Genomic DNA, 288,358 nt, shown 5'->3' on the forward strand with positions numbered 1-288,358 from the left:
AAAGCTATAGTAATCAAGACAATATGGTACTGGCACAAAAACAGAAACATATATCAATGGAACAAGATAGAAAGCCCAGAGATAAACCCACGCACCTATGGTCAACTAATCTATGACAAAGGAGGCAAGGATATACAATGGAGAAAAGACAGTCTCTTCAATAAGTGGTGCTGGGAAAACTGGACAGCTACATGTAAAAGAATGAAATTAGAACACTCCTTAACACCATACACAAAAATAAACTCAAACTGGATTAGAGACCTAAATGTAAGACCGGACACTATAAAACTGTTAGAGGAAAACATAGGAAGAGCACTCTTTGACATAAATCACAGCAAGATCTTTTTTGATCCACCTTCTAGAGTAATGGAAATAAAAACGAAAATAAACAAATGGGACCTAATGAAACTGCAAAGCTTTTGCACAGCAAAGGAAACCATGAACAAGATGAAAAGACAACCCTCAGAATGGGAGAAAATATTTGCAAACGAATCAACAGACAAAAGATTAATCTCCAAAATATATAAACAGCTCATGCAGCTCACTATTAAAAAAACAAACAACCCAATCCAAAAATGGGCAGAAGACCTAAATAGACATTTCTCCAAAGAACACATACAGATGGCCAAGAAGCACATGAAAAGCTGCTCAACATCACTAATTATTAGAGAAATTCAAATGAAAACTACAATGAGGGGCTTCCCTGGTGGCACAGTGGTTGAGAATCCGCCTGCCGATGCAGGGCACACGGGTTCGTGCCCCGGTCTGGGAAGATCCCACGTGCTGTGGAGAGGCTAGGCCCATGAGCCATGGCCGCTGAGCCTGCTTGTCTGGAGCCTGTGCTCCACAACGGCAGAGGCCACAACAGTGAGAGGCCCGCGTACCGCAAAAAAAAAAAAAAAAAAAAAAAAGTGAGACTTTACTTCTTCATTAAATTGCTATGGCTGTCCAACTTCCTTATGGTTCCAAAAATAAAAATGAAAACTCTCAAAGCCTACTTTCCCCCCACCTCCATTTCTTTAAGAAACAGAGGGTACAATTAAATCTCAGGGGGCTTTTGAATGAGGAACACTCAAGGACTTGTTCCAGTGCTTACCTATGTCATGAGAACATTACAGAGACATCTGCACAACTAGAAATCTTTTCGATCAATGAAGATCCCAAGGCTTCCCCAAGTGACACCCTGGTTTACACTGTGACATTCCTTGCTGTATTTAGAAGGACTCTCTCATCCCAGGCATCCAGAATCTTTTTACCCTCAGTCTCCACCTGCAGAGATGCCTTTTTCTAACTGTGAAACAGTGCATGTCATTTTAACACTCCTCCAGTCCACATAAACATGGAGAAGCAATATAGGCAGGGATGGACGCTCACTGATAGAATGGACAAAAAGCAACAAGTAGTATTCTACTTGTGAAGGTAGCTACATATTTCATCTTTGAAGGGCTCCTCAGGTATAATGTATCCCAGGGTTTATAACAGTTTATACATATAAAGAGATCAATGGCTTATTAAACGCTGCCTATCAGAGAACCACACTTGCAATATCCATCAATAAAGGTTATGGAGAAAGAAAAATAAAGAAATGAATATTATATGGGCTTCCCTGGTGGTGCAGTGGTTGAGAATCCGCCTGCCAATGCAAGGGACACGGGTTCGTGCCCCGGTCCAGGAAGATCCCACATGCCGCGGAGCGGCTGGGCCCGTGAGCCATGGCCGCTGAGCCTGTGCATCCGGAGCCTGTGCTCCACAACGGGAGAGGCCACAACAGTGAGAGGCCCGCGTACTGCAAAAAAAAAAAAAAAAAAAAAAGAAATGAATATTATAAAAAACAAGTAGAAAATTCAACAGTTATTATATGCTGTCCTTTAAAACATTTTTACTCGTTGTCTCTAACAACAGAAATGTCTGGGGGCTGGTGAGTAGGAGGGAGGAAAATTGTGTCTGACAGATTAAGAATTCAGTAGCTCAATAACCCACAGGAGAGCTTAAAGCAAAAGAGTAGGTCAACTGTTAAGACAGTCACCAATTAATCTGTTGACAAAACATGGAATTAGGAGAACTATAGCTGGATTTTCCAGCGCTGGAAGTTTCTTCTTGATGTTAAGTCCCCAAAGCCATACTAATTCCTATTGAGCAAACAGAAGGAAAAAGTATCAATCTCAAATTAAACCTCCCATAATGCAAGGGGAAATAACACATGGCACTTTATCCTTACCAAACGTGAGGAGGAATACAGTAGGTTGTCTGACCCTAGCTTCAGAGAACTTGAGAGTGCTAAGAAAGGCTGAGCTTTTCAAAGGAAAACGCTTTGCTCAGCTCTTTTCTGTCACTCTGACATCAGTCTCTTGTGCCCACATAGCCCTTAGCTCTCTTATTCCTAAATGGTTTCCTTCTATCTAATGTCTACAGTCCCAGAGGCTGATGGTTCAGATAAACTATGTGCCAAATCTTGGCAGCTGTGTCTCTTCTTTGTGGGAAGGTCAAAGTAGTACTTTACAAAATCCAAAGGACACAAAATACTACTAATGCACACATGTTTAGAGAGGACTACAAGATAAAACTCCTAGGCATACACACAGAAGCCTTCCATAATTTGTACCATACTTATTTTTTTAAGGTCAGTACCCATCTCCCCTCTCCTCCCACTAGCGTGTATTCAGTCTTCATTGCCTCTATGCCTTTGCACATGCTGTTCCTTCTTGTCCTTTCTCACCTTCTCTGATGGAAAACTCATTCATCCTGAAAATACTTAAGCTTCTCAGGAAAACAGCTTGCAACAACTACAGGGAAATTAGTCACTTCTTCCTCTGTGCTTTTTATAAGCCTCTGTTAATATGGCTATTATAATGCCTATTATATTATATTCCAATTTATATGTCAAATTTCAGGGCAAGGATCATGTCTCAATCATTTAGTGATTAACACAGCCTCTGGCAGATATCTAGTATATACTCAGTGCACTTCCTGAATGAATAAGCTTTGTCTGTTTTCTTTATTTTTCTGTAAAACTAGTTTAGTAATATGGTTATCTTCAATATGGCAGTTTATTCTTAAATAATTGTAATAAGAGGAAGACAATGAAAACAGTGTGCATTACTCCTGGAAGGCTGTCAATTATATCGAACTTACCCAAAGAAGTGGGAAAAATCTCCAAATTAAAATGTTAAACACGGCTTTATAATGACAATCAAAAAATGTGTTTATAAAACCATTTGTTTTTCCAGTTCTTCTACTTCTTAACAGAGCGTAACAAAAAATGGTACACAAACATCAAGTTTAGATTTTGCATCAGAAGAGGTCTTTTAAAGGATCAAAACAATAGATTATTTTTTAGTCGAAAGGGACCTCTTGGTTATCTAGTTCAACTCTCTGCTCTGTATGACTCTCTATGATATCTCTGATAGATGCTCACCCAGCTTCTACTTGAACACTTCCAGTGATCGAGAACTCACTACTTAGGAAGGTAATTGATTCTTTATTTTGCCAATTATGATATCCAAGTTGAGCCCAAATCTGCCTCCCTGTAATCTTTAGCCATTGGACTCAGTCCTTCCTTCTTAAACCACAGAAGATATTCCTTCTTCCTTATAGAAGCCCTATAAAGAATTAAAAACAGCTACATCATCATCCTAAGTCTTTTCTTTTCCAGACTTTTCCAGTTTGATTCAACTCCTTCTGATATGTCATGTTTATCAACATTTTCACCAACTTGGTTCATATCCTCCAGACATGTTGCAGTTTGTCTCTAAGACTTCTGAAATGGAGCCTGGAATGCTACTCCAAATGAGATTTACTCAGTGTAGAGGATTTCTCAGAGCAGCACTAACATATATCTTTCATTCTAGCCTCTGTACAGGTATTTGAAATTTGGACTGGCTCTTACTTGATGTAGAGTCAAAGCTTGGCAAGAGTTAGCAGGAAAGACAATAACATGAAGCCTGGGTAGGAGCAGAGCTAAGAGAACCGATCCAATACTGGGGCTTTAGCTGGGAGGCAAGCTGCCTAAACGAACCCTAGATATACCAAGGGGATTCAAGGGGTTTTGATTGATAGATGGGGACAAGGCTGTAGCAATATTTGAAATTAGACAGGTGGTGGCATCTTGCCTCTATTAGGTTTTGGAGCAGGCATTCCATCACCAGGTGGGGAACATGAGAAATGTTGGGGACTTGGGAACCCCAAGTCCCGGCAAAGAGTCTGCAAAGGGTTAGGCAAATTAGAGTCATGAAGACTGGGGTTCAAAGAAGGGCTACATTTCTAAGGGGAAACTGAGGTAGTAAGAATTAAAATAGCTCTGGAATCATAAAGACCTTTGTTGAACTCCATCTTCTTTATTTTCCAAACCGTAGTTTCCTCATGTGAAGATAATAGTATTTACTTTAAAGGATTGCTGTGAAGACTTAGTGGGATGATATATGTAAAGTCTGGCATACAGTTACTGCTTTTCAAATGTTTTTATTGCAAATTAAAATAAAAAGAGATAAAATGTAAGTTAAATGAATTTTAAAATAATTTCACTTTTGAAGCCTTTCAAATTAATTATGTACTAAGAGCATATTCTCAAAACATTTTTAACACTTCCTTTAAGAAAAGCACTATACCTATTTTTTTGAAAGATGATCAGGAATGATATGGATTGGTTGAATATGGCTTGTAAGGTAAGCATAATATAATATGATTCATTATAATCCTCATAATAATTGTGCCAATATTATGGTTATAAGAAATGTACTTATTTTCAGATTTTACTTTCAAATAAGTGATGACTTTACCATAAATCTCTGAAGTCAGTCTTTTTTGTAATATAAATTCACTAATCCAGTCAGAATTACAATTCACTATTTGTTAGAAATCTTTGCATAAATCCTTTTCCCAGCCCCACACTGTTTTCCTTTTAATATCCAATTATCTAAAATTTAAGAGGAATGAGCACCGCCCCATGGGAGTGTGTGTGCTGCTCTGATCCTATAGTTAAAATTCAGAGAATTGGGAGTGACGTCATCCGTAACAATAAAAAAGCTTCTCTTGGTGTGTGGAAGACCTATATATAAAAGTCACATTTAAGGGTCTACAACTCAATCCATCAGCTTTCTCAGGTTTACTCAACTTTGAGAAAGCATCAGCTGCTAATACACCTGAAAGAAGATCGTGTCCTAAGACATTGTGTGGTGAGTAATCTTTCTTTTCTCTTTTAAATTTCATATGAGTTCCTTTTTATGATCAGGCAATTATTTAATGTGTACCTATGTCTACAATGTCATGCTGCTCGTTGAAGGTAAAATGTTAAGGGAGGGTTTGAATGATATTTAATATAAAAATGTTGCAATAAAAAATAAATTTATGCTACTAAAATATTGTTAAATCGTTTATTTTTGTGATTAAAGTCTTTTGAGAGGCCTTGCTTTTTATAAACTCATCTGAAATTACATGAAAAATAAAATTTGGCATGATGTGCTTTAATGGTATCTTATTAAAATTTTGAAGTAAAACAGCCTAATGAGAAATGAATAATTCTGATTTAAATAATCAATGTAAATTTATTTCTCTGAGTTAAAATTCCATTTTTCCTCCAGAATATCCTCATAGAGAGCTCAATCTGTGTACTATAGTTGGAGAAACTCAGTTTTACTGCTGAATATTTATTCCCTTTACATAAAGCCTTTTCTAATTTTCTATTCTGAAAACTGTACATGAATTTTAAGGATGTTTTACAACCATTTTTCAGCTTTTTAAATGACATTCTTGTAAGAACTTCATCCCTCTATTAAGAACAAGGAAGCAAGGCAGAGGCATTAGGTGAATGTGACAAAGCTAGAATAGGACACCAAAGCTTCTGTCCTCTGGCTACAATGATTGTTTCGAACACAAACCAAAAATGAAGAATATTCATTTGTTTCTCCTTCAATAGCTTTATATTGCACAGTGAAAATAAATATAGAAGATTATAATGCTCCTTATGCTACTTCTAAATGATGCAGTTTCCCTTTAAAATATGAGTAATAGCCACCCTATGTGTATGTTAAAACGGAGAAGATTAAGTATTAAGAAAAGGCACGTCTATGATAAAAGGCTTTGCAATTGTTGAAATGCAGATTACAGTAAGACTTTTCTATTTTGAGATGAAAAGCTTAAAAGTGAAAGAGGAAAGTACTAAAACTTATACTCAAACAAAATTGTTAATAAAATAAGCTGAAAAGATAAGATACAGACAAGCATTTTATATGGAGTCAAAGCTCTAAATTCATATAACCAAGTAATTAATTAGATGCTGTTTAAATGCTTTGACACACTCTTTTTAATGGTAGGAGAAGTGTGTATTAATTTAGTAAAAATCTCTAAATCAGAGCCTATTCATTTGGCATTTATGTTTGTCATTGCGTTGAAAGGAAGTTTGCTTATGAAAAACAGATTTGCTAAGTCAACAAACACTGTTGACAATTTACCTAATTAAAAGAAGTAGGGACTTCCCTGTTGGTCCAGTTGGTAAGACTCCATGCTCCCAATGCAGGGGGCCCAGGTTGGATCCCTGGTCGGGGAACTAGATCCTGCACGCATGCCGCAACTAAAGATCCCACATGCTGCAACAAGGATCCTGCATGCTGCAACTAAGACCCGGCACAGCCAAAATAATAAATAAATAAATAAATAAATAAATAAATAAATAAATAAATAAATAAGAAGTAGCCATTTTCAAGCTTCTTGTGTGTTTAGTCATAACACAAAATGTGGGAGGAAATTCTAAACAGTAAAGTTTTTCATTCTTCATGTAGCTTAAATTCATATATTAAAACTTGCACAAGAACTCTCAAAAAGATACCTAAGAAGGTAAAGCTAATCTGTCTAATTTCTAAGTCAAATTGTGTGTATACATAATATATACTAGTTATCTGTATATATAATATATACTTATAAATACTGTAAAATAAAGAGGCTGATTCCAAAAGTCTCTCATGAAAAACAATCCAATTCGTTACTGTCACACTCTGTACAAAGTTGTATGATTATAAATATAAATTACTATAAATTTAATTGTATAGTTTGGAATATTTAAAATATTTTAAATGCCTCCATTCTGCTTTTTCTTTTAGTGAAGATGATGTTTGCAAAAGACATGGTTAAAGTAATGGTTGTCGTGTTCGCGGTTTGTTTTCTTGCAAGATTGGAAGGGAAGTCTGTTAAGTAAGTACCATAGCCTGTTCTGCACGGTGAGGGCATGGGAATTGGATTTTTAAGCTTGGCTTTATGATTTGGAAGAGGGGAGCTAATGGAGTGATCCTCTTTGATTCTGTTCCCTCTAGGAAGAGATCTGTGAGTGAAATACAGTTTATGCATAACCTGGGCAAGCATCTGAGCTCCATGGAAAGAGTGGAATGGCTGCGTAAGAAGTTGCAGGACGTGCACAACTTTGTTGCTCTCGGAACTTCTATAGCTTACAGAGATGGTAGTTCCCAGAGACCCCGAAAAAAGGAAGACAATGTCCTGGTTGAGAGCCATCAAAAAAGTCTTGGAGAAGCAGACAAAGCTGATGTGGATGTATTAATTAAAGCTAAACCCCAGTAAAAACAGATATGATCAGAGCACTGTTCTAGACAGCATAGGGCAACAACATTACATGCTGCTAATGTTTTCAAGCTCTATTAAGATTAAGTGCCAATATTTCTAATATTACCAAACTTTATGTGTAATCTATTGCTGGCTGTGATAGCAGCAATTTTAATTGATTATTTTGATTTTACTTTTATTCATCTGAGAGCTCTTTTAATGATTCTATTTCTATTGATTCTAAATGAATGAAGTTAAGTATTTCTTCCTTGTTATAAAAATATCTTTTGGTTATGAGTAACACCAGTATGTTTAAATTGATTGTGACTAAGAAGAACAACACAAAAATTTTTTTAACCCTATGTCTAACATTCTGATATTTTGAAATTATCCTTTAAATATTATCAAAGTACCAGGTCCCCGAATTATCACTAGCTAGTTACTCTTGTCCTCTTCACTGCAGGAAAGGAAATGAAATGCCACTGGTCATATTCCTAGTCTGGACCCCAAATTGCAAGGAATAGAATTTTTGTGTTTAATAGAATATAACTTTGTTCATTTGTCCTTCCTCACATGTATTTTAAAAAAATGGACTGGACTTCCCTGGTGGCGCAGTGGTTGAGAGTCTGCCTGCCAATGCAGGGGACACAGGTTCGTGCCCCGGTCCGGGAGGGTCCCACATGCCGCGGAACGGCTGGGCCCGTAAGCCATGGCCGCTGAGCCTGCACGTCTGGAGCCTGTGCTCCGAGGCCACAACAGTGAGAGGCCCATGTACCGCAAAAAATGAAAAAATAAAAAAATGGACTGACTTAACCAAAGACAATTTAGAATATCAACAGGCTTTATGGGGGAACTTTTGAAATCTCCAGACTCAATTTTCTTAATACCAAATTGGACTACCATAGCTCTAAGATTTCCAAAACTGAATGAAATGCCTATTTTGATTGGTATTTTGAGGCCTCCAACTATCACCAGGACCCTAGAATTGCCTCTCTGCAAAATAGGATTTTAAGATTAACTGAGGCAAACAAGCAAAGAAAGATGAAACGGCTTCGCAAGCCTCATTCTCCTCTTCCTTGGCTCCTTATGCTCAGGCTTCACCTCGGGCGCCATCTTCCTCCTTCCCTTCTATACTTCTATACCCACACCTCCTCCACACCCTCAGCTCCCCCTTACTAATTCTCTCGCTGAACTCTCATATTTCTTTGAAACCCTCCCCACTCCTTTTTCCTCTGAACTTATCAGAACCTGTCCCCTTAAAATTAAGCCTTTTGAGGATCCAGAGGCTAAACCCTGAATTTCTTATATTCCCTGGACTAAAGCTAAACTGCGAGCCACAGTCAAATATTTTCCCAAAGTAACCAAAGATCTTCACAGATTTGCTGAGGAATTTAATATAGTCTTTCAAACTTGTCAACCTTGTTTCTCTGATTTAAATCAGTTAGTTCACATGCTTGTTGGTAAAGGACCGGCCCAGCACTGCATGAAAACTGCTAATTGGGAAAATCCTGAAAGTCTCTAGAATCACAACTGGGAGACCAGCTTGCTAACTTATTATACGATCAACCTTGGACAGTTGCTAGGCAACTTCATGGAGCAACTCCTAGGCCTTTTCCAAAGCCTGTCGATTGCAGCAAAATTTAGGTTTGCACAAAAAAATCAGATGAATCTGTTCATGACTATTACAATTGACTTCAGATTACTTTTAAAGAAAATTCTGGTCTTCCTTCAGATGTTCATTCCACCTGGGTAGCTGTTAACTCTATGTTTATTAATGGGCTGAACCAGGACCTTTCCCTTCTAGTAAAAAGGATCAAGATGGAATGGGAAAATATGTCCACTCCAGACTTAGTTAATCTGACAAACTTGCTCTCTTGCACTCTAGATGATTCACCCAAAAGAAAGACCACTAGGGAATTCCCTGGCTGTCCAGTGGTTAGGACTCCACACTTCCACTGCCACGGCCCAGGTTCGATCCTGGTCAGGGAACTAAGATCCCACAAGCTGTGTGGAGTGGCCAAAAAAACCCCCAAAAAACAAAACCAAAAAAACCACACTAAAAGTCTTCAACTCCAGCAAAGAAAAACCGCTAAACAAAAACAAAACCCTCCTAGTTTCTGCTATTATTGCAAAAAGCTAGGACACTGGAAAAGAGATTGTCATACCTTTAAGTGCTTTAGGCACCTTCAGCCCTCTTACAAGCCTTTGCAACGTCCTCCCAATTCTCAATGATGGGGCTCTGAGAAACTATAGGGGCTCTTCCCAATCATCCCTCTTAATCTGCTTGGAGAAACGTCTCTCCAGATTGAGTATGAATCTCTTCCAGTCCTAACTGACACGAGAGCCACACTCTCGGTGCTTGACTCCACTACTATGAAATAGCCCCTGCCTCGAAGTACTAAAACAGTTCAAATACTGGGGATCTCTAATCAACCTCAAGAGATACCTGTCCCTGAACCTATTTCCTTTTGTTTGGCTCTTTGAGAGATACATACCTTTTCTTCTTAGTTCCTCAACCCCATCCATCTATCAGGCTGAAACTTCTTAGAGAAGTATTATGCTGGAATTGCTTACTTCCAAAGGGAGAAAAAAAAATCATAAAGGGAATTCCCGGGCAGTCCAGTGGTTAGGACTCCATGCTTTCACTGCCAAGGGCCTTGGTCAGGAAACAAAGATCCCAAAAGCCACACAGTATGGCAAAAAAAATAAAGAAAGAAAGAATTGTAAAGATGGAAATAATTCTAGAACTTGAGAGTAGTCATTGAAGTAACAAACCAGGTGAATTAAATAACCCCTTGACATCTTTTATTTGCTCCATCTCTAATGATTCTAGAGCTGATTCTGGAAACACTGATAATTTGTCCCTATCGATTCAGCTACCATCTTTGTTATGGGCAAAATCTCCAACTGATATTGGCAAAATTCACAGCACAACTCCCATCAAGATTCAAATAGATCTCTCAAAACCTCTGCTCAGAATTAATCAATATTCTATAGGAAAGAATCTCTTCAAAGCATAAAGCCCATAATAGAAGATTACAAGGGCCAAGGCATCATTATCCCTTGCAGTAGCCCCTGCAATACTCCCATTTTGCTAGTGAGAAAACCTAAGGGCCAAGGGTGGATGCTTGTTCAAGACCTTTGAGCAATAAACAACCTTGTTATCCCTCAACACCCTGTTGTTCCTAATATCCATTACAAATATCCACTCCCACTGGAAGCAATTTCTTTACTGTAATTGATTTATGCAGTACATTCTTTAGTATTCCAGTTGATGAAACTAGCCAATACCTTTTTTTTTTTTTTAATTTTTGGCTGCGTTGGGTCTTTGTTGCTGTGCGCGGGCTTTCTCTAGTTGCGGTGAGAGGGAGCTACTCTTCATTGCAATGCGTGGGCTTCTCATTGCGGTGGCATCTCTTGTCGTGAAGCACAGGCTCCAGGCGTGTGGACTTCAGTAGTTGCAGCATACAGGCTCAGTAGTTGCAGCACACAGGCACTAGAGTGCATGAGCTTCAGTAGTTGCAACATGTGAGCTCAGTAGTTGTGGCTTGTAGGCTCTAGAGTGCAGGCTCAGTAGTTGTGGTGCACGGGCTTAGTTGATCCGCGGCATATGGGTTCTTCCCAGACCAGGGATTGAACCCAGGTCCCCTGCGTTGGCAGGCAGATTCTTAACCACTGCACCACCAGGGAAGTCCCCTAGCCAATACCTTTTTTACTTCACTTGGGAAGAAAAACAATCCATATGGGCAGTAATGCCTCAGCCCTTACTTATTTCTCGCAAACCCTGAAGGCTTATCCAGGTGATAAAAAGTTGCCTAGAAGTTCTATTTTGTTGTAACATGTGAAAGAAATCTCTGTGCTCTCCTTCTCAAGGCCTCTTCACCGGAAGACAGCATCCATATGTCAAAGCTTTTAGCCTTAAAGAGACATAACATTGTCAAGGAAAAAATTCAGTTTGCCCAAACCCATATTTAGGGCATCTGATATCAGAACAAGGGCCACACTCAGATCCAGATAGACTTTGTGGTGTCCTAAGTTTCCAAAAACCCAAAACTAAGTGCCAACTGCTAGTTGTTTGTTGCCAAAATTGAATTCTAAATTTCTCTTTTATGGCCAAAACTCTGTATGTTTTACTAAGCAATAACAACTCCAATCCAATTTGATGGGAAGAACCAGACAACATAGCTTTTAAGACCTTAAAGGAGAGTTTGATGAACCTGCCTGTGTTTGGACATCCCAGTTATCAAATTCTCTTTTTCCTTTTGTATATGAAAAGGAAGGGAATGCCTTGGGGGTACTCACCCAAAAACACTGGGACCACCATTGACCCATAGGGTATTATAGCCAATAACTGGACCCTGTGGCACGGAGATACCCTTCTTGCCTTAGAACAATTACTGTCTCTGTCCTTTTGGTTAAGGCCACCAAGAAAGTTATTGTGGGATTCCCATTACCCATGTTTTTTTTGTTTTTGCTGTACGCAGTTCTCTCACTGTTGTGGCCTCTCCCATTGCAGAGCACAGGCTCCGGACGCACAGGCTCAGTGGCCATGACTCATGGGCCCAGCCGCTCCGTGGCATGTGGGATCCTCCCAGACCAGGACACAAACCCGTGTCCCCTGCATCGGCAGGCGGACTCTCAACCACTGCGCCACCAGGGAAGCCCCCCATTACCCATTTTTATACCTCATGCAGTAGAAGGCCTCCCCAATTCTCATCGCACTCAACTTTCTCAGTGAGCCCCCTCAACTCCTATGAAGCCCTTTTGTTAACCACTCCTCACGTAACTCTTTTACAGTGTAATAACTTTAATCCTGGTACTCTCCTTCCCACCATCTCCAATGACATCTCTCATGACTGCCTAACACTGATGGATCACCTCCTGATTCCTGGTGATAATCTACAGTCAATTCCTCTGGGTAACACTGGCTTTTCATGGTTCACTAATGGTTCTTATTTAAAAGGTGACAATGGCAAATACTGTGCTGTTTAGTCGATTGCAACTCCTTTTGATACTGATGAGGCAGCATCTATACCTATGACTACTTTGGCCCAACAGCCTGAATGATACACTGTTACACAGGCTTGTACTTTAGTCAAGGGCAAAACTTCAATATATATACTGATAACAGATTTGCTTTCAGAGTAGTTCATGATTTTGGAATGTTTTACATGCAATGTGGCTTCCTCTCTTCCAGCAGATATAAAATTTTAAATAGTCCCTTTGTTCAGGAATTGTTGGATGTCACGCTTTTACCCACCACTTTAGCTGTTATTAAGATTCCAGAGCATTCTATTTATTTTTAAATTTACTTTGACTGCGCCAGGTCTTAGCTGTGGCACGCGGGATCTTTTAGTTGCAGCATGCGGGCTTCTTAGTTGCGGCATGCGGACTCTTAGTAGTGGCATGCATGCGGGATCTAGTTCCCCGACCAGGGATCAAACCCAGGCCCCCTGCATTGGGAGCTCGGAGTCTTACCCACTGGACTACAAGGGAAGTCCCAAGATTCCAGGGCATCCTAAACTTGACTCCTGGAATTTCCACAAGGAATGCTGCCCTTAAAGGAACCAAGAGCAATCAGACCTCTGTCATGGTCCAAAGAGATATTTCCCCAAATGATGAGTTAGAAAAACTGGCTAGAGAAGCCCAACAGTTGGCCTCAGAAAAGATAAAACAAGGTTGAAAATTCACAATTGTTGGTTTGAAAAAAAGAGAAAGCTCTGATTCAAACCAAATAACATTCTAGTCCTACCAAAAACTCTAAAAATCCCATTGCTAACCACTGTACATGCATTAAACCACTGGTCTATTCATAAAATGATAGCATTCATGAGTCAATATTGGTGGAGAAACATGAACAAAGTCACAAAATAGTGCCTACCTCACTTGTCCCACTTATTCTAAATATAACCCAGGAAGCCTGTTTGTACTGCTCTCAGACATTTTAAACTGCCTCATGGACCATTTGAGTTCTGGCCAATGGGTTTCATACAACCTCCTCCATCTCATGGATATACATATGTTTTAGTCATGGTCTATATGCTTTCACACTGGACTGATGGACTACTGCCTGTTCTGTGGCTAAAGTCCTTTTGGATATGATTATCCTTACCTGGGGAACTCCTCTTAAACTTCATAATGATCAAGGAACCCATTTTTACTGTTCATGTACTTCAACCAGTCTGCTCTGTTTGGCTGGTTTTACAACAATTTCAATGTGTTTATCACCTTCAGTCCTCTGGTTTAGTTGAAGGTACACAGCATTATTGAGTCAATAGACAAAATTTGTAGAGGCCTTCCAAATACCTTGGCCAAAAGTATTGCTGGTGGCCCTTCTAAATCTCAGATCTACCTCTTTTGGAACTCATAAACTCTCACCCTTTGGGACAGTCAGAGGATACCCAGTGTACTTGGTTCCTGCCTCTTTTGACCCACAAGAGATGAAAGGAAAGATACTCCAATATTGCAAAGGTCTAATTGTTTCTACTACAAATAACTATGTTTGATAGAGCAATCTTTTCACAGTGCATTCTCAGGAGAGGAAGACCTTAAGCATCCTACCCTGCAAACTGGGGATTTTGTCTATTGGAAAATGCACCTCCAGAAAGACTCTCTTCAACCTTGCTGGAAAGGCCCCTATCAGGTACTGCAAACTAATCCTGTGCTGCCAAACTCCAGGGAATAGACTCTGAGAACATGTGACACACCTAAAGAAAACACCAAACACTGACTGGACCTGCACATTATCTAGTGACCTGAAAGTAAAGATTTCCTGGAATTGAAGCAGACAATATCTGATGAGATAGCTTTCCAAAGATATCTAGACCAGGCCTGTTGGAAGTTTGTCTGCCAAACCGTTGATGATGACATAATGCTTCAGGTGATCTACAATGCCTAATATCTTGATAATATATAAACTTTAAATTAAAAGTCCCTGGGAGTTCTCTCTCTTACCCTCCTTGTTACTCAAATGTGACTTCAGTAGGTTTCCACTCTGTGTTCTTTCCCTCTGATGTGAGACGTTATACCCAGGAAGAGTCCTTCCTGGCATTGAGGGACAGGGAGCTGCTGAAATGAGAAAACCTGACTCGATCAGTGATACTTTCATAGAAAGATCTTGATTAAAAGAGGGAAATGTAAAAAATTAATAAACAGAAACTCAAGTAGTCAGGAAACCAGAAGAGGGAGCGCTCATGCCCTGCTACCAAAGTAGGACCCAACTGGAAGAAGAAAGACCTCCTCTTCTTTCCTGGCAACAACTCAGCCAATGAAAAGCCCTGGACTGTTTGTTTATTATAGCCCTCCCAGCATCCTTTTGCCTTCTGTGAAAGAGTTCTCCTTCCCTTGCTATGTGAGGACTTACATATTGCTCTCCATGGTTGCAGACCCTGAATTGTAATTCTTTGTTTATCCTAAATAAACTTTCTTTTTCTTTTGTTGGGGAAATAACTAAGTTTATTTTAGGTCAACACCTTAAACTGTGAGCCTCCTGGGTCTAGTTCAACATCATCCTGAGCAAAGCCCAGTATGTAGAATTAAGTTAGGTTTTAAAATCAATTATTTGTTTTTGTAATTCTTAGGTAGTTTTCTCAATCATATACATTCCTGGTAATATCAGGAAAGCTTGGGGGCACCCTATATGCTCTTCTTTGGGGACAAGACATCACATATCTCTTTGAAAGGACTGTGGCCAAATTACAACATCTGTAGCATTCTTGGCACAGATCTTCATGGGTTGTACATTTTCACCTTCTCTTGAGATCCCAGGGAAAAAGGGTGGGCACAGGAGACTGCAAGGTAAGACACATTTTTCATTCTCACCAAGAACTTTTTGAACAGTATATTCACTAACTGAACGAACTTTTTGGCCAACTCAATATTCGTGAAGATGTATAAATGAAAACCATCAAAGGCATTGAAAAATAAAATGGCTGGGCTTCCCTGGTGGTGCGGTGGTTGAGAATCTGCCTGCCAATGCAGGGGACACGGGTTCGAGCCCTGGTTTGGGAAGATCCCACATGCCGCAGAGCAACTGGGCCCGTGAGCCACAACTGCTGAGCCTGTGCGTCTGGAGCCTGTGCTCCGCAACAACAGAGGCTGCAATAGTGAGAGGCCTGCACACCGCGATGAAGAGTGGCTCCCACTTGCCACAACTAGAGAAACCCCTCGCACAGAAATGAAGACCCAACACAGACATAAATAATAAATAAATAAATTTTTAAAAATAAATAAATAAATAAATAAAATATCTTTCAGGTTCCAGTCCAGAAAAATCCTCACCTCTGTAAGTTTGAGTTCACGTGGAGAATAGTCCTGGTTTTCTGTACTGGCAGTGACTTAATGTCTCCTCCTGAGGCTCACAACCCAGAACCCCAGACCTGAAGATACCAGGAAAGGGCAATCATGATATGCAGAATCCCTGCAAACAACCACAGCCAGTTCCAGTGTTTCTCCAACTTCCACCTCCTTATAATGTCAGCCAGAGGTGAAGCAGGATGACCCCAGCACGCAAGAAGCAGAGATAAATGTTTTGGCATTCTCTGGTTGTCTTGTCTGAACCTACCCATATTCAATGCTCTGCAGGTCATTAAGAGAATAAGAGGAAGTCACTGGCTATAACCAGAGCTAGAGTCATTTTCACATAGAATCTCAGCACAGACATCATCACTTAGATCTCAGTCACCAGTTTCTCCAGGGTCATGCTGGTCTGGATCCTCTGGATCTAGGAGATGTCAAGAAACTGGGGACGGGCTTCCCTGGTGGCCAGTGGTTGAGAGTCCGCCTGCCGATGCAGGGGACACGGGTTCGTGCCCCGGTCCGGGAAGATCCCACATGCCGCAGAGCAGCTGGGCCCGTGAGCCATGGCTGCTGAGCCTGCGCGTCGGGTGCCTGTGCTCCGCAACGGGAGAGGCCACAACAGTGAGAGGCCCGTGTACTGAAAAAAAAAAAAAAAAAAAACCAAGAAACTGGGGACAAGAGAAGAGACTGTCCTGATGCTTAAGACAGGAGAAACAAGTTATGTTTGCAGAATGTCAAAGAGGGATCTTGGAAATAGTTCAGGCAAGTGAAATGTGTTGATTCTTTTCTGAGTTTTTCTGCCGTGGCCATCATTTCAATATGGCTGTTGTTAGTTTTGTGCTTTTCTGGGGTGCTGCAACTTCTTAACTGGATCCTAGACTTCTCATAAAGGTATTTTGCTCTGTATATTATTGCTAAATCAGTGTTTCTGTGAGGAACCAAAGCCTAGGACTTCCTCTTCCACCATCTTGCTGATGTTACTAACATAGGTTTATTTTTGAGCTCTGTGTGTTTATTCTGTTATATTGATGTATTTGTTCTTGCAGTATAAAGTACACACACACACACACACACACACACACACACACACACACACATATCCTTTTTTATAGACCTTTATTCTACCATTCAATATTTACTCTGAGTTTGTTGTGTTCTCTTCTAAAAAAATCCAGCTGCAATTTTGATTGGGATTGTATTAAAATTATGTTAATTTTAGGAAGAATTGTCATCTTTATCATATCGTCATATTCATCAACATAGTAAACCTTTTCACTTATTCTGACCTACTTTAATACCTTTTAAATAGAGTTTAAACATTTTCTCTAGAAAAATCTTATGTATCCTTTGTTAATTGCTAAATTCTGCATGGTTTATTGTGAAAGGTATCTAAATGTTTATATTTTTTAATTGGTTATTTTTGGTATAGAGGAACATTGTTCATTTTCCTAATTTTCTCTTATAACCAACAAACTTGCTGAACTGTCTTATTAATTCTAATAGCTTATATTTTGTTTACATTTGCTTTTCTATGTAGATGATCATATAATCTCAAATAATGACACTTTTATCTCTTTTCTCCCTGTGATTACACTTTTTTTTTTTCATTTCTTATAGTAGTATCTGGCACCTCAGTACTATGCTAATGAATGATGTTACTGGGTTTCCTTTTCGTATTCTGGACCTTAATGGGGACGTGTATGTAATTTCTCAACAAGAGAATGGTTTTTAACATATTGATGACATTCCCTTCTATAACTAGTTTTCTAAGGGTTCTTTTGAAATTATAAAAGAACTTTATAAAATGCTGTTTCTCCAAAACTATGTAACTTTTCACTTTTAGTCCATTAATGTAATAAATTAAATATTTTTGCATGCCTGGAATAAAATCTACTTGATATTGACGTGTTTTTACTTTTTAAAATAGTAAAATTTATTGTACATACAAAATTTATTGTACAGGACTTCCCAGGTGGTGCAGTGGTTGGGAATCTGCCTTCCAACGCAGGGGACACAGGTTTCAACCCTGGTCCGGGAGGATCCCACATGCCGCGGAGCAACTAAGCCTGTATGCCACAACGACTAAGCCTGCGCTCTAGAACCTGCGAGCCACAACTACTGAGCCTGTGCACCACAACTACTGAAGTCCGAGCTGTGCCTAGAGCCCATGCTCCACAAGAGAAGCCACCACTATAAGAAGCCCATGCACCACAACGAAGAGTAGCCTCCGCTTGCCACAACTAGAGAAAGCCCACGCGCAGCAACGAAGACCCAACACAGCCAAAAATAAATATGTAAATAAATAAATTTATTTTTAAAAATTTGTTGTACATATATGTAGATTTTTTAAGGAAAAAACACCCATGACTAATTATTCAGATTGTGAAATAGAATATTGCTAGTACCTCAGAAATTCCTGTAAGCTCTTCCCTGTTCATATCCCCTTCATCCTCACTTCCTTATTTTTATGTTATCATTATTCTTTTGCTTTTCTTTATAGAAAGTCAATATTCCTTGGTTAGATTGGATAGTCTAATATATATATTTCAAATATATGCATATATATATGCATATATATATTTCAAATATATTGCATAGCATAGGCTCTGTCTTTCCAGCCTGTGGCACCTATTTTCTCACCATCCACTATGGTTAAGCCCCTGCTCCATATTTTTAGATTTTTACCAGTCATTTAAAGGTACTCATTTCTGAATTAGTTAGGGTGAGCAAATTGCTGTAAAAAATAGATCCCAAATATATAACCACCTAAATTAAATAGAAGTTTCTTTCTTATTCACATAATATTACTGGAATGTTATATTACTGGGCAGGTGAACAATTCAATAGGGTAGCCAGAGACACAACTTCTACCATGGTAGCCCTAAGGTTGTCTCCTCTCTAGATAACTGTATGTGGAAAAGGTAGGAATGCCATGTGGGAAGTTTTTACTGGCCAGGCCTGGAAAGGTGACATCATCTCTTCCTATTTCATTAATTATAGTCATGCAACCATACCTAATATTTTAAAGTGGGGTGGGGTGGGGCAGTTGAAAAATGTAGTCTCTGGCTGGCTAGATACTTCCCAGTGACAACTGTATACTAGGAAAGCACAGGTTTTGGTGACATCTCTATCACAGTTTTTATATATATATATAAAATATTCTGTGTGTGTATATCTTAAAAATTTTTTGTCTGGTTGTGGACAAAATGTCCAAATTTACCATATTTAGTATTTTGCATTCTGTTCTTTTCACTTGTGAGATTCATCTCTATTGATGCATGTAGCTGTAGTTATTTTAATTGTGTAGTATTTCATTGTAAAGTATACTTCAGTTTATTTATGCATTTATTCTTAATGGATATCTGGGTTGTTTTCAGTTTTGAGCTATTACTGACAATGAGCGTTCTTTTAGATGTCTTTTACAACTGTAAGAGTTTCCTTAGGATACGTACCTAGAAATGGAATTGCATGTTCAACTTTTCTAGGAGATGCTAACCTATTTTCCACAGTGGTTGTAACAGTTAATATCTCATGCCTCCAGGAACATACGAAAGTTCCTCTTGCTCTACATTCTTGCCAATGCCAAGAATTGCAAGACTTTCAAAATTTTGCCAATATAATGGGCATCTCATTGTTCTTTTAATTTGATTTCCCAGGTTACTTGTGTGGTTTAGTGTCTTTTCATATATTTATTTGCCATTTGGGTTTCTTTGCCTGTGAAGTACCTATTCAATTCTCCTTTCCATTTTCTTTTTTGGGTGTTTGTCTTTGATATTGATTTATGAACATTTATTTTTAAAAATTTTTATTTGTTTATTTATTTATTTTTGGCTGCATTGGGTCTTTGTTGCTGCACACGGGCTTTCTCTAGTTGTGGTGAGCAGGGGCTACTCTGTTGCAGTGCACGGGCTTCTCATTGCAGTGGATTCTCTTGTTGCAGAGCGCGGGCTCTAGGCACACAGGCTTCAGTAGTTGGGGCATGCAGGCTTCAGTAATTGTGGCTTGCAGACTCTAGAGCTCAGGCTCAGTAGTTGTGGCACGTGGGTTTAGGTGCTCAGCGGCATGTGGGATCTTCCCAGGCCAGGGAACGAACCTGTGTCCCTTGCATTGGCAGGCAGATTCTTATCCACTGTGCCACTAGGGAAGGCCGAACATTATTTATTTTTGAATACCATGTTTTTGTCAGTTTTCTATATTGCAAATATGTTGTACATGTTGTGGTTTGCCTTTTCAGTTTCTTAATAGTGTCTTTTGATGAATAAGAATTCTTAATTTCAGTGTAGTCAAAGTAGTCAATCTTTTATAGTTTACTGCTTTGTGTCTTTCTTAAGAACTCATTAGTTAGCCAGAGCAATCAGACAATAAAAGGAAATAAAATGAATACAAATTGGAAAGGAAGAAGTAAAACTGTCACTGTTTGCAGGTGACATGATATCGTACATGGAAAATCCTAAAGACATTGCCAAAAAAACTACTAGAATGCATCAATGAGTTCAGTAAAGTTGCAGTTTACAAAATTAGTATACAGAAAATCTGTTGCATTTCTATACACTAACAATGAACTATCAAAAAGAGAAATTAGGGAAACAATCCCATTCACAACCACATCAAAAACAACAAAATAAACAATAAAATATCTGAGAATAAGTCTAAACAAGGAGGTAAGAGTCCTGTACTCAGAAAACTGCAAGACAATGTTGAAAGAAACTGATGACACAATCAAATGGAAAGAATACTGTGCTCATAGATTTGAAGAATAATTATTGTTGAAATGAACTCACTATCCAAGGCAATCTATAGATTCTGTACAACCCCTATCAAAATAGCAATGGCATTTTTCATAGAACTAGAACTAACAATTCTAAAATTTGTATGGAAACACAAAAGATCCCAAATAGCCAAAACATTCTGAGAAAGAACAAAGCTGGAGGTATCACTCCCTACAAAGCTACAGCAATCAAAACAGTATGATACTGGCACAAAAAACAGACACATAGATCAATGAAACAGAACAGAGAACCCAGGAATGTTCTCAAATTTGTATGTCTATTCAAGTCCTTTGCCCATTTTAAAATTCAGTTATTATTATTATTATATTTTTTGCTATTTGCTGTATAGTATCGTAGCTTTATATTTTACTTAAAAAAATCTAACAATCTGTTTTCCAAATTGGCTGTAATATTTTATGTGCATGCCAGCACTGTATGAGGGCTCTAACTTCTCCCTATCTTCATCTACACTTATTATTGTCTGATGTTTTATTATATCCATTCTAGTGGGTGTGAAGTGGTATTTCATTGTGGTTTTAATTTACATTTACTTAATCACTAATGACATTGAGCACCTTTTCCTGTGCTAATTAGCTATTTGTATGTCTTCCTATAAATGTCTTTGCAAATCTTTTGCCATTTTTTGATTGGGTTGTTTGTCTTATTTATTATTGAGTTGTAAGAGTTCTTCATGTATTATGGGTACAAGTCCTCTGTATGATTTGCAAACATTTTTCTTCGTCTATGGTTTGTCTTTTCATTCTCTTAATACTGTCTTTTGAAGCATAAACTCAACACATTTCCATTTTAATGAAGCACAATTTATCAATTTTTTCATTTATGCCTTGTGCTTTTGGTGTCATATCTAGGAACTCTTTGCCTAACCCAAAGTCATGAAGATTTTCTCCTCTAATTTTTTTTTAGCAAATTTATAGTTTTAGTTCTTATATTTAGGTCTATGTTCCATTTAAAGTTAATTTCTTTGTGAGGAGAGGATCTAAGTTTTTGTTTGTTTTATATATATATTTTTTCTTTCCATACAGACATTCAATTGTCCTGGCACCACACACCCTGTTTTTAAAAAGACTATCTTTTCCTCACTGAAGTGAATTGTCTTGGCATATTTGCTGAAAATCAACCATAAATGTAAGGGTTCATTTCTGGACTCTCAATTCTATTCCATTGATCTATATGCTTAGCTCATTGCCAATACCACACCATCTTTTAAAAAAAATTTTTATTGGAGTATAGTTGATTTACAGTGTTGAATACCACACCATATTGATTCCTATAGCATTGTATTAAGTTTTGAAATCTTGAAGTGTTAAGTTCTTCAACTTTGTACTTCTTTTTCATAATTCTTTTTGGCTATTCTATAGAACTTTTACATTTATACATACATTTTTAGATCACCTTGTCAATTTCCACAAAAAAAGCCTAAAAGCATTTGTCAAAAGCTGTAAAAAGTCTGAGGTTTCACTCTATTGCAAGCTAACAAGTTACAGAAAAAGTGTACAGACTCCTACTTTAATCTAATATCCAAGATCTTTTTGTCCCAATTTCAATCTTCTTATTCATTTTTTAAAATATTTATTTATTCATTTGGCTGTGCTGGGTCTTAGTTGGGGCATACAGGATCTTCGCTGATGCATGTGGGATCTTTAGTTGCAGCATGTGGGATCTTTTAGTTGTGCATGTGGGATCTAGTTCCCTGACCAGGGATGGAACCCCGGCCCCCTGCATTGAGAGCATGGAGTCTTAACCACTGGACCACGAGGGAAGTCCCATAGTCATTCTTTTTAATCGCTTATTGTTGCCCTTACAAAATACTGAGTTTAGCTATTTAAATACATACCTTTGTTGATCTTTCCATAGGAATGCCCTTTCCTATTATAGCTTCAAGCCAGACTCCTACCTATTCTTTAAGACCTCCAGATCAAACATCCTTCCTTTCCTCTCCTGTTTCTGCACCTTCTTCATATCTTCAGTTGGTAGTAATCTTTCCTATCTCTGAACTCCCATAGCATATTATCTCTATCTCTGTATGACCTGACTTGTTTTCGTTTTGTTATTTAATTACATATCTTTTTTCAGTAGAACGTGTATATTAATAATGTCTGTATCTCCCCTAGTATTCTTACACAGGGACTTGATCAATACATATATTTGCTGAATAGGGATACACTTTTTTGTGTGTATATGATTTTCCTGTTCCTGACATTAGGTGAATGTGCTCAAACCATAGTACAAAGAAATCCCAGGCTTTAAAGTTAAATAGGATTCTGGGTATGTGGCTTATCATTTAATTCTTTGAACAAGTATTCAACCAGAGGTCTATCTTATCCTCTGTTTTGATCAATCTTGTGTTAGCATGCTATGAAGTACAATAATATAGACAATCAAAAGAACGTGTTCATTCATTGTTTCTCTATGAAACTTCTCTTTATTTCTGTTTTGACCTCTTTGATACATGGATTGATATTGTGGAAGGAAGACTTGCATTAAGGATCTGTACCTTAGCTCATTCAGTGAGCTAGCATTTATAAATTATTGTGCAAAGCAGTCTGTGATCAATGGCATTACCTACTAGATGTATAGCTGCTACCATGCTCCCAAATTAATATTTGAAAGGTTAATTTTTTTTTTTTTTTTTTGCGGTATGCGGGCCTCTCACTGCTGTGGCCTCTCCCGTTGCGGAGCACAGGCTCCGGACGCGCAGGCCCAGCAGCCATGGCTCACGGGCTTAGTTGCTCCGCGGCATGTGGGATCTTCCCGGACCAGGGCACGAACCCGTGTCCCCTGCATCGGCAGGCGGATTCTCAACCACTGCGCCACCAGGGAAGCCCTGAAAGGTTAATTTTTTAAGTGAATGACAGTGATAGCTTTACTATTCTTTCTTTCTTCCTTTCTTTTCTTTCTCTCTTTCCCTTCCTTCCTTCCTTTCTTTCTTTCTTCACTTCCTTCTTCCTTTCTTTCTTTCAAGAATAACAGAATAGGGCTTCCCTGGTGGCACAGTGGTTAAGAACCTGCTGCCAATGCAGGGGATACGGGTTTGAGCCCTGGTCTGGGAAGATCCCACATGCCACGGAGCAACTAAGCCCAAATGCACCACAACTACTGAGCCTGCACTCTAGAGCCTGTGAACCACAACTAGTGAGCCCACGTGCCACAACTACTGAAGCCCAGGTGTCTAGAGCCCATGCTCTGCAACAAGAGAAACCACTGCAATGAGAAGCCCGCGCACTGCAACCAAGAGCAGCCCCCGTTAGCTGCAACTAGAGAAAGCTTGTGCAGCAATGAAGACCCAATGCAGCCAAAAAAAAATTAAAAAAAAAAAAGAATAACAGAATAAAATGAATTATAGGCCCCTCGAAGCAAGTTTAAATGATTTGACCAGATTCCAGCATGGAATAAAGTTTCCATACTTCATCTGAAATCTTGCACTAATTCTTCCAATGTTTCCTGGAAAATTCCTAGAACTTGGAATAGAATGTGTGAATTATGCTAAGCAGAGCACCTGACTAGCTCACAACAGAGTTTGAAATACTTTTTCTAAAATTTTTAATTTAAAAAAAATTGAGGTATAATTGACATACATTATATTATTTTCAGGTGTACAACATAATGATTCAGTATTTGTTTACGACCTATTGTTTTTTCTATTAGTACGGTGAGCCAGATGTCACTATAGTATACATATTCATAATAATATGAAAATAATATGTCTAAAGAGAGATTGGCAGAAATCCTATAGTAGAATATCAGGGTCTCTCTTTAGGAAATGATAGCTTCTATTTTGATATAGGGACATAATTCCTCTTTGACAGATCTCACTGAAACTTGGACTACAGAAATACTTCTCTTGATCTTATCTTATAGAAGAAAGCTATGATAATACATAAGGCCAATGGAGTTTTTGTTATTTTGTTGCCTAAGGGTTTTCTTGAAGTTTCTCCATGAGATACACCTGTATTACAAAACTATTAGATTCTTCTTCTGTCTTAGAAATCTTCACAAAGATTTCCACTTTAGCAGACTGTAGCAATGATAATAACTTGGGATACTACGACAAAAATCTGTTTCCCTTAGGTCTCTCACATGTAGTGTCCTTAGATGAGGTCGAGGATGTTCACTATCCTCTATTGTGCAGCTCAACTGCTCATCTCCTTAGCATAAACACTGGTTTGAAAAACATTTTGGTTAGCACATGTAGAAGCCAGGGAGTTTTCTCTTCCCAACTCAACAGTGATTAAAAGCTTTTCAGCAAAGTTCTTTCTGGAAAAATCTGTTTTCATAGCAAATTACTTAAACCAGGTCCTCTTCCTTTTGGCTTCCTCTGCTTGCAGCGCTCCTCCCACTCTTCTCAAAACTGGGGAACTCTTACTCATCCTTCAAGATTCAGCTCAAATGTCACTCCCTGGTGGAGGCTTCCTCAACATGGCGGGCCGAGCTGGTTCCTCCCTCTCAGCTCACAGCTCGGCCTTTATCACAGTGTAACAGGATTATCTGTTTTCGGGTGGGTCTCGCCCCCAGGGTGTGAGCTTCGAGGTTGGGGACTGTGTCTTTCATTTTTCTGTTTGTGTAGTCCAGCATGTGACACACAGTAGGCTCAGTAAAGATGAGTGACAGAAACTCTATGACTGGCGACCTTCTGCCACAAGGAGCAATAATACCCCATCCAGTTATTGTCGACGTTCCACAGGGGCCCAACTGCAAGAGCTCCAGATGGCACACCGGTTCCCGCCAACCCAGCGTTTAAAAACAAACAGCTGCGGACGCTAGGAAATAGAAGGTGGCCCTCAAGAGGACCGCCTTTCCTGAACCCAGGCGGGTTAATAACCGCCAGCTGAGCCGCCAAAGGCGAGTTTGGAGTTCGCTCAGTTGAGGGAAACGCTTTCCTTGAGTACACTCAGCGTCTTTGAGGTATTCTCCAACTCTGGGCTGGAGACGCTGTCCGCTTTTTTCTAACGGTGACAGTAAATCAAGGAAAAACGTGGGATTCAAAGATTTGGGGGGTAACTCTGCTCGCAGCCACTCAGGTTCGAGGTTGATCCCGACCTGACGTCTGTGAGGACCCGCGCCTTACACTCTGCGGCACCTGCTCCCAGGCTCAACGCCCACCCCATGCAGCCACTCCCTCAAACTGCCCGCCCTCTCCGCGCCCCGCCCAACTCCTGCGCGGTGAGCCACCATTCTCGCGAGAACTCAGCTAATCTCGCCTTTTCGAACCGCGGGATCTCGCGAGAAGCAGCCTGGGAGCCGGCCTGTAACCTGCTGGGGCGGCTCTTGTAGCCGCAGCTGCCTGAGCGCCCGCTGCCTCAGACACCTCGGGAGGGATCCAGTTGCGGGGGAGCGGAGGTGTCGCTGGCCCCGGCCTGTGCCTGGACATTCAAGGGGGACTACAGGTTCGAGGGTGACTGGACCCAGCTGGAGAACTCGGTGGGGGCGGCGCTGGAGGCTGGCCTTTGGTGGGGGCGGAGGGCGAGTTTGGGCTTGAGAGTCGGACTGCTCTGGTGGTGGTCTGGGCGTCCCTGACCCTGCTAGGGGACCGTGGGTGAGGTTCTGGGCTCTGGCCGCTGGCGCCCAGTTCGGAGAGGCAGGGAAGGGAGTTGGGTTTCGGAGGTGCTGTTTTGGGGTTGGGAGTCCTGAGGCCTTTCCCCAGAGATGAAGGCGATACCCTCAATCCTCCTTCCCAGGGCAGAGGAACAGTGTGCGCCGCCCCTTTTCTGTCATCCTGGGTTAACGCCGCGAGGTCCTGAGGAGGGTGCATCACAATAGGAGCTAAGGTGGCCCGAGTCTTGCTTTGGGTGAAGAGGAGTGAGACCCCAATAAGGTGTTGCGTGGTTTTATGCTTTAACGGTATCACGTGCGGTAACGCTTTGTTTTCCCCAAACTTGCACAGAAAACCTGCTCATTTTTTTCTTTTTCAGATTCAAGTCTCTTAACACCCTTTATCCTCGGGAATGGGGTGCAGGGAGGTGGGACATCACTTAGTAATTTGTTAGTGTGGGCGTAATGTGACCATCACTGGGCTTCACAGATTTCCTACTAATCTTTCTCTTAAGTGTTTTGAGTTCATGATGAGAAGTCACTAGTCCAGACATGCTAAAGATAGAGCATCACTCGTTTGTCGCTTTATGCACTTAGCATATAAAATTTACTTAAATGTTTTTTAATCTTGAAGAGTCTTCATGCTTTTTATTTAAATTAATATCAGAGAAAAATCACAATATATTGATTTTCTTTGGACAACTGTGTACACCCCCCGCTACAATTTGATCAAGACTTTAGAGGGGGAGTTACAGATAAATTTTGGATGAAATAGATTGTAAAAATTGGTATAAGAGATATAATAAAGAGTACAACTATACTGGCCAGAAAAGTTTCTGTACTGGAGAGCCCGTCCAGGACTGAAGCCCAAGCCTTGAAAATGAGGACTGTAGTTGTCATTAGAATACAAAGCGGGAAGCAGTAGAAAATACTTGGGAGAGGATTTGATGGTGGATAAAGACTGTTAAAAAAGTGTGTGAGGAGAATTATTTTTGAAGGTGTAAATGTGTTTCATAAATTTCCTAACATTTCTCAGAGTTTATGACCTAACTGCTATTGTTACACATAAAGACAAAGTGGGAAGGGAGGTTCTGAAGCATGGAGTATGGCAAGGAACCATGGAGTCAGGAAAGCTTTCAGTGTCTTGGCAATGTTTTTGAGATTTCACCTTTTTTTTTCCTCCCCAAAAAGCTTTCAGATGGGCTTTTTACATTCTGTATGTCACCCACCAGTCTGAATTTTTTTCTTTCTCAACCTTTCTTCTAAGCCTTGTGAAAATTTTTTATTATTAACCATGAAGTTACAAACCAGTATGTCCTGCTTTGTGGCTTTTCACATTAGGTGACTTAGCGAAGTGTTGAAGTGATCTGGAAAATATTATGCACCTTTCATAGGAATAAGTTATGAATAGCAAACTCACATGCCTCCATATACTAGGCATATGAAAATAAAAATGAGTGAAATACACTAAAGAGTTTATGCCTCATCTAAGAGGGATATCCAGTTCTCACGTTCACCTGATCAGTGCCACAATGAATATGGGCCCAGTCTTCAGCCTTCTCAAGAGAACACAGGAAATCTAAATTTTTGCTTGTAGTTCTCCTGACTTTTAAAAATATTGACAACTACTTGAAACAGTTAAAAATAATTTGATGTGGCCCAAGCAAACCCAAACCTGTCAGTAGTTGTATCCTGCTCTCCAAGTTTGGACCTGTGTTATGAGTAAGAATTAATAAATTTTACAACTGGAAAAAAAAGATTTAAAGTAAGTATGCCAATTAGTTTGGAATTTCAAACGTAGGAGTACTTGGGGGAAAATGTCAACTCTAATTGAAAACAGGTGAGTTTAATAGCCAAGTTTAATAGCCTTTAAATATGGTAGGGCAGGTTTACCTGATACTTAGTAGTATTTTAACTGTGGAAATAACTGAAGAAAAACCCTCTCAGTATATATGGTCTAATAACTGAGGGTTCTGAGCAAAGCAAAGGTATCTTGTAAGGGAATTGATTTATTGAGAAGCCCTTTATTGTATTTGTGATTAATATGTAAAATAAATCTAGGAGACCCTCTACTGACTCATCTATGGTTTTGAATGTTTATTGTTTGCTGTACCATCCCACTTTGTCTTCCCAGTCATTGACTTTTATTGGAAGCAATACTGATTCCTTGGATTTTATTCCGTGGCCGATGGGGTAGGGGGTAGGGGCATCGAGATGGGAAGAAATGGGAAGGCGAAAGTGTGAGGTGAAGCAAGCAAGCACTCATGTGTTTCTCTTTTACTTCGTCCATTACAAGACTGATTTGAGTTAGCTAGTTTTTCTTGTGAGAAGAATAGGTACTTTGATTAAACACAGTGCCTTATACATAGGAGAGCTTAATGATATTTGTGGAATTGAACCCCGTGGATTAAACCACATTTACCCATTAGTGGGAAGCACTTTAATCACATAATCTGATTCATACTTAGTTGGGCTGTGGGGAATGGGAGTTTAGAGGTCAGTCTTAGGAAAGAAGTGACTCTTCGGCTTATAGAAGGCAGGGTGAAGGTCTTCAATGGGAGTAAGGGTGAGAAAGGAGGCTAGGTGAGGGAGAGAGTTTGAAAAAGGAAGATAGAAATGGTCAAGTACCACTTAGTCTAGTGTGCAGTTTTACAAAGAGCTCTGCCTTTTACAACTAAATTTATCATAACTTATGCAAAGACTACATAGAATATTGGTTTTTTAAATCTTTATTGGAGTATAATTGCTTCACAATACTGTGTTAGTTTCTGTTGTACAACAAAGCGAATCAGCCACATGTATACACATGTTCCCATATCCCCTCCCTCTTGAGCCTTCCTCCTATCCTCCCTACCCCACCCCTAGGTCATGGCAAAGCACGGAGCCGATCTCCCTGTGCTATGCCGCTGCTTCCCACCAGCCAACTATTTTACATTCGGTAGTGTGTATATATGTCGTTGCTACTCTCACTTTGCCTCAGCTTCCCCCTCCCACCCCATGTCCTCAAGTCCATCCTCTATGTCTACCTCTTTATTCCTGCCTTGCAACTAGGTTCATCAGTACCTTTTTTTTTTTTTTTAGATTTCATATATATGCATTAGCGTATGGTATTTGTTTTTCTCTTTCTGACTTCACTCTGTATGGCAGATTCTGGGTCCATCCACCTCACTACAAATAACTCAATTTCATTCCTTTTTATGGCTGAGTAATATTCCATTGTATATATGCACCACATCTTTATCCATTCATCTGTTGACCCACCTCCTAGAGTAATGGAAATAGAATATTGGTTTTTAATCAGGACTACTTTGGCAGTTTGTAGACTTAGTTTTCTTACTTTTAGCCCAGGCTTCTTAGGTCAAGTTAGTCTAATACCTCTTCACCCAATCCCTGCCTCTCTCTGGTGTGGGAAGTGAAACAGGAGAAGATGTGTATTCTGTGAGGTGTTCCTCTTTGAGAGTTTAAAAAACATCCTGAAGAATCTGTTATATATTTTTGGAGATTATGTTTGTTGAAGGAAGAACTGTCATTTTCCTCTCCCCATGTTTCTACATGACTTGTAAAGTAAGGAAGTTCTCTTGGAATTAGCTTTCCCCCTTCTTTCAACTCCTTGAGTGAGATGCCCTCTCAAGGAAGGATTAGGTTAGGACTGGAGAAGGAATTGAGTATGCTTTTGATCAGTGACATCTGGTTCTGTTTTTAGAGCTCTCAATTCTTAGGACATAACATTCTCTACTCCCCTGTAGGGTGGATTTATCTGAGCAGGCTGGACCCTATGAGGGAGAAGGAAATGAAACGTATGCAGTTCTAAGTTTAATTTACAATTGAAGTTAATAGGTAGCTTTTTTGGCCACTGATTTCAGCTATACTTTTATCTTTGTCTGACTCGTTTGTTTGTTTCTTTGTTGGTTATAAACCCACAATAAGGGAGAAGGATGCTCATTAATGGAAGAAGAACTATTTTGAAATCTTGTCTCCTCTTGGATAGAATGTTTATTAGGGTTTAATCTAATGTTGCATTTCCCTACTATGTCTTGCTCTGGTTTACTTTGGCATCTTGAAACTGAGACCTGTCTTGTTTAGCAGGTAGCAATCTAGAGCTCAGAGATGGAAGGTAAGCAATCAAAATTCAAAGAGATGCTCCTTGAGAGAGGATTAAGAGGTTGGTAAATGTTCGATGTAGGCAGTGAGAATACAATGAGCTAAAATACTTGAAATAGTAGAAACTTGACATTAAAGAGGAAAGATTTTATGTGGAATATGTGACCTTATGTCACAGAAGATTTCTGAAGATTTGTAAGATGCTAAAAGGTATCTGCCAGTAAAAGCATCTTTTAAAATCCTAATTAATTGTTTAATTATATTTTTCTGTTTAAAAATGTAAGATATCTGATTTCATGGTAATTTTTATCTTTGTAGTTGAAATGAATGGTCTATTAGTACTTTTCATCATGAACTGAAATTAACATTTGTTATTTGGTTGAGGGTGAGAGTCTGTCATAGTGAAGTACTACTTGAAGTACTTGATTAGAAGCTATGAATAACACTTTTCTAAGGTCATTTAACATTGTACTCATACTCGGAATACCTTATTTGGGATCACTTAGATCTGTGTTTAAAGCCAACTGTTAGCTCTATGACATAAGTTACTTAACTACTCTGAGCTGTTGTTGGCTCACATGAAAAATGGAGATAGAACACAATTGTCAGGAGTTTAAGAATGAAATGAAATAAAGTATACACAAGTGCTACGTAAATAGTAAAGTGAATATAACTTATTAGCACTTTGTACTGTGTTTATGCTCAGAAAATAGCATACTGTCTGGTGATCTTAAGACACATCAGGGGAATTTACATTTACATCTAGCTGTGTCATTTGTAGGGAACAAGTTCACGTGGCTATTTACAGCCTTGACAATATGACTCTTCCACTGGAAATTACAAAAGTTTTTTTCTTTATCCTAGTTCACAACGAACAGTAGGAATCTCTTTTTTGCTTTTCATGTTGGCATTGACTATCCATTGACTGATATCTGGTATTCTAAGTAATCTTTTAAAAATTGAAATGCAGTTGATGTACAATATTATGTTAATTTTAGGTATACTACATAGTGATTTGACATTTGCATACATTGTGAAATGACAATGATAAGTCCATTAACTATCTGTCCTGATAAAACTTACTGTATAATAGTACTGACCACATCCTTATGCTGTATATTACATCCCTGTGGCTTGTTTCATAACCGGAGGATTGTACCTCCTAATCCCCTTCACCTATTTCAACCCCCCCACCTGTCTCCCCTCTGGATACCACCTTTTGTTCCCTGTATCTGTGAGTCTGTTTTCATTTTGTTTTCTTTGTTTTTTAGATTCCACATGTAAGTGAGATTGTATGGTATTTGACTTATTTCATATAGTATAATACCCTCTAGATCCATCCATGTTGTTGCAAATGGCAAGGTTTCTTTTTTTTTTTTTAATGGCTGAAAAATATTCTGCTGTATTTATATACCACATCTTCTTTATCCATTCGTCTATTGATGGGCACTTAGGGTGCTTCCATACCTTGGCTATTGTAAATAATGCTTCAGTGAACATAGGGTGCACATATTTTTTCAAATTGGTGTTTTTGTCTTCTTCAGGTAAATACCCAGAAGTTAAATTGCTGGATCATATCGCAGTTTATTTTTAATTTTTTGAGAAACCTCTATACTGTTTTCCCTTCTGGCTGTACCAGTTTACATTTCCACCAACAGTGCACAAGGGTTCCCTTTTCTCCATCCTTGCCAATACTTGTTATTTATTGTTTTGTTGATGATAGCCATTCTGACAGGTGTGAGGTGGTATCTCATTGTGGTTTTAATATGATTAGTGATCTTTTCATGTGTCTGTTGGCCAGCTGTATGTCTTCCTTTTGAAGATGTCTAGGTCCTCTGCCTAATTTTTAATTGGGTGGTTTGTTTTTTTTAATGTTGAATTGTATGAATTCTTTGTATATTTTGAATATTAACCCATTGTTGGATATGTTGTTTGCAAATATCTTCTCCCATTCAGTAGGCAGCCTTTTCAGTTTGTTGATAGTTTCCTTTGCTGTACAAAAGCTTTTTAGTTTGATGTAGTCGTATTTGTTTATTTTTCTTTAGTTTCTCTTGCCTGGGGACAGATCCAAGAAAATATTGCTAAGACTTATGTCAGAGAGCTTACTGCCTATGTTTTCTTCTAGGAGTTTTATAGTTTCAGGTCTTACATTTAAGTCTTTATTCCATTTTGAGTTTATTTTTGTATATGCTGAGAAATTAGTACACTTTGATTGTCTGTATGTAGCTGTCCAGTTCTCCCAACACCATTTATTGAAGAGGCTGTCTTTTACTCATTGTATATTCTTGCCTCATTTGTTGTAGATTAATTGACCATATAAGTGTGAGTCCATTTCTGGGTTCTGTATTCTGTTTATTGATCTGTGTGTCTGTTTTGATTTGTAGTGTAGTTTGAAATCAGGGTGCATGATATTCCAGCTTTGTTCTTCTTTCTCAGGATTGTTGGCTATTTGGGATATTTTGTTTCCATGCAAATTTTAGAATTATTAATTCTAGTTCTGTGAAAAATGCCATTGGTATTTTGATTTAGACTGCCTTGGGTAATATGGTCATTTTAACAATATTAATTCTTCTTTGAGCATTGTAAATCTTTCCGTTCGTTTGCATTGTCTTCAGTTTTCTTCATAAATGTCTTATAGTTTTCTTGGTCCAGGTCTCTTATCTCCTTAGATGTATTCTTAGTTATTTTATTCTGTTTGATCCAGTTGTTAATGAGATTGTTTTCTTAATATCTTTTTCTGATAGTTTATTGTTAGTGTATAGAAATGCACCAGATATCTGTATACTGATTTTGTATCTTGCAACTTTACTGAATTTATTAGTTTAGTGGTTTTTAGTAATGTATTTAGGATTTTCTATACTTAGTAACATGTCACCTGTAAACTGGGACAGTTTTATTTCTTCCTTTCTAATTTGGATTCCTTTTAATTCTTTTTCTTGTCTGGTTGCTATGGCTAGGATTGCCAACACTATGTTGAATAAAAGTGCAGGAGTGGGCATCCTTGTCTTGTTTCTGATTTTAGACGAAGTGCTTTCAGCTTTTCACTGTTGAATATGTTGTTCGCTGTGGTTTTGTTATATATGGCCTTTAATATGTTGAGGTATGTTCCCTCTATATCCACTTTGTTGAGAGTTGTTATCATAAATGGATTTGAAATTTGTCACAGGCTTTTTCTGCATCTATTGAGATTGTAATATGATTTTTATTTTTCAGCTTGTTACTGTGGTGTATCACTTTGATTTGCATTTATTGAAAAATCCTTGCATCCCTGGGATAAATCCCACTTGATCATGGTATATGATCCTTTTTATGTATTGTTGAATTCAGTTTGCTCATGTTTTGTTGAGGATTTTTGCATCTGTGTTCATCAGAGATACTGGCATGTAATTTACTTTGTGGTATCTTTGCATGGTTTTGGTATCAGGGTGATACTGGCCTTGTACAATGAGTTAAGAAGCATTCCTCCCTCTTCAATTTTTTTGTAATAGTTTAGGAAGGATGAGTGTTAACTCTTCTTTAAATGTTTTGTAGAATCCACCTGTAAAGCTGTCTGGTCCTGGACTTTTGTTTGTTGGGAGTTTTTGGTTTTTTTTAATTGATTCAGTTCCATTACTGGTAATTGGTCTGTGTATATATTTTTTATTTCTTCCTGATTCATTTTTGGGAGATTTTTACGCTTTTAGGAATTTATCCATTTCTCCTAGATTGTCCATTTTATTGACATATATTTGTTCTTAGTAATCTCTTACGATCCTTAGTGTTTCTGTGGTGTCGTTTCTGATTTTATTTCTTTCATTTCTGATTTTATTTATTTAGGCCCTCTCTTTCTTGATGAGTCTGGTTAAAAGTTTATCAGTTTTGTTTATCGTTTCAAAAAACTCATAATTTCATTGGTGTTTACTTTTTAAAAATTTTTAATTTTTTTAGTCTCTACTTCATTTACTTCTGCTCTGATATTTATGATTTCTTTCCTTATACTAATTTCGGGTTTGTTTGTTCTGCTTTTTCTAGTTCCTTTAGGTGTAAGGTTAGGTTGTTTATTTGAGAGTTTTCTTGTTTCCTGAGGTAGGCTTGTATCACTACAGGCTTCTTTCATAGAACTGCTTTCGATGTGTCCCAGAGATGTGGATTGTTGTATTTCCATTTTCATTTGTTTCCAGGTATTTTTTGATTTCCTCTGATTTCCTCAGTAAACCATTGGTTGTTTAGTAGCATTTTTTATAGCCTCCACATGTTTGTGTCTTTTGTAGTCTTTTTCTTGTAGTTTGTTTCTAGTCTCATACTGTTTCCAGAAAAGATACTTAATATAATTTCAGTATTCTTAAATTTGTTGAGGCTTGTTCTGTGCCTAGCTTCTGATATGTCCATTTGCACTAAAAAGAATGTGTATTCTGCTGGTTTTGGATGAAATGTTCTATACATATCTATTAAATCCATCTGGTCTAATGTGTTATTTAAGGCCAATGTTTCCTTATTGATTTTCTGTCTGGATGATCTGTCCATTGATATAAGCGAGGTGTGAAAGTTTGCTACTGTTATTGTATTAGTGTCAGTTTCTCCGTTTATGTTTGTTAATATTTCTTTTATGTATTTAGGTGCTCCTATGTTGGGTGCATATATATTTATAATTGTTATATCCTCTTGTTGGCTTGATCTGTTTATCATTATATAATGTCCTTCTTTTACTCTTGTTACAGTCTTTGTTTTAAAGTCTATTTTGTTTGATATAAGTATTGATACTCCAGCTTTCTTTTCCTTGCCACTTGCATGGAATACCTTTTTCCATCCCCTCAATATCAGTCTGTATATAACTAAATCTGAAGTGAGTCTCTTGTAGGAAGCATATATATGGTTTTTTCTTCTTCTTTTTTTTTTTAATCTGTTCAGCTACTGTCTTTTGATTGGAGCATTTAGTCCATTTACATTAATTACTGATAGGTATATACTTTTTCCATTTAAATTCTTTGCTAGTTGCTTTTGTAGTTCTTCTCTTCTTTTGCTTTCTTCCCTTGTGATTTGATGACTGTCTTTAGTGTTATGTTTTAATTTTATTCTTTTTTATGTATGTATCTATTATAGGTTTTTGGTTTGTGGTTACCATGAGGTTAACAAATGGCTATATGCACATGCGCGCGCGCACACACACACACACACACACACACACGTGATTGTTTTAAGTTGATAGATCTCTTAATTTTGAACAGATTCTAACCACCCTAAATTTTTACTCCCTGCACATTTAATATTTTTCACATCATATTTAAAATCATTTTGTTGTGTCTTATTATGGATATATATTATTACTTTTGTCTTTAGCCTTCGTATTACCTTCATAATGGTTGGTCTATTACCTTTACTGTATGTTTGCCTCTACAAGTGATATTTTTCCTTTCATAATTTTCATATTTCTAGTGGTGGCCTTTTGTGTTTAGAGAAATTCTTTCAACATTTCTTGTAAAACTGGTTTAGTGATGCCGACCTCATTTAGGTTTTGCTGGTCTGTAAAAGTGTTTCTGCTTCATATCTGAATGATAACCTTGCTGGATAGAGTATTCTTGATTCTAGGTTTTTTTCTTTCATCACTTTGAATATATCAGGCCACTCCCTTCTGGCCAGCAGCTTCTTCTGAAAAGCTGATAGTCTTTTGGGAGTTCCTTGTATGTAACTAGTTGGCTTTTCTTTCACTGCCTTTAAGATTCTCTATCTTTAACTTTTGCCATTTTAATTATACTTTGTTTTGGTGTGGACATCTTTGGGTTCATCTTGTTTGGGACTTTCTGTGCTTCCTGAGCCTGAATGTCTTTTCCTTTCCTAGGTTAGGGAAATTTTCAGCTATTATATCTTCAGGTAAGTTCTCTGCCCCCTTTCTCTCCCTCTTCTCCTTCTGGAGTACGCTTTATGTTGTCCCAGAAGTCTCTTAAACTATCCTTATTTTTAAAAATTCTCTTTTGTTTTTTTCTCTTCAGCATGGGTGATTTCCAGTACTCTGTCTTCCAGATTACTGATCTGTTCCGCTGTATGATCTAATGTACTGTTGATTTCTTGTAGTGTATTTCTTATTTCACTTTATTGTATCTGTTTGGTTCTTCTTTATATTTTCCAGCTATCTGTTGGGTGCTTTGTATTTTCCAGCTATTTCCAGCTTCTCACCATGTTCATTCATTCTTCTCCTGAGTTTGTTGAGTATCTTTATGATCACTACCTACCTTGAACTCTTTATCAGGTAGATTGTTTGTCTTCACTTCATTTAGTTCTTTTTCTGAGGCTATGTCTTGTTCATTCATTTGGAATATATTCCTCTATCTCCTCATTTGGCCAAATCGCTGTATTTCTTTCAGTGTATTAGGTAGGTTGCTTATGTTTCCTGATCTTGAAGTGGCCTCATGTAGGAGATGTCCTATGGGGCCCAGCAGCACACTCCACTCTGGTCACCAGAGCTGTATGCTTTAGAGGTGCCTCTTATGTAGGCTGCATGAACCTTTATGTTGTGCTGGGGCTGAGTACTGTGAGTGTGCTGGTAGGCAAGGCTGTCCCCTGTCCAGTTAGCTGTGCCTTATGTGGTGGCTGCAAGCCTCCTGGAGGGCAGGGTAGGCTTCTTGTGTGGCTCTCTACAGGGCTTGGTGGGCACAAGGCTGGTGCTGGCTCATTGGAGGGTTGTGTTGGGTCCCTGGCACTAGTCGGCTAGAGGGAGGATTCCAAAATGGAGCTTATCTGTACTGGTGTTATCATGGTAGAACAAGCTCCCCCAAATGGCTGTTGCCATCATTTCCTCCTGCAAGGTGTGTCCCATTTGCCTCCTACCTCTCTGGGAGGCTCTCCAAGATCAGCAGGTGGGTCTTGCCCAACCTCCTTTCAAACTGTTGCCTCTGGTCTGGGACTTGGAGCATGTTGAGATTATGTGTGCTCCCTTTAAGAGCAGAGTCTCAGTTTCCTAACACCCCTTCCCCACCTCCCATGCTCCCAAATATAAACTCTCCTGTTTTCAAAGCTAGACACTCTGGGGGCTTGTTTCCTGGTGCACAACCCCTTGAACTGGGGAACCTGCTGTGGGGTTTGGACCCATTGCTCCTTGGGGAGGACCAGTTGTGATATTCCTCCCATTTGTGGGTTGCTGACTGAGTGATGTGGGTCCTGACAATACCGTCTCTGCCCCTCCTACCCCTCTTATGTGGTTCCTTTATGTCTTTAGTTTTAGAAAATCTTTTTTGCTAATCTTCAGGTTGTTCTTATAGATAGTTGCTCTGTAAGTAGTTGTAATTTTGGTGTGTCCATGGATGGAGATGAGTTCAGGGTCTTCCTACTATACCATCTTGGCCATCTCCTCTATTCTCTGTAATTTGAATGCCAGGTGGAACAGTAGAGAAAAGCGAAAAGAGAATATATTGTAGAGAGAAATGGCATGACATTTTAAAAATCATCTATTGGGATACTGTTATCACCTCTAAAAATTTTTTTATTTTTATTAATTTGGATTATTTTCCTTTAAGATCTTTGACTATCATTGCTGGTAGCAGATGAATAGAAAATTATCCTGAGTTTTCTATTTGTGGACTACATTAAAAGTAAATTTAAAAGCTCATATACCTGAGGAAGTATCTCAGGGGCATAATTGTACAACAAAATGTTTTTATACTTTTCTCATTCTTAGATGGTCATGCAAATAGTGCTGAATTATTTTAAAGGTAATTATTTCATTCAGGGCAGCTTGCTTTATATAATGCAGGATTGAATTTTATTTTTCTCACATCTTGAGAGCAAGCGATGCAGTCTGCTCTGTCCTTTTGGCTCCTAATTTGTTAATTTAGAATTTTCCTTAAGAAGTTCCTGTAAGATGGGTAACTGTGGGACACTATTATTTTCTTCTTGTTGAATATTCCAAATTGCCTGAGTTCCTCTTTTCAAAGAGAGAATATTTAGTTATTAGAGACTAGTGAAGTTATAAAACTGTAATACTGAAAGTATTTTAAAATCATTAATACTCTAGTGTTTGGAAGAGATAACTAAACTGCAGATTAGGCCTTATTACCTGAGTTTGATAAAACTTATTTATTGTACCATATGAAGAAAACAGCAGAACTTCCATTTATACTTTTTTTTTTTTACTCAGTCTCTTTTTCATTTTCATTTTTTGTGTATATGTAATATATACATAGCACTATTTATATACATGTACATGCATTGTTTATATATATGTATGTGCAACTACTCAAGTTAGTTGAATTGATAACATTAAGAATGGGAAAAATTGTCATATTTTAGAATAAGAGTGGTATGACATCTTTGATCATCTTTGCTTCCCTAGTGAATGATACTTTTTAACAGTAACCTTGAATGCTTGTTGGTTTTGAAATTGTTTTATGAGTACTTTGAAAAATTACTTTTTTATAAAAGTAGATTTTTTGGGGTAATATCTTTCTGAATATAAACATGCAATGCATTGCATGCAATTTGGGACAGTCACCAAAAAGCAAAGAAGAAAATGGCATCTTAATCCCATGACCCAATGATAATTGCTTCCAATCATAAACACATGTATACACATAGACGTGCATACACACACACAATTGGGATCATTCTGTATGTAATGACTTAAATTTATTTTGAGAAATTAAAATAATATAACAAATACATAACTAGATTTAAAAATGAACATTCCCTTCCTCCTCCCCTTCCGCCTTTCCCTCTCCTTCCCCTTCCACTATAAATTCTTTGATAAACATATTTCTCAGGATAAAAATTTAAAAGTGGGATTCTTGTGTTAAAATGTGTGACACCCTCCAGGTTTTACAGTTTATATTCCCACAAGCCTGAGTAGCCTTTTCCCCTGTTCTTTAGCCATCACTGGTTATCATGAAAACAAACCAAGAAATCTTTGACAATTTGATCAGTTAAACATCTCAGATTTAACTTGGGTTTCTTATATTACTAGTGAGGTTGAATATTTCCTCTTTTCCCCTTTTTGGCAGCCAGTATTCTTTTTGTAAATTGCTAACTTAATGACCTCTGCATGTTTTTCCATCACAGTGTTCAGATTTTTTTAATATGGATTTATAAATATTCCTTATATTTAAGATTAAAATCTTATCTGTTATATATATTTTTGTAGCTTTTCATTTATCTTTTATAGTTTTTTATAGAATTTTTATGTAGTCTAACCTAATGCTTTTTGAAAGTGGTCTGCAGTCCCAATTCGGATCCCTGATGAAGTTTTCACTAGTCTTTGTTGCAAATGTGAGCATAAAGTGTCTGACTGCACGTTCCTGTTTCTCATATTTTTTTTCCTCTGATTTGAGGCTTAGAAATTCCTTCTTTATTTTGAGAGTCACTTAAATGTTCATTTATATTTTTTTCTTAATTCTTTATGGTTTTGTGTTCTACTTTGATTTTTTTTAATAAGTGGAATTTGGGAGGGATAATATGTGAGGGAGGAAAGGATCTTCTGCTGTAGTTGACCAGTTTTTTGTTTTGTTTTGTTTTTTTTGCGGTACATGGGCCTCTCACTGTTGTGGCCTCTCCCGTTGCGGAGCACAGGCTCTGGACGTGCAGGCCCAACAGCCCTGGCTCATGGGCCCAGCCGCTCCACGGCATGTCGGATCTTCCTGTACCAGGTCACGAACCTGTATCCCTTGCATCAGCAGGCGGACTCTCAACCACTGCGCCACCAGGGAAGCCCTTGACCAGTTTTTTAGAACCTCTCTATCTAACCTTGAATCTATCATCTAGCTATCTGTCTCTTAGTGATTTGAAATGTGACCACTAGCACTTTTTATTTTCTGGGCATAGCGTTTTGATGGGTTGTGTATTAAACTTGAGAGACAGTATATTATGGTGGAAGAAGCACTGAATTTGACTGTACAGATGTGTATTTGAGTCCTAGTTTATTTATTAGCTATGTGACATAGGCAAGTAACATAATCCCTTTAAGCCAGTTTCTCAGTTTTTAAAAAGAGATCATCCTTATATAATAGAGGATACCTCTTGTGTCTTGTAGGCTTGATATATGGATTAGCATAGAAAATGTATATGAAAATCCACCTTATTATCCAAGGCTTCCTGAATTAGATACTAGCATCCAGCTCCTTTACCTCTATCCTGCTTGAAAAATCTCACTGCATATTTTGATATAGTTCATTTAGTGCTGAGGCATATCTCATACCTACCACCAGTCTATAACCTTTCCAAAGGAGGGTGGCTTGACCTTATTGTTCAGGAACCCATTCTGATACGTATTGGTCATTGCTTATTCTACCATTTATGGTAGTCACAGCCACATATGGCTATTCAAATTTAAGTGAATTAAAATGGAAAATGAAAAATTCATTTCATCAATTGTACATTTCAAGTGTTTTATAGCTGCATGTAGCCAGTGACTACTTTTTGGACAGTGCAGATGTAGAACATTTCCATTATCAGACAAAGTTCTGTTGGGCAATACTTCAGTCTAGAACTTGAATCATACTTAGGTCCTTTTCTAGCCTATTGAATTGAGAGCAGGTAAACAAGCAAAAATCTGAAAGGAATGGGAGATAATGGGGATAATGAATGGGTCAAAATGCAACAGCATATTAAAAGTTATATGAAAGATATAATATAACTTATTAAAAAAGCCTCTTAGAGGGAAAAAGAAAACATTGTTTGAGTCTGACTTTGTTTAAAGGGTGCTGGTTCTTAGGAGTTGATGAAATCTCCTTTGATTTAGGCACTTCATCAGCTTATTGGAGATTTGCCTATATTAAATTTCACGTCAAGGTGACTTGCTTCAACTAAGATGTTTCCAGTTTTGAAGGCAATACTAGTTAGTCATAGAAGAGAAGGAAAAATAGGGACATATGCATAGAAAATAAAACTAAGTTTTTTAGAAAATTAAAATAATCATATATGCCTTTTAGTGAGTTTTAAAAGTTTAGCACTATAAACAGCATCTAGTCCATTATAATGCTAATTATGTAATGTAGGTATTTAGAAGATGCCTAAGATAGGGAAAGATTTTCAAACATTGAGCTGTTTAAGGTGGGTGGGGAATAAATGAAATGGTTCTTGAAGTGTTAATGTCTTAAATAAGAAATCAGCAGAATTTCAGTAGAAATTCTATAAAAGTAATAAAATCAAAGAACTCAGATTTTATCTCAAGGTCACCTCTGGAAGATCAAGGGCTGAATATGAGCTGACTTTGGAAGTCTTACATTTTGGTGGATTTGATAAGGACTTCCTTTAAATAGACAAAGTACCCTACTTTTAATGGAAAATTCATGCAGTTTTATTAAATCTGTTTGTTAGTATATCCCTGGCAGTTAGCAAAATGCCTGAAAAGGTACTAAGTACTCAGTGAATAGATTTTGAATGAAAGCATAAGTCAATTGAATTTGATATCCTGGAACTAGTTACATAAAATTCAGTCAGATATAATCTAATTGATATAATCAGGATATAAAAATATCCTGAATAAAGTTCTCAGCTTTATTTACTTGCCTTATTTTAACTGCAGCAAATAAGAAAAATATGTCTTGACATTTGAAAGTGCTTCTATGGGGGGAATATTAGGAGTCATTTGATAATATCTTTAAAAATGTTTCCAGGGATATTTGTTATGTTCCCTCTTTTTTTTTTTTAAGGTATGCAGGCCTCTCACTGTTGTGGCCTCTCCTGTTGTGGAGCACAGGCTCTGGACGCGCAGGCTCAGCGGCCATGGCTCACGGGCCCAGCCGCTCCGCGGCATGTGGGATCTTCCTGGACCAGGGTCCGAACCTGTGACCCCTGCATTGGCAGGCGGACTCTCAACCACTGAGCCACCAGGGAAGCCCTACTGTGCAGATTTTTAACTAATTCATTTCTGGCGAACATTTAGATTGGTTTTAGGTTTTTGCTGTGACAAATAGTGCTGTGAAGTCAAGGAGATAAAAGAGATGTATGTGTTTTGTGTGTGTGTGTTAGTATAGTGGTATGTATAATTAGAACAAGGGCTGAGCAGAATCATAAACTTTCAGTGTCGTACCTAGGCAGAATGTGTTGGACAATAAGATAGACAGACCCTAAAGTAGTTCCCATGATCCCTGCCTCCTGGTGTTCCTGCCTTTGTATAATCCCCTCACCTTGAGTGTGAGCAGAATTTGTGACTTCCTTCTAACCAAAAGAATATGCTAAAGGTAATGGAATGTTACTTTCCTAGTTATGTTACATAAGACTCCATTTGGCTAGCAGACTTACTATCTACATCATCGGCTTTGAATCCTACTGCCATAAGGAAATGAATTGTTCAATCTCGGTAACCTTGGAAGTGGATCATTCCCCAATTGAGCCTCCATATGAGGATGTAATTATGGTTGACACCTTGATGTAGTCTTGTAGAGGACCCAGCTAAACTATGCCAGATTCCTAACCCACAGAAACTAAGATAGTATACGGTATCGTAAACCACTGGTTTGTGGTAATTTGTTATGTAGCAAGGAGGTTGTTATGTCCAAATGAGAGAAAAAAGTTTTTTAAATTTAAGTTTCTCGGATACAGCAAGAATATTCTGATAAAAATAACTGAAGGGGGCTTCCCTGGTGGCCCAGTTTTTGGGAGTTCGCCTGCCAATGCAGGGGATATGGGTTCGTGCCCCAGTCTGGGAAGATCCCACATGCCGCGGAGCGGCTGGGCCCGTGAGCCATGGCCACTGAGCCTGTGCGTCCAGAGCCTGTGCTCCGCAAGGGGAGAGGCCACAGCAGTGAGAGGCCCGCATACCGCCCAAAAAAATAAAATAAAATAACTGAAGGAGTTTTCAGAGAGGTTAGAAACTAGGATGATTTGTCTGTTCTTCCAGAGATTAAAATATACTTTTAAGCTGAGTGAAATATTTGTTTTACATCATGGGTACTAGAGGAACGGCGTAAGGTTTTTTAAAATTAATTAATGTATGTATGTATGTATGTATGGCTGTGTTGGGTCCTTGCCACTGTGTGTGGTCTTTCTGTAGTTGCGGTGAGTGGGGGTTACTCTTCGTTGTGCTGTGGGGGCTTCTCATTGTGGTGGCTTCTCTTGTTGCAGAGCACGGGCTCTAGGCACGTGGGCTTCAGTAGTTGTGGCTCGTGGGCTTAGTTGCTCTGCGGCATGTGGGATCTTCCCGGACTAGGGCTCGAACATGTGTCCCCTGCATTGGCAGGCGGATTCTTAACTACTGTGCCACCAGCGAAGTCCGATGATGTAAGGTTTTGATTTAGCTACTAAAACTGTTACCAGCTATTGTGTCCAAAGTACATGGCTCTTTGATGACCCTGTAAAAGTCTAAGGAAATTTTAATGTTTAGTAGAAAAGGGGAGGATCAGGTGTACCTTGGAGAAATTGGGAAAACTCAAAATGAGTAGAAATCATATCCCTAATCATTCTTCCCCTGTTCCCTGTGTTGTGATTATTTTATAATTATTATTTAAACCAGGACATGGATGATATCATATTCACCTTTTTATTCCAGCCATCTAGCACATTATAGATGCTCAATAAATATTGAGCGACTGTCTAGGAATTCTCATCGTCTCTGGTGATCTCAAAAGGCAAATGGAAAGTTATGAATGAACTAATGAAATATGCAAAATTTGTATTTGGTAGCCTACTAGAGAAAGTCAGCAATGTGCCCAGCACTGTGTTATTATATAAGGTATCCTGTCTTATTTATTCTTTATAATAATTTGATTGGTAGTTATATTAGTAATAGATAATGGTAATGAGAATTGTATTATTTTCTTCATTTCACATTTAAGGAAATTGAGGTCTTAGAGGTTAAGAAGCTTGTACAAAGTCATACAACTTAGTTTTATCTGACTCCGAAACCTTTTCTCTAAGTCACTTAGTATTGTGGCAGAAGTAGAAAAATTCTCACCAGTTTTCATTATCAAAAATTTGTGTCATTTATGGCAGTGGGAGGGTGGCTGTTGATTAAGTATGCTTGGGATGGTAAGGGGGGCAGTGTGATGTGGGGGTTTTGATCCAAAAGTGGTTTAATTATGTCATGCTGATATGTTTGACATTTGTAAATATTTATTAAACATCTCTGCTGTTTTTTTGTTTTTAAATTTCAGTGCAATAAAATTCTCTTTCTGGTGTGCCGTTAGGAGTTTGGACAGAGGCATACAATTGTGTAACTACCATCACCACCACAATCCAGATACAGAATAGTTTCATCACCCCCCAAAATTACCTTGTGCTATTACCCCAGCTCTAACCTCTTGCTGCTCTATCTGTAATCCCTACAGTTTTGTCTTTCTGACAGTGTTATATAAATGAAATCATATGGTATGGAACCTTTAAGTCTTGCTTCTTTCACTTATCATAATGCTTTTGAGATTCCGTTTTGTTGAGTGTATTAGTAGTGACTCCAGTTACTTATATGTTGTATCATTAGATGCTGTCCCATCTGTGTCTGCAGAGCTGTTGTTTTTCTTTAATCTTTCTGTTTATTCTATGGGTTGGGTAATTTCTGATGCTGTTTTCAAGTTCCTTGATTATTATTATTATTTTTTTTGGTCATTCCATCTGCTATTGTGTCCATCTAATGGATTTTTCATTTTAGTTCTTTTCAGCTAGATCTGAGTTTTCATTTTTTGTTTTCACTTCTCTATTGAGATTCCCTTTCTGCCACTCATTAAGACCATTTTCTTGTTTTATGCTTTGAATATACTTTCCTGTAATTGTTTAAGTGTATTTATAATATGTGCTTTGAAGTCCTTATTTGCTAAATCCTACATCTGGACCTACTTGGAGTCAGTTTCCATTGACTGCCTTTTTACCGTTTTGTTTCTTTGGATCTCATAATTTTTTGGTTGAAATTTTTGGTGTTCTTGTGAGGATTGTCAGGGTTGTTTGTTTTTTTAATATATATTTTGAAAATTTATTTTATTTATTTATTTTTGGCTGCATTGTGTCTTCTTGCTGTGCATGGGCTTTCCCTAGTTGGCAGCGAGCGGGGGGTACTCTGTTGCGGCACGTGGGCTTCTCATTGTGGTGGCTTCTCTTGTTGTGGAGCACGGGCTCTAGGTGCGTGGGCTTCAGTAGTTGTGGCACGTGGGCTCAGTAGTTGTGGCTTGTGGGCTCTAGAGTACAGGCTCAGTAGTTGTGGCACGTGGGCTTAGTTGCTCTGCGGCATGTGGAATCTTCCCGGATGAGGGCTTGAACCTGTGTCCCCTACATTGGCCGGAGGATTCTTTTTTTTGTTTTGTTTTGTTTTGTTTTGTTTTGTTTTTTGTGGTACTCGGGCTTCTCACTGTTGTGGCCTCTCCCGTTGCGGAGCACAGGCTCTGGATGCGCAGGCTCAGCGGCCATGGCTCACGGGCCCAGCCGCTCTGCGGCATGTGGGATCTTCCCGGACCAGGGCACGAACCCGTATCCCCTGCATCGGCAGGCGGATTCTCAACCACTGAGCCACCAAGGAAGCCCTGGCCGGAGGATTCTTAACCACTGTGCCACCAGGGAAGCCCAGGGGGTTTTTGTTCTAGTGAATCATTAACTTGCCTGGACTCAATCTGCAAACTTTGTTTCCTACACAGTATGAGACAGCTGATATCTGTGCTCAGTTCTTTTCTTCCAGCTACTTGTTTTTTTAGCTTGGTCTCCTGGGGAGTGGGGTAAGGGTTAGGGTTCTCCTGCACCTATGTAATTTGGTGGTCAGCCAAAAATTTGGGCAGAGATTGTACTCAGATTTTGGAGCTGATCTGCCTTGTGGCTCCTGTACTTCTGGGGATTCCCTCCTAGTATCTATTTTGTCTTTCAGTAGTGGTCTCTGCTCTCTGACATCCCAAGCCAGTAAGGGCTTCAGCTTCCTGCTGCTTGGGCTATATGGTTGGGGAATGCATTCAGTTTAAAAAGCATCAAACTCATAGATCTTACACCATGTAGCTTTCAGTTCTTCTATAATGTACCGTAGGGGCTACCTGGGGTCTCCCCCCATGCGTGTGTAATTTAACTGAGCAGACCTTATGCTCAGATTTTTACGCTTCTGTGGTTCTTTCATTCTTAGTATGTCTGCCTTAAATTTCCAGCTGCACTTCCAGCCCTGAATTATTTTCTCTACCACTTTGAGCTGTGTGGTTGCCTTCACCATATTTGTAGGGGGTGGGGAGGGCTCTCAGCATAAAAACTTCAAGCTGATCTCATGGTTCTGTTCCCTTCCAGTTGGAGTTTTTCAAGAGTAAGCTCTTTTGTTTTTACTACTGTATGCTTTGGGACACTTTCCAAAAGATGCTATAAAACAATTAAAAAAATTTTTAATCCAAATATAAATACTTGTTATCTGCATGAGGCTCACATGATCAGTTCTCTCAGCTGCATTTGCAGGAGGTTCCTTTTCATTCCTCTGGTTCCTTTTTTTTTTTTTTTTTTGTGGTACACAGGCCTCTCACTGTTGTGGCCTCTCCCGTTGTGGAGCACAGGCTCCAGACACACAGGCTCAGCGGCCATGGCTCATGGGCCTAGCTGCTCCAGGGCATGTGGGATCCTCCCAGACCAGGGCACGAACCCGTGTCCCCTGCATCGGCAGGCAGACTCTCAAGCACTGTGCCACCAGGGAAGCCCCCTCTGGTTCCTTTTAAAAGCTGCTTCCTCTTGTTCTTTTTCTTTCACAGTTATATCTATATCATGTATTTTGTGGCTTCAAGGAGGTACAGTCTCTTTTATGCCTATAAGGAGAGAAGCTCATCAAATGATCCCTCAAGTTCCTGGCCCTTCAGAATTTCTTCCTACATCTAGACCCCCAGCATTCAGGTGTTTGCTCTTTTAGTCTGCCAATCTCAAGCGATTCATTTGCCCTGTGGGCCTATCGCTCCTTTTGGTCTTTTCCATATAGGAAAGGTTTCCTTAGGACATTTTGCTAGCTCAGGTGCCTTCTTGACTACCTCTTGGTCAGTCTTTCCCACTCCCACCTCTGGGTATTTGACTTTCTATGCAGCTGAAGGCAGTCCTTGGTGTCTGGCCCTGGTATCACTATGTGATTCTGTTCTATTCACTGTTTTCCCTCTCTATCAGGTCTTTCTCTCCAATAACCACCACACACTTTATTTGCCAAGTTTGAGAGATAAAAATAATTTCACTTAACAGAAAAGCTCTTGTGTAATGACACTATTTAGAGTGAGATCTCAATAGTTTGCACAAAGCCACAAGATGGCTGTGGTTTAAAAGTGACATCTGTTGGCAATAAGGAGCAAATATGTGAATTTCTGTGTACCTCACTTGCTACATTGGAAAGAACATGGGCTTTCAGTTAGACTGGGATTCTCATCTTAGCCCTAAGATTTCCTCATCTATGAAACAGGATAGTAATATTGGGTTGTTTTGAGCTTTAAATAGGAGAAAGTATGTAATCTTCCTAGCACATTGATAACAGGAAGGACAGCATAAATAGTCTCTGGATACTGTCCTGGTTTTTTTTTTTTTTTTTTTTTTAAGCTCTTCTGTGGGTCATTGCCATTAATTAATAGTGCCTGGAAAGAGTGTACCCGGGAGTACTTATGATACTGTAGTCTTGAAGATTCTGTCTTTTCCTGCCCCCACCCCCCTCCTGTTTTAAAGGTAGTAATATCCAAGAGAAGGAGAAGCAATCGACTCACTCTTAACTAATTGACTTTTGGCAGTTTCCTGAATGTATTTCTCTAGCCAATAGGCCCAGTTTGTTCCAGCCTCTGTATGGATTATTTCTAGATTATTTAGAATTTACATTACTTCTGTTATGCCTAAAAATGTTAGTAATGAATTGTTATATATTGTCTAAGAACTTTGTTTCCAGTAATCCAGAAATTGTTTTTTGATGATTACAAGATCCAAACCAGATCTTTAATTTGCCTAATATAAAGTAGACATTGGGGATCCAGGTGTCAGATTTTGAAGAACTTTTTATGGTAAGGAGTTTAGATCAGGAAATGAAAAGCCATTAAAAGTTTTTAGAAAGATAATTCTGATTATAGCAGAGCTAATATGAAATCGAATGGGGTAAAGAGTTCAAGTAAGAGGCTTATTCTTAGCTATTAAGGGTTTAAATGAAGTCAGCAGCCATATGATTGTTAAGGGAGAGAAGGAGTCAAAAGAAAAATTTGAAGTTAGACTTGATGATGGGAAAAGAGAGGTCAAGAATGACTTCAAGATTTTTGATTCATTGTATGTTATGTGTAAAACCTGGTGTTCTCAAGGGCTTGATCCTATTTCTTTGCTGTCTCCCTGGACCCAGCAGATGAAGATGGAATCCCAAAGAACACCCAAGATATGGGGTTGGAGGGTGGGGTAACAATGCAAGACTTCCCAGGTAGGAGAGATACACGAGTATGTGGTATAGAGCTGTTAGTGGAGTCTTCTCTCCCCATGCTAGGGTGAGTTTTTTTGAGCACAAGAATGACATCCAACTTGCTTTAGCATCTGTAAATTTCTTGGCATATTATATTAGGTGTTCAATAAGTACATGAATGAATGAATGGGTGAGTGAAATAAGATTAATGTCACTGAGTATGGCATAGAGATTGGTTAAAATATAAAAGATCATTAGATGTTTCAAAATAGTATATAATGTGTGTCGTTTGCTTTTTATCTGTCTGTAGTTAAATATGTAGCATTTAAAAATGTGCTAGCATCAGGCATATTTTTTTCCAGCTACCTTAACTTGAATTTCACTTCTTTTTAGTTTGTACCCTTGCTATTGGGAGTGAGGAGTGGGGTGAAATCCTTCACGTGGTGATCCCCAAGTTTTATTGACAAGTGAAATGTAAACATGATTTTCCAGTTGACTTTTTCGATAGCCTTCATCTGAACATTCTTTACTTTCTTGTGACTGGCTATAATGTACATGTTGTTAATTTCAGTAGGATTGATTAGGAATTCATACTGATATTTCCCAGCTACTAGATATGTGCCACCCACTGTAAAATAGTGGAAAATATGAATTGGAATTTTCCTTATTCATTCTTGTGGTTGTATTTTTTTAGTCACTGTCTCCCATGGTTTAGGATTATTCTTTACTCAGTGGTCTTCCGTGGGCTTCCAGAAGGGTGTGTCTTATAGTTAAGGGTTAGGAGCTAATGTGCCCTTTAAGGAAATGCTAATGCCTGGAGTAGCTTATTGGAAGACCTATCCAGTAAGGAGAAAATGCTCTAAATGCTCTAAATCTCATTCTACACAACCTGCTAAGCCTCTACATCTTTCATTTCCCTCCTTATTAGTTTTCCCTACTATTCTTTATTACCTTTTGGGTCTCTCTTGGTCTGTGACCGTTTTTTCCTATCTGACTTACTGCTTTTTCTCTCTGATTTGTTCTTTTTCACCCTTCTGCCTCATCTTTTCAAGACAGATAACTAGCTATAATACCAAATTGAAGTTTTAAAGGGTTTCTTCTTTAGTAAATACATTTTTATTTTTCTAAGTAAATGAAAGTGAGATTTTATTTGTTTTCATAACAATTTGTGGTTTTTATGTTCATTTAACATCTGACTGATTTTTTTTTAATGTAGTTTCAAATTACCTCTTTTTTTTTTTTTAGATGTTGGGGGGTAGGAGTTTATTTATTTATTTTTGCTGTGTTGGGTCTTCGTTTCTGTGCAAGTGCTTTCTCTGGTTGTGGCAAGCGGGGGGCCACTCTTCATCGCGGTGCACGGGCCTCTCACTATCGCGGCTTCTTTTGTTGCGGAGCACAGGTTCCAGACGCAGAGGCTCAGTAGTTGTGGCTCACGGGCCTAGTTGCTCTGCGGCATGTGGGATCCTCCCAGACCAGGGCTCAAACCCGTGTCCCCTGCATTAGCAGGCAGATTCTCAACCACTGCGCCACCAGGGAAAAAGCCCCCTGGCTGATTTTTAATCAGTCGTTTAGCGATCCTTCAGGAAAGGTTTCCTTTTCCAGGAGTATTCAGCAAATAAACTGTGCGTCATTTGCTAAGGAATTTGAATTAGCCATTGTACAGTTCTCCTCCTTCCCCCTTTATTATTTTTATTTCACTCTTTGAACTACTTATTTACATATTTATTATATTAAAATGTTAATTTATTATTCGATTTTTCAATTGTTTTTGGAAAGAAAGTACTAAGTTAACTATTAAGAAAAAAATTCTAAAGTAGCAAAATAGCTTCTCTAAAATAAAAGTGTTTCTTTTAATGAGCTCTGAGATAGACTCACAATTTTCATGAGTTTATCTTTGGCATTTTTTGGTGAAATTGTACTGGAATAATTATACAATTCAGTAAGGTACAGTATTTTCTCAATTCTGGATTCCCTTTGACTTTTTTTTTGGGTGGAGAATGTAGGCGTCTATCCCATTACCTCTCATCCCTTTGACTTTAATGCATAAATCCCTCCTCACTTCCCTCTATCAGATCTGGCTTGGAAAAGTATATACAAAGCATACAGAAGTGAGTGTCAGGAAACCTAGGTTCTAATCCAGTTTACATAACTTTGTTCAAATTGTTTCACCTCATTTGTTTTTTCTTTTGGTGTTTGCAATCTCTAAAAGTCAAATCTGACCTAGTATTTCTAAACAGAATAGTCTGAGCATTTTTCAAGATCAATTCTTTATGCTATATAGTAATAAATTCTCATTGTTCTTTATAATCCTGCTGTTGACCAGCATTGTGACCTTTGGCAAAGTTACTAACCTTCTCAGACTGTTTTCTATTCTGTATATGGGGAGTATAATACCTACCTTGTAAATTGATTGTGAAGATTAAATTGGGTAGTGAATATACTTTAAAGTGCTTAGTTCAGGTATTTTGTAAAGCTGTTGTTAAGTGAGTTCTATAATTTTACAGGACTGTAGTAGAACTAACAGTCGTAAGCCTCACATATGAAAAGGCATAAAATACATGAATCATATTGACAAAATGTTTTTTGATAATTGCACTGTAAGAAAACATCAGGATGTTTGCATACTTTTAGTTTTGAACAAATATTAAATTTCTATTCATGGTCTTTAAATTTAACTTGGTTAAAGAAATAACAACATTGTTATCTGGTCTTACTAGATGCTTTGTTAAGTATCTTAAAATTTTAGTAATTAAGAAATGTGTTCCAAATGAAATTTTGTCTGAAAGAATCATTCTGTGGAGTTGTTTTTGTCTTTTTTGGTTCTGTATTGATGTTTGGACACATGAGGTACCCAAATGTCAATAAGTATATTTACTAAATACAAATAGCACATTATTAAAATGTTGTATAGGAGTAACAAATCTAATCGAATAATCAAATGAAAAGTACCTAAAAAGGCTTTTGGTGTTTATTTTAATCTGATTTGTGGCATTTTGTGTGTCTGATGTTCTATAATCCTGTTCATCACTTTAAAAAATGTCACAGTAATGTCAGAAAGGATACAAAATTCTGTGACTTACTCTGCATGGAATAGATTTAAAGGTCAACACTACTCTTTTATGTAGGTTATGGGTGCTTCATGTGTGCTTTCAGAGCAGTAGTGTGAGGAAGCTTGAAGTGGGATGGCAGGACGGCCTCATCCTTATGACAGTAACTCCAGTGATCCAGAGAATTGGGATCGGAAATTGCATAGTAGACCTCGTAAACTTTATAAACATTCAAGGTAGGTAGAAAATATGTATTTCACATGTCAAAGCTCTGATAAAACTGATTTCTATGAAGAACCAAACTGCATTTGGTGTGGCCAAGTCCTGTCAGAGGATGGGAGCTGGTTTACAAAATATATGAATGTTTGCATTTCTCCTTAAATAACTTTGAGGGAAACATTTTTTCCGTTTAATTTTCTTATATTTGTATTTATATGAATTTTTATTTGTTTCTAAATAATGCTAAAATATCCTTAGTTGACCCCATGAGTAAATGCTATAGTTAATTTAACTGGGAAGTCTGGCAAGACAGGTTAACTCTTTGTATTTAAAACTCTCTAATACGAATTTATTTTGTGCTCTAAATACATTGTGTATGATAATTTATAGGCTTTTGTCAGTCTTTGCCTCTGTACATTTTTAACTATGTGAAATTATGTTGTGTTATCATTGTGATCCTAATAGTAAAATCAGTCCATCAGTGACTCGCCTGGTTCATTTAAAGTTTGCTGCATTAAATGAAATTCAGTTTATTTTTAAAGCTTTCATTTTGTGCTATGTGACTTAATGGGGAACACCTTGTTTAGAACACTTTATGATCTGATATTTTAAGGTGTTGACACCTCATAAACCTCACATAATGCAGGTACGTAAGCATGTTTTCATAGAGAGTTGTGCTTTATGAATGTTTACTTAGGGGATATTATTGAACATTTAACTTACTTGAATGTAAAAGTCTCCTGATCACTGATAACTAATGCCAGCTTTATTGAAAAAGAATAAAAACGTGCCATGATATTGAAATCCTTTTTGTAATTTTAAAGAAATGATTCAGCTACTTTTATTAATCTATATACATGGCTAGAAAATACGAGTGACTAGTAACTATATAAGTCTCCTGACAAGATGTGTACCTTTATTGTGGACTTTTAATGTGGTGAGGTCTAAAATGAAGACGCTGAGTTGACTTTATTAATTTATAAGTACACACCAGTGGTGTGAGTGTTTTTTGGTTTATTTGTTTTTTTGGGTGTGTGTGTGTGTGTGTGTGTGTGTGTGTGTGTGTGTCCGTCCTTCAATTGGTGCTCTAGTTCTTTTTCTCCATCCTGTTTTACATGGATATTTATTTTGTCTTTGAGATTAAAGAGATACTGGTTTTATCTCATTAAATATGGGGCTTTATATCTGATATGTTATATACATTTTTTCAGGTGAATTATATCTTATCCTTGCTAGTTCTTAATATTTTTCTACTGATGTACAAGACTGTGTTGTATATGAAGTCGTGACAAGGTGAAAATAAACTATTGTTTGCTTTATAAAAGCTGTGTGTGTACAATGGGAAAATTTTATTAAAAACAGTACTTTTAAAATTGCTGTTATTTTACTTCAGTAAAAACAGTTATCATAGCTCTTCTTGATTTCTATAGAATCAGTACCTTTTTGGTGCTTTTTAAAAATAAGATTGCAGTAGTATTGGTTGTTTACGTGAAAAATATTAGAGAAGTAAATGAATACCACTGTATTGATTTTTTTTTTTTTTTTTTTTAATGGAAAGACCATGAAATCCTTTGACCTTATCTTAATCTCATTCATGGAAAAATTACCCAAGGGAAAACAGTTTACTTTTTGAGACCTCTTGTTCCTATGAACTTAACGAACATGTAACTTCACATGCTTTAAAAATATATTCAATTTGACTTTTTTAAAATGGTAGTTTTTGAATTAATAGTAAATTAATTGAGCAGTATTAAAAACTAACAGCAGCAAGTATTGTTGAGAACCTGTGCTCAGTTCAGGAGAGATTGAGCAGTTCGTCAGGGTACCATCATGGAGTGCTTTAATATCCACGTATGGAACAATTAGAGGACAATAGGACACTAAACTGTGGTAGTGAGTTGCAGTAAAATAAGAGTTCAGAGAAGGAATCAGTGTCAGTCTGAACAGGTGAAAATGAGACTTGAACTAATCCTTGGATGGTTAGGTAGATGGAGGGCATAGGGCATTCCTGCCAGGGACCTTCTGGAGATTACCTTGACTGGATCTAGAGGTAGAGCTCTGTGAATAGTATTACTGCCCTCATTTAACAGATGAAAAAAAATGAGGTTAATAAACTTGCCCAAGGCCATCCAACTTGTAAATGACAAAGCTAGAATTTATAAACAAGTTTCTCATTCTTTTTATTTTTTTAAATTTTGAATAACTTATTGTGATACATTTAAAATACATATACAGTAGAGAGAACAGATATAATGAACCCCTATGTACGCATTCCCCAGCTTCAGGTTATCAACTCACGGCTGATCTTGTTTCATCTATACTTCTGCCTACTCGCATCCTTTTTTTGAATCTTGCGTATTTTATTTAGGGATGTTTGAGTAGAAGAAAGCTGGACTAAACACTGGCTTAACTTAGGGGTTTATTTTTCTTGTACACAAAAATGCTTCAGGATATTAGGGTCAAAAGTCTTTGATTTTTCTTGGTGTTTCCTCACAATCACAGGATGGCTTACCATAGTTCCAACTGTCATGTCCACCTTCCAGACAAGGAGGAGGGGAGAAGGAAGGGAGACGGGGACGATGGGAAAGAGGTTTCATTTATATCAGGAAATTAAATTTCTCAGAAATTTCCAGCGGACATCTGCTTATATCAATAAATCATTGTCTAGAACTGTGTCATGTGGTCATCTCTGGATTATGGAGACTGAGAAATATACGTGCTCCCGTTGCCACCTCAAACAGAATTGGGGATTTAAATTTACAAAAACTAAATGTGTCAGTCTGTTCAGGCTGCTATAACAGAATACCATGGACTGAGTGGCTATATTATAAACAACAGAAATTTATTTCACATGGTTCTGGAGGCTGGGAGGTCCAAAATCAAGGCGCTGGCACATTTGGTATCTGGTAAGGGCTTGCTTCCTGCTTCAGACACCCCTCTTTTTGCTGTGTCCTCACATGGTAGAAGGGACTAGGGATCTTTCTGGGATCTCTTTTATAAAGGTATTAGTCCCATTCAGGAAGGCTCTGCCCTCATGAGCTAATCACCTCCCCTCCATATACCATCACGTTAGGGGAATACATATCAACAGATGAATTTTGAAACTAAAAACATTCAGCCTTTAGCAATAAAGAAATAAGCATACTTTATTGGTTCAGTTTTTGTGGATTTTCAAAAAAGTTGTTTAAATTTGCTTTTTGTTCTGCTTACATATTGGAATAGCCTGCTTTTTAAAATCTTTTTCCTTTGATTTTTTCCCCCTTACCCTTCCTTATTGGCAAGGATAAAAATAAATTTCTTGAATTATAAAGGTAACAATAATAATTACTATATACATGTGCTTACCTTGAAGGTTTGATGGTTTGGTGGGCATTGCGTTATGGTTTCTCTTTTACCTAATACAGCTTTAAGGTACTTTCTTTTCTGAAGTTTCTTTGAATGTAGATTTAATAGGTATAACACTGATATAAAAGACAAGGCAGGGAAACTGATCTGGACGTGGATGAAATTCAGGGTGCCTGTGATTCCTCTGCAAGTGCATACAAATGAATTAGATAGCTGAAAAATTACTGAACTTTATTTCTTTCTGACTAGTAGTTGTATAGTTAATACTTATATTGAGGGGTTTGGTAGCTTGCTGAGAGGTTAATGGTCATTTCAGTTGAGGTTTATTTGGCTTGAGTTATGACAACTTTCTTTAAATTAGAAGAGTTTTTGCTATTTAAAAAGGAAAAAGAAAGCACCTTTTCTGTGTAACTGATGTTAAAATGCCCTAGAGTGGCAATATGCTAAAAGCTCTTGCATATTTGAATTGGGTCGAATACAACTGTTTAAAACTCAGATCTGCAGTCTGCTCAGGTTACTAAAGATAAATGCATCATACATTCAATATCAGACTTTGCCGCAAGGGTTCATTCCCACATAGAAGTATGCATGCTCCTTTCTTCGGAGACTGCACGAAGATTGAGCTTTCCATTTTCCTTTTTAAGTCACTCTTTAGTCCTAGCAGCAGTTTAGAAATGGAAAAGTTTGGTTGCTTTAAAGAGTAGTTCCTTAGTGGGTTCTTAAAGTACAGATAATATTTTCTCTTCAGTTCTAAAGAGAAGTTTTACTGCCCAGAATAGGTACACAATAAAATATTGAAAGGAAAAGAGAAAGTTAGCTGCATCCTAGTTTTCTAAAACCTGGCAAGCTGGCAGAGCTAGAATTAGCTTTACAGATGGCATTTGGCAACATATCTACATATCACTAAGCCCTCATCTCCTGAGTTTTCTTCATCCTGTCTATCAGTTACAATATCCAATCACTGCACAAAGATGGAGAAGTGGGACGATCACAGCTCACACGATGCTGTTTCGTTAGAAACGTCAGTGCTGCACAACCCACGGCTGAGTCAGTGTCTGTGAGAAAATAAACTGAATTAATATATAGCGGGGGTTGTATCTCTGAACATTTAAAGCCTAAATAACCTCAATAGCATTATTACACAGTAGAGGGAGGAAAGCTAAAGGAAATCTGTAGACAGGTGAGGTAGGGGGACTGGGAAATTTTCTCATTGTTCAGAGGAATTCTGAAGATGATGGAAATATCAGATGTGCTAAAGTTTCCTAGTAATGCCCAAGGATGCTGACCTGGCTTTCAGTGCTGCATTGTTTGAAAAAGCAGAGTCCCTTTATACTCTGATTTCAAAATTTTTTTCTTGTTTTTGTGTGTCTGCCTTGGCATATACTAAAGTAAGGTGTGTATTCATTTATTACATGATAATGCTGGGTTATATTCTATACATATATGAGAGAGGTTGAGAGAGATATGTTTAGCCTTTGTTTCATTATGATCATTTATGTTTCTGAATGTTAAAGATCATATGTCTTGATTGTCAGTTTAATGGCAAGTTATTTAAAATAGTATGTGTTTTTATTGTTTCTATGGGTTAGAGGCTTTTTAAATTTTCATTTAAAGTCTTAGTAGAATCTTTATGTAATTGAGAATGCATTATGTTTGATATTGTTTCTTATGAATATCATAAAATTTATTTAAGGAAAAACTAATTTTGAAATAATATTTTTAATATATTAGAAAATAAAATTCAAGATAGAGAAATGAAATAATTTCCTAAAGAAGAAGGTGAATGTATTTTTACTTTTGGATGAATTAAGAATTAGTTGAATCACTTTATATATATTTTACAGAACTGAATGTATTTGAATGATAAAGTTTTAACTGGTTAAGATGACTTTTTTTCCTAGTTTTTTGGAACACAGGCTCTGAATAGATGATCTAGATACTGCCACTGAAATAGAGAGTAAATCAGATACGTTTTTGGATTGCTGCAAATTGATTTTCAACCAGAAAATATTTCTAAATGAAGATAATTGTTCTTGCTATGAGATTTTAAGTCTTGACTGGTGACAGTGCTTACTTTATTAGGAAATTTTGGCACAATTTTAAATAATTTGACTAATGGCTTTTTTCTTTTGTCTTCATTATCCCTATCTTACTGAGCCTTCATTTGGTCGGGATTTGGGGGAATATGCAACATTTTAAATTATTTTAAATGTTAAGTAGTTTATAACATTCTTTTCCTTGAAATGTCAGGAAGTTCTTGTGATTTCCCCCATTTAATTTCTAAAAGTTTGAATGGTCATCTTGATGGTTATCATAACTTATTTGTATAGGTAGGCTAACTGGTGGTATCTTATTTTGGCTTTTTTTTTTTTTTCCCTGGTTTTGTGTCCAGAAATGTTTTTCTAAGCTTGCTTTAGTAAGAGTTATAAAAGCAGAAATCTCACGCTAGACTTATACTTTATAGAATATTATTTTCTCTGGTTCGGCTTATTTAAAAAAAAAATAATGCCTGTCTTATTATAAGAGTAATACATATTCATTACATAAATTTGATACAGAAAAGCACATAGAATAAAATTAAAATGTTCTACCATCAAAAGAAAAACTTTAAATATTTTCACATATAGCCTTTTTTCTCTGTGTATATATAAAAATGTAAATTCACACATATACACTTAAAAATGATTTTGGGATATTACTGTATACACTGTTATATAACCCATCTCTTGTTCTTTTTTTTTTAAATAAAAAGCAAACTTAATCATGAACATTCCCTTTGTCACGAAAGTCTTCTATAGCATAATTCTTGAGAACTGCATAGTGTTTTTTTTTTTTTTCATAGTGTTTTATGTATATATATTTTGTAATTTATTTCACCAATCTGAGTTTTTCTGATTCGTGATCAGAGAAAAGATCAACTTGATTCCACAGCATAAATTTCTCTAAAAAGGAAGAATGTCTTAAGGAGTTAAGTAAAAAAACAATTTTGATACTTTTCAGAAGGAAAAAGATTCTCAGTATGATTATACAATGAACTCTTTAAAGATATGCACACTACTTTTAAAACAAAGCAGATAAGATTGCCATAACAAAGTATAGAAAATCTTCTCAAAAATCAGGGAAACAGAGCTCAGACAAGCTGAGACTTTTAAGAAATGCAAAGGCCAACCAAAAGGGTTTCTTATATTACATTTTAAGAAGGCAATCAGTGAAAGTGTAATAATAATGTATGGCAATGAGGGAAGAAAAAAATTCCTCACGTCTTATTTAGGAGCTTCTTTGAGAGGAAAAGCAAACCACCACCACCATCAATAATAGCAAAGCAAACATTTCTAGTAAGGACAGAAAACCAACATGAATATAGAGATAAGTAATGCATCTAGCTAAATGAATTGTCTTCTGGAACATCATATATTCCAGATGTTCTTCTGGAACATCTTGCTTAAAATATATTAATATAAAATCATTTAAAAGGTTTAGTTAAAAAATCTAAAACATAATATAAACTGTAGTAATAGAAATGGCTTATTTTTCCCCAAAGTAATATTGCTTCTTTCAGGCAGACTAATTAAAAAAATGGATGGGAACATCTAATCTGAAATTTACAAAGATGCTTATCTTGTCCTTAAGGAAAGATGCATTTTGGGGACTTCCCTGGTGGTCTGATGGGTAAGACTCTGAGCTTGCAAGGCAGGGGGCCCTTGTTCAATCCCTGGTCCAAGAACTAGATCCCGCATGCATGCAGCAACTAAGAAGCCTGTGTGCCACAACTAAGACCTGGCGCAGACAAAATAAATAAATAATTATTTTAAAAAGAAAAGAAAAAAAAAGACACACTAAATAGGCCCCATCACCAGGCCGCTAGTCTTAAGGAAAAAAAGGTGTTTTTAAAAGCTTGATTAAGTGTTTAAAACACCTCGTAAACTGTAAAGCTTCATATCTATATCTATGTAGACAGACACACACACGGAAGTATTTGACAAGGAATAAACAGTTGTCACAGGAAATGCTTAGAGGTTATGTATATCCTGAAACTTAAGCTAAATTCAACAAACATTAATAAGATGTACCAGGTTATGATGTAGTTATTGGAAGTGTTTAAAGATAAATCCTCAAAGCAGGAAAGTGATTTAAGATTGTACCCTGTGTATACTGCACAAGGGTGCCATATATAAGTGAGTACCACTTACTTTGTAGATATTTTAGTTTTATGTATTTGTTACAATTTTCTGTTAGCAGCAGTGCTTGTAAATATCATGTATTTCCGGAAATTTTTCATGTATTATTTCTTTGATAACTTACTCCCCTCTGTTTTCTCCATTCTCTCTGGAACATATCAGTATATATTTGAATGGTGACCTCCTTCCTCTAATTTTCTCATCCTTTCAGTCTCATTTTTCATTTCTTTTTCTTTTATTCCCAGTTTTTTCTTTCAACCCTTCTAGTAACCTTTTATAATTTCTGCTCTTGTGTTTGAATTTCTAATTTCTAATTTCTCTTTTTCATTCTCTAATTAAAAAAGAAAAATTCCCGTCCTTGTTTTACGGATACATTTTTAAATAGCACTGAGTTTATTGATTACAGTTTTGCTTTTTTTTCCTGTCTACATTGCTTATTGCCTTTGTTGTTACATTTATTAAACTTATTGTGAAATAGTTTTTGATTTACAAGAAATTTAAAAAAAAATTGTACAGTGAGTTCCTGGGTACTCTTCACCCAGCTTCACTCAATGATAACATCTCACATAAGTGCATCAAACTAGGAAAATGACATTGATACAGTACTATAACTGACTATAGACATCAGTTTTTATATGTGCTTTTTCTGGTATATATTCTGTGATAGTTTATCAGATATAGATTTGTGTAACTACCACCACAATCAGGATACAGAACTTTTGCATCACCACAGAGAAACTCCTGCATGCTACCCCTTCAGAGTCATACCCATTCCGCATCCCTAACCTCTGACAACCCCTGATTTGTTCTCCATCACTGTAATTTTGCCATTTTGAGAATGATGTATAGATGAAGTCAGATAGGATGTAAACTTTTGGGTTTGGGTTTTTCATTCAGCATAATGCCTTTGAGATCTATTGCATTGTTGAACATGTCAGTAGTTTGTTCTTATTTAATTTCTGAGTACTATTCCATTGTATGTATGTACAACAGTTTATCCATTCAGAGAGTGGCATGATTTTTGTTATAAACTTTGCAATAATTGTTGGATTTAAAAAATTCTATGTATATTACTTTAGTTTTATTACTCCCAACCCCCATAGGAGTCCGTAGTTTCACTGAACAAAATGATAGACCCTAAAATTTCTCTTTAATTCTTAGGAACCTGTCTACCTTTGGAAGCTGTTCATGTATTTAGAATTTTTAAACAAATTAGGTGACAAAGTCACATATGGAAATTCATGCAGAATTAATATTCTAAAGTTTGATATAAATAGATGCTTGCTTCTGAGAGTGACTATTTTAGTAAGACTTTAAAACTTTTGGAGAGATTTATTGCCTATTGATTTATCAATACTTTATGCTTCAAAGCATTATTTTTTCCATAGAATTTTTTTTTATACAGCAGTCTCTTATTAGTTATCCATTTTATACATATTACTGTATATATGTCAATCCCAATCTCCCAATTCATCACACCACCACCACCACCCCCTGCCACTTTCTCCCCTTGGTGTCCATATATTTATTCTCTACATCTGTGTCTCTGTTTTTGCTCTGCAAACCAGTTCATCTGTACCATTTCTCTAGATTCCACATATATGCATTAATATATGATATTTGTTTTTCTCTTTCTGACTGCTTCACTCTGTATAACAGTCTCTAGGTGCATCCACATCTCTATAAATGACCCAATTTCGTTCCTGTTTATGGCTGAGTAAATGAATTGAATATATGTACCACATCTTCTTTATCCATTTGTCTGTTGATGGGCATTTAGGTTGCTTCCATGACCTGGCTATTGTAAATAGTGCTGCAGTGAACATTGGGGTGCATGTGTCTTTTTGCATTACGGTTTTCTCTGGGTATATGCCCAGTGCTGGGATTGTTGGGTCATATGGTAATTCTATTTTTAGTTTTTTAAGGAACCTCCATACTGTTGTCCATAGTGGCTGTATCAGTTTACATTCCCACCAACAGTGCAAGAGGGTTCCCTTTTCTGCACACCCTCTCCAGCATTTGTTGTTTGTAGATTTTCTGATGATGTCCATTCTAACTGGTATGAGGTGATACCTCATTGTACTTTTGATTTGCATTTCTCTAATAATTAGTGATGTTGAGCAGCTTTTCATGTGCTTTTTGGCCATCTGTATGTCTTCTTTGGAGAAATGTCTATTTAGGTCTTCTGCCCATTTTTGGATTGGGTTGTTTTTATAATATTGAGCTGCATGAGCTGTTTATATATTTTGGAGATTAATCCATTGTCCGTTGATTCGTTTGCGAATATTTCTCTCATTCTGAGGGTTGTCTTCATCTTGTTTGTAGTTTCCTTTGCTGTGCAAAAGCTTTGAAGTTTCATTAGGTCCCATTTGTTTATTTTTGTTTTTATTTCCATTACTCTAGGAGGTGGATCAAAAAAGATCTTGCTGTGATTTATGTCAGAGTGTTCTTCCGATGTTTTCCTCTAAGAGTTTTATAGTGTCTAGTCTTAAATTTAGGTCTCTAATCCATTTTGAGTTTATTTTTGTATATGGTGTTAAGGAGTGTTCTAATTTCATTCTTTTACATGTAGCTGTCTAGTTTTCCCAGCAGCACTTATTGAAGAGACTGTCTTTTCTCTATTGTGTATCCTTGCCTCCTTTGTCGTACATTAGTTGACCATAGGTGCATGGCTTTATCTCTGGGCTTTCTGTCCTGTTCCATTGATCTATATTTATGTTTTTGTGCCAGTACCATACTGTCTTGATTACTGTAGCTTTGTGGTATAGTCTGAAGTCTGGGAGCCTGATTCCTCCAGCTCCGTTTTTTCCCCTCAAAACTGCTTTGGCTATTCGGGATCTTTTATGTCTCCATACTAATTTTAAGATTTTTTGTTCTAGTTCTGTAAAAAATGCCATTAGTAATTTGATAGGGATTGCATTGAATCTGTAGATTGCTTTGGGTAGTATAGGCCTTTTCCCAGTATTGATTCTTCCAATCCAAGAACATGGTATATCTCTGCATCTGTTGGTATCATCTTTAATTTCTTTCATCAGTGTCTTTTAGTTTTCTGTGTACAGGTCTTTTGTCTCCCTAGGTAGGTTTATTCCTAGGTATTTTATTCTTTTTGTTGCAGTGCTAAATGGGAGTGTTTCCTTAATTTCTCTTTCAGATTTTTCATCATTAGTGTATAGGAATGCAAGAGATTTCTGTGTATTAACTTTGTATCCTGCAACTTTACCAAATTCATAGATTAGCTCCAGTAGTTTTCTGGTGTAATCTTTAGGATTCTCTATGTATAGTATCATGTCATCTGCAAACAGTGACAGTTTTCCAGTTTGTATTCCTTATTTCTTTTTCTTCTGATTGCCATGGCCAGGACTTCCAAAACTATGTTGAATAATAGTGGTGAGAGTGGGCATCCTTGTCTTGTTCCTGATCTTAGAGGAAATGCTTTCAGTTTTTCACCATTGAGAATGATGTTTACTGTGGGTTTGTCATATATGGCCTTCATTATGTTGAGGTAGGTTCCCTCTATGCCCACTTTCTAGAGTTTTTATCATAAATGGGTGTTGAATTTTGTCAAAAGTTTTTTCTGTATCTATTGAGATGATCATATGGTTTTTATTCTTCAATTTGTTAATATCGTGTATCACATTGATTGATTTGCATATATTGAGGAATCCTTGCATCCCTGGGATAAATCCCACTTGATCATGGTGTATGATCCTTTTAATATGTTGTTGGATTCTGTTTGTTAGTATTTTGTTGAGGATTTTTGCATCTATATTCATCAGTGATATTGGTCTGTAATTTTCTTTTTTTGTAGTATCTTTGTCTGGCTTAGGTATCAGGGTGATGGTTGCCTCATGGAATGAGTTTGGCAGTGTTCCTTCCTCTGCAATTTTTTGGAAGACTTTGAGAAGGATGGGTGTTAGCTCTTCTCTTACTGTTTGGTAGAATTCACCTGTGAAGCCGTCTGGTCCTGGACTTTTGTTTGTTGGAAGATTTTTAATCACAGTTTCAATTTCATTACTTGTGATTGGTCTGTTCATATTTTCTATTTCTTCCTGGTTCAGTCTCGGCAGCTTGTGCATTTCTAAGAATTTGTCCATTTCTTCCAAGTTGTCCATTTTATTGGCATAGAGTTGCTTGTAGTAGTCTCTTAGGATGCTTTGTATTTCTGTGGTGTCTGTTGTAACTTCTCCTTTTTCATTTCCAATTTTATTGGTTTGAGTCCTCCCTCTTTTTCTTGATGAGTTTGGCTAATGGTTTATCAATTTTGTTTATCTTCTCAAAGATCCAGCTTTTAGTTTTATTGATCTTTGCTATTGTTTTCTTTGTTTCTATTTCATTTATTTCTGCTCTGATCTTTATGATTTCTTTCCTTCAGCTAACTTTGGGTTTTGTTCGTTCCTCTTTCTTTAGTTCCTTTAGGTGTAAGATTAGATTGTTTATTTGAGATTTTTCTTGTTTCTTGAGGTAGGCTTGTATTGCTATAAACTTCCCTCTTAGAACTGGTTTTGCTGCCTCCCATAGGTTTTGTGTCGTCGTGTTTTCATTGTCATTTGTCTCTCGGTATTTTTTGATTTCCTCTTTGATTTCAGTGATTTCTTGGTTATTTAGTAATGTACTGTTTAGCCTTCGTGTGTGTGTTTTTTACATTTCTTTTTCCCTGTAATTGATTTCTAATCTCATAGTTGGTATTGATTTTGGAATATTCAACCAGTCTTGCATTTTTGGTACAAAATCCTTTAGACCTTGATGTATTGACATTTTTATATATTGCTGTATTGAAACTACTAAAATTTTGTTTAAAATATTTGCATCTATGTTCTGAGGGGTGTAGGTTCTTGTAATGTCTTTCTCTGGTTTGGTATCTGGGTAATGCTGGCCTCATAGAATGTTAGGAAATATTATCTTTTCTTCAATTTTCTAGAAGAGTTTGTGTAGAATTGGTGTTATTTCTATCTTAAATGCTTGGTAGAATTATCAGTGAAGCCATCTTCACCTGGAGTTTTCTTAGAGGGTAAGTTCTTAACTATAAATTCAAATTCTTTAATAGACATTCAGGTGTTCACTGTATGTTTCTTCTGGAATGAGGTTTTTTTTTTTTTTTTTTGCTGTACACGGGCCTCTCACTGTTGTGGCCTCTCCCGTTGCGGAGCACAGGCTCTGGACGCACAGGCTCAGCGGCCATGGCCCACGGGCCCAGCTGCTCGGCTGCATGTGGTATCCCGGACTGGGGCACGAACCCGTGTCCCCTGCATTGGCAGGCGGACTCTCAACGGCTGCGCCACCAGGGAAGCCCCTGGAGTGAGTTTTGGTAGTTTGGAATTTGTCCAGTTCTTCTGAATTGATGAACTTATTTGCATAAAGTTGTTTATAATATTTTATTCCTCTTTTAATACATGCAGACTTTGTAGTGATGTCTACTCTCTAATGTCTGATATTGGTAATTTGTATCTTCTCAATTTTTTCCCCAGTTTGCCTGGAAATTTTATCAATTTTAATGATGTTTCAAAGAACTAGCTTTTGTTTTCATTGATTTTCCCTATTCTTTTTCTGTTTTCTATTATTTTGATTTCCACTCTGATCTTTATTAATTTTTTATAGTTTCTTTAGGTTTAATTTGCTCTTTGTCTAGTTTCTTAAGGCAGAAACGGAGGTGGTTTTTTCTTTGACTTTTCTTCTTTACTATCATAGGCATTTAAAGCTATAATTTGCTTCTTAACTACTGCTCTAATATCATGCCATTCCACAAATTTTGATACACTGGACTTGTTTCACTTCAGAATTTTCTCTTTTCCTTTCTGATTTCTTTTTTGCTTTCTGGGTTATTTTAAAAGATGTTATCTAATTTCCAGTATTTGGGAATTTTCCAGGTATCTTTCTGTTATTGAATTTAATTTAATTTCATTGTAACCAGAGAACATACTTTGCATGATTGAATTCTTTTTTTTTTTTTTTTTTTTTTTGCGGTATGCGGGCCTCTCACTGTTGTGGCCTCTCCCGTTGCGGAGCACAGGCTCCGGACGCACAGGCCCAGCGGCCATGGCTCACGGGCTTAGTTGCTCCGCGGCATGTGGGATCTTCCCGGACCAGGGCACGAACCCGTGTCTCCTGCATCGGCAGGCGGACTCTCAACCACCGCGCCACCAGGGAAGCCCTGAATTCTTTTAAATGTATTGAGACTTGTTTTATTGCACAGAATATGGTCTGTCTTGATAAATGTTCTGTGTGCATACCAAAAGAATGAGTTTTCTGCTCTTGTTGGGTGAAATGTTCCATAAATGTCAGTTAGGTTAAGCCAGTTGATAGTGTTGTTCAGATCTTATTCATCTTTACTGATTTTCTGTCTGCTTGTTCTATTAACTATTATGAGAGGGGTGTTGAAATCTCTGACAATAATTGTGGAATTCTCCTTGTAATTTGATCAGTTTTTGCTTCATGTATTTTGAAGCTCTGTTATGAGGCAGAAGAACTTCGGGGATTGTTAAATGCTTGTAATAAATTTACCCCTTTATTTTTATGAAATGCTTGGTAATATTCTTTGCATTGAGGTCTACTTTGTCTGCTATTAATATAGTCACTCTCGCTTTCTTTTGACTAGTGTTAGCATAGTTTGTCTTTCCTTATCCTTTTATATTGAACCTCTTTGTACCTTTATATTTATTATTTTTTAAAATTTTATTATTTATTTTATTTATTTATTTTTGGCTGTGTTAGGTCTTTGTTGCTGTGCGCGGGCTTTCTCTAGTTGCGGTGAGCGGGGGCTACTCTTTGTTAAGGTGTGCAGGCTTCTCATTGCCGTGGCTTCTCTTGTTGCAGAGCATGGGCTCCAGTTGCCCAGGCTTCAGGAGTTGTGGCTCTTGGGCTCTGGAGTGCAGGCTCAGTAGTTGTGGCTCACGGGCTTAGTTGCTCCGCAGCATGTGGGATCTTCCCAGACCAGGGCTCAAACCCATGTCCCCTGCATTGGCAGATGGATTCTTAACCACTGCGCCACCAGGGAAGCCCTGTACCTTTATATTTAAAGTGTGCTTCTTGTAGGCAGCATATAGTTGGGTCTGGTTTTTATTTCCACTGGGATAATCTCTACCTTTTATGCCTTAGACCATGTACATTTAATGTGATTATAGATACGGTTAAGGTTAAGTCTATCATCTTGCTATTTATTTTCTGTTTGTCCCATTTGTTCTTATTTCCCTGTCCTCTTCCCCTTTCTTTTGGCCCTCTTTTAGATTAATTGTATCTTTTTTATGATTTCATTTTATCCTGTATGTTGGCTTATTAACTATAATTCTTTGTTTCTGTACTTTAGTGGTTGCTTTAGAGCTTATAATATACATCTTTAGTTTATCACAGTTTACCTTCAAGTGATATTAAATCATCTCATGTGTCATATAAGAGCCTTATAATAATGTACTTCCATTTCTCTCCTTCCAAACTTTGTGCTATTTCCAATATTCTTAATTCCTTTGTGTAGATTTGTATTTTCAACTGGTGTTATTGTTTTCTTCCGCCTAAAGGGTGTCCTTTAAATTTTCTTATAGTGCAGGTTTGCTCATGATGAATTCATTCATCTTTTTTGTGTGTGTCTGAGAATGCATTTACCTTTCATTTATTTATTTATTTTTAATAAATTTATTTTATTTATTTATTCTTGGCTGCGTTGGGTCTTGGTTGCTGCGCGCGGGCTTTTTCTAGTTGAGGCGAGCGGGGGCTACTCTTCGTTGCGGTGCACGGGCGTCTCATTGCAGTGGCTTCTCTTGTTGTGGAGCACAGGTTCTAGGCGGGCAGGCTTCAGTAGTTGTGGCGCATGGGCTTCAGTAGTTGTGGCTTGCAGGCTCTAGAGTGGAGGCTCAGTAGTTGTGGTGCACGGGCTTAGTTGCTCCATGGCATGTGGGATCTTCCTGGATCAGGCCTCGAACCTGTGTCCTCTGCATTGGCAGGCAGATTCTTAACCACTATGCCACCAGGGAAGTCCCTCCCTTTTATTTTTGAAAGATGTTTTCACTGGATGTAACAAGTGTAGGTTGGCAGGGGTTATCATTTTGGTTTGGGGTTTTATTTTTCATTAAAATGTGTTTGGGATTTGTTGTGCATGTTGCACCTGTGGGTTTATACTTTTAATTACATTTCAGGACATTTCTTCAAATATTTTTCTCTTCCTCACCCTTCTTCCTTTATGGACTCCATTTATACCTGTATTAGGGCACTTAAAGTTGACCCGTAGCTCACTCATGCTCAATTTATTTTTCTATAATGAATATTATATTCATTTTGGATATATCCTACTGCTGTGTCTTCAGATTCACGAATCTTTTCTCTATAATGTGTAATCTTCCATTAATTCCATTGAGTATATTTTTCATCTCAGATATTTTTGTCTCTGGAAGTCTGATTTGCATCTTTTAAATATTCTATATCTGTATATAACTTTTTGGAGGAATATGATTATAATGGCTGTTTTAATGTCTTTGTTTCTAATTCTAAGATATGTGTCAATTCTGGCTTGGTTTTAGTTGAGTTTTTTCCTTATAGATTATGTTTTGCTCCCTCTTTGCATACCTCATAATTTTTAACTGGATGCCATACATTGTGAATTTACCTTGTTTGCTTGCTGGATATTTTTGTATTCCTGTAAATTTTTTTGAGCTTTGTTTTAGGATTCAGTTTACTTACTTGGAAAAAATTTGATTCTTTCAGGTGTTGCTGTTAACATTTGTTAGATATGACTAGAACTGTGCTCAGTGTAGGTCTGATTATTTCCCATTTCAGAGCCAAGACCCTTTAGATTCTCCCTTCTGTGCCCTTTTATGAGGTTTTCCATCCTGACTGGGGGAACAGGCCCTATTCCTGGCTCTATATGAGTCCTGGGCACTGTTTCCTCTAATTCTTTGAGTCAGTTGTTTCCCCAGCCTTGTCAGGTTTCCTCACGTGTGCGTTGATTGGTACTAGGCTCTGCAGATCTCTGACGTTTTTCTCTCTGTGCTGCTCTCCCCTCTCTGGTACTCTCCTTAGAACTCTAGCCACCTATTGTCCCCAGCTTCTCAGCTCCATATCCATAACTCAGAGTCCATCAGCTTCTGCCTGGGTTTTGCCTCCCTGTGTTTTATTCTGGAAACTCTTCTTAAGGTAGTAATTTGGGGCAGTTGCTGGCCTTATTTATTTTCCATGTTTCAGGGATCACTCTCTTTCTTTTCCAAATGTATTGTGTCTTGTCATTGTTTCATGTATTTTGTTTTTGGGTTGTTTCAGACAGGAAGGTAAATTCAGTCCTTGTTTCCCTGTCTTGGCTAGAAGCAGATGTTGGGGCTGATGCATTCTTCATCTGCTTACCTGTTCTCAATTCACGTATCCCAAACTCTCTTAGATACAACATGAAGCAGAGCTATCCCCTGTGAACTTGCTTGTCCTCATTTTTGTTTGCACATATTATTTTTGCCCTTAGAGTGCTTTCCTGCTCTAAAATTATTTAACTAAATAGAGTGGGACATAATTAGTCTTCCATGACATCTGATTTTGAAGGTCTGATTCAGAGTACATTCCATCTGAGAATGAAAAGAAAGGACAGGAGTGTATTATGCTACCTTTTGCATTGATTTAACATCTAAACAGTTTAGAAATGAAGCCAGTATTTCAGCAGAATGCTTAGCAGCATTTAAGCTTTCAGCTATAGAGATGTCTAGTTGAAATCCTTTTTTAATTAATGAGTCTGCTTGGCCCTTATGGAACATTTATCTTGCATTTGCCTTAGTTGTAGTTGTGTTTGTACCTTGTCTGTTAAATTATCAATTAGATTCATATTTAGAAAATGTGTTTATTGGCACTTTTAACACTTAGCAGCTAGAATAATTTAAGGAGTTATTTTTTCCAATATATAATCCTTATTCTATTATTGTGGATTCCTTTCTTTTTCCTGCTTTAGGACATGAGCCAGAAATTCCATTGTTCCTACTCTGAAGGTTTTTACCTGAAAGTAGGATCTTTTGATTTGTTCTATTTGAAGAAACAAATTATGTTACAAGGATGTGATCCTACTCTGATCTTTTTCACTAGAAGGAAGGTGGGAGTAGAGGGTTTTGTTTGTTTGTTTTTTTCTGTCTGTAGGTTTATGAGAGACAAAGGACTGATACAAGCTGGTAGGTTGCCTTTATTTCCATAGAAGTCACTCTTCGGGTAGTTACAAAGTCAGCCTTTTGTCTTTTTAGTCTGTTATAGTGAGATGACAGCGATTTTCATAATGAAAGAAACCACTAAAATAAAACAAAGTGTTATAGCTAATAAATCAGTAGAGGAGATGATCCTGGAACATTATTGGATTTAAAACTGAATCATCAAGATTATTTTTTTATAACATCTTTATTGGAGTATAATTGCTTTACAATGCTGTTAGTTTCTGCTTTACAACAAAGTGCATCAGTTATACATATACGTATGTTCCCACATCTCTTCCCTCTTGTGTCTCCCTCCCTCCCACCCTCCCTATCCCACCCCTCTAGGTGGTCACAAACCACCTGGCTGATCTCTCTGTGCCGTGTGGCTGCTTCCCACTAGCTAGCCACCCTACATTTGGTAGTGTATATATGTCCATGCCACTCTCTCACTTCGTCATAGCTTACCCTTCCCCCCCCGCATATTCTCAAGTCCATGCTCTAGTAGGTCTGTGTTTTATTCCCATCCTACCCCTAGGCTCTTCATGACATTTTTTTCTTAGATTCCATATATATGTGTTAGCATACGGTATTTGTTTTTCTCCTTCTGACTTACTTCACTCTGTATGACAGACTCCAGGTCCATCCACCTCACTACAAATAACTCAATTTCGTTTCTTTTTATGGCTGAGTAATATTCCATTGTATATATGTGCCACATCTTCTTTATCCATCCATTCCATCTGTTGATGGACACGTAGGTTGCTTCCATGTCCTGGCTATTGTAAATAGAGCTGCAATAAACATTTTGGTACATGACTCTTTTTGAATTATGGTTTTCTCAGGGTATATGCCCAGTAGTGGGATGCTGGGTCGTATGGTAGTTCTATTTGTAGTTTTTTAAGGAAGCGCCATACTGTTCTCCATAGTGACTGTATCAATTTATATTTCCACCAACAGTGCAAGAGTGTTCCCTTTTCTCCACACCCTCTCCAGCATTTATTGTTTCTTGACTTTTTGATGATGGCCAGTCTGACCAGTGTGAGATAATATCTCATTGTAGTTTTTTTTTTTTTTTTTTTTTGCGGTATGCGGGCCTCTCACTGTTGTGCCCTCTCCCATTGTGGAGCACAGGCTCCGGATGCGCAGGCTCAGCAGCCATGGCTCATGGGCCTAGCTGCTCTGCGGCATGTGGGATCTTCCTGGACCGGGGCACAAACCTGTGTCCCCTGCATCGGCAGGTGGACTCTCAACCACTGCGCCACCAGGGAAGCCCTCATTGTATTTTTGATTTGCATTTCTCTAATGATTAATGATGTTGAGCATTCTTTCATGTGTTTGTTGGCAGTCTGTATATCTTTGGAGAAATGTCTATTTAGGTCTTCTGCCCATTTTTGGATTGGGTTGTTGGTATTTTTGTTATTGATCTGCATGAGTTGCTTGTAAATTTTGGAGATTAATCCTTTGTCAGTTGCTTCATTTGCAAATATTTTCTCCCATTCTGAGGGTTGTCTTTTGGTCTTGTTTATGGTTTCCTTTGCTGTGCAAAAGCTTTTAAGTTTCATTAGGTCCCATTTGTTTATTTTAGTTTTTATTTCCATTTCTCTAGGAGGTGGGTCAAAAAGGATCTTGCTGTGATTTATGTCATAGAGTGTTCTGCCTACATTTTCCTCTAAGAGTTTGACAGTGTCTGGCCTTACATTTAGGTCTTTAACCCATTTTGAGTTTATTTTTGTGTATGGTGTTAGGGAGTGTTCTAATTTCATACTTTTACATGTAGCTGTCCAGTTTTCCCAGCACCACTTATTGAAGAGGCTGTCTTTTTTCCACTGTATATTCTTGCCTCCTTTATCAAAGATAAGGTGACCATATGTGTGTGGGTTTATCTCTGGGCTTTCTGTCCTGTTCCATTGATCTATATTTCTGTTTTTGTGCCAGTACCACACTGTCTTTATTACTGTAGCTTTGTAGTATAGTCTGGAGTCAGGGAGCCTGATACCTCCAGCTCCATTTTTCGTTCTCAACATTGCTTTGGCTATTCGGGGTCTTTTGTGTTTTCATACAAATTGTGAAATTTTGTTCTAGTTCTGTAAAAAATGCCAGTGGTAGTTTGATAGGGATTGCATTGAATCTGTAGATTGCTTTAGGTAGTAGAGTCATTTTCACAATGTTGATTCTTCCAATCCAAGAACAAGGTATATCTCTCCATCTGGTTGTATCATCTTTAATTTCTTTCATCAGTGTCTTATAGTTTTCTGCATACAGGTCTTTTGTCTTCTTAGGTCAGTTTATTCCTAGATATTTTATTCTTTTTGTTGCAGTGGTAAATGGGAGTGTTTTCTTAATTTCACTCTCAGATTTTTCATCATTAGTGTGTAAAAATGCCAAAGATTTATTAATTTTGTATCCTGCTACTTTACCAAATTCATTGATTAGCTCTAGTAGTTTTCTGGTAGCATCTTTAGGATTCTCTATGTATAGTATCATGTCATCTGCAAACAGTGACAGCTTTACTTCTTCTTTTCCAATTTGGATTCCTTTTATTTCTTTTTCTTCTCTGATTGCCGTGGCTGGGACTTCCAAAACTATGTTGAATAAGAGTGGTGAGAGTGGGCAACCTTGTCTTGTTCCTGATCTTAGTGGAAATGGTTTCAGTTTTTCACCCTTGAGGACGATGTTGGCTGTGGGTTTGTCATATATGGCCTTTATTATGTTGAGGAAAGTTCCCTCTACGCCTACTTTCTGCAGGGTTTTTATCATAAATGGGTGTTGAATCTTGTCAAAAGCTTTCTCTGCGTCTACTGAGATGATCATATGGTTTTTCTCCTTCAGTTTGTTGATATGGTGTATCACATTGATTGATTTGCATATATTGAAGAATCCTTGCATTCCTGGAATAAACCCCACTTGATCATGGTGTATGATCCTTTTAATGTGCTGTTGGATTCTGTTTGCTAATATTTTGTTGAGGATTTTTGCATCTATGTTCATCAGTGATATTAGCCTGTAGTTTTCTTCTTTGTGACGTCTCTTTGTCTGGTTTTGGTATCAAGGTGATGGTGGCCTCTTAAAATGAGTTTGGGACTGTTCTTCCCTCTGCTATCTTTTGGAAGAGTTTGAGAAGGTTAGGTGTTAACTCTTCTCTAAATGTTTGATAGAATTTGACTGTGAGGCCATCTGGTCCTGGGCTTTTGTTTGTTGGAAGATTTTTAATCACAGTTTCAATTTCAGTGCTTGTGATTGGTCTATTCATATTTTCTATTTCTTCCTGGTTCAGTCTTGGCAGGTTGTGCGTTTCTAAGAATTTGTCCATTTCTTCCAGGTTGTCCATTTTATTGGCATAAAGTTGCTTGTAGTAATCTCTCATAATCTTTTGTATTTCTGCAGTGTCCGTTGTTACTTCTCCTTTTTTATTTCTAATTCTATTGCTTTGAGTCTTCTCCCTTTTTTTCTTGATGAGTCTGGGTAATGGTTTATCAGTTTTGTTTATCTTCTCAAAGAACCAGCTTTTAGTTTTATTGATCGTTGCTATTGTTTCCTTCATTTCTTTTTCATTTATTTCTGATCTGATCTTTATGATTTCTTTCCTTCTGCTAAATTTATGTTTTTTTTCTTCTTTCTCTAATTGCTTTAGGTGCAAGTTTAGGTTGTTTATTTGAGATGTTTCCTGTTTCTTAAGGTAGAATTGTATTGCTATAAACTTCTCTCTTAGAACTGCTTTTGCTGCATCCCGTAGGTTTTGGGTTGTGTCTCCATTGTCATTTGTTTCTCGGTATTTTTTGATTTCCTCTTTAATTTCTTCAGTGATCACTTCGTTATTAAGTAGTGTATTGTTTAGCCTCTGTAAAAAATACAAACAAAATATATGTTTGTATTTTTTACAGATCTTTTCCTGTAATTGATATCTAGTCTCATTGTGTTGTGGTCGGAAAAGATACTTGATACTATTTCAATTTTCTTAAATTTACCAAGACTAGATTTGTGACCCAAGATATGATCTATCCTGGAGAATGTTCCATGAGCACTTGAGAAAAATGTGTATTCTGTTGTTTTTGGATGGAATGTTCTATAAATATCAATTAAGTCCATCTCATTTAATGTATCATTTAAAACTTGTGTTTCCTTATTTATTTTCATTATGGATGATATCTCCATTGGTGAAAGTGGGGTGTTAAGTCCCTACTGTGATTGTGTTACTGTCGATTTCCCCTTTTATGGCTGTTAGTATTTGCCTTATGTATTGAGGTGCTCCATGTTGGGTACATAAATATTTACAATTGTTATATATTCTTCATGGATCGATCCCTTGATGATTATGTAGTGTCCTTCTTTGTCTCTTGTAATAGTTTTTATTTTAAAGTCTAATTTTGTCTGATATGAGAATTGCTGCTCCAGCTTTCTTCTGATTTCCATTTGCATGGAATCTTTTTCCATCCCCTCACTTTCAGTCTGTATGTGTCCCTAGGTCTGAAGTGGGTCTCTTGTAGACAGCATATATACGGGTCTTGTTTTTGTATCCATTCAGCCGGTCTTTGTCTTTTGGTGGGAGCATTTAATCCATTTACATTTAAGGTAATTATTGATATGTGTGTTCCTGTTACCATTTACTTAATTGTTTCGGGTTTGTTCTTGTCAGTCTTCCTTCTATTGTGTTTCTTGCCTAGAGAAGTTCCTTTAGCATTTGTTGTAAAGCTGGTTTGGTCGTACTGAACTCTCTCAGCTTTTGCTTGTCTGTAAAGGTTTTAATTTCTCCATCAAATGTGAATGAGATCCTTGCTGGGTAGAGTAATCTTGGTTGTAGGTTTTTCTCCTTCATCACTTTAAATATGTCCTGCCATTCCCTTCTGGCTTGCAGAGTTTCTGCTAAAAGATCAGCTGTTAACCTTATGGGGATTCCCTTGTGTGTTATTTGTTGTTTTTCCCTTGCTGCTTTTAATATGTTTTCTTTGTATTTAATTTTTGATAGTTTGATTAATATGTGTCTTGGCGTGTTTCTCCTTGGATTTATCCTGTATGGGACTCTCTGTGCTTCCTGGACTTTATTAACTATTTCCTTTCCCATATTAGGGAAGTTTTCAACTATAATCTGTTGAAATATTTTCTCAGTTCCTTTCTTTTTCTCTTCTTTTTCTGGGACCCCTATAATTCGAATGTTGATGTGTTTAATGTTGTCCCAGAGGTCTCTGAGACTGTCGTCAGTTCTTTTCATTCTTTTTTCTTTCTTCTGCTCTGCAGTAGTTATTTCCACTATTTTATCTTCCAGGTCACTTATCTGTTCTTCTGCCTCAGTTATTCTGCTGTTGATCCCATGTAGAGTATTTTTCATCTCATTTATTGTGTTGTTCATCGTTGCTTGCTTCCTCTTTAGTTCTTCTAGGTGTTAAATTTTTCTTGTATTTTCTCTATTCTATTTCCAATATTTTGGATCATCCTTACTATCATTATTCTGAATTCTTCTTCAGGTAGACTGCCTATTTCCTCTTCATTTGTTAGGTCTGGTGGGTTTTTCCCTTGCTCCTTCATCTGCTGTGTGTTTTTCTGTCTTCTCATTTTGCTTATCTTGCTGTGTTTGGGGTCTCCTTATCGCAGGCTGCAGGTTCGTAGTTCCCATTGTTTTTGGTGGCTGTCCCCAGTGGCTAAGGTTGGTTCAGTGGGGTGAGTAGGTTTCCTGGTTGAGGGGACTCATGCCTGTGTTTTGGTGGATGAGGCTGGATCTTGTCTTTCTGGTCGGCAGGTCCACGTCTGGTGGTGTGTTTTTGGTGTCTGTAGCCTTATTATGATTTTAGGCAGCCTCTCTGCTAATGGATGGGGCTGTGGTCCTGTCTTGCTAGTTGTTTGGCATAGGGTGTCCAGCGCTGTAGCTTGCTGGTCGTTGAGTGAGGCTGGGTCTTGGTGTTGAGTTGGAGATCTCTGGAGATTTTTGCTATTTGATATTACGTGGAGATGGGAGGTCTCTTGTGGACCAGTGTCCTGAAGTTGGTTCTCCCACCTCAGAGACACAGCCTTAACGCCTGGCTGGAGCACCAAGAGCCTTTAATCCTCACGGGTCAGAATTAAAGGGAGAAAAAATAGAAAGGAAAGAAAGAGAGGAAGGAAGGAAGAAAGGAAGAAAAGGAAGGAAGGGAAGAAAGAAGATAAAATAAAGTAGGATAAAATAAATTTACTTTAAAAAAATCATGAAGAGATTAGTGGTAGGACAGGAATAAAACACAGACCTACTAGAGCATGGACTTGAGGATATGGAGAGGGGGAAGGGTAAGATGTGACGAATTGAGAGAGTGGCAGGGACATATATACACTACCAAATGTAAATTAGGTAGCTAGTGGGAAGCTGCCGCATAGCACAGGGAGATCACCTCTGTGCTTTGTGACCACCTAGAGGGGTGGGATAGGGAGGGTGGGAGAGAGGGTGACTCAAGAGGGAAGAGATATGGGAACATATGTATATGTATAACTGATTCACCTTGTTGTAAAGGAAAAACTAACACACTATTGTAAAACAGTTATACTCCAATATAGATGTTTAAAAATTATTATTAAGAAGAAAAATTTTAAAAAGTAAAAACAAACAAACAAACAAAAAAAACTGGGATGGTCAGAACCCTAGGACAAATGGTGAAAGCAAAGCTATACAGACAAAATCTCACACAGAAGCATACACATACACACTCACAAAAAGAGAAAAGGGAATAAAATAACATATCTTGCTCCCAAAGTCCACCTCATCAATTTGGGATGATTCGTTGTCTATTCAGGTATTCCACAGATGCAGGGTACAAATCAAGTTGATTGTGGAGCTTTAATTTGCTGCTTCTGAGGTGGCTGGGAGAGATTTTCCTTTCTCTTCTTTGTCCTCACCGCTCCTGGGGTTCAGCTTTGGATTTGGCTTCGCGTCTAGTTTGCCTGAGGGTGTCTGCTCTTCACTCAGACAGGACGGGGTCAAAGGAGCAGCTGATTCGGGGGCTCTGGCTCACTCAGGCCGGGGGGAGGGAGGGGCATGGATGTGGGGCAAGCCTGCGGCTGCAGAGGCCAACATGACAGAAGCTGGCATGACGTTGTACCAGCCTGAGGCGCGCCGTGCGTTCTCCTAGGCAAGTTGTCCCTGGATCACATGACCCTGGCAGTGGAGGGCTGTACAGGCTCCCGTGAGGGGCATTGTGGACAGTGACCTGTGCTCGCACACAGGCTTCTTGGTGGCTGCAGCAGCAGCCTTAGCGTCTCATGCCCGTTTCTGGGGTCCTTGCTCATAGCTGCGGCTTGCGCCCGTTTCTGGAGCTCCTTTACGCGGCACGCTTAATCCCCTCTCCTGGCTCAGGAAGCAGAGGCAAGAAAAAGTCTCTTGTCTCTTCGGCAGCTCTAGACCCTTTCCCAGACTCCCTCCCGGCCAGCCGTGGTGCACTAACCCCTTCAGGCTGTTGTCACACTACCAACCCCAGTCCTCTCCCTGCGATCCAACTGAAGCCCGAGCCTCAGCTCCCAGCCCCCGCCCGTCCCACCGGGTGAGCAGACAAGCCTCTCCGGCTGGTGAGTGCCAGTCAGCACCAGTCCTCCGCTTTGCCCTCCGCATCCCTGTGGCTCTGCTTTCTTCCGTGGCTCCGAAGCTTCCCCCTCTGCCACCCAGAGTCTCTGCCTGCGAAGGGGCTTCTAGTGTGTGGAAACCTTTCCTCCTTCACAGCTCCCTCCCACTGGTGCAGGTCCTGTCCCTATTTTTTTTTTTGTCTCTGTTTATTTTTTTTTCTTTTGCCCTACCCAGGTATGCGGGGAGTTGCTTGCTTTTTGGGAGGTCTGAGGTCTTCTGCCAGCGTTCAGTGGGTGTTCTATAGGAGCAGTTCCACATGTAGATGTATTTCTGATGTATCTGTGAGGAGGAAGGTGATCTCTGCGTCTTACTCTTCCGCCATCTTCTCTTCTTTCAAGATTAAATTTTTAACTAGTGTGGTTTTGGTGAAGGAGAGCCGGGTGACATTGTGGAGGGGGCACTGGAATGAATTGAAAGGATTAGGTTACAGTGTTAGTATTGTATCCACTAAATTCTTTGTGACTCTGAGCAAGTCTTGTGATTTTGAACTTTATTATCTTCACCTGTTTTAACTAAATAAACTGACATTTAATGGGTGATTCTATTGTACCAGGTACATTGCTGGTCAGCTTACTTATTATACTTCATTCCTCATATTAAACTTAGAAAGTAAAAAGAATCTACAGCTTACAGATGAGGAAATGAAGGTTCCACAATGTTAAGTAGCATTCAACATGTTGAGCAATTAAATATTAAAGGACAATTGATTCTAAGTCTTTATTACTCTAAAGCCATGAAGTTCTTTCTATTCCTGTTTCTTCTGTTTCTAAAAAGCACTTTAATATTTTTAAACTATGAAGCATGCGTTTTGTTTGCTAAGGTGGTAAATTTCCACCTGCCTTAGATCAGGCTCTCATTTTTGTTCCTATCAGTTTTCCTACTTGCAGTGTATTCTGATTATTTAAATCTTATCTATTTGTTAGTGCCTGATTCACCAATGATTTACAGTGATGTCTTCTTCATGTGAGAACTTAAAACATTTATTATCTATCACTCATTTATTAGTTATATATTTGAGATACATTTAGTCATTTTATATTTGAAATTTGGGATAGCTCTTGAATTGTTGACATTTCTGCATGTCCATGTATATAACTGCTACACTTAAATCATAAGCTCCCTGAGGGAGCTGCTTCTTTCTTGGCATGTAGCACAGCATTGTGAACATAGCACATATAACTTAATAAATAATTGTGTTAATGAATGCTGTCAACTAGAATATTTTAATCATCATTCCCAGTTATTCACTTCTCATGGGCAAACTTATGTAGGATGTTTTCAAAATATTAAATTCTGTAACTTTACATAGTCAGTGCTGTTAGCTTTTTAGAAAAATGCTTTTTAAAATTTTTGAAGAGGGTTCGATCAAAATCAAAATGAGTTGGAGTTAACATGTAGACTTATTTTGTCAGGGAGACCAGTTACTTTGCCCATATCTCAGAGTTCCAGAAGCTGGTGCTCTTTCCCTCCCTTTTCCCCTTACAATCAAAGAAATCAAAAGAACACTTGAGTAATATTTAAGAGATCTGGGTGGTTTCTGCTGCTGCTGCTGCTGTTATTACTACTACCACTACCTCTTCTATTACTAACTGAAAAGTCAGTTAACCATTCTGGGCTTTGGCTTTCTCATCCTTAAAAAAAAAAAAAAAGACTGAGTTGGAGTATGTGATCTTTAAAGACATAGTGTTCCAGAATTTTTAAAACCTGCAAGTTTAAAGTAAATTAGGTTTCAGAATTGTGAAGTAACATTTGATTCTTGCATTTCAGAGTATAAGTAGCTTTATGTTAATTGAGGTTTTTTTGGGAAAGCATTTGTGATTTCATGTTCTACTTTTATGGTTAATTTTCTTTTCTAATTTATCAGTGCTCCCTCACGTGTTGCTAAAGGAGTTGTTGAGCACACCAAAATGAGTCTACATGGTGCTAGTGGGGGACATGAGAGATCAAGAGATAGACGAAGGTCAAGTGACCGATCTCGAGATTCATCTCACGAAAGAACAGAATCTCAGCTCACTCCTTGTATTAGAAATGTTACTTCTCCAACACGACAGCACCATGTTGGTATGTAAAAATCAACTAAGCTTCCCAGTGGTTTTTAAAAGCATGAATTTACCTTTTTTTTTTTTTTTTTTGGCCACGCCTTGAGGTTTGTGGCATCTTAGCTTCCTGATTGATCCTGGCATTGAAAGTGTTGAGTCCTAATCACTGCACCGCCAGGGCATTCCCAATGCATTTGCCTTTTTAATGCAGTAATAACAATGATTTGTGCCTAATACTTCAGAGTAAAATTAACTTCTTCTGTTCATTGCTTCTGTTTCAGCTTAGCTTGGTTCTTGCTGTGAAAAAACAACTTATTAAATGAAACTTAAAAGTTAATTTCTTTTAAGAGTCTGGGACAGTCTTATAAAAAATAATTTGAACAGCCTTTAAAACTGTAATATGTAGATATAAAATTTTTTTCAGGTGATTTTTATCTTGTGAGATATATAGCAGTGGTTTATTTTAAAATAGTTTGTAGTGAATTATTGATAAGAATCCTTGTTAATCATAGTAAAAAAGGAAGTGAAAGAGTAACCATCATAAGGTAATTTATCTTGATTTTTGACAATATTTTAAATTTAATTTAAAAAATAGAAAAGGAAAAAGAAGGTGTGAAGTGTTTTTTTTTTCTTTTCTTGACAACTAGCTCAGCTCTTTTTCTTCCTTCCTACTTATTACTATAACTGAATGCTATTACCCCAGGTAAATACATTGTGTGACTGTAAAATAGTAGTCTGGAATGGAGGTACATAAATAATGTGAGCTTGCTGATTTTTATTTTCCACTCAGAAATGGCAAATTAAATAATTAGACTTACTATTTGAGGTAGTTTGTGATTACCTCGTATAAACCAAAATCATTTATATTAGGGTCTGATTATGTGGAGACGTTTTCAGTATCTAAGGAGATCTTAAAAGACTAATACTGATAAGCTAAAAACCAACAAAAGTATAAGAGTTGACAGCTTGTTACATGCAAAGTTTAGTATCTGGAAAGAGAATAGGAGATAAATTATTTTATTACTTTAGCAAATTTTACTTTTGGGATGCTACCAGCCTTGTGGAAATAGGCAATAAAAGGGAGGTGTCAGGGTATCTCTGGAGATACAGCAAACCTAATTATATAACCAGTAAAGCTGTACAGAGTGTTCTAAGTAGCTTGAGTCATGGAGGAATTTGGCAAAAACTGATGAAACTGATGAGATGGAGGTACATTTTTAGGTCACCTTTAAAGTTTAGTAATCTAGCCTCTAAAGGAAACTTATCACAAAATCTTAGTTTTAATGTCCCCTTTGTAGATTATTGGAACAGCTAAAGAAAATTTTCTGAATTTTAATAATGTTTCCTATTAAAATTATAGCCAATAATATGATCCTATAAAATTTGTAGTAGTGCTTTATTTAAAAATGAGAATGAGAACAAAGCAGTATATCATAAGCTATTAAAACCACTTAATTTGCTAAGACATTAAAAGTCATTTAAAAACATAAATATACTTCTTAATGTCTGCAGTGAAATTTTTTTCTTCCTTTGGGACCTTCCTTTTGTGAGACAAATAGCTGGTTTGGTGATTTCCTTATTAACATAGTAAGAGTCCAAAGTTTGTACTTTGTGTTTTCAGAATAGTGTTAATACTTTCAGTGTTTAGGAGAGTTAAAATTGTTATTAATCTTTTACTAACTTTCAGTGCGTATTTATGTGACTTGTGAGAATATTCCTCTCCTTGGGTTTCTATGTATTTTTAAGTAGAGCAATAATATAAAATTTACCTTAATTTTGATCTTAGTCTGGGTCAACTTTAGTCAGCTATACATCTTTTTTAAAAAGTCTACAAAATAAATTTTTTTAGGAAACAATTTGTTTTAGGTTTCATTCCTAGAAAATAAATGAACATATATGATCTGTGAAAATGTTATTTGAAATCAAAAAAGCAGAAATGCAGTGATATAAAACAGCATTTCTAAATCACAGTTTTAAAAAATATATATAAATCTCAAACTTTTAAAAAGAAAATTTGCATAACTTTGTTTAACATCTATATTTCAGAACGTGAAAAAGATCACAGCTCCTCTCGTCCAAGCAGTCCTCGTCCTCAAAAAGCATCTCCAAGTGGTTCCAATAGCAGTGCTGGGAACAGCAGCAGAAACAGTAGTCAGTCAAGTTCAGATGGTAGCTGTAAGACATCTGGGGAAATGGTGTTTGTGTATGAAAACGCAAAAGAAGGAGCTCGGAATGTAAGAACGTCAGAACGAGTGACGCTAATAGTGGATAACACTAGATTTGTTGTAGACCCATCCATTTTTACTGCACAGCCAAATACAATGTTGGGCAGGTTTGTATTGCTGTTCTTTGTATTATTAATTATAAAGCACTTTAACATTGCTTTGTTTTTTTTTTGTTTGTTTTTTGTTTTTTTTTTGTTTTTCATTTAAAGTTTTACAGTAATTCTCTGGTGGAATACAGTGTTCCTGCTGAACTTTCTAGGTTAAATAATTTGCTGAAGTTAATCCAGCTAGAAAGTAGTAGAGCCAGATCTTGAACTTGTTTTTATTTCAAATAATCTGCTTTACCAGTAGAAACAGCAAATATATTAGTTAAATGAAGACAGGACACTAAAAGATCTCTATAGGTTGAAAGCATAGGTTGTGTTTAACAAGGTGAATTTAACAGTGATAATGCTTCCTTCACTTGGGGCTCCCAAATTCAACCCCCAAATACAGCAGGTATCAGCATTTCATTACCTGAAAAGTTAGCATGAGTTATCAGTTTGATGTAGATACTTAAAAAGGAAATAATATTAACAAGTAGTTAGTAGAATGAAGGAGAGATAATTGTCTCTTAATCTGTACTAGTCTGGAGTAATAGATTAATATAAAGTTTTTAGTTATGGGAACCACAGTCTAGAACTAATATGGACTAGTTATGGGAACTTCTGTCTAAGGATATAGACTTGATTTTTCAGAGTGTTCAAAACTAGGATCAAACACCTTTTAATTGTAAAATTAGTGCCTTTTTTCTATTCATTCTTATATAAAACGGAGACACATAAATGAAATGGAAGTTTACATGAGGTAAAAAATAACAAACTTGTGTTTTTTGCTAGGTTGCATATGTAACTATTTGGCATACCTCTGTGTGTGTGTGTGTGTGATTTGTAAGTATCTCTGAATACTGAATAAATGCCAGCATGTGACACTGTTTACATTTTGAGTAGACAAATATTTCCTTTTGACATTAGCACTAGACTTTACATCTGTACAAAAAAAAAAATACTTGAACTCTATAGGCTTTTATGTATTATTAGAAGCATAAGGAAGATTGTTGATGGGAGCTCTTAGGAGTATGACTGAACACTGATAATACTTTATATTTTTACCTAAACTGTAAAGGAACACAGTTGAAAGGTAGAAGTAGATATTTGAAATTTTTCTTCAACTGATAGGCTACATTTTTCTTAAAACAAAACAAATGCAAAAGATTTTTTTTGTGTTTGTGATCCATATTGATCTGAAAAGTATAGCTTTCCCCTTTTGTAAAAATTTCAAGTGTTTGAGAAAATTGCATGACATTTGATTCCTGAAAGACTCTCTTCTTTTTCTCCCAAATCAGTGAAGGCTTCTTTTCATGTCAGTTGATGAAAACATATCTTTGGGGATGAAAATTAATATTCATGGGAACTGTAAGAAACAGTTGGCATTCTTTTGGAAACTTTGAAATAAAAAAGCTTTTTTTTGTTTTTTGCGGTAAGTGGGCCTCTCCCGTTGCGGAGCAGAGGCTCCGGACGCGCAGGCTCAGCGGCCATGGCTCACGGGCCTAGACGCTCCGCGGCATATGGGATCTTCCCGGACCGCGACACGAACCCGTGTCCCCTGCATCAGCAGATGGACTCTCAACCACTGCGCCACCAGGGAAGCCAAGAGGGAACTATTTAAATTGGGAGATTGTTGAATAGCAAACTTAGATCAGCCATATTTACTTTAGGAATGGTGGCATCATTGAATTCAGAGGTTCAAATTCCTTTAATCACAATTTTAAAATTTTCTTGGGAGTTATGCATTCAGCTTTTCATTTTGAAGGACCTGTTTTGCAAATTGCCTCTTTTCTAAATAGTTACTGTTAAAGGGCCAGCAACATGACTTGAAAAATAAATTCACTTGTATTTTCTTTTTGTAAAAATAGTAAGAGCTTGTTACTTATTTATTTAGAATTTTCATTCTCTTCTTAACTTGGTCATTCCTCCCTACCCCAGCATTTGATTGCTTGTTTTTCAGTTCTGGAATGCAAGTATAAGAATTTTGTGCAAAATTTGTTACATTAATAGTTAAGATTGTGAAAAGTAACAATCTGCATATGCTTATTTTACTTTTTTCTAGTTTAGATTACTATACGTGCTTCTTTATAGAATAACTGCGTTGAAGACAGTAGTCTTAAGGAAAAGGCACAGATAACATAGTTTTCCCTCCCTCCTTTCCCCTCCCCATCCCCTCTCCTCCCCCTTCACCTCCTCCCCCTCTCTCCCTCCATCCCTTCCTTCCTTTCGTTCTTTCTTTTTCTGGTTAAAATTAGTATAAGAATTTCTCCTAGATTGATGGGGTTTTTTTTCATCCCCTGAGGTGAAGGGACTGGAAAGTTTTTTAGCTTCTGAATTTTATTAATTTATTTTGTTTTCTTATAGCAAATCTTTACTGCTGTTTCCTCACACAAAAACATATTTTAATATTCCTTCATTTATTACATTTGCCTGAATAAACTTCTGATAAACATTCTTGAACTAATTTAATGACATAATTTAATGCTTAAATTATAATTCCTTTTTACTTTTGTACATGAAAACAATTTTCCCTTTTGAAGGAATATCTCAGTGATATATTTCTCAATTATTTGCTACCATAGGATGTTTGGATCTGGCAGAGAACATAACTTTACACGTCCCAATGAGAAGGGAGAGTATGAGGTGGCAGAGGGGATTGGCTCTACTGTGTTTAGAGCTATTCTGGTGAGTGCTCTTTCTTATGTGTATTGAATGAATCAGTTGACCCCTTCTTGTTAGGTACTTGGATTGGAAGCAGAGTTCTATTTGGATATCTCTATGGAAGTATCCAGGGCATTTTTTAAAAAATACAACTTATCTTTTTTTGGTGTGTAAATATAATATGATATAAATAAATGAATTTTATAACCTTCATAAAGATAAGATAGGAGATAATTCATCTCTTAGGTCTGCACAGGAAATTCTTTCAAGGGTTTAGTGGTAACATTTCTATAGTCACATTACTCCACCCTCCTTAATTCTATTAAATACAGTAAGTTGATAAGTCTTTACTACCAGAGAATAAATGTGGCTACTGGAATTCTAATATTTTATTGCATATAACTAACAGTGGACACTTACGAACATTTAAAAGTCATCTCTAAAATGTATTTCTTACCATCTTTGTTTTAGAACTTAAAAAAAAATTTAACTTTTTATTTTGAGGAATATTTGAATTAGTACTGCAAGTCCCTACTTATAATTTTAAACCAGTGATAAAGGTTTGATTTATAGTGTGTGACAGTTTATGCCACAGTCTGAAAATATGGTTTCCTTAAATAGTTTTGTGGGAAGAGGAGAGGGAGGATCCTGAGGTACCGTACAGCCAGGAAAAGTAGTTGATAATGATCAGTACTAACAAGTACTTTGAAAAGTACCAGAAGATGTCTTGCTTCCATTCATGTAGCAACTTCAGAAATAATGTTACTGTGGCTCTGAACCTCAAGAAGCTTGAGGCAGATCTTAATTTGGGGGGAAGTGCCTTTTCAGCTGCCCGTACTTCCATCTGACCCCCCAATGGAGTTGATAAGTTTACTCCATGACTCAGCTATGGAGTAACTTATCTGTAGCTCTGGGCCAGCCCCTAACAGCATTTTAAGTAGGTTTTGGAAATAATTACTATTATTGTTTGTAATAATGTGGGCAACACCAAAGAACAGTATTTGGAAGAAGAATATCTAATTGTGTGTTCTGTTTGCATATATTTGAATACTTGGATATGATTTTGAAATTCTTTACTAAAAACCTTAAATTTTGCTCAATTCTCTAGGTAATATTTAAGGTAACTTAAAATATATCATTTAACTTCCTTAAAAATTTTTTTAAAATGCATGGTAGTTATGTAGACAAATAATTTGTAAGGGGGAGAATACATATGCATTAGCATGATATAGTAGAGAGAAGAGATGCATAAGTAATGAGGAGACCTGGGTGCTAATCTTACCTCTGCTGTTAAATAATTTTATAATAACTGGGTGAGTCAGTGAACCCATTTGGACATAAATTTTTCTTGTTGGTAAAATGAAAAAGTGGTTAGGTGAGTGGAGGTCCCACCTAAAATTAAAATTCCACAGTTGCTCAGAGTACCCCAATTTTTGAAAATTCTGCCAGCCCAACCTTAATAATAGTTTTGCCTACCTCGTGCACCAGATGTTTTACGCATTCTTTACTTTTTTTTTTTTTTTTCAGGATTACTATAAAACAGGAATAATCCGTTGTCCTGATGGCATATCTATTCCTGAACTGAGAGAAGCATGCGACTATCTTTGTATCTCTTTTGAATATAGTACTATTAAATGTAGAGATCTCAGTAAGTATGATGTTTTGTGTGTGAGTGTTTGTAGAGTTAAAATATATTGGAATGAAATGCCTGAAATAATGCTGTTTACCTAGACTTCAAGTATTTGTTTAATTGAATTCTAGAACACTAATACCATGAAGATTATTTGTGAAGGTCCACAGAAATCTTTGTAAGCTCTTGGTGTAATTTTCCAAAACTTTCTTTCAACTTTAATAATTTTTTTGTTTATAGTCTCTCCCAGTTTTCCTCTTCAACTGTCTCCTCTATCATTTGTTGCCAGTCTTCATCTCCTAGCTTGGGAGCCCTGGCTTTGGCCAAGTGTGGTATTTGCCTTCACTCCTCAGATCACATCAACCAAAAATTTATAAATTTTTTGTACTTGCCATGTAATATAACATCCTAAGCCACTATGAAAGAAATAAATAATTCTCAAAAAGAATATTGTCATTAAAGATTTTAGATTGAATACCAAATACCTAGCCCTCATTTATACAAAGGGTTAAATGACTTTATCCAAGAACTTCAAGCATAGTCTCAGAGCAGGGTCTAGACCTTTGGAAATCTTAACTCTGTGATTGATATTTTCCTGTCACTCCCTTCCTTAGCACCCTTCCCTTTCACTGTTACATCATGCCTAAGAAAAAAGGTGATTATACACAGAAAAGTCAAAATGTATATGAGAATTTTCAAATGTTGACTTGCATATTAAGTGGTTGGAAAAGTTCAGAAGAAGGAGATGTCATTGTAGGCTAGTGGGATTGGGGAAGAGTTCAGAGGAGACAGACAGTAAAGAGTGAATAGGAATGATTAAGCAAGAATGGGGTAGGAAGGTTTACTCATTTGGGGATTACAGATGTAAGTGATAGACTTTGGAAATAACCTAGTTGGTGCAGAGACTATACTGGGACTGGAAGGAGATGGGAATAAATAGGGGGGCCAGATTATGGAAGGTCTTTAAACTAATATTCTTACATTTTATCCTATGTAACGTGGGAAGCCATTTTAAAAGTTTGCTACCTGTGGTTATAGATATATGTTAGTCCCAGATATATGGTTATCTTTTACTTCATTACCTAAACTCAACACTAGTTTAGCAGAGTGGGGTCATACCTTCTCAACATTGATGTGTTAGAAATTGTGAATGGGAAATTTTATTTAAATTTGTAAGGCAACTACTATATATTTAAATGTAGCTAACCTTCATGCTTAATTATGAGCTAACTTCTTGAAAATGAGTGGCCTTATTAGGTCTGTTCCTAAGTACCGTTTTCTTTTTGCCAGATATTCTTTAAGGTCTCCATAGGGACAAAGGATTGGATGGTCCACCTTTGAGTCCATTTCTATATAAATGATATTTAAAAGTTTAAAGTCAAGTAGCTGGACAGCTGAAGTGTACAGCTGTAAACTTGAACAAAGTTGTTTTTTCACATCTTAAAAAATGTTTTTTTGAAATCATGAGCATTAGTTATTCTAATTTATAATTCTTTGACTTCAAGTTCTGTGGTTTTTTATTCTTTTTTTTTTTTTTTTTTTTTGCGGTACGCGGGCCTCTCACAGTTGTGGCCTCTCCCGTTGCGGAGCGGCTCCGGACGCACAGGCTCAGCGGCCATGGCTCACGGGCCTAGCCGCTCCGCGGCACGTAGGATCTTCCCGGACTGGGGCACGAACCCGTGTTCCCTGCATCGGCAGGTGGACTCCCAACCACTGCGCCACCAGGGAAGCCCTCATGGGACCATTTTAATTTAACTTTATGTGATTAAATGTTGAATTTTGGTGACTGTCAGATAAAAAAACACAAGAATTCCGTATAGATGAATGGATTTTAGTTCTGTAATCCTTTGGACATAGTTTACCTTGTCATCACTGTTAAGTATCATTTATTTGTTATAGAATTAAAGGTAAGAATATTTATGTGTAATAGAAAGAAAATATGTGTAATATGTTTTTTCTAGACTTTTGGCCTTTAAATACTACTTGTGTTTCTACATTACTTGTAATATGTATTACTGGAAATTTAGAGATTTTCATAGACTTTATTGCAACAAAGCTATATAGAATTTGAAGAGATAGAAATGGTCTTGTAAATATAAAAGGATACTGTAGGTGTAGACTTGAGTCCAAAAATGAATTTTTTCCTGCAAATATGTGCCTTTACTGAATATTGTAATGGCACTTTACACTAAAATGTCTTTTTGTCTCTTACTTAAAATTATAAAAGTACTAAATGTATATTGAATAGAGCATCCTGGATTTCTTGGGCAAGTTACTTAAAACCTTGTTTCTTAGTTGCCTCATCTTTAAAATGGGAGACAGTAATACTACACGTCACAGCATTGTTGTGAAGATTAAATGGATAGTACTTGACACATAGTGTTAAATAAGGGTTTGCTTTAAAAAAAATAAAAGCAAAATTAGGAAATAAAGGTAAAGTAAAATAAAAAAGTATTAAAGGATCATATTGTACATGCTGTATTTCCACATGAAAATATATTGTGAATAACTGTATTACAAGATATGCTTTAATAATAACTTATTTAATGGTTTACATAGTTATCACTCATTTTCTGCATTTTTATTGAATACTCACTTTATACTAAATGTTAGGTATGTAAAAAGCAACAAGACCAGACCCCTGTCCTTATCATGCTTGCAGTATAGTGGGAAAAACAGATAAGTAAATTATATTGTGTTAGAGGAAGAATAGGGTACTAAATGAGCATGTAGGAGCTGTACCTAACTCAGGTGTGCGGGCTTGAAGAAGCTTTCTGGAGGAGAGGGAAGAGGAAGCGTGTTTCAGGCAGAAGGAATGCTATGTTTAGCGGCAAGAAGATTAGTACAGTGAGGAAATGACTTGTTAATCTTCTGTCATAGAGCTTACCACATAATGAAGGAACTTTGTGATAGGTTGGTAGCTCCCCAACTAGGCTATAATTTCTTCACTGTACATATTCTCTTACCAGGTAAGCACTGTAATCCAGAAGAGGTTTTGAGAACCAGGGCTGGACTCACAAATGAAGACCTGGGGCTAAGAGAAATGAAATTATAGTGTCCAGGGTGAAAGTGGTATGGAAAATGAAATTTAAAGTTTGCAAAAGGACCAGTTCAGAAGGCCCAGGAAGAAAGGCACCATCCACGTGGGAGATAGTGGGATTGTAAACAAAGATCAAAAAACTGAATTTAATTTTAGTTTGAGAAGGGAGATAAGAGGCAGAGACTACATTTGGAGTCACAGAAATATAGAGACACTGAAACGACAGAGACACTTGTATGTTTTCTCTCTGTCTCCTCTCTCTTCCCCCCACCTTTCTCTCTCTCTCTCCCTCCCCCCTCCCTCCCTCCCTCTCTCTTTCTCGCCCCAACCCCAGTCTTGCTCTATTTTTCAGTTTATAGCATTAAATCAGTTTGAATTTGAGTACAGGGACTATACCTTTTCAACTTTGTGTCCGTAGTGCCAGGCACATAGTAAGGATTCAGTAAACATTTGTTGAAAGAATAAACTCTTTTAATCCCTTCATGCATTGTTTAGGACACTGTTGCACTTATTGTCATCTTCTCTAGTATCATTAGTCCTTCCCTCTTTGTATAGAGTAATCCTCAGTCTCAGACATACTCAAATCTGACCTGTGTCTATTGTAGACATTCAAAAAAATATATCATTTGAAAACTTTTGAGCTTTTCATTGATTCTTTGAAGTTAATTTTTTGTAAGAATTAACATGTTTATTATACTGACTCCTGCTCCAACTGCTATGTCTTTCCATTTATTCAGTTTTCTTTTATGTCTTCTTCTGCTATGGTCTTAAGTTTATTCTTTGGTATTTTGTATTTTTGTTACTGTTGTGTGTAGAATATGTTCAGATTTTCTAACTGCTAACATATGAGAAAATTATCGAATTTTGTATGTTTGTGTTTAGCCACCTAACCAAACTCTGTTTTATTTCCAATAGTTTTTCAGTTGTACTTTTATATTCTTGGTAGGTAATTGACCCTGTTCTAAGTAAAACTTTTTATATCTTTTTGTCTTACTGATTGACTATAATATTTTCAACAACGTTAAATTTAGTGGTAATTCTGGTACCCTTGTCTTTAAAGGCATTTTCCTTTAGGTTTCACTGTTAAGTCACTCTTTCTTCAAGACTTTGGCTCTTTGACATCCGTCTTTTAGGTCTTCTGCTTATTTTCCTCTCACTTGCTCCCTGATCCTTCATACGTTGAATGTGGTCCTTCCCAACTGTTCTGTCTTCAGCTACCTTCTCTCTTACAGAATCTATACAATTAATCTAAGTGATGCCATTCATCACTGTGGCTTCAGATATTACATATACACTGTAGATTTCCAGCTGTTTTTTAAAAAAAGTATTATTTATTTTTGGCTGCATTGGGTCTTTGTTTTTGCGCGCGGGCTTTCTCTAGTTGTGGCAAGCGGGGGCTACTCTTTGTTGCGGTGCACGGGCTTCTCATTGCGGCTGGCTTTTCTTGTTGCAGAGCTCAGGCTCTAGGCGCCCGGGCTTCAGTAGTTGTAGCTCGCGGGCTCTAGAGCGCAGGCTCAGTAGCTGTGGCGCACTGGCTTTGTTGCTCTGTGGCATGTGGGATCTTCCCAGACCAGGGCTCGAACCTGTGTCCCCTGCATTGGCAGGCAGATTCTTAACCACTGCGCCACCAGGGAAGTCCCTCCAGCTATTTATCTCGAATTCCTACCTACCAGTTACGTATTTCTAGTTTACTATTTAACTTGTATAATTTTTTTTCCTTCTTAATCAGGCTTTTAATGAGTTCCATGAATATAGTACATATAGTGATGAACAAGACAGACATTGTCCCTGCATTTATGGAGTTTACAGTCTAGTGGGGAAGACAGGCATTTAACAAGTAATGAAAAGCTGTGAAAATGCAGTGAAGAAATGAGATGCTGTGACAGGTGTATGGTAAAGGGGCTATGGAGGATCATTATCTGAGTCAGTGACATTAAAGCTGAGACGTAAGGGAATGGAAAAGAGAGTGAGAAGCTCTCCAGGCAGCAGAAATGGTATTTGCAGAGGCTCTCAAGTTGGAAGGAATATGACATGCTTAAGGCACTGAAAGAAGGGAAACATGGCTACAGTGGAGGAGGAAGAGTGTGAGTGGTGAGATACAAGGCCAGAGAAGTAGGGAGAAAACAAAATTTATTAACTAAATAAATGTTTATTAACTGTACATTCTGTACCAAACCCTGTGCTAAGTTCTGGGGATGCAGCAGGAACAAACCAGGCAAAATTTCTGTTCTAATGGAACTTACACTTTTCTGGGGGAGACAGACAATAGACAAGGTAAACAAGTAACATATGAACAAATACCATGGTATGTTAGATAATGATATGTGCTGAGGAGGGAGAAAAAAGTGAGGAAGGGACAAAGAGTAATATGAGAGGCCTTCATTGCAGAGGAAAATTGAAGTAAATTCCAAGCAGAGGTTAACAGTGAGAGCAAATGTTGAAGCAGTTTGCCTGGCATGTTTGAGAGCAGCAGAGGCTAGAATAGTTGGAGTGGAGTGAGTGAGGGTGTCAATAGTAGGAGATGAGGCCCAGCGGAGCGAGGTCGTGTAGGGCCTTTATCTTTTGGCTTTTACTCTGAGTGAGATAAGCCATTGGAGGGTTTTGAACAGAGAAGTGATATAATCTGTAAGGCTGCCATGTTTTACCATTTAATGGGCGCACTGTTCACACAGAATTCAATGTAGACTCATGCAGTGCTGTATTCCTGATCTGACGTAGGCTTTAAAAGAATCACTGTTGGCTGTTGGGTTGGAAATGGACTGGAAGGAGAATTAAGATACACACAAAGAGGTAATTCGGAAGCTATTATCATAATTCAAATAAGAGATGATGGTGACTTAAATCAGGGTGGAAGCAGTGAGAAGTGATCAAATTCTGGATATACTGGATGGTAACGTTGTAAGGATTTGCTTGCTGGTTGAATATGAGGTGGGAAAGAGAAAAGGACTTTACCTGGAAGTGTGGAGTTGCCATTAATTGAGATGGGGAGAGACTTCATGGGAAGCAGAAATTTAAAAGCTTGATTTCGGACATGTTAAATTTGAAATACCTATTAGACCTTCAAGTAGAAATGCTGAGTAGGGCATTGGGTATACATGTCTAAAGAGAGAAGTGTGGGCTGTTTATATGTGGGAGTCATCACTATATGGATAGTATTTAAAGAAAAAAAATTTAAAGGACTGTGCACACTGATGTGTAACCTCCTTTTTCACATAACAGGCTTAAGGACCAAGTTGAGGATTTGGGACTTTTATTCTAAGGATAGTACAAGCCATAAAAGGTTTAAACTAGAGACACCTATTTAGATTTGTTTGGCTGTGGTGGGGGAAATGAATTACACAGGGGCAGAGGTGGCTGATGGGTTCTACAGTAGTTTGGGTTAGAGTTACTGATGACTTGGACTGCGGGGGTTGTACAGTGGGGCTGGAGTGTATTTTGGTTGTAACTGTTGTCCTGTCACAGATCATTCCAAACTTAGTAGCATAAAGTGTGATTATTCTTATTTTGTGGGCCAAGAATTCAGACAGGGTACAACAGAGATAGCTTATGTCTGCTTCACAATGTCTGCGGCCTCATCTTGTGAAGAATTGAAAGGATGAGGTGACTGAAAAGGCTGAAGGCTTCTTCACTCACTTGTCTGCACCTGAAGTGGGACAGCTCAAAGTCTGGGTTCAGTGAAGACTGTCAGACAGAGTAGCTCCACGTGACCTCTTCATGCGGCTTGGGCTTCTCCAGGCCTGGAGACTGGGTTCAGAGAGGAAGCATCTGTAGAGCAAGCATTCCCAAGACCAAGGCAGAACCACAAGTCATTTTCCCCTCACCTCTGCTGTGCTCCCCTGGTTACAAGCAAGTCAGTACAACCAGCCTAAATTGAAGGAGAGAGGAATTGGACTTCTCTTGCTGGGAGGAGATATCAAAGTCACATTGCAGAAAAGCATGTGGCATAAGAGATTTTGCTGCTGTCTTTGGAAAACAGCATCTTCCAGAGAGGAAATGACACAATTCAAGATGTATTTAAGAGGTGGACTTGTTAGGTCTTGGGGAATGATTGAATTAAGAGATGAAAAAGGAATCAAATATTCATTCATTTATTCTACAAATATTTAAGAGCCTGTTATATGACTAGCACTCTTCTGAGTTGATTCCGAGAACTTGAGTGGATGGTGATGCCATTTACTGATTTGGAAAACTGCAGAGAGAGAGAGAGAGAGACAGAAATGATTAAGTTCAATTTGGAGTATATTGAGTTTGAGGTGCCAGTGAGGGGGCATCCGAGTGAAGATTTCCAGGAGGCAGTTGAATATAATGCATCTAGAATATAGAAGGCAGAATTAGTAGAATAAATTTGAGAATTGTCAGCATAAGGTGAGAGAAAAAAAGAACTTAGAACTTCCCTGAGAAATAACAATACTTAATGACAGGCTGGAGGAGAAAAAGTTGACAAAGGTGACAGAAGCAGAACAGCCAGAGAAGAGAAAGAGAACCAGGGATGGTGGTATCAGATCTTAGGGATGAGAGTATTTTAAGGAGGGTGTGTTCCCTGTAAGACATTCCATCAAGAGGTCAAATAAGATCATGATTAAAAGTTGTTGGGCTTCCCTGGTGGCGCAGTGGTTGGGAGTCCGCCTGCTGATGCAGGGGACACGGGTTCGTGCCCCGGTCTGGGAGGATCCCACATGCCACGGAGCGGCTCGGCCCGTGAGCCATGGCTGCTGAGCCTGCGCATCCAGAGCCTGTGCTCTGCAACGGGAGAGGCCACAGCAGTGGGAGGCCCATGTACTGAAAAAAAAAAAAAAAAAAAAAAAAAGTTGTTAATTGTCAGGCAGAAGACCTAGATAGACATTTCTTCAAAGAAGACATACAGATGGCCAGTGGGCACATGAAAAGATGCTCATCATTGCTAATTATTAGAGAAATGCAAATCAAAACTAGAGGTACCACTTCACACCTGTCAGAATGGCCATCATTAAAAAGTCCACAGATAACAAATCCTGGAGAGGGTGTGGAGAAAAGGGAACCCTCTTACACTGTTGGTGGGAATGTAAATTGGTGCAGTCACTATGGAAAACAGTATGGAGGTTCCTCAAAAAAAAAACAATAGAGTTGCCATATGATCTAGCAATCCCACTCCTGGGCACATACCCAGACAAAACTAATTTGAAAAGTTGCACTCACCCCTGTGTTCACAGCAGCACTATTTACAATAGCCAAGATATAGAAACTACCTAAATGTTGTCTATCAACAGATGAATGGACAAAGAAGATGTGGTGTGCGTGTGTGTGTATGTATGTGTGCACGCACATGCGTGCACACACACAGGAATATTACTCAGCCATAAAAAATGAAATAATGCCATTTGCAGCCATATGGATGGACCTAGAGATTATCATAGTAAATGAAGTAAGTCAGAAAGACTAATACTGTATGATATCACTTATTTTTGGAATCTAAAATATGACACAAATGAACATATCTACAAAACAGAAACAGACTCACAGACATAGAGAACAGACTTATGGTTGCCAAGGGAGAAGGGGCATGGAGGAGGGAAGGATTGGGAGTTTGGGACTAGCAAATACAAACTATTGTATATAGGATGGATAAACAAAAAGATCCTACTGTATAACACAGGGAACTATATTCAATAGCCTGTGATAAACTATAATGGAAAAGAATATGAAAAAGAATATATATATGTATAACTGAATCACTTTGCTATATAGCAGAAATTAACACAACATTGTAAATCAACTGTACTTCAGTAAAAGTTTTTTAAAAAGATGTTCATTGTCTTTAACAATCTAGAGGTCATTTGGAGACTGTATGTTGAGGGCTCTTTTGAGTAGTGAGTGTGGAAGTCAGATTGGAATTGGTTCAGAAGTTAGGGGAAAGAGAATGTGTTTATATATATATAGGAGTTTGACTATAAAGGGAATTTTAAAAATCATAATGGAAGTAGACAGCCTAGAGAGAGACATGGCTAAATCATAATATTATAGTTAATTATTTAATCATTTATTATATTAGTGGTTATTATATAATTAGACAACATGTTGTAGGGGGGAAAAAAGCTCTAATTTGGGAGACTACAGATTTGAGTTTTAGTGTCTTCTCTTACCCTCCCAGTAGTTCCTGAGATGGTAGAGCCTTAGATAAGAGATAGGATGTTGCCATTGAAATAGGAATAAAATAAAAATTATTAGGTCAGTGCATATGAGTTTGTGACTATGTATTTGGAAACTTAAAGTTGTTCATTATGTCTGTACTTAAGAAGGATCAAGTGAAGTGCATCTTTCATTCCTCTCAATTCTAGGGTCACGTAAGCAATGTAATGTAAATGTAAATCCTGTACCGTGCTATATTTTGCCAGTTGACCCTTTTCATCTCACTCCTCTTCCTACACAGTAATATCAGTGTTGTTTGTAAATAATTTTCTGAGAAAGAAAATGTGGGAGATGGAATAATCTGAAAAAATATCCTTAGGATATACTTTAAGATATAACTGTATACATTGATGGAAGACAAAATGATGTAGTCAAAAATACCCTGGAGAGTAGATTTATTTCTGATGGTGAAAATTAGTTTTGTAACCTTAGGCAGATTGCTTCATGATGTGTAAAATGAAGGGGCTTGTGTTGGATGACTTTAATTGGCCCTTCTTGCTGTAAGATTCTACAGTTCCATAAGAACTCTTCCTGGGCAAAGTTTTGTTGACTGAAGAGTAACCACTATATTGTCTACAGGATCCCAAAGTAGATGCTGAAACTACTCTGCTGTTTTGTTTGTTTGTTGTTTCTGCTCTTCTTTTACTTATCAGTCACCCCCAAAATGAAGATCTTTTTGTGGCTTTTATTTCAGGTGCCCTAATGCATGAGTTGTCAAATGACGGTGCTCGTAGACAGTTCGAATTTTACCTGGAAGAAATGATTCTTCCTCTCATGGTAGCTAGTGCCCAGAGTGGGGAACGCGAATGCCACATAGTGGTGCTTACAGACGATGATGTGGTTGATTGGGATGAAGAATATCCACCACAGATGGGAGAAGAATATTCACAAAGTAAGTCCTGTGGCATATTTTCTCTCTCTTAAATCATCACAGATTTTCTCTTTATCTTTTACAATATTGATCAAAGGACAGTTTTTATAAAGAAAGTATGTTGAACTCTTACTTACACCAGGAGTTGGCAAACTACAGCCTGTGGGCCAAATCCAGCCTTTTGCCTGTTTTTATAAACAAAGTTATATGTATTGTCTGTGGCTGCTTATGCGCTACAATGGCAGAGTGGAGTAGTTGGAATGAAGAGACCGCATGGCTAGCAAAGCCCAAAGTGTTTACTATCTGGCCCTTTACAGAAAAAGTGTACCTGCCCGTGTCATGCACAGAAATGGTTTTGTGGAGTATCTGGATCTTAATGGTTTTTTTCTTTGCATTTAGAAGCATCCAAGAGAAGTAGATCCTAGAATAGTAGATAATAAAAAATAAGTGTTTTTTTTAGATGAATTTCTATTTGTATATAAAATGAGAAGCTTCAACTCAGTGATTGCAAAGATGACTTTAAGTTCTAAGATATTCCTTTTTTTAATGTCATAAGTGTTCCTGAAGGATACAGTGACCCTTCCGAAAGCTTTGTAGAACTTTAGGTATTTCTGACCAAAACAGCACATCTTGAGCAACAGTGACTAACTACTGTGTTTCCAAACTTTTTCTGATTAGAACCTTTTGATTTTTTTTTTTTTCTGTTAGAAAATTTCTCATATTGGTTTGGTTTTGTTTTTATGGTGAACCCAATCTAGTATTTTTGAACAGCTTCATAGATTGAGAAAAAGAGTTAAAAGAATGATTCGAGGAGCTAGGTAAAATAGCCCAACATCTTGTTCTGTCCTCCAGTCTGTTGACTCGGTAAGGATTAGGGTTTAAGTAAAAAGTACAGGATTATAGAAAGTACTGGAGCCCTTTAAGCTCTGATTTTTCCATTTTATTTACCCTTTTCTAAAAATAAAACAAAGCAGACTAAGTGGTATTCTTTTTTATTTTAATTCTAAAGATTTTCATTAGATTATGTTATCATAGTGCTTTTCAGAATTTACATTGAGACATTTCCTTTGCATGGTACACTTGAATGACTATTCTGACTCTTCTGTGGACAGTTAGAATAATAAAATGTTACTATTTCCTCCTTCCTAGGCTCTTTGCTGACAATGGTTTTCTATGATAATATGTGGAATAAAAAATTGAACAAAGCACAGGAAAAATAAAAGGTTACCAAAGATCAGAAGAAATACACTAAATCATTTTCTGTGTAGAAAAAGGAATGAACAAACTTTTACTTTTCAAAAAGTTTGACTCAAAGAGAGTAGAGCCAACTGTAGAACACAGAAATTATATTATAGTGATACAAGAATAATAATAGACCTGGGCTTTTCCTTTTTAGTTATTGAGCTTTTCATTTCAATGTTTTTTGGTTTGTTTTTTGTTTCTTACCTTAAACATTGAAGCTTAAAAGGACTGAAACATTTTTACTCAATTTGTCTAAATATGTTTCATTTTGTGCCAAGATGTTCCAACGTAAAGAAGTTACATTTGAGGAGACAGAGATGAGATAGTCTCTTCAGCCTGATTTTCCTAAATGTGACATTATAACACCACCCATTCTGAGATGTCAAGAAATCTTTATCTTAAAATAATATCAGTAGTCTTAAGGATGTAGTAATAATCACAAATTTACTCCATGAGTAGCTTCTGTATACGTTTTTTCCTTTTATTGGCTCTTAAACCAGCATGTTTGGTTTGTGAGTGTGTTTTTCTTTTTTTGAAAAAACCTTTGCAGTTCACCTTTTAAGGGAGATAACTCCACCTGAAAGAGAGAAGGCGAGGAAAGTCCATCAGTCTAACTCCCTGAAGTGCCCAGCACATTTGGAAGACTCAACATGTTGTCAGTGGAATGTCTGTCCTTTGCAAAGCCAGTTTGCTCTAAACAGACTAACCTAGGCAGAACATGCTCGAATCTGCCATTTTTAACATCAATATTAAGTGGGACTGTTCGCCTGAATGGAAAACAGTTTGTGGGGTGGGCCTTTGTTTGGGGGGAGTTATTAATAGTTGCTCAATCCATGAAATGCAAGATGTATCCATTTTGTACTTTCTGACAAGGCAGTTTTTTCCCCTCCAGATGAGGCCTTGTAGGCATCAGAGCAAAGTCCTTTACTTTGCCTGCTTGATAATCATGTGATATTGATACCTTTTTTTGGTTCTCTTTATTTGAAGAAATTGGGGCAGATCCCATTCCAATAAGTTTGTATATGATATATCTTTCAGAAGGAGATTCTTCCTATGGATTGGGTTATCTGATTGGTTATTAAAGCTTTTCTTGTTTCAACTTATGTAGACATTTGCTTATGTATTAACTGTACTGAATTGTCCTGTCATGTTGGCTAGTCATCCTTTGGCATCACTGCATCCATTATTTGGGCTTTTAGGGTTGTCAGGCCCCTTTGATGATCAAGATAAACTTGAGTCATCTCCAAGTACTTTGATTTTAATAAGAAAATATTTTTGTCTCTTTGTTTCCAGTTATATATAGCACAAAATTATATAGATTTTTCAAGTACATTGAAAATAGAGATGTGGCCAAATCAGTTTTGAAGGAGAGGGGTCTTAAGAAGATTAGATTGGGAATAGAAGGTAAGACATTTTCACTATTTTCTATTTTCTTTTGAAAAAAAGCAAGGTTAAACAACTGGATCCCATTGAGAATATAGTTTGAATATTTTGAGAAAAATTCAGACAAATGATTACTGAATGCTCATGCAGGAGACATATAAATAACAAAAATCAGCTTCCTTCATCTGAGATGATAAATAGAAGGCCATTAGAAATTATTATTCATTCCATAAGATTCCCTAGCAATATAGAGATATGAATTTGTCTTTTCTGCTGTCGCCCGACTTAATGCATTTTGTTTTGTTTTGTTTTGTTTTTGTTTTTGTTTGCGGTACGCGGGCCTCTCACTGTTGTGGCCTTTCCTGTTGCGGAGCACAGGCTCCGGATGCGCAGGCCCAGCGGCCATGGCTCACGGGCCCAGCCGCTCCGCGGCATGTGGGATCTTCCCAGACCGGGGACGAACCCGTGTCCCCGGCATCGGCAGGCGGACTCTCAACCACTGCGCCACCAGGGAAGCCCCTTAATGCATTTTTGACTAAGCCCATGTAGTGTGTTTGGCATGCATGCGTGTATATTCCCGTAAGACTGACAGGACTCTTTGCCTAGTAGTGATCGTGATCAAAGCTCAACAGAATTAAAATCTAGTACTTTCTGAAAATTCATGTAAAAACAGTGCTAGTAGCTTACTAGTGTCTTAAAGTATAATAGCTTATTTTCAAATTAAATTGAATTGCAAATGTACTTCGTCTTACTTAAATGCATACTTTTTAGATTGCTTTTTACTTTATGATTTAAATGAATTTTTGTCAGATGCTTCTTTTATTTTAAAGTGTCCTTACTAAAAACAAAATATCTTCCTTGGCATACCATAGTAAAGGGTAAAGACTGCTTGTATTCAGAGCCTGTGATTTAATAGCTGTATGACCTTGGCCAAGGCACTTTACTTCTCTTTGCCTTCATTTCCTTATCTAAAATGGGAGCATTAATAAGTACTTTATAGGGTTATTGTGAGGACAGAATGAGTTAAAATAGGGCCTAGCACATAGTAATTTCTGTGTTTGTGATGGTGATAATGAAGATTGTGGTGTTCAGATCAATGACCAGATAAGCTGCTGGAGATCACTGTAATAGGCTGCTGAGACATATAGGGAAGAATGACCAGAAACAGGGTCTTTGCGGGAAGGGGAGGAAACTTTGGGCTTAAAAAAGAGGACACATTAGGTTTACCAGTATGTCCCCTCTTCCGTCATTTTGCAAAGGATGGGATTTAGCGGTTTCCTTTCAGAGCTAAAGAGAAGGTAACTGGAGGGAGCTACTTTAGATTAGCAGGCAGGGAAGCAGTTATTTGATCTGAAGCCTGATGGGTTGGAACTAGATTGTAAAAAAAAAAAAAAAAAAAAAAAAACCTTATATACTGTGCTGAGGAGTATGGACCTTCCTCTTTAAGCGTGAGGGCATCATTGGTAGTTTTAAAGCAAGGATGTAATATGATTACACTTGTGTTAGAGTGGTGATTCTGTGTGGAGGGCAGAGTGTAATACAATGAGATGGGAATTTTAAAGACTTTTAATAGTCCAAAAGCAATCAAGGACAAGGGAATAATAGAGGGTAGAAACCTTTCTGATCTCTACTGCTGCCCTTCAGCTGGTAATTGAGTGGAAGTATGAAATGAAGAAGACATTCTACAGAAGGTCCTTAGAAGGTATTTAGTCCTTGCCCCTGTTCCCCCTCACCTCAACCCACATACACACTCCACACGTGGCTAAATATACTTAGCTACCTATGATGCCTACATAACATCCTTCTATGCAAGAATCCTTAATTGAGTCCCTACTATGTGAGGCCTTCGTATTTTTTTCTGATTCTAACTATGGTCTAACTATGGCCTATGGGCCAAATCCAGCCCATTACCTGTTTTTTATAAATCAAGTTTTATTGGAACATAGACATGCTCATTAATTTATGTATTGTCTGTGGCTGACTTCACTACAACGGCATAGTTGAGTGGGTGTGATAGAGACCATATGGCCTACAGGCCTGAAATATTTACCATCTGGCCCTTTACAGAAAATGTTTGTCAGTACTTGGTCTAAACTAGCAATTCATGCTAGTGGGAAGGAGAGAAGGAACTTTTGATAGCATCTAAGGAAAGTATGTCTTTAGAGAAATTGCCTTACTAGTAAATGACTGAAATTTTTCTGAAACCAGGATGGTTGTTACCAGTTGTTACTCTTCAGTGATTATGATCTAAGAGGAGGAAGATATAATTAATTAGGGAAAGCTGTGTCAGCTGAAAAAAATGCACAACCTAAATGTTCAGAATTATGTTTTATTCGGTGGCCTTACTGAGGACTATAGCCTGGGATACAGTCTCTCAAACAGCTCTGAGAAACTGTTCCAAAGAGGTAAGGGAGGAGCCAGGATATATAGGAGGTTTTTCTGGAAAAAAAAAAAAAATCAAAAGATTACTGCTAATCACAAAAAACAGACATCTCAAGTTAATGATTTTAGCGCCTCTCTATGTTTGGGGAGATGCAGGAGTCTAGGCTTGTTGCAATTATTCCTTCCATACGCATCTTAACTGTCTAGGGCCAGTATCCTGTTTTTCTCCATCCTGAATCCCCCTCAGGAGCATCCTTGGGTGGGGGTGGCTGCAGTGGCTGATGGCTTGATGGCCGCAACATCCTTGTTTACTGACATGGCAGGCAATGGGTTTTTTTGTCCATAGCTGCTTTGGCCATTGGCAGTTTGTCCATTGCCAATCTGAATGAACTGCCTGGTTGTTGAGAGTAGTAACATTTTAAATGATATAGGGGTTAAAATATTGGCTTTGCTGACCTAGGTGCAGAAGTACCTGGAATTAGCAAAGCTGGAGAGTTCTACAGCTCCTTGTCACTTAACAGTAAAAAGGAAAGAAAAAACCCAGAAAAATATAAAGATGAGATTTAGGTTTAAAGAAAGTAGAAGGCTAATACTGCAGTAAATTGCAGGCCTTGAGGCCAGATAATCCTGCCAAGGGAAGGGTTCAGGGATTAAGGATATACAACTAGAGCCCGTGATGCACTAGATCACATACCATTGTATTAGGGACCCAGCCCCTCCATGCTTTCCGAATGTTATTCTGGTAGTTGGTGGACGGTGGGAGGTTTTGTGAATTACATCAGTAGGATTTGTTTCTTGCTGTTGAACTAATGACCAAGGGGATAGAATATTGAATTCCCTTCTTTGTTTTAATTTGTTTGTTCAAGAACTACAGTAACCCTCTTTAGGTTAAATTGGGTGAGGAATGTGGGGACCCGTGTGGGTGTGCATACATGTGTGCGTGCGTATCCTCAGGTTTTAAAACCTCCCTCTCCTTCAGGTTATCCAACCTACAAAGAAAAAGTAAAGAAAAGGCCTGGGGGCCGCCCAGAAGTGATTTACAACTATGTCCAAAGACCCTTTATTCGAATGTCTTGGGAGAAGGAAGAAGGAAAGAGTCGGCATGTAGACTTTCAGTGTGTAAAGAGTAAATCTATCACCAACCTTGCAGCAGCTGCCGCAGACATTCCCCAGGACCAGCTGGTAGTCATGCACCCAACTCCTCAAGTGGATGAGCTGGATATTCTCCCTATCCATCCCCCTTCTAGCAACAATGACCTCGATCCGGACGCACAGAATCCCATGCTGTGATGGTGATGTTGCTTGAAACCATAGCATGCTACTCTTCGCAGTGACGCTGCTCTCTCCTCATCCTGCACTGCAAGGCCACTCTCTGCATTGTGAGATGCACAGATGTTCAGGATATTGCAGTGTAGATTTTTTTAAAGACCAAAGGTAGCTGAATGGTTTTTTAAATGAGTACAACCCTAGCATCTTGAGGTTCCAGTATATAAATGTATTTGTTTACCGGTAGGTTTGTGAAATTGGTTCTTTGTATGGGGGGGACAGTCCTTTTTCACACATCTAGATCTTTTCAGAAGTGGCGGAAATTGGCAGCTGGGGTACTTTCAGTCTAGGTTGATATTCATCACACCCCAGATAAAATGTAGAATATTATATAGTTGCACTTTATATATGGTGGTTAAGTGGAACTGTTCAAGCCATTTTTATAGTTGTGATGCACAATATAATTTAAATAAGTGCTTCTATCAAAGTATTCCTTCAGTGAAATGTGTATAGTTTGCTGCCCACGATGAGCAAAAAAACGAGTATCATTGGGCTATTTGAATGACTAGGATGAGATTCGATGCCCATATCTTATCAGTTATTTCCAGTGCCGTTTTCATCCTTTTCAAGTGAGTCACATGCAGGGAGTGTGAACTTCAGGTGGTTTATTATCCAGTCTGCCTTACCCTTAATCTGTTCAGATATTTATTTACTAATGATTTTTTTCGAGTTATGGGATAGGAAGATGAAGTGTTTGCTCTTCATTTATTAAATGATTGTAAACTCGTTTTTCATCAAAATAAAATTCCACTGTTTTAATGTTTCTGATCTTTATAACCACCTTGACCAGATTTTCCATCTCATAATTAGCAGTATCCTGTCTTGTTAGTGTCAGTATAACTAGAAACCAGGTAGCTCAAGGAACTCGTTTGGTATATGTGTGATGAGGCACTTATATTCCCCACTAATTATAAAGTAAACTATAAATCCAAAACATTGTTAGAGCTGAAAAGGGAATATTTGCATTTTCTAGCCCAACCTGCTATGAAGGATGAAATACCTTTACTAGGTCCTACAGTAACCTTAAGTTTCAGAGCCAAATTCTGACACCGGTTCAGTGTTTTCTCCATTATACTGTGATGTTCTGCCTAGAAAATTGTTCACAAAAATGTTTTTGGTTTATGTTTTGTTTTTTTAATATTCTGTGGCCCAATTCACGAAGAAATCAGAAGTATTTAGGTGCTTTGGGTCCAGGGTCACTTACTGTTTGAAGCCATACAGTTGTGAGTAGTAGAGGAGTTATACATTAGAGAAGCCAGTCTGTTCTATCTAATCTTGATTTTGTGAAATTTCAGAGGATTTGCAGTTTGTGTTTAAGCAGTAACTTTCTTTGCTCTCACAGAAACTAAAATTATAGTATAGCGAAAATACAGTACAGCTAAACTAGTAACGGGGAAATTATGTATGCCCTAAAATTGTTATGAAGGCCAGAAAAGCACTGTAAATGCTTTTGGTGTGGCTCATCCTTAAACACCCACTGTGGAAAATCAATGATCCAGCCCTGTGGCATTTTTTTTCCCTGTAGGATTTTTCTTTCTAATTATTTGAAATGTGAACAATATTTATAGAACAAGGGAAACATTTATTAAAAATATTTAACTAATACATTATACTTTAACCCATATTTATAGTAAAGGATTCTTACAAGGAAGAATAAACGGTTTTATGATACAATTAGTATAAGAAATATCCACATGGGGAACTTCTTTGTAGTGTAAAAACACCATACATCTGAAATGACCATCTGCATATAAAAGCTACCAATGATGCTTCTGTGCACAATGATTAAAAAATTCAACACAAACAGAATCCAAAATATACAATTAATGCAAGCTATCCACAGCTAGCCCAATAATCATCAATGATGAGGAAACACTGGAGCAGGCTTAGTTCCACTTTGTCTGAAGTTACACATAGTAAGATTGACTTGTATCAATGGCTCTGAGATGGCTTTTATGAAGACAGTACATAAAAGCTGTTCTCCATATCCGGTAAGCTTCACAGACTGTATAACTCCATCAGTAATGCACTTTGATACTGTAGCTGTCGCCAAAGCAACATGTAGTGTTTACAGTGGCCATGGCAAGTCGCTAAAGTCAACAGGACCACCGAGCCCAGCATCTGCTTCCAAGAGGCTCATTATGACAGCCATTGCTGCTTCATCATTACTGGGACTGCTTGAGCCTTGATCGTTGTCTATCATATCTATGCCTATGTGAGGGTTCTCACCTGTGCAGAGATAAAGACTGGTCAGTGATCATACCAAAGCATGTTTAACTTTAGTAAGCAGTTCCTAAGCACACTTTTAATATTATACCTAACAGGGTGAGAAGGATGAGAGAGGCTGCTCTTTTGGGGGGTGGGGTTGCCATAATTTTTTTTAATGTTGGTGTTTTTCAGAGGTAAGACCCAACTTTTTAAGAAGTACTTAAAATTCAATGAAGAGTATTAAGTATGAGTTGACCTCATTTTAATATTCTGATATAACCAGTTATAAGGAGGGAATTATTACAGAAGGAAAAAAACAGGAAGATAGAGATTAAGGAAAAAAAGATCTAGAAAGCTAAGTAGAGAAAAAGATGGGTGGGGTGGGAGAAGCAAACTCTTCATTGGCTTAATGACTTTTAATACCCTCTGAAATGCTTACTGATGACCCTTTTAGGCTTTATCTGAACCTGCATCGGCTCTCCCTCCGAAGAGATTACGTTCCACACATTGGGAAAAAGCCCGTGTCCAGGCCGCTGTAGCCTCCTCTTGAGTTCCAGGGACAAATCTGGACCCCAGCGAGAACCCAACCATTAAACTCAACTTTGAAGTGAAGATTTAAACAAATTTTAAACCTTTACTTTGTTCTTATCAAGTTTACCTAGAACTGGTTTGTTTTTCCAGTTCAGTTCTTTTTTTTTTTTTTTTTTTTTTTTTTTTTGGTACGTGGGCCTCTCACTGTTGTGGCCTCTCCCATTGCGGGGCACAGGCTCCGGACGCGCAGGCTTAGCGGCCATGGCTCACGGGCCCAGCCGCTCCGCGGCATGTGGGATCTTCCCGGACCGGGGCACGAACCCGTATCCCCTGCATCGGCAGGCGGATTCTCAACCACTGCGCCACCAGGGAAGCCCTCCAGTTCAGTTCTTAAAACTGACTTTATGCCACATTTTTTTTGCAAGCTCTTTGCATTGGAAATGAATAATAATGCTACTTACCAAGAATAGAAGAGCTATCAGAATATGGATAACCTGGGTTCTCCTGAGCCTGCCCTGGTAGTAGGCCACTGGAAGGAATGTCTGGAGTCCCTCCATTTAAAATCTACAAACAAAAGTGAAGTTTTCACATCATCAGCAGTTTCAATCAGTATTTTATGCAGTGTCACCAAGAAAATGAAGCATGTTGAAAAGAGGAAGGTGGGGAGAAAAAGCTTCAAATGGCTTCAGTTTCTTATGGGATGAAATTCACATCAGAGACTCTTAGGAATGGTCACAGTAAGGAAAAAACCTCTTCCCCAAACAATTCTCTCCTTATTGGATTCAGTCCAATAGGCAATTTAAAGGCTGAATAAAATCCCTAGAGCATTCACATGTTTCTTTAAGGCCAAGGACTAAACCTCAGCCCAGCTGGGCAGGTCCCGTGTAAGGGAGAAAAACTTACAGCAACAGATGTTGCTGAAGAAGAACTAAAAGAAATAAAGGACTGTTACACTGTGAAGAGATAACAGCTCTGAGGAGTCACAAATGAACAAGACACTAGAATAAATCATCACTAGTTATACCACAGATGCCAACATTTGTAACCACTGGTTTAAGTTCTTAAGAGAGGCTACTGAGAAGTATTATTACCACTCCTCAGTAGCAGAACTCTCTCCCCCAACTCCCCCCCACCCCCGCCCCATGACTGAGTCTCATAGAAAAGCACCTTTGAGAAGTTGGATGTAGGTGAGGAATTCGGTAGCAGCTGGGATTTCAGGAGAGGCAGTGACTGCAGGCCTTGCCAGTAGATGGCATTACACCCTTATCTCTGCAATTCAACTTTTTGAAGAGACTCTCAAAAAGACTTTATGCTCTAAAAATTATTGAGGACTCCAAAGAACTTTTGTTTTTACAGGCTATATTTATCAATATTTACTATATGTGAAGTTAAAGCTAATACATTAAAAAATATAAAACTATTACACATTAACATGGATAGCATTTTAATGAAAAAACTATTTTCAAAAATAACGAAAAGTTAGAAGTGTCATTCTACATTTTTTGCAAATCGAATGTCTGGCTTAACAGAATTTAACTGGATTCTCATTTGCTTCTCCATTCAGTCTGTTTAGGTATGTTGTTTGAAATACATATCTGAAGGAACTCCGGCCTCTCATAGATAGGCAGTTGGAAAAGGGAGGTGTATTTTAATAGCCTTTTCATATAATCGTGGTATTCTTTGATATTACATCAAAATTCAGCAAGTGGAAGTTTCTTAAAGATTAGTTGCAATGTGGAGTTTGAAACCATATCAATGAAAATTTGATACTATTATGTTGAAATCCATTGGTATATCTTGGCAATTAGGATGGATCTTTTTTTACCTTTGCATGATTTTGAAATATCTTACATCAGTCATTGGAAAATACTGGTTCACTGAGTTACGCGGATCTTCCATATGTTGACACACTTCATTGTACAACATCAAAACATCACCACTGTTAATATTACCTACATCAGAAATACCTTAAGTTTTGGAAAGCAGTCAAGCTCAAAGTAGCAGGCACAAGTTTTCCCCCAAATTCTAATTTTTGCTTGAAAGCTAAAATTTTATCACTGTCAGTTGTTTTCTTTGAAGTCGCAGGTTCATTCATTTTCAAGAAAATGTACACTGAATAAATACCCAAGTCTGAAAAACCATAGTTTGCGACAGTAAAAATGGTTTCCTATGAAAAAGGTGATTGGGTTCGGTTTATAACTTAAACACTCGCACAAGTGCTTTTCCTTGAGACAACCATCATACTTTGTGTGCAGCGCAAGTGCTTTATGCACACTTCCCATTTTGTAACAGTTTTTAAAAGATTTACTCAAGGATTTTATAAAATTATTTTACTGCTTTATTAAGGACATTCTTGAAGCTGGCTTTTAAATTTATTATTATTTTATTGCGAGTATACGGTGGTGAAATACAGTGACTGTCAGTACAGTTTGGTGCCACAGGCTTGATTTTTGTAAAAGCACCAGCAGTCTTACCCAACATTGCTTTTTCACTATCAGTTCACATATCAACACAAAAAACTGTTTAGCATTATTATGAAAATACTTTTGACCATGCAGACCACTGAAAAGATGCCCCCTCCCTAACCCCACCAAAAGACCACAGATGACATTCAGGGAACTGCTGCTTTATCTCACCCTGCCTTGGTACCTCTGGATGTCCAGACTCTCCTGGAACCTATGAGGCTCACTAAGCCTCCTTTTTATTATATTTAGCTTGACCCTAATTAAAACAACTGGCAGGCTAAATGGCTCATTTTCGGACCTGCCAATTTTGAAAGTGGGAAGGGTTAGAAGCCTGCGGCCACCTTTACTTTTGTGGCTTTGGTACACTATTTAATGCTGTCATTTTAAACTCCATCTTGTTTAGATGCCTTTCTTATAAGGTCCTGCTGCTGATGACTCAGAATACATTCAGAATTTCTTCTCAGACCCACTTTTATAAGCCCAAAGAAAAGGACACGTTTTCCAAAAATGCCTCAAAAATACCTGGGGCTTTGTGATGCAGAGTATACTTTTAGATCTCTGGCATTTGTTGGTGTGAAAAGAATCAGAAGTCAAGAGACCTGAATTTAGTTTGGGGCCATACTTACTAAATTCTGGGCTAGTCATGTAACATTTGGTAGCCTGGATTTTGTCACCTATGAGGTTGTGAGGATAAGATGAGAGATTGTATATGAAAATTCCCTGAGTAATATTTAGGCACTGAACTGGAGTGATGAGCTTCCAAAATACAGTAGTGGGATTCTTGGTAATACCAGGGAATCAAGTGCCTAAAAGTTGAACTGAGACACAAAGAAGAGGATACCGTGCTCAGGAGACGGTGGATCCAGTACGGAGGAAGGACCTAGCGGTGTAACAGAACAGAGCTAAGAGCTCAGCCTGCGAACAGTGGGGAGGGGTGTGCCCAGCCCAGACTTCATCTGTCAGTTCTATCTTCTGAGTCATTACCAAAGGCCAGGCACTTTCACATATATACTTTCGTAATAGGACTTCATGTGCAAAGATGCTGGCTGCCCTAACTTACGTTAGCCGCATTATAGAGAAACCTAAGGCTTAAAAAGTTGTATAGGGCCACATAGCCAGCACATGGCAAGGCTAAGGCTAGGCTTCAAACCCAGGTCTGTCTTCCAACTGTGCTCTTAGCCATTAATTTATTGGCTTTCAAACCTTTTGGGGGGAAGCAAAACCTTTTTTCAGATAAACACTTTTACAGAAAATTCATGTATCAGAAGTAAAGCTGCCCTGGAAGAAACCTGAGTCTTCCTACCTTGTGTTCCTCATCACCTGCCCCTCGCCCCAATCCTACCTGGCAGCACCACAGCTCCTGGTAACCTGAGTCTCTGAGGAGCCCAGTTTTGGAAACCCATGTCCTGCTTTTGATACAGTTTGTGCCCTATGTAAATTACTAATATTCTTTCTCTGTGTACGTGTCTTGGGAGATAGGGGGAAGGAAGACTACATCTCAAGATGCTGGCCTTTGCAGCTTTCTAACCTATGTTAACATCGGACACTATAAATAGATTTATGATTTACAACTAACATTGGCCTAGGCTTGTAAATGCTCTCATCAGCACTAAAGATGAAAACATATTATTGGTTTCTAAGGCTATAATATAGTCTTTTGGCCAGTTCTTCATGAGGGCTGGCCACTGATAAACTACTTGTACTCAGTGCTGTCTCATCACAGGAAACCCAGGCAGATCCCTAAGTATTCTGCAACTGCAAAGGCATGACTTGCCTTCCAAAGGACTGCTGGTGGTATCACTGTTTCCAGGACCTGCACTAGACACTAATGATATTTTCTCCCTTGAAAACTCCCGGCAGAGAACTAGATAGTTTTAGGTACTCACTGACCCTTCCCTCACGGGAGCTCTTGAATTCCTCCCTCCATACAATGGACTGATAGCTCCCCAACCCTTAGAAAGATCTCTTTCTGCCTTCCCCCACTCACATGGGATAAATCCTCTAACAATGTCAGCAAGGCTCCCTAGCTCCGCTGGTATGCTTTGTACCTCACCTAACACAGATGCGTTTACTTCAAGGAGGAAAAAAGGGCCCTACTTGTTTCAGCAAAACCACAATTATATACTCCTATTTCCAGTATTTCAGAACGTGGGCAAGAGCTCTCTGGATGAAGAAGGGCCTTAGTCTAAGAGTCATCAGCCCTACCTTCTTGCCTCCTGGAGAAGAGGCGTCAGGGGGAGGTGTACTTGTGATGTTCAATGGGCTGGAGCCACAGCTGGAAGGCGGTGACCCTCTTATCCTGTCAGAGAAAAGAGGAGTTAGTTACATTGCCTTTCCTTTTTTTCAGTGGAGTGTGTGTGTTTTGTTGAGGGATGGGGGTGAGTAGAAGACCACCTAGAACAGGGATTGGCAAACCTTCTGTAAAGGGCTAGAGAGTGATTGTTTTAGGCTCTGTAGGCCATATGGTCTCCGTCACAACTACTGAACTCTGCCGCCGTAGCCTGAAAGCAGCCATAGATGATATGCAAGTGAATGGATATAGCTGTGTTCCAATAAAACTTAATTTATAGGTGATAAACTGGATTTATCCCAGAGGCACCTGATCTAGAACACAGATCCTGGAGGCAAGCTTCTCACTGACAGAGCCCTTGGATTAGGGTTTGGATTTCAGGTTTGTGAATTTCAAGTAGGTGGCCAGTTTCATTTGCTCACAGAATCCAGATCTCAGAGTTGGTGGCATTCTATCTTTGATACAGTGAACTAGAATCCACAGCAAATGACTTATTCTCTACCCTACAAACACTGCTTAGCTAGCGACTACTCAGGAAATGGAGGGTGCTGCGGCGGTTTCAGCCCTACCTAGAAGGTGGCCTCGCATGAGCAGTTGCCGTCATCATCTTCTAAGGCAACAGGTGATGAAAAATGGGTCCAAGCCCTCCTCAGCTAGCTTATTTCTCAGCATAGTAGGTTTACAGAGGGAAAGACTTAGAGCTGTAAATCCACATAAACTCTTGTCAAGCTGAAGGACCTCAGCAAAGGAAGCCATGACCTGGCACCGCAGCTAGAGTTTAGGGAAACTTGAATGGCAGCCGCGTGACCACCAGGCTCTTAGCACCTACATGGATGACTGCAGCTTCTGGGTCTCCCAGGGACCCCTCCACTGCCCAGCAGTCTTGGCTCTTGGCCTGTACTGCCTAATTCTGTCATTTGTGAGTAAACAAGCTCTCTCTCTCTCTCCTGGATCATAAGCTTCTGAAAGGCGGGATACAACTATATACCAGGTGTTCTTCACCCACACACATGACTACTAATCGCTTACCGAAAAATTGTTCAGTGTCTCCCATTTTTCCCTACCTACATCTATGGAAGCACTGTTTCCCCAGCTTCCCTATCTTAGAATTGCCTTTTCGTAGTTACTTATTTCATTTTCAGTATCCAGTCCTTAAATTACTGATTTCTCTTTTGGACGCTACTATCACTGTAAGGTGGGCCTCATTCCCGGGTTGTTAAGCATGCTTACCTTCATCTCTTCCTATTCCAATCCAACTTCCACGATGCTTATTTTTTGTTTTTTGGGGAGTTTTTTTTTTTGGCTGTGCCCCACGGCATGTGGCATCTTAGTTCCCCAACCAGCGATCGAACCCACACCCCCTGCACTGGAAGCACGGAGTCGTCACCATTGGACCGCCAAGGAAGTTCCCAGCTTCCACGATGCTTATTAACACACACCACTTTGGACACCTGCTCAGCATCCTACAATGCACGGGGTCTTCCAATTTCCGTCCAGTCTCAACTGTTCAACATCATTTCTTAGAATTCTTAGCAATCTCCCATCACAGCTCTGTGGTTCCTTTCTACAAAGAGGCTGCCAAGGTAGATGATGGCCTGCTTTCTGTGTCCTGAATACACCACTCACGTGCCCATTCCAGCGTGTGCCTGTCTTTTCTAGAAGGAACACCCACATTCATCATAAAACCCAGCTAAGGCCAAGTTCAAACCGTCCTCCCTTGCTTGCTTCAGCCCATGCACTCTCCCTTTTTTCTTTTATCATAAGGAAAATAGGCTTCGCAAAGATTGTAAAACCTTTGCGTTCAAGGACTGTTTTATACCATCCTTGGATGGCCTCGAGCAAAGCACAGGGTATGCCGGGACTGATCAGCACCAGATTATCAGTGCACAACTGCACCCACACCTCCTTCCTGAAGTAGATTCAAACAGCATCTGTCATTCCTGAAGGGCTGGAACAGAACTGTGCTGTTCTGTTATCCCACTGGGATAAGAGCCCCACTTGTGGCCAATTAGAAAACAAGGCCAGCCTCCAATTCTCCTGAGAGAATCAATCCAGTGGCAGCAGGGATCCTATGATTATGTTCCATTAAGCTTGTATGCCTAAGGACCTGGTTACCACCCTCTCCACTGCCCAAATTCAAATGGACTTATGATTACTGCTGCCCTCTCAATGACTGTTCTTAAAGACTTAGAGTTAATTAACAATTTTTGAACACTCGCTACATGTCAGTTCTAGGAACTTTCCTGAGTTCTCTCACAATCCTAGGGCAATTTCGGGGAGATAGACATTGCCTCCCTTTTTTGGCTTAAGTCAACAGAGTCCAAGAATTTAAATGAATCTCCTAAGCAGAGGCCTAGGACTCAACCCAGATAAACCGCTTCAGAGCTGCTTCTCTTTCATATGGAAAAGGAGTTCCGCCCAAGGGAGCTTCTATTACTAGCTGATTTGCTTGGTCTCTATTACCAACCCTAGGCAACTTTTTGACTGGAAGAAGCTAATGTTTTGTCAAGGCCCAGATCATGGCAGTTCACGGCTCTGCTCCTGCAGTCCTGTAAAGTTAGTGTTCATGTATCCACTGGGAAGCTCCTTGGGCCATATACAAAGTAATAACAATGTTGAGCCTCCCAGAGTTCCATTTAGCTCTGGCCTGTTTGGGTTTAGCTTCCTTATTTAAAGGCAGGATTTCTCAGTCTCGACACTACTGACACTTTGGACTGAAAAATTCTTCCTTAGGGGTCGGGGCTTGGGAGGGCTGTCCTGTGACTGTAGAATGTTTAGCAAGCAGCATCCCTGGTCTCTATCCACTGGATGTTTAGCAACAACCTCCCACTCAGTTGTGACAACCAAAAATGTCTCCAGACATCAACAAAACATCCCTTGGGGGGCAAAGTGCCCTGGGGTTGAGAACACTTGTTTAAGGGAACAACTAGGTGTTACTTGCCTGTGGATTTCCATGATTTCCTCAGCAATCATTCGACCTATTTTTCCTGCCCCAGCCCTGGTTCCCCCTGGAATCCCTGGAACAGTGGGGTGGGTCCTCTTTGGGCCACCTACAACAGAGGAATCTGAGAGTGGGAAAGGGGAAAGCCGAGGGAGAAATGCTATCACGTGTTAAATTAAATCCACTTCATCCCATGATCCACTTGAAATTCAAGCTTAGGCTTGTACCCTGAGGGACATGAGAGCCACAGCTTGTCAGGAAAAGGCATTCCAGCAGGGAAAAGCTCAAGTTTCCTTCCAGGATCAGAGATGTGGATATTAAAGCTTCTAATTCCTCATGCACTCAACATACGCTGGCCGAAAGCCACTGGGCTGCACACCAGAGTCACAGAGATAAGTCGGCATCCCTGCCCTCAAGGAGCTCACAGTCTAATGGGGAGACACACGAGATAAACAATGGCTGGAACAAAGTGTGATAAGTTTGACAGGTCAGCAAGAGGCACCCAACTCATGCAGGGCCAGGTGCAACCTCCTGGAAGAAATTAACTCTGAGCTCAGTCTTGAGAGAGGAGCATAAAGTAGGTTGGCAGAGAGGTAAGGAGGGGAAAGCATTCCGGGCACAGCAACCAGTGTATGCAAGAGCACTGAGGCAGGACACAACTTGGGAGACTACACCAAGAAACTCATTACAAATGATGATGGAGGAGTGACAGATGAAACTGAGAGGCAGGTACCAGTCAGACCATGAAGGGCCTTGGATGCCACACTAACAGATTTGAACAGTATCCACAAGGGACAAGGAGCACCAGAGTGCTTGACACAGAAGACACAAGTTCACCATGTGGAGAATGAACTGCAGTGGAGGATGCGGGCGCAGAGGAGGGTGGGGAGACGAGAGTTGGGAAGTTATCTGCAGTAAGCCAAGCAACAGGTGGGGAGGGTGAGGTAGCAACAGTGGGGTTGGAGAGGTTTAAAGACAGAAGGGACAGGAGTGTGTGTTTTGATATAACGGGAGAGGTAGGAGTCACGGTTTCTGGCTTAACCGACCAGACTGTGGGTGAGGGTGTGTGCAGAGAACCGATCTGGATGTGCTGAGTTATAGGTGCCTGTGGGACTCCAGGTGGCTTCGCCCAGGAGGCCGCTGGAAAGGCAGATCTGGAAGCTCAGGAGTGAAACCGGATGTAGGATTCATCGATGCAGAGGCAGGGGCTGAAGCCATGCAAGCAGAGGCCTGAGGAAGGAGGAGTCAGGTGCGGAGAGCAGCAGCCAAGGCCGAGCCGGGGGAGGGCCCCGCCGGGTGCAGCACAGCCCGGTGCCGAAGGACCCCCTCCTCCCACCCAGGCGCCCGGCGGCCATCACCGAGAGCACTTCACATCGCAGCCGCTGGCAGCCCAGGGGGAGGAGAGCTCAGGCAGGAGCTGCCGTGTCAAGGCGTCCAGGGTCCGGGCAGCCTCAGCAAAGACACAAAACAAGTTCCCGGCATTCCAGGCTCAACAGAGAGAGCGAGATGACAGCGTCCTTAGTGATCATCCCCGCGAGGCCTCCCTTGTTCCACAGAAGATGGTGGCTGGGGACCCCAAATCCCGGGAGCTCGGGGATGGTGGCCACAAGCAGCTCCTCAGGGGCAAGCCCGGACGCCCCGGCGGCACATAGTTACCTTCTCCAGAGGGCAGCGTGCTGTCCATGCTGCGGGGGGATGCTGTGGGCTGAGGGCAGCTTGGGTCCCCACCTTCCAGGACGTTGGCTCTGTGAACATCCCAGCAACAAGGAAACGTGAGTCAGGCCTGCTCAGAACTGTGCACCTTTCACCTTGGCCAAGGTGTCCGGTGTCCACTCTGGACCTGGACAGGCCACAGAATGAGGTGTCTGAGTGGCACACAGGTCTCCTCGCTGAGGACACGATGGACAGCACCGCGGCCTCTGGCCTCCCTGCCTGCCTGGCCTGCCCGGTGCAGGTGGGGCGCAGTCCAGCGGAGGTAGCGACTGAAGCAGCCCACTGCCGGCCCCAGCCCCTCGATAGGCTCCGCCTACAGGTGAGGGGTTTGGACCTCATGGGGAAGGAGATGTGGGGAGCAGGCCAAAGAGGAGGGCCTTCCCTTCCCTGCTCACCCAGCAGGCGGCAGCCTCTGAGGGGGCATTCCAGCTGCCGGGGCTCAGGCCGCCAGCCTGGTGGGCGCAGATCCTCACCCCTCCTCAGCCAAAGCCAGTATGGGCTGGTGAGCCTCTCAAAGATTACCAAGCCTTCCCTCCATAGTGATACCAGTGGATACCAGGCCTGCGGAACTCAAAGGCTGACTGCTTTACCGGGTAGGAAACGCTGCTGTCTCCGGCAGCAATCCCACCAGCTGGAGCCTCAGAGGTATGAGTACTGAAGCTCATCCCTTGTTAACCACCTTTTGGCTTCCACCAGTCCCGAGGCTTCACAGTATATCAGCAAGACGGCAGTAAAGGATGCAATACTGCCTGTCACCTGTACCCCCTTCCTTTCCCAGGTAAGGGGCCCAAGGCATTTCCCTGTGAAGCAAGGGAGCTTCTGATGTACGAACAACACTTACAAAACAACGGTGTTGGTGGAGACAATGTATTCTACTTCCTTGGTCCAAGGGTTCATGAAACTGAACCACCGACTCCGTAGTGTGATGAAAGAACCATCTTTGATTTTAAACTTATAGCAATTAGTTGTAATCTTTTCTCTTGTCTGTAAAACTGAAAATACAAAGAGACCATGAACATTATTGTTTCCTCAGACAAATGCATTAAACTAACCAAATCCTAAGTGCTCTCAGGCTCCAAGGCCATCCTTCTCTAATAAGCCATGGGAGACGGCTGTTTCTGAGGGTCTGACTCTGAGCCTTCCAGTTCGGTTGTGAACCTGTCACTGTTCTTCAGAGTGTATGAGATGAAGGCTCTGGGAATAACTGACTGCATTCTAGACATCTAACTGGAATCAGCTATGAAGTAAACACCACACAACGAGAAGGTACTGTCCAAAGGGCCCATGTTATTTCCCCATCACAAAGCCTGAAGGCAGTACAGCATTTTTAGGACATTTGGATTCAGAGAGGTCACTCACCTATGGAAACCTCATTCTTTCATGTAACAAACATGTAATGAGCATCTTTCATGTGCCAGGCACTGGAGGTAAAAGAGGAGACAGGATGTGACTCCCACCCTCAGGAGAGGCAGAGAAGATCAGAGTCTTGAGGGATGGATACAAGTTTGCCAAGGGGAGAGAGGGGAGAACCCAGCACTGCCCGAGGAGTGGCAGGGCCTGGTAGGGCAGGGAATGGAGAGGTGGTCAGTGTGGCTGGAGCACGAGGCCTCTGTGGGCGGAGATGGGGGCAGGGGCAAAGCTGGGGAGGTGGGCCAGGGCCAGAAGGTGGAGGGTCTTCTGAACATCTGTCAAGGGTGATTGGGCTCGAGTCTAAAGGCAGGAGGTTTTAAGCATGGATATGACATTATCAGGCTTGATCTATCAGAGCATAAATGGGATAGTGATGGAAGATGGACTGGGGACAGAAGCAAGTGGGGAGGCCTGTTAGGAGTCCATCACAATTATCAGGTGGGTACAAGGGCTGAACCAGGGTCTTGGCAGTGGAGGTGGCAGAAAGGGGCCTCTTTAAAATCCATGTCTGAGGTGAATGAACAGTTCTGATGGAGGAAAAAGTAAAGGAGGGAGTCGATGTTGGTTTCCATCTCAGGAGGCTACATATTTGGCCATGCCATTAATCAAGAGGGAAATGTAGGAGGTGATGCAGGGTTTTGCGGAAAAGAATTAGATCTGTTTGGGCCATACGAAATCTTTATAGGGTCCAGATAAATCCTCTGAACAAGGGATGCCTTCCGGAAATTGCCCTGGCCCAAGTATAGAAATCTGCTAGGCAGTGGGTGGGGTGGGGGTTATCTGTAAGGGGCTAGATGGGGCTGGGCGAAGCAGTAGCCTCCGCTCCTCACAGACGTCTTGGCCTGAAGACTCCCGGGCTGGTTGACTCCCACGTCACAGAGGCAGATTTCTCTGCGAGGTTACATGGACTAGTCTAGAAGCAGGGGGGCACTTTAAACTTAAGACCTGTCGTACAGCCCAGCTTACCTTGCCTATGACATTCTGCGAGATGTCCTATGTCATCTTGGTGAAAATATTCGTAACATGAGGTGCCTAGAAGTTCTTGTGGTAAATACGCCAAAATAGCTGTTGCCCTAAAAGGGAATTTTTTTTTTAAAAAAGAAAAAGCCATTCAGACAATTAACAGCATCTCTGCACTGGCTGAATCCCGCTACAGCCAGTGAAAACAAGGTCAAAGCCTGGTGGGTTCAGAGGGCTTATTACATGGGTTTTGCTTTTTGGTTTTTTTTCTCACGAAACTGACTTCAATCAGGGCTATAAAAACAGAGGGAAAGAAAGCAAAAAATCCTTTCAAAGGGGCTGTTAGCACAAGATATCAAATTTTAGGAGGTTTAAAAGTAGTAACTGTACTAGACAAAAATGTGGTAGAACTCTAAACTCCAGGGCAAAGCTTCTCCAATTCACTGGCTGCTTTTTACCAGGATGACCAAACACCAGAAGCTCCAGCAGCGGGGCCCACAAGGACCTTGAGAGGTGGCCGCCTCATTTTCCAGTATTTAGTGACTATATCTAATAGCCAGAAAAATTACTACCCTGTGAATACTCTTAAGGAGGCAGCAGAGAACAGTGGAAATTTGGGGACATCTGGGTTCTTAGCCCAAGTCTACTGCCGATGGGTTGTGAATTCTGGAAAAGGCCAGGCTTCAGGCTGAGTCTCAGTTCAACCACCATAAAAAATGAGACCGGACTAGAACAGTGTTGTCCAGCAGAACTTTCTGAGAAGACAGAAACGTTCCACCTATGTGGGAATAGAATCTAAAAAAGAGTGGATATATGCATATGTATAACTGATTCACTTTGCTGTATACCTGAAACTAACACAACATTGTAAGTCAACTATACTCCAATAAAAATTAATTAAAAGAAAAAGAAATGTTCTGCATGGATACCATTAGACACATGTGGCTGCTAAATACTTGAAATGTAGCTAGTGAGCCTGAGGAATTGAATTTTTAATTTAATTTAATTTAAATTGATTAAATTAAAATTAAATTGCCATATGGGGTTACTATAGCAGATGACTGACTGTACAGACAGCTCAGGACTAGATAATCTTTTCCGAGTCCCACATGCCAGAATTTCAATCACAGTAATTAATGGTCCTGGAACCTTCCATGGATTCAGATAGCATACTATGCCTACTATTTCTCTTTCAGCCATGGACATCAAACCACCCCACTTCATTGTCTCTACATGCCAAAGAATGACATGGAGAAAAATCTCTGTATTTATGATGATAACCCACTGGGTCTCATTTTTCAGCAGATACACCCATCATTTCCTTCTCTCTATCCCTAAGAAAGACAGCCGATGGCCCAGTCTTCTCTGCTTTACTCAGGGTTGAAAATCCTCTATCATCATTGTTCAAGGGTAATGTGCGGACTCTTACCTCTGGTCTACAAAAACAAACTTCCCATCTATTGCATGCCGAGAGACATATTCCATAGATTTCACCCTGATTTCCCCGTTCGCCGGTTGTGGAACCATGTGAGAGTGCAGTCGTCCGATGGCGACAAGGCAGCTGAGATTACACCCCTCGTTGTCTGGTTCGTTGTCTTCGTCCAGCCCCATTTTTGTGGGCGGCCAACTTTTCAAATAGCCTGTGCTGTGGATTGTGCAGAAGCTTTTTCGATCTGCTAGAAAGCAAAGCCCATGGTCAATGTCAGTGTGGCTTTGGGGCCTGGAGGCACAGGCAGCCTAGTCGGGGGATGTAGGTAGGGAGTCAAAATATAAACACCAAAGCCTTACTGTCCAGAAGTTAGCATCTAGTGAGAGAGAAGACAGAAAAAACAGGTATCATCCAGTGTTATATACACCTTGTAGAGCTGGTTACAGCAAAAGGGCATCACATACACCAAGGAAGCAGTAGCTAAATCTCCCTGGAGAGAAGAAGGCCGCCCTGAAGAACTATGAAGGAGGTGGATCAAGAAGGATGAGCACTGGGTAAGGAACCAGAATCTGTAAAGGTCTGAGAACATACAAAGGCACAAAGAGGTATCCTGTACAGGAAACAGCAAAGCGCTCTGTGTGGTAGAAGGGAAAAGGGAGGTGCTGGGGGCAGAGTTGGAAGGGCAGGTTGGGAGCATATCGTCGGAGCCTTGGATTATGTGCTCACAAATGTGTTAACCTTTTTCAGATAGGAAATGGAGAGCTTCCGAAGGTATTTAAGTGGGGAAACGGCAAAATCACATCGTGATTTGGATGTTCTAGGAGCAGTGTGTTGGGTGAACTGGAAGACATGCACGAGATGCTGAGGACTGTACCACGGCAGTGCCGAGAAGATGAGGCAGGGAAGGACACAGGAGAAATTTCTGAGCTTGAACTGTTGGGATTTGGTATGAGGATCAAAATATTTGGTATTTGGAAAAAAGAAAATAAAGATGACTCCAACTTTTTCAGATTGAGTGGTTAGCTGGTATTATACAATTTATTGACTCAGGGCAGAGAATACAGAGTAAGTTTTAGAGGAGAGGGAGAAAAGATTTCAATCGGGGACACATTAAGTGTGGAGCACCTGTGGATTCCAACAGTAAACACATCCTTATGGAATAGTTTACCAAGCATCAGGTCTGTGCTAGTTACTGGGAAACAGTGCAAAACAAATCAGACCTGCCTTTGTGGAATTCAGTCTAATGGAGGAGAGATATTTTAAACAAATAATCACACAAATAACTACATAACTGCAACTGTAAGCAAGTGTTAGAAAGAAACCCTGCAGGGTGCTACAAGCAGACATAAGGCAGCCTGAGGGAGGGAGGAAGTGACAGACATTGAGGTCCACTCTAAAGGACGAGCTTGAGTGAGTCAGGGAGGGGAGCTGGTGGTGAGAGAGGGGCATTCCCGTCAGAGGTGACAGAGCGTACGGAGACTTTGGGTAGAAAGGGTTTGGAGGCATCGAAAGGAGGTCAGCAAGTCTCAAACGTACGGAGTAGTGTCAGGGGCGGGGGTTTGCAAAGTCACGTGAAGGATTTTAAACTTTTCTTCAAGAGCAACGGGAACCACTGAAGGGTTTGAAACAGGGGACTGATACGAAGATTTGCTCTTTTTTTTTTTTCTTCTATTTTTTGGCCATGCCACGTGGCATGCGGGATCTTAGTTCCCCAACCAGGGATCGAACCTGCACCCCCTGCAATGGAAGCGTGGCGTCTTAACCACTGGACAGCCAGAGAAGTCCCAAGATTTGCTTTTAGAAAGGTCACTCTGGCCATGTGAGGGGCTGGAAAGCGTGAGGAGCCTGTTTCACCAGGCCTGTGAGATCCAGCGTAGCCTCCAGCTAGTGATAGTAACAGTAAACATGGAGGTGGCTAAACATACTTCAGATAACTTCTGCAGGGGCAATTCATGACAGCAAGACTTTATAACTGACTAGATCAGGAGGGAGGGAAAGGGGGTGAGGGCGCCCCCAGGCTTCTAGCATGCACAGCTAGATGGACAGTAGTGCCGTTTACCTTCGAGGGGAAGCTCAGGTGGTTACTTCTACATACATCACGTTTGAGATGTCCAAGCAGGTAGATTAAATAAGCAGTTAATTTACAGATCTGGAGTTCAAAACAGAAGTGCAGGCTAGACATATGAACTTGGAAGTTAGTGGCATATAAATGTCATTGAAAGCTAAGGGGGCGGATGACATTACCTATGGATGAGTATATATCTACTCTTAAGAGAAGAAGGCTGGGGACAGAAGAGGAGGAAGCAACAAAAGGAACCCAGAAAAAAGACTGGAGTGGGGGAGGACAGGAAGAAGAAACACTTCACAATGGAAGAAAAATGAAAAGTGTTCACTGCACTTGGCCATCTGCAGGCACTGGTGAACTGAGAATAATTCTGGTGGGCTCGTGGGTGCTAGGGAAGCAGGGGGCTGTGACTTAGAGTATTCTTTCCCAACCACAGGAAAACAAACAGGACTTAAACAGAGGGAGCCTTCCCACAAACCTGTGTCATCGTGACACCATCAGGGCCTTCCAGCTCCCCCCTGCTCCCGTGAGGTCCTGGCTGCAATCCTGGAACCCGCTGCTCTGAGCCCACCCCCTGCTGAGTGCTCCACCTGTGATAGGATTGAAAGAACTGTAAGTGGTTACCTTTTTTCTTTGAGCAGGTGGAGGGGAAATCCTTGTCTTCAACCTTTACGGAAGGCCTGTTACACTTCATCCTACAGAAGAAAGAACGCCGTGCTCCAGAACATAATCGAGATGGCCCAGGGGTTATATCTGTTTTAACTGGAAGTCCAGCTGCAAATCAATACACAAAATGTGATAAACTGAGGGTAGTGTTGTCTGTCAGGAGGGGGAGTGTGCCCTTGAAGAAAGTCTTTTCTCTCCTGTCTTGCTGTTCTGTAACGATGACGTGACAATAACCCTTCTCCTCGGTCTAGGCCTTAACAGATGCTATATGGACCGGGGCCCTATCAACCCGGAATGCTTACAGATCACGAAGAATGCAGCGACTGGTGAATGGACTACGTGCTCCAGGGAATAAAGAAATACACACAGGGTTCCTGTCCAGCAGGAGTAGACGGCTGAGAAGGGGAAATAGAAGTTCACCAGGAAAAGACTAATGATAACACAACGTGACACGTGAGTGACCAGTGCCAAGTAAATGGCAGAAACAATCGGTGTTTCCCAGAGGTGGAAGCAGGTGGGCTGGGACTTGGAGGATGGGCGAGACCTGGATACTGGAATGGAAAGGAGGCAGCAGGACTGCCGTAAGTGTTCAACCCTGGCTGGATGCCAGAACCCCCGGATGCTTCATCAGCCTGCAGATTCTGGGACCCCATTCTAGATCTGTGCTTCCCAGTGTGGTAGCCACTAGCTACACGCAGCTATTGAGAACTTGAAATTGGAGGTGTGCTGTACGTGTGAATAAAAATAGGATTTCAAAGACTCAGTACTAAAAAAAAATGTAGAAGACCTCATTTTAGATTTAGTGTTAAATAAAATACAGTATTAAAGATAATTCTGCATTTATTTTTACTTTTTTAAACGTAGCTACCAGAAAATTTTAAATCATAAATTTCACATATAAATTGGCTCCTATCTGTGGTCTGAACAATGGTTCTGGACCAACTGAATTAGAGTCTCTGGAGAAAAAGCATGACTGTGATCCTGCTAGAAACATGGGCTACTTGTCGGTGCAGAAGCCGGGGCTGCAGATCACGTCTGGGGGGAACAAGCAGCCACTGCAGGAACAGCCATCACAGGAATGGCTACTGCTGGGGTCTCCCCCTGGGTCTCCCTGCTCTCACCTACCTTCCGCACTGCTGCCTCAGTGATCCTCCCTGAATGCCAATCCGAGCCTGCCCCACCTGGTTCACAGCCCTTCACTGTGTCCCCACAGATGAAAAGGTCTTCGTGGTCCAGCCCTCTCCCTCCCCTGCATGTTCTGTTCCAGCGGCACCGGCAGCCCACAGCACCGCATGTCTGCACCCGTCCACAAATCATTTCCTCTGCTCCTTTCCTCCTTTCATCATCTGGCAAACATTAATTCATCTTTTCAAACCCACCTGGAGCTGTCACCTGCTCCGTGATGCCTGTACCCACGCCCACGTGAGAATTAATCATCGTTCTCTATGCCTGGTACTACATCTATGGCTGCACCTATTATGAATGGTGCTGTCTCCTTGTCTCCCTGACTACATGGTAAGAGCTTTAGGGGCGAGGACCAAACAGCATTCATCTTTCTCTTCTGAGGTCACTAAAAAAGTTGCAGGACCAGACTATAAAGGGCAACAGGTACCAGGGACTGCATTGTACTTACAGGAAGAAGAGGAGTGCCTTAGTGAAAAGGATGATTTAAAGGAGATTCCTCTGGTGGTTATTTCCTTCCAGAGATTACAATGGAGAGCTTGGAAGCAAGAAACTAGTTAGGCTATGATGGCACTGGGCCAAGGTGAATACCACGTTGTGCTTACTCTGTGCCGGAAACTATGTACTCCGTTATTAGCATATTAAATCCTCAAAACAACTCGATGAAATAGGTAACATTTTGCAGATAAGGAAGCTGAGGCACAGAGAGGTTAAGTAACTTGCTCAAGGTCACACAGCTAGTAAATGATGGAGCCAAGATGCTAGCCCTGCATTTGACTCCAGAGTCCGTGCTCTTTTAACTGCTGGAGTGCACAGCACCCCCATGGGGCTGAAGGAGAAGAGAGCTTCTGTGGCCTCACACAGGAGGCAGGGAGCAGGTGCAGAAGCAGGAAGCTGGGGGAGAATGCGAGTGGTGGCTCCACTACTGCAAGAAGGAAGCAGGGAGGTGGGAGGCGGGGCGGGGCAGGGCATCTAATGAGGAACCACTTTGGTCAAAGAAGCATCATATTTACACTTGAAGTTTTCTTACTTTCATCTTATGAGATTGCATGAGTACAACTCAGATAAATGGAGGTGATTTTTTCAGGGGGAACAAACCAAACTGATGTGAACCCTTTTAACTCAGGAACATACAACTTGGAATTTCTAGATTCTGAAAAAAAAATAACTAAAAATCAGAAAGAATCAAATGAAAGTAGCTGTTTTTCCTCTCACGAGTTTGGACATTGAATTTTTTCTTCTTTATGTAAAACAAAAGAGAAACAAATACAAAGTAACATAAACAATCCCACTTAGCCAAAGACAGCACCTGGGACCCAGATAAAGGGCAGAGAGGTAAGAACCCAGAGGCTGAGGTCCGCACACACTGCTCAGCCATCTGGGCAGGCAGCTGAGGAAGCAGCGGCGGATCCCAAACTCACTTTTTGCATCTATGAGCCGCTCCCGGGGTGCAGTGTCAGAGGAGGAGAGCTGCTCCTTGACTTTGGCGATATCTTTAGGATGCAGGTAGTCAAATAAACTCTGACCAATCAGATCATTCTGTGGGAACGTATCATCAAAAAGGACAAGTCAACGGCATGTGGAACGTATATTAACCAACAAGGGCTTGGCCTTTACTCTGCATTTTTAAGCACGAGAATTTCAAATATTTCATGTGTTAACACGTACACACGTCCAGTCACTTTGCCTAGATATAGATACAATGAATGAGGCACCGGGAGTGTGGTTTTGATAAGACATGAAGGGAAAAGGGCTCAACCACATACATAAATAGTTCATGCTCCTCTAAGGCAAAAGTCTTTCAGTATGTATTCCTTTTCATTTATTTCTGAGGCCCAGATTCCCTTCTAAGACCTCAGAGGGAGGAATGTAGGGCGTGGGCTCTGACTCTAGCTCCATTAAACCTCTGTTCTTAAACAAGTTGTGTCATACTATTCGCCTCACTAGCCTAATTGTTAGCAGAGATAAAAATAACTTCTTCCATAGCTTTGCTCTAAGACTAAAAAGAGCAAAACACCTTGGAAACATTAAATTTCCATTAATTCTAATTTATATAAATGTTATTTTGATTCTGCAATTCTTCTGCTTTACTAAGTTTCCATGCAAATACCAGCATGTGAATGAGTGAATGAATGAAAAAAACGAGTAAAAACTCTAGGGACAAAATAGGTGAAAAGCTCTGTTCTAGAAGCATTTATAAATGGTTATCTTATATGATCCTACAAACGGTCATGGACTGTATGGATTATTACAATCATTTTTTAGAGGACGCTGAGGTTCAATAGAGCTAATAAGTGACATATCACTGTAAACACAGTATGGGTGGATTCCCATTTTTCTTATTCCCTGGTATGGTATTGTCTGCCTACCTGTCTTCCTTGTCAGACAGCCTCTTGCCCCCCTACCCCTACACTGTGGGTTATTTATCTTGCAGCAGTGAGAAAGTTACAATGCTGATAAGGTCAAACTTCCCAGTGGGGGGAGCACATTAAAGGAAGTTTTCTAAGTTTATATTCATTTCTGTGTAAAGAATTTTCTGGAAGAAGGATGGGGTGGGGGAATATATAAGCATTTCACGTGTCACTTGTCCACCGTAATTATTCTGAGAAGTGGGGTGACCTTTTTGGCTGCTGTGAGGCTGCCCACCACCAGCAGGCGCGGTACCTGGCTGTAGTTGAGGATCTTGAAGACAGACTCTGACACAAAGAGGATCTTCCCTCGGTCACATCCTACGACAAACAAAAATCCATCTGCTGCCTAATCAGGAGAAATGGATAATCAATGTATCACACTTCAGGAAACATGATTTATAGCACTGATAGCAAATAAGGATTGTTTTCTAAGTATCCAAAGCACAGGACTGCAGTCATTGACAGTTTCACAGGTATCCTGAGAACAGGATGTTCAGAACAAATGCCTTCCGAGAATAGTAAGATTCTCTCCAAGGCAGATATATACACATGTATTAGCCAATGATTACAGGGGAAAGTCCCATTAGAGTAAGTTCTGTTTGGAAGCAGAACTCAGCTTAAGAATTTTCCTTTGATTGCATGAAGGTCCAGAGAAATCCATTTCATTGCTCTAAGTATAACAATGCTGTAATATCATAGAATCTGAGGGCGGAAGGAAACTTCAGGATCAGAACCCCCTGGTCCAATATCGCAGCCTCCACCTGTCCTCAACTCGAACACCTCCATTTCCAGGGAGCTCTCGGGAACAGTGGTTCTCAACATTTGATGTGGGGTTTGCTTTTGGTTTTTTACGCTGATGGTCTGGAATGGGGCTAGATCACTTGTATGACTATTACCCACTCCCCATCACACCCTTACCCAAAGTGATTCTAACGTACACAGGCTCAAGAAGTACTGCTCTCAAGTATTATCGCTTGACCCAGGGCTGGGCTGTTTGTATCCTAAATGATACAAGAAAAGAAAAAATTTCCCCTTTCTTTTCACCTCTTCTTCACTTTAAATACAGGTAAAAATCCAAATGGCCAGTAAAGATAGGTGTGGAAACAGTACAGTGTTTGTTGGATAGACTGAAGCAGGTAAATACCAAAGCTATGGTACCTGAGAGCTTAGGATGTTTTGTGCATGTGTGACTGAATCCTATCCATGACTTTCCAGGCAGGCAACTACTCAACTCCTGTCGGGGCCTTCCCGGTGTCAGGGAGGGTGCTCCGTTCTCTACCATGCACTTGCTCTATATTCTGCTACCACGGTCTAAATCACAGTGCGTCATTATCTTGCATTATCTGCTGGGCCGCAGTCTGTCCTTTGGAAGAATCTAGAGAACCTACTCCCTTTTCCACAAAAGGGCCTTCGGGATGGCAGTTTAATTCAAAGAATTAGGAAATGAATTCATGTGCCAGAAGGTAACAGTATGGTACATGCACTTGTGCTGGGATAAAAGAAGTGAGTAAAAGGGGAACAGATTCACTGTTGCTGTGAGAGGGCTTGGCAGGCTGTCCTGCCAGAAGGAAGCTGGGGACGATCCTTTCCTAAGTTAGGTCTCTGAGCTGGCCCGGGGGCAAGGGATGATGGTGAGGGGGTAGCGACTTCCCAAGCACCATCTGCTGGAAGCCTCATTCTGTCAAAAAAGAGGGTATTAATAACTTCCTCACTTGCCTTGCAGACAATCTTATATCTAACGAGAGAAGTGAGTATTTTGAGGCTTTTCATTAATGAAGCGATGTGGCACAAAAGGTGCCTGGGAAGAAGGTGCCCGTGACATCCTGGAAGAAATGCTGGGCAGAGTCAGGCCCAAACTGGTGACATGAGTGCAGTGGATCTGAACACATGCAGGGGAGGGAGAGGAGGTTCCAGAGGCTGGTGAACACGGTCAGCGCAGGGGAGGCACAAAACACTCCGACACCGCTTTACTCGGGCAGATAAACACCAGCAGGTGAAGGAGCCGGGGCTGAGGGGACAGTCAGAGGGCAGAGGCGTGAGAACACGAGCACCACGGGGCCCAGGAAGACCAGGGCAGGCTCGCCCTCAGGGAGGACGGTGTTAAGTTAATGAATGACACGGAGCCCAAGCAGCCGCCACGTTTTCAAAACTCGGGACATACAGGATTCAGACACTATAAACTGATCAGGTTCATTGCTCCTTGACAGGCCGGCAATCAAAGATATTTTGAAAGCACTTAGTAAAGAATGCTATTAGTCAGATTTGCACTGGTAAGGAAAAGTGGAAGCCTGGTTCCTGCTGCCAAACTGTTCAAACATCATCTGAGTGGACCCTGCCATCTGTTGAAGCAAATTCCCAAGAACTGGGCACCTGGAAGCGGCAAGGAATCAGACAGTACTTCACAGCCACTGAGAGGGGCCAGAGATGTGAGAAAAGCTCCATCAGGGAAGACAAATCACCACTGCCGTCTGAGAGAGAAGAGCAGAAAAGGCAAGCCCAAGATAAAGTATTTAGTTTGGATATAGCATTAAAACCCTTATTCCAGACCCTGATACGTATGGGCATCTAACAGGAAATCATGCAGAAAAGCAGCAACGAGACAATTATTAAGCACCTGTCATCACAAAAAGAGCTGGTTTTATACATATACACACATATATTTCTTTCCTTAAAAACACCAAATTTGGACTTCCCTCGTGGCACAGTGATTGAGAATCTGCCAACGCAGGGGACACGGGTTCGAACCCTGGTCTGGGAAGATCCCACATGCCACAGAGCAACTAGGCCCGTGCGCCACAACTACTGAGCCTGCGCTCTAGAGCCCGTGCGCCACAGCTGCTGAGCCCGTGTGCCACAACTGCTGAAGCCCCCGTGCCTAGAGCCCACGTTCCACAAGAGAAGCCACCACAATGAGAAGCCCGCACACTGCAACAAAGAGTAGCCCCCACTTGCCGCAACTAGAGAAAGCCCACGCCCAGCAATGAAGACCCAACACAGTCAAAAAAAAATTTTTTTTAAATAAAATAAAATTTTAAAAAGTACCAAATTATCAGTATGGCAGTTAGGACCAGCTACATAATCTGTAGGGCCCAGTACAAAATGAAAATGCAGGGACCCTTGTTCTCAAATACAATTTTCAAGATGGCGACAGCGGAGCATTAAACCAAGTGCCAGGCCCTGTGTGACTGCATAGGTTGCATGCTCGTGAAGCCGGCCCTGGTGGTCTCTCTGGAGATGCTGCAGATATAGTTTACATCTTAACTCCAGCAAGTCGTCCCTGAGAACAAGGACATCTTTATGAAAAGGATGGAGAGGTGAGGGCAGAGCTGGGTCTTCCGAGCATGTCTTGAGAGGTAACCAAATGACCATCGCCAACTTCCTGAGAAGCCCTGGTCCCACCCTACAGTGTTTATCAGTGATTGGATGTTTGTAGGACAGGGCCATGCATAACCAGTAAGTACTAAAATGTTTGCTGAATTAGTTAATGAGTGAAAATGGAAGACAGAAGACATACCTATCCAAGCTACGAGTCACATGAAGCTCTGAAGGATAGCTAATGATAAGCTGGAATATAGGACTATCCAATAAATAGATATTTATTGGATCGATAAAGAGAAGTTCAAAAAAACTGCACCTATGCAAGATGGAAAAAACCTGGCCTAACAATAATTCACGTACAAGAGAGCCGGGGAGGGCCACCATTACAGCTACCCCGGATGTGGCACTAATAAGATGGCTTCTACTGCAAGGGAGGCTACCAGGCGACCCAACCCCAGGCCAACCACGCCACAGCTGGAGTTCCATACTGGGTTGTGGCAGCCACTCCTGGAGGGAAATCTAGCAGATGGATGTGGTTCTGGAAAGTATGTGTGGCAACCGCTGCTCCCGACCCCCTCTCTCCTGCCTGCGTCTACGATACTTGTTCTGCAACATGCCTTGCAGCTATGGGGGACCAGATGACATCTTCTGGATAAGCTGAAGTCCACTATTGTGCTTCCAGGAAGGTGCATCCTTTCTTGGTACAAAAGACAGCTGGACTGGAGCCTCCCCTGCCCTTCTTCTGGCTGATCAGCTACTGAGAGCTGGCACAGGCCGTCTCACTCCAATGAGGCAACAAGCTGCATGCTAGCTCAGCAGGGTTGTGTGAGAGGACAGAAAAAGCCTGGTTCCTGCTGACCTCACTGAACCTCTATACGAGCCCCTCACAGCCTACCCCTGGACTGGCTATGCTGGAAAAACAAAACCCTGTTTATTCATCACGTCTTCTGTTCCTTGCAGTTAATACAGCATGTCACGAGCGGATGGACAGAGACTATTGGAATGAGCAGGCAGGCCAGGCTTACAGAGGGCCTGAAGCCAGGGTGAGCTGAAAATGGGTAGCGAAGATGCAAAAATCCAGCTGGACTAGCCTCTGTGCCACAGCTTTGCAAACTTCTGCTCAGAGAAGCGAGGTCAGCCCTGGCTGTGGTGTGATGGGGCAGGTATCTTTGCCTTAAGTTAGGCTTCTGTTTCTCTTTTCAGTTTGCAAGAGGAAACATTTCTGAATTCGGTGTCTCTCCCTTCAATTTCCAAGTGAATCTCGCTCTACCCAGAGCAGACCTGAGTCTACACAGAAGCCAGGTTCCCGCAGTGCCACCTCAGCTGCCTCTCTGCAGAGCCTGGCAGGGGAAAGTAAGCACTGCAGTCAAGCAGGTGAAAGCATCGCCTCCTCCACTTATTTTCCTCCTCGGGCCATGGTGTCTTTGGAAGCTTTTTGTTTTGATGGAATTTTGGTATAAAGATTTAGGTGGCTGTTTTTGTGCTAGTGGTTAAGTGTTGAGAGAAATTCTCAGTTGCTCTCAGTTTCAGTCCCTTTCTAAAACCTTCCTATTCAGGAAGGGGATTCTTCATTACCTCCTATTTTAACAAAATCCTGCTTTTCTGATTTAAAGTCCCAGTAGTGTAGACCTTCAGTTTTTGCTTGAGCAAGGGTAGAAGAGGAGGGTTTCAGGGGAGAGATGTGAAGCCTGTTCAAACAGTAAGAACAAGGTGGAGACCCCAAAAGAGGAAGTGAGCCTAAGCAAGTTCAGTGTTGAGACATCAAATTCCCACACGCTGGTACTTAACTCTGAAATTTGTTAAAATAAATGTTGTGTAAAACAATCCCATAATTGCAACATACCCTGAGAATAAGGTGTTTCAATTCATCATCTGATAGAAAAGTCGGTTTGTAGTTTGCTTCTGTGTATGGATTGGTGGCACCTTACAGGGGAAAAAAGAGAAAGCGTTGGAACACTGTATTTTCAGATGTCTCATTCCACTCGAGTGCCTCAAACCTTCCAGATGCAGCGTAGGGCATCCTTACCCCTTGGGATCTAAATTTTGTCTTCTTTTTCCTTAACGGAGACAGGGCTAGATCTGACTTTGGACAGGAGCCTCTAATGCCAAAGAGAATTCCACCGAAAAGCAAACACTGTTGCCCACAGGAGACTTAGCAAGCTTGCTTTTGTCACTATAGTGAAAATCGGGAGCTGACACAAGTTAAAAAAACTGCTTCTAAGAGAGAAGGCAGCTCTAGAAGCAAACTGGTAGAGACTCCTGGGAGGTTCCCTCCTCCCAAGTTCTATATTAAATGGGTTGTCTAGCGGTTGCTCAAATCTCCACTCTAAATGTTCTTGGGAAATCATCCAGACTGCCAGGCCCTGAGTAAACACCCTGTAGAAGGCATTTACTGAGAGCTCCTCTTCATCAGGGTTGAATTACATGAGCTTGGCAACCCAGAGAAATGCATTTCTTCAGAAAGTGCAACTCGAGCTCCCAGGACTGGAAGGCACAAGGACTTATGTTTAAAAAGCTGTCAATCTGGTATCTTTCAGGAGAATAACTTAGAGAAAAATGCCAGCAGGAAATGACTTGGAATCTGCAGAATGGTTAGTAAAAGAGTGAAGAAGTAAAATGAAACGATCCATAACAATTCCAAGTACCACCAGGAAGGAGGGAAACAGAACGTGTCCTGACTTTCATATCAACCAACAAGGCACATATTACTGACCCACGTCCCTGCTTTTTAGGATAACTTGAGCTCTGCCACTCTTTTCCTTCCAACATAATAGAAGTTAGTTATAATGATTTAATCTCTATCTTCACTAATATGAATTTTAAAATGCCATTCTCCGGGCAAAGGATACAACATTTATATTTTTGAATAATGATCAAAAGTCAGACAAAACCAGCTACTTCTTATTTCCTGTGGCTTTGTAGAAATATAAAAGACGTGATTCTTTTACCACACAGGTCAGAGATCTGAGTGAGTGCCCACTTTCCAATTTCCTCAAATAGTCCAAGACTAGCTGTGGAAAATTCCAGGAACCGCATTCACTAAAACGCCTGATGCAGTTCAGATTTCTCCTGTGGTGTGGATAAGTCACTTCCACGTCTCTGCCTCTGTTTTCTCACCCTCCCCGCACTCAGAAAAGAAGGAAAACACTGCTTCCCTCATAAAGAGTTGATCTGGTTTGGGAAAATTCCAGGAAGATGAAAATATCATCAGTGTTCATTCCTGACAATAAAATGCAGCAAGTCCCACCAAGCAGTGACTCACTCTTCAAAAGGAACCATGATGAATTTTCCTCTTCAAAACTGAAACTGACTTTCCTGTGTCACTAAGGGCACCTACATTTCTGATGTATATCATTGTATGGGTGGGGTCCAGGCACCACATAGGCACAAGCTGGGACTTCAGCAGTGTCCTCTCTGATATGTATGTGCATATACACATGCACAGGACATAGCCTCCACCCTCTGGAGATGCAGGACAGCAAAACTGCATCCTAATAGCCACAGAAGCTCAATAATCGTTTCATTTGGCATCAGGTCTATTGCTGAAAATGACAGGCATTACTCAAGGCTACACATTTGCAAGTAATAAACATTTGTCCCTAAGGGGACTTGGGAACATTCTAGGTAAGGGTGGTAACATTTGTGAGCAAGGGCATAAAGGACAATAAAGCCGGGATCTCACCTCGTAATGTTTTCATGTGCTGAACAGCCATCCTCAGCACAGTAAGTTTATCTAATTTCCTGGACATCGCATTGCACGTTGGAACCAAAGAAGCCAGTTCATCAATAAAACTGTTCATTTTATCCCGACGCCTCTTTTCAATCTGGCTGTGAGCTTCCCTGAACAACAATATGAAAAATGATTTATGTAAAATGTAACAGAGCATCAAGGAAACGATGAAAATAAATTATAGCTGTTTTCAATATTCATCTGTCAAGGCAAATTTAGAATCTGCAGAATGTTTCAAACTAGGCACTCCTACTAAAGTCACCAAAAAAAGTGGGCTCACTGCTAGGTCAGTATTAGGTTTTTTTATGCTCACCTCATCCTTAGAATTGAGAAATATTACAAAAACTGTCTTTTCAGAGTAAACTGAGCTGTTAATTTCTCATTTCTTTTCCTCTCAGCCCCGATAAAGTTGGATTTTAAGACGGGGGTGAAGGAAAGAAGGGAGGTGGAGGATTCAAAGGGCAAAGCATCCAAAACAGACATCTGTGAGGGCGCCACGCTGAGCTGTCTCTGAGGTTTGTGGGGAACCTGCTGTGTGGCCTGTTGGAGACTGACTGATTGAGACACCAGGTAACTAACGCTGCCGTCCTTGGATCGGCCAAGACCCCACCTAGACGCAGCACTTGCTACATCTGTCCCCAAGAGTTTCCACTGAGGAATGTCACATGCCTTCCTCCCTGGAATTGCTGCCTGCCGAGTCAGCGTGACACCTCCATGGGCACACACTCCCTCCCTGACTGTTTTGCACCTGTCATTTGCGACTGTCCCCCTAAAGAGGTGCGTCAACAGTGGAAACGTAGTTTGCTGCCACCGCCATAGCAACAGAACAGTGGGATCTCTCGCCAAAGCTGGTCCATGAGGGAAAAGCCAGAAGTGTCGGGTCAAATTCTATAACCCCTGGTTCTGTGTCACAATACAGACTCAAATGGCCCTGGGGCTACTGGCAGGAGAGCTCAGGATCTGCATGGAAAGGAGTCGCAGGCATGGTTGGAAGCAGGAAGAACAGAGTTAGAGAATCTCCTTGAGGGAGCAGGGTACCCCCGGGTCTAGCCTTCAACTGCACCTTGCAGAGCAATAAGGGCACTTTCAGAGGCTTGGGACAGCCCGGGGAACTAAGTCACTGAGCCAGGTCTCCCCGAAGGGCCCTGAGTCAGGAAGGAGTAACCTGCTGAAGATGGAGAAAACCTTTAGCCCTGACTTATCTTCTGCTCCCTCCAAAGTCCCCTTCAGGTTAATCGTGCTTAGACAGCAAAGAGTGAAGGCAGCTCAGCCTGGAGGGATGGAGGGAGGGGCAAAAAGCCACATCAAGCCCGGGGCCCCCCATCCCCTTCCTCCTTCCCTAAGGATGTGACAGTGTCGAAGACGGTCTGACAGACAAGGACCAGATATGCAGAGCCTCCCTGGCTACACACCAAGCAACCAAACCAGGGCAGTTTATAGACAGAACGAGGGTCCAAGCTCACCTTGCATTTTTGATCCTTCCTTGGTGCTCTGTGTATTCTAACCTGGAAAAAAAAAAAAAAGAAGAAACACAATGTCCTGGAGATTGACATCGGAGTTACACATCTGTTTTCTTCTCTGCCTTATCCCTGTCATCTCTACATGACACACAAGAGCTTTGGTTGTTGGCCACACTGGGGGTGGGGGGAGGGAGACAAGTTCAAGCCCACAGGCTCAAGGCCTCCTTGCTTATCCCTAATCAAGGACATGGATGGAACCTACACCAAGTAACAGAATGTTTAATTATGCAAAGAAAATGGCTCTAAGGATGCTGAAATTCAAATGACTAGATTCATGGTACCTTCCATGAGGGTCATCTTTGTCTGTGTCCATGCTTTCTCTGAGAAAACAAAAGAGAATGTGACTGTTAAGACATACAAAATAGCTTCTTATCATAATACAGAAGGCCCTTATTTATCCAGAAACCAAGCAATTAGAAAGCTCAAATAGTCACAGTATCGACTCTTGATGTATAAAAGTAAAACAAACAAAACCAACTTGAACCTACTATAAAACCCAGACCAAACAAAAGTTATATATACCGTCTCAATAGAGTTTGCATGTTAACATATTTTTACCGTATTGTTTGTTTGAGAAAATTGGGAATATATATAGCATTTATGGAAACTCTTAGGTAAACCAGAGTATCCAAGTAACTGTAACACCTCATTCCTCCCACCATCATTCTGGATAAATGGGGTTCATTCATTTGCAAAACACATCAACATCAAATATACTATATATTTGGCGATGGTGGGTGAGGTGAGGAGGAGAAATCACAGTACCCACGAAGAAGTACTGAGCAGAACCCCAAGCCAGCTCTTCAAAGGCACTGCTACCCAGTGCTCTGGGTCTCAGCTCAGCAGGAAACCCCGAGCCCTGAGGAACTGGGACAGAGGGAGGCATGGGGTTGGGGGGCCATAGAGATTCCTGGGGCCACAGCAGGGATCTGCCTTCCTTGCATGGACTCCAGAATCCAGTTTTCACATCACCTTGTGGTTCAGTAGAAAACAGACTGAAATCCTCAGAGGAAGGAGTTCTGAATCCCCTGGGTCAGTTCACACCCTTCTCCAACCCCTAAATCGCTCAGAAGGGCACTGACCACCATCTGGGCCTCCTCCTTTCTCCCGTAAGAGAGGAGGGATTATGGCCCTCCAAACAATGTCATCTCAAGGGCAAAAACAACTTTCTCGGGAGCACTGAGGCACATCACGGGCATTCTAGAACAGTGGTTCCCAACCAAGAGCCCTCGATTTCCTCACAGGCAGAGACTTTCTCTAGCTAGTCCTGAAGTTCAGAAGAAAATCTACAGGCCACAGGGGAAAATGACAACTCTCTCTTCCCTTTTGTCTAGACTTGTATCTGCTCACTGAGACAGATGATCATCTCAGGTGAAAAGAAGCTCTCCCCTACAGGTATGAGTTTAGTACATTAAAATGATAAGAAAAAGATTATGGTTGCTTAATTAATAGGGTCTCCATGAATTACAGAAGACCTGCAAACTGGGGTCCATGCGGGCAACCTGAAAGTTCTGGATGGAGACAAGGTTGGGAACCACAGATCTAGATAGCAGAGGTCTTAGAACATGTCAAGGCCTCCATCGGCACTGGCCCAAGACAAAGGCTCCACAGAAAACATCTAGTCTCCCTGTTAGGGAATTACTGCCATGGAAGAGCACCCTCTCAGTCCTCACACCCACTCTCCGTCCCCTGGGCGTCCACTCTCTTAATCATCTGGGATCACTTACATATTACTCATAGCATCTCCTAGTGGGCATCTGACCTCCAGCCACTGTGCTCCCCAAATTCGACCTGTGAACTTCAGCAGAAAGGACATCTGCTGTAGGGGGGATACCTCCTTGGAGATTTTCCCTCATTAAACAGAAGAAAACCTCTCAAATGGACATTTGGGCAAGACTCCACACAGTTGTCTCTACAAAACAAAACATGCCTTTGGATGTTCTATGCTGACTTATTCCCTAGATGTTTGTACAGCTACAGAAGAGTTGACTATAAGTGGGAAAATTTACTTACTCAAAAGAAAAGCCATCAAGTCTAAAAAGAAAAGTACTATTTAATATACGAGGAACACACTAATTTAAATAATGTTTAAAGACAATGTCACTGTTCCTATACTGTTTCCAGAGATGACCTCTACTTATTCACTCCACAAATGTTAAGTAAGCCATTGATGTCCTCCTATAGAGGGGCCTTCAGGCAAAGCTCTTTTTGAAAGCAGGTTATATCCAGGGACTTAGCCATCTTGCTCAAAAGAGCAAAGGACAATGAAGAAAGGGGTAAAATGTGGAACCTGGCTTTAAGGCTGTTCTTTTTTCCCTCGATGTGGAACAATCTGGGGACAGGAGCGGAGAGTAAACACCTCAGCAGTACTGGAAGCTCCCTCCTGCTTGCAATCCAGGGGGACGATAAAGAGCAAAAGCAACTACTGTGTGGCCACCTGGAATTGGATCTTTCATTCCCATCCCTTTTCACAGAGAGGATCCCTTCTTCCAAGAGGGACAGTAGACGCCCTAGATGTTCATGCCTGTGAGCCGACACCAAGTTTAGCCAGAGGAAGACGAGCCCAAAGGCCTTACTGGTAGTCCGTGGAGCTGCCCTTGCGTTTCCGGTTGCAATCCATGCCACCGGTGCCCAGGGGGCTGGAGAGGAGGTCGGTGGCGCCTGGGGACATGAAGTCGCTGATAGTTGAAGAAATGTCCATTCTCTGTTCAGCCATTGGAATCTGGAATAGGTACAAGGACAGCAGAGGCACGTTTATTTCTACGCGCTCTTCTAAGGTGGAGGATGACCAGGGTGGCTCTGTGGAGGGAAAGGGACTTGATTACAGCACCAACATCTCCTCATCCAGCCAACCGGAACAGGGACCGGGTAGAACTGGAAGGAGCATCGTATTTACTCTAGGAGTTACTATAGGTAATTTAGGCTCACCCACTCGTTTTTCTTGTGGACGCAAAGCTCAGAGAAACTGGGTGGCTTCTCCTAGATCCCCGTGCCAGGGCATGGAAGAACTAAACCAGAACCCAAGGTTCTACAAGTTACAGCCCTGTGCTCCTCCCATGGAGGGGACCAAGTGTCCCAGATGTTCTGACAGTCCTAAATTAATCTTCTTCTAATCAAATATAATCAATGAAATAAATATGATCTACTTGTTATCTTTGTGTTTTTAAAAATTTATGTATTATTTATTTTTGGCTGTGTTGGGTCTTCGTTGCTGTGCACAGGCTTTTCCCAGTTGCGGTGAGCAGGGGCTACTCGTCATTGTGGTGCGCGGGCTTCTGAACACGGTGGCTTCTCGTTGCGGAACACGGGCTCTAGGTGCACGGGCTTCAGTAGTCGTGGCACATGGGCTCAGTAGTTGTGGCACGGGCTTAGTTGCTCCGTGGCATGTGGGATCTTCCCAGACCAGAGCTTGAACCCGTGTCTCCTGCATTGGCAGGCGGATTCTTAACCACTGCGCCAGCAGGGAAGCCCTATCTTTGTATTTTTATTACAAATTTTTATCAAAGTTGTAGGAAAGCAGAAAATATCCTTTCTCAGCCTGTAAGTCCCACTTGGGAGTCAGGAAAAAGTGGTCCCTCTCCATCACTGGCCCAGGCAAAGTCTGTCCTGTCCTCCCAAACTGTCCTTTTGTACTCAGGATTCCACTGCAAGGAAAACCTTGCATAATGAAGTGAAGACACTGCAAACACTTGCAAAACATTTTGAGACTTCATATCTTAAAAAGCGCAAAGTAAGTCGGCCCAAAGGAGAGGCTGGCAAGTACCTTGCAAGGGACTCCAACTGCAAACCCAGGTGAAGGTGGCCGTGCACTGCCCACTGTCAGGGTCCAGCTCCAACCGACGTGACTGGGGCTGTCACTCCCACTCTCTGGGCCCGAGTTTCCTCATCTGCAAAGTGAGAGGCAAGGGTGAGCTCTTGTTTTCACTGTCACTATTGTGCCCACAGATTAGAGACCTGAGCCCTCCTGGTTAGGCGTGTGCTGTGTTTTCACTCTCACGACCATCGCTGGAGTGAACATCTTGGTGTGCGTAGCTCTGCACGTTTGAGCTATTATCTCTAAAAGTCGGACGGACAGGTCTAAAGGGGACACACATTGTATGTTTTGGTAAATACTGAAACACTGTGTTCCAGAAAAGCACCAATAATTTACATCTCCAATAAGAGCTCTTGTCAATCTGAAAGAAAAAAAACGAAACCTGTTTTTACTTGTAATTTAAAATTATTATGGATGGTGTTCCTATGTTTATATGGGCATCTCTTGGTTTTCCTTTGTGCCCAATCATGTCCTATTTTCCTACCATATTGTCTTTAGGATCGATGGGCCTCCTAACTCATGCTCACCTGGGCACCTGAACTGGTGGGAGAAAAGCATGCAACGATCCTTGACTCTTCTGCTCCATTTATTCTCCCACTCTGCTACCATACTTGCTCTTTCCTCCTCAAATCTCCAACATCTCCCCAATCCTCATGCTTAGCTGATAAGTCTGCTTCTACTTCACTAAGAAGCCAGCGACCACTTCTACCAGCTACCTAGATGCTGCAGGCTAGGACCCCAGCCCCAAAGCATGCTGACCCCATCCTCTCTTACTAGTCCAGACCATCCACCCCAATCCTGCATCATCCACTTCCCCCACTCTAAAGCATCACTTCCATTAGGATAAGAACACACTGAAACAACTCTCATCTTGGGGGAGGGAGAAAAACACAACTTTTTTGAACTCCATTCCCTTCAAGTTACTGCCCCAATTCTTTGTTTCCAATTGTTTCCCTCTTCTTCTCTATAACTCAACTCAAATCAGGCTTTTGTCCCCATCATCCCACTACAACAGCCCCTGTTGGGTTCACTAGTGACCTCCTCATTGCTAAATCCAACAGCAAGTTCTCCATTCCCTCCCTACTCGGCCCATCAGCACATCTAATAGAGTTGATCTCTCCCTCCTCCCTGTCTCTCAGCTTCATGGTTCTCCTACTTCAGTGGCCACTCCTCTTCGGTCTCTTCAGCTGGGTCCTCTCATCTCCTCACCTCTAGCTGTCCTCGGCCCTCCTCTCTGTCTATACTCACTCCCTAGGAGATCTGTCTAGTTTCATTGTTTCAAATACTATCTAGGCTATGACAACTCCCATATTTACATCTCCAGCCCAGATCTCTCCCCAAATTCCAAACCTGTATAACCGACCATCACCCTGACATGTCCCTTTGAATATACAACAGAAACATGAAACATCCATAACCAATCCCTGGTTCTCCCCAAGCCAAGCCTCTTGGTCATGCCCAGGTCAGTAAATGGTACTTCAATCCTGCTTGCTTCTCAGGCCCCAAACCTAGAAGTCACCCCTGACTCCTTTCTTTCCTTCACAACCTACATCCAATCCATCAGCAAATCTTACCAGCTCAAGATTAAAAAAAATCCCAAATTTAACCACTTCTCCCCTTTTTCTTTCAAATTTCTGCTCAGATGAAGCTTCACTTCATCAGTGAAGCTTCCCTGAAGAGCCACATAATATGACCTCCCTACCAACTCTTCCTAACCACCCCAGGCCTGCTTAATTTTTTCCCATCACCCTTATCAGCATTTGGCCTGCAATAATCTACTTAATTTACTGGCTGTCCTCTCCATTAGACTATAAAGCATCAGAAGAGCAGGGACTTTGGTTTACTGCTTGCACCCTTAGTGCCTAGAACACTTTCTAGCACACAGTAAGCACTCAAATGCATGTTGAATGAATATGTTTGTATATTAGGAATATTCATCTTTGCTCGTCATAGATATTGTAAATACTTCCCCCCCACCTTTTGCCTTTTAACTTTGCTTATGGTATTTGTATGTGATACTAAAAGTGACATGTTTTAAAAACCTTGTCGCCCCAAAATAATAAAAAACATTCTCTTCATTGCTAATGATTTTATACTTTTTTTTAAAAAAATTAGTTCTTTAATCCACTTGGAAATTATTTTTGGTACATGACCTAAGGTTGGGAATTTCTCATTTTCTCTCCAAAGAACAGACAGTTGTCCCAACACCACTCACTAGACCATGTGTCCTGTTACCCATCACTTGAAATGCCACCTTTATTGATTCATTTTCTATTTCTGGACTTTCTCTTCTGTTCCTTTGAGCTGCTTATTTCCCTTCTGATACCACACTATTTACGATCGTGGCTTTATAATACATTCTAATATCTGGTAGAACAATTCCTTTTTTGCTTCTTACTCTTCATTTTTAGAAATTTCCTGGCTAGTCTGATGTATTCTTCAAGGAGTAATTTATAATCATTTAATCACATTAAAGGCCCTGTTGCAGCTGTAGCTTTATTATTATAATCATTATTACTGACATTAGGAGAAGTAGGCCATCAGTGAGCACAGACCTCAGGGTCTCGGTGACCCTTTGGGTCACGTGTCAGACCTGTGGTGCCCCCTCTAGCCCCCACTCCTCTTTTTGAACAGCCATACATTTGCATGAGGTGGAAAATTTCAAGTTCCAGGGCTCCTGGAAGAAACCACACTTCCTGAGGGAAGGACCACCATCGGAGCTGCCAATGACAGTCACTGTAGGCAGGGGTGGGTGGGATAGGATTGTTACCTGAAGTTACGGTTCTTAAACCCCAGATCCACCTCGGGAGAAGCAAGGGGCCACTGGACTTGTTGGTCACCTCAAAGCAATTTTCATGTTTTGTCGCTTCCTTTCAGGCAGTCAACTTCTTCCAGAAACCTACAGTGGGGCCTACAGGAAAAGAAATCCCAGACAGGTCACTTTGGAGTAAATGAAAAGTCTCATAGCAGCTGAGGAAGATGGGGAACTCGCTCATGACTCCTGATTACACGGAGCAATGCTGAGCTGACGGTCCCGTCCTTCAACTGCCTGTTAAACTCAACTGCAAACACATGAGGAAGTCTGCCAGGAGATATTTTCTGTGAAAAACAATGCCTTTTAAATTACTAAACGTAAATTCTTGGACACAGCCTTAAGAGGAAGAAGATAATTATATTTTTCATTTCTCCTACTGGGTCAAGAAATAATAACAGTGAACAGTGACTGAGCGTGTACTTGGCGTCAGGCGCTGTTCTTACTGCACCATGTAGATTAACTCACTCACACCTGAAAATAACTCTGAGGTTAATACCGTTGTTTCCACATTTTACCGAGAAGAAGATGGAGGCAGAGAGAGGTGAAGAAACCAGCCGAGGTCACATAGCAGGAGAGCAGTGGGGCTCCGGGAGCTACACCTGCCAATAACACCACCACTCAACTCCCTCTCCAGCCAGGTGAGTTACCTAAATGCACACAACAAGGAACCACAGAAAACAAGTCTTCAGGAAACATTAAGCCAAGACAAAATGCCAGCAGGGCCAATACCTGAAACTGCTGGGAGCGAGCTAAGACGCTGAAAGAAAATGTCCCTGAACTTAAGTACATGTGGTAGAGAAATCAGTTCTGAAAAGCTGCTCATGTTAAATTAAAGCGGGGGGAGAGTTTGCTGCCCTGCCCACCTCCTGCTGGCAGGATACAGGGGTCTCCTCTCTGGCCCTGCGACCCCCTGTGGAAGGAACAGGCTCTGAAGGAAGAAATGGGCTGCATCTGCCCCACTATTCCCTACCTGCTCCACCTTGACACGGAAAGACAGATTTTAAATGGGGCCTTCCTGACCTTCCTGAAGCACAAATTCTGGCGCTTCACATTCCAATGGCTAATTCTTGCATCTTCAATGACCTGCTTTTGTCTTGATCATTATAAAGGTCTTCAAAGGAATATCCAGGGATAGAACGGACTGTGTCCCCCCGATTTATTCTTCCTCGCAGTCTGGTTCAGAAACCCTCACTGTCTGACACAGCTAACCTTGTCTGGGCAAGTGCAAACGATGTGACCAGGAATTCTGGACTTCCAGTCCCTAAGCCTCGATGGATAAGCAGCAGGGATGCAAAGTCCCCAGGGCAGGGCTGCTTGGGGGAGGCTCAACACACACGATCCCATCTAAATCTGATTCCCCATCCAGGTCCCACACTATCCTGCCAGCCCCCAAATTTGCAACCCAGGATCCACCCTGGGCGACCTCCCTTCTCCTTCTAACAGCCCAGAGCCCACACTTGGCCCTTGGATGGGTGGGTCCAGCCACTTCATCCATCCTTTACTCATCGCCTCCACCCAGGCTGCCCCCCTCCCCAGTCTCGTCCCCTCCTCACTGTGATAAGAGGTAGGACACCCCCTTGCTTAAAACACTTCAGTGGCTTCATTGCTCCCCCCAAGCCTTCCAGATAAAACCCCAAACACCCCTAGCAGGATACACCAGGCCTCCGCAAAGGACGTGCACGCTCTCCAGCCCGACAGCTCATCCGCTACCCAGGGCGCCAGGCTGCTGAAATACTTAAGTTCCCAAGAGCACGCAGCCGAGAGCACGAGGCCTCAGCTGTGTCCACTTTGCTTTACAGGCGTGGCTCCCTTTACCCACTCGGTCAGCGGGTGAACTCCTGCGTGCCTTTCAAGTGCCCTCAGGTGTACCCTCAGAGAAGCCTCCAGCTCTCCCCTGCTGCTCCGCCCCTTCCCCTCGACCCCGCCCCGCCCCGCCCCGCAGGGCTCGGCGTCTCCCAGCACCATGCCTTGCATTTTCTTTCCCCCACTTCCCTGAAAGTTAGATAAAGGTTCTCAGTACCAAACTCCATATGAAATTTCTTATTTTGATCATATTTTTCCAGCACTCATGTTTACTTTATAGAAATAATAAATGCTAACATAGATTTTTGGCACTACATTTTGCAAAACAAAAACCATGTTTCTTATATGCTTGGACAAGGTGAGGAAGCTGAATCAGCTGCGACAATTATTTTTTAGAAAACTGTTTTCTCTCCAGAAAGGTGTTCTTAGATGTAAGACAATAAATGGAACAACGAAAGAAAAGGGACAAAAAACGTCTTCTGTGCTAACTACTTCCAGAAGAGATTTGAGCCAAGAGAGAGGGCTCCAAGAGGCCAAAGGTACCTGGGAGAGGGACCCTTGCTGACTGGGGACTCAGGGCTGGCCCTGGTGCTGCCATCCAAGTGACACATAGCGAGGACGCTCTTGGGAGAGCCTGGCCATGGTCCTGGAGTCAGGGGTCACACGTGTGCCCACTTCTGACCTGGAGATTTCCGAAGGTGGGAGGGAGGCTCTGTGGGTGGCCAGAGAAAGCCAGGCATGAAGGGACGTGGGACGTGTACCTGGCAAGAGCTTGGGGGCACCCTCTGTCCCACCTCAGTCCCCTTGTGCTCCTTGGAGCACAGGGAGAAGATTCTCTGGGGCTCCACCCAAAGCAGCAAGGGTGCTAGAAGAGGTGAGCGTGTCAGCCACTATTAGGTGCCAAAAGGAGACAGCTGGTACTCGGAGCAGAGTGGGGCAAGGCTGAAGCGCCCCTAAAGAAACCCACACACACCATCCACAGGAAGATGGCCACAGGGTGCCCTCCAGTTGTGGACCAGGCATCTCTGGGCTTTCCCTCCTCCCTGCCCCAGCACCCCAGAATGACAAGTAGAGAAAGGGAAGCGTGTGGATTGTACCAAGGTTCACACCATTAGCTGCTCCTCAGTGTGGGAAGTCGACAGGCTGCCTCATGCCAGGCCTGGCCAAGTGACTCACCCTGATGAATGAATGTGAGCGGAAGGGACAGTGGCAACCTTCAAACTGACCTTTACCGTGTGCCCCCTTGTTTGTGCCGAGACCAGCGATTCCTGGATAGAAGCTCCTCCTTTAGCCAAGACCCTGTATGGATGCAGCATGAACAAGAAGTAAACCTTGGCCACTGTAAGCCCCTGAGATGCTGAGGTTGTTTAATACCAGGAAGACTGGCTCTTCTGTTTGCCTCTGACCTTCCTGATTTAGTACTGAAAGTCCTGCATCCCCAGAAACCCCTTGGTCCCCTAGTTCACCCTGCTGTATCACTCATAGTCAGCCGACTGACACAGGCAGGAAGAAGGAAATAGACTCTGATCCTGGAGCCACAGACCAAGCCTGACCTAGGAGGAGGGAGCAGGCACAGTGGTGGTCACACTGGTGGAGTTTAATCTTCACAGTAACCTATGTGTTAATTATGGTCATTATCCCAAATTTCCAAGTAAGGAACTAAGCACTGAAGAGGCAAAGACATCTTGCTTAGCAAGTGGGGACTGAAACCCACATGTGTTTGGCTCACTGGTGGTTCTTTCTTCTGCCACAACACGGCCCATCCTGCCCCCAAAGCCACCCATACAAAGGAAAATACAAATGCCCCCGAAACAAGCACTCCTGGGGAAGGAATCAGGGAGTTGTGAGGAGAAGCAATCCTGGTTCAGGAAAGCTACAGAAACTGAAGTAAGATGTTGTCTCTGGGCTTCCTGGAAGCCAGGGCAGAGAGGGAAATGCTCAGCCCTCTTACTTTGCTAGGGTTAGCAGGGAGAGGTATTTGTCCAAGAGACTTGTTGGTTGTTTTTTTTGGCCTCTCCATGCGGCTTGTGGGATCTTAGTTCCCCGATCAGGAATTGAACCTGGGCCCAGGCAGTGAAAGCACCGAGTCCTAACCACTTGACCACCAGGGAAGTCCCCGGGGGGCTCTTTCTATGTTACCTGAGGAACGCTGTGCCAAATGGCTCTAGCTCTGGGGAAACAAGCTTTGTGAAAGGACAGAGGGCTTCTCCCTTTATAAAATGAGACCCTGGTAAAAGCATGTTTCCTCTCCTGCCCCCACCTGCAGGTGTAACAGCTGGACGGAGCTCTACTGAGACCATTTTGTGAAGCCCCAGGACATCACTGGGGTAATGGCTTTTGATGATGTTTAATAAAAGAGCACAGCTTAGGAAAACATGGACGATAGTGAATCAACACCCTTGCTTACCTGTGTCTAGTAGCTACATGCTCACCGATCTACTTCGCCACAAAACCCCTAGCTGCCCGCAAGGACCCCTCCCTGTGTGGCCACCTCTGCACCCCCACCACCTTCAAGGCGCTGGCCCTGGACACAGCATCTACTCCAAAGTACTGTCCTTCCCCCATGCAGAGGAGCAGGGCAGCTGGCCCCGGTTCCATTCTCCATATTCTCAACTCAAGGTTTAATGAGGGGATGAATGTAGAGTTGCTCTGGTCTGTTCAGATGGTGGTGGCCTTTGAGCAGAGGTGAGAGACTGAAGGGTCCCTGTCCCCTCTGCAAGTCCCCCTGATCCTCTGGTTACTGTGAAAGTTTGTGGGGAGTTTGGCTGTCTCTCTTTGCAACAGACGGGTTTAGAGAACATTCACCCATGAGACCAGGTGCCTCGACCCTAAGGTAACAGGGTTTTGCACCACAATCAATCAGCAAGCATTTCTTTAGCCCTAGTGGAAGCCAGGGCACTGGGGACACAGGGGGGTATGTTTAAGAGCCCCTCAATCCTGATCACTGCAGTAGGCAGGGCCGTGCCTGCAGTTGTGCAAGCAGTGTACTGCCCAACGCCAGTGTACCTGCGCCTCTGTTAAATGGCAGATTTGTGGAGCCATTACTACAAATTTCCAGCAGGTGGCAGTCAAGTATCTCGAGGAAGAAATGCCTTTTTTCCCCTAGCTGTGGGGCATATGTGAGGTACAGGAGCAGAACAGAGGAGAAAATGATTAGATTACTTGACGGTGTGTGTGGGGTAATGGAAGGAGAAGGGACCAGGGAGGAGGGGAGATTTGAACCAGGTTTGCCTGGTGGAGTGGATGGTTAGAATGATGTTCTAAGCAGAGGAGAGCTCATTTGCAGTAGCTGTCAGGGGCCTGGGGAGAACCCCGTTTGTGGCACTGTGTATCCAGTCCTACTGGAAGCTCTAGATGCTTGGGAATCCTGAAAGTTTAGAGAGCCTATTGAGAGGGTCTCACAAGAGGCAGGGGTTGGGAATCCTGGAGTAGTTTGTGAATCAAAACAAGGCTGGTTGGACTTCCCTGGTGGCACAGTGGTTGGGAATCCTTCTGCCAATGCAGGGGACGCGGGTTCAACTCCTGGTCTGGGAAGATCCCACATGCGGCAGAGCACTAAGCCCATGGGCCATGACTACTGAGCCTGAGCTCTATAACCCATGCACCGCAACTACAGAGCCCGTGCGCCTAGAGCCTGCACTCCACAACAAGAGAGGCCACTGCAATGAGAAGCCCGCGTACTGCAGTGAGAGGTAGCCCCCGTTCGCCGCAACTAGAGAAAGCCCGTGCACAGCAACGAAGACCCAACACAGACAAAAATAAATCAAATAAATAAGTTTTTTTAAAAAAGCAAACACAAGGCTGGTCTATGTGGAAAAGGGCCCCAACACCACTGATGGAGGAGAGCCTACAGCATTCCAGTCTTGGAGGGCTACTGAGGGCTGTTAGCAAGATTCTGAGATCTACTTAAGAGGCACAATACAGAGCATGCACCTAGCCCAGCAAAGGAACTCAGTAAATGTTTGTTGAATGAGTGATAAAAGGGACACCTTAGACCTTTGCCAAGTCTGTCACTGAAGTACGGGAAGGCAAACAGCCTGAGGAACAAGCTACAGCCCCACTGTGCTTTCTGGGAGGACTCTTGGGCCTGGATGGGGATGCACGGACCACTGATGTTACCTGTGTGGGAAGTGGCCCAATTCCAGCCGACAGCTGAGCAGCTGCCCAAATTGAGGTGGATCATGATATGGAGGCAAAGCAGAGAGGTCATAAAGAAGGGTCATAATTTTTTGGACACTGGCTGAAGGAGAATTTTTATTTTATGTGCAGAAAACAATGAGTGGACAAGCAGGTCCAGAGTATTCCTTTAACAGTTTTGATAAAAAAGACTGCAGATGGCTTCCCTGGTGGCGCAGTGGTTGAGAGTCTGCCTGCCGATGCAGGGGACATGGGTTCGTGCCCCGGTCCGGGAGGATCCCACATGCCGTGGTGCGGCTGGGCCCGTGAGCCGTGGCCGCTAAGCCTGCGTGTCCGGAGCCTGTGCTCCGCAACGGGAGAGGCCACAACAGTGAGAGGCCCACGTACCGCAAAAAAAAAAAAAAAAAAAAAAAAAAAAAAAGACTGCAGAATGACTTGGAGTCTCAGGAATGTCCGATCCCCCTTTAAATATCCATGAATCACCTGAAAAGGGAACTGATATTCCTTATTGCCTTTAATGCACCAGGCCCTTTATGACACAGTGGTTAGGAGCATGCTCTCTGCTGAGAAGTATGGTCAGGTTTCAAATCCCGACTCTACCAGGTATTAATGTCTGGGGTGCAAATCTCAGTTCCAACGTATACACGACGCTTAACTTTGTGTGTCAGGGTCTCCTGACCTGGGAGATACAGATGATAACATTACCTACCTCAGAGCTGTGGTGGAGAAAGGGGATGCAGAAAGTGATTAAAGTGGTATCTGGCACATAATAAACCCTCTATACGTGTTAACTATTATTATTTTGTTATTTAACCATCACAAAAGCTCTATTAGATGGCTGATGTCATCTCTTCCATTTTAAAAATGAGGAAACTAAGTTTCAGAGATGTTAGGTAACTTGACCAAGGCCAGGGATTTTATAGAAAGGTAGATTTAAACCCAGGTCGGTCCTATCTAAAGCCCATAGCCTTTCCACTATGTGGCATGGCCTCCATGCAAAATAAAAAATGGGCACGTTCCAGAGTATGCTGGTATGAAATTCTTCACACCAGCACTTCCCAAAGATCTCTCACTGAATACCAACCCCATGAAACTTTAATGATGTTACATGGGGGGAAAAAAATCAATGGCCAAAGAAGCGTGGGGAATTCTGGGTTAAATGCTGGGTTTCTCCTCTGTGGGGCTTCTCGGAACCTTAAACAGGGCTCTGCAGAGGGTGAAGTCCAGGAGCAGTGGGGTCTCCACCTGCCCACAGATGCTGCTCCACACGTTTTTCTTCACTTAACATCTAGTGGACAAAGGTTGGATGGGGCATGTTAAGGGGAACCTTGCTCTGCAGAATCATTCAGGATGCAGTGATCCTGCTTTCCCTCCTTCCCTGCCTATTTCCTTGCCAGAAGGTGGTCGGCATGGCTTTGTCAGTCTCCTGGCTCTTCTGAGAATAGCCGAAGGTCTGAGGACCCTGTCCCACGAGTGGTCCCTGGCCGCTTCCTCCGCCCAGTGCCTGCCCTGTGCTCTGTGCTGCCCTCTGCCTCTCCGCACCCACATGCATTCAGCCCACCCACCAGCCCAGACCCAGGGTTTCTCTGCATTGCCTGGAGGACCACAGTGTAATCTGAAGCTGCCAGGGGGGTTCACATGTGCTGCCTCCCCGGAGGATGCAGGCCTTGTTCTCCTCGGCACCCCAGTGCCGGCGAGGCAGGGTGTGCTCTGTACCTGTCATCCTGGCTGCTCTGGGAGGCCACCTTCCGAAGGCCAAGCTCTCCTCCTGACCCTCAGCCTTGACACACCCTGCATTTGATGATGGTACAGAGATGCTCCTCAGGAGGGATCAATGAGTCACACTCACTAACCAGAGACACATCAGCCTGCCTCCAGGCTGTTGGCGGTTTTTTTTCTTTTCTTCTCCCCCCCGCCACTTCTTTTTTAAAAAGCTGCAGGATAAGCGAATAGAGCTTGGCCCTAAAGACTCAGGGGAAGAACACTCTTTCCACCAAAACACCTGCTGGCTGAAGTTGAACGAAGTCCTGGAAAACACCTGCATCTTGTTCTAAAGGAAGCAGAAGGATGCACTGCTGTTACTGGCGGCGAAGAGAAGGATGTGGTGTGGGGGAGCAGAGATGGGGCAGCCCGAAAGGTGCTATGAGTTTGGGGGTAGGGCTGTGGATGGAGGCCGGCTGGGACAGGCAGCAGGGGTGGACCCGAGCGGGGTTGAGACTCAGAGAGGAAAGGGGATGTGCTTCCTTTGAGAATGTGGAGAAGGGAGACAGAAGGACAGAAAATGGGAAGAATATCAAGCAGTGGTGAAAAGAGATGGAACAGCCTTCGCCTTTCTGCGTGGAAGGGAGCAAGGCCAACTGCAAATTGGGGAGGGACGTGAAGACAGGCCGGGAAGCGGTGCAGAGCAAGGGTGGGCAAGGCCGTGGGGGCTCATCCAGGCCTGTGACCTGCCCACACTTCCCCCCGCAGGAGCAGAGGAAGAGCCAGGGTTCTGCCCTGGCAGGCGGGGCAGGCAGGGCATGGACCAAAGGGTGAGGGGATGATGTGGGTGTGAAGAGAGGCAGGACAGGACAGTGGTCAGTCCTCTGGAGCCAGAGATCCTGGGTTCAGCTCTGCCACTTACTAGCTGTGTCCTGGGCCACTTCCATGACCCCCGGGAGCTGCAGTCTCCTCACCTGTAACAGGAGGAGGATTCCTCCTCAAGACTGAATGAGGTCAGAACATGAAAAGCACTTAGGATGCCCGTCGGGTTAACTGCGGTTACTGAAGTGGATGAGCTGTGAGGTGAGATAAGGAGAAGAAGGCTGGGGGAGGTAAGCACGGAGGTCACAGAAAGAAAACTCAGACCACAAGTCTGGGGTGAAGGGGCTCAAAAATGGTGGGAGCCGGAGCACCTGGGGTGGCAGGGAGTGCCTGGCAAGCGGACAGTGAGCTCTGGGAGCAGGAGGCAGCCAATGAGTGACGGGGGAAAGGCCCGGAGAGGGACCTGGGAGGGGGTAGAGAACATGCCAGAGGCCCGCGTCTCGCAGCTGGAAGCACTGAGGGCTCCTCAGAATTTGAGAGGCAGGTGCTACTTTAAGTAGTCCAACCTCTTCGTTTGACAGTCAATGAAACTAAAATTAGAGAAATAACTCCTACGGAAAGCTGGGAAGAGGATAATGAGAAAGTTAGATCAACAGGTGATAATAACAAAACGTTAGAGTGACCCAGGAAGATGAGATGGCGAGAGCAAAGGACGACGATTTCCCTACAGAGATGGAGACCGCAGGAGAAGCATAAGCCAGTGGCTGACAGCATTGCCCAGGGCTGGGCTGCACGGGGGACTTTGGTGGGGGGGGGGGACACTCGGTTAAGAAGGGTCAGGGGCACGGTCCCACCCACCACAGGATTTGGCTGACAGGTAAGGAGGCCTCAGAGGGCTACCACGGCCCCAAAGGCCAAAAGCAATGCATCCAACAGAACTTACTAAGCATCCATATATGCCAGGTAGTTTCTCCAGTGAAAGAATTGGTAATTTGAGTAAACTTCCACCACAAATTGCCTGTGGCAGTCAAATTTCAATTCAGAACGATTTTGTCATAATGAAGACACTAGGAGTGTGCTGTCCCACGATGATTCATTAATCTTTCAACAGACATTTACTGAGAGCCCCCAAGTGCCAGGCACCGTTCTCTGTGGCAGGGCTGGGGCAGGGGACAAGGAGCCTTCTCCTCGTCTGGCATACATTCCGGTGACCAAGGCAAGCAAAGGGATAAAGGCTGAATGATTCTGGGAGGTGGGAAGTGCCGGGGAGAAAGTCGGAGATGGGGCAGGAGGCACACTGGGGAGGAAAGTCAAACTGTGGGGAGATGGGGGTGGGGAAAGGAGTGCTGCAGGTGAGAAGAGCCAGGGCAAAGGGCTGTGGTGGAGGCCACAGGGTGCCGGGCAGACCTCTGTAAGGACCTTGGCTTTGACCCTGAGTGAAACGGCGATGACATGATCCCACGTGGGATTTAAGTCTGGCTGCAGTGTTGAGAAGCGTGAGGAGGGTGGATCCTGTCGGGGGGTCTGTGCGCTTGTGTGCAATGGGGCTCTGTGTGCATGTGCATGTCTGTGGCGGTGGGGCTCTGTGTGCATGTGCGCATGTCGGTGTGGCTCTGAGTGCATGTGCGCGTTTGCGGTGGGGCTCTGTGTGCATGTGCGCGTGTGTCGGTGGGGCACTGAGTGCATGTGCGCGTGTGTGTCGCCGGGGCTCTGTGTGCACCTGTGTGCGGTGGGGCTCTGTGTGCATGTGTGCGCGTGTGCATGAGTGTATATGGGGGGGGGTAAAGAGAGCACCACCAGTGAAGGCCAGTAAGAAGACAACTACAATAGTCTGGGGAAAAGATGATATGCTTCAGGCCTGGTCTGAGGACTGGCTAAAAGAATTCTAGATATATTTGCAGGCAGGCTGTGCTGATGGATGGACATGAGGTGTAAGAGGAGGTGGGGCGGGGTGGCCATGGTGGGGTAATAAGAAGCTGTCGATTATTGATATATTGTGAAGGAACAGCCGGCGGGATTTCATGTCTTTCTGCTGTGAGGGGTGTAGCCGGTCTGTAAACTACACAAAGGCCCCCAGCCCAGGGGGCCAGTGGGGGTGAAGATCCCACCCGAGCTCCCCTTGCCAGGCAGTGTGCCCCGTGTGACAGCTGGAGGAAGAGGTGCCTCTTCATCCACCCAGCAGCGCAGGAGCCGTTGGTCTGGATCGTGTTGAGTGGGGGGTCTGCATCACCGACTACACTGCAGCCCACGTACCCACCTCCCGTCTTCCTGGAGCAGCGCCCACCTCCTGTTGGCTGAGTATCCTGCGTGCCGAGGATGGTGCTAGCCCTAACCCAACTCATTTGGTCCTCCAAATGACCTTTTGGGGATGGTAAAAAATCACCATCATGTAAAAGATGGCACTGAGGCTCAGAGAGGTGTAGCAACTTGTCCAAAATCACACAGTCAGAATGGAGGAATCAGGGACAGAACCCCGATGTGCCTAACTCCAGAGCCAGGACTCCATACATACTTTGTTGCTTCAGAGACTCAGCAAAGAAAAGCAAAAGCTCCATCCCAAGCAGGAGGAAGAGGGTAGGGCTGGCTCTCGCCCATCCGCCTCCCGCCTACAGTCCAAGGATGCCAAAACGGGTCACAAGGCCGTGAATCAACCAGAGTGCTGGGGGCACGGCAGGTGTGCTAAACTGGTTAAACAGTTAACCAGATGATCCTTCCTGTTTCAACTCGGAATGACTGGGAACCTTTCTGAAATGCACTTGTCCACTTGCCTGCCCTGGCAAGCACAGTTTGAGGGACACGGTTTAATGGTGTGATGAGTCTCAAGGCCTCCTGCCAGGGCCCTATATCTAAGATGTTCATCTGAGTGTTTCCTGACCCCAGGAATAACCCTGCAAGTTCCTCTTTTAACTAAAACGGAATCAGCTTGTTTTCTTTCATTGGTCTCCTTCCTACACAAGGAATAAACAAAATTTCAGTGATTTCAGTTTCATTTTTCTGAGCTTTGGTTACAGCAAGTGAGTGTTACATGTCTAAGAATCTGAAACAACATGAGTTGTAGAGCTCAATATACTTTTTCTGAGAAAATATGCAGTGCAGGAATCACAACAAAAATAACAACACAGAAACTGTAGCAGCAGAAACCACACACTGGGCTTTTATTCTGTGCCATGCAGTGTTTTTTTCATTTAGTTCTCAATTAGAAGTAACTAAGTCTCAGAGAGGTCAAGTAAACTGCCTGTAAATCTTCAGCGCATGAGTGGGAAAGCCAGGATTCAAACTCAGGTCTGTCAGACTCCAAAGCTCTGTAACAGGTAAAGGAGTTATTATCCTTTCTGAATTAAGTGGAACAAAACAAAAATAAAACCTGCTGTAAATCAATAAAAAGGCCATCACCCTAGTGGAAAAATAAAGATTATGAATAGGTAATTCACAAAATTCACACAATCCATTTGCGCAGGCAGAGGCCACAAAACAACAAAAACAAACTTGGTAAAAAGCAAGGAGCCTGACTGGTTTTCCTTTCGGTAAAGATCTACACATGGATGTTAAAATAAATAAATACATACATACAGGTGGGAGGGGTGAAAAAAACAGAGATGGCAAAGATGAAAAAAGATAATAAAAACTATGTTTTAGACTCTTTAAGATTATATATTTTCTAAAACAACCAGGGGAAACATCCAAACATCTTATTTCTCTGGCAATGGATGAAGCTAAATTCTGACTTCTATTATATATCCTTATGTAAAAGGACATTTCTAAGATAAGTAAAACCATTTCTTTTTATCTCAAGTCTATCCTAAGGTTTCTCCAGCTGATTTATAGGCTAAAATTACACACACACATTCTCTCTCCTTCTCCCTCTCTCTCTCGTACTTTCAAAGACTCAATAGAAATATTTTTAACATTCTTTTCATTCTCTTGAAATAAAATTTGTAAATAATATAACCTTACCAACACTTACAATTTCAAAAACAACGTGACTGTAATACAAAGAAGAAAAAAAATAAAGTTACTTAAAATAATATGTCCATCAATACACAAAGATTGGGCACAGCTACTCTAGAGACATAGTGAAAGATATAATGAGATGCTTGTATCTATTTATAACAAATAGGTAAACCTCATATACCTGGTGGTTGTGCTCCTGGAAAATTCAGCATATATTAAAAACATGTAAAAATTATTTATGTTTATATGTAAAATGGAGTCAGACTCTAGGCCTAGATCATTATAAACAGGGTCTCACCTACATGAATGCCTACTGAACTTTGGGAAGTTGGGTAGGATGTTGGACAATCCTTTATTCTCCTCGTGACACATCCAGCATCCCTGCTGCCTCCCAGTGAAAGCCCTGTGCCCCATGTTGTGACAGCCCAACCACCCTGCACATTCCTGAGATGTCCTATAGGGGGCGCTACGTACCCATTCACAACCAGTAGTGCGTTTCACCTGCATTTTCTACAAAGAGAAGGGTCAAGAAGGGCTTAAGGTATTTACTCAAAGCCATATAGGAAATCAACAGCAGAGTATACAGTAGGGGAGGAAGGGAATTATTATAATATTTATGTTTATTAAGTGCTAGACATTGTGCCAGGTGCCTTTTGTTACGTCCATCCAGGATCTCATCTAATCCTCCTACCAACCTTGGGGTTAGTTCTATTAGCGTCCCCAGTTTTCAGACAGAAACTATGTTTCAGGGAAGCTAGGACACTGCTCAGGGCCCCGTTTTAGGTAACTACAGAACTAGATTTTATCCAGTCCTTTTTCTATTGCTTCAAGCTGCTCTCCCTCCAGGTTTTGGGCCCACACCTTCGAAACCAGGTCCCTCACTTTACTGCTTATCTCTCGGAAATAGTAACTGGGATGCACGCTATCTGAAAAGCAACCGACAAAGAGAAAGATGGTTCAGTCCGTTTCTCAGCCCTTCTGGCTCAGCCAGTGTGGCCAACGCCTGGACCAGGAAAGCCCAGGGGCACCTGAACACAGGAAGCAGACTCTTGATAAAGTCATGAATCACCTTTTCCTGGACTCTTGGGGGAACCTGGCCTGAGCTGCCAGGGTCAGGGCAGGATGACCAACGTGACTGCAGGCTGGGTCTTGGGGACTGTTCCTGCCCCAGAAGACCCCATGCCTCCATAGTCCCACTACACGCCTCACAAGACGGCCGGCAGCTGAGGGGCGGGGGCCCACGCCACTGAAGCAGGAAGGGCCGGACAGTGAACGAGGGCTTGGTCACCAAACCTTGAGGTATCATCAGGTGTGGGGAATGGTTTGAAACGACAACTACAGCTTCATGGCACATCTGCCTCTGCTTATTTAACCCTCAAAACATCCCTAGGAAAAGGTACTGTTATTTCTATCTTACAGAAGAGCAAAGAGACTGCAAGTGACTTGCACTTAGTTACACAGCTGGTGAAGGGCAGGACCAACACTCAAGCCCAGGTTAGACCGGCCCTGACACGCCCCTTCCCACGTCCCTCTCCTGCCCTTCCAAAACCCTTCCTGATGCATGCATTTCAGGAAAATGTGTTTTTGGCCCCTGCCATCCCAGCTTTGGAGGGTAGGTGGGCATTGCATCCCTCTACTCCACAACCGCTGGGGCTGTTCTGGGAGACTGAACGTTGGATTAGGAACTTGAAGATATGGTTCAGTCTTAGAATTCTTAGGCACCTTTCTCCCTCTGCTTTCTGGCCACAAAATCATGACGAAGCATTTTGAACAAGAAACCTACTGCATTTGACTTCATGTGCAGGAAAAGAAAATACTAAGAGCCCAAATTTGTCACCCTGATCTAAACCCACTGCATCATGAACCCTGCAGGCCTGGCAGAGTTCGGATGAACCCATTTGTTGATGACAAGGCAAAGGCCTCTGGGGCCTCTGGGGACTTCCCTGGCGGTCCAGTGGTCAAGACTCCATGCTTCCAGTGCAGGGGTCGCGGGTTCGATCCCTGGTTGAGGAACTAAGATCCCACACGCCGCACGGCCAAAAAGTAAATAAATAAAAAATCAAAAAAAAATTTTTAAAGAAAAGAAAACAACAATAAAAACAAATTCTGAGGAGGTTTCATAGGAAATGGTTCAACTCAGGCTCCCTTCCAATGATTTCTCGCAAAATAAGTCAAAGTAGGACCAGCCCCAATCTAATGCCCCACGGGCTTACTTTTAGCGCTAAGATTATGAGCTATCATAGCTCTGTGGCTCAGTCTTCACTCTGCCACTTCCTTGTGTGATTCTGGACAACATCTGACCTCTAATCCTCAGGTTCCTCCTCGGCAAAATGCAGATATTGACAGTACCCACCTCATAGGTGATTGTGAGTAGTAAGATAAGTCATATAAGGAGCTTAGAACAGTGCCTGGCCCATGGTAAGCACGCAGTGAATGTTGCCAATCATTAATATTAATGTGGACTGCCATGTTGCACAAGGATGGCGGAAGGCACTGGAGACATTGGACCCTGGGGAGGGAGATAAGAAGGTAGGGAAGAAAAAGGAAGGGAGCCCATGAGCACAACTTCCAAACTCAGAAAGTGGAGTCACGCCACGCCTACAGACCTTTGTTCTGTGCTGCTACAAAGGGCAGAACTAGGTCAATGAGGAAACAGTGCCAAGAGGCAGATTTGGATTAGAATAAAGAAGGGTTTTCTAACAGGCAAACATATCTGTAGAGGGGGAGCAGGAGGCTTGGTGTGTGGGTGCCCCAGGGGGCCAGGGGCCTGACTGTCCCGATCAGTACAGATGGGATTTTCCTGCACAGGAGGGTGGCCAGAGGAAGTGACCCCTGATGCCCTTCCCCTGGACCATTCTATCACTCTGATAAGGAGCAAATAAGTGCAGATAGCCAGGGTGTGGCTCATCAGCCCGAAGGAAGGAGGATGGACTCTGGACAGGTCTTAAAATACACAACCTTCAGGACTTTCACTTAATGCTCTGAGAACGACAGGTGGTAGTGGCAGTGGGGTTCTGACCAGCAATGGCTCAATGAACCAACGGTGTTTCTGGAATGCCTGCTGGGTGCCTGGCACAGTGATTCAGAGAAAGAGTGAAATGACAGGGCTGTGGCAACAAACCATGAACATTTCCTTACTTTGGAGAAGTTAAAGGCAGCATCAGTTACAAATGCCACCGTTTACTGGGGACACACAATATGAAGTGATCAGGCCTGCTAACTCCATGGGCTGGGACTGGGACAGGAAGACTGGGGGCCGTTCTAGTCCATAGGCAACTTCCCAACCTCTTCTCAAGTGAAGGTGTCAATGTTCTTTATCACTGAACCTTTTACTGACACACACCCCTGACCCCGGTTTACTTGGTCTCCTGGGCTGAGTTGCACACAGAGAAAGGTGCTGGGACATGGTGAAATGGCCAGGAGCAGGAAACAAGACAGAGAAAGGGGAGAATCTGCTCCTTGAAAACTGGTTCAGAGGTGGGACATGCAGGAGGTATCCTCCATCTTAAAACTGCGTTACCTTTATAAACTATAAAAATGAAAATTTTTATTTTATCAGCAAAAATATTACTGGGCTGTATTAAAACTATAATACAAATCTGAGAAAAAGTATGAAATCCCCAAACTAAAGCTCATCAGCTATTTTCCAGGTAGTGGAAACTGCTAATTTATACATTCTCAACGCTGAGAACTCAAAAGCAGGTGAGTGGCAGTAGGTACCAAAAGATTAAGGAAAAATAACAAATTATGGAGGTGACACTTGGGATGTTCTATGTACTGACTGCATTCTTTGCCACCTGGAAACGCCTGGCAACGTGTTTGAGAACCACTGTCCAGGGTGGCTAGGAGCTCGCTGGGCGGGAAGACAGACCCTCTCTGCCCAGAGAAGAATGTGCTCAATAACCCAAAGGCCCAGCCTAAGTAACACAGGCCCCTCGCCGCTGGGTCTGCCGTGGCCCTGGACTCCTCCGTCCCCATGGGGACCTCCTCCCCTGCGGTTGCAGGTTCAGTGCCAGCACATCACTGTCCTTCCCTCTCCATTTGTCTGTCTGTAAGTTAACTCCCACTGCTTCTTCCGGCCTGTGACCCCGTCCTCTCCTCTCCCACTCACTCCTCCCTCTTACTCATCTCTGTGCTGCCTGCTACAACCTCAATTTAAAACCCCTGGCCTCCAGCACTGTAAGAGGAGTCTTCTCCAGAAGCTTCCACGTCTTTCCTTCCTCGAAAAGGCCTCTTCAGCTCCCTCTGTCCCCTCCCAGCCTCAGAAAGAATTAACACCCAGATCCCACCCAGCCCAGGCATGTTCTGGGTATCAGCCCAGGGCAAGAAAGAGACATATGTTCCAGCTTCCGTGCCAGCTCTAGTCCATCGATACCGGCTGCCCAGAGGGTCGCGCAAAGAAGGATCCTGAGGGTCAGAAAAAAAGACGACCACCATGCCCGGTTATTACCCTTCTACCTGGCGGTCAGAGGACTGGGAACAACAGTACTCATGCCGCCCTCCCCCCCAACCCATGCTGTACCAGGACAGGGCAGAGCATCCCAGGAACTTAGACCACCTGCACCTGGCCTGCACCCGGTCCTTCATTCCCTTTGGTGTTCCCTTGAAATCTCCCCAATGACCCATTCCCAGGCTCCTCCAAAACTTCAATATTTATATTTACCTTCACTGGCACCCACTGCTGCACCGCACTTTCCCTCCCGCAATACACAGCAAATGTGCTGCACCTTTCACAGCTTCGGGACTTCCCTGGCGGTCCAGTGGTTAAGACTCCATGCTCTCAATGTAGGGGACATAGGTTCCATCCCTGGTTGGGGAACTAAGATCCTGCATGCTGCATGGCATGGCCATAAAAAAAAAAAAAAAGAAAGAAACTTCACAGAGTCTATAAAGCTTTTCTCAAGTAGGTCAGAGAGCAACTGATTTTACCTTTGCCTTGGTATCCAAACAGACAGATTCTAAAATTCCCCACTTTACCATCATCTCCTCCACTCACTAGCTGGTTTATTGCACACATATAACTTGGTTTACTCATGCATATGGTGATTATTGACCATCTTGATGTCTGTCTGTCGTCTGTCTGAGACTGTGAACCCTGAAGGGCAGGAATCAGATCTGTTTAACTCACTGGCTCCGAGCTTGGTAGAGCAGGGACCATCAGAGAAAAGCACAGAGACGGCAGCCCCAGGGCAGCCCTGCTGTGACTCACCATGGGGCCCAAGTCACTCTGCTCTCTGGGCCTCAATTTCCCCAACTACAATAAGATGTACTTGAACTAGAGGGTCTCTGAAGTCTCATCCAGTTCGAATGCACTATGAGAACAAAGGCCAAAAAGTGTTAGGTCCACGTCGTTTCATGACGTATGTGGGCAATATTTACTCAGGGTCTGGCTCAGCAAGATATCACAATACAGCTCCTTTGAGTGGCGTGGATCCGCCATTGCGATGTGTGAATAACTCTACAGTGGATATTTAGTGCGGTGGGATGTACGCTTGGATGGCTAAGTATGATGGACAACAAAGAATAATTTTATTTCCCTTTGAGAACATAAGTACACTATTCTATATTTATACCCTCCATCTCCTAATTTAGACAGTGTAGAACTTCTGAATAGCACTCACTTGCCAATAACTTCCTTCTACATCTAAAAGAAGAATAGGAGTCATATAAGTTCACAGATTGAATGGATGGTTGATTTACAAAGCCCTTAAAATGTGGCTGCAGGCTGACGCTGGCAACCCCATAATTAGATATGGCATATTCTGCAATGATGTATTTTTTTTACTGTTTTTTAATAACTCAGTTCTCCTTCTGGGATGAGGGGAAAAATGGAATTTGTTAAAAATAAATCGAGATTTAGTGGCTTTTCAGCCTTCTGCTGCTTGTTGCTCACAATATTCTATAAATAAATGAAGCCCTGCCCTATAGTGCACTGTAAACACCCACAGACACTCAGAGCCAAATTCTTCCAATTATGACCCTGTGCCAGTTGCCAAGCTACTGCAAGGACCCACTTGAAAGGCAGCCATCTAGGCCGTTTCCTGATTAAGCTGCCCAGTAGCAAGGAATCAAGGCCTGCTGCCTTGGCATCGTATCTAGTCTCAAAGAATTGCTCAATGTCCTTGAAATTAAGCCTTTTCCTTGTGATTGAATTACAATTCAGAGGTAAGTGAAAAACGAACTACCTATCCGTCTATCCATCTGCCTGGGTCATGTGTGTGTTTAAGATCCTGGGCTGTCACATATTAGACTTAAATCAGCAGCAGAAGTGCATTCACAGCAATGTCTGTAATTGCACCGAGCAAATCAAGGTCAAACTAAAGTAGGTCAGCAATGAATGTGACAGGTGAGTCAGAGGCAGCTTGCCCTTCTGCTCAGCAGCTTCACTCACCAGTCGGTTTGGGTCACTGTTGCCCAATGCAGAGGCTGAAATGGTCATTTAAAAATGCATACTAGACCCTGAGAGGGGCGATGCAGCTGGCGTAGAGTGTCAGGCTGACAGCTCTGTGGTCCAAATGCCAACGTACAGGTTGGGATGGCCCCAGCTTTCACATGGTCTCCACAAGCCCTTTAAAAACTGCATGTGGAGAATCAGGAGATTGCAGCGTGCCAGAATCTCCCTGAGAGAGAAACTGCTCCAAGCAGCACTGGAGCAAAATGGGCTCTGGCAAGAAACTGATGACCCTCCCTCCTGACATGGAGGCTCTTCATTCAGTGTCAGCTCCAATGGGTGAGCGGGGAGCAGCACTTCTCAAGCTCGCCAGGAGGCCTTCAAAAGGCCCTGGACTTGGCTCCTAGCCCCAGAGCTCATACTTGGAATGGGGAGCCAGTTAGTGAACAAGCACCACCTAATGGAGAACCGACATGTGCTCAGTGGTCAGATTATCCAAACTTAAAACTGGGACCTACCCTTAGAGGGCAGAATTGTTAACAGCAGGTGTCCTGGAAAACCTGGGGTCTAGGGGTCACATAGCACCAAGCCTCCCCCGCAAGGTCCCCCGGGCATTGACCTAAAGTGGCCCTTCCTATGGCTTGCACCCCACCTGGGGGTTCTAGCTTCTTAATTTCTGAAATTGTTTCTTTGTTTCTTTGTGTGTTCTCTGATTAGAATGTGAGCTTCATAGGAGCAGAGAGACCCCCTCTGTCTTGTTCTTGAGTGTTTCCAGAGCAACTAGAATGCTGACTGGCTCAGAGTGGGTGCTGAATAAACAGTCACTACTAAAAGAATTCATGCCAAACCTCTGCAAGCGCATCCCATGTACCAATCTCCCTGAATCCTCGCAGCAGTGTTAGGAGGTGAAATTATTCTCTCCTGCACAAGGAGAAAATCAAGCCTTCAAGGAGAGTATGTGCTTTCCCAGGCCTGCACATCTAACGAGTTGATGGAGCTGGAATTCCAAGCCAGGCGTGAAGAGTTCTAATCCTGGCTTTAAAGTGAGCATCTGTTGCTTTTATAATTTAGAAAAAGCAAAGAAGAAAAACTTTAAAGAAAAAACTACGCATCAGAAAAAGCTTTATATTAAATGATCTAACATGTGATTAATTTAGTTCCTGCGCCCAAAATCCAAGTCCCTCTTCTAGCTGCAGAGGGCACTGGCACTGTAGCCTGAGCAGGAGGAAAAATTCTGGGGCCTCCTTTATAGGTTTGTTCTTGTCTTTCTGTGAGGACCCAAAGGATGGACAGGGAGGGGAGTGGGCATCAGAAGCAACCCCCATGATTCCTGTTAGAAACAGCAGGCCCATTCCATGTTTTGTTGGAAAGGCTCTAAGCAGATGCCAACAAGCAAGTTAGAAGACTAAGGAGTTAAGGTGCTTGGAATCTGCCTTCTCCCAAACCCAAACCTTGAAAACTGGAATGAGAAAAAAGAAAAGGGGAGGAAGCATACTTTTTAAGACTAATATTTCCCCAAAAAAAGTAAGTTAAAAAGTAGAGGGACTTCCCTGGTGGTGCAGTGGTTAAGAATCCGCCTGCCAATGCAAGCGACACACATTTGAGCCCTGATCCGGGAAGATCCCACATGCCGCGGAGCAACTAAGCCCATGCGCCACAACTTCTGAGCCTGCGCTCTACAGCCCGCGAGCCACAGTTATGAGCCTGAGTGCCACAACTACTGAAGCCCGCACGCCTAGAGCTGGTGCTCCACAACAAGAGAAGCCACCACAATGAGGAGCCTGTGCACCGCAACAAAGAGTAGCCCCCGCTCACCGCAAGTAGAGAAAGCCGGTGTGCAGCAACAAAGACCCAACACAACCAAAAAATAAATAAATAAATTTATATATTAAAAAAAAAAGTAGAGATTTACATTTACCTGAATTTAAACCACTAAACTCTACTGAAGCTAAGCTTATGCACCTTTATAATCTATATATCACAATAAAATTCTTATTAGTCTGATATTTGGGGCCAAAAAACCCTCTCTAGTTGGTCTCCTAGATGCAGTTATGGCTTGAATTTATGTGCAAATCAGTAGGTCAGTCTCATCAAAAAGAGTAGGCCAGGGCTTCCCTGGTGGCGCAGTGGTTGGGAGTACGCCTGCCGATGCAGGGGATGTGGGCTCGTGCCCCAGTCTGGGAAGATCCCACATGCTGCAGAGCAGCTGGGCCCATGCGCCATGGCCACTGGGCCTGCGCGTCCAGAGCCTGTGCTCTGCAACGGGAGAGGCCACAACAGTGAGAGGCCCGCGTGCCGAAGGAAAAAAAAAAGACTAGGACAGTTCTAATGTGTGGAAACATTTCTCAAATATGGGGAAGAAATGAAAATGGCAAATCCTATCAGTAAAACAGGTATTTCCAACTGCTACCAGGATGGCCCAATAGCCCTCGAATACAAACATCCTACAGAAACAGAACCCTCCCCGGTTATGAATGAGGAGCATCAGGATGACAAAAGAACCATGTGGATTAACCTACTGGGTCTCAGTTTCTCAGCCAGGATCCCTGGGTGGGCTGTGGAGAAAATGGCTGGGTTTATCATGGCATTTTTCTGGACAGAGGCTCCATAAATTTCACCAGATTCACAAAGTGATCTGTGACCCCAAATGATAGGAACACTCACCAGCCCTATCTGCTGCTGTGCCTGTTTTCTCTGGATAATCCTCCTTAAAAAAACAACAATACAGGAAGCACCCCCCACCCCATGCCTCTGGCTTTCTCAGCAGACAAGATGACACTGACGATCAGGGGAAATTGTCCAGGCTGTTGCCTGAACAGCCCAGCCACTGAGGACTGCCCAGTCAATGACTGAAAAGAGGTCACTGGGCTGGAAGAGACCGAAGATCTTCTAAGCCTTAGCTTGAGTCCACTGCCCACACGGGGACAAACAGCACAATCAAGAAGACCGAGAGTAAACTTACGGACCAGAAAGTCTAGGCAAGATTAACTTGGGAGCAACAGTGTGGGACGGGGGAAGAACGTGGGCTCTGGAGCCAGGCAGGGTTGGGTTCAAATCCTGGCTCCATCTACATACTAGTCATGTAGCCTTGGGATGGGGATGGTGACGGTGCTGATGATGAAGGCAGTATCTACGAGGAGCTATTATTTACTGACAGCACAAAGTCTAGCATTTAGTAAGCAAGTACTTATGTACTTATGAAATAACATATGTTATTTTATTTAATTTTTCACAACAACCCTGTGAATACTCTCTATATTATCTCCATTTTCTACATCTGGAAAAAGAAGGTTAAAAAGGTTAAGTAGCATTCCCAAGGTCCACAGGTAGAGGGGATTCAAACCCAAGTCTGTTTGACTCTCAGCCCAGGCTCGTAACTACTAAGCTTCACCGCACTGCCAAGCCTCCGCTTCCTCATCTGTGAAAAAGACAATAATACTCACCCCTGCAGGGTGGGAAGGATTAGACAGAATGCATGTGAAGGGCTTAACACTGTACCTGGCACACAGGAAGCTTTAGAGTGTAGCTATTAGTGTCATTCCTACGACATCTGGACCTTTGGAAGAGAGAGGGAGACGTGGGAGGCGGGCATCTGGCTACACAGATGGGACAGCATCTCACACCACAGGGCTCGGCAAACAGGATTAGGAACTTTGGACCAAGGCTTAGGGGCCTGGGATGACCTACTCCCCCTTAGGGACAGAGAGGAAACACCTCAGCAAGATGGGTAAGAACTTGTTTACTCAGAGATGAAAGGCTTTGCATCAAAATGTGGGGAGGATTGGGGATTTGGGGAGGAAGGAATAATTCAAGCTCAAGAAGAAAGTTCTCAAGAGGCAGCGCCATACAGCATGGCTATGCCTGGGCTAGGAATGATGTGGGCCCACTGTCCGTCTGACCTCCTGACACCCAAGAGAGGACAAGAGTTCCTGTGCATGTCTGTGATAAAGGACATGCCTAGCCCCCAGGTTATCAGTAAACCCCACCTGGAACTTGAGCAGAGCCTAGTCATTCTTAAAGAAAAAGAGAATTTGTTGGCCAAGTCTCCCTTGGAGTTAAATATGAAGAAATGTATTCATTGCAAGAAAGAACCAATGACTTAGCGTGGCTTGTAGTGTATAACATCAGGGACCCATCTGTAGGAAGAAGATCAGACTGACTGATACCATCTTGACTACTTTCTTAGTGGAAGACTGAACGGGGAATCTAGGAGCGGCAGAGTCACAGAGAGATACCTGCACTGCAGGGGACATGCCTCTGGCGGCTGACATTTGCTTGGGGAGAAAAACATTATGGAGTGTCACCAGCCTCTCCCCAGACCAGCTAGTCCCCTCCTGTTTTTCTTTGAAAAGAATTGCTATACCAAGTTATTCCAATAGGAACCAAAGATACTCAAAGGTCTTCACAACCTGTTCTCAGTCCCCTCTTTTCCTCTCTACAGCTCTACATAGGGCTCAGCATCAATTTCCTGGACCATTTTATCTGCCTCTAACTAGTCCTGCTGCCGCCTCCTACAGTCCAGCCTCCACACTGCCACCAGCTGGCTTTCTAAAATTAAAGTGCTGACCACGTCACTCACCTCCTGAAAGGTGTCTACTAGATTCACACTGCCCATGGAATAAACACCAAAGTCTTAAATTGCATTCATTCATTCATATTTTTCATTACCAATCTAATGTGTGATGAGCACCTACTGTGTACCAGGCTCTGTTTTGGGTCCTGGAGATAGACTGGTGAATGAGATAGATTAAGACAAGGGCTCATCCTCATGGATTTACATTCTAGGTAAGACAAACGATAAAGAATACAAATAAATATATAATATAAAGTCAGGTGCTAATGAAGAAAAATAAAGCAGAGTAAGAGAACAGAGTGATGGTGTAAGGGGTGGGGGTAGGACAATGCCTTTTAAATAGAGGAAAGACCACTTGAACACAGACCAGAACAGAGTGAAGGGAGGATTGCTGGGGAAGAGTATTCCAGGCAGAAAACAGCAAGTGGAAAAAGGCCCTGAGGCAAGAAAGAGGAACAGCAAGAAAGACACAGGGGCTGGAATGGAATGAGCAAAGCAGAGAGTGCTAAGAGATGAGACCAGAGAAGTAGAAGGGGCAGGCAGGACAGGGCAGCGAGTTCAGATTCTACTCCAAGGATGCTAAGAAGCCACTGGAGTGTTTCGAGCAGGGGAGTGCTGTGATCTTATTTACTTTTTAGAAGGTCATTCTGGGGGACCTCCCTGGTGGTGCAGTGGTTGAGACTTGAAGCTCCCCATTCGGGGGCCCTGGGTTCTATCCCTCGTCGGGGAACTAGATCCCACATGCATGCTACAACTAAGAGTTCGCATGCTGCAACTACGGAGGCCTCGAGCCACAACTAAGGAGCCTGCCTGCTGCAACTAAGGAGCTGGCAAGCCACAACTAAGGAGCCCACCTGCTACAGCTAAGAGCCAGTGCAACCAAATAAATAAATAAATACTTTTTAAAAAAGGTCATTCTGTTTGTGAGGGAGGCTGCTAGCAGTGGGGCCAGAGTGGAAGCAGGGAGACCTGTTGAGAGATAGGGGACCTCTGGACAAGGATAGGGAGGTGGGGCGGCTTTCAGGATATACTGTGATAGAACAGCTGTCAACATTGTAAACACACAAGGTGAGGAGCAAGGGAAGGAGCAGTGTCAAAGATGAAACCTACATTTTGGGCCTGGGTGACCAGGTAAATGGTGGGGCCACATAACACGGGGGAGACTGGGGAGGGTCACGTTTCTGCCTAAGACTTCTATTTAGTTATGTTGGGTCTGGGATGCCCATACACACTGAAGGGTGGATGTTGGGTGGGTAGTGGGTGTGTGAGTTGGGGGCTCAGGAGAAAGGTCCCAAAAGGTCATCAGTGTGCAGATGACCACCAGGACGTGGCAACTTGGGTCCTCCACCCCTTGCCTCAGCTCCAAACAGACAGCCAGTGTTACCTCCCTCAGGGCTCTGGCCTCTGCCCTGTGGCTCCTCCTGCCTAGCACACTCTGCCTGGACTTCTGCAGTGTGGACTCCTCCTCACCTCTGAAGATTTGCTCAAAGTCATCTCTTGTGTGCTGGGTCCCCAGGAGAGGCCACTCGGTCCTCTTCTCCCATGGCACCCTGTGACGTGCCTGGGTGACAGCACAGCTCGTGTATCATACTGTCTATTTGCACCTTTCCCCCTGTGAGCTCTTGCGGGCAGTGGCTGTGAGTCGATTCCTCTCCATATCCCACCTCCTCGCGTGAGGCCTGGGCACGGCGAACATTGGCTAAATGAATGGAGTTCTCCTCTCTGCAGAGAGATGCAGAAGAATTTATACACAAGCAACTGACTCAGGCTGCAGCTGCTGTCTGCAGCCGAGACAGGGCAAGAAAGGAAGGCGCTGTCACGGAGGCACCAGCAAAGCTCAGTGGGCTGTATGCTTCCTTTGAGGAGTTTCTTAACCACATAAAGGAGCTTCAAGAAATCCAGGAGTCGAGAATCTCAGGGTGCTGGAGGTGTGATGAGCACTGTACCTAGGGAAGGTGTTTTGGGTTTCCGCTGCAGAAACACTGGCAAATCCCCAACCAAAGCACTCAGGAGTCGGAGACAGAGGGAAGGAAACTGACCTTGTTCCCATGGACTCCTGTCGTCCAGACAGTGAGCCTGGAAGCGGGTCCTACTTGTCTTGCTTTACAGATGCAGACAACAAGTGGCAGAGAGGTTAGTGGATGTGCCCAAGGTCACAGACCTGGGAGGTACAGGAGCCAGCCACACTCAGGTCTTCCTGAGACCAAGGCCTGCATCCCTTCCAGAACACTCCACAGTCCTGCTCCATCCTAGGAGCTCCTATGGCAGCGTGCAGGATGGTCAGGGAGCACCTGAGCCCCAGATCACACTGAGGACATGCAGCTCTGGAGAGGGGATGAGGTTTACCCACTGTTACTGGGGAGTCACCAGCAGGATGAAGCTGGAACGACAGTCTCTGACTCGAAGGCCAGGCCCTTGGAACACTGCACCCACACCCTGTCATTTATTTCTTAAAGGCCTTGCCCTGATCCCAGGATCCCCAGCCAGCAGCTACCAGTTTGGAGCATCCCCAGAGGAGAACCTTCTTTCTATAGCAGGAAAATGAGAGAGGACTCACATTTATAAAGTGTCTATTCTGCACTGAACACCTGAGAGGCACCTTTCAAATCTTCATTCACATATTTCTCAAAATGCCTGTATGAGAGAATCCTTATCACTATTTTGTAGAAAAAAGGATACTGAGGCTCAGAGACATAAGGTCAACAGTCAGAGGTTCACACTACTAGTAGTAAAAGCGAGGGGGCCGGGATTTGAACCCGCTCTACCTGACTCCAGATCCCTGTTTTCACTAGACCAGATGACCCCTGCTTGGATCTAATGAAGCTGATGGCATCCTGGAAGGATAAGTGGTCTGGGCATCAAATTTACCTGCAGGCTCACAAGTGAGGTTACTGCTAAGGAGCTTTGGCCAATACAGGGTAACCTGTTAGCAAGAGCCAGACACAAGGTCAGAGGGGCAGAAAAGAGGTCTCCGGAGAAGACGAAATTCAAAATTTTACACACAGTTAGTAGGCAGTAAGCTGACCATCTCCTGAGACCTGTCCTTTTTAAGGAGGAGATATAGTCAGCAGTTCTCAACCACGTGTGATCAGTTAAGGCCCCTGCTCAAGAATTCACAGATCCCTCCCAAAGGCTAAGGAAATATTCGAGAACATGACTGTAAATGTTAGCACTGCTAGGAGAAAGCTGTGGACAAAAATGAACGCAGGAAGTCTGGGAATGTCACTTCCCTCTCCTTTCTCTGCCCCCAGTTCAGTAAAGGAAACGTTTACCGTGTCCTATAGGCAAAAAGCTACCACTCAGCCTCACAGGGCTCTGACTCCGCCATATCTGGAGTCAGAACACCTGGTCCAGTGCACTGACCTTGACCATCTGAGTGACACTCACTAAGTCAGACCTTTGACCCTAAGTGTTTCCAGATATAAATGAGGGGAGAGGGGAGTGCCTGCTTCACAGGGAGGTCATATGGATGCTATGAGAAAATACACGTGGGAAGAACCTGTCAATGTAAAACGGCTTCATATGTAAGGAGGGGATGCTGGGAATCCTCAGGTACTTCACCACATCACCTACTGTCTCCCCCTCCCCAAGGCCTGGCACTCCCATTTAAATGCTGACCCGACCTCTGTCCTGAGGGCTCAGCCCTTGGAAGGAAAGACAAGGCAGCCCTGGCGGACCAGTGGAACAGGAAGCCGTGATTTGGCTGTTATTCTTCCAAAGACTCCCTGGCACAACTGAAATCCTCACATAAGTATTTAATAATTAAATTGGTAACAACAGTTGGGGAACATTTTTGTCACCTTGCAGGATGATAACCATCACCAAAATCAAGGTATGAAAATCATTTAATTAAATCTATAGCTATATATTTCGAATGCTTTTCTAAGACAAATGTGTCATTTTGATGGCATATTTGTGAGTTTTTAAAGTTTACTTTTCTCATGCATGGTTAAGCAAAAACTAGATTATTGGAGCCATAACTGGATACTCTTAAAAGGAGCATGAACTGGTACAGCCTTTTTGGAGGGCGATTAGGCAATATTGATTCAAATTTTAAATGGCAAACTACTTAGGCCAAAAGTCCCACTTTCAGGTGTCTATGAGCAGAAAAATTTCATGCAAAAGTTCACAGGTCGGTGTAACAATTTCCACAGCAGCAGTGGTTGCAATGGCAAAAATCAGCAACAACCTGGGTGTCTACCAATACAGGGATGATTAAATAAGCTTAAAATGCACCCATACCATGGAGTACAACCGTTATACATAATAAGGTACATTTATCTGTACATATGGACTTGAAAAGAAAACCATAACGATTGACAGCTTTAAAAAAAAAAAGGAAAACTGCAGAACTATAGGCATAGAGAGAGTCCATTTCTACAAAAGTAAAAACGTGTATGTTGGGCATGAGGGCAAAGGAGGTAGGGGTTAGGGGGATACAAGCAAATGAAGAAGTCCAGGACTATACCCACCAAAAAGTGCCAATCTCGGGGGAAGGCTGGGAGTGGGGAGGCGGGTGTCACAGAAGACTTTCTTCCTTTATGTTAATGCACTTCTTCAGGGCTGCCTAAATTTGTTACGAGTGTATACTCTTTCATGATGGCAAAAATTTTTTTAAAGCTCATAGGATAATAGTAATTTTAAAAATTGCTTTCAAGGACTCCCCTAAAGTAAACACTGTGGGGCTCAGCACCACCCCCCTCCTGCATATGGCCCCCAGTTCTGTGCGTGTTCACAGGCTGGAAGGGGGTATGGGCTTGCCTGAGAAAAGCCTACAAATAGGGATGGTCTCCAGTGTTAAGAATCCCAAACTCCTCTTTCAATAAGGATTCTGCCAATTACAACTATGTCAATGAGATGGCTAAAAACGACTAAGTATCTTCAATTGTTCAAATTTACATCATAAATTACTGAATTAAAGCAGGTCAACTTGTGTTCAACCTCCCTTAAATAGAAGCAATCAAAATTTATATCCTGCCTTATCCAACATTTTACATTGTCTTATAAGTCTTGCTGAAGACTCCTTCAAAATTATTAATGAGGAAAATCCACAGGGAGGAGAGAAGGTGAGTCTACTAAACCCAAAAGAGCCTAAATAAAACACTATAGCTACTTGGCTTATAAAAATGAAAACTTAGCAAGTGAAATAATCTTCTTCTCTATGGTCAAAGCTGCTGGTAAAAATAATTCTAAACTGATGCACAGTGTCTAAGAAGTGTTGGTTACATTTAGCACAGACTACAAACTCAGTTACCTACAGGCCATGTACAGGAGCAGGGGTTTGGGCAGAGCCGGGCAACTGGAGAAACAAGACCCCATAAGAGGGACCGCCATGCTTCATCACCGCCATGAGGGTCCAGCGCTGCTAGACTTCCGGATTTTTGTAAAGATCTGGAAATCCAGATTTCTAGATAATATCTACCAACTTTTAAATGTTACCCACTAACTTAAAGGTTTTAAAACATTGTGAGCACTTAACAAAATACATCTGCAGGCCAGATGCAGCCAATAAGGAGAGAATTTTCAACCTCTGTCTAAAAGTATCTACATTTAAAATTTTTGTTTGATTTCATTTTTGGAAGGATGGGAGGAGACAATGAAATGGGATGGGATGGAGATAAACACAAGAGAGGCAAGCAGTTGATGTTAAGAAAATATTTCTAACATACTTGAGAAAACAGTGGTATTTGTCTACATCAAATGCTGAATAAATTGCTGACATTTCTTCAGCTATATTAGGTACAAAACTCTGAGAGTGAGAATTTCTCGAGCAAATTCTCAGGAATTTGTCCTAAGCAAATGCCCACAATTTACTGTCAATGGACTTATGAGAACTTACTATACCACTATGTATTAAACGTTTATCATAAAAAATTTAAAATAATATGAGCAGCCACAGAACTGATCCTCTGTGCCAGGGGCTCTTCGGACATTGGGCACCTGGGATCACCAATGTGGGTCACACAGCCTCTGGGCAAGATTCCAATTAAGGCCTGTCTGACAAATCTCCCTCCAAAACAAAAACCAAAAACAGTAAAGAAATTAGTCTCAACATCATAAAATTGTGCTCTGTCATTTTTTTCAAAGCCAAAACAATAGAAGAGTTATTTGTGCTAATAATAATATCTGCACACATTTGCAATTCACAAAGTGCTTTTCCCACACACCCATCTCATTTACTGCTCACAGCCTTTAACCGTGCATTTTAGACTTTGTATGTTGTCCAAAGTCTTCCTACAATTATTGACAATGCTGCTTTTCAAAAACAACAGTAAAATGATAACAAATATTTGGCATTTTCTACACACTGTGTACAGTGCTAAGCATGTTTTCATTTCACCCTCAAAAGAACCTCAAGGAGGTGATTACTATGATCATCATCCTGTTGTACAGGTGAGATGAGGCTTAGAGAGCCTAGGTCATCTGTCTTAAGCCCCACCACTAGTAGGCGCAGAGCTGACACTGCGAAGCAGGTCTGCTTCCAGGGCCTGAGACCAGTGTGCTGGGTGTCCCAGGGGCTGTAAGGTGATCTCAGTTTGTTTCCAGCAAACGTAAGGAAGCTGGAAGCCGTGGCTAACGTCCTCCTGTTCCCCACCCCCGCCCCTGCCCACGCCCACTTTCCCCACTTGGTCAGAAGCCATTTTTAATTTGTATTTTTCCCACTCAAAACCAGTGTGAATCTCTCAGAGCTCAGCCAGCCGGGCCCTGGAGGCCTGGTGAGGTGCCCCTGGGGGACTGGGCTTCCCTGCTGCCAGCTTGGGCAATGTAGCCTGGCGCCCTGCCAGCCTGCCAAGGTCTAGATGGGGCTTTCACATCACCGCTATCTGAATGGGGTCTGGGAAGGGGGGTCCTGATAGTCACAACAACCCTATGAAATGGTCGCAGAGGTACCAAAGTGGGGGTGGGGAAAAGGGGAGGCGCCTTCAGCTAGAGAGAGGAGGAAAGATCTATTTACCTAACAGCTCTGAAATATCTATTATTCAGAGCCCTACATTAGACCCCTGAGAGAAGGAGGCATGGTCTCTAATGTGCACGAGGATAAATTATGCAAGTAAAAACATCAAGCAAGAAACACACACCCCCATACATACTCACCAGCACAGGTACACCCCACACACTTGGAATCATGGTGCAGCTGCTCTTAGGGTAGTAACTTCGGTCCTCTTACCCCCTCTGTGGCCCCCTCAGCCCTGACTATACAAGACACTGCCCGGCCACACCAGGGTTGGTCCCGAGCAGCTGCAGAAGGACAAGGAGGACAGGAACACAGGTCAGGATGGCCCACTGTGGTCAGAGCCATTCCGAGCGTGTGCAGGTCCAGAGGAGCAGAGGACAGGTGAGGGCTCTGTCCTGGGGGAAGAAAGGGGTCGACTTCCTTATACAAGGATGAGGATGGGTTCACAAGGTGGAGGAAAGACAAAGGGACAGACGCAGCTCGGGACAGATGCTTCCTTAGCACCACTGGCTCTGATGTGGAAACAGGAGGGGAGGGTGCAGGCTAAACTGTGGGGACCCCCCCAGGGAGTTCATGTTCACAGCCCAGACTCTTGTGATGCAAGGGGCAAGGAGATCTGGCGGGTGAGCGGCCGTCTAGGCAGGCAGGCTGGCGGTCACCTCTGCCCTGAGTGCCTGCCTAGAGGTCAGGCTCCTGCCATCCTGGGGCTTTCCAGGCTGCCCAGTGGGAGAATGAGCGTTCATTAATCTATAACCACACAAACAGATGTAAGACGGCCTCTGGGGTGAGCGCCGAAATGAGTGGGAGGATGGGCTGCTGAAGGCCTGGCAGAGGGGCCTGCAGAGTAGAGAAGAATGGGCAGGAGCACAGACCCAGTCAGGCGCCTGGGGACAAACCCCGCTCGCATGCCCACAACTGATCTGGGCCTCAGTTTCCTTGAAAGGTATCTTGGGGGTAATAATGATAACCCTGACCTCAGCCAACACCTACCAAGGCCCTAATACTAAGTGGTTACCCACCAAGCACTTTGACAATGTCTGCCCCATTGTGAGCAATCAATAAGCAGTATAAAGTGATAACAGTAATAATGGTGATAAGACCTAGGTGTCTTATCAAGGAGGTCAGGGAAGGCTTCCCAAGAAGAAGCAAATCAGCTGATATCTGAAGGCTGAATGGGCATGAACCAGGCAAACCAGAAGGAAAATGCATCCCATGCTGAGGGAAGAGCTTCTGGAAAGTCCCTGCAAGGGAAAGAAGCAGCAGCATCATCAGTATTTCCAGGCAAGGAAAGCAGCCCCAAGTGCCCGCTGGAGCACCCTGGTCAGTAGGACACATCTGTGTTGAAAATGGCTTCTTCTTCAAGGAAGCCTTCCCAGATTACTGTGAACCCCCAAAGAAAACCTGCATCCTCCACACAACTTCCCAGTTCTGTGGCAGAAGCAGGAAGTGAAGGAGAGGCAACAGCATCAAGCTGAAAGCCCCACATGAAAACATGAGAAGGTACCGGCTAGCATCTAGGTGTATCGCAGCAGCTCCCGTGGTGAATACAGACACAGACCTGGCATCCCTGGGCTCAGCGCCTCTTCCTATTTGCTACTCCTCAGTATTCACTGAGGACTTTACAAGGTTCCAAATGAAGATAAAGATGCTGTTGGGCACCTCCACAAAGGACCACTAGCTATCCTCATCCCCCAGCCAGAAAAGCACTCTCAGCTGGACTGTGAAAGGGAAAAGCTGTCAGTGGTTAGCAAGAATCATTATTTTGGCTAATTTAGGAAATTTGGGATTCATCCAGGAAGCTGGGTGGACCTCACTCCTCAGCATTCCTTGATGGACTGTTTTTCATTTTGCATTGCTTTACTATCCCATCAACAATGGGAGTTAAAAATAAAAAAGTCAGGGGCAAAGAATATAGAGGTTATATTCCCGAGGCCTCAGTAGGCTGAGAGATGCAATAGGCAACCACAAACCCAGGCCCACAACAACCTATCCTGCCATCAGAACTGAGAAGCAAGGAGGCCCCACCCAACTCAATAGTCAATGAACCTCCGGTTTCAAATACATTTGATCACATTATAAATCTGTTGTTTGGCTGCACAAACAGACTTTGCTGTCCTCACTCTTTCAACAGACACTTCCTGAACCAGGTACATAGTGCTGGCACAGAAAACCAGAGATTGTGTGTGTGTGTGTGTGTGTGTGTGTGTGTGTGTGTGTGTGTGTGTGTGTGTGTGTGCATTCCCCACCCTTAAGGAGCTCAGTTTACTGAGCATAACAGATAGTAAATCAACAGTTACGCCAATAAATGTTTTGGGAGAGAGAGTAATGCAGGGTGTACTGGAAGCCAGGAGGAAGGTCATCTCCAGGTCACAGAGAAGTGCAGGGTGGGGAAGGAAGGTGTCCAGAAAAGCAGAAACCTGACCTGAGTTAGCAAAATGGGGAGCAGGGGGTGGGTCATTCCCAGGAAAGGGCCCAGTTCTGACAAAGGCACCAAGAGGTGATGGTTGTTGAGAGGCCAAGCTGAGCTGAGAAATACGGGTTAGGGAAAAAGTGAAATAGGGAAGGTGGCCAAAGGCCAGTTATGAAAAGACTGCAGGCCCGCTGAGGGGGTTTAAGTTCTATTCTATAAGCAGTGAGGAGCCCCTGGAGAATTTTAAGCAGGAGAAAGCCATGATAGATGTGTGAGTTAGAAACATTATGCTGCTAGGAAGTGGAGGTGGACTGAAGGAGGACAAAAGTGTGCCCAGGGAGACCAATGAAGAGGCTGTTGAAACAATCCAAATGAGGAGTCCTAAACGAAGGGGTGGACAGCGAGTGACAAATTAGAAGATGGGCTCTTCCAGAAAAGGTAACCAATGGAAGATGACAGTTGAGGGAAAGGACAAAGCCATGGGTGACTCCTGCAGTCGACATGACTGAGGGGGTGTAGTCCCACCCCAGGCAGGCACCACAGGGAGACAGACACACTGGGTACCAGGAGAGGGCTGAGTTGGAGGTGCCCACAGGATAGGAGCTAGGAAGGAGGGCTGGGCAGAGGTTCTGGGCTGGATCTGCAGATCTGGGTGACTTCAGGAGAGAGGTGAACAGTGGATGAGCTCACCGGGGAAGAATACTGGGACTGATCAGAAAGGGATCAAGCAAAACCTTATTAAGCTAAAGACAGAGAAAAGAGAACCGGCACAGCAAGGTGCGGAGTCGAGGTCTACGGAGTTGGAGGAGAACCAGGGGATGGCAGGCCAGACAGGAGCGTGAGCAGAGGAGAGGGGCCGGGAGGGGAGCGCTCAGCCCTGCCAGAGGCAGGAGGCTGCTCTGGCCCCAGGAGGGAGCTCTCGCTCCCCAGGGGGGAGCAGTTAGCTGGGTGTTAGCAACCACAGCCAAACAAAAGAATTAAAACAGAGTGGACAGCTTAGACGACATATCTGCAGTCACCCCAAAGTGCATCATTATGACTTTTTTCAGAGAATTGTCCTGCCTGCCTGACCTCAGACTGCACATCTCACCTGTCTATTCTGTCTGTCTCCCCTGCTAGCTCATCTGCCTCATGAGGACAGAACCTGTCCTGTGTCACCTCCAAAACTGCAGTGCCGACGGCAGTGCCTGGCACATAGAGGTGAAGCTCCTTGTCCCAAGTTGCCTGGCTAACTAGAAACAACAAATATTCAATCAGCACATGCTACACACCTGAAACCAGGCTGGATGCTGGGGATATGGTGGGAAACAAGTCAATGAAGGCCCCTGCCCTCGGACCCTGAAGTTGGAGGTGAGCAGAGAGAGATGCAAGTATTTAAACAAAAAGTAGATTATAACTGCCTTAGAGCTAGGACTGGAATCTGACTGTCATGCCTTCTAGTGAGATTTCCTTTCCAAACCCAAGGCTGCCACCTTCTTCAACTAAATGAAAATTTCAGCAGGGGAAACAGTTAGTGTTTGAAGTTTGGCCTTAGTCTCCTCCAGGGATCCCATACTTCTTCTACACTTTTAAAAGATTCTTAAGAAGCAGAAATACCCACCATAGGCTCTGAATATTTAACCTTAAGAACTCATTCTGTCTCCAGTCCTTCTATGTAAGTTAGAGGAGAAATTCCAGACTCAGGTGGGAGAAAACAGAAAGTGGCATAAACTAGGGGGTCAGATAGGTCTGGGTTCAAATCCCTTGTAACCTCAGGCAACCTCTTGTGATTTAATTTCCTTATTGCTGAAGTGGGAACACTAATTCCTCTTTCACAGGTGGTTGCAAAGATGAAATAAAATGATACCTACAGAGAACTCAGCACTATGCCTGGGATATAGTGAGACTTCACTAAAAGGAGGCTCCAAACCAGTTCCACCTGTTGCTTTTATGACTCCATCTCTAACTGCTATATTTGCAAAAACCGAGCCAAAGACTACTCAGAATTCAAACCAGAGAACATACACTCGAAATGCTCGGAACATAAACTGCTATCTAGTTGAGTGACTTGAGGAATTATCTCAAATTCCCATACTTGGGCAGACTCTGCAGTAAGTAGTTTAATTTCCATTTCTTGCTCTACCCTATTTTCTCCTGCAATTCAGGCAAATGCAACTATTTCCCCAACAGATCACATCTTGTCTCATGGCAAGGGTCCAAACATGGGCTGGATTCCGTTGGTGCAAGTTACGACAGAGCTCAGAACACCACACCTCAAAGAAAGCATAAGAACACAATCACAAGCCCAAGGTACACACAAACTCCCAAACACACTTGGCTCCAGAGAAGGACAAGAGAACCGGTCATGGCATGCTTTGCTTGCCTCAAAGCTAAAGAAAAGGTTATTTTGGCATGCAGATGCTGAAATCTTTATGTCTCCGTTCTTTTACCATCCAAACTCTCCATAAGTGGTCACTTTTACTAATGGATCTGATTCTTTATCCGTCATTTATGATGGACCCTGTGCAACCTGGCTTCCTCCCCACTTCCCCCCTCCCCACATCTCATTCTCAAGGCCAGCTGTAGCCACCTTGTTACCACTTCGGCAGCCTTCCCTCGGGCCCCTACTCTGTGGTCTCTGCTGCCTCATCCGCTTCCCTTCCTGGGACTCTCTCCTTCAGCCCTCTGCTCATAACGGGGAGAACTTATTAATCCTATGGCTTCTGTTCTACACCTCTAGACCTACCCTTCCCAGCCCAGGCTTCAGCCCTGCATTTCTTTTCTTTTTTAAAAGATTTTTTTGATGTGGACCATGTTTTTAATAAATAAATAAATAAATAAATAAATAAATAAATTTATTTTTGGCTGCTCTGGGTCTTCGTTGCTGCACACGGGCTTTCTCTAGTTGTGGTGAGTAGGGGCTACTTATCACAGTGGCTTCTCTTGTTGCGGAGCACAGGCTCTAGGCACGTGAGCTTCAGTAGTTGTGGCACACAGGCTCAGTAGTTGTGGCTTGCGGGCTCTAGAGCGCAGGCTCGGTAGTTGTGGCGCATGGGCTTAGTTGCTCTGCGGCATGTGGGATCTTCCCAGACCAGGGATCGAACCCGTGTCCCCAGCATTGGCAGGCGGATTCTTAACTACGGTGCCACCAGGGAAGTCCCAATGTGGACAATTTTTAAAGTCTTTATTGAATTTGTTACAATATTTCTTCTTTTTTACGTTTTGGTTTTTTGGCCACAAGGCATGTGGGATCTTAGCTCCTCAAGCAGGGATCGAACCCATACCCGTTGCATTGGAAGGTGAAGTCTTAACCACTGGACTGCCTGGGAAGTCCCCAGCACTGCATTTCTAATTGCCTACTAGACATATCCTGTGGATTAATCAGTACCATCTTAAATTCAGTGTATCAAAAACTGGACGCATCAACTACCCTTCTCCAACCCCAACAGCCACATTTCTGTCAATGTTACCATTGTGAACTATCAAGTTTAAACTTTCATCTTCTTTGCTCCTGTCTTTAAAGTCTAAGAAGACCATAAATCCTACCATTCTTCCTTCACAATATCTCTCCTATTGGACCTTTTCTCCATTTTAAGCACTGTTAACCACATGACCTCACACCTGGATTGCTGCTGCCGCCTTGGAACAGGACCCATGCTTCCTGTCCAGCTACCAGAAGAATGCTCCTAACATGTTACTTCGGCCATTTCACTTCTTTGCCCCAAAAAACTTCAATGGCTTCCCACTGCCTTCAGGACAAAGTCCAAGTGCCTTAGCCCAGCACAGCATTCAGGGTCTAGAAAAGGAGTGGGCAAACTATAGCCCACAGGCCAAATCCGGCCGACGACCTGTTTCTGTAAATAAAGCTTTTTTGGAACATAGCCACACCGTCATAGACATATTAACTATGGCTGCTTTCCCACTATAATGGCAGAGTTGAGTAGCTATGACAGAAACCATATGGCCTAGGAAGCCAAAAATATTTACCATCTGATCCTTTACAGAAAAAGTTTGCTGACCCTGGTCTAGAATAGAATAATCAACCACCAGCAGATCCTGCAGAAGTTCTTACTCACCACTCCTTTGGATGAAGTCTTTGTTCCTGTGCGTCTTCTGCTGATCCCTCTTTCTTTACATCTTACACCCACCTTCTCAAGCCTGAAAAGCTTATTTCACTCCCCACCCCCACCCCCCCGGACTTGTCCATCCTTCAAAATGCAGCCAGCCAAAGCTGCACCTCTCTGTGAGGCCAGCTACATCCATCCCCTGCACCTCTGGGTGTTTCTCCTCTGGCCTCTCTCTCTGCATCTACCGCAGAAACCTACAGTGGGATCCGCTTCTCCTGTGGATCTTTTCCACCAATACTGTAGGCTTCTCTAGGGTCCAGGCTTGGTACCCTTCACAGAGCAGTACCAATGGTAACTACCTTGCCCTTCATTCCAAATACCAATCCTTGACAGCATAATTCGGTAAGAAGGCATCAAACAAACTTACCAACGAAGGCCTAGCATTCCACATTTGAAAAGTTAAGCTTGGGTCCAAAAGCATGCACTCTAGCCAGCACCACCTAAAAGCCAATGAAATAAGAGTTTAACTTTAAAAGAGAATATTTACATGTTTTCTTTAAATTTACAACCCCAATAAGTTTTTGATTTACTGTCCTCCCAGGATGTCCACCTCTGCTTCTCTGCCTAGAAAGTACTGCTCATCCTTCAAATCCACTGGACAGCCTTTCCCTGGAAGCCATCCCAGTGTCCCAGACAGGCCAGGCACCCTCCTCTTGGCTACCATGGAACCCTGGTGAGGCATTTATGGTAACATGCAGTACAATGTAGCATAATTTCTTATTTGGGAATGAGGGTCCCTAGACTGTAGGCTTACCAAGAGAAGTGATCTGAGAAATTCACCCCTTCCCTTACCTCCAGTGCCTAGAATACTACGGGCATTTAGACAGTCCTCAATAAATATTTGTAAAATGGGTGGAAAAATAACCTACTCAACTCATGAACACATGCCCAGGCATCTAAAATTCTGCTAGGCCGCAATTTTCATCAGAGAAACGCATGCTTCAATCCCACTGCTTTTAATAGGCAACGGGTTTAACAGGAAGGATTAATGAGATTAAGCTTCTAAATGCACATGTCTGGAATGACACTCCCCTGGGCAGAAACCTTTAGAGGCTCCCAGAACCTAAGAAGGCAAGCCCAACTCCACAGCCAGGCTGCCAGGGCGGCACCAACTGGCTCAGCCTGAGTCTGCAGCCTCAGCTCCTGTGATCTCCCCCAGTGGATGCTTCAATATAGTCAGATAGGACTGGTGGCCAGACTCTTCTCTCAGCATTCCTTCCAGCTGGATGTCTTCCTCCCCTTTTCTCCACATTATCTCCTTCTACTAAAATGACTTCCATTTCAACATCATATTCCAGACCAAGGTCATGGTGGGGCTCAATAAGATTCCTTTCTGATTTTGTGTGTGTGCGTATGTGGTGGTAAAACACACATAACAAAATTTACAAGCTTAGCCATTTTTAAGTGTGCAGTTCAGTGGTATTACATATATTCACATTGTTGTGCAACTACTACCATTCATCTCCAGAACTTTTTTTTCATCTGCAAAACTGAAACTTTATACCCCTTAAACAACAACTCTACCTTCTCCCTTCCTCTCAGTCCATGGCACTCAAAAAGTTTTTGTGGAATGAATGAATGAATCATTGAACGAACGAAGACATGAATTAATCTGACCTCAACCCTCCCCACAAAAGCCAGAAGTACTGTCTGTTTCTGCTGGGCTCCCATGATACTATCTTCACATCTTTCTCAGACTTGTTTCAATCAATCTTAAATGACCCTTTTTTGCACACTTGTATTCTCCTTCAAGGCAGGAACTATGACTTATTTGAAAGGCTAAGCTTGGGTCCAAAAGCATGCATTTAGCTTCTCCTCCATGTTGTTAGATCCAATGGGCAAGTCTGAGTCCTCCTGTTATAGCTTTTGCTACCAGTGAATCATGCCCTCGTGTTTGACTACTCTGTTCACTTGGCTTCCAGGCTAGCACTCTGGGTTTTCCATCTACCTCACTGGCTGTTCTTTCCCTTTGCTGGTTCTTTCTCATCTCCCCACCTCTTAATGTAAGAGTGCCCCAGGGCTCGGTCCTAGTTCTCCTCTCTTCTCTGTATTCCTTCAATCACCCCCTGGGTGATCTCACCTAGTCTCATATCACCTATAGGCTGAGGATGCCCAGATTTCTCTCCAAGTGCAGACCTCACCTCTGGACTCCTGGCTAATATATCCTACTGCCTGTTTCAGGTAGGTGCCAAGTGGACAGGAGGTCTGTGTGAGATGTGTTCCATGTCTCAAACTTGACACGTCTCACACAGACCCCTGATCTTCCCCCAGACCTGCTCCTCCAGAATCTCATCCATTTCAGTTTAAGGCCATGGTCTTCCAGTTGCCCAGGCCAAAGATTTGGAGTCATTCTCATCTTGTCTCGTCTCTTTCTCTCTTACTCTCTATCCAATCCTCTGTTGTTTTTTTGTTTGTTTGTTTGTTTGTTTGTTTTTTGCGGTATGCGGGCCTCTCACTGTTGTGGCCTCTCCTGTTGCAGAGCACAGGCTCCGGACGCGCAGGCCCAGCGGCCATGGCCCACGGGCTTAGTTGCTCCGCGGCATGTGGGATCTTCCCGGACCAGGGCACGAACCCGTGTCTCGGCAGGCGGATTCTCAACCACTGCGCCACCAGGGAAGCCCAATCCTCTGGTTTTTACCTTCAAAATATATTCAGAATGTGACCATTTCTCACCTCCTCCACCATTACCACCCTAGATTATTGCGATAGCCTCCTAATTGGTGTCCCTGCTTTCCCTGCTTCTATTTTTGGTGTCACTCCCACCTCTACCCATAGCCTATTCTCAATACAGGAGGGAATCTGTTACAGCATAAGTCAGATTATGTCATTTCTTTGCTTAAAATTCTTGCAAGCCTTCCCAGCAAGGACAATGACAAAAGGATAAATGTTTCCAGAGCAGACCTGCAGGCCCCGGAGCAGCGATGGGGGAGGCAGGGCCTTCAGGCCTGCATCTTCCTCGCAACCATCTATTTCTAGACTGGCAGTCCTGACACACCTCCTATTATCTGATTCCTCAAAGAAAGGAAACTATTAAAGGGAGAGAAGTAAATCAATCAGCTTCCTTTTCCAGTTAGGACACCACAAGAAGCCAGTAACACCCACATTTCTTAAGAAGCAATAAGAAAGATATGTCGAGTCTACCACCATTTAATGACTAGTTTCCAAAGAGAAAGCTAGCCTCTCAGGGAACAGTTGGTGCTGGTGGTGAGTCCTCCTGAAGCCCCCTCCTGCACCCTCCAGCTGTTCACCACGCCCTATTTGCCTAATTGTCTCCAGACTCTGTCCCCCTCCTCAACCCCCCTGATGCTGTGGCTGGAGGGTGAAGTCCAAATGAAATAAGAATCCAAGGACTTGAATTAGCTCAGGTCTCATCTGTTCTCCCCAGAACTACAGCAGCAGCCTCTCTACCAGTCTCCCCAGCTCTACTCATTTACTTATTTCCAACTACAACTTTACACAGTGATAATTTTAAGAAAACCTAAATTTGATCAAGTCCCCTGCTTTAAAACTCTCCAAAGAGTTCCTACATTGCCATACTATAAATTCTTCAAAAGATATTATACAGTGAACCATAGTAAATATTCTTTTCTATCTTCTGTAGATGCTTTTCTTCTGCTTCTGCCTTCTTCCTTAAAAGTCCTTGCTTGCGAGTCCCCTGGTGGCCTAGTGGTTAGGATTCCGAACTTTCACTGCCATGGCCCGGGTTCAATCCCTGGTCAGGGAACTGAGATCCTGCAAGCCCTGCAGTGTGGCCAAAAAAGAAAAAAAAAAAAAGGCCTGGCTTGATCTAATGGGGGTGGGTAAACCATCCAGCTCAGACTAGTCTACTTCCTGCAACAGTGATAGGTCAAAAAGGACAAGCACATCACCCAAGCTGGGCCAACCACAGCCTTTCTCTAGGATTAATATATGGATGCAGAGAAAGGAGTTCTCCCTTCACTGGAATTGCTAAACAGGAGCTGTCAGCAGTGGTGCCCCCCAGGGAGGGTGGCCTGTCTGCAGTAGGAAAGACTGATGTCAACACAGTTGACAAAGAATGGAAGGTGCCAGATGGACCACCAGCAGCATCAACTCCCATTCCAGAGCCTCTTGCTTTTGTGAACTCCTACAGCACCCTTCCCAGTTATGGACCCAATAACCACCCACTTATGCCTCAGCTAGCTGGAGTCCCAACAGGCCCACCATGATGTTTCCTGTATCTGTACCTTTCCCCACCATGTTTCCTCTGCCCAGAATGTGTGCTCCTTGGGTTTTTCGCAGCAGCCAGCCTTACTCTGCAGAGCTGGCCCTGAATGGGAGCACAGTTAGTCCAATCTTCCAGTCATGCTCTAAAAGGCCTAGAATATACCTACTCTGTTACACTTACACCACTCCCCTAGCTCCCCAGTCTCCTAGCTAGTTGCCCAAGCTAGAAACCTCAGACTCACCTGGTCCTTGGACTTCCTTGTGGCCCGCATGGACTCTCCCTTCTTCCTTTCTGCCCCACGTCTGCTGTCGCAGTCCAGAAACGCATCCTCACCTCCCTGGGCCCAGGCACCAGCCTCCAGGTCTCTCTGCACTCCCCCTCCCCATCCCTCCACACTGCTGCAGAGTTGAACCTCCAACATCCCTCCTGCCACCTACAGAGCCAAACCCCTGGTGTGAAGGCCCTTCACACACTGGCTTCAATCCAATCCTCTAATTTCTCCCAACCACTTCCACTTCCAGAAGGATGCAGTAGACACACCTTTCCCTATTCCACCTGCCGTGTATAACAAAAACCCCTGCACGTGATATGTAAAACAAACAAGAGAGGACTCTGAAAGGCAGAGTGAAGAAGGCAGACCAGTGAGGGGCCTCAGGCCCGGAGGAAGGACACCATGGTGAGTGGCCTGCATTTTCTTTTTGCCTCACTTGGAACGGAAGAACCTGGAGATGCCAACAAGCAGAGACAAAAAAGGCTCCAACAGGGGCTTCCCTGGTGGCGCAGTGGTTGAGAGTCCGCCTGCCCGCCTGCCGATGCAGGGGACACAGGTTCGTACACTGGTCTGGGAAGATCCCACATGCCACGGAGCAGCTGGGCCCGTGAGCCATGGCCACTGAGCCTGCTCATCCGGAGCCTGTGCTCTGCAATGGGAGAGGCCACGACAGTGAGAGGCCCGCAAAAAAAAAAAAAAAAAAAAGGCTCCCACAAAAGCTTGCTGCCTCGAGCAAGACAGACAACGCTTAGATAATAACTGCCCTATATCAGCCAAACACCACAGAAAACCCCATGGTCCCACCCACACCCATACAACGAAGTGCAAATGACATGTGCAAAAAACATCTATAGCTAACCATACACTTAATGGTGAAAGACTGAATGCTGCCCCCCAAGATTAGGAATAGGCAATGCTACCCACTCTTACCACTCTTACTCAGCAATGAGCCAGCACAAGAGGCAACAAAAGGAAATAAAACAAACAGATTGGAAAGGAAGAAATCATCTATATTTGTAGATTATGTGATTGTCTAGATAGAAAATCCTGTGGAATATACAAAAAAAAAAAAGCCTACAACTAATTAGTGAGTTTATCTAGGATGTAGGATACAAAATAAAAAATCAATTTGTTTTTTTGTATACTAGCAATGAACATGTGGACACTGAAATTAAAAATACAGTACCATTCACAATCACTAAAATATAAAAAAAAAGAAAAAGAAAAAGAAAGAAACACTCAGGTGTAAATATAATTTCTTCCAACAAATCACTGTATGATCTAGCCACATGGGTCTACTCTGCCAGGAGGGCAGAAACAGTATATTTGTTTCCCTCTCCAATGAAACCAAAATACCCAGCCAGTGCTCAGCACCTAGTAGGCATGCAATATTTGCTGCCACAGCTCATACCCTGCTCCATTTAAGATGGACTTTCTTCCCCTTATGCTCCTAATCGGAGCACCATCTACTAAAAAATTCCATCTCTCATTTCTGCCTTGGTGGGTCATGATTGCCAAGTAAGAACCAGGAAAACTGCTTCCGCTTCCACTCCCAAACACACTTATATTCTTACATTACACACAGCATGGATTGGAAGTGGTCTCTGCAGGTATCTCTTGGTTACCCAGGGGGACACTGGGCCCCTTCCACATCAGTCCAAGGGGCCCCAAGACTCAGTCCAAAGATCCCAGGCAATGATGTGAGACCACTGCCAAAGTTGTTCCATCCAGGCTCTGTGTTGGGAGGAGCTACAGATGTCCTCCCTCTGTCTGAAAGCTCAGTTGTGGAAAAGAATTGCCCATCTGTGCTAAAGAAAGTACTGTGGAGGAGAAGAGGCTATGCGAGATACATCAGGGCCCAAAAGGCATCCAGATATCTTTTTTCAAAAACTTTCCCCCTCTTCTTACTTCTGTGGGGAGAAAGTGAGTCTAATAGTCATTAAGCAAAAGCCAAAAATCTCAGAACTATCCCGATTCCTTTCTTTCTGTCACACCCCACCACCAATCCCGCAGCAAAACCTGTTGCTCCACTTTCAGGATAGATCTCAAATCCAACCACTTCCCCGCATCTCCACCATCACCACCACTCGGGACCTGGCTGCTCTCACCACTCACTGGATAACGAACGGCAACAGACTCAACTTCTCTCCCTGAGTCCTCCCTCAACATGGTAGTCAGGGTGAGGCTTTCCTGATGACAATGACCTTAATGGCCTGGCCCCCTTCACTTCCCTGCCTTCACTTTCCACCATGTCCTCATCTTCTCCTCACTCCACTCCAGCCACCTCAGCCACCTTTACTTGCTGTTCCCATGCCTAATTCTCTATCCCAGTTAAACTCATGACTCACTTCTTCACCTCACTCACCACTATACTATGAGTTCACCAAGACCCTTTTTTTGGTCTTGTGAGTACATGGCTGGACTACATTTCCCAGGCCTCCTTGCAGTTAGGAGTACACTGAGTGTGAATGGGTTCCGGGTGGGAGGGATGCACGCTTCTTCCAGACTGGCCCATAAAAACCTCCCCACAAAGTCCTCTCTCTTTTTCCTCATCCTCCAGCTGAATGGAAAGGAATCTGAGGGCCTTGAAGAGGGCAGGGCCACAAGATAGAAGAAGTGTGGGTCCCTCAATAACCACCAGGAAGTATGCCTGCTTAACCAGGAGCAGCCACATTGGAACTTTTCTATATGAGAAATAAAAGTTTTCTTGGGTTGATATGCTGAGATTTGGGGGGCTGTTTGCTATTCAACCTAACAATTTGGTCTCCTTCTCAATGAGGCATTCTTGGATTGCTCTATTTAAAATGCTCCCAACGCTTCTTAGCTGACTGCCTTGCTTTCTTTTTCTCCACAGTCCTTATTACCATATAGCGTACTGTATATTTTATTTATTATTTTTTTCTCTACCTCCCCAAATTTGAATGTAAGCTGAAGGCAGGAATTTTTGCTTTTTTTTGTTGTATCCCCTGGGTCTAGAACAGTGCTTGGAACGTTGTAGACAATGTATTGTTGAATGAATGAATAAATGAATGAATGAATGGACTACATGGGCTCCAAGGTCAGAAAGGCCTGGGTGGAGGCCCACTCTGCCATTTACTACCTGTGTGGCCTGGGGCAAGTTACTCTCCCTCTGTAAGACTCGTTTCCTTCAACTGTAAAATGTGGGTAACAGGACCTTCTTTATAGGGACTGGGAATAATTAAGATCGTGAACATAAATCTTTCAGTAGAGTACCTGGAAACACCTCAGGCTCCATACATGCTAATTACCAGCATTGTCAACTCAAGGCCAGAGGACAAGACTGGGTGTCAGGTGCTCGCAAAGTCACTGGTAGGGACACCTATCAGAGAGGAAGAAACTGAATGGATTATTTACATGCGCAAACTCTTCTAGAAGAAATGGTGGCAAACACCTAGGTAGTGAAATTCAAGAGCTGCCTAAAAGTTCTCAGTAAATTGCAAACGATCAGAAAAACATGACAACTGGTGTCAGGGGTGATGAAAAGTCTGCAGAAAAGCACTGCTCTGGAGAGAGCACCACCCCAATGATGAGAGATCACTTTGTGCCTTTTAAGAGACAATTTTCAAAGCAAAGCTCCAGAAAAGAGAGGCCTCTTGCATCATGAGGACGAGGTAATAAGGCTATAAAAATGGAACTCAAATAAATGACACACAGAGCCTACATGGGCCCAATTTTCCAGGAAAAGCAGTGATCGCTACAGCATTCAGATGAGGCAGTCACACTTGTGCCTGAGCATAGCAAATAGCTTTCAGAAATCATTAGGCTGCAGAAAAGCCACTGAGTTTGCCAAATTAGCGGTGCCAGCTCTCACCTGCCCTTCTCTGTCATGCTCTCGTCTTTCTACTGACAAGAGGACACAGACAATCATACCCAATGTCTGCACCTGCTTCACCATCTTCAAAATACAGAGCATCCTGGAGTGAGCAGCACCGCACAGTCAGGACAGCCCCGGCTGCAGCCTTTTGTGTCTGCAGCCTGACCACCCCCTCTCCCAGGCCCTCTCAGCTTTCGCTGGCTCAGACCTGCTCTCAGATCTCACCTGCTGGAACTCTCTGCAGTGCTGGGCCTTGTTGACAAACCCCCTTTTTGAAACTCCTTCTTCCTCTGGCCCCTCACGGCTCTCACCAAACTCCCCCATACCCACCACTGCAATCCCTCTCACCTCCGTCTCTGGCCCCTCTTCCACCTCTGCACCTCTAAACATTGGTACCCCAAGCCTCTACAATATGATGTCTACCCACCTTTCTGGTTCTAGTGCCTGTTCTTCCCCTATACTGGAGGCAGGACAGCTTGGTGGTTAGAAGCAGATATTCTGGAGCCAGACCAACTGGGTCTGATCTTAGCTGTACAGCACTATGGTCTTGGACAGATAATAAATTGTTTAATGTCTATTTCTTCATCTGTAAAATGGAGACAATTGTAAAAGACCTCACTTGGGTCAGTGCAGGGATTAAATGAGCCAATATAGATAAAGGTCTTAGAACCATGCCTCGCACCTGATACACTCCATAATGTGCTAGCTCTGACCACTATTACATGAGCCCATTGTTTCAGCCAAACCCCAAACATACACCATGTCCTTCCACCTCCACTTCCTATACTCAGGCCTTTCACTTTTGCTGGGAATGTCTATCTCAGCCCATCCTTAAGGTGCTGACAAAAGCAAGCACTCTTTAACACCTTTCTATATTCCCTCACCCCAGTTGTCCAATGAGATGGAATACCTCCCTTCTCTAACAGGGTGGGGCTGACTTCTCCCAGGGCCCTCTTCTTAATCTCGCTTGAATAATCATTAATTTTAGACATGTCTTACCTTCCCACTCCCAGTTCATGAACTCCTCAGAAACAGTGGTGCATTGGGTTTTTTCTTCCCAAATTGTTATCCCCTGTAACCTTATACACTGTAAAGACTCAGTCAACATTTGCTGGAAAGCCTGGAGCCTGGGTCTACATAACAATCTACAGAGACTAAAACAACAACAGATCAGCAGAACAGGGGAAGCCTCCCCCATCACCCCAAAGCCAACACAGATTTCAGGTTAAAAAGAATACAGGGGGGACTTCCCTGGTGGCGCAGTGGTTAAGAATCCGCCTGCCAATGCAGGGGACACGGGTTCGAGCCCTGGTCCAGAAAGATCCCACATGCCGTGGAGCAACTAAGCCTGTGCGCCGCAACTACTGAGCCTGTGCTCTAGAGCCCACGAGCCACAACTACTGAAGCCCGCATTCCTAGAGCCTATGCTCCACAGCAAGAGAAGCCACCGCAATGAGAAGACTGCGCACTGCAACGAAGAGTAGCCCCAGCTCGCCGCAACTAGAGAAAGCCCACACGCAGCAACGAAGATCCAACGCAGCCAAAAAAAAAAAAAAAAAGAATACAGGGGACCAAGTCAGTCATATTTGTTTCTCAGTTTCATTCTAGTCATTTCCTAATGGCCAACAAAAAGCCAACCTTTTGGCAAGTTTGTAACCTGCTTCCACTTCTAAGAGTACTTCCCGACAGGCTCACTCTGTCTTAGGGGGACGTGTTTTCTTCCCTCAAAAATCCTATTTACTTTTTCTTGTTTTAGGCTACTTCTTTAAAACATCCTTAAGAAGAGATCATTGTTTATTTTATTTTGTTATTGTTTTAAATAAAGTGCCAAAGATATAGGGACACATAATTCCTCAATTTGAGCAGGTAGATTACTGCTTAAGAGAATGTACTGGACTCACCTCCACACTTAAGAACAAACAAGCCATGTATTCTTGTAAATACACAGCCTCTCACTTACATCTAATTTCACATTACTGTTAGCCTGCTTCTTCATTCACGGAAAACATGACAAAGACCTTACTAGCATTTAAAGTAAAATGTGAATATATCCTCATTCTTCTTGGAAAAAAAAAAATTCTGATTCTCCATCTAATCTTGGGCCATTGCCATTAGCTAGATAAATGCCAAACTAATGAAATGATTCTGTAATACACAAAGATGGCTTAATGCAGCATTAGCTGAAAGGGCAAAAATTAGAAGTAATCTAAATGCCCCATAACAAGCTCACGTCTTATTGAGGGCATTCCCTTGATAGTTATGCAGCCATCTTAAAGAAGCATGCTGAAAACGAGGGAGCCACGTGGAAAAAGGCAGAGGATATCATCTTAAGAGGAAAGGGGATGCAATGTGCAGGGATATGTGTTTGTGCCACTAAGGTTGCCCCAGCTGGGCAGATTAGGTTGCAGGTTTGAAGTAAGAAGCAAGGAAAATTAGGGGAAAGCTGAGAGAAAAATCTCAGTAAACGGGGCCAGAGGGGCTGGTGGTAGGAAAATGAGAAGCCTGGGCATGGGGCAGGGACCCTGCTTAGGAGTACAGACGGGAGATAGGAAAGGCACCCCAAAGCCAAGGTCACTTCAGGAATTCTATCCCAAAGCAGGCAAGGGGAATGGAGAAGAGAACCCTTCCGTGGCAGAATGAATCAATCCCTGGGTGAGAAAACAATTTTCAAACCCCTAAAATACTTAAAGTCAAGCCTTGGCCTTTCCCCAGTGTTGCCACCAGGCTCCCACCGGAGGTCTCAGCCCTTCCTAAGCCTCTGAGGCTAATCCCGCCCCAAGGCAGGAGGGATTTAAGGGGCTCTAGCCTAGAACACAGGGATTTAGCTTGTTTGCTGATAGCCCGGCAGATAAAGAAAGTGAGCCCCAGTGAGAACAAGTATCTTAGCCAAGGCCACACAGAGAGTTAGGGGCTGAGCTGACACTTGAATCTGAGTCTGCCAGTCTCTGGGTTTAAGGCTCTTCCGTAGAGCAACCTGATACAAGACTGATAGACGAGTCAGACTGGCACCCAGCTGCTGACAGACATGCAGTGGCTTATGAACAGGTGAACCAACCAGAGCAGGGCAGGAAGATCCCAGGGACCCCAGGACACCAACAGCTGCCCCTAAAGAGAAAAAGGCCCCTCTTGCACCCCAGTCCATGCCAAACCCCTGCCTCTAACCCCTCAGCCTCCCGCACTTTGTGGGTTCAGATGAAGCTCACTGCCCTTGTGGGCGTCAATGTTGGTCCCTAAAGGCACAACCTCCGGCACTGCTGTGCCACCTGTGGGTTCCACAAGACAACTCCATCTCTGGACAGGAGAAAAAGACTCCAGAGCTCCTCCCTACATCTCCCGTTCCCCCTGATTCCTACCCATACCCCTACCAGAATCCCCATTCTAGACACCTCCTGCCAATACAAGAGGCCAAACTTCCGGTCTGGCATGTAAGGTCCTCCCTCAAGGGGCCCACACCAGCTACCTAATCAGGCCTCCTAAGGCACTCTCCCCCACCTCCCCAGGTTGGCCAGGGGCTGCCCTCTCGTCCCTTATGCCACCTCCAGAAGCCATGCTCTCCTCCCCTACCCCAAAGCCTCTAAGCGCCAGCTCAAGCTTTCTTTCATTTTCCCAGGCCTCCTCCAAACACACTGGTGTTGCTCACACTGTCTCCACTGAATGACCCCGTTTGTGGCCTAAGTAGCCAAAGGGCCAGGCTCTCAAATATGGAACAAGCAGGTCACCCAGACACTGCCATCCAAGGGACTATGCACAGGAGGCCCCCTTTCCCCCCAGATCTGCTCTAAATACACCATTAGAGATTCCATCATTTAAGTGGTTGTCAAACTCTCCCTTGATCCCCCTTGGGATGGGGTGCAAACATTAGGCAGTGATTCTGGAGCCAGGACAGCTAGTGAGGGTCCTGATGGATTCGAGAGCATCCTGCCTACCACAGCTGCCTGCAGTGAGCACTTCCTGGGCTCCTACTACATGCCAACCAGTGGGCACAGGGCACAAAGACACAAATCCAAATGCACCGGTCGTTGCAGGAATTCAAATTCAAACAGAAAAGAGTGAGATAAGCCTCTCTAATGCAGCGTGATAAATGTCACCCAGAGAGAGACGGCACAGAGGGAAGAACAGCAAGGAAGAGAGGCAGCCAGGATTCAATTCAACAGAGAAGGGGCTGGGGAAGGGCTCAGAGAAAGCCGAATGGTCCCTGAGGGGTGATCAACAACAACAAGAAGCAGAAGAGCCGCCAGCATGTACTGGGTGCTGACTGTCTGCTGAGCACCGCACCAAGCACTTCGCTTGCTCTACTGCCACAACTCATTCAGTACAGACCCCTACTACCTGTCAGGCACTGTTTTAGGCACTCTGGATAGAGCAGTGAATGAAATAAACACGAGTTTCTGCCCTCAGAACTACTGAAAGAAGATAAGACAACAAATCAGATAAATAAGTAAAATGTATGATATCTTAGCAGGCAATAAGCACTAACAGGAAAAATAAAGCAAGAAAGGGAGACGGAATGTGGTGGTGGGTCAGTGGGCTGGGCGGTACAACTTTAAACTGGGTGACATTACAGAAAAGACCTGGAGAAGCTGCATGAACAAGTCATCGGATATCTGGGGGAAGAGCATTCGAGGCAGAGGGGCAGCCAGTGGAAAGAGCTTGGACAGGAAGCACGTCTGGAGTGTTTGAAGAACAGCAAGGATTCCAGGGTGGCTGGAGTGAAGCGAGAGAGGGGCAGGCAGGGTCAGTGCAGATAGCTGCACAAGCTGTGCACTGCACAGCTCAAGAGGGCACCGCTCACACGCACCACAGTGCACTATGCAGAACCCAGTCTGCTCAAATCCTCACCAGGCCCTGGGGTGGGAGATGAGGTCAGAGGAGTACTGGGAAGCCCTGTGGGCCAGGAGAAGGCTTTTCCTCTGAGTGAGACGGGAAGCCACTGTCAAGAGGGTTCTGAACTGGAGGCATGACCTGAGCCGACCACCCCACTGCACAGGATCACCGGGCAGAGAGCACAGAGTAAGGAGGCAAGGTTGGAAGCAGAAGACTGCTTCGGAGGCTACTGCAATCATCACACTCAACTCTGCATCGTATTATCCTCACAATCCCATGAGGATGGTTCAATGATCGCTCTTTCATAGATGAAGAGATTAGGCTCAAGAGAGATTAGGTAACTTGCCCAAGGTACTCAGCTAGGCAGTGGCAGATCGGCCAGGACTGGGAAGCAGGGGATGAGAACATTCCAGGTGGAATGAATAGCATCAGTCATGGAACAGGAGATTGGCAGGGCTTGCACACTTGGGGAAAATGGCAAGGGCAGTCAGCAAAGGCCTGTCTGTGCCCTGGCCACTCTCACACAGAAGTCTACTAGCAGTGTCCAAGCCAGCATTGCTCCCTTGGTCCAGAACCACCACCGCCTAACCCATCCCCTCCCCACGCTTGTCATCCCCACCTCAGTCCACAGGCAGCCAGAAGAGTCCTTAAAAAACATAGATCAGATATTATTTTCTTGCTCTCAACACTCCAGTGGCTTCCCTTCATGCCAGGTGAACAGTTGACCCTCAAGTGATGTTGAGTGAATGGATGACTCCCTCATCCCTGCAGGCTCATCCAGGCCATCTGTCTCCAAACAGGGGGAAGGGCCACCTCTTCCATCCCTCCTCAGCAGGTGTGGCCAGGACACCATATTAACCAGTCAAAATACACGAGGAGGGCTTCCCTGGTGGCACAGTGGTTGAGAGTCCGCCGCTGATGCAGGGGACACGGGTTCGTGCCCCGGTCCGGGAAGACCCCACATGCTGCGGAGCGGCTGGGCCCATGAGCCATGGCCGCTGAGCCTGCGCGTCCGGAGCCTGTGCTCCGCAACGGGAGAGGCCACAGCAGTGAGAGGCCTGCGTACCGCAAAAATAAAATAAAATAAAATAAAAAGATTAGAAAATACACGAGGAGAGAGGGCAGCATTCAGACAACCTTGGGGCAACTTCCGGATTAAACTTTTTAAAATAAAATTTCTTACTCCAGAGCAAACTGGACACACTTTACCACGTTGTGGCCAAGGAAAAGGAGGTCTGCAGACATGCTTGGGCTGGAAAGACTGTAACAGGTGCCTTGTCCCTCTGAGTTCCCAAAGCTCTGGACAGCACTCTCTGTGGGGATGATGTCTAAGAGCTGCATGAGCTGGACACAGTCATAGACACTAGGCAGCCAATGAAAGGCCTTCCTCACCGAGTCTGTGAATTTAAGGGGTGGAGCCAATGACTGTATTCTCTTCTGGAGGCTAAATACAGTGGACCAAAGTTATCTCAGAAACTAGGGAAAACTATGAAATTAAGGTTGAGACAAAACTTTACCAAATGTGAGCCAGTGACTATTTGGAACAAAAGGATTTATTTCCCAAGGATCACTACCACTTCCATGGTTTAAACCCAGGCCCTCTGAGGGTCAACTCCTTCTAAAGCCTTTGTTATAAGTAGAAGGAGATACATAAACATACACACATACACTTGCATGTATGTAGATATATTTTTACAGGAATGGTAACAACACCAAAAGAATGAAAATAGTAACAAGCTCTCCCCCACCCACCCACCCAAGAAAACCGAATTTAGTAACAGAGAGCCTCCCAAGCAGGCCCTGGTAGGAGTGTTAAATGATCACTGCATGAATGACTTGTTCTCTGGTTAAACGGCACAGTTTGTGGGTGGGAGAGGGGTTGGGGGAGCTCTGGAAGCCAAGTGAGTCCCCAGACCCCTTCAGGAGGCAGAAAACGTCAAGTCTTCCTGTACTGCATCAAACCGGTACAAGGCAAGCCTCAAAGGCTTTGCTCTTTGAGCAGGAAGATGGGAGGAGAAGGGTCAGAAAAGCAGTCATAATATCTATAGAGGAAGGGGGCTGAGTCTCCATGGGGGTGAGGGGCCTGTTTGTCCTGGTGTTCAGAAAGAAGAGATGCAAAGAGCAGGATGAATGGCTGAGTCCTAGTCTGACAGAGAAGTATAATATAAAAGAAGACTCAACAAGGAAGTTCAGGAAAATTACTTTTATTTGACCAACTCCAAGCTTTTCTGGGCAGCCAAAAGCCAAGCAGATAGTGAGGCAAAAAGATCCTGTGAGAGCTGGTCATCAAGAGTTTCAGAAAGGGTAACAGCTCAGTGAATTCTTCCAAATCCATGCAAAGGTCAGACTCAGGCACAAGCGAAAGGACTGGGGGTGGCTGGGTGATGGGGAAGCAGGGTGAAGTTAATGAAAACTAGTTGCCTGAAGGTAACAGCCCAATGTCCCACTGGAGGGACAATGAGAAGCTGGTCCTCATTAAAAGTTGGAAATTAGGGAGAGAATATAAGCTCATCTTTAGACAAAGCTGTGGCATGCACAAATAGACCCCTATGTCTAGATTTAGGGGTCTAAACTGGCTCATCACTGTTCAGGAAAGACAGACATGCACCTTGGGCAGTCCAGAGATGGGCAGGTGCAGGGACCAAGAGAGCCGGCCCCCGGCTCATGCCTTCAGCGTTTGCTTTCTCCACTTGTAGATCCCCGCCTGGCCCAGGCTGACTGAATGGGAGAAGGCAGCTCAGAGGTCTCCTTGATCTCACCCCTCTGCGTCAGAAAGTACCGAGGACATAGAAGGAGCCAGGCCTTGGAAGCATTCCAACTCTGGTCCTCCTGCTCCACTACAAATGGGCACATGTAACCACCTCTGGGGCCATTCTTACAATCTGTAATTATCTTTATCATTTATTTCTCTGTGAACTTCTTCTCTCTCCCACCAGAATGAAAGCTCCATGGGAGCAGAGGCCAGGTCGGCCTTGCTCATCGCTGTGCCCCCAGCCAGCATCTGTAACAGTGGCTGCCACATTGCAGGATCATAGCAAATGAATGCATAGCTCAGGGACTGCCTGGCTTCAAACACCAAGCAGTCACCTCGAAGAGCTGTGCCTGAGCCTGCCCTGCCAGGAGTGGGCTAAGTGCTGGATGGATGGCCCAGTGCCTCCCCCAAAGCTCTCAGCCAGCTCAGGGCCCCCACCCCTTCCCTGCAGCCCCGACCCCTCCTCCTCACCGCACCCCAGAAGCACTGCTCAGGCCACTCACCTGAGCCATGACAAGGAGTAAGGGGAAGCTGCTACAGGGAAAAGGACAACAATGTGTCCTCTTCAGTCTATAAAAGTGTTGGTGGGAAGAAGCCACAACCCAAACTACAAAGTCATGAACAGATGGAGGGGACATTAGCAATGGAAGGGTCCTGAGAGAACAAAGGACAGGGTCACTCAAGCCCAGGGAAATAGAGCCAGAGGTACCTGAGGGACACAGGAGTATAGGATAAAGGAAAAAAAGTCACGCAGAGAATGGGAAACCTGCAAAATTCATTTCCTTAAGTGACTGTAATAAAGGCTAGTCAAATTCCAGGAGGAGCATTACTCAGGACATCTTTCCTAACACATTATAAACATTTAGCTTTCTATGTCAATTTCCAAAAGGAAAACATCCTCTATATAACAAGTTCCTAAATGCCTCAGTCAGAAAATAATTTGGATAGGTCTGAGTTAACATGATGGTTTAAAACCCAGGCCAGGTTGCCAAAAATAAAGATTCTTGATTTGGCTAGAGAGTATTAATTTGTGGGACTAATTTTTAACTGGCTTTTTATGACTATAAAAGTAATACATGCTCATTGTTGAAAAATAGGAAACCGCAGAGAAGAAGATGAGAATGAAAATCACCTCTAATTCCACAAGATGAGAACCACTGATAACACTGGTGCATTTCCCTCCTTCTATGAATGAAATTTTAACAGAGGTGAGTGTACACCAGGAATATAATTTCAGTTCCTGCCCTCTTCCAGTAAAGATCACTTAAAAGCACTCCATTGGCTTCCAAGAAAGAAGTTCACCCTGAGTGAATAAACAAATTAAATAACAAAATGAATAAAAGAAACCCTTCATGAAGTTAAAAAAATAAAAAAGGAAAAGTGATTATTCCACTGAACCCCATTTCCTTAGCAAAAGAAAAAAAAATCACTACAGCTGATACAAAAATGGCCCATAAGATAGAAGGATTAAACTCATCTTTGTATTCTTTTACCTATATCATATTTTCAAGAAGTATATTTTGAACAAGCCACACATTTTTCAAATCAACAGAAGAAATTTATAACTGTATCTTATTGTTTCAAACCAAAAAATCAAGTCTTAATGGTCTTGAGAAAGTTTTATCTTCCAATTTGCAGGTGAACCAAACCATTTAAAGATGATCAGTTCACATTCACAGACCATGACATCCAAACGAAAGTCTTATCTCCAAGTTTTGTTGTATTCTGTGACCTAAACTGTGGAGTAAGCAAATAGCCTTGCCAAGGACATATGTGTCATGTGCTACCTGGCTGGGAGCTGCCCTGCTGTCTGCCTGCATCCTGGTGGGGTACGTGGTTTTACATGTAGGCCCAAGGCCTTGGCCAGCAGAGAGGAGAAGAACCTTTCCACCTAGCAGAGAAGACTATCCAGGATCAAGAGCTCCTTAGCACAAGACTTTTTTTTTTCACCTCTCATAATAGTTCACACTTCATTCAACAAATGTGTCCATGTCAGGCACTGGTCTGGGTGCTCTGGACACAAAGGTGAACGACACTGAATAACACAGATGCTGTGCCCACTTCCACAGAGCTGCAGTTTGCAGAGCACTTCCCCATCCATTATCCTCACACTAAGCCTGGGAGACAGAAAGGTCATCGCCATTGTTCCCATATTCTAGATAATAAGGCAAACGTTAATTGGAGTATTTTACCCCAGGTTATGACATGGAAGAGCTAGACTCAAATCTAGGTTTTCTGACTCTTCATCCAGTGCCCAGTTTCTGAGCAATGAGTTGCACTGACTTCTAGATGGCTGCATGTGTCCTGGGTTCTGGAAGCCTTCTAAGATTCTGACCCTGGACTCAGGCATCTTTCCAGCTTTCCTGGCAAGAGTTTCAGATCCTATTTACTCCCTTCTACAGTGTAGCACACTGCTAGCCTCCCCCAGTGTTCAGTCTCCTTTCCACCTTGAAAAACAGATTTTGCTGGACTCATGGCCTCCCAACTGAAGATATTTCCCAGCTTCCTTTGCAGCTAAATGTAGCCATAGGACTAAGTTCTGGCCAATGGGATAAAAGAATGTGCTACTTCCAGGTCTTGCCCTTAAAATGACTGCATGTATTACTCCCTGATCCTTTCCCCTGGGAGACAGTAAAAACTGAAGCTTCCACCTTCAACCACCAAGTGGAAGCCACGTGTTGAAGATAGAAGGCCTGGACCCTTATCTACTCTAAATTGGTACATGAGAAAGAAATCAGCAGCTTCCACCCAATTTCAGCCAATGTGTCTGTGGAGCTCCCTAATACAGGAATTTGCTCTGTGTCCCATCTAATACAAGAAGCTTGAGTGAGACCAGTTCTACATTCTCTTAGCAAAGCCCCCTGTCGCCAATTAAATACCTTAAAGGGGATGTTCAAAACTGTATAAGAAAGTATTCCATTCAGGTTTATTTCAAGGAAAACTTTTCAAAAATGAAATTAACAGGATCTCCAAGATGATTTATGTTCAGGTCACGGGAAAATTGAGAGGGCCCAGAAAAGCAAACCAGCCTCCTATAGTAACAGGAGGGGAGAGAGCTCTAAGTGATAACACCACCAGTTCTCTCTCCTACAGCAGTTTACTCCATTCCTAGAAAAGGCACCAAGAGCTGAAATCATGTGAATCAACGCTCATTTCTCCATGGAAACAATGTGATAATAAGAGCTTGTGTTCCCAACCAAGAACTCGATGGTCAACTTTTTAAAGAAATTACATAAACTCCACGTTTTATCATCTATTAAAGCCTTGGGACTTTTAAAGCTAGAAGGGCTGCTGGTCCCATAATATACCAAAGAAGATCTTTGTGTGTTCTGTACCATCGAAAGTAGGTGCAAATCAATTAAACCTAACACTATAACCAATCACATGACCTTTCATTTATTTTGATTCAGTAACAGTATAGTTTGTAGCACTTCACTTCAATAATTCCTGCTGACCTCTGAATATAGTAAATCAGAACACTTAAGAACATCTTCAACAGAGTAAGCAAAGAGGAACTTGGGAAGAAAGTAGAAGTTGTCAGAAAAGTGGTGTTTAAGCCTGACTCTGCCACTGACTAGCTTTGGGACCCTGGACAGTAGTTTATATTCTCTAGGTATTTCTAGCCTGCAAAATGAGTCTTTATAACTCCTCTCCTCATAAGGCTGTGGTGAAGACTAGACAAGACAATACATGTAAAAACTACTTTGTAAATCACACATGAAAGATGGATGGCATTGTTATCATGACCATGACATCGGGAAAGGCTTTTGTGAGATTTTGACGGCACCAACGTGAAAATGGAGCAGAATACCAATTACCCAGCCACTTTTTGAAAAACTGACCCAGAGCAATTCTTTCATAGTCCTCTCTTTCCCTCTCTAAAATCCCCCCATAGGCACTAACTGGCAAGAGTTAGTCAATCTGCTGCATTCATCCTTGGCATCCATTTGCTCACAGCCACAGGGAAGCCTGCAAGAGCTGCTAGATGTCAGCCATGGCCGTGAAGGAGGGACAGACATGGCCACTATCAACCAAAAATGCCTTCCAAAGACCCACTGTGCTGTCAGAAACCTCAAAACCAGATTCAGAAAGCATTTTAGGGTCCCAGGAAAAGGGAGGAAGAAGAATGCATCAGGTAACAGTGCAGGCTCTGGAGTGAGACTGTCCTGGGTTTGAATCATGGCTTTTCCACTCACTGTGTACCATCAAAGGCACTGGGTGTCAGTCTCCCTAACTAGAAAATGGGACTGACAGTGCCCACCCCACAGGGCTATTGTGAGTATTAAATGGGAAAAGTCATGTGAGCACTTAGCATAGTTCTCAGCAGATGGTAAATACTCAAAGGTTAAGTACTTCTATAATTATCATTATGAATAATAAGTACATCATGCAATGCTAACAATAATTAAGATGTGGCAAATCTCTAGTCCTTCATGTCAAGACTTTGCTACAAGCTTTATAACCAATTATTACCTGGACAGCATGCTGGCTCACCCACTAATTCCCTAATCAAGGTTCTTCTGGACTTCTTCCTATTGCCCCAGAATAGGTGAAACGTCTAAGAATGCCCAACTGGCCAGCTGGCTAGATCCTGACACTTGTTTTTCTGGTTCATAGCTGTCCATCACTATCCTGAGAGGTGTGCAGAGAGGAGAAGAGATTAACTAGAATGTCTGTGTCTAACTTTTCTATCTATGCTGAGGCTGCCCCCCATCTCTCAGGATGAAATATATCATCATCTTTAAAACACGGCCCTACACCAGCAAAGTGAGGCTAGTCAGCACCCATTTGGTGGACAGCGCCATATCCCTAAACACACCCTGGAGGCAGGGGAACTACTTCTGTGCCCTCCAGGCTCTCCCTGAAAGGCTAGTACACCTTCACTATTAACACCACAGCTGCTACTCCCTACAACCAGGGAGCAACTTTACCGCTTCCAAAACCCCTATTCTTTCCTGATCTCACTCCAGCATCAAAACCACACTGTAAGGGGCTGTACAAGAATTGTTACACCTGTTCCACAGATAAGGAATCAGCCACAGTTTGAGACATTAAGTTATTTTGCTTAAACTATCTGGTGTGTAAGTAGCAGAGACAGTCTAGAATGCAGGTTATCCGGTTCCCAATCAGGGAACCTTTCTGGAAAATATGGGTATTTGTTTTTAAACATTTGACTTCCACAATGGTGCTTTGCTTCTCAAGAATTCATTAACCAAGGTATCTCGGTCACAGTACAGTGCAGATTCGCATACTTAAAAGCCACTCACACAAGCAGATGTTCCCCACACTCTAGAATTCTAAAGGGCAACTGAAAACAGCCATGCTGATGAACATAATTGACAATTCCCAGTTCTGGCTCTGCTCAGATGAATCTCTGTCTGGATTCAGCTAGTAGCCTCATACCAGGTCTCTGCTGCAGTTAGCCCCTCTGCTCCAATCCAGCTGGAACATTCACACTGGACCAATGCTTTAGGGAGAAGCATTTCACATCACTAAAATCATAATCATAATAAAACAAGTTCAGTGGTTTTTTTTACCACTCTCCACCTCACTAGGTAAACTTTGACTTGCCACTTAACCTTGCTGAGTTTCTTCTTCTACAAAATTAAGGAGTGGACTAAATAGAGCCTTGTCCACTTCCAGCTCATGACTCTAAAACCCCCAGCCAAGCCCAAATCCTGCATCTGGAGGACAGTGGGAGACAGAGGATTCCACTGGTCAAGAGTCTCCATGGCTTGGTTTTTACACCTGGACCCACTGCTTCTTAGCTATGTGACCTTAGGCAGGTTACTGGATAACTCTGTGCTTCAATTTCCTCATTTCTAAAATGATGCTAATAATTGTACCTACTTCATGGGGGTCTGTAGGCATTAAATCAGATAATATCTGTGAAGTGCTAAGGACATTATAAGAACTCTCTATATATTAGCCATTATTATCGTCTGAAATGAAGAACCCTCCATTCTAGGCAAGGCTGTGTCCCTGAATACAAGCTGGTCATTCTTACCTCTGTGATTTTAATTATGATGTGTTCCCACCCACCTGCTCCCTGGAAATACCTGTGCTACCCTTTTCTGTGAATCAAAATTCTACACATCCTTAAAAGTCTCGATTAAATCTGATCACTTCCACGAAGCCTCCTCCCTCACATGGCAACTCACAAAGAACTCTCTAGTCTCTGAATTCCTGTAGCAATTATAGATCGTTCTAGACCACTTTATTGGCATTATATTGTGGCATTGGTTTATCTATCTGCAGATAAAACTGCAGGCTCCTTGGCCACAACAACTATTTCTCTTCTTCCTCTGGGTCTCCATGGTGCCTGGTATATTGCCCTTCAGATATTTGTTGACTGAATAAACAAATGTATAGTACTACACCCAAAGAAATATGCAGTAGGTTTTCTTTTAGTTGATGTGGCTCAGCTATTGATTTGCTGTACTTTGGAGCCAATTAAAGATAACATAAAGATGAACATCAGCAGGGCAGGGACATCCGTGGCCAGCTAAGTCCTGATCATCAATAAAAGATACTGATATCTGGCCAACCTGAAGAATAAGAAAAACACAGATGGCAAAAGGAAACAGTATCCTAAAGTCCAAAGTGCATTGCAAGACCAAGCACATGAGCCTATATACTATTAGGGTGGGAAAGCTGAGGTTTTCCCAAGCTGAACTCACTCACTCAGCAACAATTTATTGAGTGACTACTCTGTGCAACTGTCTTAGTTGCTGGGGATACAGCAGAGAAAAAAACAGACAAAATTCCTGCCAGTATTCCAGGATCTAAGGAGGAACGCTGGGTATAATGCCACCCTCTAGCTCCCAAGTGAAATCCACAGAGCAATAACTTCTTGCACCAACTCCTCTTGTTATGCCTTCAAGTAATGGAAAAAGAAAAAAATGAAACATACTATTCACAAGTAACCAAACAGAGGTAGAGCTCAAAGTGCACTGTCACTCCCAATGAGGCTTCCCTCATTCTAGAATCTACTGGGGAAGTTCACCACGTAGCACTCTGCACCCTAAGACAGCTGAACTCTAAGCCTCTAACACCCTAAGTCCCAGCTGAGCTCTGAGACTAGCATTGCTTAAATATCAAACTCTCAAATAGCAAATGTGGCTCTTGAGGCCAAAAACAACTCAGAGGTGGGAGAGGAGGAAGGGAGGTGTGGTAGGTAAAGGATCGGGCAGTTTTCACCACTGCAAAACCTGAAGCTCTTCTCCTTTGGAGCAGGAACCTCTTCTAATCTAAAGCCTCAAAAAAAAAATTTTTTTTTCCTCCAGCAGGATACTGAAAATAGCTTTGCATTTAACATTTAAAATTGTTTTTGATCCCACACTCCTTCAGCTCTGCTCTCTCCTGCAAACTCGTTCCATTCCCTAAGGGCACTTATAAGTATATTTCAAAAGCAACAAACCAGAGTCACCATTTTTATCCCTAAGAGTTAAAGAGAAAAAATGATTTACATAATTACATGGAAGATAAGTTGATGAAGAACACGGGAATCTTATCTGGACCAAAAGTTCTAGGACAAAATTTCTTTCAACTAGTCAAGAGAGATAGCAGATTAAAATCAAGGTTCATATTGAAGGCATAACTGTTGGGTGCCACACATGGGAACTTCTCGAGTTCCTCACTGTTTGTGTGCCACCTACTTCTTCAAAAAGAAAGTGGAGGTAGCTACTGGAGTGCAGGTTTGAACAATGAAATACATGCATGTTTTCCCATGACATTAAAACAGGATTTTATAGGCAAGAAGGACCTGGGAAATCAAAGTTCAATGAGTGCAACTTACTCAAAGTTACTCAGCAAGTCAGTGGCTGGGCAAAGACTGGAGCCCGGGCCTCTCCCAGCTCCCAGTACACAGTTTTCCCCACTCTCCACACCACTGTCTCATTTATAACACATGAAATGAAATCTTAAAGGCACAAAGGCAAAAATCCCTTTTATAAACCTTTTTGTCAGACTAGAAAAATAGTAGAAGTGACTTAGGTAAATGGGTCCCATTAACGCTAGTAGTAAATGACCTTTAATGCTATATAGATGGGAGTCGAGCTTCAGAAGGCTTAATTAATGCTGATAATGCTTTAGTACTAAATAGTATGGTTTCAGCTAGAGTCAGCACTAAATGCCTTTTGTGGGCTTGCCTGGGAACCAAACCACCATTTAGTTCATTTTTTTCTATAGAAAAATTTATCCCAAGTTTCCATCAACTGCCTTACAAATGAACTTTTGAAACAAAATCTGTTTTTAAGATGGATGTGCATATAAAACAGAATTCTGAAGTCTGAAGCTCTGCACTAGACATAATTAAAACAGTAATAGTTAGTGATACATGCTAAGAGTATATTTATGAGAAAACCCTTCAAACCCTTAATCTGTTTATGTGCAATATAATGTTTTATTAAAGCCTTCTGAGCAGGATACGGTAAACTGCTATTTATACAATGTATAACCAAGGGCAAATGCTCCAATTTTGAGTGCAAGTATTTACAGGGCTGTTAGCACTGGGCTAAGGGTTACAGGGAGGATAAAACATCTATACTCCAGGAACTAAAAATCCAGTTACACTGGCCTTTATTTTACTTCAAAAACAATCAAACTACTTCCAATCTCAGGACCTCTGCACTGGTTGTTCCCTCTTGCTAAGATGCTTTCCCCACATCTTCCTGCAGCTGAGCTCAAATGTCACCTCTTCACCGAGGACCCAGCTAAAGCAACCTCCTTCATCATCACTACTGTTTTACTCTATGTGGGTGCTTACCTAGCATCTATCACTACCAGGAGTTAACATGCTTAACTGTTTACGGTCTGTCTCCTTCCCCTGGGACTCTGTTTTGTTCACTGCTGTACCTTCAGTGCCTGGAACACTGCTATGCACACGGCAGGCATCCAATAAACTTCACTGAATGAGTAAACGAGTAGAACTGGAGGGTGGGAAGTGAGGACAAGATAATTATTCATGAGACAATTAAAAAACGAGAGAACTGACCATCCTAACTGGAATCGATATGATCAATATGCTAATTATGAAGTACCAATGCTTCTGAATGAAGGGCTGGCAATCAAAAGTTAAAAAAAGTGAGAGAGAGAGAGCGCAAAGGGGACAAATGTCATCAGAGGAGGTTTCACAAAGAAGGGAGATTCCAGGCAGGCTGGGGCAAAGAAGAGAGGCCTCTCAGGTCAAGGGAGAGAGCCGAGGGAAGACAGACAGCGGGAGAGAGGGGGGCATGGGGTGGCCTGGGCAGGGACTAGCAGAACTGAACCCCAGGCACTGGGCTCAGTCTGCAAATGGAGGTAGAGGCAGGGAGCAGGGCTGGGGAACAGGGGGAACAGGGCAGACTCTGGAAAGCCTGGAAGGCTGGATACAGGAGTGTCAGCCACAGGCCACTGGCAGCAGGGCTGTTCTTGGAAGGCAAAGTTGGCCACATCACGTGGGAGGAACTGAAGGAAGTACAAGGCAGAGCAGAAAACTGGTTAAAATATGACGTTGATGGTCTAAGCATGAGGGGGGCAAAAAGATCCTCTTCCCTCTGCTTAGACATGAGAGAGATATAAGTGAGCAGGAGACATCCCCCCTCTTCCCCATGCCCCCCCAAAAAGGACAACTTCCAGAGTATTTCACAGTAGCATTCTATGGCGGATTCGGGTCAACTTCCCAAACATTCTATACCTGGAGCATTCAAGAAGGTGAACAGAGATTCAAAACAATAACTCTGAGGGCAGGGCATGTCTTTCCATGCCTTTCAAATCTGAGATTAATTACCTTCAGTATAGCCTGTGTTTATTATCTTTTTATTCTTTGAAAAAAAAAAGTGGTATCTAATTTCACCGTGCAGTATACATCTGAACATTATATAACACATTTTTATGTAACAGGTTCTTGACATAAAACAATGTTTCCCTTACTATCTAAATGTATTTGGGGAACAACTAGCATTAAAAAATATATATATACATACACATTAAGGCTGTGGACATCTGTCTTTGGGGTAAGAAGCTGGAGAGAGGAGGAAGAAGGTGAGAGACTTTACAAAAGGTCTCCTCCCCGTGACTCTCTCCGCAGATGGCCCGGCGGGGGCAGTGGGTGAGGAGTTCTGTTAGGAGGTTCATCTCACACAAGCTGCCTGGGAAGGGGTTGGCTGAGCCACATGAGGCTTACGTCAGACCAACGCTGCAGAAAGGCAGGAGGAAGCAAGAGATACAGAAATGTACAACAGGATGTGAGACGCAAGCTCACAAGCCCCTGTAACTCACACTTGGGTAATATCCAGACGTGCACCCCTTGTGTCCCACCGCAGAGGACTTCAGTCCTGCTTAAAAGGAGGTATACACCATGTCTGTCAGCAATAAGACTGGTCACCAATCACCTCGGGCCTGCCTGGCTCCTGGCCTGGTGCCGGGTACTTCAGACACGGGATCAAATCCAGTGGTTCCTCCCAGCAGGCATCTACCGCAGTGGTTAGACAGCAGACTCTGGAAGTGTCCGTCCCTCCCCCGTCCCCCTGCACCAATCTGGCTCCACCCCATACCAGCTGGGCAGTTCACAAAACCACCTCACTTGTAAAATAAGGATAATCATGGTACCTACCTCATAGGGCTGTTATGAGGATTAAACAAGTTAATAAACATAAGGTGACTAACATATCTGCTGGCACTTAGAGAATGTTCAATAAATGTTAGCTGCCGTTACCATCATTATTATTATTTCTATTTTACAAATGAGGTAAAATCAGACTCAAAGAAGCTAACTAATTTGCCCAGGTCACACATTTCAAACAGTAGCTGAAAGCAGAAGTGCTTGTAAATGTTTTACTCAGCATATGTACAAAATCTAATGGGTAGAGGATTAACCAGAATATTAAATTAGACAGACCATCCATCCCCTTCTTTAACCAGGCTGGATAAACATGAGTTTATCCTATTTAAAAGGACAGCATGTACTAACGTAAAAATAATTTCCCATCATGTGCCAGCACTCAACGTTCTCCTGAAGCAAAGATGACTAAAGCTTACCCAATCTCATCTCCCTGACTTTAGGTCCCCAACTCAATCCCTCCCTCCATGCAGACCTAACTACTCACGGCCACGGCCACTCATGCCCCTGTTGCATCCCTCGTCTCATGCTCCCACCTCTCCACAGGTATATCCCCTTCCCTCCATGTGCTTAGTCCCTGAGGGCCTACCCCACCCCATCTCCTCCTCCTCAAGATCACTAACTGGGGTCGGACAAGCATATTCTGAAGGCTCCCTATATGCCTGTGATTGGGGAAACCAAGATGAACTCCCCCCAAAGTGTGTGGCTTGGAACCAGCAGGTAAGATATTCCCAGAGACAGCCCAATACGATATGGGATGCAGCAGTACCTAAAATAATTAGAGCTAGATCAAGGGCTGGGGACACTGCTGCCCAGTGTGGGGAGGAAGGAAAACAAAATGAAGAAATAGCTCCAGGAGGACCAAGCATTTGAACTGGGTCTCAAAGAAGAGCAGGATTTGGATAAGAGAAGGTTGAGGCATAGAACGGGCCAAGGGCTGGTCCAGGGAGCGGAGAGCTCTTCAGCCTGACTGGACAGTCCTGTGCACACAGCCAGACGGGCTGCGTATTGGAGAGGCAAGAAGGAGCAGCAAGACTGATAGCTAACATCCATGAATGTTTACTATGTTCCATGAAGAGCTTCACGTATTTTTAATTCTTTAACTCATTGAATCGACACTGCAACACTCTGAGGTAAGGACTAAAGTGATTCCAGTCTTACTGATGAGAACACCAAGACAGAGAGAGCAAAGCAACTTGACCACAAGTCATAAACCTAGTAAGGAACGGTTAGGATATAAAATCTGGCTCCAAAGTCTGTGCTTTTAACCACCCAACCAAAGTCTCTCTCAGGACAGCCTGATGGTGAAGGGGTACAGCTGTCATGAGAATGAAATGAGACCATGCTTGCAAGCAGTTTGCAACCTGTAACTCCAAGGCCACGGATGCTGGCAATAGGCTGCCGTGAATGTCTACAATGGACCTGCTAGCAGCTGAAGCAGGAGAGACACATCAGGACCAGAAAGGGGACCTGACCCAACTGGGATAGTGTAAAGAGCAGAGGCTCCAAAAGACACTTACTTTTAGGGTGTGCAGGAAGAAAACCAAGAAAGCAATGTGACCTAAAGGCTGAGGGAGGAGGGGATTTCAAAAAGGAGGGAAAGACAGGTGGGTATAAGCTGCAAAAGGGCCAAGAACAACAATTTAGGACTAAGAATGAGGCCCTGGAATTCAAGACTTAAAGTTTCTGGAGATATTTGAGACAAAGTATGAAGAAGGATAGTAGAGAGGGAGCAGGAGCTAAGAATGGAGCAGGTGAGAGAGTGGAGGGGATGACCGTTCACAGCCCTGGGAGAGGCTGCCAGGCAGGGAGGGGAGAGAGAGACATGGGGACCCAGGGGCACCAAGTGCAGACACATGACAGCTGCCCACTGCACAGCGGCCCACAGCAGGCCTGTTTCTTCCCCTCCCATCCTTCCCTCCTCAGTCAAGACAAGGGCTTTTCTGGGGTTGGTAAGGAGGCTGAGGGCAAACAGCACGAAGGCTATTCCAGTGACAGGACCGACAGGACCATGGCAGCACTGAGGGAGTGTCAGCAGACACTGAGGGAGGGCTTCCTGTGTGCCAGGCAGTTTACCCGCATCATCTCCCCTGATCTTCACAGGGACTGTAGGAGACAGGCTCCTTCATTACACCACAGAGGAGGGGCCTGCAGTCCGAGGAGTCTAGCACTTGTCCAAGGACACACCACCCAACCCAAGTCCCAGGTCCTGCTACCAGAGACCAGGCTCTGGCCCAAATTGAGGGTCTAAGAAAAGGGAACAGGGGAGAAATTCACCTGCTTTTTCCAAACTGGGAGGAAAAGAGGAGAGATGGGGGAAAGGGACAAGACATTCTGAGCCAGAAGGAAGAGATGCGGAGGAAGCTTAAGTCAGAGCAGGTCTTGTTTAGAGAGAGAAGGAGGAGAAAAGCCAGGGTGGGTGTCTGGGGTAAGTCTGGGTATTATGATGAAGTGGCAATGAGAGAAAAGACTGTGGAGAAGGGTGACATACCTGTATTTGCAGGCTCCTAACTAAACCTCGAGGTCTAAAAAGGAAGTAAAAAATTACTTCCCTGCAACTGCTACCAGGATGTTAACAAAAATCACTACCTATGACTGTAACATCATATGGGGCAGAAACTGTTTCTTTAATATTTGACTTTCTCCAACCACCATGAGTTGACAGACTCATAAATAGAAGAAAGCCCATAGAAGGAAGGCAACCCTTATACCAAAGAGAGATACAGAATATTTAGTTTTTACACATGCTTATGCATTTTGTTAACAAGTCTTTCTACAGTGCCTGTCCATTGTTTAATATATAAATTGCGTAGAGATCGTTGGTATGGAGCGATAAACCTGAAAGTAGGGCCACTTCCTTTTCCTCTCTGTGGTAGGCAAACCTCTTCTGCAAATAGCAAATTCCTGAGTAGTCATCATTTTATAAATCATTTGAAATGGATTCTTTGAAACACCATCTGTTGATCTGTTTAACTTTCCCAAGAAAATAGGACTTTAGCTCAGATATTCTGGAGGCTCCAGAAGGTAAATACCAACCTGAATTCAGCTGTATTAAATATTTAGAGATGCACAGAACTTTAGAGCAGACGGAACCTCTGAGATCACCTAGTTCAACTGCCTTACTTTCCATCTGAGGCAAGTAGAACTCAGAAAGGTTCAGGGACTTGCCCCAAGTAGCACAGCCATGAAAGCCCAAGTCTGGGCTAGAACCAGGAGATTCTAACTCTCAGGCTAGTGCTCTTCCTTCCACCACACCTGCTCCTTTCTCTCTCCCTCTTTCTAAACTCTAGGGGTTGGAATAAGGTATAAACTGAACTATAGTTTTAACTATCATTATTCACTGGCTACATCTACAATCAAAACCAAAAATGCCCCTACAGATCCAGCTTTAGATGATACAGGCACTTTCAAATCCTGCCCAGGAAATTTTAAAGCCTTCTAAATATGTGCAACAAAGTGTTTTAAAGACTTATTAGTAAAGTGAACTCAGTAACAGAGCATGGAGTGAAAGATTCAATTTTGTGTTAAAAAATATTTTAGAGTTTCATTGATATGGAAATCAAATTTAACAGCAGTGATTTTTTTTTCTTTTTTAAATCTTGCAAGCACGGAGAGCATGAGATTATTCAAAACTGCTCAGGAGCAGCAATGATTATTTTAAGCTCATGATTCAACCAGTACATTAATTAAAAACTCCACCAACCCAAAGTGACAGATCCTGATATCAATGGGACAAGAAGAATTAAAATAATAGTTGTCATATAAAAATAGATTAAAGGAAGGAACAGCAGCAGATGTCAGAAGGACAAATGACAAGCAAGCATTGTGTGAAACTAGATGCAGCTAATGGGCAGCTTTTATGGATTTTTTAAAAAACGAAGATCCTGAAAATACACGTACAGTCAAGAAATGCTTCTTCGAATCTAATTTCTGGAGGCTGAGTGATAAAACTTGGCTAATAATTCCTTGCCAAGGAGTAGCTATGTAAGCAGGGAAAGGAGACAGCAAGCGCAAAAGTGCCAAAACAACACTAGGTGACTCGGAAGTTGGCCGAGGCAGGGGAGGGAAAAGAGGATGGGAAAGGTAAGGTGAGGGGGGACAGCCTGGTACCCCACCGGCCCGCACAAACTTGACAACAGACGCCCATGTCCAGTGCAGCTTTTCCTTCCCCCGCGCCTGCCCTCGGTTCCGCAGCCGGTTCCCACGACCCCTCGGGGTGACTGACTCGAGCCCCACAAGGTCGGCATTAATTTCTATTCTTCCACTTATTCCTCTGAGCAAACAAGAGCTCTCTTGGCTGTCAACGTCCGGCAATAGTGAGCGGAAAGCTTTTTATTTGACATCTGTCAAACCCCGTGCTAAACCCAGCCTCGCTGCGGTCTCCAGGACTCCAGGGCGGGCGGCGGGCCCACACCTGGGCGCCGGACGACATCCCCGTGCCGTGGAGCACCTGCTCGCAGACCCAAGGGGGATCCTCCCCGGGCTGCCCAGGACCCAGATGGCGCAGGCCGGACGAAAGTTCGCAGGCTGGGGTCGGCCGCACCTCCGGCGGGGAATACCCGGGTGCAGCGGCAGCACCCGCGACAGGGCCGAAGGGACAACGGGGGGCTCGGACTCCCCAAGCCCGGCGGAGACGCCCTCCCCGCCCCCACCCAGCCCCGCAGGCTCCCGAAAGGGAAGTGGAGGAGGCGGAGGAAGGGCAGAAGCAGCATCTCTCGCCCAACGCCCTTGGGGTGCAGCCGTCAAGGATGGTCGCCTCGGGGGTCCCCGAACCTTCCGGGGATACATCCTAGGACTCTCCCTCAGCCGGGTCACTGCTCCCAAAGGGTGCAGCTGTCCCTTTAAGAGGCAGCTGGCTGCTCCTACCTCCTCTCCCCGCCACCCCCCGGGTCAGGTAGCGATGCCGGCTGAGGGGAGGTGGGTATTACCGCGGACTCTTTCCCGGTCCCTTTAAGGGCGCCTGCGGCACCTCTGCCCGCTCTACCCCGCAGCGCCAACCCCCGCGAGTGAGGATGGGGGCGGACGGGCGCGGCGCCTTTAAGGAGCGCAGCCTCCCCGCGGCCCGGGTGGGGGCAGGGAGCGGGCACGGGCCCTTTAAGGCCGGCAGCGGGCACGTCGGTCAGGGCTCCCCGGCGGCCGGGCTGCGCCCCGGGCGGCGGCTGAGGCGCCGCGCCTGCCAGGGTGCTAACGGCCCCGACGGGGTGCCCGCGGCCGCGCCGCTGGCCGCGGCCAGCCCGACACTCACCGTGGCTCGCCGGGAGCGCCCGCGCCCGCGCCCCCACTCGGATCCCGCGGCGGCGGCGGCGGTGAGTCCGGCGCGGGTAAACAGGCACCTCCGTCCCTGACCTACTTTCTGCCTTCCCTAAATGTCGCACCACTAACCTACTTTCCGACCAATCCGCTCCCCGCCGGCCCAGGCCCGGCCCCCCGCCCACCAATCGCTGTGCCCAACCCCCCTTCCCCGCCCACCAATGGAGGAGTCGCGGAGCCCGGATACCTGCCTCTTCCCGCCAGCCAATCCTAGCGCCCGAAGGGAGCCGGTCTAGGCGGCCGCCCCCGGCCAATCCGCGCGCGGTTCGGCGGCCTGTTGGCCAGTTGTGTGGCAGCTAGAGAGGCCGCTGACCAATGGCGAGGCGGTGGGGGCCGGGTTACCTGGTACTTTCCCGCCACCAATCGCTTGGCGCACAGAAGCGCACGCCCCAAGGAGAGGACCAATCCGCGCGCTTTCCCTGGATTTCCTCGCCCCTGTCCTCTCTCTTTCCCCTCAGGTCTCCCGCTAGCCTCGGCCACTGCGGGTGCAGACGCCGCACTCCTTGAAGTCGCCTGGGATGTCCCTCTTCTCTAGGTCCCTGACTTGCTTCTGGCTCAGGGCTCTCACTCCTCCTCGCCCCTTTTCACTCGGGGCATCCTGACGAAAGCAACATTCCCTCACTCCCCTTCCTCCAACTCCATCTAGGAGACCAATTTTAGGAACACTGAGTGCCAGACCCTTCCCAAAACATCTTGGTTTGCCAAAGTCCACACGAGAGAAAAAATACTTAGTATTTCCAGAAGGCTTTTCCATCCAAGTGTTCTTACGTTCTTTTCATTCGTCCTGACCTCCAAGCATCCCACTGGAGCTGTCATTCTTGTTCAAAAGCGGAAACTCAAGCCTGGAGCGATTCCATTCAGTGGCTGCACCTATTGTGTGGCAGACAACTTCCCGGTGGCTCTAGTCTTTACCGTAGAAAAGCTGTCCAGAGAGTGAGACGGAAGGAAACAAACAGTTACAGAAAATAAACATTTCATAACAAGATACAACTTTAGTACTGAGAGGACGGAGAATCTGTCTTATTTTTGCATCTCAAGCATTTAACAGAGGGCCTTTAGCTCAAAGAACTCCCAACCCTTTTAGATGTTAAACTCCTTGAATACAGGGACCTTATCATTTTTGTTATACTCGCCCCTCCCCTTTAGTACCTAAGGAGGGGGGGAAGGAATGGAAGTGTGGGGAGGGTGCATGTTTGTTTACTGGATATGTGAACAAACATATCTAAATCACTCAATCCTGTGACCCAGACTAGCCCCTATGACTCTAGAATTCCAGCCTTGTTCCTTGAACACAGATGCTGCATTTTAAACATTGTAAAACTGTAGCCCATCCCCAGCTCACTGCCAAGAACATAGTGGTTGCCCAGTATGTGCTTGGGGCCTGAATGTTGACGGTTTTCAAGGTTAACCAACTTCATTGGTAGCTTACTACTTTTCCTAAGTTTACATGCAGGTAGAATCTGACTGCTGTTTACTCTTTCTCTGCCCTGATTTCATGAGGAGACCACACTATGTAAATGGGATTTTAACAATGTACTTGACAAGATGTTGTGGACAAGATGAAGAAATATAAGCCTGGATTCTAATATAACTAACTGGACGAATAACTGTTAAGTCACTATTACCTAAAGATGCTGATTAATGAATCCTTGCTGACCTGAAGGGTGGAGGTAATAAATATTTGTGCAGATATTTGTGCAGCATCAGGGAAAGCTAAGTGCTTTCCCTGCATCTTCCCCCTTAATCCACACAATCCCATTTTACAGATGAGGAAACTGAAATTCAAAGTTTAACCAGCTGACTCAAAGCCACAAGTCAAACCAGGTTCCATCAACTTCAAAACCTTCAAACCACACCAGTTACCATCAGGATGGCAGAAGGCTCTCTCCATGGCCCAGACTTCAGGACTTTTATTACAGTGCTCTGAATGAAAACCCAGAGGATCTGCACCGAATATCCAGATAACACAAGGCCAGGAGGGAAAGAGACACCATTACGTAACATAAGCCAAATGAAATGTTAGGGCAATGGGCTGACTCTAACAGGGATAAATGTTGGGAGTCCCGGCCTGGACAATCAACTGCTGAAAGGAAGCTGGGGGCAGAGGTATCTTAGCAGATGCATGTAAGAATAAGACTAAAGGGTCTTAGGTGACTCACTCTGAGTCCTCAGTGAAGTGTGGCTGCCAAAATAATGCTGATTTAGGCTGCATCAATAGAAGTCTAACATGTAAAGCATGGTGGGGTTACAATGCTGCCCAGTGTTTGTCATTATGCACGTGGACTACTGACTCCAATCAAGGCTTGGCAAAGAAAAACTATGCACAGAAAAGGGACCAGGATGTAACAAGGCTGGGAACTATGTCTTACTAGGAAATATTAAAGGAAGCAGAGGGTTTCGCCCCAGGGGTACAAGGTAACTGTCTTCATAAATTTGAAGAGCTGTCAAATGGAGGAGAAATTAGACTTATTTTTCAGGGCCCCACAGGGTGGAAGGGGGACCTGTGGGTAGAAATTCTAGAATGACTCAATATGAAGAATTTTCTAAAAACTGGAGCTTCTTCTGCCTTGATAAGTTGAGTTTCTTGTCACAGAACTTGTCCAAATAAGAACTGGATGACCACATGGTGGGAATGGGGTTGGAATACTTATCTTTCAGGACTCTTCCCCCCTGAGATGATGTGGTTCTACTTTCATACCTTGGTTTTCCTCTTTTAAAGTTTATCACTCTGCCGTTTCCTACCCCCAGTGGCCAAGCTACTGTTCGTTCTCACATGCACCTGCTCTTCCATATGTAATTATGTTTTCCCTTGTTTCTCTTTGTTGGAGATCCCAAACACCTCCATCTTTCTCAGGTACCTGCTTCCCTTTTATTTGTACCTTCTAGAATACCAAATTTCCAATTCTCTGGCCACCAATAAGGTTGAAGTATTGTCTTCTGTCTAAAATTAACTGGGCATGAATAGAATCCCTTGGATAAAAGGAAGGGAAAAGAGAACCTTTTTTTTTTTTTCAATTTTATTTATCCTTGGCTGCGTTGGGTCTTCGTTGCTGCACACGGGCTTTCTCTAGTTGCGGTGAGCAGGGGCTACTCTTCATTGCGGTGTGCGGGCTTCTCATTGCAATGGCTTCTCTTTTTGTGGAGCACGGGCTCTAGACGCCTGGGATTCAGTAGTTGCGGCACACGGGTTCAGTAGCTGTGTCCTGCGGGCTCTAAAGCGCAGGCTCAGTAGTGGTGCACGGGCTTAGTTGCTCCGCGGCATGTGGGATCTTCCTGGACCAGGGATCAAACCCATGTCCCCTTCATTGGCAGGTGGATTCTTAACCACTGTGCCACCAGGGAAGTCCCAAAAAGAGAACCTTTATTGAGTACCTACTGTGTGCCAGGTGATTTAAATGCATTATTTAATGTAATCCTCACATTAACCCCAGCAACTGATACGCTAGCTCTCTACACTTGCTAAGTGGACGACTTTTATCAAGTAACTTAACCTCTTTTATATCACAGTTTCCTCATTTGTAATATAGGGACAATCTAGTATCTACCTCACAGGATTGTTGTGAGAGTTAAGTGAGATAATAGAAAGCCCTTAGCACAATGCCTGGCACATAATAAAGATTCAATATATATTAGGTTAACAGTTCAATGAAATAGATACATTACTGCACCCATTTTACAGATGAAGTTAGTGAAGATAAAGTAGTATAATCCAGAGTAATTCCCCAGACTCTAATTCAATGATCAGATCCACTAGAATTAACTGAAGAGTTTTTAAAAATACAGACTCTCAAGCCCCAATCTGGAAGATTCTGATTCACTATCTTTGGGATCTGAGATGCAATCAAATTTGGGGATGGCTGGTCTAATGGAATAAGCACAGGCTCTGAAGTCAAACAGACCCGAGGTCAAATTCCAGGACTGTTGGATTGAATGGAGAAGCCAGTGACAGGACAAGGAAGTTACGTAGTCATGCTCTCTTTGGAAGGAGGTTGAGAAGTCCTGAGGTGGACATGTTAAAGTTCTGTGGAAAGCCAAGCAGGAATGTGTTGCTACAAATAGTAGTAATAATAACAACAATATTTACTGCAGGTTGACAGTGAGTCAAGCACTGTTCTAAGAGCTTTATATGCATTACTTCGTTCAATTTTCACAAATTCCTCTAAGGCAGGTACTTCTATTATTCCCATTTTACAGATTGGGAAACTGAAAATCTCAAGCTGTTTAGACAGTCTGACCTCAGAGCTCACACTCTTAACTACTTCAGTAATTTGCCTCTTCCTTCGGACGGTTCCTTTGAAAACAAATAAGCCTCATATTTTAGAGACATAGGTTCAGGAGTCATCAATTCAAAGATGGTGAGCATTATTATTTTTAAAAATTTTCCAGTTGATTAGGGTTTCATGTAGAGAAAAGGAGAATATCCAGGACTATGCCTTAGAGATAGGGATGTCACCTCAAACTTAGGGAATGCAAGAAACAGAAGCCTCCTCAAGTAACTTAAGCCCAAAGGGGGAGATTTCTTGGGAGGAGACAATGGTGACACAGAACCTTAGAGTAGAAGCACAGCAAATCCTCACAGAGGACTAGAACTGGGGCACCATTAGGCATTAAACAGTTCTCATCGCCCCCTCTCTCTGGGGTTGTGTGGCCTCTGGACTGGTCTTTTCTCTGTCTATCTGCCTGATGATTCTTTTTCTGTAGCTCTTTACCCTCCACCCCATTTGTACATGATCCTTCGTGGATGCTTTCAACCCATGAGAGAAAGAGAGAGAAACAGGAGAAACTGTCAAAGTGGGAGGTGTGGACTGAGCAAGAGTCCCCAGATGTGTGCCTACTGAGGTGAAAGAGAATCAGAACAGGAGAAAATACAAGAGAAATAAGAGCAAAGGAAGGAGGAGTGAAAAAGTGAAAAGCTGGGTTTGAAAAACTTTGGAAGAAAGTCTCAACAGACAGGTGTGGACGCAAGATGAGGGAAGCTTACACTTGAGCAAAAGGTTTTGGTTAGAGCAACAAAAACATCTGAGTGTAAGAAAGCTGTTTCACTAAAACTGCTCCTAGGGCCAGAAGCTTGACGTAGGATATTAGGAAAATCAGGGATAGAAACCAGTGAAGACATGACGCCAGGGAGTAACAGCCACTTTTTGAAGACATTGGTTATTTAAGGGGAAATTAGAAAAAGAATCATAGCTATCGCTTAGCAGCCAACCCAACTGAAAGTGGTTTATGTTGATATATGTATGTGTGCTTTGATATTTTTTAACCAAGGTGGACATATCTGGGTGTACAAAAATGGGAACTTTAAAAGATCAGGCGTTGATGGGTTAACCAGTGTTTCTTTCAGCTACTTTTTAAAAAATGAACTCCCTTGGCTCTTTTCTGAATGGGATGGTCCTAGCAGCTCAGAATGAGAGAGCCGTAATACCTTATTTGGAATGTGTCCTAGACCGTGTAATTGGGCTTTAGATTAGATCTTGTTTGCAGATACGGCCAAGATTTCAGAGATCTTGGTGTTCAGATGTCAAAGGGGCTTTTCCATTTGACTGAGGGGTGTTTGCTAGAGGGAGCCAAAGCGCCAGTGACCACACTGCTTCTCGACAGAAGCCCTGAAGAACAAATAAGACACCATCTTCAGAAAACTGGCATAGGTTTTGCCCTGCTTTGCTAGAATGAGGAGCACTAAAATTCAGGCTCCAAATTAAAAAAAGAAAAAAGAAACTTTCTAGTTAGTAAAGCAAAGTGAAGTGTTAAGTCAAGCCATTTAAGAAGTACATTAACTTAAAAGAAATTACAATATGCTTTTGAAAAATAAAAGCGGGCATGGATTGGGGGTAATTTGACCTAACACATTATCAAAGCACACTACAGAAGTGTGGCAATTAAAGTAATCTGGTATTGGTTTAGAAACAAACCAATAGGTGAATGAAAAGGCATAGCATCCAGAAACAGACCCAAAGGACATGAAAATTGAGTATAATATAAAGGTGAATTTTAAATTATTGGGAAAAAATATGGGTCTTTCAATAAATGCTATTAAAACAACTAGCTAGCCATATGGAAACACATAAAGCTTGCACTCTACCCTAATCTTTACATTAAAATATAACCAACCATTATTTAGGATTTACATGTAAAGAGTGCAATCTATAAAAACATTTGAAGAAAATGTGAGTAAAATTTTTATAAACTTGAAAGGCCTTTCTAAGCCTGACACAAAATCCAGAGACCATAAAAATAAAGGTGGGTTACACAAATGCATGCACACACCTACACACGCACACACACACACACACACATCATGAACAAAAGAAAGGGCCAACCAGCAAACAGGCCCAGAACACATTATTAAGAATGCACCATATATATGCCAGTTAAAAGGTCAAAAGTTGGGGTAGTGAGATGTAAGTGGTACTACTGGGGGCATTATTTAAACCTGTCACTTGTAATAGAAAAAACTACTCTTTTTAAAGCATTATTCCTTGTAAAGCTGTCTTATTTTACTGGGTCTTGAAAATAAAAGTCAGTAATCTCTTAGAATGTCTATATGTGTATAAATGAGTCACTTTGATGTATGGCAGAGATGGGCACAGCATTGTAAATCAACTAGACTTCAATTTTAAAATGTGGCAGTAATAATAATAATAATAATCTCCAAGCACTATCCCAAACAACAAATCCTGTTTGGGTTCTCTGCAGTAACTCTGGGTCCTTTACTTCCCTCACATAAAAGCTACTGATTCAAAATCCACCTAAGGAAATCTTTCATTTTGCACACAGATGTCTGTGCATTAAAAGAATGATTGCTACTCAAAGCTCTCCTTTCTCTTTGCAGTTAAAAACAAAAACAAAGAAAGAAACAAGAACAACGAACATCTGTTGCTTTTCTCCCCCAGATTATAAAACCAACAAAAAATTGACAAAAAATTGACAAACATGAAGAAGAAAATAAAAATAATCTATAATCTCATTAAACATACATAACCCCTGTTAAAATACTGATGTATTTTCTTTGTCAAATGTTCTTAATAACTATATTATATTGTGACCTAATTTTTATCACACCGAAATTTTCTTTTGTATCCTACTTTTTAAAATATATTTATTTATTTTTGGCTGCATTGGGTCTTCGTTGCTGCGCATGGGCCTTCCCTAGTTGTGCCGAGGGGGGGCTACTGTTCGTTGTGGTGCACGGGCTGCTCATTTCAGTGGCTTCTCTTGTTGCGGAGCACGGGTGCTAGGCACGAGGGCTTCAGTAGTTGTGGCGCGTGGGCTCAGTAGTTGTGGCTCGCGGGCTCTAGAGCACAGGCTCAGTAGTTGTGGCGCACGGGCTTAGTTGCTCCACGGCATGTGGGATCTTCCCAGACCAGGGTTCGAACACGTGTCCCCTGCATTGGCAGGCGGCTTCTTAACCACTGCGCCACCAAGGAAGACCGAGAAGTAAGAAGTTTGATTCACCTTTGAGAAAATAAGTTGTTTTATCAACTGGATATGGTATTATGCCATCCTTTAACATGTTAAATATAATGTTAGACCAGAACTAGACAGAAAAAGTCAAAGAAAATAATACAAATAATGCCACATGAAAAGTAAGACCCCCATCATATGCAGAGTGGATAAAATTTAGTAAATAATATGTGTACATATGGACAAAGTTGTAAATGTTCACAGAGATATGTCAGTAATTTTATTGAGATGGTTATGGGATAAACTTTCTGAAAAGTTGTTTATAATAATAAAAATAATTTTAAAAGGAAACTAGGAGAGCCAAGTGTCCCAGAACACTTTATGTGTTCTCTGGCACCACTTCATGTTATTCTGGTTTTCTCTCCTTAGTTAAAGTCACCAGTTATCCACCTTCAAATTGCATAGCCCTTGAGATGACTTGCTGTGGCTGGGCTGGAATTCCTGGAAAATCCCAAGGTGATCTGTTCTTTGGCCTTGGAGCCCCTTTTTGTCTCGATAAGCTGAGAAATACCAAGAGTTGCATTGTGAATTTCCAATTCCAAGATGAATTCAAAATAACTTAAAAAGTGTACTAGTAGTCCTTAGTGGTTTTTGTTTGTTTGTTTGTTTGTTTGCGTTACACAGGCCTCTCACTGCTGTGGCCTCTTCTGTTGCAGAGCACCGGCTCGGGACACGCAGGCTCAGCGGCCATGGCTCACAGGCCCAGCCGCTCCGCAGCATGTGGGATCCTCCTGGACCAGGGCACGAACCCATGTCCCCTGCATCGGCAGGCGGACTCTCAACCACTGCGCCAACAGGGAAGCCCCTTAGTGTTATTTTTACGTTCAAATATTCTCCAGCTTAAAGCCCTGCTTCTGGGGAAGACACTTTGCTGCCCAGGAACATTTGGAGCTAAGGGACCACCACAGTGTAACACCACAACCCCATACACCACACCACATCACCGCCTTAACCAAGGATCCCAGTGTGGACCCAGATGAGCAAAGTATATTTTTTTTCTCGGTGACTTCCTGCTTCCTGGGGACAGCAGGTTTTAGAAAATGAAGGTGACTAGGTTACTAGGTGTTCTCGTGTAATACCTACCTCTTTTACTCCTCCATGCTCTCCTCCTATCACAGGGTGCCATATTGGCATCTTGGAAGGCTGGCCCTGACTCCTGCTTTATTACAGTGTTTCCAAGTAGGTGAAGCTAAAATCGTTGGCAACTTCCCTTTTAAAATCACATTTCCTCCCCAACCCCTGCATAATCCTAGGAGTTAAGGATATATCTGATAAAAAACAATTTCACTGTACCAAAAAAAAGGAATACATTAAGACTTTCAGTCTATTTAATACTTCAGACCAGGTTTTAAGCATCCAGCCATCTTCATTTGCAAGGCATCACATATTTTCATATTCCACAAATGGGGCTATTGAGCAATGATGAATGAATGAAGTACAATGCAACTATTTTTAGTATGGTAATTGTAATTAAAAGGCAGTGGAATGATAATCTTGCCCAAGCATGTCTGAGATCTTTCCATTTTCTCAAAACAATACTTTCTATGTCTGGCTGCAGAGACTTGTTGCTTGTTTCCCTTCTGGTGAAGAATAGGTAACACTTGACATTCTTTCTAAACCAACTGAAATTGTGGTTTTGGCTAGACACAATCCTCCTTTCTCCAGTTCTCCATTTGCACATCCTGGGGGATGAAATTTCTTTTGCATACATAGTGATAAATTACCATGACTCAAATTAGTTTCTTAGGAAAGTAACTCTATTATCTATCTACAGATTTTTTTTTTTAGCCTATGATGGTTTGTTATTATTGTTTAAGAAGAGACAGGAGGGGCTTCCCTGGTGGTGCAGTGGTTGAGAGTCTGCCTGCCAATGCAGGGGACATGGGTTTGTGCCCCCGTCCGGGAGGATCCCCGGGAGAGGCCACAGAAGTGAGAGGCCCGCGTACCGCAAAAAAAAAAAAAAAAAAAAAAAAAAAGAAGAGACAGGAAGCACACATAATAATAATAATAACTAACACTTTTATAGTGGATTATCATATGCCAAGTTTTATTCCAAACATTTTCTATATATTGACTCAACCCAACACAATCCACACAACACCTCTAGAGGTGTTTCTATCTTATTCTCATTTTATAAAATGAGGAAATTGATGCACGGAGAAGTTAAGTCTGAGTTAAGTCCAAGGTTCCTAGCAAGTAAATGGCAGAGCCAGAATTCAAACCTTGTATCTGGCTCCAGAGTCTCTGTGCTCTCAATCCATGTGCTGTCCTCACAGCAGCAACCCTGGAATCTGAGCATTATCCCCATTATATGGGTGAGGCCACTGAGGCTTGGAGAGGTTAAGTTACTTGCCCAACATTTCGAAACTGGTGAGCAGCAGACCTAAGATTCAACCGAGGCTCAAATCTCTTTGGCTCCAATGTCTGTGTTCTTTCCATCCCTTAAATAGCACTACCTCAGTACTTTTTATTCCTACTGTCCTTTTAAGTATGTCATGGCTTAACTAGACTTGTGGGCTAGTGTGAAAATCCAGTCAGCGCAAAGAAATTTTTCCCCCATTAGAAAGTGCTTTCAGACTTCCAAAGGCTCACCTTATAAGTGACTATTTACAATTCATTACATCTGAAAGTTATGGATTAATCGAGATTAGAAAATAGGATCAGATTCTAAAATGTCAGGTACTTTAGTCTTTTGAAAAGGTAGATGAACATTCCATTTTGTTTCTTATTCTGCAAAGGGTCCGTCAATTTGGTTGCACTAGAAAAATACATTTTCTCTAAAACAAAACAATGAATAGAAAAACAAAAAATATATAATGCTTTTTTTTCTTGATTAGTTACTATCATGCTTCTGAACTGTGCTTATTCTCCACAAACAAGCAATAAGAGGCCATTAACTACAATGCAAAAAGGTTTTCTTGTGTGTGTTTTTTTTTAGTTTTTTTAAAGCTTCCCTCTCCAGGTTTCCGTTTGCAGGAAAGTCCTTGGTGCACACTTGAACATACCAGGGGGAGTGCACTAGATGAGCTTGCCTGGAGAATGAATCTAAAGATAAAAGCTCCTTGGAAAACAAGCAGTCAAACCTATCATAGAACACCACAGAATAACACATCACTCATATTTTCTTGTACACATGCAGACCCAAAGGGCCTCATGTATGTTTTTATTTCTGTTTCAGCAAATTTTAAGCTGAAGTGTGACTTCAATGTTCAGCATTAATGAGGCTTTTGCTGTGCTTTGAAACTTGCTGTCATCCGTTTCCTGTGCATTACTGTTTTTGAGAGCAACTCAGCCAACGACGGTCCTGCTTGCTCTCTCCTGCCTGGGTCATTAGAACCTGATTTATTGGACAGTGTTCTTCTTCTCACAAGGTGCTGCCTGTTTAAAACTCTTTAGTCTTTAAAACAGCGACAACCTATAAAACAGAAATATTTTAAGTGCTGCTTAAAAGAATGGGCTTGGGAATCCATTAGTAAAGGAAACACCCATGGAAGGAAACATTAAAATGAGCTATATGTGTATTTGAACATTTACTTCACAGAATGTAGAGAAAAAAAATTGCAGGAGTTCAGATTTAAGAATTCCTGATACTTTGTGTTAAAACCATTTTGAATCTGGTATATATATACACACATATATATAAAACTAATGTATAATATACATTATATATATATATTTCTTATACATTTCTAATGTCAATGGAAATATTTATTTTCTACAGATACATCGTTCAGAAAAATTTGCCATTATCTTTCTCTGCCTCAGATTATTTGTTGACACACTCTCAAAAAACGTTGTCTATGTTTGTGGCCTCCTGTTATTCACTTCAAAATCCTTCCTTATCCTCCCATACACCCATTTTTCTGAATCAGGTTTTTAAAAGTCATCAGTGACATCCTAAAGTCAAACGGCTTTTCCTTAGTCTTCAGTCTCCTTGACTTGAGAGTAACACAAATGAACAGAGTCTAATGTTGGAAAAATAATTATCACAGTTAATGTGACATATATTAAGTGATAGGCAAAATAGTATTTTGCCACTTAGTAACTGGGCATAACTATTAAGCAAGTATTGTAAATTGCTTTAATTGACAATGTTACTTTTACCCAGCCCAATGGTTTCATTTTTCAACTGTTCTTTTTGCTTTATTTTATCATATTTTTAAAAATTCATTCATTTATTTATTTATTTTTGGCTGCATTGGGTCTTCATTGCTGTGCACCAGCTTTCTCTAATCGTGGCGAGCAGGGGCTACTCCTTGTTGTGGTGCACGGGCTTCTCATTGCGGTAGCTTCTCTTGTTGCACGGGCTCTGGGCGCATAGGCTTCGGTAGTTGTGGCTCGCGGGCTCTAGAGTACAGGCTCAGTAGTTGTGACATACGGGCTTAGTTGCTCCGCAGCATGTGGGATCTTCCCGGACCAGGGCTTGAACCCATGTCCCCTGCATTAGCAGGCTGATTCTTAACCTCTGTGCCACCAGGCAAGCCCCTATTTTATCAAATATTGAATTTTATTTTATTTTATATTTTCTATGTGCCAAGCACCATGCTAAACATTTTAGGCATATTATCTCATGTAATCCTCACATGCTAAGATTATTGCCCTTATTTTACCAATGATAGAGGCTCAGAATGATTAATTTATCCAAGATTACATGGCCAATGGTGGAGCAAAGATCTGAACCCATCTTTGTCAGACAAGAAAGTACTTGCACCCAGTTCTCAATATCTACACACAATATCAATTGTGATAGGTTTTTCCTGGCACCACATACATTTTAATACTCTTTAAACATCCATTTATCCAGTTTGTCTGGTAGTCAATAAACATTTAAGGGTTAAGTGAGATACCAAAATAAATAAGACACAGTCCCACCTATCAAGCAATTCATGGTCTAGTGGGGAATATGGGTCAATAAAAAAAAATTCATAGTCCAATAAGACAGTTATCATAATTAGAGAGATGCATTAAGTTCTATGAGAGTGGGGAATGGCCAAAATCGGCCTGGGAAAATGAGGAAAGTTGTCAGAAAATGGCTTTGACTTGAATAGAGACTTGAAGGACACAGAGAAGTTTGTGGGCAGAGAAGAGATGGACTGGGGTCCACGGCAGCCAGGCTCCAGCATCTGGGAGCTGTGGTTACCAAGCCTTCAGACTCCTCTGTCCCTCCAAAAATCTCTGGAGTTTGTGCACTTAACTGGAATACTTCCCAGCTTGTTCGTCAAGGAGAACAACATATCTTAGAGATAAGAGGTATCTGATTCTTCTGGCTTAATACTCTCTTAATGCTCTGTTTCCTTTCCTCCCTAATACTTTATTCCAGTGGTTCTCAAAGTGGGGTTCTTGGACCAGCAGCACCTGGGAGCTTGATTGAAATGCAAATTTCTAGACTCCCCTCCAGATTTATGGAACCAGAAACTCTGTGAGTGGGCCCAACAATGTTTTAAAGAGCCCTCCAGGTGATTCGCATACACGCTGCAGTTTGAGAACTACTGCTCTGCATGTCTTCTCCTCTATGTGTGTACTTTAGAACAGTAAAGCTAATTTCCCTAACAAGCTTTGAAGTGTAGTGCATCTGTTTTTGTTCACCCTTGTACAACCAGCACATAGGCCAACACTGGACACATATGGTAGTGTTCAATAAATGTTTGTGGAAAGAACAGATGAATAATTTAAAAATGAATTCCACAAGCGCCAATATCCCTTGAAGAGCTAACCTAATTGCACCGCAACCTCAATGTCTGGTAAGAATGGGAGGGGGCAGAAAGTGAGAGGCCTTGGGAGGGAAAGAGAATTAACATCTGTGGAGTGAGAGGCTTTTCAGAGGCTCTCTAATATCTTCACAACAACCCTGAGAGGCAGGTGTCACCATCCTCACTTAAAAGATGAAAAAGCTAAGGCTCAGAGAGGAACTGTTCCCAGAGTCTCACAGCTGGTGGCAGTGATACGAACCCAGGGCCCTCTGGCTCCAGAGCCCTTACTCTTTTTTTATGCTTTTTTTTTTTTTTTTTTTTCTTTCCCGGTAAGCGGGCCTCTCACTGCTGTGGCCTCTCCGGTTGCGGAGCACAGGCTCCGGACGCGCAGGCTCAGCGGCCATGGCTCACGGGCCCAGCCGCTCCGCGGCACGTGGGATCTTCCCGGACCGGGGCACGAACCCGTGTCCCCTGCAACGGCAGGCGGACTCTCAACCACTGCGCCACCAGGGAAGCCCCAGAGCCCTTACTCTTTTGTCTTCTCCATGGCACTGCCACTAGCAGCCAGGGAGGGGACACTGGAAGCAGAAAGCCCTGAAGGGAAAGACAAACCTCATTAACCACAACTTTGATCCTCATCATCAGCATCACCTGCACACGTGTTTAGGACAGAGGCTAAGCAGAGTCTTAACCTATTAGCAGTGAGTTCTAGGGCATGTTATACTGTTGTCAGTCTCTTCTTCGGAACCCTCCTCCTCGCCCTTGGCCCTGACGTCACACCCTGACATCCCACCATCTCCTCCTCAGGCACCTTCACTGACCCTGAATGGAGGCATCAATTTGCTGATCTGTCCACGCCTGGGCTGTGTGAGGTTTTCCATGCTGGGTCAGACTAAGCTTCCGGCTCCACTCCTGATGCTGCCCTTCATGAATTCCTTTATGTTTCACTTTTGTGATCACATTCCCCCTGGAACCCAAAGATTTGTGTTTCCAGAAGCGGCTTCTCTTTTTTCTTCTTTCCCTACCCTTTAAAGATGTCTTCCATTCTGAGAGATTTGCTGACATTTTCACGACTCTACAACTGGCAGCTCCAGCCCTCGCCTGGCCCTGATTTTCACTACAGCACCCATCTACCTGCTGGATGTTTCACTTGGGTGTCCTGCCTTCACTTTAAATGCAACATGTTAGGGAGAGAGGGTGATGCAAGAGGGAAGAGATATGGGAACATATGTATATGTATAACTGATTCAGTTTGTTGTAAAGGAAAAACTAACACACTATTGTAAAACAATTATACTCCAATAAAGATGTTAAAAAAATAAAAAAATAAAAAAAAATAAATGCAACATGTTAGAACCGAACTCATCCATTTATTCTCCAACCTTAATCTCCCTCCCAAACGATTACTGTTTTTGTCATTGGCATCACTTTCTCCCAGTCATCACGTTTTTAAACCTACCCATTTGAGTACTTAGCCTTTACCTTCCATTGTGGTTTCTCTCTCCCTCCTTCTTCCTCCCTCCCTCCCTCCCTTCCTTCCTTCCTTCTCTTCTCCCCCCACCTCTTCCCTTTCTCACCTACACCTCTTTCCACAAATATCTATTGAGTACTTACTATGTGTCAGCCCAGGCATTGTCTTTGCCTTCCTGGAGCCTACATTATAGAAAAGAGAGAAAACCAACAAGCAAGCATATAAACTAATTGTAGCTTGTGATAAGTACAGTGAAATAAATACACGGGGGGGGGGGGGGGGGCTATGTAGAGAATAATGAAAAGGGTGTCCAGGAAGGGCCTCTTTCATTTAAGCTGAGACCTGTGAGGAGCAGTGAACATGGGAGGATGGGGTGAGGCCCCGTTGGGGACCAGAGCTTTATGAACTGGTGGGAGAGTGGAAGAACCAGGGACCAGAGCTTTATGAACTGGTGGGCAGGGGTAGATCATGGGGGAACAAGAGGACAAGTAAGGAGGCTGACTTCATTCAGAGTGCTGTGGAACCCTTCAGAGAGATTCACATGCGGAGTGGCCTCATCTAACTTACACTTGGAGGAAACATGGAGTGGGCCATAGTCTTTCCAGCTCTTTGGAGGAAAGGATTGGAGACATGGGGAAACCTGGTAATTTACTTTTATCTTTCAGCGTCTTCCCCAGGTCATTAGAATGACCTTCTAATTAGGACTGATACTCTCCCTTCCACCAAAAGGATGAGAGTTACATCCTGCACCACTCAATAGCTATGTTTCAGAGAGAGGGCCTTGGGCATTGGTAATGAGCCACATAGGCAGCAACAATAGAAAATCTGATTGAATGTTACCATGTGCATGTAATATGAATACTTATATATATATGTTTTAATGCTCAACAATGCTCTAAGTAGTATATGGTGATCATCATTTCACAGGTAAGGACAGAGAAGTTAATTAACTTGCCCAAAGTCACACAGCTGCTAAGACAAAAAAGAATAAAGAGACCAGTTCCAAATAAACATGGTCAGGCTTTGTTTGTTTTGTTCCTTATTGTTTTCCATACTCAACATGGAAAATTCAAATTGTACAAAACTATACAAATTAGAAAGCTAGGCTTCTCTATAATCCTGCCCCTAAGGTATGAAGTTGGTCTTTCACCACAGTCTTGCCCCCAGCAATGCTAATACTTCACATTGGCAATGCTGAAAAGCTCTTCAGTACCCAGGTCCTCTGAAGGGGCTACTTCTCTCTGCAGCTGGTTTAGAAACAGAGGGATACGGAGCCACTTTCTTACCATCTCTGCTCCAGGCAGTGGACACCAAACTGTTCTGGCTCCAGAAGAAGCCACACCCATTTGGGGTGAAAGACCTTTAGTGAGTTTACAGCACTGCTTGGAAGGACGGGCCAAAAACAGCAGAGAGGACAATGAGCAATTCCCTACACCAACAACCCAACAAGAAGAGTTCAGAGGTGAAGTATGGTTGTTTATTCCCCCTAATTTTCACATCTCATTAAGAGACATCATTTGGTTTTCCTCTGTAACGACAACTTCTCCTTCGGCCAGAATATTAATCACAGCAAAATGACATTCTGGTGTCATTTTATAATTCTGAATAAAAGCTTGGAGGTGTTCAAATTTCTAAACCCTATGGTGCAAAAGGCAGTTTTCCAAGCAGGGGTAGGCCACGCTAACTGTTGAAGACGAACACTAATTAGCATCCTGTGTGAACTATCTTGTCTTTTTTAGGACCGGAAATCAAGTGGGAAGGGTTCCCTCCTGTTCCAAGTGAGTTCCAGAAGAATTATTCATGCTCCTTAACCTATGAGTCAGACAGGAGTCTAGGAGAGTGTTTCCAAAACAGGCCAACAATAAGATAAACAGAGCAATTGATATGTGACAGTCTGGAGAGGCCGGACTGCAATTGGCCAAAGCAAGTGATGGAGTGTAGAGCAAGAGGACAGTAAACCTGGGATGGCTGAGCTTCCCTAGAGAATCCGTGGATAACTGGAGCTCAGCAGACCAACACAGAGCATTTCCTGAAAATGAACGTCCACGAGGAGGTTTGTTTTCAGATCCTTTTTTCGGTTTCATTGACCTAGTCTCTTGGAATTATAGCATCTTCCCCCCCCCCGCCCGATGACTCAAGGGGCTGACTGCCATCACACTGCCTGGCTCTCTAAAAGCTTTGGCTATCATTGCGTTTTGACATCTCACAGCACAGGATATTAATCATTTTGGGACTCTGGGCCTGTTCCCGGTGTCCATGTTTGCCATTGTTGATCTGCAGCCAGAAAAATAACTCCTAAATGGCAAAGGCTTATCCCAAATTGAAATATAAAGTTATCAAGAAAGCTCAGCTTAGGAAATAACCCAGCATCAAGCTGGACTGTCTCCTGGGCACATAAAGGATAAGCTTCCTCTTTGCTCCCTCTAGGAAGGAGTCTGAAGCCAGGTTTTAGCTCTGCCTGAGCCTGTGAAGGGACTACGGGCATCTCTTAAGCGGGGTGGGGGTAGGAGAGCAGTGGTGTGCGCGGGGCTTCATGACGACACTGCCCCACCCCCCCTGGTTCCCGTCATCCCTAGAGAAAATGGCTGGGTGGGTGTGCAGAGTCCACCCTACTGGGGAGGAAGAGCTAGAACCGGCTGATATTTTCCTCCATCCCCCATTAAAACCACTGGGGTACAGAGGCCAGGCTGGGGTGAGGGTGGGGTGTCTCCTCCACACAGCAGTCAGAGTGATTCCTAAACACTGCTCTGATCACCTCCCTCCTCCTAAAGACCTTTGAGGGGACCCTCCCACCCCTCCCAGGAGAAATTCTAAACTTCTTCATAGGCCATTCAAGGCCTTTCATTCCTTGACTCTCTGCCTAACTTTCAGCTTCATCACCAGCCACTCCCTGACCTTCTCACCACAAATGCCTGCTAGTTATTTCCTGAAAACACTGTGTACTCTCAGCTCTGCTTTCTTTATTCACGCTGCTGCTTCTACGTGGAAGGCCACCCCTCTACTGACTCTCTCCTACCCAGCCCCCCAACATCCCCTCTTGTTGCAGCAGGGCTCCTGTTCGCACCCCTCGCTGAGTGCATTGCTCCTGGATGTGTGTTTCTGTTGCATTATAGGTAGGCTCTCTTCTAACAGTTACTACCTGCTGGGGTTGTCCCATGTGTCAGCCTTCCCCACTTGTCTGTGAGCTCCCTGAGGGCAGGCACTGTTTGCTGCATCTTTGGCTCTTGAAAAAATCAACAATGTTTAATTGGATAAAGGAGAGTTTTGCATATCAGTTATTATACTCTTTGCTATTCAGATAATGGCCAGGAGTTTTAAGATACTGTACCCCAGCTCCATGATCTCCTTCCTTGTAACTTTTTGCAATTTCAATCTGACTTTCAGTAACAATCAGCTTGCACCATGAAACTTATGGTATTCAGTTTCAAAGGGTAATGGCTTCAGGGTGCACTGATTTCTGTGCTTAATTGTTTAAGATAGAGACCAATAGCATACCTATATTATACTCCAAACCTCTCTCTCTCTCTCTCTCTCTCTCTCTCTCTCTCTCTCTCTCTCTCTCTCCCCCTCTCTCTCTCTCCCACACATGCAAACACATCGCAAAGATAGAAATTCCTAATGATACATGAATAAAGCTTACAGTACACAATTAAGCATATAATAAAAATTTTAAATGCCACTTAATACAAAAAGTTGAAAAGTGCACAGGTGTTTCCAGGTGTTCAGTGGGGCTAGGTGCATGGTGCTATTTTGGAAAATAACTTGTCTTCCATTCTTAAACAAGCCTTTTCTCTGCTCAGTGTTGCACATGCTGTTCTCTCTGTCTAAAAAGCCTCGGCCTCTCCCCCAACCCCTTTATTAATCGAGTGCCCTCATCCTCCAGGATTCAGCTTAAACATAACTGCCTTGGAAGGGTCTGCCTACACCCAGCCTCCTCATAGCCTCCATTTTAGCACGGTCTGTATTTTCTTTGAAGCCCTTGCCAGTTATTTAATTTTATTATTTTAGTTAAATGTATTTGACGTCTTCCTCTCCCATTAGACTGAAAACAACTTGAAAGAAAGAGGATTCCTGTGAGTTTTATTTATTATTGTGTCCAAAACACATAGTATATGCTCAATAAATACTTTTGGGTGAATGAAGCCGCAGTTGACCCTTGGTATCCGCGGGGAATTGGTTCCAGGACCTGCTATGTATACCAAAATCCTCTGGATGCTCACGTCCTATAATTGCTTTCCGTATCCCCAGTTCCGCATCCGGGAATTCAACCAACCCGGCACAGTACACAATCCGCGGTTGGTTGAAACCAGGGAAGCGGAACCCGTGGATACGGAGGGCCGACTGTAGTCCTTTAAGCCAACATTCTGCTTGTAATTTGGGGGAGTTGATTTCATCAATTCAGTGACTTGTCTTGTCTGGTCAACTCCCTGGCCTCACTCACCCTTGTCTCCCAGGTGCCCACTCCCGCATCCTGGGGGTGTCTTTTATCACCTTCTCCTCTTAACACATTCCTGTTCACTTCGCAGCACCTTGTCATACCTCATCTCCATTGTGACACTTTCCCCAGGCTGTTAGTTACTACTGTTTCTGGGCTCCTAAAACACTTTGACTTCTTCCACATTTTCCCATGTTTGTTTCTTTTACCACAAAATTAGAAAATGCTCCTAGAAAACTCAAGCAAGCATCAGAGAGGTGTATAAAGTCAAAAGCAAAATCCTCCCTTCCCACTCCCAGGTGGCCACTGGTATCACTGAGTTCTTTTTTCTGCATTTACAAACATACATTAACTCTTTTTTTAAATAAAGAAAGGAAAGTAAAAAAACAACAGATCATACAATAATACTATGGAGTGACATTTTTCAATTACTCTCTCTCATTTTTCTTTTCACATTAGAAGATATCAACCTTCATCTTTCAATGGATATTTTATTGGTCCATTGTGTGCTTGTACCATCATTTAAAAAATCAGTTTCTTGATAGCTATTTAGGTAGCTCCTATTTTTCTAAATTACAAGCAATACTGAGATAAATCCCTTTATACATTCGAGTGGCTATTTCTCTGTTATTGCACCAAATGGCATCCCATTTTGTATCTTGATAGCTACAGCCTGACTGTCTTCTAAAAAGGCAGTGCCCAATTACACTCCCATCCATGGCGGGTAAGAATGTCTGAATCTTCACAGCCATGACTGGATATTATCACTGTGTTTCTTCTTTGTTATCTAATTGGTCAAAAACTTCCCTGTCTTCAATTGTTGTTGAAGTTGAATAGTCTTTCGTATTTCATCATCACTTGTGTCCTTTGTCTGAAAATGATTATTCACATCCATCGCTCATTTTCCTATAGAAGTGTTCAATTGCATTTTCTACTCATTTGTAATGGCTTTTTAAAAAATTGTGGTAAAATACACATAACATAAAATTTCCCATCTTAACCATTTTTTAAGTGTGCAGTTCAGTGGCATTGAGTACATTCACATTGTTGTGCACCATCAACATCATCCATCTTCAAAACCCTTTTCATCTTGCAAAACTGAAACTCTGTACCCATTAAACAATAACTCTCCATCCCCCCCTCACCAGTTCCTGGCAACCACCATTATCTTTTCTTTCTATGAATTTGACTACTGACATGGTTTTTAAAATAGTATGCATGTTAACTTTTGTTTGTTAAAGAGGTTAAACAATTTTTCAAATTTTTAGTTTTAACTTTATAAAGTCTTGTCATTTAGAAGGTGCACATTTTTTTAAGCTTCACATTTTTATGTTAGTAAATATGAACATCATTTGCTTTATGGCTTTTGAGTTTTATGTTTGGCTTTGAAGAACTTCCTCACCCCAAAATAATCAAGTATTTTCCTGATTTCTTCTGGTAGTAAAAGTACTCTGGTCATACCCATATCTCAGCACTTCTCATATTTATTCTAATTAATATTAATGACTAGCATTGATAAGAACTGTGTTCTAGGCACCGTGCTAAGTTCATTTCATGTTATTATCTTGTTTAATCTTCATACCAAGGCAATGAGGTGGGTCCTATTGTTATCTCCATTTAATGATGAGAAAATTGAGGTTTAGAGAGTTTGAATAACTTGTCTACTTCAAGTGGCAAAGCTGTGATTTGAACCTGAGCCATCTGACTGCATTCTAACCATGAAACTATGAATCTGTTTTCTCTGTTAAATGGTGCTCCTCTGGGGTGAGAACTGTGTCTTATCTGTATTCTGACTCTAGCACATAGGTCCTCAACAATTGTTTTTAGAGTGAATTAATCCCTGTTACTTAAACTCAGCATCCAGAGCACAACCTCAGATACTGCTATTCCTATCTCTTCCTTCGCTATCTCACTCCTTAACAAATTCAGTCTTGACCTTCCTTCTAAGCCCAAAGAGCTTCTGCTTTTGCATAGGAATGAGCTTCCCTGCGTAGTCAGTGATCTCCTCAATCCTCCTTTCCCATTCCCAGGTGGCCATTGGTATCACTGAGTTCTTTTTTCTGCATTTACTAACATACATTAACTCTTCTATTTTTAAAAAAATTTATTTATTTATTCATTTATTTAATTTTTGGCTGCATTGGGTCTTTGCTGTTGCACGCGGGCTTCCTCTAGTTGCGGCGAGCAGGGGCTGCTCTTTGTTGCGGGGCGTAGGCTTCTCATTGTGGTGGCTTCTCTTGTTGCAGAACACAGGCTCTAGGCGCGCGGGCTTCAGTAGTTGTGGCTCGCGGGCTCAGTACTTGTGGTGCACGGGCTTAGTTGCTCCGCGGCATGTGGGATCTTCCCAGACCAGGGCTCGGACCCGTGAACCCTGCATCGGCAAGCGGATTCTTAACCACTGTGCCACCAGGGAAGCCCCTAACTCTTTTTTTTTTTTTTTCAATAAAGAAAGGAAGGTAAAAAAAAACCAGATCAGGGCTTCCCTGGTGGCGCAGTGGTTGAGAGTCCGCCTGCTGATGCAGGGTACATGGGTTCGTGCCCCGGTCTGGGAAGATCCCACATGCCGCGGAGCGGCTGGGCCCGTGAGCCATGGCCACTGAGCCTGCATGTCCGGAGCCTGTGCTCTGCAACGGGAGAAGCCACAACAGTGAGAGGCCCGCATAACGCGCGCAAAAAAAAAAAAAAAAGAAAAAAAAAAACAGATCATACAATAATACTATGGAGCGACGTTTTTCTACCACTATCTCAAGGGAACTGGACTGCCTTGTCAAGACCCTGCTCCCTTCACAGAGTTCTCCCCTGGGGCCACTCATGCGCCACCTCTCTGTGCTCTTTCTTCTTGGGGAAGCGATAAGCATATGACTTCCTCGCCAGCACATAGGCCATAGTCCTGTCATTGTCCTTCAATGGACTTCCCTCTTCTGGAGTCCACTCCATCCATTTAGCATTCCCTCGTGCCAAGACTTACTGACTTCTGGGCGGGTCCCACTCCTTCTTCAAGAATTTCCCCACCAGGCTCATGGTCTCCCCCTCTCCAGCTCCCATTTCCTCCCTTAAGGCTTCCCGCCCTCATATTGATGACCTTTCCACTGTGCTGGCTTCAAACCCTTCATTTGCACAATCAACAATCCTTCCTCTCCTAACGTCTGTAACATCAGCCCAGTCCCAACCCCAGATTCAGTCATTGCAAAGATGCTGCTCTTTGTCTGGCTCTCTTGTCTTTCTGCCGCAGTCTCCCCGTTCACCCTCCTTGCCAACTTCTAGGCCTGACCAAACCCTTTCTACTGTCTCCACTCCTCCCTGTTGCTGGGGAAGTTCAGGGAACCAAGCTCTTTGGATCCATTCCAAATTCCTCTGGTGCAACTTCAGAAGGATCCTCTCTGCTGCCTGGTCAGCCTCTCATCACCTGCACCTCGCTTCCTCTTCCACTTGCTAGCATCTCTTCTAAACCTTCCCATCTCCTAGAGCTGAGCTCCACTTCCCAAAGATGTCTGTGTCTCCTCCTTGACTGTGGAGGCCATCTCATTGGAGCTCTCACCACCTCCCTGCACTCCTCCACGTTCCCTTCTTTCACATCTCAGAGGGAAAAATCTTTCTCTTCCCCTTCATCCTTTAGGATGCTCATGAAGAATAATGGAAAAATATGAGCTTTGAAAACTGACAACCTGGGGCTTGAATTCCAGCTCAGTTATCGAGTAGTTTTGTGTCCTGGAATAATCTATTGAATGTTTCAGGTCTTACTTTCCTTGCACCTTGGTGGGCGTGAACATAGTATCTGCCTCAAAGGGATTTGTAGAGAGGCTGGCATGGCCTGAGGCACATGAAGCATGTGGCATCTGCCCATACTTTCTGAGTCTTCTCCCCCCACTCCCACATCCAGCTTCTCCACCTGAGTCCCCAATCCCGTTCCCTTTCTCTTCAGGTACTTTGCCCCATCAATTATCTCCTACTTGTTTTTAAGTATTTTGTCTTTCCCTTTAACTAAATATTTTCTGTTGACATAAAAACGTGAAGTTCTCCTTTACCCCCATATTCCCTTCTGTGATTCTGCTAACAATTCCAGCCTCCGTTCTCCCTCCCTTCTTAATTTTATCTCTTGAGAGAGTAGCCTACACTAGCCGATTCTGTTTCTCCCCCACCCACACTCTCCCTCATCCTTTGCTGTCAGGCCTCAACACCTCGTCTCCCTCCCTCATCACTGTACTTAAATAGGGTTCCTAAAGCCATGATAATCTAGGCCCTTGGATTCTTGGTTTTCCTTGATCTTCAGCCTGCCATACTCATCTGCAGCACTGGACTGTGCCAACACCCTGCTTCCGCTTGAGAAATCTGCCTTGACTATAAGTCATTGTACGAGTTTGGTTCTCCTCCTACCTCTCTTTCTACTCTTTCAGTTCATTCATTCAGCATTTTTAAAATTGAGCATTTATTATGAGCCACAACTGTGCTAGGTGCTGGGGACACAGTGGTGAATTATACAGGCATTGACACTGGTCCACTGGCCCCTGAAGTGTATGGCTAAGAGGGCAGACATCAGACAAATTTTCTTTGTCTCGGTTACCTGTTTCATCCGTGAGTGTGTGTGTGTGTGTGTGTGTGTGTGTGTGCATGTTCACCTATTTGCAAGAATGTTACAAAAGCATATAACAGGGAGGAAGACTGAGAGAGGGGAAGCCAAGGAAGGACAGTTTGAGGAAGTGATATTTAAGCTGAGATCTGCAGGATGAATAAGCGTTAGCTGGGTGAGGAGTGGAGATTTTGGAGGGGTGGCTTCCAGGAAAAAGAAGGAAAGCTGTGAAGGCTCTGAGGTGAGAAGGTGCTTGGCAAATTCAAGAAACTGAAAGCAGGCCAGTATAGCTGAAGGTGGTGGGGAGATGAGGTAGGAGCCCTGAACAAAGATCATGCAGGGTCTTGTGAGGCATGGAGAAGGTTTGGGATTTACTCCCAAGAACAATGGGCAGCTACTGAAAACCTCTCTTCCCCTGCCTGTTTTCTCATTTTGGGTGTGCCTCACAGATGGGTTTGGTGCTCTGCTCTGCTCTTGGCCCATTCAACCTTATGGCTGAGTAATCACTTCTCTGTGGTTGATTCCTAAATCCTAATACCCTCCTGAATTCCAATCGTTTTCCCAGCTACCATCTAAGATTATATACTGGGCTCTCTTTCTGATACTGCAGATTAAATGTTAGAAATTAACCTCATTTTTCTTTTCAAAATCCTTCCTTCTCCTGTATTTACCATCTTGGTCAATTGCTCCACTGGGCCTCTCATTAACCCAGATTGGAAATGCTGGTGTCTTCTTGACTTCCCCCTTTTTTTTTTCACTCATTCGTTTATGTTGAGGATACAGCAGGGACCCAAACTGATGGAACTTACATTCTGTGGGGACACCCAACAATAAACACATTGAGACTTTCCTGGTGGTCCAGTGGTTAAGGCTCTGCACTCCCAATGCAGGAGGCCCGGGTTCGATCCCTGGTCAGGGAACTAGATCCCGCGTGTCGCAACTAAAGATCCCACGTGTTGCAACTAAGGATCCTGTGTGCCGCAACTAACACCCAGCGCAGACAAATAAATACATAAATATTTTTTTTAAAAAACAATAAACACATCAACATGTATTATAATGTCAGTTAGTAAATGCTATCAATAAAAATAAAGCAGGGGCTTTCCTGGTGGCGCAGTGGTTGAGAATCCGCCTGCCGATGCAGGAGACACGGGTTCGTGCCCTGGTCGGGGAAGATCCCACATGCCGCGGAGCAACTGAGCCCGTGAGCCATGGCCGCTGGGCCTGCGCGTCCGGAGCCTGTGCTCCACAACGGGAGAGGCCACAACAGTGAGAGGCCCGCATACCGCAAAAAAATAAAAAAATTAAAAAATAAAAATAAAAATAAAAATAAAGCAGATAGAAAGTGAGGGGTGGAGATGCTGCTTATTTTCATCAGAGGAGGTCTCTTTGAGGAAGTAGATTTGAGCAGAGGCCAGAATGAGATGAAGGAACAAGCCATGTGGCTATTTGGGAAAGAATGTCCCAGGAAGAGGGAATAGCAAATGTAAGGTCCAGGGGTGGGGGCATGCTTGAGGAGCAACAAAACCTCAGTGGCTGGAACGCATCAAGTGACAGGTTGAAAATAAAGAGATGAAGCCAGAGAAGCGGCACATACAGACTGTGCTGTAAAGAATGGAAAGGGGTTTGGAATTTAGTTCTAAGTGTGATGAGAAGCCTTTGGAAGGTTTTGATCAGAAAAGTGATATGATCTGATATACGAAGACCAAAGGGTCCCTCTGGCTGCTGTGCAAAGAATAGACTATAGGGGCAAAGTGGAGACCACATAGTAATCCACATCCTCTCCATATCACAGGGTCTTGCCCACATCCATCCCTCTCTCCCATCTTCATAACCACTTCCCTAAGCTAACCCCCTCCATCTCATACCAGAATTGTTGTTGGGATCTCATAAATGATCTTCCTGCCTCCTTCCAGAGCAAGCCTTTCCCTTGTTCAAGCCTTCATTGGTTCCCCACCCCACAGAAATGAAGTACAACTACTTCGGTCTTTTTTTTTTTTTTTTTAACTTACTTACTTTTGGCTGCCTTGGGTCTTCGTTGCTGCTCACAGGCTTTCTCTAGTTGCAGTGAGCGGGGGCTACTCTTTGTTGCGGTGCACGGGCTTCGCATTGCGGTGGCTTCTCTTGTTGTGGAGCACGAGCTCTGGGCACTGGACTTCAGTAGTTGTGGCATGCGGGCTCAGTAGTTGTAGCTCGTGGGCTCTAGAGCTCAGGCTCAGTAGTCGTGGTGCACAGGTTTCGTTGCTCCACGGCGTGTGGGATCTTCCTGGACCAGGGCTCGAACCCGTGTCCCCTGCATTAGCAGGCGGATTCTTAATCACTGCACTACCGGGGATGCCCAACTTCTTCAGTCTTATATTCAAGGCCCCTCTTGTCTCCCAGCCTTATCTCTCACTGCTGCCTTTCACATACCCCATGCTAAAGTCACAGAGAACTACTCAGTTTCCCATGTAAGCTTCTTGCCTTCCCATCTCCAAGTTTTTGCCTAACTTGTTCCATCTTCTCATGAAGGATTCTCTCACCATCATCCATCTCTGTATATTTCAGATTTCCTGACCCTTTCCTGATCATCCCAGGCATCAGGGATTCTTCTTGCATTTGGACTCTTACACCTTTCCAATGACACTAGTTATTCTCTATGTGGATATAACTCTTCATTGTACACATCTTATCTTCCTCACTAAATCATGAATTCCTAGAGGTCAGGTCCAACTCAGATACATATCTGTGCACTTTCCATCCACAGGGCCTAGCCCAATGCTCACAGTGAGTACACCACAGATATTTGTCCAATGAGTGAGTTGCTGGCATCAGAGTATTTAAACAGTCTATTTGGAGAGACACAACCAAGTCTTCAACCCATGCAAGTGAATAATATGACAGTATATAATGGATGGATAAATCAGGTGGCACATAGTCTATGGACCAGAGGAATCTAGGTGGACTGGTCAGGGAAGACCTGATAACAGCTGATGCTTCTGGAGTGTTTATCACGTGCTGCTGTCCGGGCTGAATGCTTTACATGCATTATCTCACGCTTCTCACCTACCTTGTGCTACAGGCACTTACATGTAAGTAAATGCCTCATCTACAGATGGGGAAACTGAGGTAGGAAGGTGAAGTAATTTCCCTGAAGTCACAGTGCTATAAAATCTGCAGACTTGTGATTTGATCCCATGCCTGTCTAATTGGTTAACCTATAGCAATCACCCCAGTATTCACACACAGGAAAGGCTCAGCTGTGAAAATAGGGTTTGCATTTTATTTCCTGTCTCATTCCAAAATGGATCTAAAGCAGCTAAATATGAGATGAGCTATGCCTGAGAAGATGACTAGGATTTAAGGATGAGGTAGGTGTTTCAGGTTAGGAAAGCAGCTATTTGTGGACTCTAAGGCAGACTTGTTCCCGGGTAGCAGCAGTGAGCTGACTAAATTGGTGGATATATCTGGAGACTGGTTGGGTGGGTAAGTGGATACAGTGTGTGGAGGGCATTCAATGCTAGGGAGCACTGTTGAGTGTTGATGTGCTAGAACACAAGGAGAGGTTGAAGGGTGTACGGGCTGGTCAGGACATAACTCCATTGAAAGCACATTCACTGGGACAGATTTTGCACTAAGCAGATGAATGGAACTGTAGGATTTCCCTGAGTAAGCCCTTGCTCTCAAACAGCTAACAGTCTTCTGGGAGAAACAGCCCGTAGGATGCAAACAAAGCACAGTGGAGACCTAACTGGGGAAGAAGAGTTTTAATGAAGGATCTGGGGTACTTTCTAGGGTTGTGGCATTTGGAACAAGCCTTGCAGATGAGTGGGGTTAGAAGAATAGAAGAGGGTGGCCACGTCTGGCACTGCGGGAAGGTGGTTTTTAGAGAGCATTACCCTGATAATCATATACAGGCTGGACCAATGAGCAGTCTCTCACACATTTCTGAGGAAGAGATGCACTTTGGGCCCCAAATCCATCTGCACAGGGAGCAGTACCATGAAAAAGACTTAGGGGTCTTAGCAGTCAGCAAGTTCAATGACAGAACAGAGCTGCTTAACAGTCAAAGGAGCTAAAGTAATCTGCAGCTGCCTTAAAAGATGGTCAGGGTTGCATATCCAGCTCCAGACTATATCCTGAGAATTTTGTCAATTTGGGGGCCAAGCCCTACACCAGCAGTTCACAACTGGGGGTGATTTTGACCTTCAGGGGACATTTGGCAAAGTCTGGAGACATTTTTGGTTGTCACACTGGGAGGGAATTCTACTGACATCTAGTGGGTAGAATCCAGGGATTCTGCTAAACATCCTACACTGCACAGGACGGTTCCTTCCCCTGCCTCTTCACAACAAAGAATTATCCAAACCAGGTATCAGTCCTCTAATTGATAGAGGACTGATACCTGGTCTGGAGGATGCTCTAGAGGATGAAGCAACCAGAACGTGGTTAGTGGTAGGGACAGTTTTTACAACAGTGTCACTAGGAGCAGTTGAAGAACCTGGGAATATTTATACTAGAGGAGATTTAAGGACCTGAGAAATATCTTAGAGCAGCAAAAAGAACTGAAGTGTCCAGAGCAACTGCCCAAATTTCCACTATCGCTCACCCTAACTACTGCAATGGGAGTCCAACCAGACCCAATGTTGGAAATTTAAGAAAGTCATTGTAATAGCAAACACTTATAGTATTTACTGTATTTCAGGCACTCTCCTAAGAGCTGTACATATACAAACATATTTAATTGTCACAACAAACCCATCACACCTATTTTACAAATGGAGAGACTGAGTCACAGAGGAAAGGGTAAGTGATTTGCTTAAGCACAAAGCTTAGCAAGCAGCAGGGCCAGAATTTGAACCCAGGCAGCTGTACTCTGTGTGTGTGTGTGTGTGTGTGTGTGTGTGTGTGTGTGTGTGTGTGTGTGTGTGTGTGTGCTAGGCAGGCCTCTCACTGCTGTGGCCTCTCCCGTTGCGGAGCACAGGCTCCGGACGCGCAGGCTCAGCGGCCACGGCTCACTGGCCCAGCCACTCCACGGCATGTGGGATCTTCCCGGACCAGGGCACGAACCCGTGTCCCCCGCATCGGCAGGCGGACTCCCAACCACTGCGCCACCAGGAAAGCCCCAGGCAGCTGTACTCTCAACCACTGTGCAATGTTGCTATGCTGCATTGGAAAGAAACAGATCTGGGCTCAAATCCCAGCCTTACCACTTAATAGCTGTGTGACAACTGGCATGCTACTTAACCTCTCTGAGCCAGTTTCTTCATCCTGCATAATAGGGATAGTAAGATGATAAATAGTTACCAGTTCTTCCATACAGTAATGAATGTAGTTCTCACAGGAACTCAAGGACAGGCCTATTTATTACTCTTACTTTATACACATGAGGATTTTATGACTTAGAGAGGTTGAATGACTTGCTCAGGGTCACACAGAGAGGAAGAGGAGAGTTAGGATTTAAATCCACATTTGTCTGACTCCAGAACCTGTTTTTAACTACAAAGCCATTACATTTGCAAGTTTGTGCTGAAGGGAGCATGACAAAGCATATAAAATTTCCTGGAACATAGTAAGCAATCAATGATAGCTATTTATTATTGTATTAGTAATCGTAGTTGTTATCTTCATGACCAGAATGCACAATCAGGTGCACAGAAGGCAACGTACTATCCTAGCCCAAAGAACAAGATCAGCGTAAAATGAATGATGCAGTGGCTTATGTGCAGATCACGACCCCTCAGCCAGCTATTCCATAATCTTGAGCTTTAGCCTCCCCAGTAAAGTGGTGTCACGTTTGATTCATTTGTCCTGCTCTCAGCACAGTCTACTATTCATAGAACAGGAGTGGGAAGAGAAGGGACGGTGTGAGGCTAATTTAATGTCAAGGTTTCATAGCCCATACATTTCATAGTCATAATAAAAAAAAGAGGAACGTAGTGCCCTGTGCAAAATGGGAAAAGGCACCACATACTCACATACTGCACTGTGAATAAAACCACAGCTCACGGGATGGTTAATTGTACCCGGGAAGGATTTTGTTTTTAAACCACTGCCTGATTTCACTGTAGGGAATGCTGTGTTAGTGCTTTCTACAGAGAGAGGGTGGCATCTGCCTGGCTGGAGAGCTGGCAGCACACAGCATCTGCCTGCAATGGATTCTTAAACATGGACTCGTGGCTAATGGGATGTCAGACAGGAAGAGACTGAGAGCTGCTTGCAGGGATGGAGGTAGGCACTGAGGACAATGGGAGCTCTGGGCAGGGGGCCACCAACTGCCTAGGTGGGGGAGAATGGTCAGAGAAAGTTTCATAGGGAGGGGATATTTGAGCTGGATCTTGAAGGATGAATAGGAGTTTGTCAGGTGGAGAAAGGGGGAGGGTATACAGACCAGAGAACAACAGTACTGCAAAAGGTCTGTGACCTGGAAGCACATGACCACTCCTGAAATACCTCATGGATTGTGGCAGGAGCTCAGGGAGAGAGGGGTGTGGAGTAAGGGAGATAAGGCTGGAAATGTGGGATGCAGTCAGCTCTTAAAGAGCCTACAGCCCTACAAAGGCTTCTGGACAGTGTGATATAATGGAAATGATTTCTGGCAGTGCAGTATGAGAAGAAATGTCCTGGGGTTTGGAGTGAATTGACTCTGAGTTGCATTACTTGTTGGCTATGTGACTGAGGACAAATTACTTTACCTCTCTGAGTCTCAGATCCATGTTTGTAAGATGGGGACCTAACGCCTGCCCCAGAGGGCTCTTGATAGGATGAAACAAGGTGAAGTATAAATTCCTAGCACACTCACAGCATATTGTAGGCTCTCGTGAACATTAATCCCCCTTTATTGGATAGGTGAGGGGGAGTTGTTTCCCACAGGGCAGAGTTTCCATCTGATTTCTGTTTTAGAACAGCAACTCCAACAGATTGTACTAGGGATAGACTGGAGGCAGAAAGAAGACTCCACTCAGGAGGTTGCTTTGCTGGTCTTGATCTATAAATGTTGAATCTTAATAGCTTCAGTTTCAGGGGGTTACATTCTCATTACCAGGTTCCAGATTCTGGGCTATACCTGTGGTTCCAATACCTGGACCTCTCTGAGAAGACTGGATAATGAACTGTCTTAGCTTCCTCAGTTTCTGTAAGGTTGAAGGTACACAATTCAAGCAAGTTCAAGTTTATTTGACCGCATACAGTCACTCCTGTTCTCCATTTCATTCATTCATTCATTCATCAGGCAAGCATTTATTGAGGGTCACCCAATACCTGGGTTGCAAGGGTTTGGCAGATACAATTGCCTACTCTCCCATCTGTGTGGTTTTATAGATCAGAACTTGAAAAAACAGTGACGCCAACCCTTCTCAGGGCCCACACATCACTGAGGCTTCCTATGGGTCTGTTCAACTCATTCCTGGCTTTTGTGGAAGGTAATTAGCTGGACAGAGAACATAGACCAATGAAGACAGTCCTGCTGGAAAATTACTTCCCTGTGCCACACTTTTTCAAGCTCCCAATTTTCTAAAATCTCAGCAAGAAATTGTGAATCTGAGATCAGAGATCCTGAACTGTGTCTTTCTGAGAAAGAGATCAGAAAAAGATAGATGGAAAGAAATAGCTGATGGGCAATGGTGGCTTCTTGCTCCTGATTGGACTTTAGGAAGTATATCCAGAGAATAAAGTGGATTCCTCAATTTGATAAATCAAGGAATCTTACCTCAAGTCATGAGAATTTAGAGAACCAAGAAAAACTCTATCGATGTGGTTAAACAACAGTACTATCACCAAAACTAAGAGTGGAGTCTATGATGTCAAAACTTCCACATCTCATTAAGAAACCCTCAAACACTTGCTTTTCCTCCCATATCCACACCATTGTCTCTTCCTCCTGTGGACCATTCCAGGAGCCTTCTCACAGGTCTGTGGGCTACGGTGCAGACGCTTTGCCACCCATTCTCCATGGTGTCCTCAGCGTGCTCGGCCCAGACAGAGAGGAGGACCCCAGCCCCCTCTGCCCAGGCGCCTCTCTGACTCCCCGCCTCCCTCAGGGGGTGTGTCAGGCTGCTAGCTGGGTATCAAGGCTGCTCCAAGCCGGCCTCTCCTGAGCTCTGCCTCTGACAGCTCTCCTTTCACTCAACCTTTATTACACAGCGGGATGGAGCTGGGACACAATGCTGTGACTTTGTAGCTGAGTGTTATTTTCTTTTCCATCCCCATTTCCTTAACATCCAGCCCCGTTACCACTTCTTCCAGGCACCATTCCCCGCCTCTCCCTCCAGAGGGGGTGCCCTCACCTACAGGATTATCTCTGTATTCTAATGTCTCCCATGTGGCATTTTCTATGTTGTGTTATACTTTATTGGATACTGTGTCTTTCTTACCTGCAGTGACACTGACACAAAAGGACATGGACTCTGCCTTATATTTCCTTGTTTCTCCACCGCCAGGCACAGTGCCCAGCACATGATACACAGCTCCATATGTGATTTTTTTTTTTTTTTGAGTTGAATTGAATGATGAAATGGAAGGGAGAGGAGGAACAGGTGTTCTAAAATAGAAGACAGGAAATAAGACCAACCAAATCTGGTTCCTCAGCAAACAGTCGACACCCCTCTATTGTGGTGGGCTTCTTTGTGCAAAGGGCTGGGAACTGGGCCCTGAAGAATGCCCAGCCTTTGCCCTCGTGGCCTATTGCTTCAGACTGTGGGCTTTGGAGCCAACTGTGTTAGAATGCCAGGCCTGCCACTTTCTGTGTGATCGTAGGCAAGCTACTTAACTTTCCATACCTTGGGTTTTCATCTGTAAAACCAGGGCAATGATGATCCTTAATCATAAAGTTTTGTCATGAGAATAAATAAAAAAGCCCTTGTGGAGCACTTAGACTAGTGCCTGGCAGAGGGGTAAATGTCAGCTATTACTACAGAGCTCACAGTCAAGCAAACTTAAAGTCACCTGAGAATCAAGAGAGTCATTACCGAGATAATGCTATTTTCTTGGTGGAACCTGCACACACACACCTGCAGAAGGGCTCTAGATTTGTTGGGTAAAATTTTTGATGAGATGCTCAAGGATGGGGCTTTGATGCCAGAGGCATTATTGGCGACAGAATAGATGTGGTGGTTGAAATGCTTTTTTAGGGGTGCTGGGACCAGCTAGCTCTCAAGTTTTTGTGGGATAGTCAAGGCAGTGGCTAGAGCCAAACTGCTGAAACCACCACAAGGAATGGGTCTGTGGGAAAGAAAGAGAGGAGATCAGACTGTCAATACCTGGGCAAGAAAGTGAGTTTTCAAAGCTGAACTTTTGATCTACTTTTCTTTATGGTGTGTGATACAGCGCTCTCCTGACCTTCCTAAGAGGTCCTCAGTGGAGTCCTCTGCACTCTCTTTGCTGCTTGGAGTCGGCTTTTTTAGCGAGGCAGTATGAAGTCTGGGCTCTATGTGGTTGGTGAGAGTAGCGGTGTCCCCAGGAGGCCAGCCACATCTGGCCCAATGTGAGAGGTTCAATGAGAAAGGCACTTTGGGTACACAGAAGCCAGAGAGGTAAAAGCAGCCTTGGGAGCAGCTAGAGAGAATCAGAGTATTGCCATTGCTAAATGTAGAGTTAAACAGTACAATACAGTCAAGTTCTAGTGCCTTGTGTCTGCCCCTCAGGAGTGCCAGCAGTAGATAAACTAACACTAATCACTGCACATCTCTGGGAAGTTACCATCATCTCTCATGTTGTACCCAATTATGCTGTTTCCCGCTGGGACAGGTAAGGAACATGGCACCTGCCCAAAGAGTTGACATGGATGGCTCTGTGTGCCTGAAATGCCAAATAGGACCAAAAGACGCAGCACTGGAAAACCTCCGAAAGCCTCCATGATAGTATATGCATTGGTTAATGGATCAACCTCTTGGGTGCCCTAACTCAAATTTGAGTTCAGACCTCTAAACCCAACTATTCCTAGACAGTTTAGTTTTTTTTCATTTTCAGCTGATTAGCTTTGAGCACTTACTACCAGCCAGGTGCTGTGTTAAGTGCTTTATTTGCATCATTTCTTTTCGTCTTCCCTGAAACCTGAGAAGTTCGGTAAAATTATTAGCTCCACACTGCAGATGAGAAAATTGAGGCTGAGAGAGGCTAATTGACCAGTACAAGGTCACACAGCTTGAAAGTGGAGGTGGAGTTTGCACCCCGCCAGGTCTCTTGGAATCCAGAGCCAGAGAACTTAATAACTATGTTAACTGGTTTGGAAGGGATCAGAGGTTATCCAGTTCAATCAGCTGTCTACCTAGAGGGAGCAACTTGCAGTTGGAAAGTACATGGGACTAGGAGACTGTTTTGGTTTTGTTTTTTTAATAAATTTTATTTATTTATTTGGCTGTGTTGGGTCCTCGTTTCTGCGCAAGGGCTTTCTCTAGTTGCGACGAGCGGGGGGCCACTCTTCATCGCGGTGCGCGGGCCTCTCACTGTCATGGCTTCTCCTGTTGCAGAGCACAGGTTCCAGACGCGCAGGCTCAGTAGTTGTGGCTCACGGGCTTAGTTTCTCCGCAGCATGTGGGATCCTCTCAGATCAGGGATCGAACCCGTGTCCCCTGCATTGGCAGGCAGACTCTCAACCACTGCGCTAACAGGGAAGCCCCTGTTTTTGTTTTGTTGGAGGCACTTCTGTATGATACTGGGCAAGTCACTGAAACTTCCTGGGCCCCAGTTTTCTCTTGCAAGAGAAGAGTTAATGCTCTACCTTATAGGTTTGTTTTAAGACCTAATATAAGGAGTGGAACAGGACGAAAGCTACTGCTTTGCCTTGAACAGACAGCAGGAATATTCTAGTCATCTTTCGTGGGGTAGCTAATTTCTGGTACATCCAGCCAAATGTGATTAACAAGGAAAAATTTAATATAGAACCACTCCCTTTTCTGACTCACTAAGAAAATGAGATAATCTTGAATATTGCATTAAAATAAAGAATTTTAAAGTTGACTGATTTTTGGCGGCTCTGTGCTAGGCATTTTCATATGCATTTAATCTCCAGTAAAAATAAATGAGGCTCTCAGGTGGTTAAGTGCTTTCCTCCAATCACACAGCTAGTAAGTAGTGAGGATTTGAACTCAGCGTTGCTTGGTTTTAACTGTAGGCACTTTTGCATGCAGCAAGGACTTAGACCAGATCCATTCGACTTGCTTATAGCAGAAGTGAACAATTCGGTTTTCATAGAGCCCCACTGTTTCAAATGAAGTCACCGTAACATCCCCGGGAAGGCACCTAATGTCTTCAGGCACCCAAATGGAAGAGTTTCTGTTTCATCCTCTGCATGTCAAAGTCTAAAACTTTAGCAACATCCAACCTCTGCTAAACAAATTAACCAGCCGCAAATTATAGAAGAGCCAACAGAAACAGAAGACATAGGTATCACTCGCTGAGGGATAACTTTCATAGCTTTGAAGTAAAGGAAGAATTACATTAAAAAAAATTGATGAACTATTTGAGTGCAAAACATTTAAAATGTCAAACAATGACATAAAATTAAAAGGTAGACAACAAACTGAGAAAATAATTGTATAAAGGTGATTAAGTATTCAACTACATAATATATGTATATGAAGAAATAATTCAAATTTTAAAAGAAAAATAAAACCCAAGATCTCAATAGATCAGTGACCTAAGGACATGAAGAGAAAAGTTAGAGAACAAAATACAAATATTAAACACTTAGCCTGAGAAACATTTTTACTGAGTAATAATCAAAGAATTATAGATTAAAATAATATTTATCATCATAATAACATTTAATATTTTATAATTCATCACATTTACTAAGTGCTTAATATATATAAATTCATTTAATCCCAAAAACCTCCTTAGGAGATGGTGCTATTTCCATTTCATAGATTAGGAAACCGAGGCCAAGTGAGGTTCAGTAACTTGCTCCAATCAGACAACTAGTTAGGGTATAGCTGAGATTTAAATCCAGACAGTTTGGCTTTTACATCCATGTTACACTTAGGAAATTAACAAAAATAAAAATACTTCAAAATATTTTTACTTTTTTGAATATTCCGTGCCAGTAAAGTTCTTGAGAGACCCAGTGCTGGTTTCTTTATAAACTGGTACAACTCTTTTGAAAAGCAATATAGTGACAGGTAGCAAGAGCCATAAAAATGCATGTTTTGATATGGAAACAACCTAAATGTCCATCGACAGACAGATGAATGGATAAAGAAGATGTGGTACATATATACAATGGAATAATAGCCATAAAAAAGAATGAAATAATGCCATCTGCAGCAGCATGGATGCAACTAGAGATTATCATACTAAGGGTGGAAAGAAAAACAAATACCATATGATATCACTTATATGTGGAATCTAAAATATGACACAGATGAACCTATCCACAAAACAGAAACAGACTCACAGACATAGTGAAGAGACTTGTGGTTGCCAAGGGGTGGGGGTGGGGGGTGGGGAGGGAGAGGGGTGGACTGGGAGTTTGGGGTTGACAAATGTAAGCTTTTATATATAGAATGGATAAACAACAAGGTCCTACTGTACAGTACAGGGAACTATATTCAATAAACTTGATAAACCATAATGGAAAAGCATATATATATAAAAAGAATGTATATATATATATGTATAACTGAATCACTTTGCTGCATAGCAGTAATTAACACAACATTGTAAATCAACTGTACTTCAATAAAAAAAAATACATGTTTTGTTCTAGTAAGCTCCCTCACTGGCATGTAGATTGGGGAAATAATTCAACAGAAGCAAAAATCTATATGTAGGCAGTTGTTCACTGAATTGTTATCTAGACCAGCCCTGTCCAGTATAAATATAATATAAACCACATATGTAATTAAAAATTTTCTGGGAACCATATTAAAAGAAGTAAAAAGAAATGTGAAACTAATTTAAATAATTTATTTTATTTAACCAATATATTCAAATATAATTTCAACATCAAAAATCAATATAAACACTTGCATTTTTTTTTTGAATTTTTGAATTTTATTTATTTTTTATACAGCAGGTTCTTATTAGTTATCTATTTAAACACTTGAATTTATTATTTCTTATGCTAAGTCTTGGAAATCTGGTGCATATTTTATACTTAAATTACGTCTCGGGGCTCTCCTGGTGGCGCAGTGGTTGAGAGTCAGCCTGCCAATGCAGGGGACACGGGTCCATGCCCCGGTCCGGGAGGATCCCACGTGCCGCGGAGAGGCTGGGCCCGTGAGCCATGGCCGCTGGGCCTGCGCGTCCGGAGCCTGTGCTCCACAACGGGAGAGGCCGCAACAGTGAGAGGCCCGCGTACCGCAAAAAAAAAAAAAAAAAAAAAAAATTACATCTCAATCCAGACTAGACACATTTTAAGTGCTCAGTAGCCACATGTGGCTAGTGGCTACCATACTGAATAGCACAGACAGATCTAGAAGAGCAGAAAGTGGGAAACAGACAATGATACCAAATGGTGAGAATGATTTAGAAAATTATGGTATATCAGCCTCTGGAATTGTATAAAGTCATTACCAATAGTAATACTAAAATCCATAAAAATATATTAAATGTTTATGCTTTGTTAAATAAAAAATTTTAAAATATAAACTATTAGTTTAGTAGATATTTTAAATGTGTCTACATGCAGACACATGGATGAAAGAGGATATGCAAACATTAAAACAGTTGTGTTAGCAAACTGGGATTTAAAGTTGATTTCTTTGTCAAAAAATTTTTTCATTTAAATAGGCATTCAACATCTATTTCTATTAAGAGAGTTTTCTAAACAGAAAAAGGACAAAGAAGGAATATTCCATATAATACACAAATATATGGAGATTCAATTTTCTATGCTTTAAAAACCATATACCCTAATAAATTTCCCATACTGCTTATCATATGGGTTTACTCACTCTTTGGTATTCTCCTAATAGAGAATTTGGTATTTGAGATTGCTGGTCTTTTTTGTTTGCTTATGTTAATGTTCTTAAAGAGTAGATTTATTTAAAAATATAATTCAGAAACCTTTGAATAATATATTTTCTGGACAATGTGATGTTAGGACCATTGTTCATACTTTGTAATATATTTAATATACATTTTTACATATTATATTTCTTTTCTTTGACCTATGAGCTATACTGAAAGCTAACCCAAAGATGCCCAATTTTCCTGTGGATTTCTAGAGACAGAAACTAATGAATAAAAGTCTAGCTATTTCAGAAAAATATAGAAAATTTGATTTTAGTTTTCATTAATATGTCTAGCTCAGAAGTAAAATGAGAAATGGATGGGTGTGAAAAAGAAGAATGGCTGGAATCACAAAAGTGATTCTAGAATGGAACCCAGATTCCATCCATAATCCAAACTGATTCCAGAAATGGATGGGTTAGATAAAGACTGATGACTGGATCCTGAACCTGGAGAGGCGGCCTCTTCAGAGGGAAGGGCGTGAGTGTGGGGTCAGAGAAAATAGTTCTTTACCTTCTACTACCTTGGGGAATTGCATCTTTGTTTCCATAGCTGTAGAATCAGAAGGCATAATCTCAACCTCATAGGTAGAGAGGATTAAGTAAGAGCATGCGCTTCATTATTCATTGCACCCTATTATTTTACAGTTGAGGAAGGTAAGTCCAGAGTGGTGCAAACAGTCTTGGAACCCAAGATGAACTCAAGATGTCCTGCTTGAGTCAGGATTCTTCAAGCACAAAGGCCGGGATCCCAGGCTCTGGAGTCAAAGTGCTGTTACAGCATTGGCTCTGCCAGCCTCTGACACCGTGACCTTGAGCAAATTGCATAAACTCTCTGTCTCAGTTTCCACACATGTAGAGTGGGGACAATAACTGCGTCTAATTCAAGATCAAGTGTGGTAATTAAAAAGTAAAGCTAAGTATGGTATATGGCATATTGCAAGCTTTCAGTAATTGTCCCCTATTATTAGTGGTGGTCCCCAAACCAATTCTTATGATTGTCTTTATTTTACATTCAGCATGTATAGTTTACTAATTGGTTGCATCTTTCCTTTAGACCTTAATGCTAAGGAATTAAATTTCGGTATTTCATAGAAAAATAAAATGGAGTGGGGAAGGGGGCCATTGGACCACCACAAGAAGGAGTATTGGCAAATTTTATCTCAGACATTTTGGGGCAGGCAAGTTGTGCAAGGGGAGAGGGACTTACAGAAAAGGAAGGGAAGGAGGAGATGGGGGTGCAGGAAAAAGCAGGGTATGGAGGTGTGGTTCTGATGGAGGAGAGCTTGCAAAATGTGAGCAAGAAGGCAGTGCAGCACCCTGGTAATAGCTGTCATTTATTGAGCACTTACTGTATGCTAGGCTCTGTGCCTCCTCATCATTAGATTGTGTCTCTGGAAAATGGGAGTAATCATAGTACTTCCTTTATAAGAGTCGCTGTGGGTACTTTATGAGACACTATGTGTCAAACATTTGAACAGTGAGTGCTTGACACATAATATAAAGTTAGTTGTTACTATTATTTTTAAATCCCTCCTGTTTCAGGTGAGGAAGGCTAAGTAACACAAACCATGGAGCTACTAAGTGGCAGAAATCACTTGCTGTCTGACTGTGAGGCTCTAAAATCCATAGAGCACCCAAGTTAAGCAGAGTCTTCCATCCTCCTCCTCCCACTCCAGCCCTACCTCTCAACCTTCCAGTGATGTCAAGGTGGGCTCTGCCATCACAGGGACCTGAAATGGAGCCCTGGCTGTGTGACCTGGGCAAGTCACTTCCCCTACAACCCAGTTTGCTCATTTTTGAAGTGGAGGCTGGTATATCTCACAGGGATTTTGTGGGAATTCAGTAATATTTTCCAGGTAGAGTTGTTTAGCCTAATTGGCACATGAAAAGTACTCAGTGGGTATTAAGCTATTATTGTAATGTGGGCTCTTGGGTTCTTCTCAACTAAAGTTCCCAGCCACTGACATTTCCATACTTAATCTTTATTCTGGAACAGTCTGTGACAAAAGAAAACTCTCAGAAACCTAAGCTTTGACAGCTCCCTTGCTGTCTTTGTAATATGCCATTTTCTTAATTCAACACCATGTGAAGCAACATGGCTATCTCTTCTGGCTTCTAAATTCATTGATGGTGTCAGTTGGTGATGAAATGTCAGAGCACTTGGATCCAACTGTCCCACTGCCGTTTCCTGGCTTTCCCTGGGTGAATGGTAACATTTTCAAATGGATAAAAATCTCCAGGCAACGTCGCTCTCCTCCTCCAGAGCAGATTTATTACAGAGTGGTTGGCATTTCCACATGCTCCGAATTTGTCAGTGTCAGATTCGTATGCGTTCTTAGGTCTCTATACATATACAGGCATAATTTAAATCCCCAGTGAACAAAGGCTATTTTTCTAACTTGGAGATATTCCAAAAGATCTTTGCATTTCATCTATTTTTAAATGTTTGTGCAATTTAGAAGTATGGTAATATCAAATGGTACAGGGGAGGACTGAATATTCAGCTTCCAGCAACTGATCATGTGCCATGCGTCAGGCACTTTATATGCAATATTTTACTTAACTGTGGGATGGGTATGCATTATTTTCGCTCTACAGAAGGGGAAACTGAGGCTCAGTGAGATGAGCTACTTGTTCACAGTCACACACACACACACACACACACACACAAGTCATACCAGCTGAGAGTGGCTGAGGTGGGACACAAACCGCTTTGATTTCATATTCTCCATTCCTGCCTCTACAGAATAAACTATTTACAGAGCACCTACTATGTAGCAGGCACCATGCAAGGCTCTAGCGATATAGCACTGGAAAAAATAAGCAACAATTCCTGGCTTCAAGGAGCTTACATTCTGGTGGACAAATAACACAGATCAATTCTGTGACTTGGTGAAAAGTTCACCTTCACTGGATGGGATGGAGGTGGAGGAACAGGCAGAATGCAAGGATGGCTGAGAGCATGGTTTCTGTTCCGTCTCAGATCACACCAGCATGTGACACGTTCAGGGTAGGTCTTTGGCAAGGGTTTGAGAAGCCTGTTGGTGCATTAAGCTGTGACAGTTCCAAGCAGGCCTCTATTCTCTCCCCTGCAATATTTAGGTTACGTCAGGTTTTTGATGGCACACATTGCTCCTCTAGAGCAAGTAGAGATAACGTGGGCTATTGAGCAGCAAGCCACGGGGCAAGGTGTTGTCAGGGCAGTGAGGATGGAGGAGTTGGAGTTCCAGGATGCCTCGAACAGGTACTCAATAAGTAATAGCAGGCACACTATGACCACAAGTACTCCTTTCCTCAAAATTCTATAGTGGAGTAAATGGAAAAAGAACAACTTACCTTCCTGTTGTTGTTATTTTCAAAAGTAGAATTGCTAGCTACCACTGATGTACCAATGTCTCTGTGCCAGGCACTGTGCTACATTTTTTGTGTGTATTGTCTAATTTAATTCCAAAAACATGAAATTTAGACTCAGAGAAGCTAGTGAGTGGAGAAACTGAGATTCAAGCCTGAATCTCTCCAACTTCACACCAAGCTGCCTCTGTGGCTCCCCAGCAGGCTTTAAGGAGAATTAGAGTTAATTCGTGGTTTGCTCTGTGTCCTCTATATCCTTGCAACTCAAAGTGTGGTCTGTGGACCAGCAGCATTGGGAGCTTGTTAGAAATGCAGAGTATCAGGCCCCAACCTAGACCTACTGAATTAGAATGTGCTTTTTAATGAGACTCCTGGGTAGGCTTCAGTTTAAGAAGCCTCTTAAAGTGCTTAAGTTTAAGCACTCTTCTGTATAACTTGCCAAAAGATATGACATATACACTCTGGAAGATGGGGGGGAGACACTTCTCTCTGACTCCAAAAATTATCATTTCTAGAATTGAATTGATGGCTACTGTTAAATTTAATCAAGAAGTGAAAGTTTTAAAAACTTTTCTGGGTGCCTGTTAAATAAAATTGAAATGGAAGAACCACCGAGCGATCTATGAAGTTAGCTAAAATATAGAAAGAATATTTCTGTTTCAAGGATGTTTTTCTAGGCTTTCTAGGAAAAGGGTGCTCATTGTTAATGACTATTCTTTTTTCTCAGTGCAAATTTCAGATAATATAGACAGCAGTTTGGAGGATGAATAGGGTATGGGTGGCAGCCCATTAACCTGGATATAGGATAAAGTGTGGTGGATTTGAGTATTTATCCCAAACTTGTCCATCGATTCACTTTACAGTCTTGGGCAAATCATCAAAACCTGTCTATTTATCTGGTGGTCTTGGCCTGGGAACTTCAGCATAATGAGTGAGTGTTCTCATGCCATTATAAGGATAATAAGGGAAACCTGTTTTAATGGCAGGACTATTAAGTGGGTTAATATTCCAGAACCTCAGAAATTCATAGGAGTTGACTAAATTGTTTGCTAGTCCCTTCCATCAACCAACAACCCAATCAATCAAACCATTAACAAGTATTTATTGGAAAGTTGCCACGTGTCTTGGAGTACAAAGGAAGTAATGCTCCTGGGGCAAAAACAGTAATTATGAATCACTTTTCACCTGCTCTCTGTTCTGCAAAAACTAAGCACAGTGATGAGTGTAAAGATGCCGAGATGACAGGGCCTGAGCACCGGGAACTAGGTGGGTGACAGGAAGAGGACTGTGGTTCTTTTCCTGTTCGCTCCTGGCCTGACCTTTCTTGCCTGGAGCAGAGTTTCCAAAGGCCTGTTGAGCATCTACCCTGGAACACGAACGGAGGTCAGGTGCCGCGGTATGAGGGCAGGGAAAGTAGGGGCTTGGAGTCCCCTTAGCCCTTCTCTCACTTCTCCATTCAGTCCCAGGGTCCTAACCATTGTACCTCAGTGATTTCTCATCTCCCTGCCCTCCACATTCCACTCATTAGCTCGAGCCCTCTGGCCTCCCTAACATCCAGGACAGATCAGATCTTTTGCTTCCTCAACAACCTTTAAGGGCCCCTCATTGGCTTCAGAAGTCCCACTGCCTTAGCCTGGCATTCGGGACCCTCCACGACTTGGCACCACAGTCTTCCTAGCCTCTTGTTTCACTCTGTTCGTCTCTTCCCAATCTCTGGCCATGAAGATGCGGTCATCATGTCCATACCACACCATGTATGTACCCAACACCACGCCTTGGTCCTGACTGTTCATTCTACCTAGACTGCATCTTCTGACATACTCCCCAACTTTCAGAATCTTCCTTCTCCCTCAAGTAGGTTTACACTTTAAGTCATGGAGACGTGAAGTCTGTGAAGACATTCCTAATTTCTACTTACAACTTTTCAGAGTCTGTCTGGCATTATGACTAATCAAAATTTTTTCTCCTTTGTCAGGCTGTGGGCTCCCAGAGCACAGTAGACATATCTTAAGCATCTTTGTGTCCTCAGAGGCTACCCAGTCCATGCCTCTTAACTGAAGAAGATTCCTAAGCAAGGGCCACCACCCATGGGACGCTACAGGAATCTACATACTTAGTATGAAGATGCGCTGGACAGTATCTTCATACAGAGGCAGAATGCAGCCATCACTTACTAGCTGTGTGATAAAGGAAAAATGAATTAACCTCTCTGAGCCTGTGTTCTCCTTGGTAAAATGGAGGTAATGTTGTTGCAAAGATGTAAATAACTGTAAGTTCAGGATCATGAAGTTCCTGCTGTCTGGATATTTACACTTCTGTGACCTTTACCCTTTCTCCTCCCCCGGCCCCTTCGCTTTCACCAGACTTCTCCTACCAATTCTTCAGATCCCAACTTTGATGTCACTCTTTCCTGCAAGTGCTCCCTAACTCTCCCACATCTGTGGAAAGTGCCCCTGGTATGTCTTTCCACAAGACCATGGCTTTCCTCCGTCACTCACTCATCTCTCTGTGATGTAATTCCTTGCAGACACATCAATAACCAGAGCAAGAACAGTAATATTTATTGAGCTCTTACTATGTGCCAGGGTCCATACTAGATGGTTTTCACACTATCTTATTTGATCTCCACAATGACCCTACGAGGTGAGGTTTTACTATTCCCATTTTACAGGTGAGAAAACAGAATAGAACAGATTTAATAAATTGTTCAAGACCACCCAGATAGTGAGTTTCAGGACTGGTATTCAAACCCAGCTCTGTCTAGCTTGGGGCCCATGTTCTTAAGACCATGCTAAGTGCCCCCTGCACCAATGCCTGTCATGCTCCAGAATATGCTAAAACAAACAAACCCCAAAAAGCAAAACCAAAACAAAACCATGTTTAAAACCAGTGCTGGGGCTTCCCTGGTGGCGCAGTGATTAAGAATCCGCCTGCCACTGCAGGGGACACAGGTTCGAGCCCTGGTCTGGGAAGATCCCACATGCCGTGGAGCAACTAGGCCCGTGAGTCACAACTACTGAGCCTGTGCTCTAGAGCCTGAGAGCCACAACTACTGAACCCACGTGCCACAACTACTGAAGCCCGTGCACCTAGAGCCTGTGCTCTGCAACAAGAGAAGCCACCTCAATGAGAAGGCTGTGCACCGCAACCAAGAGTAGCCCCCTCTCGCCGCAACTAGAGAAAGCCCGCACACAGCAACAAAGACCCAATGCAACCAAAAATAAATAATAAATAAAAAACAAACAAACAAAAAAATCCAGTGCTTAGTAAATGGAAAATTGCTGTAAGACATCTCCACCTTTCCTCCTTTTTTCCGCAGGAGGGTTTAGGGGAAATAAGGGAAGATCATCATTCTCTGGTTTGCAGCATGTTTGGGATTGAGCTCATTAGAAACCCATGGAAGTGAATTAAAGAAACATGACTTGTGCCATCCTACCTAGCCACATTTTAGGTTCCTGGTGCATATGGGCACCAGCTTACTTAAAAAGCTTTTTAAACAAAAGCACACAACAGAAATGTTCAACATATGCTGGAGTAGGTAGGGATTCATGAAATCCTAAATCAACTTGCTTTTTTTTAAAAAATTAATTAATTAATTTATATATTTGGCTGCGCTGGGTCTTCATTGCTGTGCACGGGCTTTCTCTAGTTGAGGCGAGCAGGGGCTACTCTTCGTTGAGGTGCGTGGGCTTATTGCGGTGGTTTCTCTTGTTGCAGAGCATGGGCTCTAGGTGCAAAGGCTTCAGTAGTTGTGGCTCGCGGGCTCCAGAGCACAGGCTCAGTAGTTGTGGCACATGGGCTCAGTTGCTCCGCAGCATGTGGGATCTTCCCAGACCAGGGCTTGAACCCGTGTCCCCTGCATTAGCAGGCTGATTCTTAACCACTGCGCCAGCAGGGAAGCCCCCAAATTGCTTTTTATAGCCATTCAGAGAGGGGGCAAATTAGTGCGAGCCTTTTTCTCCTTTGGGTGGGGCACAGTGAGGAGAGGCCAGGCTGAGGAGTAGGTGGAGTAGCCAATATCAGTGCTGTGGATTGGAGGGTCCCAAGCTTCCAGCCCCAAACCTCTGACAAACTCCCAGCCCTCACGTCTCTCCCACCCACCTGCCACATCGTTTGAAATATGTCCTTACATGCTCATTCTCTCCAAGGCAGTGCCAACTCTAAGCAACCATCCCAAAAGAGTGTTTTTTGAAAGATAACATAAGTAATACATGTTAATTAGAAAATAGGTTTTAAAGGGAGGAAAAAAGTCATCCTTACTCCCAGGAAAACATTTTGGTGTCTATCCTTCCAGTTTTTTTTTTTTTTTTTTGGTTGTTGATTATATATGTATTGATATTATACATATACAATGTTACATATATGATGTAATATATACACACATTGATATATATGTGTATATATACATGTATAGATATATGCATGTATGTTTGTATTTATTTCTTCTACCAAACTGTGATTATATTAAATGTTTTATACTTTGTCCCCCTTCATTTAATACTACCATTTCAAGTCAGTAGTACACATTTATGTCATCATTTTAAATAGCTCTGTGGTCTTTGGATGAATGGCTTATCATAATTTATTTAACAATCCAGTGTTGTTAGACATTTAGGTTGCCTGACCAGCTGCTGTTGTCATCGACACCTCCAGGACATTCCTCATATACACCACTCTGAGCATCTGTCCCATTATCCCTTAAAACAAATTTCCCAGGCATCCTATCTTAAAAAAAAAATTACAAATTACCACCAGGTGTTGTAATCACTCTTCAGTAGCTCAGTGTGAATTTGTTCAGAGGCTCCTTTTTTTAAATAACAGTTATGAGCCCTGAAAGGAGGTTTGTTGCCGGTGAGGGTGGACAGGTGTTTGGGAGAAGAAGGGGACAGAAGGAAGAATGTCTTGGGGGCACAAAACAAAACATCGATAGAGGAAGGTAAGACTTGGTGCCATGGGATTAATTGGGAATTCTAGGATCAGACTAAGGATGTTGGATCAAATACAAGAAAAGCAACACCCCGCCCCCCCAAACAAACAAAAACCCAGACAGCAGAGGTGGGAAGGCTTCAACATTTGCCATCCTGATCTGCAATTTCACCAATTCTGGACCCTTGGCATAAAATCTTAGAGTAGCCATCTTTGTCAGCATTTTGGAAAATAACTTAGTCATTCAAGAGCCAGAAAAATATTCATACTACTTGATTCAGTAACAGTACTTCTGGAAATCCATCCTAAGGAACTAACATCAAGGAAAGATAAAGCTATGTGCATAAAGATGTTCCTTACAGAATTACTTAAAGTAACAGAAATTTTTACTCAGTGAAAATAGTCAACAGTTAAGTAAATTATGGTATAGATACCTGCTAGAGTACCATGTAGCCATCTGATATTTACTAGCTGTGTGATCTTGGGCAAATTATTTAACCTTTCTTATCTATTACATGGGGGTAATAATATTTGTTATTGCAGGCTTATTGTCAGGATTGAGATAATATTTGAAAAGTACCTAATATGGTGGCTGACACATGATCAGGTTTGACTAAATAGCAGCTAAGTATACAAAGTATATGTTGCACTTATGGAAATTAGTGTGATATAAACAAAAGTTGCCTCCAAAAACATAACCTGCCTGTCAGTCATAGAGAATGCTTGTGTCTGGAACTGTGTATCTTTTTTGTCTCAGGATAGACTTTGTGACTTCCCAGTTTCAAGACAAGGAGACTCAGTCATGTCGATCCCCAGAGGTGTCAAGACTTAGAGTCTATGTTTACTTTAAATGAAATTAGTGAATGCCTGGGATGAACAGTAGAATGACATTGTATTTACTTACTGAGAGAAATATAAATATCATGTGGAACAGAGACACCTGACCCAACACTATGATGCTTTCTCTCCCAGAGGCAAGGAGCAGAGGAAGCCAAAGCAGAAGGAGAAGCCACGATGTGGGATGAAATTATAGGGAGCATTGGGACTTCCCTCGTGGTCCAGTGGTTAAGACTTCACCTTCCAATGAAGGGGGTGCGGGTTCGATCCCTGGTCGGGGAGCTAAGATCCCACATGCCTCATGGCCAAAAAACCATAAAACAGAAGCAATATTGTAACAAACTCAATAAAGACTTTAAAGATGGTCCACATCAAAAAAAAATCTTAAAAAAAAAAGAAATTATAGGGAGCATCAAACCCTAATGAGAGAAGCAACTCAAATGTCCATCGATGGAAGAATAGATTTAAAAAATGTGGTATATACATGCAATGGAATACTACTCAGCATACACGGGGTGGGAGGCGGAAGCTGGGGCGAAGTGAGATTAGCATCGACATATATACACTACTGAATGTAAAATAGACAGCTAGTGGGAAGCAGCAGCATAGCACAGGAAGATCAGCTCAGTGCTTTGCTATGACCTAGAGGGGTGGGATAGGGAGGATGGGAGGGAGGCTCAAGAGGGAGGGGATATGGGGACATGTGTATGTATATGGCTGATTCACTTTTTTGTACAACAAACTAACAGGACTGTGAAGCAATTATACTCCAATAAAGATCTATTTTTTAAAAAAGGAATGGAACTCTGAGGCATGCTACAACACAGATGAACCTTGGAAAATTTTATGCAAAGTTAAATAAAACAGACACAAAAGGACAAATACTGTAGGATTCTAATTATATGATGTACCTAGAATAGGCAAATTCTTAGAGGTAGAAAGTAGAAAAGAGTTTACCAGGGGCCGGGGAGGGTTGGGGGGAGAAGGGGGCGGGAATGGAACTTATTGTTTTACAGGTATGGACTTTCCATTAGGGATGATGGTAAACCCCTGGAAATAGATGGTAGATATGGCTGCACAACATTGTGAATGTATTTAATGCCACTGAATTGTACACTTAAAAAGGGTCAAAATTTAAATTTTTAGGTTATGTATATTTTATCATGAAAAAAATCCCCCAAACTTAATGAGAGGCAATGTAGCATGGTGTTAAGAGCATGGGCTCTGACGCCAGGCTGTCTGGGTTCATGTTCTGGCTCTACCTCTTTACTAGTTATGTATTGTTGGGCAAATTACTTACACTCTTCATTACTCATCTGCAAAATGGGGGCCATAATAATGTCTACCTCCTAGAGTCGTCATGAGGATTAAAATGAGTAGGTCTATGTAAAGTTCATAGTGCTAGAACAACGCAGGGCACATAGTCCTATATAACTGCTAGCCAAAAAAAGAAAAAAAAGTAACTTGCTTGGTTTTTCATGAGAAATCAATACGATGGGGATCAGAAATACTCAACGTCAGCGGGACTGGAGTATTATCTTTGTGCAGCAGATCTACAGGGAGTCATAAGGTTGCTTGACAAACATGGAACCAGAAAAAAGGAGTTCAGAGAAATTGTGTATCTAGTAGTTTCCAGCTAAAACAGCCTGATTTTATCGTAGGGATTGTCCTGCCAGCAGAACTGGAAACACTAAAAACCCATTGACTAAAGCTCTGTATCTCCCAAGAGGGTGCTGGGCAGAGTGTCTGGGGCTTGATTTTGTTACTGTCCTTTGTCAGCACTTCCAAGATTGACTGGTTCCTTTCCAAACAGGTGGACATCCCAACTCCTTTGGGTGACCTACCCCATTCTAACATGTATACTCTCTACAGTTTAGTTCCTTGAGAGACTTCTATTTCTCTGGAAGGATACATGGAAAAAAACCAGCAGACTGATTTATTGGTGGTTGCAGAATTGTGAGTGAAACATTTTGAGTTCTGTTGCTGGAGCTATAGTGGCTGTAAAATTTTTTTTTAAAAAGATTTTAAATGAATTATTGTTGTCCAGTATCTTCCCATTTGTAAGCGATTTTCAGTTGGATGTATTTGATTGTTCAGAGCACTGCATGCAGCATGAATAATGAGATGTGAAAGGGATGCTGGATCATGCCACTGGGTCCCACATTCATTCCAGGCTGTAACCCATCTCTGGATTGTAATAAGGAGCTTGATGTAGTGTCTGAATGTATGATGAGCCCAATTCATTTGCTTTTACACTCTGGTAAACAGCTGTTGAACTTCTCCCTCTGAGTGGTTCATTCTTAGCCTTAAATGGCTTGGAGTAGCTTCAAAACCAGCAATGCTGTGTACACATATATGTCTGCTCCTCTTAGGTTGTAATTCCCAGATGTGGCTCCATCTGAATGAATGGGTGGCTTGAAATCTTACCTCACCCTAAGCAGGGGCTGGATTTCCTTGGCTGGTGTTAAAGTCTGAGATGACCTCTACTTCTTGTGCTTGGCTGGTAAAGAGAGGAAGGCAGCAGCCGAGGCTGGGCTTCCCTGAAGTCAGACTGTCAGTATGCTATTTACATCCCTTGAATCTAACTGAGCTGGGGTGCACAGGTCAACCTTCTATCTGTGTTTCTGTGTGTGAGGACTTTTTTTTTTCCCGAACTTCAGCAGGCTGCAAGTGCTGGGGAATTAACGCTCGGTGGAGCAGCCCTCAAGCAAGGATTCTTGGTAACTGGGGAATAAATATCCCAGCTTCCTCACCACTGAGTGGGATCATTATGAGGCATGTGTTTTATATTGTGTCTCCCATTTTTTCCAACTGAGGGATTAAGCCTCGGTTGGCCACTGTGGTCGCTGACTCAGTACGCACTCCCGTCTTTCCCAATCCCCACTGCTGGTCCCTGAACCTCCCCAATACACTCACTGAACCTGAATTCCTATCTCAAGTTCTGCTTCTGGGAGTACCCACAGTGAGATACATGACGTCGAGAAAAGAGCACAAGATTTAAAGTAGAAGACCTGGGTTTAGTCCTGGCACTGCTACATGTTACGTGACTTTAGGTACCTGACTTCAATCTGAGTTACAGTTCCTGTAACTTTTATAAAAACCAGAGCATAACACTTACTTCATTCATTGGGTCGTTTGTAAAGCCTGAGGAAGAATACGTAAGAGGAGGAGCTGAATAGGATAAAGGTCTTTAAAGATGGCCATCGTGTTGTTCTGTGTGGCTCTGTCCCTTCCCCTATGGTCTGCAGTAAGCCCCCCTAAGAATCCTCTACACCCTTCTCATCCTTATTCACACTAATACGCTGTGTACAACTCAGGTGAATCAGGATGGTCATGAAAAACTTCAGCTTTTTAGTATTTTTGTGGCTAATTCTTACTTTATAACTCTTTCTATCCCTATTTTTATGATGAAAAATTTCAAACATAAAGAAAAGTTGGGACTTCCCTGGTGGCGCAGTGGTTGAGGGTCCGCCTGCCGGTGCTGGGGACAAGGGTTCGGTCCCTGGTCTGGGAGGATCCCGCGTGCCGCGGAGGGGCTAGGCCCGTGCTCCACGGCTGCTGAGCCTGCGCTCTGGAGCCCATGAGCCACAACTACTGAGCCCATGTGCTGCAACTGCTGAGGCCTGCGCGCCGGAGCCCGTGCTCCGAGGCAGGAGAGGCCACCGTGATGAGAGACCCAGGCACCATGGCAAGGGGTGGTCCCCGCTCACTGCAACTAGAAAAAGAGCCTGCACATCGGTGAGGACCCAATGCAGCTCTCCCTGCCAAAAAACAAAGAAGGAAAAAAAAAAAAAAGAAAACTTGAAAGAATAATCCAATAAACCCTTGACTTGAATTCAACAATTGTAAACGTTTTGCCATATTTGCATTATCTCTTTGTCTATCTATCCGTTTACCTCTCTATTTTGCTACGCTATTTTAAATTATTTTCTAGACACCATGACACTTTGCCCCTTAGTTCTTCAGTATACATATCCCAATGAGGCCAGTCTCCCACATGCACGATACCCTTCTCACACTTAAGCAAATTGACCCTAATTGCACAATATCATCTAACATTCTACCTATACTCAAATTTCTAATAGTGTCTGGAATGTCTTTTACAGCTTATTTATTTTTTTAGCCAGGATCCACTGTAGGTTCATTGCAGAATGAATTTATTTAGAAACACCAGCCTGGCTCTGAGTCTGTGCGGGTGTGTGTGTTTGTGTACGAGCTTGTGCAAACCTGAAGAGTGCGTTATGGTTGCCCTGAGCATTCTTTTTTTTTTTTTTTGGTACGCGGGCCTCTCACTGTTGTGGCCTCTCCCGTTGCGGAGCACAGGCTCCGGACACGCAGGCTCAGCGGCCATGGCTCACGGGCCCAGCCGCTCCGCGGCATGTGGGATCTTCCCAGACCGGGGCACGAACCCGTGTCCCCTGCATCGGCAGGAGGACTCTCAACCACTGCACCACCAGGGAAGCCCATCCCTGAGCATTCTTTCTCACTGGAGTCAGACTTTCTGGGCCTTGGGTGACAGTGGGACAAACCTGAACCTTGTCTGGATGTGTGATCTTGCCTGGTCACCTCTGCCAGCAGCAGAGGGTTCCAAGCAGCTGGTGTCTGCCGAGGCTGCCAGGCCACTCATGTCAGGGCTGCACTAACCACTTCTGTGGCCGCCTTCAGTGGTCACCTGCCAGACACTCATACAGAAGTGCTGCTAGCGATGTCAGCCGTCACTTGAGGAGGAAGAAGGCATTCTGCCCACTGATTTACTTAGAGAGAGGTTTTTATCCTTTGGGGGGGAAAAAATCCAAATTATTTGGCAGGTAAAATGCCTATTTAGACGAGTCAGTATAAGCTTTTATTCTACATTGGCTAATGTTCTTCTGTCTCTGCTTGTCTTCACAGAGATGCTGAAATAATGGAGACAAAAGGTGATGGAGTTCAGAGAGCAAGGATGTGGACCAGAATAATAGCAATAAATATTTATTGAATGAAAAAAATCAAAGCACGCATTTGCGGGAGGCCTCCTATGTGCCATCACCTTGCTTATTCTCCACAGCAACATTTTGAGATAAGTACTATTATTTCTATTTTATAAATTAGAAACCTGGGATTGCTAATTGGCTCAAAATCACATAGCCAGTAAGTGGCAGAGCTGTGATTTGAACTGTTATCTGTCCGATTGCAACACCCATGTTCTTGAACAAGAGCCCTGAGCAGGAAGCACTGTGCTCAGCCTGTACGTAGGCATCTCCAACCACACATGTGGCTGCTGCTTCTTGTTAACACCTGGCACAGTGCGTAGCACATTGTCGGTGTTCAGGTAATGTTTGTTGAATCAATGTCTCACCCAAGATAGGCATACAAAAGGTGAATACCAGCTAGATTCTCAGGACCCCCTTTAATTACAGTGACTCATAAACTCCCAGCCAGATCCTTTTTGTTTGTTTTCTGTGTCATTGTCTCTGTGTACCCTCCAACTCTCCCCAGATATTCTCCCCAGCCCAAAGTAGCATCCTCTTATTTTGCTATTTTCTACAAAAACGAGTGCCCAGTGCACTAGGTGCTGGTATCCCTAGGCCCCAGTACCTTTTTTTTCCCAACAAGCCTTTCTTAGAGAAATGCCTCCTTACAGGAATTAGAGGAGGATGTTCTTTGCAGTTTCTAGAAACTGTGTTCTTGGTTGTCTATTCTCCCAATAGGCACCCTTAGGCATTTACCTGGGAAGAATAAAATGGAAGGTGTTGTCACCAGACCTGGACAGGCCAGCTTAGGAAACAAATGTCTCCCAAGGAACCCACCAGAATCTAAATTCTGCTTCATACTTTATTTTGTTTATTTTTTGGCCACGCAGCTTGTGGGCTCTTAGTTCCCTGACCAGGGATCAAACCCGTGTCCCCTGCAGTGGAAGGATGGAGTCCTAACCATTGGACTGCGAGGAAAGTCCCTGCTTCATACTTTAGAACATATGAATTCTGCTCTACCAATGAGCGAAGGATCAACCCATTTATGGAAATAATATCTGAGAGACCTAACAGCTTCCAACAAGCTCTCATTCCCCCTGGGACGTGGAGAGGCAGCCATGAGTGTCAGCTCCCTTAAGTCTGGAGACTCAGAAGCTGTTTGAGACCCTCCCCCAAAACCCACTTCCCATCCTCATCTCCTTCCATCTCAATTCAGGCTGGGACAGGAGGGACCCCAGGGTGCCAGGTGGGGAGGCAGGCTGATGGGAACACACCTACTGTTGTGTGTGGAGAGGTGACACTAGGCTTCAAGGGTGGGCTTAGAACTCATCTGGGAACGTGGAGGAGGAAACCACAGTATGGAGAGACTCCTACTCTGTAACTAGAAACATGAGATGTATGGCCCCTGCCTGGCTACTGGGGGCTGTTGGAGGAGACAGACAAATCATGAGCCAATTGCAACACCGTGGGATGGAGTGGTGCTAAGATGGGGAAGTCAAGAGTGCTAAGAGAGGGCATCCGGGAAGACTTCCTGAAGGAAGCAACATCTAAACTGGCAGGGGAAAGATAAGCAGGCATTAATTGGACCAAGCTAGAAGAGTGGAGGAGAGGGGAAGAATGTTCCAGGGGAAAGGAATAAGATGATGGAGAGAGAGGGGGGCTGGAACATAAACTGTGTGGTAAGAAGAACATGATGAAGCTAGAGAGGAGGGAAGGATCCCAAACAGGACAGGGCTCGGGGCCTGAGGCTGGAGGTTCGGAGGACTGTTGGAGGCTGACAGGTCTGTGCTCTCAGTCCTCAATAGGAGGATGACAGAGCTAAGGAAGGAGATGTGGGGAAGCTGAGTTAGGACGTGTGTGGGAGCTGTTTAGCTATGCTCTCCTCTGTCCTCCATCTGAACAATCCCTGCATGCACTGGACCCCGTGGGCAAGTTTAACTTAAATCTTCCTGCCAGAGCCTTCTTCTTTTTCTAAACTATTCCTTTTATTCATAGTAGCACCATAGAGTCACTCAAACTAGAACCTTACATCAGGATTGACAAACAGATTAACACTTGACATCGACTCCAATCAGTTGGTGATGTCTGCCTGGTACACTGTGTTGAGGAGGATTCTGAGGCCAAGTCATGTCTCAGGGGTAAGGAGTCCCATGGTTAGTGATCCTTGCAAGGGACGGGCCTGGGGACACCAGCACCTTGTGTCAGTAGACCCTGATGTAGAGTCACCTGGACTCTTTCTTTTCTCTCACCTTTCCAATGCATTGGGTTAGAGTCTTGCTTCCCTAGCCCAATTCCTTTCTCTCGATCTCAACTGTCCCTTCTTAGTTCTGGCCTCCTTGCTTCTCACCTACCTATATCATCTGTATCACATGTATCACCAGGCTCCCTATCTTCTCGGCTCTAAGCCATCTTACCCACTGCCACAGAGCAATTCTTCTAGGCGTACTCCCACACTGCTGAAAATCTTCAACTGGCTCCCCATCACTTACAGGATAAAATCTAGAGTCTTCAGTTAAGACATATTAGACCCTTGATGATCTGGTCCCTGTCCATTGTTCCATCTCATTTCCTGTCACTCCCTGACTTCTTCCTTAGGTAAATATTCCAGGCACACGAGCTGCTTATAGTTCCCAGTAGGCTATGCCTCCCCAGATTTTAGCCCATGCTATTTTCTCTGCCTGATAGACCCTTCTCCGGGGCCCTGGCTCTAGGCCCCTGCCTTTAACATGCTAATATTGTGTATCACCTCCTCCGGAAGCTTTCTTTAAGCTTGCAGGTTTCTCCCCCTCACCTTCCCAAAACAGAGTTAGTGGTTTCTTCTTCCATAGTGTTTTATAGACAAAGCTATTATTACTCACCTCACTGCCTTTGCCCCTATGTGCAGTTTGTTCATTCATTCATTCAGCAAATGTTGATTTAGAAGCTTCTATAAACCAGGTACTGTTCTAGGGGGCTGGAGATAGAGTGATGAACCTAACAGCCGAAGTCCCTGCTTTCAAGGGATTTACATGCGTGTGCGTGTGTGGTGTGGGGTGGGTGTACAATATGCAAATGAACAAATATATCATTTAATGTCAGATGAAAGAGAAAACCAAGGCTGAGAGCAAGTGGGGTGCTGCTCTGGCTAGGTTGGTCCTAAGAGACATTTTTGATCAAGTGACCTCTGAGCAGAGATGTGAATAAAGCAGAGGAGGAAGCCAAGCTGACATCTGGGGGAGGAGTGTTGCAGGCAGAGGAAAGGGCGTTCAAATGCCCTGCTGCCTTTACCAGAGATGTATGAGGACCAGCAGGAAGTAAATGAGGCTGGAGAGGAGTGAGTGAGAGGAAACATGTTAGCGTCAAGGTCAGAGAAGGAACAGAGGTGAAGGATTAGCATATCGGTCCTTCCAGAACAGCATGAGGCCTTTGGGGTTATTCTGTATGAACAGGGAAGCGTTTGATGCATTTTAATCAGAGGAGTGATATAACCTGCTTTGTGCCTGTGTCAGGTCCGTGGATAGAACACACAAGATGTAAAAGTGAACCATGCATGCTGCTATGAAGGAATATTCCATAGCAGTTGAGTACACTTCGTTTAAGGTTAGCAAGTGTTTAAAAATTATTTTTTTAAGAAACCAATATTCATATGATGAAAGAATTTCGTCGTAAAGAATCTCTTATCCTAAACTTGACATTAGCTAAGGTCAAGGTTAGGTTAAGGTCTAGGGCTAGTGTCAGTTAATGACCTAGTGTTGGTGTCAAGACCTTAGTTACTTAGAGAATCAAGGCCTAATTTAGGTCCTGCGTCAGGATTTTGGGTAGGGACAGCATCAGACCTGACTTAGGGAGAACGTCAGGGCCTGAGTGACGCCCAGCATCAGCCCCCTAGCTGCAGACACTGTCAGGGCATGACTTAGGAGCAGCATCAGGGCCTTGGTTGGGTCAGCTAAAGGTCATAGTGAAAGACATGAGCAGGGCTTGAGTGAGTCACAGAATCAAGGCCTCAGTTAGGGAAAGCTTCAGGGACTGAGTTAAGGCACAGCCTCAGGTCTTCACTTAAGGACAGCGACAGGCCTTTCTTTGGGACTGTGTCAGGTCCGTGGATAGAAATGTGTCAGCATATTAGCTCAGGATAGTGTCAGGATTTTCGTTATTGGTTGCAGCAGGGGCCATGTTAGGGACAGATTCTGGGCCTTAGTGAGAGATAGGGTCAAGGCCTTAGTTAGGATTACTCAGGGCCTTAGTTAGGGAGAGTATTAGGGTTTCAATTAGGATAAGATGCAGGACATTAGCTTGGGACAGAGTCATGTTCCGAGCCAGGGATAGTGTCAGCAAATGACCTAGGGTTGGTGTCAAGACCTTAGTTACTTCGAGAATCAGGGCCTAATTAAGACCTGTGTCAGGGGATCCAGTAGGGACAGCATCAGAGCCTGACTTAGGGAGAACGTCTAGGCCTGAGTGAGGCCTAGTGTCAGCCCCCTAGCTGGAGACACAGTCAGGGCATGACGTAGGAACAGTATCAGGGCCTTCGTGGGGTCAGCATTCGGGTCATAGTGAAAGACATGAGCAGGGCCTGTGTTAGTCACAGAATCAAGGCCTCAGTTAGGGAAAGCTTCAGGGCCTGAGTTAGGCACAGCCTCAGGTCTTCACTTAAGGACGGCAACAGGGCTTCCTTTTGGAAAGTATCAGGACCGTGGAGAGAAATGAGTCAGGATATTAGCTCATGACAGTGTCCGGATTTTAGTTATTGGTTGCAGCAGGGACCATTAGGGACACATTGCGGGCCTTAGTGAGAGATAGTGTCAAGGCCTTTGTTAGGATTAGTCAGGGCTTAGTTAGGGAGAGTATTAGGGTTTCATTTAGGATAAGATGCAGGACACTAGCTTGGGACAGAGTCAGGTTCCGGGCCAGGGATAGCGTCACTCAATGACCCAGGAAAAGCGTGAAGACCTTAGTTATTGAGAGCATCGGGGCCTTACTTAGGACCAGCGTCAGGGCCTAAATCAGGACCACTGCCAGGGCTTCATATACACACAGCATCAGAGCATAACTAAGGTACAGCCAAAGGGCCTAAGTGAGACTTATCTTTAGGGCCTGAGTTAGGGACACTGTCAGGGCATGACTTAGCAGCAGCAGAAGGGCCTCTGTGGGATCAGTGTGAAGGTCTTCATTAAAGACATTATCAGGGCCTCTGTTAGATAGAACCTCAGGGCCTCATTTTCGGACAGCATCAAGGCTTACTTTGGGTCAGTTTCAGGACCTTGGTAAGACCTGGGTCAGGATATTAACTCAGGATAGTATCAGGACTTTAGATATTGGCGGCAGTAGGGCCTTAGTTAGAGACAGTGTCAGGGTCTGAGTTAGGAATATCATTATGGCCTTTGTTAGGTATAGTGTCAGGGACTGAGCTAGAAGTAGTGTCAGGGTCCGAGTTACATGTAGTGTCAGGGTCTTTGTTAGGGACAGTGTCAGGGCCTGAGTTAGGACTAGCATTATAGCCCTTGTTAGGTATAGTGTCAGGGACTGAGCTAGGAGTAGTGTCAGGGCCTTTGCTAGGGACAGTGTCAGGGCCTGAGTTAGGACGAGCCTCCAGGCCTCAGTTTGGGACAGGTTCACAGCCTCGGGACTAATATCAGGACATCATTTAGGGACAGCATCAGGGATTTAGCGTAACAGGAGTTAGTTAGTTACCATAACAGGAGACATTCCTACAAGAACACTGAAAGCCAACATACGCAAATGCAGAAGTAAACCATGCACATTGGTATAAAGGAATATTCCACAGAAGTTGATTACATTTTATTTAAGGTCAGTAAGAGTTTAAACATTATTTTTTTAAGAAAACTATATTCAGAAGATGAAAGAATTTCTTCCTAAAGAATCTCTTTAGCTAAATTTGACATTAGCAAAACACAAGTTTACGTTCAGGCCTAGGGCTAGTGTCAGGTAATGACCTAGGTTTGGAATCAAGCCCTTAGTTACTTAGAGAATCAGGGCCTAATTTAGGACCTGTGCCAGGGCTTCAGGTAGGGACAGCATCAGAGCCTGATATAGGGAGAACGTCAGGGTCTGAGTGAGGCCTAGTGTCAGGACCCTAGATGCAGACACTGTCAGGGCATGACGTAGGAGCAGCATCAGGGCCTTGGTTGGGTCAGCTAAAGGTCATAGTGAAAGACATGAGCAGGGCTTGAGTGAGTCACAGAATCAAAGCCTCAGTTAGGGAAAGCTTCAGGGCCTGAGTTAGGCACAGCCTCAGGTCTTCACGTAAGGACACCGACACGGCTTTCTTTGGGACAGTGTCAGGATCCTGCATAGAAATGTGTCAGGAAATTACCTCAGCATAGTGTCTGGATTTTAGTTATTGATTGCAACAGGTCCCAAGTTAGGGACAGATTCCGGGCCTTAGTGAGAGGGAGTGTGAAGGACTTAGTTAGGATTAGTCAGGGCTTAGTTAGGGAGACTATTAGGGTTTCATTTAGGATAAGATGAAGGACATTAGCTTGGGACAGAGTCAGGTTCCGGGCCAGGGATAGCGTCATGAAATGATCCAGGAAAAGCGTGAAGACCTTAGTTATTGAGAGCGTCAGGGCCTTACTTAGGACCAGTGTCAGGGCCTAAATCAAGACCACTGCCAGGGCTTCATATACAGACAGTGTCAGAGCATAACTAAGGTACAGCCGTTTTTGTTTAACAGAATAAAAAAAGGCGTGGAAAAATGCTGAACATTAGGTATTATTAAAGACATGCAAATACACGTTACAAAAACCTATCAGGTCACACCACTCAGAATGGCCATCAGCCAAAATTCTGCAAACAAGCAATGCTGAAGGGGTGGTGAAGAAATGCGTACCCTCGGTTCTAAGTGGGACGTGGTAAGAGCCACTAAGGAAAACACAGTGGAGTTGCCTGGAAAGGGTAAACATTGAGCTACCTTTCAATCAAGCATACCCACTGCTGGGTCTATCACCTGAGAGGATGAGAATCAAAAAGACACAGGCTGGCAATCCTGCAATCCAGCAATATTTACCATAGCCAACACTTGGAAGCAATGAAAATGTCCATCAACAGAGGAATGCAGAAAGAAGAAGTGGTCCATGTACACAATGGAATAGTACTCCAGTGAAAAATAGAAATTCCATTTTAAAAACGGATGTAAGTAAAGAGACATCAGCTTTGGGGGATTTCTCCAGACACATTCCACTGTAATTGATAACCGAGGAACACCACTGGCAGGAAGGTCTGTTTCACTAGTTACCAGAGTGGGAAACGCAGAAATGCTGCAGCCCTCTGGCCGTTACCTGCAACAGCAGCTTGAAAACCCGTGCTAATGGTCACTTCATGTGCACAAGTCCTGGAGGGCTGTCAATGAAACCTGCCCTCAAAATGTCTTGAGGGAGGTACTGGCCAAAATATGACACATACTTCAAGAAAAGAATGTGATGAGCTAAGCTATACATACAGTTTGAAGAAAAAAAGGACATCCCTGAAAGCTCAATTTCAAGGGTTTATGAGTTGCATGCAAATCCAACCACAGAGGTATCAGCTCACACCAGTCAGAAGAACCATCAGCAACAGAACTACCAACAATTAACGCTGAAGGGGTTGTGGAGAAGTGCATACCCTCTACATGAAGTGGGACTTAACCTGCTAAGAGCCACTAATGAGAACAGAATGGAGGTGCCTTTACCAGGTAAACACTGAGTTACGATATGATCCAGCAGGCCACCCCTGGACCTATAACCTAAGAAGGCAGAATTGGAAAGACACAGGCAGGCAAATCTGCACTGCAGCAGTATTACAATAGCCAAGACATGGAAGCAACCAAATAGTCCATCAACAGATGAGTGGACAAAGAAGAACAGGGACCTGTACAGATGGAATATTAGCCAAGGAAAAAAATGAAACAATGCCATTAGCAGCACCATAGGTGAGTCTAGAGTTAATCACGCAACTTGCAGTAAGTCACAAAGCGAAAGATACATATCCTACGATATCACTTATAGGTGTTACCTAAAAAGGGATATCACTGAATATATTTCCACAGAGAAAGGCAATGACAGATGCAATAAACAGATTTATGGTTCACCCATGGACAGGTGTGAGGATTGTATACTTTAGGAAATTGGCTTTAAGAGAGCTATGCAAACACAGGTGAAATACATAATCACCAAAGACCCACAGAACACCAAGAGAAGGGTACTCAACATTGTGTCATAAGCTACATGGGAAAAGGATCCAAAGAAGACCAGATACATGTTTATGCGTAAAAGAGCCACATCCTTCACACCTACAACAAGCAAAACATTGTAATCAAACTTGCTGTGAGAAAACATAAACATTAAATTAAAAAACGAACAAGAAGTAGTGAGACACAAATTTAAGGGGCTTTTTCCTGGCACATTCCATTCTAACTGACAACCTAGAACACGACTTCCATGGAGGCTCTGTTGCCCTAGTAACCAGGTTTGGTAAAGGAGACATGCTGCCGCCTTGTGGCCGTTTTTCAAAACAGCAGCTTTAAACACAGCGCTAATGGTCAGTTGATATTGAAAATAATTGCAGGCCTATAAATGACACCTGCCCTCAAAACCAATCCTTGGGTCGTAAAACGAGGAAAAACCGCAAAAGATGTGCGCATTTCAAAACGACAATTTCAAGAGGCATAATTTACACACATTTTTCTTCTCCTTTCTTTCTCTTGTGATAAATAAAAGGGCATGGAAAAATGCTCAACATCTGGAATTAGTAAAGCCATGCAAATCCAGTCGACAAAAACGTTCACCCACAGTAGTCAGAATGATCATCAGCCACGAAGTCTACAAAAAATAAATGCTGGGCTTCCCTGGTGGCGCAGTGGTTGAGAATCTGCCTGCCGATGCAGGGGACGCGGGTTCGTGCCCCGGTCCGGGAAGATCCCACATGCCGCGGAGCGGCTGGGCCCGTGAGCCATGGCCGCTGAGCCTGCGCGTCCGGAGCCTGCGCTCCACAACGGGAGAGGCCACAACAGTGAGAGGCCCGCGTACCACACACACAAAAAAATAAATAAATAAAAAAATAAATGCTGAAGTTGTTTTAGAGAACTCTGTGCCCTCTAGCTGCTGCTGGGATGTAACCTGGTAACAGCTAGTAGTGAGAACACAATGGAGGTGCGTTTAAAGGTAAAAATTGAGCTAACAAAATCAAAAAGACACAGGCTGGCCATCCTCCACTGCAGCAACATGTACCATAGCCAAGACTTGGAAGATACCCAAATGTCCATCAACAGAACAATGCACCAAGAAGAAGGGGCCCATTTACACAATGGAATATTGGCCACGGAAAAGCACGGAACAGTGCCGCTCGCACCACCATAGAAGGATCTAGACATAATCACCCAAAAGAAAGTACGAAAGAAACCGAAAGACAGATATCCTATGACATCACTTATAGTTGTTACCTAAAAATTGATACCCATGAAATCATTTCCAAGAGAAGGCCGTGCATACATTCAGAAAACCAACTATGTTTAACCAAATGGAAAAGTGTATGGAATGTATGAATTTGGATATGGGGGTTTACAGACATGTACTGATACATATGAAATACATAATCACAGAATACCTAAGGAATACCAAGAGAAGTCGACTCAACACTCTGTAATAACCTACACAGGAAAGGATCCAAAGATGAATAGATCGATACATACATATAATGAACCAGATGCTGTACACCTAGAACACACACAACATTTTTATCCAATTTGCTGTGATAATAGATAACAATTAATTTGAAAAAAACACAACACAAGAAATAAGGAGATATAAGCTCTTGGGGGTTTGCCCTGGCACACTGCACTCTAATTTGCAGCCTACTAACACAATTTCCAGGAAGCCTCTGTTGCAGAAAAACCCATAGTTGGAAATGGAGAAATGCTGCCGCCTTGTGGCCGTTTCCCGCAAGAGCGGCTTTAAACGCATAGCTATGGGTCACTTAACATTCACAAGGACTCAGGCCTCTAAAAGACACCTGCTCTCAGAAAATGTCCTGAGCTAGGCAATGGCCAGAGAAATTCAAAGCAGGCAAATGTGTCAAAGAGACAGTATGAAGAGGTCAGTTTTACTCACTCCTTATCAAAGAAGGAAAATGGAGAAAAGCTCAACATCAGGAATTATCAGACTTATCTAACTTACAAAGAGCTTTCAACTCAGACAAGTTAACTACCGTCAGAAAAAGACTACAAACAATAAATGCTGAAGGGGTTTTTAGTGAACTCTGTTCCCTCTAGCTGCTGATGAGATGTATAGTTGTAACAGCCAATAATGAGAACAGAAAGGAGCTGCGTTTTCAATTAAAAATTGAGCCACCATTCCATCCAGAACACCCACAGCTGAGCCTCTCACCTGAGAAGACCAGAGTCGAGAAGACACAGGCTGCAAAAGCTGCACTCCAGGAATTTTCACAGTAGCCAAGACACCGAAGCAACCAAAATGTCCATCAACAGATGAATGGATAAGAAGAGCTGGTCCATGTACACAGTGGAATATTAGCCGTGGAAAACAATGAAACACTGCTCTTTGAGGCACCATAGATAAGCCTAGAGATAATCACAGAACATGAGGTAAGTCGGAAAGCAAAAGACATATCGTATGACATCACTTGTAGGCGTTATCTAACAGCTGACACAAATGAACATATTTCCACAAAGAAAGACACTCACAGACTTAGAAAACAAACTAAGCTTATGTAAAATGAAAGGGGGGGGGAAATGGATAAATTAAGATTAGTGTCACCATATGTGTACAAATACATATTAAATACATATATCAAACAGACCGACCATATAGCAAGGGAGGTCACCAGAAGACTCTGCAGTAATTTACATGGGAAGAGGATCTGTAAAAGAATATATATATATATATATATATATATATATATATATATATATAAAACGTACAAATGAACCAGATTGTGTACACCTAGGACCAACAATATTCTAATCACTACCCCGATTAAAAAAATTAAAAGAGTGAACAAGAAGTAATGGGACATAAACTTCTGGGGATTTTTCCTGGCACATTCCATTCTAATTTACAACCTGGGAACAGGACTTCCAGAAGGGCTCTGCTGCCCTAGTAACCAGATGTGGGAATGTAGCAATGCTGACGCCTTGTGGCCGTTTCCCACAACAGCAGCTTTAAACTCAGTGCTAATGGTCACTCAATATTCACACACATTGCAGGCTTGTAAATGACACCTGCCCTCCAAAACAAATCCTGGGGTCAAAAATCGACCAAAAAATTCAAAAGAGGGCAAACTTCCGAGAAGACAATTTCAAGAGGTTTATTGTACTCATAGTTTTTTCTGTTTTTGTTTAACAGAATAAAAAATGGCGTGGAAAAATGCTGAACATTAGGAATTATTAAAGACATGCAAATACACGTTACAAAAACCTATCAGGTCACACCACTCAGAATGGCCATCAGCCAAAATTCTGCAAACAAGCAATGCTGAAGGGGTGGTGAAGAAATGCGTACCCTCGGTTCTAAGTGGGACGTGGTAAGAGCCACTAAGGAAAACACAGTGGAGTTGCCTGGAAAGGGTAAACATTGAGCTACCTTTCAATCAAGCATACCCACTGCTGGGTCTATCACCTGAGAGGATGAGAATCAAAAAGACACAGGCTGGCAATCCTGCAATCCAGCAATATTTACCATAGCCAACACTTGGAAGCAATGAAAATGTCCATCAACAGAGGAATGCAGAAAGAAGAAGTGGTCCATGTACACAATGGAATAGTACTCCAGTGAAAAATAGAAATTCCATTTTAAAAACGGATGTAAGTAAAGAGACATCAGCTTTGGGGGATTTCTCCAGACACATTCCACTGTAATTGATAACCGAGGAACACCACTGGCAGGAAGGTCTGTTTCACTAGTTACCAGAGTGGGAAACGCAGAAATGCTGCAGCCCTCTGGCCGTTACCTGCAACAGCAGCTTGAAAACCCGTGCTAATGGTCACTTCATGTGCACAAGTACTGGAGGGCTGTAAATGAAACCTGCCCTCAAAATGTCTTGAGGGAGGGTACTGGCCAAAATATTTCAAAATGTGACACATACTTCAAGAAAAGAATGTGATGAGCTAAGCTATACACACAGTTTGAAGAAAAAAAGGACATCCCTGAAAGCTCAATTTCAAGGGTTTATGAGTCGCATGCAAATCCAACCACAGAGGTATCAGCTCACACCAGTCAGAAGAACCATCAGCAACAGAACTACCAACAATTAACGCTGAAGGGGTTGTGGAGAAGTGCATACCCTCTACGTGAAGTGGGACTTAACCTGCTAAGAGCCACTAATGAGAACAGAATGGAGGTGCCTTTACCAGGTAAACACTGAGTTACGATATGATCCAGCAGGCCCACCCCTGGGCCTATAACCTAAGAAGGCAGAATTGGAAAGACACAGGCAGGCAAATCTGCACTGCAGCAATATTACAATAGCCAAGACATGGAAGCAACCAAATAGTCCATCAACAGATGAGTGGACAAAGAAGAACAGGGACCTGTACAGATGGAATATTAGCCAAGGAAAAAAATGAAACAATGCCATTAGCAGCACCATAGGTGAGTCTAGAGTTAATCACGCAACTTGCAGTAAGTCACAAAGCGAAAGATACATATCCTACGATATCACTTATAGGTGTTACCTATAAATGGATATCACTGAACATATTTCCACAGAGAAAGGCAATGACAGATGCAATAAACAGATTTATGGTTCACCCATGGACAGGTGTGAGGATTGTATACATTAGGAAATTGGGTTTAAGAGAGCTATGCAAACACAGGTGAAATACATAATCACCAAAGACCTACAGAACACCAAGAGAAGGGTACTCAACATTGTGTCATAAGCTACATGGGAAAAGGATCCAAAGAAGACTAGATACATGTTTATGCGTAAAAGAGCCACATCCTTCACACCTACAACAAGCAAAACATTGTAATCAAATTTGCTGTGAGAAAACATAAACATTAAATTAAAAAACGAACAAGAAGTAGTGAGACACAAATTTTAGGGGCTTTTTCCTGGCACATTCCATTCTAACTGACAACCTAGAACACGACTTCCATGGAGGCTCTGTTGCCCTAGTAACCAGGTTTGGTAAAGGAGACATGCTGCCGCCTTGTGGCCGTTTCTCAAAACAGCAGCTTTAAACACAGCGCTAATGGTCAGTTGATACTGAAAATAATTGCAGGCCTATAAATGACACCTGCCCTCAAAACCAATCCTTGGGTCGTAAAACAAGGAAAAACCGCAAAAGATCAGAGCAGAAATAAATGAAATAGAAACAAAGAAAACAACAGCAAAGATCAATACAACTAAAAGCTGGTTCTTTGAGAAGATAAACAAAAATGATAAACCTTTAGCTAGAATCAAGAAAAAGAGGGAGAGGACTCAAATCAATAAAATTAGAAATGAGAAAGGAGAAGTTGCAACAGACACCACAGAAATATAAAGCATCCTAAGAGACTACTACAAGCAACTCTATTCCAATAAAATGGACAACCTGGAAGAAATGGACAAATTCTTAGAAAGGTATAACCTTCCAAGACTGAACCAGGAAGAAATAGAAAATACGAACAGACCAATCACAAGTAATGAAATTGAAACTGTGATTAAAAATCTTCCAGCAAACAAAAGTCCAGAACCAGATGGCATCAGAGGTGAATTCTATCAAACATTTAGAAAAGAGCTAACACCCAACCTTCTCAAACTCTTCAGAAATTTGCAGGGGAAGGAACACTCCCAAATTCTTTGTTTGAGTGCACCATCACCCTGATACCAAAACCAGACAAAGATACTACAAAAAAGAAAATTATAGGTCAATATCACTGATGAATATAGATGTAAAAATCCTCAACAAAATACTAGCATACAATTGAACAACACATTAAAAGGATCATACAGCATGTTCAGGTGGGATTTATCCCAAGGATGCAAGGATTTTTCAATATACACAAATCAATCAATGTGACACACCATATTAACAAATTGTAGAATAAAAATATGATCACCTCAATAGATGCAGGAAAAGCTTTTGACAAAATCCAACACGATTTATGATAAAAAGTCTCCAGAGAGTGGGCAGAGAGGGAATCTACCTCAACATATTAAAGGCCATATTTGACAAACTCACGGCAAACATCATTCTCAATGGTGAAAAACTAAAAGCATTTCCTCTAAGATCAGGAACAAGACAAGGATGTCCACTCTCACCACTAGTGTTCAGCATAGTTTTCGAAGTCCTAGACACAGCAATCAGAGAAGAAAAAGAAATAAAAGGAATACAAATTGGAAAAGAAGAAGTAAAATTGTCACTGTTTGCAAATGACATGATACTATACATAGTGAATCCTAAAGAAGCCACCAGAAAACTACTAGAGCTAATCAATGAATTTGGTAAAGTTGCAGGATACAAAATTAATGCAGAGAAATCACTTGCATTCCTATACACTAACAATGAAAGATCAGAAAGAGAAATTAAGGAAACAATCCCATTCACCATTGCAACTAAAAGAATAAAATATGTAGGAATGAACCTACCTAAGGAGGTAAAAGACCTGTACTCAGAAAACTATAAGACACTGCTGAAAGAAATCAAAGATGATATAAACAGATGGAGGTATAAACCATGTTATTGGTTTAGAAGAATCAATATTGTGAAAATGACTATACTACCCAAAGCAATCTACAGATTCAATGAAAACCCTATCAAATTACCAGTGGCATTTTCTACAGAACTAGAACAAAAAAATCTTAAAATTTGTATGGAGATGCAAAAGACCCCAGATAGCCAAAGCAGTGTTGAGGGAAATTAAAAGAGCTGGAGGAATCAGATTTCCTGACTTCATACTATACTACAAAGCTACAGTAATCAAGACTATATGGTACTGGCACAAAAACAGAAATATAGATCAATGGAACAGGATAGAAAGCCCAGAGATAAACCTACGTACCTATGGCTAACTCACCTATGACAAAGGAGGCAAGGATATACAATGGAGAAAAGACAGTCTCTTCAGTAAGTGGTACTGGGAAAACTGGCCAGCTACATGTAAAAGAATGAAATTAGAAGACTCCCTAACACCATACACAAAAATAAACTCAAAATGGATTAGAGATCTAAATGCAAGACAAGACACTATAAAACTCTTAGAGGAAAACATAGGCAGAACACTCTATGACATAAATCACAGCAAGATCCTTTTTGACCCACCTCCTAGAGAAATGGAAATAAAAACAAAAATAAACAAAAGGGACCTAATGAAAGTTAAAAGCTTTTACACAGCAAAGGAAAACATAAACAAGATGAAAAGACAACCCTCAGAATGGGAGAAAATATTTTTAAATGAAGCAAAAGACAAAGGATTAATCTCCAAAATGTACAAGCAGCTCATGTAGCTCAATATCACAAAAAAAAGAACCCAATCCAAAAGTGGGCAGAAGACCTAAATAGACATTTATCCAAAGAAGATATACAGATTGCCAACAAACACATGAAAGGATGCTGAACATCACTAATCATTAGAGAAATGCAAATCAAAACTACAGTGAGGTACCACCTCACAGCAGTTATAATGGCAATCATCAAAGAATCTACAAACAATAAATGCTGGAGAGGCATTTATTGGAGAAAAGGGAACCCTCTTGCACTGTTGGTGGGAATGTAAATTGTTATAGCCACTATGGAGAACAGTATGGAGGTTCCTTAAAAAACTAAAAATAGAAGTACCATATGACCCAGCAATCCAACTACTGGACATTTACCCTGAGAAAACCATAATTCAAAAAGAGTCATGTACAACAATGTTCATTGCAGCTATATTTACAATAGCCAGGACATGGAAGCAACCTAAGTGTTCATTGGCAGATGAATGGATAAAGAAGATCTGGCACATATATACAATGGAATATTACTCAGCCATAAAAAGAAACGAAACTGAGTTATCTGTAGTGAGGTGGGTGGATTTAGAGTGTGTCCTACACAGTGAAGTAAGTCAGAAAGAGGAAAACAAATACCGTATGTTAACACAGATATATGAAATCTAAAGGAGAAAAACGTTTATGAAGAAGATAGGGGGCAGAACAGGATGAAGGACACAGACGTAGAGAAAGGACTTGAGGACAAGGGCAGGGGGAAGGGTAAGCTGGGACAAAGTGAGAGAGTGACATGGACGTATATACATTACCAAATGTAACATCGATAGCTACTGGGAAGCAGCCACATAGCACAGGGAGATCAGCTTGGTGCTTTGTGACCACCTAAAGGGGTGGGATACAGAGGGTGGGAGGGGATATGGTGATATATGTATAGCTGATTCACTTTGTTATATAGCAGAAAGTAACACACAATAGTAAAGCAATTATACTCCAATAAAGATGTAAATGAAAAAAAAGAAAGCCCAGAGATAAACCTACACAGCTATGGTCCACTAATCTATGACAAAGGAGGCAAGGATATACAATGGAGAAAAGACAGTCTCTTCAATAAGTGGTGCTGGGAAAAATGGACAGCTACATGTAAAAGAATGAAATTAGAACACTCCCTAATACCATACACAAAAATAAATTCAAAATGGATTAGAGACCTTAATGTAAGACCAGACAGTATAAAACTCTTAGACGAAAACATAGGAAGAATACTCTGACATAAATCACAGCAAGATCTTTTTTGTTCCACGTCCTAGAGTAATGCAATAAAAAAGAAAAATAAACAAATGGGACTTAATGAAATGTAAAAGCTTTTGCAAAGCAAAGGAAAGTACAAACAAGATGAAAAGACAACCCTCAGAATGGGATAAAATATTTGCAAATGAATCAATGGACAAAGGATTAATCTCCAATATATATAAACAGCTCATGCAGCTCAATATTAAAAAAACAAACAACCCAATACAAAAATGGGCAGAAGGTCTAAATAGACATTTCTTCCAAGAAGACACAGAGATGGCCATGAAGCACATGAAAATCTGCTCAACATCACTAATTATTAGAGAAGTGTAAATCAAAACTACAATGAGGTATCACCGCACACCTGTTAGAATGGGCATCATCAGAAAATCTACAAACAACAAATGCTGGAGAGGGTGTGGGGAAAAGGAACCCTCTTCCACTATTGGTGGGAATGTAAATTGATACTGTCACTATGGATAACGGTATGGAGGTTCCTTAAAAAACTATAAATAGAATTACCATATGATCCAGCAATCCCACTACTGGGCATATACCCAGAGAAAACCATAAATCAAAAATACACATTCACCAAAATGTTCACTGAAGCACTATTTACAATAGCCAGGTAATGGAAGCAACCTAAATGCCCACAGACAGACCAATGTTTAAAGATGTGGTACATATATACAATGGAATGTTACTCAGCCATAAAAAGGAATGAAATTGGATCATTTGTAGAGACGTCAATGGATCTAGAGACTGTCATACAGCGTGAAGTAAGTCAGAAAGAGAAAAACAAATATTGTATATGAATGCATATATGTGGAACCTAGAAAAATGATACAGATGAAATGGTTTGCAGGGCAGAAATAGAGACACAGATGTAGAGAACAAGCGTATAGACACCAAGGGGGGAAAGCCGTGGTGGTGGTGGTGGTGGGAGGAATTGGGAGATTGGGATTGACATGTATACACTTATATATATAAAATACATAACCAATAAGAACCTGCTATATAAAAAAATAGAGTAAAATTTAAAAAATTAAATAAAATGAAAAAAAAGAAAACAGAAAATGAGTTCTTTCCTTCCCATAGATGTATTTATATGAATGAATTATTTACATGCTTATATCTATAAATACAAAAAAGAGGAATAAAACCTACCTCGAACTAAAAAAGAAAAAAGAACAGAACCCACCAGTTACACAGAGGAAAACCCTATCAGGACACTTGCTCCAGTGGTAAACAATTCTGAAGTTGGTCAGAGGTGGGGAATCATCTCCCATGCAGCCAGCAGCCCCTCCACAAGGAACGTCCTCGTTGCAAAGCTGGGGGACCGTGCCAAGGCGTCCCTGAGTAAACGTGAGCTGACCCCCAGGCCAGCTGCTGCTGAACTGTTCCCACCCTTCCCAGCTAAAACACCTGAATGTGTGCAAGGACTTGAAAGCCTAGAGGAAGGGCCATGGAGCCACACCAGCCACAGCACGCAGGCCGACTTGGGGCCTGCAGGCCAGCCAGGATGGTCCTGGCCCCGGGCGCTCTTCTGGAAGCTTTCCATTTCCCTGCCTGACGTACCCCTCCTGTCCCGCCCCCCACTGCTTTTTTCCTTCCTCACCTCTGCCCGGGGAGAAATTCCAGCGGCAGGTATGGGTGACACATCCTCTTCTTTAGCAGGTGGCAGCCCGGCAACTCCTGCAGAAAGTCCAGCAGAGCCCCACTCGCACCGGGCCATGCACAGAGCCATGGGCCCTACTCCCTCCCACCAGCCCAGCCCCGAGACTGCTGACGGGGCAGAGAATATGGCATCAGGCACAGCTGCAGGGGCTCTTGCTGCCTGGAGCGGTGTTTATATTGACCTCAGCCCAGGCACACCTGGGGAGGGCTGGCCGGCCGGGTCAGACTGCCCAGGTCAGCCACTCCTCGTCCCTCAGGGGCTCACAGTTGCAGAAAATGGGCCTTGCTGCACCAGTCAGTTCCAAGGAACAGGTGTGGGGTCCTGAGGGTCAGGATAGACAAGGGGCTGCAGCCCTGGCTTGTTTTCTAATCATTTTGTCTAGTCCATGAGTGGGAAATAACTTCAAGAAGACCCTCTCCTAATGAGAGGAACCCAGGAATCAGGGAGAGGAGTGGTGATGGGTGAAAACAGAGACCTGGTGCCCCGGCTGCAGTGGAAGCCTCTGGAAGACCCACTGGAAGGAGGCCACACAGAGTGAAGCCCAGGGTCACAGACCTGTCCCGGAGCTGCTGTTTGTTAGTTCAGGTCCTGCTCTGAGGTGCTCTGTGTCAGCTCTGAGTGACAGGTGAGATGGTGGTGCTCTGCAATGAGGGCTATGTGCACGGTTCCTTTGTGCCCAGCCCTGGCGTGGTACCTGCACAGGGGTGTTCCGTATCCAAGGAGGGGCCTGACCACCAGAGCCCCGTGGGCTGCTGGGTACCAGCTCAGCTGAGCTCCATATCCTGGGAGGGGCCTGACCACGAGAGCCCCGTGGGCTGCCGGGTACCTGCTCAGCTGAGCTCCATATCCTGGGAGGGGCCTGACCACGAGAGCCCCGTGGGCTGCTGGGTACCTGCTCAGCTGAGCTCCATACCCTGGGAGGGGCTAGACCACGAGAGCCCCATGGGCTGCTGGGTACCAGCTCAGGTGAGCTCCATATCCTGGGAGGGGCCTGATCATGAGTGCCCCGTGGGCTGCTAGGTACCTGCTCAGCTGAGCTCCATATCCTGGGAGGGGCCTGACCACGAGAGCCCCGCGTGCTGGGAGGGGGCCATGTGTATGAGCGTCCTCTCTGTGCAGCCGGCACAGAGTTGCTTAGCAACTTCCCTGTGGGCAGTGCAGGGATGGAATGAGGACCAGGAGATGCCACGGACCCCCTGAACCCCTGTCCATCCTGAGTGATGAGGTGAGTAGGCGGGTGCTGGCCACTGGGCTGCGTGAGGGAGGCCTCACGGGTATCTCTTGTGTCTTCCACCTGACACCACGGAGGCCTCCCCAGGACAGAACAGAGGGCCTGCCTGGGGCAGATGGGAGCTCCTGGTGACCCTGCAGGGGACATGAGAGGGACGGACCAGGCAGGAGGGGGTGGGAGCCCAGGCAGAGCCATGAGGCTCGGGGCCGAGGGGTCCTTTCTGGGTCTGAGCTGGGAGTGGACGTGTAGGTGGTGAGTGTGATCCAGGAAAGCTGCCCTGGTGACGTGAGGCTGAACGTGCTTTAGTGACAAGCCTTCCGGGTGATCCCAGAACAGGATAGTGAGACGGATCCTGTTAGAAGAAGGTGAGTGAGTCCCCCCAGGAGGAGGCTCTGTGAGCTGGCCCCGGGAGGGGGTGAAGGGAACAGGCGTGGAACCTGCAGGGAGTGGGCAGTCCCCCTGGGTGGGCGGCAGGTTCAGACCCCACTCCGTGGTCCCTCAGCTGTGCTTCCAGCTGGACTACTTGGCTTCTCGGAGCCTCAGCTTCCTGGTCTGCTCGTGGGGTGATGGTAGCACGGACTGACTAGTAATTTGCTCAGAACAGGGTAGGAAGGGGTCTAGTGGAAATTCCACAGAACACCGTCAGTATGGGAATCACGGGCCCTGTTTCCCCCAGGTCTGTCTTCAGGATCAGGTGAGAAAATCCGAGCAGACTTGCAGCAGAGCCTGGGGATGGGCTCCGTTTGGTGGGTCCCCCTGTTTCCTGAATCTCGGAAGGAGCAGCTCCAGCGGGCAGTGGCAGCTTCATCCCACACCTGGAAGCATCCAGACCTCAAGGTCCAGCAGCCCCCGAGCCCTGTGTCTGGGCCCCCGGGAGGCAGACGGGACAGGCCGGTGTCCTCCTTGCCCTCTTCCTGCCCAGAACATTCGAGGTTCAGGCTGTCATTAGGGAGAAGCAGGGATGGGGGTGTCCCATGTGGGAAGAGGACACAGAGCACAGTGTGTGCGTGGACGTCCACACCGGGAATGTGGGTCGGTGGGCTGCGGGCTCTGGGAGGTGCAGACGGGGGGCCTGAGGAAGCAGGGTGGGGCCGGGGGTCCTGGAGTGGGTGCGAGCTGTGTCTGTGCCGGGCCTCAGACTCCACGGGGCTTCCCTCCCCTGGTCACTGGGGAGGACGGGCCGAGCAGCGTTGGTGGAGTGACCACTTGTGTCCCCAGACCCTGGCAGCCTTGGCCCTTCAGGCTCTGGGTCGGGGAGACTGAGGACTGCAGGTCCAGCTGTGCCCGCAGGGAGGCCTGCAGGGGTTGAGCAGGAAGCACTGGGTGGTCTCGCCTGTGCGGAAGCTTCCGAGCCAGTGTCCGTGGGGAGCTCTCACCTTGCACGTGGGTTTCAAGTACACAGCTCAGATCACCTTCTAGCCGCTTGCTTTGTTTTCTAGACACAAAGTCCTAATATCTCCTATGTCTCCTGCCCGTGAAAAGACACGTCTGATCTGGCACCAGGTGCTGCCTCTGGTCCCTCCTAACTGGACACCCAGCAGCCAGTGTCACCGCGTCGTGACTGTCAGGGGGTGTCAGGTGTGGGGGGACGAGAGCACACGGTCCAGGCCCACAAGCGGCTGTGCCGTCCGCGGAGCCGGTGCTGTGGCTGTACGTGTTCCCTCCCCCACCCCGCGGGCAGAGAGCACCGCCCCCTTCCAGACTTCACTTCCAAGTGAAGTCATGTGGACCCTGCTCGGGCCTGGCCTGGCGAGGCGCTCTGCCTCAGCGGGGAAGCTTTTCTTTTTCCATGGGGTTGCAAGTAGGCAAATAACAAAATCAAAGCTGAGACCACAACAGCACAGGTTCTGTTCAGTGGCTAAAGAATGGAGAAGCGGGAACTAAGTTCACAGATCAACTTCTCGCCCTCCTGGAGAGAGTGCTTTAGTTTTAAAGAGTAAAGATAAAGGGAGGAGTGAGGCAAATGATGGGGTGAAGAGGCCTTCCGAGGAAGGGCAGGGCTTTTTCCAAGGGGGTGGGGTACCACCTCTTTTTACCCGTTTCTGGTCATTCATGTCCAGTCATGGCTACCGGTAGGTGTGTCACTGAATATGCTGATATAGTAAATTCAACACGTGATGAGACTCAGTGTCTGTTGCAGGTCACATTCGTTGCCATCTTGGTCCCAGCTGGTTCCATCTGTTTGTTTGTTTGTAGCTTCCTTTCTTATCTCTGGACCCCTTAACTTAAATACTTAGGTGAACTCCTGCTGAAGGTGGGGGGTGGAGGACAGCCTTGTGAAAGGTGGGTGCACGGGTTTTGAGCAGGGCCTGGAGCAGCTCTGACAACAAGAGGCGGAGCCTGAGATGGGCCGTCAGTCTGAAGCCCACACTGGTGCCTATAGTTGGCTTGTGGAGGTGGTCAGCTGGGGCACGTGTCAGCGAAGGTTCTTGGTATGTACACAGAAGATATGAACATGGGCCCAGATGCACAGCTGCCTGCGGACGCTGCTACAGAAACCCCTGATTCTTTCCTGAGAAAAGTGGTGGGAGGGCATTCAGGCAACAGGGCAAACTGCTTGCTTTGGATGTTCCTGTGGGGAAGTGGGTGCATAACAACGGGCTCAGCCTGCATAACCCCAGAAGTCCTCCCAGGACAGCTCCAGAACCGCTTCTGGAATGGCAAGGAGAAGCTGTTTTTTTTGTTAAAAAACCCCCAAATGTATTTATTCAATATATTCATCACAAGGGCTTAACCAGACACTTAATTTAAAAAACATAAACAAAACAAAAATGACACCACAGATAAGATACAGAGTCCTGTACAGAAATCGAGGAAAGGACAGACCATCTAAGGGAAAAAAATATATAAAGACAACAGAAGGAGAGCTGCACATCCTGGGTCAGGGCTCTTGGCTGGAGACCTGCTTTGAGTACATTTCTTGCAGGTACTTCTTAAAGGCTGTGGGGTTTTTCCAGAGCTCAGCGGCATGTGTGTTCAAAGGGCTATCGATGTTGGGTTCTCCGAGCAGGCTCTGGATGGAGAGCAGGATGGTCCTGACGTCGTACAGGGCGGACCACTTGTCTTTCAGGATGTCCAGGCAGATGTTACCCTGGGTGTCCACGTTGGGGTGGTAGCAGGGCGTGAGGAACTTCACCGTGGGTGCATTGTAAGGGTAGCCACTGGGGAACTCCAGGGACAGTTTATACCTCAGGTCTTCATATACTGTGCCAGCTGCTCCATGGATGATCCCCACCCATTTGAAAAGGTTGTCTGATTCAGGGAAGGCACCCACTAGACGTGGAGGAGAGAGCTAGGGTCTGCAGGGCCGCCCTCACCTTCAGGGACCGGCTGGGAGGCTCACAGGACTCGGCACATGCTCGTGGCTTGTATGCTCACAGCTGAGATGGGTCACAGCACGTGGTAGCGATGCAGGGAGGGAGGGCCCCTGCTCCCATCATCTCCTGACCCTCCATGCCCCCTCCTTCCCTCGAGGTTCTCTAGGGTGTCTCTTCCCCCAGCCACAAAGGGCAGAACCACAAAAGTTACCCGCACCCCCGTGTCCCCAGGGAAGCTCATTAGAGGCTTGCCACTCGGCTGGGGGCTGGTCACGTGGGGTTCTCTGTCCTCACCGTCTAAAATGCTGGTGCCCAGAAGGGGAGGCGGGGTTCAGCATGAATCACATGGTTTGTGCACACAGCACAGGCGCAGGAGGTTGCCCCTAACGGGAGGTGGGAGGGCTTAGATCAGGGAAGGGACCTGCTCACCAGCTGCATTAGCTTCCTGGGGCAGCTGTGACAAACGACCACAAACGGAGGCTCAGAGCAACAGAAACCCGTCCTCTCTCAGTCCTGCAGACCAGACGTCTGAGATCAAGGTGTCCCAGGGCCGCGCTCCCTCCGGAGGCTCCAGGGGAGGGTCCTGCCTGCCTCTTCCAACTTCTGGGGGCTCCAGGCATCCCTGGGCTTGTGGCTGCATCCCTCCCGTCTCTACCTCCATTTTCACATGGTGCCTCCTGTGTGTTTGTGTCTCTCCTCTGGTCTCTTAGAAGGACACTGTCACTGATTTAGGGCCACCCTGATCCAGGATGACCTCATCTTCAGATCCGTAACTAATTATACCTGCAAAGACCCTACTTCCAAATAAGGTACCATTCTCAGATTCTGGGGGGCATGATGTGGACATAACTTCTGGGGGCCCCCATTCAACCCACTGTAGCACCCAGTTCCCAGACACCAGCCGACCTCCCTCAGAACAGCATCAGGCTGGTGATGTTCTGTGTTTCTGCATGGAGTTGTCTCTTGTTTCTTGTGGTAACAGTGAGGTTGGGTGGGGGACGCTTCTGGCTGACCTCCCAGTCATTCCAGGGACCACGCTGATGTGTCCTTCCCAGAAGAGTGCGAGCACGGCCAGGGCTCCCTGGGAATACTCCACACTGACCGCTCAGTGGTCAGACACCTTCATGGACTGGACCGGGCCCCGAAACTCTGTACCTTCTACCACATCCACAGCCTGGTGGACTCTGTGCGGGCCTAGGACCATGAAGTGTGAACTGGCAGGATCGGTGTGAGCCCTCCTGCCTGCCACATGGCCTCCAGCCCACCACAGACCCTCCAGTCCTGCCAAGGACACCCCCATCGCATTAGCCCCCAAGAGGGCTTCTGGGAGGGGTGAAACTTGACCATGAAGAAGACAGGGCAGGCCCTAACTGCAGCAGGTGAAGGCAAGGACTGGGGGTGCTTGGCTACTTGTCCCCGAAAGACCCAGAATGTGGGCTCTGACTTGAGGGGTCCACCTCCACCTGGGCTCACCCGGGGGGTCTCTGCAGCGAGAATGCATCCTTGGGTGATTTTCCAACTCTCCCCACCCCCAGCTTCAACCCCTGGGCCCCCCTGGCCCAATAATAGTCTTTAAATAGTGTCTCTCACCCAACAGGCCTGCGTGGGAGATTTCAGTATTGTGTGGGAGTCAGCGACCAGCGCCCATGTGTCCTGGGTGTCTTGGGAGGGGAGAGAGCCTTGCTCTCACGTTCCTGCCCCAGTGCACCTGGGGTCAGGGCAGCAGACCCAGGCTCTGTTCTGGCAGAAGCTCCCTCTCTGTGAACAAGTCTTCCTCCGCTCCCATTATCCTCACTGGAGGCTCAGGAGGCCACAGCATCGGGGCACCTCCAGCACCAGGACCCCACCCTAGGGAACTTCTCAAGAGCAGACACCAGGCCTGGGGGCGGAGGAGAGGAGGGGGCCGGCCTCTTCAGGATCCCCGGGGCTAGTATGCCTCCTACACAGGAGGGCCTTGGACTCAGCTTAACTACCACCCAGTCTCCTACCCCTCCCTGGTAGGGGGGCTCTTCAGATTCCAGGGCCCCAAGATCCTCCCCATCGACCTCTGACCCCAACTGAAGAGTTGAGGGCCCAGAGACCCCCTCCCCGGCTTCTTTTTTCTTGGAGGCTCCCAGAATTCCCTGAAGCTGTTATACCCAGGGTTTATTATGGTGAGGGATGCAAGTTAAAATCAGCGAGGACGGAGGTGACGAGCAGGGGCCAGCCTCCTCGGCTGTGGCAGCTCAGGGAAGCCCACCTGAGTCCTGAAGTGCAGGGTTTATTGGGGTCTGTCACGTCAATGTGGGGACCGCCGTGTGTCTGACCTTGGCCTCCAGCCCCCGGGGGCGACTCAGGAAGCCCCACCGTGCATCATGCCATCAGCACAGACCAGTCTGGAGCGAGGGCCACGGAGCACGGACACTCCCGTCAGACTCAAGGTGACCTCTGGAGCCAGGACAGAGGCCCGGCCTCTCTGTGGGCAGGTGAACCCACACCGCACGGGCCCTGGTGCACTGCCCGTTCCGTGTGGTCAGCTGGGTGCATGCGGGTCAGCCAGTGTCTGTGTCTCAGCCTGTGACCACTGACCACACTGTCCTTCTCTGCTCACAAGAGTGAGGCCAATGGAGGGACAACGGGGGTGGGAACAAAGCCGGGTCAGGTTCAGGCTGAGTGAGAAAGGGTCCAAGGAGAGAGAACAATGCTGCCATTGCCTGGTGAGCCGAGAGCTGATGTCCTCCCTGTGGGCAGCCCCTCTCCCCACATCCCGAGGTAAGGCTGCTTTTCCTGCACCTGGGGCAGGGTCATGCCTGTGCATATAGCAGGATGCACAGCAGTGCACGCAGCAGGCCCGATGGCTGCCCTTGACATGTACATGGGGGCTTGGTGAGGGTGGAACATCCCGACAGGACCTGGGCCGAACCCGGGGAGGATGGAGGGGAGAAGCGTTTGGGAGCCCCTACAGGAAGTCCTCACCTGACTGCACAGGTGGACTGAGGACACCGACCGGGAGTAGGCAGGTGGGGAGCCCAGTCCTGGGTCATCCCTGAGGCTGGATGAGGGGTATGGAGCTGGGCGTCATGGCGGTGGGGCGGAGGAGCTGATCGCAGGACCCTGTGGAGACAGAGCACACAAGGCAGCAGGGAAGGTGGAGACTGCCCGACGCAGGACGGAGACACCAGCAGGCGGTGCTGCAGGGGTGGGATCAGGGCTGCTCCCTGCAGGGCGGCCACCGAGCCCCGCATCGCTGGAAGCCCCGTGGCGTCTGGACAGAACCCCAGAGGATGGGGGGCCAGAGGGGCGGGAAGAGTTTGGAAAAGTCACACCATCTCCACATGTCCTGGGGAAGGGGACCCCGCTCCAGCCTCCTTCCTTAGACTCTCCCCACTTGGGGAAGTCCGCACAGTCAACAGCCAGTTGTGCAAGCCTTGGAATTTGTTGGGAGGATGAAATGGAAGGGGGGAAAGGAATGAAATACAAGGTCTACGTGCTTGGACAGCACATGCCACTCTAATTTCCAATCAGGAATAGGAATTTCCCAAAAGCTTAAGATGCCCCTGTAACCAGAATGGGGCTTGAAGCAATCCCGCGACTTTGTGGTCGGTTACAGAAACAAGATGAAGATACTTGCTGAGGGGCACGGCAATCCACAACGCCTGCAGAGTTCTAAATGATAACTATTGTCCAAAATTATATTGAGGTCAGGCTACGAAGAGACTCTGAATGCAAGGCAGAATTGCAGGAAACGGATTTCGCCAGGTAGAACGGAATGGTCCTGATAGCACAAGAAAAGCGGCAGGACGTGGACAGTGATGCAGTTGGCCAAAAAGGGCGTATGCGTTTTTTCCTGAATATATTCAGGAAAAAACGCATACGCCCTTTTTGGCCAACCAAGCAAGCTGGGAGAGCAAATCAGCACTACAAAGAAGTCGTGTCCCTCCCCACCCCCCCCACCCCCCCCACCCCGGTCAAAAGGGCCACGCGAAAAAAGTCTAAAAACCAGAAAGGCAGGACAGGCCACGGAGACAAGGGAGCCTTGTTAAGCTGATGGGCGGGATGTCCATGGCCAACAGCCAATCTTCACAAGTGTATCCTGTTTCCCAAAACATGTAAAACACAGAACCACGGAGCATTGGGCACTTCCACACATGGGCGTTTATCTTGGGAAAAGTAAACATCAACCAGACACAGGCACCCCAAAGTTGAGGGCTGCTGTCTTGACAAGAACCTCGACTTCAGTACACGTTTCATATCCCAGAAAAGAGAAAAATGGACAAAGAAGTGGTGCTACGTAGGTCCAATGGAGTATCGCTCAGCCATGAAATCCACGTCAGGAGGCTGGGAGCAGCATCCTGAGTGGATTTAGGTATGATCATCCTAAGTGAAATAAGTCCCACAAAAAAAGAACCTTATGATATCACTTATCGAGGGAATGGAAAAACCGCTACCCATGAACTGAATTCCCAAACAGAACAGAGTCAAGCTGTTAGAAAACACACTTATGCCTGCTTCAGGGGAAAGGTGAGGTGGGGTGATGCATAAAACTTGAGTTTGAAATGAGCACAGATACCGTTCCAAAAACCGAATATGTAATGGACACGACCTACTCCTTGCTCAATCAACTGGACTCAACAGCCCCTATTCATCGCAGAAGAATATATCAGACTAGTAAGCATCTTAAAAGCTAAGTATTGATATCTCTCTGTAAGTGAATCAAGGGTGTGTAAAGCGGCATAAAAACAGCAGTGAAAATCAGCTAAAGCCCATTATAAGAGTACATTTCCAACACAAAGAAGAAACATGCACGGCAAAACAGAGAGAAATTCTTCCAAAATGCGTTCAGGGACTGGGATGCAACCAGGATTGACCACATCTACAGCCACAGCTGCAGAAGACATAAAGCTGGACACTCTTGGGGCTGAGAGGATTCGTGAGGTTTGGAAAGCAAATACAGACCCTTTAAAGTAATCCTGCGTGCTACCCATTCCATGGGTCCCAACTCGCCCGGTTCAACGCAATCTTCCTACAGCGAAACCACTCGTTGGAAACCCAGCGGACGGTACACCGTGGGATCGGGAAAGCTTTCTGAAACTCACCTCAGTTTTCATCTCCTGGTGCTCGTGTTCTCCATTCAGGCCGCTTTCCTAACAATCTCCCCACTTGGAGACTCAGCGCCTTTCCATTCGTCTTTCGTACGGTCTGCAATTTGTCCGAAGGATGAACTGGAAGAGGGGGAACCAATGAGAGACTAGCTGGAGGTGTTTGTTTGGGCACATGTCACTCTCATTTCCCATCACGAAGAAGAATTAACCAAAGGCTCAGCCGGCCACCCCGGATCGACAATAGGGCGTGAAGCCATCCAGCGGTTTTGCGTCCCACTCACAAAAAAGCGAATTGGGAAATGGAGCTCAGGGGCACTGCAATTCACAAACCTGCAGAGTTCTAAACGATAACTATCGCGCCCAAATATATTGAGGTCAGGCTACGAAGAGGCTTTGAACGCAAGGCAGAATTGCACGAAACGGATTTCAACGGGTAGATCGGAATGGCCCCGATAGCACCTGAAAAGCGCCAGAACTTGGACAATGATGCGGTTGGCCAAAAAGGGCGTATGCGTTTTTTCCTGAGGGTAAAGCTGAGGTGGGGTGATGCATAAGACTCGAGTTTGAAATGAGCACAGATACCGTTCC

The 288,358-nt window shown here is 43.0% G+C and overlaps 4 protein-coding genes across 45 annotated transcripts; 2 read left to right on the forward strand and 2 right to left on the reverse strand.

Annotated features, from left to right (window-relative positions):
- Positions 1–5,052: 5,052 nt before the first annotated feature.
- PTH (parathyroid hormone) lies at positions 5,053–9,564 on the forward strand. The gene is made up of 3 exons (XM_059070684.2): positions 5,053–5,171; positions 7,092–7,182; positions 7,302–9,564. Exons 2-3 carry the CDS (start codon positions 7,097–7,099, stop codon positions 7,561–7,563), a joined length of 348 nt encoding a protein of 115 aa, XP_058926667.1. The 5' UTR covers positions 5,053–5,171; positions 7,092–7,096; the 3' UTR covers positions 7,564–9,564.
- A 16,239-nt stretch (positions 9,565–25,803) lies between these two features.
- Positions 25,804–102,821, forward strand: BTBD10 (BTB domain containing 10). 23 transcript variants are annotated; one of them, XM_067038215.1, is made up of 11 exons: positions 25,881–26,017; positions 26,309–26,445; positions 51,630–51,787; positions 78,873–79,069; positions 81,094–81,379; positions 83,941–84,043; positions 85,547–85,667; positions 95,549–95,746; positions 97,518–97,622; positions 98,261–98,371; positions 101,712–102,821. In XM_067038215.1, the coding sequence occupies exons 3-11, from the start codon at positions 51,687–51,689 to the stop codon at positions 102,020–102,022; spliced, it is 1,533 nt and encodes a 510-aa protein (XP_066894316.1). In that variant the 5' UTR covers positions 25,881–26,017; positions 26,309–26,445; positions 51,630–51,686; the 3' UTR covers positions 102,023–102,821. The 23 variants fall into 23 exon arrangements, with proteins under 23 accessions (XP_066894328.1, XP_066894321.1, XP_066894323.1 ...); XM_067038218.1 differs by lacking the exon at positions 26,309–26,445 and having other exon boundaries at positions 25,855–26,051; XM_067038214.1 differs by lacking the exon at positions 26,309–26,445 and having other exon boundaries at positions 25,855–26,017; positions 51,663–51,787.
- On the reverse strand, positions 102,663–208,288 carry BMAL1 (basic helix-loop-helix ARNT like 1). 20 transcript variants are annotated; one of them, XM_067038191.1, is made up of 20 exons: positions 208,089–208,232; positions 176,743–176,815; positions 139,482–139,622; positions 136,661–136,784; positions 135,474–135,619; positions 133,179–133,217; positions 132,841–132,882; positions 131,330–131,487; positions 129,491–129,570; positions 124,583–124,675; positions 123,340–123,457; positions 120,695–120,844; positions 118,006–118,252; positions 116,583–116,689; positions 115,048–115,198; positions 114,150–114,238; positions 112,494–112,602; positions 109,468–109,561; positions 105,259–105,361; positions 102,663–104,287 (listed from the first exon to the last, which is right to left on the reverse strand). In XM_067038191.1, the coding sequence occupies exons 5-20, from the start codon at positions 135,611–135,613 to the stop codon at positions 104,127–104,129; spliced, it is 1,881 nt and encodes a 626-aa protein (XP_066894292.1). In that variant the 5' UTR covers positions 135,614–135,619; positions 136,661–136,784; positions 139,482–139,622; positions 176,743–176,815; positions 208,089–208,232; the 3' UTR covers positions 102,663–104,126. The 20 variants fall into 20 exon arrangements, with proteins under 20 accessions (XP_066894292.1, XP_066894299.1, XP_066894306.1 ...); XM_067038205.1 differs by having other exon boundaries at positions 103,707–104,287; positions 120,695–120,765; positions 135,474–135,696; positions 208,089–208,222; XM_067038197.1 differs by having other exon boundaries at positions 103,707–104,287; positions 118,006–118,249; positions 135,474–135,696; positions 208,089–208,222.
- Positions 208,289–282,253: 73,965 nt separating this feature from the next.
- Positions 282,254–285,913, reverse strand: LOC131760288 (ubiquitin-conjugating enzyme E2 C-like). Its single transcript, XM_067039517.1, has 3 exons — positions 285,645–285,913; positions 282,901–282,994; positions 282,254–282,664 (listed from the first exon to the last, which is right to left on the reverse strand). Exons 1-3 carry the CDS (start codon positions 285,911–285,913, stop codon positions 282,254–282,256), a joined length of 774 nt encoding a protein of 257 aa, XP_066895618.1.
- Between the last annotated feature and the right edge of the window lie 2,445 nt (positions 285,914–288,358).

Source organism: Kogia breviceps, chromosome 7, assembly GCF_026419965.1.
Source record: "Kogia breviceps isolate mKogBre1 chromosome 7, mKogBre1 haplotype 1, whole genome shotgun sequence".
In the NCBI taxonomy this organism is placed as follows: Eukaryota; Metazoa; Chordata; class Mammalia; order Artiodactyla; family Physeteridae; genus Kogia; species Kogia breviceps.

Coding starts and splice junctions, on each gene's coding strand:
- PTH (XM_059070684.2), top strand. CDS start 7,097: ATGATGTTTGCAAAAGACATGGTTAAAGTAATGGTTGTCGTGTTCGCG. Junction 7,183..7,301: donor TTGGAAGGGAAGTCTGTTAA/GTAAGTACCATA, acceptor TGTTCCCTCTAG/GAAGAGATCTGTGAGTGAAA.
- BTBD10 (XM_067038211.1), top strand. CDS start 56,384: ATGCCCAAGGATGCTGACCTGGCTTTCAGTGCTGCATTGTTTGAAAAA. Junction 85,668..95,548: donor TATTAAATGTAGAGATCTCA/GTAAGTATGATG, acceptor CTTTTATTTCAG/GTGCCCTAATGCATGAGTTG. Junction 97,623..98,260: donor TTTGGAAGACTCAACATGTT/GTCAGTGGAATG, acceptor CTTTGTTTCCAG/TTATATATAGCACAAAATTA.
- LOC131760288 (XM_067039517.1), bottom strand. CDS start 285,913: ATGCGGGGCTCGGTGGCCGCCCTGCAGGGAGCAGCCCTGATCCCACCC. Junction 282,995..285,644: donor CAGTCCACCTGTGCAGTCAG/GTGAGGACTTCC, acceptor TCTGGGCACCAG/CATTTTAGACGGTGAGGACA. Junction 282,665..282,900: donor CTGGGGACACGGGGGTGCGG/GTAACTTTTGTG, acceptor TGCAGACCCTAG/CTCTCTCCTCCACGTCTAGT.
- BMAL1 (XM_067038191.1), bottom strand. CDS start 135,613: ATGGCTGAACAGAGAATGGACATTTCTTCAACTATCAGCGACTTCATG. Junction 124,676..129,490: donor TGAAACACCTTATTCTCAGG/GTATGTTGCAAT, acceptor TCTCCTGATTAG/GCAGCAGATGGATTTTTGTT. Junction 115,199..116,582: donor CGCAGAATGTCATAGGCAAG/GTAAGCTGGGCT, acceptor TTGTATTTTCAG/TTTTACAGACAAGAGAAAAG.